General features: G+C 38.8%; 1 protein-coding gene and 1 pseudogene across 1 annotated transcript; both read right to left on the bottom strand.

The window, feature by feature from the left end:
• Positions 1-9465: 9465 nt before the first annotated feature.
• LOC112447591 (uncharacterized) lies at positions 9466-9555 on the bottom strand (annotated as a pseudogene).
• Positions 9556-48546: 38991 nt separating this feature from the next.
• Positions 48547-270532, bottom strand: FBN2 (fibrillin 2). Its single transcript, NM_001278588.1, has 65 exons — positions 270279-270532; positions 269385-269467; positions 263868-263966; positions 260690-260785; positions 256595-256690; positions 211320-211517; positions 200379-200504; positions 168864-168989; positions 153145-153297; positions 151449-151682; positions 150380-150517; positions 147869-147988; positions 146046-146171; positions 145080-145202; positions 143335-143457; positions 137466-137618; positions 134893-134946; positions 133195-133320; positions 130861-130986; positions 125478-125597; positions 120173-120310; positions 119550-119600; positions 118960-119085; positions 115581-115808; positions 114931-115056; positions 111365-111493; positions 110471-110596; positions 108261-108386; positions 107680-107802; positions 107390-107515; positions 106944-107069; positions 105721-105843; positions 103131-103253; positions 101334-101459; positions 96266-96388; positions 95585-95707; positions 92998-93159; positions 91982-92050; positions 91136-91261; positions 89616-89741; positions 88866-89018; positions 85497-85565; positions 84476-84601; positions 84172-84297; positions 83338-83463; positions 80818-80934; positions 78389-78517; positions 77841-77960; positions 74978-75103; positions 74172-74324; positions 73195-73260; positions 72766-72891; positions 72060-72179; positions 70816-70938; positions 70237-70368; positions 66828-66953; positions 65098-65304; positions 64033-64158; positions 62300-62422; positions 61523-61639; positions 60793-60921; positions 58991-59110; positions 53802-54033; positions 52277-52448; positions 48547-50461 (listed from the first exon to the last, which is right to left on the bottom strand). The coding sequence occupies exons 1-65, from the start codon at positions 270530-270532 to the stop codon at positions 50087-50089; spliced, it is 8739 nt and encodes a 2912-aa protein (NP_001265517.1). The 3' UTR covers positions 48547-50086.
• Positions 270533-288358: the final 17826 nt, after the last annotated feature.

Below are 288358 nucleotides of genomic sequence, written 5' to 3'. Positions count from 1 at the left end.
TCTTTCCCTTCCCCTTTCCCTGACAATGGGTCCTCGTGGCTTGTGGGAAAATGCAGAAAACCTGTTTTTAGTAGGGTCCACATCACAGAAGAGTATGCTTTTCCTACAATATCAAGAAATATAATAGCCATTTAGAAATGCATTTAGAATGACAACAGAATCTTCCCTCACCAAAACAGAGTACTATACTTTTTCTAATTGAAAGCCGTTTGGTTGATTTTTCCAACTATGTTGCACTAAATTCTCAGCAGATCACTCTGTTACCCTTGAACCATGCCCATACAATGGTAAGCCCCCCAAAGTTTTAAAAAGTGTAGTGCAGAATTAACCTCTCTAGAAGACACCCATTACCTTCGGGCTACAGTAGGGAGCCAGTGGGCACTGGTGGTATCAGTATCAGATGGAAGGTCGTTAAAATAGTTAGAAATGTCAGGGATGAAGGGGGATTGAATCAAGTTGAGTAGCAGGAAGAATTAAAAAGTTTAGATTCAGAAACCATATCAAGAAAGAATTAAAGGCAATAGGATTGTAATGAGGTTAGGTGGAGAGACTAGGGGATGAGATGATGAAGACATCAAAGTTTCTGGCTTGGGCCATGGGTGGATCTGATATTGAAACAGGAAGCTGAGTAAGTTTGGGGAAAGATATGCATGTGGCAGGAGAATAAAGGGGTTGTTTAGAACATGAGTTAAAGATAAGATTCAGGCTCTGGAACCCAACATGACAATTAGCTATTTATCCACTGAAATAATTTACCAAAAAAATCACTGAGACTAGAACCTTTTTTAGAAGCAACACGTAAATTATGTTGGTTTTGTTTCACTGTTACAGTTTGCTTAGGTTTTCTATTTCTTGCTGTGTCAATTTTAATAATCCTTCATTAAATGTTAATTCCTATGTATTGAAATTTACTAGCAATCGGAGCATGATTTTATAATTTCAAACTCTAATCATTTCATATATTCCTTTCCTTTTTATATTTTTTCTCATTTGTTGATTGGATTTGTTTCTGATCCTTGGAAGAAACGCACTTCGACTTATCACCTTCATTAATTTTCACAGGTGTCATGGCTGAAGAAACAAAAAAAGAAACAATGCTCTCTGCATTTAATTCTCGCCTTCCTAAATCACATGGAATATGAGGTCTTTTTTTCTCTCTTTTTTTAAATTTTTATTTATTTATTTTTTTAAAATTTTATTTTATTTTTAAACTTTACATAATTGTATTAGTTTTGCCAAATATCAAAATGAATCCACCACAGGTATACATGTGTTCCCCATCCTGAACCCTTCTCCCTCCTCCCTCCCCATACCATCCCTCTGGGTCGTCCCAGTGCACTAGCCCCAAGCATCCAGTATCGTGCATCGAACCTGGCCTGGCATCTGGTTTCATACATGATACTTTACATGTTTCAATGCCATTCTCCCAAATCTTCCCACCCTCTTCTCCCACAGAGTCCACAAGACTGTTCTATACATCAGTGTCTCTTTTGCTGTCTCGTACACAGGGTTATTGTTAGCATCTTTCTAAATTCCATATATATGTGTTAGTATACTGTATTGGTGTTAAGATATAAATCTATGGAAATATTCATTAGTTTCCAAAAGGTATCACTATCTTGCAAATAGCAATATGGAGATAAAGGAAAAGTCACACTCCTATCTTCAACATGCTTAACTATTTCAAAACATCAAAGACACTCTTCTATTTCTAAAACCATGGCATAGAACTAGCTCCTTGGCAGAAAGCTGCAAATTAGCTCAGGCTAAAGAGAGAGAAAGCTGACATGTTCTGTTGGATGAACTTGTTATACTGGAATAGCTGATAAACAAGAGCTATCTCTTGAACTTAAAAAATAAAGTCACAGTATAGTACAGTGAAAGGAATATTATTTTCTGGTCACTACAGGAGGCATATTTTTTTCAGGGAAGTTGAGTATAGATATACTGGAAGGTTGTCTTGTGAGAAGAAATCAAAATGTAGACGTGGCTTTCCAGAGAAACTGACCCTGACCCCCGTTCCTGTCCTGTTATTTACTGTGATCATAGCCCCTATAAAGTCTTGCTCTTTAACTCTTCTATGAGGATAATACTGTCCACTTCAGAGAGGGGTTATGAGATTTAAATAAATTATGTAAACAGGTGGCATATGGACAGTGTTCAGTTGATGTAAGCTCTTTCTCCCCCATTTCTCCTAAATTAGAAATAAAATGATACTCAGTTAATCACAGCACCACGAGTGACTATTTTCTTGCTCATCCCTTAGCACAATCCATCACCTGATCTTATTGATGTTTTCCTTCTAAACAACTCAAATCTCTTTGTTCAACCAATAGATTTGCTATGACTTCAGTTCTGATTTCCAACACTGGGAGCTGGACAATGTTAAGCCTGCTCTAACTCTAACATGATGAGAAGAAACCATTTGGGATTATAAAGCCAGGGCAGAGGAGTAATTCCCACACCTGGTGGAGGTGTACTTCCCTGGATATTGATGTGGGCCAAGTTTTGCGGCTCCTCTCTACTAAAGGCTCTCTTCCCCCCATACCCTCTGAACATGCTGGATACATTCCTGAGGAATTAAGGGGCCACCTTAGAGCTGCATTCATTGACTCTATCTTTTGAACTGTTTTCTATGCTAATTCTTCAGCAAACCTACGCAAAGCCCACTTAAAACTAAGTCCAAATCTTTATTCTCTTCTAACCCTCTTAGACACAAACTTTGTGGACTGACCAAAAAGATCATATAGTTCTCACTTGTCTCTTTGCCTCCCATATTAATTACATCATTCTGAAAATGAACCTCTCTTTAGGTTCATTTTCAGCTCCCACTTCCAGTGGGAGCTATCTACTCCTACCAGACTAACCATCTGCACAGGGCTTTTGCTTCCTTGCAGTTCGAACATTCCAGTTTAACTACCTGATCTGTCCTTGACCTTACTCAACATGAAGCTCTGAATCATCTGCTACGGCAAGTTTTCTGATTCCATAAGGCTGCATTAGAGGTCCCTCTTCTGCTCTGCCCCTCTATGCTAATCCACTTGCCCCTGCCATAGCCTCATTGCCTGCACTGGAGTTGCTTTCTTTTTTTTTTTTTTTTGGAGTTGCTTTCTTTGCTCTATGTTTTTCACACCAGTGTGGAAGCACCCTGGCCGCAGTGACCTTATGCAGGGCTTACAATTTAATGGGCACTTGAGGTCCATCTAGTCAAGGCTATGGTTTTTCCAGTGGTCATGTATGCATGTGAGAGTTGGACTGTGAAGAAAGCTGAGCACCGAAGGATTGATGCTTTTGAACTGTGGTGTTGGAGAAGACTCTTGAGAGTCCCTTGGACTGCAAGGAGATCCAACCAGTCCATTCTAAAGGAGATCAGTCCTGGGTGTTCATTGGAGGAACTGATGCTGAAGCTGAAACTCCAATACTTTGGCCACCTGATGCAAAGAGTTGACTCATTGGAAAAGACTCTGATGCTGGGAGGGATTGGGGGCAGGAGGAGAAGGGGACTACAGGATGAGATGGCCGGATGGCATCACTGCCTCAATGGACATGAGCTTGAGTGAACTCTGGGAGTTGGTGATGGACAGGGAGGCCTGGCGTGCTGTGAATTATGGGGTCGCAAAGAGTCGGACACGACTAAGCAACTGAACTGAACTGAAGGTTGCTGAATGTCTGATTAAATGAAGTGAATGATGAGCGAAAGAACTGATTTGTTTTTTATCTTATGAACCCTATGGACCATGTAATGTGTTTTCTATTTAACCTTGACTGATAGGTGAAGTACTATTAGGAATATATGGTGGGTATTCTAAGCTTCAGCAATATGTGAACCGTGAAACTTCCTGATGTTCAAGCTGGTTTTAGAAAAGGCAGAGGAACCAGAGATCAAATTGCCAACATCCGCTGGATCATGGAAAAAGCAAGAGGGTTCCAGAAAAACATCTATTTCTGCTTTATTGACTATGCCAAAGCCTTTGACTGTATGGATCACAATAAACTGTGGAAAATTCTGAAAGAGATGGGAATACCAGACCACCTGATCTGCCTCTTGAGAAATTTGTATGCAGGTCAGGAAGCAACAGTTAGAACTGGACATGGAACAACAGACTGGTTCCAAATAGGAAAAGGAGTTCGTAAAGGCTGTATATTGTCACCCTGTTTATTTAACTTATATGCAGAGTACATCATGAGAAACGCTGGACTGGAAGAAACACAAGCTGGAATCAAGATTGCCCGGAGAAACATCAATAACCTGAGATATGCAGATGACACCACCCTTATGGCAGAAAGTGAAGAGGAACTCAAAAGCCTCTGGATGAAAGTGAAAGTGGAGAGTGAAAAAGTGGGCTTAAAGCTCAACATTCAGAAAACAAAGATCATGGCATCCGGTCCCACCACTTCATAGGAAATAGATGGGGAAACAGTGGAAACAGTGTCAGACTTTATTTTTCTGGGCTCCAAAACCACTGCAGATGGTGACTGCAGCCATGAAATTAAAAGACGCTTACTCCTTGGAAGGACAGTTATGACCAACCTAGACAGCATATTCAAAAGCAGAGACATTACTTTGCCAACAAAGGTTCGTCTAGTCAAGGCTATGGTTTTTCCTGTGGTCACGTATGGATGTGAGAGTTGGACTGTGAAGAAGGCTGAGCGCCAAAGAATTGATGCTTTTGAACCGTGGTGTTGGAGAAGACTCTTGAGAGTCCCTTGGACTGCAAGGAGATCCAACCAGTCCATTCTGAAGGAGATCAGCCCTGGGATTTCTTTGGAAGGAATGATGCTAAAGCTGAAACTCCAGTACTTTGGCCACCTCATGCGAAGAGTTGACTCATTGGAAAAGACTCTGATGCTGGGAGGGGTTGGGGGCAGGAGGAGAAGGGGACGACAGAGGATGAGATGGCTGGATGGCATCACTGACTCGATGGACGTGAGTCTGAGTGAACTCTGGGAGTTGGTGATGGACAAGGAGGCCTGCATGCTGCAATTCATGGGGTCGCAGAGTCGGACACGACTGAGCGACTGCTCCGATCTGATCTGATCTAAGTTTTAGGGATTTTCACATCCTTTCTCTCTCCCACTTTACTCCATTCTGACTTCACAGATACTATGGTATCAGTACATTTTGGAATTAAATGAGAGTGTGGAAATATTTTAAAAATTAACAAATTTGTTTATTATTGTGAAAAAGCATCTGCCATTAATGCCTTATCTTGTCAAGTATCTAAAGACCAAGTATCTCCCAAACCCATGCTGTTATACAAACTATATGAATGAGAAAATGTTATGTAAACATTACAGATGATTCTTCCCAACTGGAAAAATTTTGCTCTTTATAACACAGCTTAAAAGACAGCTTCTTTGTGAAACTCCTCTGACATCCCATTGCCAAACCACTGTAGCCATTGCACCTTTTTTCTTGGCCCGTAGCATTGTTATATATTTGATTTCCCAATTAGATTGAGTAACTGATGTAATCAGTTTGTTATATCCAGTGGCTTATCTTAGTTGTGAGCAGATAGAAGGTTTAAATACAGGATTTTTGAATGAAATAATTAATGAAAAAATTATATAAACGGGAGGTCTGCTGACGACAGGAGAATGGATGAAGTTACAAGCATGGAACTTTGTTAGGACCAGAGCTTTCTGAAATGGGTGATTTGGTTTAGCAGTAACAACTACAACTACCAACCAGTAACAACTACATAGTAATAATATGCATAAGATGTTTCTTTTTATTTTTTAACTTTACAATATTGTATTGGTTTTGCCATACATCAACATGAATCTGCCACAGGTATACACGTGTTTCCCATCCTGAACCCTCCTCCCTCCTCCCTCCCCATACCATCCCTCTGCACCAGCCCCGAGCATCCAGTATCATGCATTGAACCTGGACTGGCGACTTGTTTCATATATGATATTATACATGTTTCAATGCCATTCTCCCAAATCATCCCACCCTCTCCCTCTCCCACAGAGTCCATAAGACTGTTCTATACATCAGTGTCTCTTTTGCTGTCTCGTATACAGGGTTATTGTTACCATCTTTCTAAATTCCATATATATGCGTTAGTATACTGTATTGGTGTTTTTCTTTCTGGCTTACTTCACTCTGTATAATAGGCTCCAGTTTCATCCACCTCATTAGAACTGATTCAAATGTATTCTTTTTAATGGCTGAGTAATACTCCATTGTGTATATGTACCACAGCTTTCTTATCCATTCATCTGCTGATGGACATCTAGGTTGCTTCCATGTCCTGGCTATTATAAACAGTGCTGCGATGAACATTGGGGTACACATGTCTCTTTCCCTTCTGGTTTCCTCAGTGTGTATGCCCAGCCTTGGGATTGCTGGGTCATAAGGCAGTTCTAGTTCCAGTTTTTCTTATATGTTTAAATTCTTGAGGCCAAACCTACAATAACTATTCTTTCACGTCAGTAACTTGGTCTCCTTCATGCTAATCACTAGGATATAATTATTTGAAGAAGGGGTCATTTAATATGTAGTTATTGGTTATTATATCTGTAATACTTTGGCTTCCCTGATGGCTCAGCAGTAAAGAATCCACCTGCAATGCAGCAGACATAGGTTCCATCCCTGGGTCAGGAACATAGCTTGGAGAAGGAAATGGGAACCCACTCCAGTCTTCTTACCTGGGAAATCCCAAGGACAGAGAAGCCTGGAGGGCTACAGTCCATGGTGCGCAAAAGAGTTGAACATGACTTAGCAACTAAACAACAACAAATATAAATAAGACTCATGAACAAGGGGAGGAAGCAGAGAACAGCAAGGGAGGATGCTTATGGCTGGGGAGCTGGGCAAAGGCGCCCTCCTTAAAAGTATTTTTAAAATGTCAATCCCAGGCCATATAACTCCCAAACTCTGTGTGAGAAGCCAGTTTGGGGGTTAGCGTGGTAGGGACAGCCCTGAGCTCCAGCCCACCCTGATTTGAGTGTGATAGGGTTGGGGTGAAAAGCTCAAGTCGAGAAGCAAAAGGTGCCAGTGTTTAGTTAGGTGCCAAAGTATTTGCTTAAGAAACTAAGTCACCTCCTTGGCCAAGCCCAGGCTGTTATCTTAACTGCCCTTTAAACGCTTCCTGGTGGCTTTTGTTCTTTGAGGATTATTGAACACTTCGGTCCCACCTGTTTTGAGAAACCTGTGTCGAAAAATACACAAATGGAAGCAGATCCTCATTTGTTGTTAAACCTGCAGTCTTAATCCCAGGATTCTAAATGAAGGGGATTTTCCTGCTTAACCTGGGTCACACCAAACTCAAGTGCGGACCAACTGAAAAACCTTGAGTCTGCCCGCCTGCCTTTCTCTCCTTGTTCCCTCCTTCCTTTCTTCTGGTCCCCTCTCGTCCAGGCAATACAACTGTCATTGTGACTTAGGTCTTACCTTTGGTGGGGAGTGTCTTGGGAAAAAAATAATGTAACTTGAACGTATTTTCTATTAAACGTTTTAAAAAGATCTTTCGTCCTTATTTTGACTTCAGTGTTATCAAACTCCAATTAGAGTGAACTGAAGACTGGCTAGGATCTCGTCAGCTCTCTGGTGTTGAGGGGCGAAGCAAAGTGGATCACCGCTGGCCGCGAAACAACCCCCTCCCACCAGGCAACGCGCGCCTCTCCCTCACGCGGAGAACCCGCCCCAGAAGGCAACGCGCGCCTCTCCCTCACGTGGAGACCCCGCCCCACTGGGCAGTTGGTGCCTATCTCACCCCTTTGACCGCGTGGATCACAATAAACTGTGGAAAATTCTGAAAGAGATGGGAATACCAGACCACCTGATCTGCCTCTTGAGAAATTTGTATGCAGGTCAGGAAGCAACAGTTAGAACTGGACATGGAACAACAGACTGGTTCCAAATAGGAAAAGGAGTTCGTAAAGGCTGTATATTGTCACCCTGTTTATTTAACTTATATGCAGAGTACATCATGAGAAACGCTGGACTGGAAGAGACACAAGCTGGAATCAAGATTGCTGGGAGAAATATCAATAACCTGAGATATGCAGATGACACCACCCTTATGGCAGAAATTGAAGAGGAACTCAAGCCTCTTGATTGAAAGTGAAAGTGGAGAGTGAAAAAGTGGGCTTAAAGCTCAACATTCAGAAAACGAAGATCATGGCATCCGGTCCCATCACTTCATAGGAAATAGATGGGGAAACAGTGGAAACAGTGTCAGACTTTATTTTTCTGGGCTCCAAAACCACTGCAGATGGTGACTGCAGCCATGAAATTAAAAGACGCTTACTCCTTGGAAGGACAGTTATGACCAACCTAGACAGCATATTCAAAAGCAGAGACATTACTTTGCCAACAAAGGTTCGTCTAGTCAAGGCTATGGTTTTTCCTGTGGTCACGTATGGATGTGAGAGTTGGACTATGAAGAAGGCTGAGCGCCGAAGAATTGATGCTTTTGAACTGTGGTGTTGGAGAAGACTCTTGAGAGTCCCTTGGACTGCAAGGAGATCCAACCAGTCTATTTTAAAGGAGATCAGCCCTGGGATTTCTTTGGAAGGAATGATGCTAAAGCTGAAACTCCAGTACTTTGGCCACCTCATGCGAAGAGTTGACTCATTGGAAAAGACTCTGATGCTGGGAGGGATTGGGGGCAGGAGGAGAAGGGGATGTCAGAGGATGAGATGGCTGGATGGCATCACTGACTCGATGGACGTGAGTCTGGGTGAACTCTGGGAGTTGGTGATGGACAGGGAGGCCTGGCGTGCTGCGATTCATGGGGTCGCAAAGAGTCAGACACGACTGAGTGACTGATCTGATCTGATCACCTCACGTGGAGATCCTGTCTCACAAGGCAGGGAGCACCTCTCCCCCACGCGGAAGCTATATTTGAGCGTTGCGTGCCTTGCCCGCTAGAGGGTGTGTGAAACTGCAGAATGTGTGTTTTCTCTGACAGAGGCTCCCTCGTGTGGCTCCTGCCGACAACGACGTCTGTGACTTGAATGTTTACTTCATTCTCTTTTGAGAAGGGAAGAAGTCTTGGATCTTGCCCGCAGGAGCGGAGATGATGCTCCTTTTTTTTCCTTAGCACATTTTGTCTCCCTCAGAATAGAAAACTTTGTTTTTCTTAGACTAACGTGGACTCTGGCGGAGTAATTGAACTGCCTGGGAAACAATTTGGGGTAGAGTTATTGCAGGATACTCCAATGCTGCCCTTGTCACATAGATTAGAGAAAGGAGTCGCTGAGACCTCTAAATACCCACTAGATTTAAGGCATTTTATGTCATTATTTAATCTTAGAGTATCTCAGGTAGGAATTGCCATTCCCACTTTTATAATTGAAGTATAGTTGATTTACAATTTTAGTTTCAGGTGTACAGCATTGTGATTAAGTATTTTTACAGATTATGCTCCCATTAAAAGTTATTCCAAGATAATGTCTACAATTCCCTGTGCTGTATAATATATCCTTGTTGATTATCTCTTTTCCACATAGAAGAATGTGTTTTCCTGACATCCTTGCACAGGGGCCATGCTAATCTCTGTATTGGTCCAGTTTTAGTATATGTGCTACCAAAGTGAGCACTATCATCCCCTTTTTATAGAAGAGGAAACTGAAGTTCTCAGAGGTCCAGAGTCTCAAACTGGTGTAATTGCCGGGGGCGGGGGGTGTCCAAGAACTTTGTTCAGAGCTAAGTCCAGAGCTTTGCAGTAATGAGATCACCTACAAAAAGGTACAATTTTATACTCAATTTCCTCTCCCTAGAGATGTTACATTCCACATGTTTCCTTATGTTTCAAATCCAATAACCTTATATCTGAGTATGTCACTTTTGGCTTTTGTAAAGTGTGCTACATTTGCACATTTAGTCTCAAGAATAGTTATGAATTTTTTAAAATTTGTTTTACTGATGTATAATTGACAACTAAAATTGCAAGATATTTCAAATGTACTAGATTGTGATGATGTAATAAACATTGTGAAGGAATTCTCCCTAACTAGTTAATTGTGCTGTGCTGTTCTGTGCTTACTCGCTCAGTCGTGTCCCACTCTTTGCAACCTCGTGGACTGTAGCCCACCAGGCTCCTCTGTCCATGAGGAGTCTCCAGCCAAGAATACTGGAGTAAGTTGCCGTGCCCTCCTTCAGGGCATATCCTCAACTCAGGGATCAAACCCAGGTCTCCCGCTTGTAGGCATATTCTTTATCATCTGAACCAACAAGGAAGCCCATAGTTAACTAATACATCTGTTATTAGTAGTATTGGGGAGCCTGGTGGGCTTCCATCTATGGGGTCGTACAGAGTCAGACACGACTGAAGCGACTTAGCAGCAGTAGCAGCAGTATTAGTATTATTGAGAGTTAACTTATCAAGTGAGACAGAGGAAGATGCAGTGGTATGCTTAAAGTTATTATGATTAGCAAATAAATTTCTTTCTCAAGTCTAGTGATGTGAAAGCCATTTTGATTCTCATAGCAGGCTGTCTTACTTCTTCTTTTAGAGTAGATCTTTTTTTTTTAGTTTGTCAAATAAGAGGATCACCAAGTTCCCTCCTAGTTCTCCAGTTCTGAGGGTTCTGATTGTTAAGGGCTTTCACGTCTTGTCTCCCCTTGTCTTCAGTGCTCTGGTCTGGTGATGTTAAAGCCATAGAGGGGTTTAATGATTTACCCTTGCTCACACAAGTGGTCTCTGCACCACCCAAGCCTGGCATGCAGGCTCCCTGGGTTGTAGCCTTGCACTGTGGAGTAGGCATTAGCATTTGGCCTCACTCTGCCCCTTTTCTTTGATGAGAGTTTATAATTTCCTTCTTATCTTGTTTTGATGGGACTAACCCACCTGAGGCTTTTGGGTTGGACACCTGACTCTGGCCTACCTAGTCAAAGTGTTAGTTACAGAAACAAGCTTATGGTCGAAACTGGGCCAAGGATAGGCAGCCATAGGGTTTGCTAACCCCTTAGGAAAAAAGTGTGCTTTTCACCTGGGCTTGAAAAAGGAGTTTTTATGGACTGGATGCCTATGCCTCACCCAAAATTCATATGATGAAGTGCTAACTTCTAATGTATTTGGAGATTGGGCCTTTTGGAACGTAACTAAGGTTAAATGAGATGGACCTCAAATCCTGTAGGATTAGAGTCCTTATGAGAAGAGGACGAGACATCAGAATGTGTTCTTCTGCAAACCCCCAACATATGCACACACCAAGGAAAGGCCATGGGAGGACACGGGAAGGAAGTGACCATCTGTAAGTTAGGGAGAGAGTCCTTACTTGGAACTGAATCCTGCCTGTTGAAGCTTTTCTCTTTGACTTCCCAACTTCTAGAACCATGAGAAATAAATTTTTGTGTTTAAGCCACCCAGCCCATGGTGTTTTGTTATGGCAGCCTGAACTGGGAAAGGAAGTGGTAAAAGCCCAGCTGGGAGCCACTAGTCATCATCTCTGTTGCCAAGAAAGGAAGACGACAGGTGGAGAAAGGGCTGTGAATGGGTGACAGTGGGTCTGGACCCGAGACTGCAGTACATGAGCTACTATTTTTGTTTAAACAGCTATAATGAGGCATAATTCAGATACCATACAATTCACCCATTTAGAGTGTATAATTCAGTGTACACTGAGAGATATGTACAACCATCACCAGAGTCAATTTTAGGATATTTTCATCACCTCAAAAAGAAACCCTATCCCCTTTAGTTATCACTCCCCTTTCTCCCCTTCTCTCCAGTCCTAAGCAACCATGTTTAGCAACCATCTGTCTCTACAGAACTGCCTATTCTGGTTATTTCATATGCATGGAATCATATAATTGATATATGGTATTCTATGTCTTCTCACTCAGCCTAATGTTTTCAAGGTTAATATTATGGCATGTATAATTTCTTTCTATGGTGAAATAATATTCCATTGTACACAAAAATCACGTGTTGTTAACCCACTCATCAACTGATAGACATTTGAGTTCTCACTTTTGCTTATTATTAATTATACTTCTATAAAATTCATGTATATGTTTGGGGTAGATTTATGCTTTTATTTATTTTGAATATATATATATATATATATATATATATATATATCACAGGGTGGAACTTCTGGATCATATGATAACTCTGTTTAATTGAATAACTGCCAAACTGTTTCCAAAGTGGCCACACTGTTTTACATTCTCACCAGCAGCGAGTGTTCTCATTTCTTTGCCAATGCTTACTATTATTTGACATTTAAATTCTAGCCATACTAGTGGGTGTGAAGTAATATCTTATTGTGGTTTTGATTTGCATTTCTCTGGTGAATAATGATGTCAAGCATCTTTCCTTGTGTTTATTAGCCACTTTCTTGGAGAAATATCTACTTAGATCCTTTGCCCATTTTTAAATTGAGATATTTGTCTTTTTATTATTGAGTTGTAAGAGTGTTTATAGCATCACTAACTCAATGGACATGAATTTGAGCAAACTCTGGGAGACAGTGGACAGAGGAGTCTGACATGCTGCAGTCCGTGGGGTCACAGAGTCAGGCACAACTTAGTGACTGAACAACAAAAAAGAGTGTTTATATATTTCAGATACAAGTCCCTTATCCGATATAATAATAATGAAAAGTTTGAAATATTGCAAGTTACCAAATTATAGCACAGAGTCCCAAAGTGAGCAAATGCTGTTAGAAAAATGGCACCAATAGGCTTGCTCAATTCAATGTTGCCACAAACCTTCAATTTGTAAAAAGTCCAGAATCTGCAAAGTGCAATGAGGTGAAGCACAATAAGACAAGGTATGCCTGTATTCGAAATTCGGTTCATTTTTGCCTATTGAGCCAATATATTTTTGTTAATCTTAATCCTGCTTATACTTTTAAGTACTTGGAACTGAAAGAGCGCTAACCAATATTTTTCTCTAAACTACACCATAAATGGCTTCCCCAAAGATTGATATTTAGAAATATATTTTAGTGTTTACAAAGCTATCACATGGTCTTATTTGATCCTTGTTCACCTTGGGAGGTGTGAAAGTGGGTATTTTCATCTACATCTTAAAGGTGAAGAAACTTGAAGCTTGAGAGGCTACATGACCCAGGCTTTGACTTCATAAGGGGCATATCTGGAACAGAACCCAGGTCTTCTGATCCCTAGTTCAAAGCGCTTCATATAGTGTTGTCTTGAGAAGCTCATTGGGCTTCACAGATGTACTGTCCTGATGTGCCTGCGAGAAGCATGTGCAGGACAAAGAAATATTGCCACAAACGATAACATAGAAGCTGGGTCTCAGAGAATGTGTCATGGCTAAGTTAAAAACCAAGAGACTAAATTCTAGTGCCCACTCTAAGGGAACACCACAGAAACTTTTTTTTAAGTCATAATTCTAAACAAGTAAAACCTCATACTCCTGTCCCCCACCAAATGGTTTGGGATATTTGTGGTAGATAATTTACACTATCTTAGGAACTATACAAACTCTTTAAACTGCAAGGCCAACATCTAAGGAGGCCAATTTGGCATTGATTTTTAAAATAAACATAATGAGAGTTGAAGCAAAGGAAATTAAGTAGAGTGAGTGCTGTACTAGGCATGTATCTAAACGCTCAGTTAGGGCCAGTGAGGAAGGTCCATTACTTGGCGTGAGTGCTGAAAAATTTTTTTGTAATTGCTCTCCGCTGTAGGTCACTATGTTTTTATTTAAAAACTGTTTCAACCACATTTTCACATTTCAGTAGGGCGCTGACAAACATAATTGTGCACATTAATGGTGTCAACTTAAAAGGAAGAATGGTTTTCTCCATCTTTCTGCAAACTGAGTCAAATTCAAATAGCTCCACTTAAAAGATAAATGCATTTCTTTTTCTTTCTTATTCATCTGTGCATGATAGTGATGGCGAGTGAATAGTCAGTGCCAGCAGTACTCTGTTTTGGTCATCAAATCGCCTGTTAAGGGCACGGTTCACAACTGGAATGCAAGTTTCCTTGTGACTCAACTGCAGGAGGAGCAGTAGTGATGGAGATGGAGGGCTGTGATCTGTTTTATAGGAATTTGTAGTAGGAAGGGGTTAGGAAATTTCTCATTCATTAACGTCCTCCCCTCTTACAACTAAAAGCATTTTCTAATGACTCCATGTCTATTTGAGAACCAAAAATCCTATTTAGATTATGAATTATTGCATATGAAGATTATAAAAAGGAAAGCTTTTTGTATGATTTAGAAATATGTGCACATATATATTAATCTATGAACTGTTTATGATGACAGCAGAGATAAAAATTTTAAACCCAAGTTGAAAGCCAAGCTGTTGTTCAGAGGGGCTATCTGCTAAGTGAAGAGGTCCAGAGATCAAAGCAGAAAGTTGAGGAAGGAAAAATAGCCCACACTTAGTCCACGAGCTGGTAAATACTCCTTACCATCACCAATCTGTGTCACACAGACACTCAGCCAAGTGGGTAGAAAGCTTCCAGGAAGGCCCCCAGACTGAAGTGCTTTCTCACAGCTTGCTGTCACCGGAAAGTTCTGTGGAGGACAGCTGTACTGCTGTGTGTAGGTCAGAACAGCTCAGACCCAAGTTACCAGCACTGGGGAATTCCATTCTTCACTGGTTGTTGGGAGAGGCAGCCAGCCCCCCCGTCCCCTCTCCTCCAGAGCAATAGTTGGTCTCCCTTTCCATTTCTATCGTCCTTCTGTCTTATGGGGCTGGGCAAAGAACCAGAAAGCAGTGTCTGTCTTTATTTTCCTCAGGCCATCCTCCTTTTTCTCCAGCCATACACTGAAGACTAAGCTCCTTATCTCCTCCTTGCCTCAGAACAGACGGTTCTTGCTCAAAATTGATTCCACTGGATTTTGTTAAATTGAATTAAACCTGCAATCTGTTTTATTTCATTTGTGGCTCTATTTACTTTGCCTCAACAGTAATGACAACGCAGGGTGGTTTTGTAGTAGTTCTTTCAACTGAAGTGTCCACCTCTGTTTTTCGCTTTTGAAGATCAAGAAGTTATTTCTTGCCTCTTCTAGCTGAGGCCTTAAGTGTCCATTTGGCCATTGAGAAATATTCAGTTCAAGTAGAAGTGGCTGTTTTCTAGAAAGATCACAAAAGGCTGAGCCAATATAAAGATCTCTCAAGAAATTTTAAATATCTGTTTATAACAAGAAAGGAAATGCAAATATTTATCCAGGAAAAATGTTCTTTACAGTGCAAATTCAAAGAAATACAAATTAAAGCAAATTTGAAGTGCCATTTACAACTACTTAAATTAGAAAATATCTGAACATGATAATCAAATATGCTAATGTGTTTGTAGTGAGTCAGATTTATTTTTACAACTGTTTTGGAAAGCTATATGACAATATTAGTCAATGTCTACCAATAGGATCTTAGCACAACTCTACAATGGAAATGGTGGCCCTGAACATAAAAATGTTTATCTTGTAAACTTTGCTCCTGGGGTTTTTTTTCTTTTTTTCTCTGAAAGCATAATAGAAAAGAAGTTAAAAACTGTATATGAAGATGCTGAGAACTTCTATTGCTAGTAGTATTACAGATTTGGTTACCTGAAAATCTCACTATAGACATCTTGAAATAATAGGTAAAATATAATAAATCTAAGTTAAAATTAATGAATTAGAGTTACATGTATCAACATGACTAAATTTCAAAACCACAATATTAACAGAAAAGCTCACATACAGTATGATGATATTTAGGAAAAAAATTTAAAAGCTAAATAATATTGCATACTGCTTTTTGATGCATACATCTATTTTTAAAAGTGTACATTCAACTAGGAATCATATTAAATTCACATTACTGATCATCTTTTGGAGGGATCTGGGAGTTTTTTTTTTAATCAAGAATGGGGCTGTTACCATATCTTTAACTTTTCTTTTTCTTAAAAGCAAAAGATCTGAAACAATGTCAAAAACTTAAGATTTGACAGAGTAACATTCATGCTAGAAATGTTTTATAACAAAAAAATAGATGTTCACTCCAATATTTTAACAACAATTACAAACATTCTAAATGTTCTAAATTTTGGAAATCCCATGGATGAAGGAGCCTGGTAGGCTACAGTCCATGGGGTCGCTAAGAGTCGGACACGACTGAGCTATTTCACTTTGACTTTTCACTTTCATACATTGGAGAAGGAAATGGCAACCCACTCCAGTATTCTTGCCTCGAGAATCCCAGGGATGGGGGAGCCTGGTGGGCTGCCATCTATGGGGTCACACAGAGTCGGACACGACTGAAGCGACCTAGCAGCAGCAGCAGCAGCATGCCATTTGAATTTTATACATTATTTTGTCATTAAAAATGAACACTTGTCAGGCACATGACATAATCAGATTAAACCCAGGTAGTTTTGTAAAACAGATTCCATGGAGAGAGTCATTTGAAGGAATATCACTCTGAAACCTAATAAATTTTTAGAGAATCAATCTTATTCTCTTCTAAGAGCTCTCAAGACTTTATTAGGAGTTCCCTCATTCCAAAAGCACAGTAAAAACTTTTAAGATTATCTTTCTGTATATCTTATTTTTACTATCTCAGAGGCTAGTTAGCTACCTGGGAAGACTTTATTCCCCTTTCTCCATATGTTTAACTTGACTCCAAGACCAACTTCTACAGACTATATTTTCATCCCTTCTTTCTCAGATTCTGAATTTTTTTCTATTGTCAGTAACTCTGAGCCCTTTCCAATATAAACCACTCAAACATGTTTCAAAGCCTTTCATTCTTCCTTATTTATTGCCTCAATTTTGCAAATTTAAAGGTCCTAGAACTGAATTGGCAAAGAAGAAATTTTTAGCCAGTGGAGGAAAGGGAATGGTTTTACATTGCATTAATAATTTATTTTTCCTGCTAGTTAAAGCAAGTAAAACATTTGTATCTATTGTTAAGCAAAGAAACTTACCCTATAAAATTCATATTTGCTATAACAACTATTGATTCAAACTGAAATGGTCCCTATTTCAACACATAAGGTGGGCTAGGTATTTAAATCCACCTTCCCAGTGGGAAAAAAGTAAAGATACATGATAAAATATTAAAAAGTGTTTATTAAAGCAGCAAGATGCTGAATAATAAGGAATTATTGGGCCAATATCTAAAAGAAGGTGGAGAACAAAAAAGTTGAAACCACAGTGCCCAGAAGGCATTTTTCATATCTTTTTTAAAATTTTATTTTATTTAACTTTACAATATTGTATTGGTTTTGCCATATATCAAAATGAATCTGCCACAGGTATACATGTGTTCCCCATCCTGAACCCTCCTCCCTCCTCCCTCCCCATACCATCCCTCTGGGTCATCCCAGTGCACCAGCCCCAAGCATCCAGTATGGTGCATCGAACCTGGACTGGTGACTCGTTTCATATATGATATTATACATACTTCAATGCCATTCTCCCAAATCATCCCACCCTCTCCCTCTCCCACAGAGTCCAAAAGACTGTTCTATATATCAGTGTCTCTTTTGCTGTCTTGTATACAGGGTTATTGTTATCATCTTTCTAAATTCCATATATGTGCGTTAGTATACTGTAATTATGTTTTTCCTTCTGGCTTACTTCACTCTGTATAATAGGCTCCAGTTTCATCCACCTCATTAGAACTGATTCAAATGTATTCTTTTTAATGGCTGAGTAATACTCCATTGTGTATATGTACCACAGCTTTCTTATCCATTCATCTGCTGATGGACATCTAGGTTGCTTCCATGTCCTGGCTATTATAAACAGTGCTGCGATGAACATTGGGGTACACGTGTCTCTTTCCATTCTGGTTTCCTCAGTGTGTATACCCAGCAGTGGGATTGCTGGATCATAGGGCAGTTCTATTTCCAGTTTTTTAAGGAATCTCCACACTGTTCTCCATAGTGGCTGTACTAGTTTGCATTCCCACCAGCAATGTAAGAGGGTTCCCTTTTCTCCACACCCTCTCCAGCATTTATTGCTTGTAGACTTTTGGATCGCAGCCATTCTGACTGGCGTGAAATGGTACCTCATAGTGGTTTTGATTTGCATTTCTCTATCTTTTTAATATGCATTTCAGTTGTTTGACCTCAAAAGTCACATGGGACAGCAGGCAAAGTTCATGGCACACTCAAGGTAACAGTCTAAGCAGAAACTCTTAGAAAATGCTGACAATCTTAGAGAGATTCCCACTATGAAATAAAGGAGATCTGGAAGTTGATCTTTCCAAACTCCTGATTCCAGGTGAATATACTGACATAATGAGTAAAGGAAAACAAACAAAAAACAACCTATAACCAGAAGTTGCAACTGGAATTGCTACAGAGTCTAAAAAAACTCTATCTATGAGCCTAATTTATTTTAATTGTCCCAGGATAGTAATACATAGAGTCTAAAGAAAACAAACCAAAACAAGACAACCCCCCCCCAAAAAAAACAAGCTCATAGATACAGAGAACAGATCATTTATTAGTGGTTTCTCAAGGTGGAAGGTGGGCTAAGTGTGTTAGTCGCTCAGTTGTGTCTGTCTCTTCGCGATCCCATGGACTGTAGCCTGTCAGGCTCCTCTGTCCATGAAATTCTCCAGGCAAGAATACTGGAGTGGGTTGCCATTTCCTTCTCCAGGAGGGTGGGGTAAGGAGTGGGATAAATGAGATAAGGGAATCAAAACAGAAGAAAAAACACAACTAAGTTGTGTTTTTAATTACATTTGAACCAGAATCAGAAGCGCTGAGGTGAGGCTTCTGTGGCTTCGTGTGTCGAGGGACTATAGAAGTTGAGGTTGCTTAGGCTGTTCCTAAACATCTATGAGTAACTATGAGCAGCAGGGGAGGAGCTGGGGGAGAAGTGCATATCAGGTGTTAACAGCATTTGTTCTGAATGCTTTCCCTCTTGCTTTTCCCAGTAACTTTAGTTTTGGAAAACACCTTGCCTACTCTTAAGTAAACCAAGCCACTTCCCCCAGGGGTGTGCCCTGGCCAGGCCATGAGTTGTGTCTACTTTGATCTCAATTCCAGGAGGGAAATGACCCCAAAAAGAACTGGAATCTGAGGGCTGGAATCCAGGCTAGTGGTGAAGATGAACATACTTCCAAAGATGAGAAAAACCTCACTTGTTCTAAATCATCTTGCTTTCTGCCCAACAGGCAAACTGGGGTCCTTGTTTTTGTGAGGGTGTGCAGTTTATCCTGGTAGGAGGTAAAGGGACTTTATGTTTTATTGTTTGTGGAAAATTAACTGTCCCTTCCCACATTGTTACACAGGAATCTTACAGTCTTGGTGTCTGAGGAACACACCCAGGGGCAGAAACAGTTCACCAGAAACTGAACTAACACCAAAGTGTGGAAGAGAGCCATTCCAAGATGAAAGATGTTTCCCAGGGCCAAGTGAGGTGATGGAAAAATAAAATGCTAGACAAATACATACATAAATGTAGAAAGGGTACCTCTCCTCCAGCCTCATGCAGTACTTAGGGCTTGATTTTGCAAAGTGCCTTTCATACAAACTGTTTCCAAAACCACTTTACAGTTAATAAAAAGCTCTGTATCAGCCATTTGTTGGTATGCAGTAATAAATCATGGTAGAAGCACAGGAGAAAATTACATCCAGGAGATGACAGGGCTGTCAGCTGTCTATGAGGTGGGACAGGTTGAGGATCTGGGGTTGTGGTACCACAGAGCTGATCTACATAACTAACTCCACTTTTCCTAGGTCTTAGGTAGCTCTGTCAAGCAAGGATAACTATTTTTTGAGCAGTAACCACAAGATTGGATTCTCAAATTTTCTCAGGATTCCCCCACCTCCCAGTTCAATTTTCAAGGCAGAGGTACCAAACCACACATGATTTGCCACTTATTAGTCAGTTTTAAGTATAACTAAATTGAGAGTGAAGGCAGATACACGTGGTACAAAATTCAGGAGAAGAAATTTAAATTTTTAGCCAAGATCTACTCTCAATATCGAGCCACCATCAGGCCCCAACAAAAGATTTTCAAACAGTGAATCTCCCTAAAATGTAGTTTATTCTGGAAATTGAAATAGGAGCTGCTTTATTAGTTTTATAAGGTAGAGAAGTTTTCCCAGCTTTACATTGTTGAGAGCAAGCAATTTCTTTTCAGTGATTGTGAAATGGAAACAGTAGATGGCGATGTTGCCCTTATTTGGGGGGAAAATAGGGCATTATGGACTCAATGGACAGGAGTTTGAGCAAACTCTGGGAGACGGTGAAGGACAGGGAAGCCTGGTGTGCTCCAGTCCATGGGGTTGCAAAGAGTTGGGGCACGACTGAGCGACTGAATGACAGCAACAAAGAGGGGCTTGTTAGAAGCTGGTGAAATGTGAGGTGCTGCGAGCTAAGTCGCTTCAATCCTGTCCTTCTCTTTGCGGCCCCATAGACTGTAGCCCACCAGGCTCCTCTGTCCATGGGATTCTCCAGGCAAGAACACTGGAGTGGGTTTCCATTTCCTTCCCTAGGGGATCTTCGCAACCCAGGGACTGAACCCGGGGCTCCTGCACCTCCTGCATTGCAGGCAGATTCTTTACTGTTGAGCCACTAGGGAAAACATTCAAAATCTGGAGTTAAAATGTTTCAGCTGTATTAGAAATGCATTCATTGTCCCACTAGAAGTTGAGAGTTTCTCTCAACTTCATATGAGCTTTTTATAGCTCTCTGTTGTTTTGAGGGTGTGCTTTTATATTCTAAGGTGTAGCCAAAAGAATAGGTATAGGGAAGGAACTTATACTAACCCTGGGCCATTTACTCTGACCTCATCAAAGGAAGCAGTCAGGAGCTGACAAAAATCTACCAAATTACCAGTTTTGAAATAAAGTACTCAAGATACTCGTTTGGAGGAAACTGGTAGACAAATTGTAGAATTGATATACTTCTACCATAGTGAATTTCAGGAACTAATAAAAAAAAAAGCAATGGTAATAATTATATTACAAATACATCCATCATTTATTGAGTGTTTGCTGAGTCAGGTAGTAGGTCAGGTATTTTATGTATCTGCTGTTATGTAGTTCTCAGAATAATCTATAAGGTGGTAATAATCATTACTCCCATTTTACAGATGAGGCTTTCAGCAAATTGAAGCGTTTTCCCTGAGGCTTTATAGTCAGTCACTGAATTGGTCAGAATTCGGGTTTAAGCTTGTCTGACATTTTACCAGTTTCTCTGAACTATAAGATGAATCTGTCTCACTGTGTCTAAAGCCGGTCAAGATTAAGGCAAGTTTGCTGTTTTCAGGACTATGGGGTCGCAGAGTCGGACACGACTGAAGCGACAGCAGCAGCAGCACTGTTTTCAGGATGAACCTTCAAAGCATACATATGATATATATAAATATGTACATTTCAAGAAAGGGAAATAAAGCCTGTGGGGTTGGAGGAAATACTTTTTTAATTGTTAGATGTTTGAGTATCCTACCCAAAATATTCAGGTCAAATTTGTGCATGGGTATAGGTGTGAATGAGTACTTTATAAATATGACATTTAAGGAGAATGAAATAGCAACCTACTCCAGTATTCTTGCCTGGGAAATCCCATGGACAGAGGAGCCTAGTGGGCTACAGTCCATAGGATTGCATAGAGTTGGACATAACTGAAGCAACTTAGCATGCACATGGACTGAAAATTCAGCCTGCTTATTTTTTAATGGTACTGTTGCCAACTTTAAAAAGCTATGTGGTGCAAAGTTTTTACAAACTTCCATCTCATAAATCAACAAAAATATTTCTTAACCATTCTACTCAAGTATAAATTCATGTCAAGGAAACAATTTTCCCACAGTGACACTGGGCAGCAACCTTTTCATATTATCAAACTGCTGTTTATTGTGAGTCCATCATGATGACTTAGCATTAGAGCTTAGCAAGTTCCACTTCCAGTAGGGGGTTAAAGGCAACAGTGGATAAGCTCATAACCAGTACAGGGAAGCTCATTCAGAGTCTCCATAGTATAGACTATATGTACCTCCTTTGTGAAGTCAAGGAACTCGTCAGAACCAATCAAATCTTTCTAAAATACCAGCATGGTAGTAAAGAATTCCTCAAGCGCGTCCTTGTGAAGTTAGTAGCACTTCAGATGAGCACAGTGAGCAAAATATTAAAAAGCCCTTTAAAAGCTGCCTTTGGAATATCTTGACTTTGAGGGCTCAGATTGGAAGAATTGAAGAGGAAGGAAAAAAAATGTGCCAATCTAATTCCGGGTTGGGGTTTGCTCATGCCTCTTACTATGTCGGTGGCTCAGACGGTAAAGGGTCTGCCTACAATGCGGGAGACCTGGGTTCGATCCCTGGGTTGGGAAGTTCCCCTGGAGAAGGAAATGGCAACCCACTTCAGTCTTATTGTCTGGAAAATCCCATGGACGGAGGAGCCTACAGTCCATGGGGCTGCAAAGAGTCGGACACAACTGAGCGACTTCACTTTCACTTACTATGTCATCAAGGCCAACCCAACTGCTCCACATAGCCTTTCGTTTACTTCAAGGCAGTTTATGAGTCTTTATAGGAAAGGAGACAAATCTGAGTGAATACAAACCCCACACATGATACTAGAGTCCAGGCCCACCCCCTCATATTTACAAAGTTGGGGGCAGGAGTACAAATAGATTTGTTCCATATTATCTCATTTTAGTTTTATACATCTGAGCTAAAAGCTGTTGAATAAAATATATTCTATCATCCTAAGTTGACAAGTATACCTTGCTAATGTCCTGGAAGTAGTTTGGATTCTCATAGGCCCCGAGATCCTGCCCTAGAACACAAATACACAGGGAGAGCTGACTCCTGGCTGCTTAAGAGACCCTGTGTGCAAATGTGTGAACACTTCAGTCCACATGTCCATGTTCTGTCCATTCTTCTCATAGACACCTTCCCCTTGCCCTCTACCCCCAGGGCCTTATGAATTTTGGAGGAAAGACCCAGGGAAGAAGCTAGTGTGGGTTCTAGAAGCTGTCTTGAGCTAGTGGAGTGGGAAATCTGGGCACCATGTTTGTGGTTGGTGGTTTGAGGGCTCTGGGTCATCATGCTCTCTTGACCCAGCAGACTTTCCACTGCATGGAGAGGAGCACAGCCGAGGATGGTCAGGGCAGGACACACAAAGCACAGTGTCCCATGGCAGCTGGCTGGGGCTGTCTGCTGTGGAGCAAAATGCACCAAGTGTTCAGATACTCCATAATTAAGTATGTGTAAAAGTGGGCATCCCAGGTGGCTCAGTGGGTAAAGAACCTGCCTGCAGTGCAGGAGACGCCAGAGGTAAGGGTTGGATTCCTGAGTCAGGAAGATCCCCTGGAGGAGGGCACGGCAACCCACTCTAGTATTCTTGCCTGGAGAATCCCATGGACAGAGGAGCCTGGTGAGCTGTAGTCCATTGGTTGCAAAGAGTCAGACACGATTGAGGCAACTGAGCATACACAGCACATATGTAAAGGTGGGCTTCCCGGGTGGCGTTAGTGGTGAAGAACCCTCCTGCCAAGGCAGGAGATGAATGAGACGCAGGTTTCATCCCTATGTCGGGAAGATCCCCTGGAGAAGGAAATGGCAACCTGTTGCGCTATTCTGGCCTGGAAAATCCTATGGACAGAGGAGCCTGGCAGGCCACGGTCCATAGGGTCACAAAGAGTCAGACACAACTGAAGTCACTTAGCACGCATATGTAAAGGTAAGCTTCCTCTGTAGAAGAAACGGTCTTGAGAGGAGATAGAAGACAAAGAGTAGGAACAAAGGCAGGACGCAGAGGCAGGAGATTGGTAAGGTAATGAGTTTGCATGCTCCAGCAGAGGAGAGCAGCGATGAAGTGGTTTGAGGAATAGTATCGACCACTGAACTGTGGAACCAGCATTTTGGAACTTGTCCCAGTGGTCTCCTTTGGGGTGTACATTTCTGTGACTTGATTTCACACCTGGCTGCAGTTTTGCCCCATGGAGGTGAACACTGAGCATTCACTGATGCTGCTGTAGCACTATTCCCATGCAGGAACAGCCTGCTCTGCTTTCATAACCCCCTTGGAGTGAGGCGTCACCTCCCTGTCCTCTTTCCTCTAAGAACTCAGTTGTTTGCCAGACCTCAGGAGGTCATTTTCAAAATCCACATCTCAGGAAAAACACAGTCCTTTGGTGACCGCAGTGTTGAGGGAGCCTGGCAGAGGCTTTGCCAGGAGGCAGGCTGTTGATCCTGGCAGGGTTTCTGCCCTGATGTGGACAGGCATGGGAGACCAGCCTCCCGTTACTCTTGCTCTCCCTTCCTGCTCCCCTGCTGTGCAGTAGGCTTGGGTTTTTGAGACTCCCAGTGGGAGCCAAACAGCTTGTCTCAGGCCCGGGGTTTGTGGCCTGTGCCCATGGCCTTAATGTGCTCAGATAAACTTGACCACAGACCCACAGCTGTAAGATGACTCAGGGCCAGCTGCCATGGGACACTGAGCCATTCGGGTCTTAATGAAAACTGGAATATTGCAGATCACACCTAAGGTGTACGTCACATAAAATGAATGTGGTAAGAGGACGTGAAGTATTAACTGGGGTTTCCCACCTCTTTCCACCCTGATGCTCTTGCCAGCTGGCCTGAAAATTATATCAGACCAGAGCCTGGCATTGTCCCTCAGACCCAGGAGGAACATCAGGAGGGATCTGGAGAACAAAGACTGCAAAGTCTCAGCTCTTAATTTCAAAAGCCTTGGGTTCAGTTCTTTAAGGAGCTTGAGAAAACCAACCACAACTAGTACCAACTCATCTCCCACCCCCACTAGACAGAGGTGCCCTCGCCTGGGGCAAGGAGTTGTTGATGAGAGAAAGGAAATAAGAGTTTGAATTGACTGTGGTTGAGAGGACTCTGAACCCAAGCCTATCCTTCTATTTTCTGGGTCAGACCTGGAGAGGAAATACCATTATCTCCAGTGGGTTTGGTGATCCCAGAGAAAAGAGACCCTGTGAGTTGATTCCCAGAGTTCAGACTTGGAAAGAACCTCCATGTCCAGGGTGTGCTCTGTGAGGCCAGTAGACCTGGGGGAATTCATGGAGCCTCCAGCAGGCCCAGTCTCATCCCTCAAAATACTATGAGAGAGTGCCCCAAAGTTTCAGTGGCTCTCTGATCAGGGTGTGGAAGAGAGCGGACAGACAGCCTATGACCCCTGGGGACCATGGCTGTCAGGTTAGACAGCCACAGAGTAACTCCCATGGACCTGACAGACGGAGGCCAGGGGTCCCTGGAGATGTCCACAGGGCCATGTGAAGTACTGGTGGTCACTAGGGCAATGAGAGGAGGACTGTAGCTATCAGTGGGACAGCCAATCAGGTGGACTGTTTTCCTCTCTGCATGTCATGGCCTTAGGTACCCTCCCCAGCTCTTCCCTCTCTTAGTGCCAGGGTTTTAGCAGTGAGTTTGTGTGGGTAATCTTGTATTTATATGTGGGTAATCTTGTACTTCGTTTGCTTTATAACTTTTTGAAAATTATACTTTAGTATCCCTCTCCCAGACCTAATAAGTCACTTGGCATAAACAAATAGGCAAACTTGTCTGCATCTGTCTAGCCTCTCTTATTAGACTGTGTGTGGGGGGAGGGGGGGTACTTGTTGCCCTCTGTCCTTGGTTGCAGTTCCAAGAGAAAAACATCCCATTTTAATATCCTGTTTCAAGTAGGTGTTATTACTACCATAATACACACGAAGAAAGTGAGATTCAGAGAAGTAAGTTACCTTGCCCAAGGCCACTCAACCCCTGGTGGTAGAGGTGGGATTCACACTTCATGCTTTCATGTTTCCCATCTTTGCTTTTCCATCACACCACGCAAAGTTCTCTACTGCTAGCCTGACTCAAACATCAATTTTTATATAAAGAAATAGTCCAACATAAACATTCACTGTACCCATGTATTTATGCGTGCTCACACACACACACACACATACGCACATACACAAAGAAAAGAGAAAAGAAAGAAAAATCTCCACCCAATCCAAACCAAAACAAAATAAACTCAAACCTCGTAAAATAATAACTGCTTCTTTCCACGCTTTTATCCAAAGGCATAATCCACATTGAGCTCTTGTCCTTTCTTCCACCCCTGTCTGCTCTTCCTCTTGTGTTTCTGAACTTGGTTTGTGCCAACACCACCACACAAACAAAAGCCCCCTCAAGTTAGAAACCAGGTCATCATTTTATTTTTTACTTCTTTCTTTCTAACTCTTCTCTCTGCTAGTGTCAAACTGTGACCCTTCAGAGTTGGAGTATTCCTCAGTAAAACTGTCCCTCTATGTCTTCTGCTGGTACTTAAGAGAGGTTTTCAGACCTTTTTTTCCCTTCTTCAATATTCCCTAAAATAATTTTGGAAAATTATGTAACCCCCACATGTTATCACTCTTCCCTCTAAAATGTTTTTCATGATCTCAAATATTTGTGAAGAATCTAATCCAACGTATTATGAATACTGACACTTGAAAAGAAAAGCATTTAATTCTTCATTATTACTCTTTAAATGTATCCAATAAAATCTAATACTAATGATTGATACTCACCATCATTCATATTAAATAATATATATTTCAACAAATGGTGTTGCTACACTTGAATGTCCATATTAAAAAATCTGAAACTCAACCCATACCTCCTCATGTTTACATAAGAATTAACTCAAAATTATCATAGGCCTAAATTTAAAACCTAAGACCACAAAACTTTTAGGAGAAAATATAGGACCATTGTAAACATTGTAAACCTGGGTTAGTAAAGTGATTTCAGATGTAACAACAAAAGCATAGTCCATACAGGAAAAAAATGGATAAAGTAGACCTTACAAAATTGAAGACACTCCAAAGAGGATGAAAAGACAAGTCACTGACTGGGAAAAAATATTTGAAAATCACATGTCTGGCAAAGGACTTGAACCTCTTCAAATAATAATAAAAAAAACCAATCCAATAAAATTATGACAAACTATTTCAGTTCAGTTCAGGTCAGTCTCTCAGTCGTGTCCAACTCTTTGCGACCCCATGAATCTCAGCACGCCAGGCCTCCCCGTCCATCACCATCTCCCGGAGTTCACCCAAACTCATGTCCATCGAGTCGGTGATGCCATCCAGCCATCTCATCCTCTGTCGTCCCCTTCTCCTCCTGCCCCCAATCCCTCCCAGCATCAGAGTCTTTTCCGATGAGTTAACTCTTCGCAATAGGTGGCCAAATTATTGGAGTTTCAGCTTTAGCATCAGTCCCTCCAATGAACACCCAGGACTGATCTCCTTTAGGATGGACTGGTTGGATCTCCTTGCAGTCCAAGGGACTCTCAAGAGTCTTCTGCAACACCACAGTTCAAAAGCATCAATTCTTCAGCGCTCAGCTTTCTTCACAGTCCAACTCACATCCATACATGACCACTGGAAAAACCAAAGCCTTGACTAGACGGACCTTTGTAGGCAAAGTAATGTCTCTGCTTTTTAATATGCTATCTAGGTTGGTCGTAACTTTCCTTCCAAGGAGTAAGCGTCTTTTAATTTCATGACTGCAATCACCATCTGCAGTGATTTTGGAAGCCCCCCAAAATAAAGTCTGACACTGTTTTCACTGTTTCCCCATCTATTTCCCATGAAGTGATGGGACCAGATGCCATGATCTTAGTTTTCTGAATATTGAGCTACCCCACGCCCAAGGTTAGGGGCGGCAACTGAGAGCGCCAGGCTGCGATGGCGCAGGAGCAGCTGAGAGGAGCTACCCCATGTCCAAGGAGCGGCGGCTACACAGGCACAGGAGAGCCGAGAGGAGCTACTCCATGTTCAAGGTCAGGAGGGGCGACAAACTAATTGGATACCGTTAAAAAAAAAAAAAAAAAATATATATATATATGGATGAGAAGTACATGAAAAAATGCTCAATATCTTTAAAAATGCAAACTAAAACTCTAATGTGATATCACTGAACACCTACTAAAATGGCTGAAACTAAAAAACAAAACCCAGAAAACAATACCAAGCACTAGTGAGGATGCATTGTTGGTAGGAATAGAAAATGGTACATTTTTCCATTGTGTTGGTTGGCCACAGTGGGAAATGGACAGCCGAAAGTGTGACAGTTTCTTTAATCACATACTCGCTGCTTAATCCCAGCAACCCACTTCTAAGTATTTACCCAAGTGAGATGAAAACCTATGCTCACACACATGTTTATAGCACCTTTACTCTAATGACCAGAAACTGGGAAAAAACTCAAATGTCTTTCCACTGGTGATGTATAAGCTATGACATAGCCACATGATGGAATACTACCGAGCGATGAAAAGGAATGAACTCTTGGTGAGCATAGTAAAATGGTAAAATGGTTGAAGTCAGAACTCCAAAGGTTGCATTATTCCATTTATATGATATTTGGAAAAGATTATAATACTGTGTCAACAACTATTGATCAGGAGTTACTGATGCTTGAAACTGGGGAAGGATAGACCATAAAGGGTCAGTGTATGAGAATTTGGAGGCGGGGGCAGCTGTTCTGCATTTTGGTTGTGACACTGAATATATTTGCCAAAAATCAGTACAACAGTAAACTCCAGAGAGGAAATTTTATTGTCTGTAAATTTATATATACATATATATGTATGCAGAGAAGGCGATGGCATCCCACTCCAGTACTCTTGCCTGGCAAATCCCATGGACAGAGGAGCCTGGTGGGCTGCAGTCCATGGGGTCGCCAGAGTCGGACATGACTGAGCAACTTCCCTTTCACTTTTCACTTTCATGCACTGGAAAAGGAAATGGCAACCCACTCCAGTGTTCTTGCCTGGAGAATCCCAGGGATGGGGGAACCTGGTGGGCTGCCGTCTATGGGGTCATACAGAGTTGGACACAACTGAAGCGACTTAGTAGTAGTAGTAGTAGTATATACGTATGAACTACATCTTCTTTAATAATTACAGATTTCTACACCATTTCTTTTTAAATTTTCATTTCCATGTTACCTCCCCAAGAATTTTATCTTAATGCAATATATCTTTATAGTTGAAAGTTTGTTATTGATAATCCCATTATATTTCTCCTCTATGAAGTATATATAAGTTGAAAACTAAGATATCAAAAGATTCCTTTTGATCATAAGTCTACAAGAAATTCTAAAATGCTGGTTAGATAAAGTTATTTCTATCATCTATAGTAGTTCAAAATGTACCAAAACAACAGATTTCTGATATATTTATATCTTAAATTTTGGTAATTAATGTATATAAATTTATATTAAATGGCTTACATAAAAAGTAAAATTTAGGGGGAAATGTATTTGTTAATTAGATGAATGTTTGCAGTTTGAATTGTCCCTTTGTTTTCAACTTCTCTGTCCCCACCCCAAGTCTTTTTACTCTGGGACATTACATCATAGTAAGATTCCTGGTGGTGAGAGAGGCCTTTCTTTCATTAGCAAGAGAAGGGTGTGTTCTGGAAGAAGAAGCAGCCCAGACACCGCAGGCCTATTTTCAGAACGACCGGTTTGAAGAAAGAAAATCTATGAAGGTGGAAGTTCTCTCCGGGTAGAACTTAGACTTGGAAACCTGCTGCCTTTGAGCTCAGACTTCCCCGTCTCTGCCTTGGCCATTTCAGTAGCTTTAATCCCCTTATCTCCCTTCTGTTCTGTTCCCCATTCAGTCATCAAGCTTAACTCTCAGAAGGACAAACTTGACCAGTTTCCTCCTTGGATTACAAAGTTCACTGCCCAAATCTTCCCTCTCCCCTCCCACCCTCCAGAAACAGCACCCTCTTTATCTACCATACCCAAACTCTTGAGCTGCTCCCTTCATGATCTGGGTCACAAACACCCCCATTGTATCCTTGTCTGGCCCCACCTTCTCTTATCCCCCTCTTTCCCTTCCAGTCTGAGTGTTTCCAGAGTATGTTCCCTGCATCTCTCAGCTCTGAGTTCCTGAGCCTTGCAGAGAGCCTGACATGTAACAGGCTCTGCAGGAATAGCAGAACATTGGAATCCAGAGAAAGGGAAAGAAGCATACTGGTATTTCTTTCCAAATCACCATAAGATGTTTCAATGTGGAATAGAAAGAGACAGAGAGAGCTTACACCTATCAGACATTAAGGTTTATAGGCCCATTTAAAAATGATTTGTTCATGCCTGTGTGGCATTTTAATATTTCTGTGAAAAGGACATGCCAGATGTGAGCCTTGCCTTTTTAGGCTGTAATATCTGATTGGGAAGGGCCACGTGTGTGTTCTCCCCATTTCTTCACACAGGGTGGGCTCTAAATATATATTAAATGACAATGAATTGCCAGAGGGTTAGGCTGGTTTGTTAATCTTGGCACTGGGGTTAACCATGGTGATGTTAATAATGAAATTCCTGTTTTTGAACCCAGCCCCTTTTTATCCACAATATGACATAATGTGGCTTTGAAGTCATTTTATGAAGAGGAGAATGAAAAGAATGTTAGTGTTATAAAATCCCAGTACTGTGTTTCTCCTGAATCCATCTTTTAGCTGCACTTCCATTAAAAATTGCTTGGTTTTGCAGCAGATGGGGGCCTCTTCTTTTCTTCCAAGAAGGAAACTTGGAAGTGGAGGGGGAAATTGAGTAGAAGGGGAAACTTACAGAGTGGAGATTCTAGCAGATTAAGCCTGCATGGAAAGACTGGGCTCTGAATGAAATTTGTGCCACCAGAAAGGGCCAGATGAGTCTTGGAGGTAGGGCAATGTCATAGAGTCAAGTGACAGCATCAGTCACTACCCTTCGCAGTGGGACCAAGGTCCAACCACAGAAGGCCTGTGGGCTCCCATGAGAGGCTGACTGACATCCTTACAGTACTTCAATTCTACTTACTGTAAAAATCCGTAAGTCTTTATTCAATTTGGCATCTCCATGGCCTTTCCAGATATGTATAGTGGGCATATTTGGGCCCTTTGGAAGCCCTAGGGCTTCCCGGCAAGGTGAGTAAAGAAAGCCATTAGCAGAAGCAGTGATAGGTCTGTGAGTTACTTACCATCCATTGTCAGCCTACTTTTCCCTATGGTTCCAGGCCAATAATTGCTCTATGACACACAGCTTGTCAGTCTTTCCAATTACTAAGATTCCCAATAGCCTTACAGAGCTCATTGAATAAAAGTATAAATTCTGTTGATGGAAAGGCTCTGAAAATTCAACACCCCCCATTTGTGTGACTTCATCAAGACTCATTATCTGAATGAGCAGATACAATCCATCAAAGAACTGGGTGATCTCAACCATCTTGTGCAAGATGGTAGCCCCCGATTCTGGCATGGCAGAGTATGTCTCTGACAAACACACCAGGGAGATGGTGATAATCAGAGCTAAGTCTGAGGTTGGCTTCCATAGCCATGGGGGTGAGTTCCCTGGTTACCAGAGCACATATGTTGGGGTTAACTTTACCTTTTCTAAATTGTATCAAAGCATCTACTTAGATACTTTCTTTTGTACCATTCCTTCAAATAATGTAATTTGGTCACCCTCCTAACCCCTCCAAAGTAGATCAGCATGCTGAATTTTTAACTGAAAGAAGACAGTGCTATACACAGATGGGTAGAACCAGGGGAGATGGTAGGAGGGTCACAAAGAAATAGATGTGGTCAGCAATAGAAAAAAAATGGCCACTTCCTTCTTTCCTGTAGCCAACTGGATATGGTGCAATCCTTAATTATTAAATGCCCTGAGAAGAAAGCAAAGGAAACATGGAGACTTCCTAGTGTCCTTCTTTGACCTGGTGGCAGCTGGGAAGAAAGAGGTGGATTTAAAGAATGGGGGGTGGGGTGAGGAAAGTGAGAAGGAATTCCCAAGGGTGGAGTTGCTGATGTTTTAGCCATTTGGGGCCCGGGTTCCTGGAAGTAGGGAGGACACTGCTTTTCTGGGAGAGGAAGTGTGCCAAAAAGGACAGACAGGCCTAAATGTAGGCCCAGTGGCCCCTTGCCATGGAGAGGAGCGTGTGGAGTGTTTATTCTGAGGAGCTGGAACAGGAAGAGAACTGTGGCCCAGATCATATCTGTGTCTTCTCTATAATTTCCGTCTCTGACCACCAGGGTTTCCTTGAGTAAGAATTGTGGCCCCTTGAAGAACCACAGCACCCTATGTATTGTATGTATTTCTTTAAGCTTCTTCCCTTATTCATTCTGAATATCATAGTAAGAGCTGGTGGGGTGAAGGGAGCTCCAAGAAGTTGTAAGCTTCTGAGTTAAAGAGTAGAAGACAAAACATGAATTGGGATAAGAAATAAACTCAGGTCAAATTGGGAGGGACTGCAGGAATGATCTGGATCCAACACTTTCACTGTAAGGAAAACAAAGCAACAGCAAAAAAGTTTCTTGCCTGGGTCACACAGCTAAAGTAGTAGGAAAATCAGAACAAGAATCCATGCTTAGCAATTGCTAATTCAGTACAATTTCTCCTCCACCAGGCTGTCTTAGCAGTGGGTCCATACTAACCTCTGCGTATGTGTGTGTCTGTGTGTGTTTGAGAGAGAGAGAGAGAAGGAAAGAGAGGTAGAGATCAGTACCCATGGGCCCACAGCATACTAACACATATTTTATGCTGATCTATACTAATCCTCAGCAACGACACACTTGGCCATCGCTGGGTTCTCTGATCTCATAGCATATACATACCACTTTCCTGGCTCTGGTGATGGACAAATACAGCAATGCCTGCTCTTTTGGCTTCTTTGGTGAGGTTGACTCACTGACTTCACAAATTGATGGGACTCGTAATACATTTTATGGCCCCTGGACTGTTTATAGGAGAGACCCTCCCCAATCTGTGGCTAGGTTTTACACGGTCTTAAGGATGGGCAGCAATGCAAATTCCCACTCTGAATAGGAGTGCATCTTTCTGAAGCCCTGTTAATCATCTTACTGCTCTGGCCCTACCAAATTTGTTGCAGCAATAGATCTCATTTAGCACCATTTTTAGGGTCTCATTGTCCTCCATAGACAGATACCATAAGGAAAGGTGTGAAATTAGCTTATTAAACACCAATTACCTATTTTAAAAGATAATTTTAAAAATCTCCTATGAGCAGTTATTAGAGATATTAATGCCAAACCAGGTACAATTAATATGTGCAGGATCTCACCACACTGCATCTTCATTTGTGCCAAGGAACTGAGTTTGATTCTTTCTAAACTCTGTTGGCTGACCTTGCTGGGATTAGGTCATTAAACACCAGTAATTCTTACCCAGATTCTCTGCAGATGCTACACATTAGACCAATCATTTGTTTTACTGTCCCTGTTTGCTAAAGCATCTGTTGTAGGTGGCATTGTTCCAATCCCACTAATCAACAAATTAAGCTTTCCCAGGAATAAAGAGTAGTCCTTAAAATTTCTTAAACTTCCTTGGCTTTCTCTGGGTGCACTATACTGGGAAACATAGCCTGGTAAAATCTGAAGGGTGTCTAATGCTACCAAAAAATGGGTGTGCTGAATCTTGCATGGTGGTCTCCCTGGTTTGCACCGAGGGCAGCATCCTACATACCACAAAGAATGTGATATACAGATGGGGACGCAAGCATGTCATGAGAAGGGCTAATTTGTGGGTACAGTTTGATAATGCAAAAAATGCTAGGAAAGCATAACTATTTAAACCTCACATTGTCCCACTGTTAATTGCTGGAATCCCATAGCAAGAACTTCTACTCCCTGCCAAAAAATCATTGTAGTTTCAATATTAACGAGTTAGCCATGATGTCTTTATAAAATATGCTTTTAAAATGAATCTCCCTTAGGCAATTTCTCTCCCTACTCTTTTTTTTTTTTTAACCTAGAGTGTTTTCTGACTCCAGTTCATTAATAATGTTAATATGACTGGCTTCATTCTATGACACCTCACTTTCCAAGCCGATTATACTGCTCAGGTATTGTATAATACTTGGGCTTTTTATTGCATGTACCTATTTTCCCCCACTGTATTAAGAATGACAGGAAGAAAAATAACTCACAATTCCGAAAAGTTACCCAAAGTGAACTTTTGGAGAAGAAAGCCCAGACCATTCCTGGATCAGGGTAAAGCCCACAGGCTCCCAAGACTTATACTTTGTTTCCTTTGATCAAGGTATACTTTGGGTGTGTTCCTAAGAACTTCACTTTTTCTAGAAGGTTTATGGAAGGAGGGGCTGGTATGGCTAGAAAAAAGAGCTGACATTTCTGGGTTGGCAGGGATTAAGTGCTCTTTGGCAGCTGTCTGATGACTGAGGTGTACAAACAAATCAGCCAAATCACTGAATAAATTCATTTTGACATGTAACACTACAGATAGTTGGAGGTCACACTGAAAGAATTTGTTCCACCTCTTCTAACCTAGACTTTCTCCATATGGAAAGAAGAGGAGAGACAAGCAGTCATTTGAGGTGGAGTGTTCATGGGAGAGTGTTACCTGCAGGAAAACCAGCACCAAGCAGGGAATGAAGCTAGACAGATGCTAAGCACCTCCTCTGTGCCTGACTCTGTGCTCAGAGTTCTAAACGTCTCACTTCCTTTAAGCCCCGTGGCAGTTTTGGGTAGGTCAAGAGTAATCCCTACTCAGTCACTGAAGTGAGGTGATTTGCAGAGTCATGGAGACAGCACACATTAGAGCAGGACCTCAAACTCTAGTCTCTTTCAAACTCCCATCATGTTTGTTCTTATGCTTCCTGAGGAGAGCTCAGATAGGAAACAAGAAAGGTCTTTTTATGTTAGTTGATAGCAACTTTTTACTCAGGGATGAAGAACATTTGAAACTCGTTTTTTTCTCCCCTAGAATGTCCAGAATTTATTCACATGAAAACCACAAATCCAAATCAGTCCCCCTCTCCATGAAACTGAAATAAACACTTGAAACAATCTCAAAAGCAGTTTTTATACTTAGAAATGATGATGAAATATTTCCTCAAGGACAGTACTGTAGATTGAATTTTTGTGTCTACCATATCCTTCTGTCTGATGGCATTTGGAAGTGGGGCCTTTGGGAGATGAGTAATCTTATTAAAAAAGACCTCAGTGAGTTGCCTTGCCTCTCTGACCATGTGAGGATAGAGCAACAAAACAGCCTTCGATAAACCGGAAAGTGGATCCTCTGCTTGTGCCTTGAACTTGACCTTTTCAGCCTTCAGAATCGTGAGAAATAAATTTCTGCTGTTGATAAGCCACCAGTCTGTGGTCTTTTTCGTTTGTTGGTTTTGTGTTGTTGTTGTTGTGGGGGTTTTGGTTTTTTAAGTTTTTACTGGAGTATTGCTGATTTACAATGTTGTGTTAGTTTCAGATGTATAGCACAGGGTCGCACGGAGTCGCACATGACTGACGTGACTTAGCACACACATGTACAGCAAAGTGAGTCCGTTACACATGCATATATATCTACTCTTTTTTAGATTCTATTCCCATGTAGCTCATTACAGAGTACTGAATAGGGTTCCCCGTGCTATATAATAGGTCCTTATTAGTTATCTATGTTAGATATAGTTGTGCATACATGTCAATCCCAGTCTTCCAATTTATCCCTACCACCCCCCACCCTTACCTCTGGTAACTATTAAGTTTGTTTCCTACATCTGGAACTCTATTTCTGTTTTGTAGATAAGTTCATTCATATACTTTTTAAAGATTCTACATATAAGCGGTATCATATGCTATTTGTCTTTCTCTGTCTGACTTCACTCACTATGACAATCCATGTTAAGGGTATTTTTGTTGTAGCTACTCCAGCAAATTAAGACAGGCCACATCAAATGAATTTTACCTTCCTCTACCAATCAGGAGATAACATTCTTTTAGACCTTGTGATGGCTAAAGGGGAGCTATTCGTGTATCTTATTTCAGTCTCACGGTGACTTCTCCCTAGAGTTGCTAGGGAATTGTGCATCATTTTAAAACTGTTAACTCTGGAGGAAGAAAGAAAACCCTAAAACCATCTAGGAGTCTTATGGCAGGTGTTCCACAACCTTACTTAGAGATTACAATTTGCAAAGCTGATCTCTAACCAAGCCTCGACAGAAGGTCTTCCCTCTGACTGTCTCCCCAAAGTGTCTTCCCATGACTTTGAGGGAATCCTTCATTGATGAGTTTAGCATGCAGTCAAATTGCTATATCAGTACATCAATCAATTGTTTCTCTCAGAGTTTGATGGATGTTTTCTACTGTTTTACACAGATAGAATGCACAAAGAAGTGTTCAGAGCCCCATGTAAAATTCTTTCAGAACACAAAAACTCAAATCTTAAAAAAAAAAAAAAGGCAATGCTACAACAGAAAATAATATTGTCATCTGTTTCTTGTTATTTTCTTATCTGTGTCTCATCCTTCATTTTGATAGGTGCAGTTTTATTTTTAAACTCTTGTCTGTTGACTCGAGCACTTCTGCTGTGCTTTTCCATCCCTTTTAACCACCGTTCCCATCAGTAAGCTTTTAGTGGGGGATTGTTTGGGTTAGTCACCTGGCTGCTCGAGCTTAAGTGCAGCTGGCATTCCCAGTGCTGGGTCTGTGCTTAAAGTACATGTGTGGAGAGTGCTGGATTTGTAAGCAGAGTTTGGGGATTTGGTTGTTTCACTTAGCATTTCCCATGGGGAATGTTATTTGAATATTGTTAGTTTTTGAACCATCCTTGTGGCAGGTCTGTTTCATGACTATCAGAACCGGACTGAATTTTTCAACACCTCTTTTTGGAAGAGGTGCCGTTTTATTTGGGAGGAGGTTGGAGGAGGGGTTCATTGTGCTGCTGGTTTCAGACCAGGACTGGAGAAGAGACACAGATGCTGTTAGGATGTCTATTAATTGCTTGCCAATGCATGTCTTCTTTCTCCTGAGGTTACCAGTACCGTTTCCCATAACTCATTCTGAATATTGTCAGATCTTTGTATTAGTTCTTTTCCTTTTCTTTTGTGAAAAGAAAGCCACATGGCGGTGATGTTTTACTGATCCAGATGTTTTGAATGTCTTTTTTCTTTTTCTCCTTGTACATATTTATAGGAGGGTATGGGGAACCAGATGAGCTGTGGCACCGTTTCCAAGAGCCTGGTTCATGCTCTGCACGTGGAATGGATGTGTAGAGCAGAGGAGGACTCAGAAAACAAAGATTCGGAAAAATCCTGTGTTTGGGTTACCTTTTCTTTACTCGACAAAGACCATGTGACTTCTAAATATTATGCATTTTCACTGGAGATGGAAATTAGGAGAAAGTATATTTTTTTGGTCACTTTTTCAGATAATGTTGATGCCAAAGTAAGCCATTCTCTGGGGCAACACTTTCCGAAGGGCAAATACATCCTAATGGGAGGACTTATATCAACCTGAGGAAAAGACAATGTAAACCTCTAGCTTGGAAGAAACGCATGGTGGTTTAAAGAAATTCATTCCAACAAACTCTATCTTCTAGGGGCTCCTACCAGAGCGATTAAAAAGGGATACACTGCAATTGTCCGGTATTTTCATGATGTCATTGGTTACATGACAGCAAAGGCTATTCAACACCATGGAACCAGCCTGTCCTGGCACAGTCTTTGTTAGGCTCAGTCATGATTCAGGGATGTTCCTATTTCAACATGATCATTAACTCCTATATTTTCCCTTTAATTCCATACCTATCTTGTCAATAAACTGTGTGGGCCGAACCTCAGACATACCGAGAAGCACCTCCTTCCTACTACCTCCACCACATCTTCCCTGGATTACTGCTGTGACCTAAGTCCTCCAAAAGTTGTCCATCGTAACTTGTATTTTCCAAATATTCTATAGTGAATGTTAAAAATAATTGTTTATTTATAAATTTTAAAATGCTATTTAAAAAATAAAAGATTCTCGGACTGAGCTTAAAAAATGAGCCATAAAAACCTCTTCACAGCACTGTTAATGATAGCCAGGACATGTAAGCAACCTAGATGTCCATCAGCAGATGAATGGATAAGAAAGCTGTGGTACATACACACAATAGACTATTACTCAGCCATTAAAACGAATACATTTGAATCAGTTCTAATGAAGTGGATGAAACTGGAGCTTATTATACAGAGTGAAGTAAGTTAGAAAGAAAAACACCAATACAGTATACTAATGCATATATATGGAATTTAGAAAGATGGTAACGATAACCTTGTATGCAAGACAGCAAAAGAGACACAGATGTATAGAACAGTCTTTTGGACTCTGTGGGAGAGGGAGAGGGTGGGATGATCTGGCATTGAAACATGTATATTATCACATGTGAAACGAATCGCCAGTCCAGGTTCGATGCATGATACAGGGTGCTCGGGGCTGGTGCACTAGGATGACCCTGGGGATGGGATGGGGAGAGAGATGGGAGGGGGGTTCAGGATGGGGAACACATGTACACCCATGGCTGATTCATGTCAATGTATGGCAAAACCAATACAATATTGTAAAGTAATTAGCCTCCAATTAAAATAAATAAATTTATATTAAATTTTAAAAATTAAAAATAAAAACATAAAAAAAGCTCTTCCCATGAAACATGTAATATTAATAAGCACCAACCATGAAGTTACTGTTTCTTTGTTGACTGATTAATGTATATGAACATTAATTTTATTTATTTAAAAAATTTTTTTAAATTTTATTTTATTTTTAAACTTTACAATATTGTATTAGTTTTGCCAAATATCGAAAAGAATCCACCACAGGTATACCTGTGTTCCCCATCCTGAACCCTCCTCCCTCCTCCCTCCCCATACCCTCCCTCTGGGTCGTCCCAGTGCACCAGCCCCAAGCATCCAGTATCGTGCATCGAACCTGGACTGGTGACTCGTTTCATACATGATATTATACATGTTTCAATGCCATTCTCCCAAATCTCCCCACCCTCTCCCTCTCCCACAGAGTCCATAAGACTGTTCTATACATCAGTGTCTCTTTTGCTGTCTCGTACACAGGGTTATTGTTACCATCTTTCTAAATCCCATATATATGCTGAACATTAATTTTAATTACAGTGTTTTGGTTTACTTATTCATGCACAGAAATGTTAAGTTTATGATAGATAGTTACTGTATTTGGCCAGGCATATATTGCAAGATGTTGTTTACTCATACTAATTTTATAAATTTCCTTTATGTGGTGTACATCCAATAACTTCATTATAAGTAAAATACAGGTTTGGAGAAATTACTTGAAATGACTTCAATCAATGATAACTTTTGTTTTTATAAAGGTCACCTAATAAAGCTGTAGTTTTTTAAGGAAAATAAATTTAACAGATTAATTATTCCTACAGTATGATATCATAAATGGAAGTTTCTCACCATCTTTTAAAGATGCTTTTTAAGAACTATTACAAAGGCAATATAATGAGTGATTTCTCTGTGAAGATCATGAATACATATCTATAGGATGGATGGAAATAATCAGTGGTCCTAAGACCATGCAAATGAACACTTTTTGCTTGGGAAAAAATTTGCAGTACAGTCTCACTTGAAAAGTGTCATATCCCCAAACAGTTTATGTGACCTATATGAGGAAAGAATGTAAAAAAGAATGATTATATGTATATGTATAACTGAATCACCTTGCCGTACACCTGGAACTAACACAACATTGTAAATCAGCTATATGCCAATAAAATTAAAATAAAGAAAACAAAAACAGTTTAGGTGACACTGCAGATAGCAAGTTTTGGAAATCTGTGTTGAATGATTTAAAAAGTGCAGAACGTACACAGGTCAAAAATGCATGAAAGGAATGTAAATAAAAATGGTTTATAAAATGTGAATGTAGAGAAATAAAATGGACTAAATATACTTAAGTATGATATAATTGATAAATAGAATGACTAAATTGGAAAAATAGAAGTAAACATTATTGTTTTTTACAGTTCCTAACATTTATAAATTCAACTTGGCCCCACATTCACTCTCTCCTTCTAATAGTCTCAGTTCAGAAAATGGGAGCTCACACTTGGGGTTGCCTCACATTTAGGCTTACAGGTCACACAGGAGACAGGATTTGTTTGAGGATTTGTCAGGTGACAGCTATTGGATAGAGTCAGGGCCAGGGCTTGGAAACACAGCTCCTCATCCCGGCTTTTTCTGATTCCAACACAATTTGTTTCCTTTTTTGCAAAAGATCAAGTAACCGGGAAACTAGATTCCTTGAAGCAGAATTGGCTGCTGGTATTAGGAACACCCTGGAGAGACACTTACATGTCACTGGCTTTCCCTTCATTCATTAGCCCTCAAAACAGACTTGCAGAAGTGACGAAAGTGGATGTTTATAGTTGATGGACAAAATCTATGCTATAAAACAGAATTGCTTTTATGATTAACAGGAAAAGGGAACTTACAGATATATAAACCTTTGGAGACATGGTTGATATCTTTCCTTTATTTAGTTTTTGCTGTAAAACAAATACGAGGACAAAGTTAGAAACATAAAGTAGATCAAAACAAATTTAGAACAGACACCGGAAAGCTTTTTTTTTTTTTTTCCTATTCTGAAAACCATTTGCATGTTGGATGGCCAAGCAGACCAGGGTGAAGAATTAAATTGCTAGGTTGCTGGAGGAATAGTTAGTTGACATAACTAGTATTTGGAGAAGATGGTTTTTTAAGATGTGAATTAGTTTTGTTAGGCCAAGTGCATTTACTCCTTCAAAAACATCTTGCATAATTATTTATGCTACACAAAGCTTCACGTGCATGTACTCAATCAGCCCATGAAAGAGTTTAGCAGGATATTACAGGAGAAGCAAAGGATGACAGCATGGAAAGAAACAATTAGAGTAGCTGACATAAAACTATGGCATTTGATTTATCTCTTTTACTTACCTGGGCTATTTCCACCCTTTTTGGGGCTGTTGGACATAATCCTTGGGGATCGTTAATGGTTCTTATTGAAGTTTTCCTTGGTCCTTTCTGAAATGTAAAAATCTACCTCCTGGGCAGAGGAGACCCCACCTTTCTTCAACATATACTTCAGAAACAAAGAGGCCTGGCTGTGGTTTACCTCTCCTGGGACACAGTCCAGTGCATCCAACCCAACTCCACCCTGACCAAACTAAAAGGATGGAGAAGATGCAAGAAATAATGAATAAACGTGGCAAAACTCTGGTGAATGGCAGACCCGAGTTGACTTAGATATTCATGATCAGAGAGGGCACCAGGGGTGAGACTGAGAAAAAGGGTTCCTTCTTCTTGACATCATTGAAGCAGTTGTTGGTAAATTGTATGCCCTACATTCTAGGTCCTGTGCTTGGAAGGTCCCACAGTTTATTCCAATCCTTATAATAACCCCAAAGTGAAAGTCGCTCAGTTGCGTCTGACTTTTTGTGACCCCATGGACTATACAGTCCATGGAATTCTCCAGGCCAGAATACTGGAGTGGGTAGCCTTTCCCTTCTCCAGGGGATCTTCCCAACCCAGAGATTGAACCTGGGTCTTCTGCATTACAGGCAGATTCTTTACCAGATGAGCCATCAGGGAAGCCCAAGAATACTGGAGTGGGTAGCCTTTCCCTTCTGCAGCAGATTTTTCTGACCCAGGAATTGAATCAGGGTCCTCCTGCATTGCAGGTGGATTCTTTACCTGCTGAGCTACTGGCGAAGCTCATAATAATCATAACAGTAGGGTAAATATTAGTATTCTTTTTTTTTTTTTAAACTTGATAAACTTTATTATGGGAAATAATGTTAATACCAATATCTTAGAGTTATTTTTAGGCTAAAATGAGTTATTTTTTGTTTTAAAAAATTAGCATGATGTTTGGCACAGTGTACAAGATCGTAATAGAAGATACAGTTATTATTATTATTTTTATTATGCCTCTCACTTATGTCCCTTCACCAGCTTAGGGTGCTCTCCATACACAAAGTTAAAAGCAGTTTTCCTTCATAATGTACCATAAAGAAAAGTGTTTGCTTTGAAATCAGAAAGACTCAAGCCTGAACAGTGTATTAATTTTTCAAGAGGTTTAAATTCACGGAGACTCGGTTTTCTCATTGGAAAGGGGATATATTAGGCATAACTCAGGTAGTGAAAATTCAAATAAGATATTACATTGAGCAAAGAGCCTGAAACATCAAGGTATTCAAAAATATTACCTCATATATAGATATCTGTATTTTAATAGATGACATTTTATTGTCATCTTGACTATTTGTCTATTTCATCCATGCCAGCGTACAAACTTGAAGGCAACAACTGCTTTTCCATCTTCATAATCCCAGTGCTTAAGTGGCTATTACTTTTGCTGAGTGAATGCATGAATAATTTATATTTTATTTATTCTTCAAAAATGACCACTAAGAAGAGTTTTTAGAATTATAATTAAAAATTGACAGGTTCTAGGATGTTTGCATGTAAATTCTTCTTTTTTTTTTTTTTGGATTCTAAATCATGTGTGTTTTTTTTTTCTTCTAATTTTATTTTATTTTTAAACTTTACATAATATTAGCATTCTTAAGGTGCAAGCAACAACTTACTCTGACAATTAAAGTAACTGATTGAAAGGAGAGCTCAGAGAACTTTGGGAAAACTGAAGAATTTGGCTTCAAAAGAAGATAGAAAGTAATAGCTCCCAGGATCTAGATTGCAGGTCTTTTCCAAGGAGTCAGTTCTTCACATCAGGTGGCCAAAGTATTGGAGTTTCAGCTTCAACGTCAGTCCTTCCAATGAACATGCAGGGTTGATCTCCTTTAGGATGGACTGGTTGGATCTCCTTGCAGTCCAAGGGACTCTCAAGAGTCTTCTCCAACACCACAGTTCAAAAGCATCGATTCTTTGGTGCTCAGCTTTCTTTATAGTCCAGCTCTCAAATCCATACATGACTACTGGAAAAACCATAGCCTTGACTAGACGGACCTTTGTTAGCAAAGTAATGTCTCTGCTTTTTAATATGCTGTCTAGGTTGGTCTGGAGAAGGAAATGGCAACCCATTCCAGTAATCTTGCCTGGAGAATTCCATGAACAGAGGAGCCTGGCAGGCTACAATCCATGGGGTTGCAAAGAGTCAGGCATGACTGAGCAACTATCACTCACTAGGTTGGTCATAACTTGACTTCCAAGGAGTAAGTGTCTTTTAATTTTGTGGCTGCAGTCACCATCTGCAGTGATTTTGGAGCCCCCCAAAATAAAGTCTGCCACTGTTTTCACTGTTTCCTCATCTATTTCACTTCACTACCATGACGTGGTGGGACTGGATGCCATGATCTTAGTTTTCTAAATGTTGAGCTTTAAGCCAACTTTTTCACTCTCCTCTTTCACTTTCATCAGGTGGCTCTTTAATTCTTCTTTGCTCTGCCATAAGGGTGGTGTCATCTGCATATCTGAGGTTATTGATATTTCTCCCGGCAGTCTTGATTCCAGCTTGTGCTTCATCCAGCCCAGCGTTTCTCATAACGTATTCTGCATATAAGTTAAATAAACAGGGTGACAATATACAGCCTTGACAGACTCCTTTTCCTATTTGGAACCAATCTGTTGTTCCATGTCCAGTTCTAACTGTTGCTTCCTGACCTGCATACAGATTTGTCAAGAGGCAGGTCAGGTGGTCTAGTATTTCCATCTGTTTCATAATTTTCCATAGTTTGTTGTGATCCACACAGTCAAAGGCTTTGGCATAGTCAGTAAAGCAGAAATAAATGTTTTTCTGGAACTCTCTTGCTTTTTCAATGATCCAGTGGTTGTTGGCAATTTGATCTCTGGTTCCTCTGCCTTTTCTAAAACCAGCTTGAACATCTGCAAGTTCACGGTTCACGTATTGTTGAAGCCTGGCTTGGAGAATATTGAACATTACTAGCGTGTGAGATGAGTGCAATTGTGTGGTAGTTTGAACATTCTTTGGCATTGCTTTTCTTTGGGATTGGAATGAAAACTGACCTTTTCCAGTCCTGTGGCCACTGCTGAGTTTTCCAAATGTGCTGGCATCACACATGCTGGGGGGGCGGGGGGCGGGAGTTGAGGGGGGTGGGGGGGTGGGGGGGTTGGGGGGCGGGCATCAATGTAACAAATCCAGATTTGTTACATTGTTATAGTCAGTCCTCCCAAGAGCCTTCAATATGCTCTCATCTTGGGTAAGACCTATGAGGCACCCTACAAAGGCACAAAAAAGCAGGATAAATTAATAAAATCCTCCAGAGAGACAAGATACTGTTAGACTGACCCACAGAAATCTGTAAAGACGATTTCCAGTGAAATCGTTACTGTGAAACAACCTACTCCTTAGATGAGAGGTCCATGGTGGTTGGTGGTAGTCCACTGCTAACCAAGGTGGCAGATCCTGTGGGGAGGCTCAGAATCCTCTCACTCCTTTCTCCTACTCATTGAGTATTTTCTGGTCCTGCTCTGGGAGTTACTAGAGCTATTAAGATAGACTCATTTCAGGTTGAGCTCCCAGGTCCTGATACACGACCCTGGGTCTTAGGAGCCAGCCTCAGGCCTATTATTCATGAATGCACAGGCCTAAGGGGGTGTCCCAGGTGGCACTACTGGTAAAGAACCCACCTGCCAATGCAGAAGACACAAGAGATCCATGGTCGGGAAGATCCCCTGGAAGAGGGCCTGGCAACCCACTCGAGTATTCTTGTCTGGAGAATCCCATGACAAGAAGAGTAGTCTGGCGGGCTACAGTCCATAGGATCGCAAGTTGTTGAACACGGCTGAAGTGACTTAGCACACACGCATGCATAGGCCTGAGGCTCTAATTTCACCCCAGCATGAATGAGTTCCCTCAGTACAGGGTGCTGAAGTCCGATAGGGGAAAGGAAGGTGGTAAACGCAAGAGCAGAAAACTAGGCAGCTCGCACGGGCCAAGGGGCTGCTTTTTTGACACATTTTCCAGGAATTGGCCATTCACAGCCTCCACTGCTATTTCATTAATGGAACTCACACATGTAGCAGTAGTTGTCTGGGGAAAGCTATTAATGCTAACTTTTCCTATGGTCTGCTCTAAAAAGTCATGTAAAGCGTTTTCCTGTTTTCCTTTGGAAAATGTCTACACTACATCCTGACATTTAATCTGCAGCCCTAACGGGGGTGACTAATGTGAGCTGTTGGTTCTTGGCTCCTTCAAAAGTAAGCCAGCTTAATCTAGTAATCTTTTTTAGTCTCACAGGAAAAGGGAAAAAAATGACAATTAAGCAACACAAGCAACTAGTGTGTTTCCCTTAAGCGTTCTTCGTAAAACAAATGTGTATGTATTTTCTTTTTTGAAGTTTTGAAGGTCTGGTTTAAATAAAACATTTAACCCTTTGAAAGTCAGAGCTCTAGTATGCTTTTAAAGCAGTGTATGATTTAGGTGGGGTTTGCTCTGTGGCAGCCGGTATCTTGGCATTCCAGTGTGTATCCAAACCTCTGGTCTACAGGAGGTTGGGAGCAGTTGCACAGAGGGTGGGGTAGACAAAACAAAAAGCAGTGTTTGAGTCGTGCTTGGAAAACACTTTTGGATTCAATGGGAGCCAAAACCATGGGAACTGGCCTACATCCTCAGGGTTTAAAAGAGATCCAAGTAGGCTTACCATGGAGTGGAAATATGAATAGCACCAGACTCCAACTGTGCACTCAGGGTTCTGGTCTCACTTCTAGTGGAAACTAGCAGTGAATTAGCTCAGTTAACGACTCTGGACCTCAGTTTCCTCACACATACACATGAGTGGGTTTCCAAAGGCCTTTCCAGCTCTGACTTTCCATGACACTACATCATTCCAGAAAGGATTATCAGTGTCTGTGTTCTCCTTCACATTTGGTTTCCTAGGCATCTGTAGGTAGGAGGGCTATAGCTGTTGGTGGCTTGAACTTCAAGGGCTATAGCCAATGTCTCCGATAAGTGAAGGGCGGGGTGGAGATTATAAACGCTCATGACCATGCCAGGACTTCTAAGGATACCCTAGAGTTACAGACCACTTATCCCATACAATTCATGGGGAAGGTTGCAATTTCAGGACCACACTTAGGAAGGAGATTTGTGTAAATATGGGGGTATACTGTAGGAATAGTGGGAAGAGGAAGAGGAAGAGCAGGTGATAGCTCCTGTGTGCTGAGCTCTCCAATGACAGCACTGCCTGTACTATCTCACCCCATCCTCTCAAACACTCTGCAGGGGAATATCATTTCAGGAAGGAAACCAAAGCTCAGGGATGTGATGTAGCTGGTTGGAGTGAGTCTTTTGTTTACAACGACTTGGACATTCATGACTGAACAAAAGTGCCTTGCATATCACACCAGAACACCCAGGAGACTTCTACCCATCCGTCCATCCAAAAGTGGGGTGGACAAGAGCTCAGAGGGGGCATATCCAAGGGAGTCAGTGAGCTTGTCCCATTTCCCACTTGATAAACTCAGGGTTGCCTGATCCGAAGATCTTTTTACCTGCAAAGTGATATTGCCTCAGTGGCTGAAATGCTGAATTTAGTGAGCTGTTCATTGTGTTTCAGAACTCTTGCTCTGTACATCAAATAGATTTTCAAAGAGAACTAAGGTCAGAAACACGTACTTCTTATTAGGCAAGAAAACCATGACTTTGTATTTATTTGAGAAAGCAATCATACTAAAAAAAAATAAAATAGAACCATAAGCTAGATATCAAAGGCAGGCTGGCTGAGATTATAAAACACATGTCACCTTCACTTCCTGTGTGCTGTTAATGAATCACCATCTTTCCAGTCTCTTTAGAAGTAGGGATTTCTAAAGTTTCCCCTCTTAAAAAAAAAAAAAATTGGGCTATATTTAACTTTTCCCAATGGATTTGTCTTTGTCTTTAAACAGACTCCAGTAATCCCCTCAAGGTCCCAGAGACGTGTGATTCTTTCCAAAGTCTTTGGAGCATGGAAGAAAGTGGGTGTTTGAATAAATTATGTACATTCTCTTGTGGACTATTGTAAATCAGGAGCAGCGTGGAAAGCAGTGAGCAGAACTGATTCTTTCAAAGAGAAAGGAAGTTTTCAGATTTCCCTCCTATTCTTGAGAAACATGAGTATTTCTAAACTATTTATCAAACCATATGAAATTACATTTTGTAGGTCAAACATGGCCAGATATTGGCAATTCCTCATGGTTTGGTTTAACATATAAATTAACTCATTTCTCTTGAAGCATCAAAGATATGAATCAAAGGTCTGTAGGTCTCAAACAGACGGATGCTTTGTAAATTTTGTGTTCCCCACCTTCCACCCTAAGCATTTATTCTTGAACCAAAAAGGCAAAAACAAAACTTTAGATGACAGATTGAATGAATTATCCTGTTGATGTTCTAAGATCATGAAAAAGGGCAGATGTTAGAATATAGAGTAAATCCTTATATATTACTCTAAGTTATTTGCAAGGTTCATGTGCAAATGTAACCAAACTTCATCTACTACAAGGAACAAAGTCAAAAAGTACTAATGTGGACTAAGGTTTTAAGCGCTCCAAATCTAAATGCTAGTGGAAAAGGAATTTATGTCAAGTGAAGACCAAATTATTGCTTATTATATTACTATTACATGTACTTGCTGGATTTGGTTTAATATGTCTGGGCTTACGTTACTAGTCTTGCATGAAGTTTTCTGTAACTTAGCCAAGGTAATTTCTGAGGAGACAGTTAATGAGAAAGACCAAATGGTATAGGATATATTATTAGCATTTAGTTACCAGAGAGGCACAAACTAATCACAGCTAGAACCAGTGCTCAGAATCAGAGAGTTGCAGTAAAGCTATCAGAGGTGCCCCAAAAGGTTCTTCCAGGAAGGATCATCTTTAGGTAATCATTTCCTTCTAGTACAGTCTTCTGTGTAAAGCATCCAATGGTCCTTTTTTTTTCGCCCCCTCTTTTGTGAGAAGCTCCCATTGGTGTGGATTCTGGAACTTCCTCAAGAGCAAGTTAAAGCTAAAGAAAGAGTGCTGTTGCTCAACATCCAGAGTCAAACTTGGTTCCAGGTAATTTCATATTACAGAGTTCACGCTGTGCTAGTAACAGATGCCAGATGAAACTGAAGATGCATGTTAAGTTTTAAAGGATGCCCCAAGGCAAATACTTCCCTTATTCCATGCAGCTTAATTTCTGGTTGGCTAAGAACAGCATTAAAATCAGTCATAGAATTTCCTTGTTTTCTGATTCCTCAGATGAAGAATTTCAGCACACACATTCTCAACCTTTGTATTGAATTAACTTTGGAGACCTATCTGTGCTCATTTCAGCTGTGCTATCAGGCGAGAGCCCGTGCCAAACGACTTCTCCTATCTATACACTTGTCCACTGAGGACAGTATGCAACACTGCAAGAGAGAGGAAGCTCTGGGTTATTTGCGGTGAAGGTACCATCTGGCCTGCGGTATGCCTGCTGTATACTTTTGCTTAAAAACTCAAGTTCAGAGAAACCCTAAGAAGGGAGATTCTTTGAATGTCTCACTTCATCTTGGGTGCTTTAACACGATGGTACTCAAAGCACAGGTGAAGACGAAGTCAACAGAGTCTGAGGTCTCTAGGATGATGAGTCCTGGGCATCCTGGTAGTCCTTAGTGTCCACACAGAGGTGAACAATGAACTGCCGTGACTATGTCCTTCTGTTTGAGTACCACCTCAAATCGTGAATTGTCAGTTGAACACTCCCGCTTGTTTTGTGTCATAGACTTGACAGCAGTCCCTTGATTTCTTGTAAAAAATGTGCCTGGCTCTCCTTCTGATACTTTCATACAGGTCCCTCTAAGCAAAGCCTCCAGCCCACAAGCACAACAGGGGTTGCAGTCTCATAGAACTCACAGCCACAAAGCTACCCCAAAATAAGCTTTATTGCAAGAAAAGTGTCATATTTGATACACAGACCTACGGAAAACAAACAAAACCAAAAGCCGTAAGTTTTTCCTCACAAATACTTGATTACAAATGTACACTGTTTGTTTTGCTTTAGTTTATTAGGAAACAAAACAAAGTCCCGAACTGGATATGACCGGTGACTCATCTTTGGTCAGCTCAGGTGTGAGAGGAACAACCCAGAGCCTGCATGTGCTTTGGCCATTTCACATATGAGGTTTGCTCACTGGTCCAGGGACAGGTTCCTGGATCGAGAAGAATGCGGGGACGTACGCTTACTAGCACGTCCTAGTACAATATCTCTTTAAATGACTAAAAGCAAACTAAACATCAATTCATTGTACAAACATCTTTCATACACAATAGGCTATGATAAAAACGAGACATATGGTGTGTAACTACAGTATTAATGAAAATTCTAAAAAAAAAAAAGAAATGGATTAAAAAAAAAAAAAACATATATTCCTTGTCTGTACTGCATGGTTTGTTTGCACATATGGCAATCCTGAAATAGCTTGAATGTAATAAATGCACCATTAATCTAAGACAGCACCAAACACTACAGAACGCCAGGTGTTCCTCGCCGAAGGAACGGCAGTTCTTCAGCTGCCTACAGTACCACAAGTATGCAGCATGCCCTGGGTAAGAATGAGGTGTTGTGGGGAGCACATGTGCCTCCTTGAGGTTATGAGAAGGAAATACAGTACGGTTTGGCCTGCAATGCTACTGGTCTCACAAGCAGTCAAGGTATTTTGCTACAGTGGTTGTGCTTCATCCTCTGTTGCCTGGTGTGTCTGCTGACGTGAAGTATCATCACAGTGAGCTCCTCTGGCTTTGATCTCCTTTATATAGGATCTAATGACACATTGATTACTGCCCATTCAGCTCTGTGAGGCTGCCTTTAAAATAATCAGATGTGTACCAGTTGGACGACTGGCAGAAAACCAAAGGAAACATCTCTTGAATCTACTGAAAATTTTTTTTTTTTTTTAAAAAGCACCTCTAAAAGAAATAGCTCAAATTTATAAATCTAAAGAAAAACGAGTGAGTTTCCCTTTTTGTTTACATAGTTTGTTCATTTCTCCATATATTACTGCATTAAAAATAAATAAACATCTATATTTTTTTAATTAGCAACTATAGCAAAATACCCAAAGTGTTACAGACTGCTAACAGGAAAAAAAAAAAAAAAGCTCACATTATTTTTGTGCATTTAGTGCCATATGCTGATCTCTTGAATATTTAGTTTTTTAATATACTTTAAAGTGAAGTTATATAAAAAATACAGTAACCACGGTTGCCTTTGTACTCAAATCTTTGGCCACACCAGAGTCTACATTATCCCTCCCTGTGAGGGTCAACATTCTGAAGTCTGAGACAGGGAGGAAAGAAACAAAAGTCTTTTTTTTCTTTCCTCTTTAAAACTAGTCATTGATTTCTCAGAGGCTTCTGAAGGCTGGCTGTGCAGGGATTTGAGCCTGGAACCAAGTCTGCAAGGGGTTAATAGAGTTGAATCTGCAGCCTCATTCTGAGAGCCTCCCCCAGCTCCCCTAGGAGGTAGTCATCTTCATTGCTGTCTTCCAGTTTCTTAAGCTCCTTTTTCTTGTAGAGAGGGACGCTAGTGATTTCCAGTGTGTACATGCCAGGCACGAGCTTCCTCTTGGCTGTGTGCAAGTAGCTGAGCCCATTCCTTTGGTGGATGCGGAAGACGCCATCGTCATTCCCCTGGGAGATGACATAGCGGATGTGGTTGTTGAGCGGCTCGATGGCCGGCATGAATTCTACGATGTGCTCCTTCGCACCAAGGCCGGAGACGTTAAACTTCATCATCACCGGGCTGTCCATGTCGACGCTCTCCAGGCTGATCTGTTTAACCTGGAAGAAGAGCAGGAAAACCGTGTGGGAAGAGCTTTGACAGCACAAACCGAGGACTTACAGGAACCGGCTATCAGAGGGATGCAGCCACAGTGACATACTGTCTCTGCCTGTCTGCTTGCAACTTACCCTCAGCTGGGAGAAAAGGTCACTTCCGCCGAGTGTGCCCTGTAAATCTTTAGGACTGTTCCCACACCTTGTCCAGGTAAAGTTACAGGGCTGAGCTGATGGGGGGCACTCATATTTCAAGTTTTTTTGGGGGGTTTATGAAATATCATACTTATTAATAAACAAGAGACAATTTAGGAAACAATGGTAATTTTTTTGTTGTTGGAGTTAAAATGAGAAGTGCAGCTGTTTTAACTCTGCTTAGAGGGATCTTCACTCTGAAAGCCCAGGTAGATTTTCTGGCCACAAACCACATGTGAATGTGTTTTCTGGGAGCTGTCAGTGCAGGGGGAGCGAACTCCAGAGTCATCAGGGCTCAGGTTTGAACCAGCTTTGGTTAAAAGCCAATGGGGCAGGGCCCAGATACACCAAGTCTCTCTCTGTCAAATGTACAGGAGGTTTAAGAACGCTATTTCAGTAAGACAGGGGCAAAAAAAAATCAATGCTTTGAGTGGGCACCTGCCAAGAACTTGGGGACCGTGGTACCGAGGTGCCCACTTCAGCATGCAGCCCCCTAGAATCACAACGGGAGGGTTTTACAAGCAGAATTTCTGGATCTGTAGTTTGGCTTACTTAATGAATAGCTCAGTTGCCATATTTAAACATCAGCTAGGTACCTTAATCTATTTAAGGTAAATGTAATGCTGGCCTATGTACGATTATAAAACAGAACCAGAGATTTTGTGGCTAGAGAAGTCTCGTCTTATAAATTTCTGAGGCCCAGAAAACTGAAGCAAGTTGCCCAATGCACCCAGCCAGTTAGTTGCTGACTAGGTGTTTTGATGGGGAATTCTGCAGTGGCACTAACTGATGAGATGGTCTGCCTGATCTCTGGGGGAAAACACCTCCAGATACTGGGTATTATTTGGAGAACAGGCATCAATGTTTATGCCAGGCACCGTTTCAGAAGCTTCACAGTAATCGCTCCATTAATCTTCTTGCCAGCCTTTGGAGGTAAATATTTTTATTCCCATTTTAACAGGTGAAGAAATTGAGGTAGAGAGAGGCTAAGTAAATACGCTCTGTGTAACATGGGTAGTAAGTACAGAGGGTCAGGGAATAAATTCAAAACCAAGAATCTGTGGCCGACCCATTTAACCACTGTGCTAAATACCACAAACAGAAAGAAATAGCAGCAGCAGCAGCAGCAGGCAATTCAGATTTTCAGCTTCTTACAAAATACAAGTTATCTGGAGATAAATCTTTTATGGAAGCAACACCTATCTTATAAATGTCACAAAATGTGACACGTGGTTGGCTTACCTACTGAAAATTAAGATCAGCCTAGTATACTATATATGTATACAACAGAACTGGACAGATTCACAATAATTTCATTTTTTGAATCATTTCAAAGTAGTTATTTCCTGGAAGGACATCTTATTACCTCCTGGCACAAGTCAAAAATGCCAACATGTGGTCTGAAACTATGAATCTTAAAGCCCCCCAGTCCTTTCTGAATTAAAAACACCACTAATTTTAACTTACTTGTCTCTGCCATAGTTTGTACATTAACTAAGCTGATGAATTTCACGAGGTGGAGGTTTAGCTCCACTGAGGCTGAAACCTACATAAAAGTTTACTGCAATAGGGTACGTGACTCCATATGGAAAAAATCTGGTGACAAAATAAAGTGAAGTTACTCACAGCAATGTGTTTGGGTTCATGAATACTTCTCTTCTGTCTGTTGTCTTTCTTAGAGTAGCCGTTGATTTTGCACTCATAACACGCTTCCGGGGACAGAGCATTCTCTTCGTCTACTTCTGTATCCATCGATAGGTACTGCCCTTTGTTAAATCCCATTCCTGAGACGCAGTGGCTATTTGCAACAAGATGCAAATTGATGTTAGACTTCATCATAACTCTATTGTTTTCCAGAGGTAGAGCAGAGGTTTTTCCAAAATAAGAAACCCACAAAGCAAACCCTAAGATCATAAACATAAAAACCTAATAGACTTGGTAACTTTACTTTAGCACTTAATGCATGAGATTCTCCTTTATTTTAAACAGCAAAATTCTTCCAAGAGTGAGCCCCAAGTTTCCCCAATTTTCAATCCTGATTAGACTGAAGCACTCTGTGTAATTAAATCAAGATGGTAAAAGTCAAGTATGAATTTTCAGAGTGTTAGAAGTTCTGTTGATTCCAAAACCTGAAGCCTACATCTGCTGCTTACCAACTGAGCTTGCTGAACTCCTATTTTGATTAATGAAAGAGTTAGCGAGCTGACACTAAATGACCCTTGTCTACACCAAGATTTCTGTTTCAAGTATTATTATGTACCCACGGTGGACATATTAATCCAACAACCCTCAGTGTCTGACTCACACACTGTTCCTTCTGGGGAAGATGACTCCTAAATTCCCATCTTCTGGGCTGTGGAGTGCTGGCTTCTGTGAAGGAGGGAGGCAGGTGGCCAGCACCTCAGCTAATAGGACTTGAGACGGCTGCACTTGGGAAAGGGGACTAGCTGAAGGGACCCAGCCTTGTGGAGACAGTGTCACACCAACCAGGCATGTCCTCTCTGTGCAGCAAAACGCCAGATGAGCAAAGAGAGGGACAGCTCCTTCCTCATGGAGCACAGGGCTGTGCTTAATCATTCAGTCGTGTTCCACTCTTTGTGACCCCATGGACTATAGCCTGCCAGGCTCCTCTGTCCATGGGATTCTCCAGGCAAGAATACCGGAGTGGGTTGCCTTGCCCTCCTCCAGGAGAGCTTTCTGACTCTGGGATTGAATCCTCATCTCCTGCATTGCAGGCGGATTCTTTACCCACTGAGCCATCTGAGCCACTAGCACAGGGCTAGTACCTGCCAAAATTCATGTAAGACACTGGGCGAAGCCATTTCCATTTGTATCTCTTAGCCCAGGTGTCTTTGATAACACAGGAGCCATAGTATCTTTAAACATCTGCTGTCTCTGACCTTAAGGGATTTATTCAGGCCATTGTAAAACACCAGAGAATGATACCCATATACAAGTTCGAGTCCAATGCTCACCACAAAGCAGGGAATCCACATGCCTTCCTGGAGCTTCTTCCTCCCATACCTAAATGCTCTGATCAATGCTTTTCCCTAGCCAGCTTTTAATCGCCATTTACCTTCCCCCAGTGCCAGGTGGCCAGGCACTGGACCCTGCTCACTTTCCCATGTGTGGGGGAGGTGGAGGGTCTTACCCCTGTCCCACTCTGTAGTACCCAGGTGGGCAGCCGCAGAGGTAGCCCCCTTCTGTGTTGGAGCAGCCGTAATTGCATGGGTTCTTGGAAGATGAGCACTCATTCACGTCGTGGCAGGCACTGGAGAACTGGTCGAAGGAGAACCCGGAGGGGCAGGCGCACTTGTAGCTTCCCAGGGTGTTATAGCAGGAAGCAGAGCCACAGGCATTGGGATTGGAGCATTCATTCTCGTCTGAGAACATAAAGCAAGAGACTTTTACAAGTGGAGGGGAGGGCAGTGGGGCAAAGAAGAGCCCCAGTATCAAATATCTATGATTTTACAGGGGAAGTAGCTTTAGAACCATATTTTTAAATGTTTACCATGATGGTTGATTTGCAAAGCATATGATATTAAAAAAAAACAAAAACAAGACCTGACAAATTCCCCTAAAATTATGGCTTAAACAAAAGCTTCCCCATGCTTTTATATTATGTTTGTACTAGGTTTTCCTGAATACTCTGGCAGCCTTTGGGCACAGATATTTGCAGTCTGACTACTGAGTAACTCTTCTAATCACTTTTCAGAAGGTTACTTCAAAAGTCTATGCCTCAGACAGACTCACAAGGACAGAAAGTAGATGAGTAGTTGCCAGGAGCTGTGGGGAGGGAGAAACGGAGAATGACTTCTAAGGGGTATTGAGCTTCTTTTCGGGGTGGAGATGTTGTGTTGCCGATGGTGGTACACTGCTGTGAGAATATACTTAAAAACCACTGAACCGGACATTGTAAAAGCTGAATTTTATGGTATGTGAATTATATTTCAATTTTTAAAAAGCCTCAATTTATATCTGTATTTTTTATCCATTCTCCTAGCAATTTCCAAAGCATTCATTATATACATGGAGAGAAAAGTATATTAAAAAATCGAAATATCCTAAATGAAAATAACTGAGATAAACATTAATTGAACCTCATACACTTTTAACTCTACTTGAGAACCTATCATGTACATACTTTGCCTTCTGATGTGGGTCTGCACCAAGCCATCAGCTGACATGGGTTTTACTTTTAATGACTGACACTACACAATAAATGCCTGACAGTAAGATAATTTCAGGTTAATACTTTCAGCTACTCTTATCATTTTTACAAAATCAAAGTTTGACTGTGCTTTTAACTTTGGAGATGACAATTTTGCTCTTAACTGTCTGGTTGATACCTAGTCTGCAGCTTGACCCCCATGGGCTTCATCATCATCCCAATTTCACCCTGGGCACCAGTCATGTCTGGTCCATGGAATTCTTTCAGATTCTTGTGACTGTACTAGAGCGTAGTGTTTTTACCAAATACATGACAAGTCCGTGTTTCAGCTCACGTGGGGAAACAGGCCCATTTGCAATTAGGTGTGCCCTTGGGACACAGCAGTTAGAGCCAAGTGCTTATCTGCAGTAGCTCAGGGAGATTATGGAGGATGCACATGGAGTCTCGCTGGAAAGGCCTCTCACACAGGAAATTATACTTCATTAACTACGGTACAGAGGTTGTTGAAAAGGCCAAAATTATTAGGCACATTTCTGTCTCATGAGTACAGTTTAGGAATTAAACCAAACTGCCAAATACAGCATTCTTAATCACTGGATATGAATTACCATATGATTACCTAATATGGACAAATTCTCAGCCTTCATTTCACAGGAAGAAAGTATATGAATAAATTCTTAATAAGTAAGCTTGCTGTTGTTGCTCAGTTGCTAAGTCGTGTCCAACTCTTTGCAACCCCATGGATTGTAGCTGCCAGGTTCCTCTGTCCATGGGGTTCTCCCAGCAAGAATACTGGAGTGGGCTGCCATTTCCTCCTCCAGGGGATCTTCCCAGACCAGGGATCAAACCTGCTACTTATGACATAAATATAACTACTATTTTATTTCTATATATCAAAGACTTGGAATTCTGCCTCAAAGGTTCATCTGCTTTTATAATTAAATCTGACACTAGTTTTATATGTGGTGTTTCTCTCCTGATAGAGAATGTGAGTTAGGTTATAGTCTAACAAAATGATCCTGCCATGAGCATAGTATTAGATATTGTGTTAAAGTGGAAAAATTACCAAGAAAGGCAATTAATTGAATAAACTGCATTTAAAGATACCACTGACAAGAACATTTTTATATAGTTAAAACTTCTGGAGGCACCATGACAGATGTCATATTTATATCCTATAAATGTATGCCATAGCATAATTTTATAGGCGTAGGTAATCTGACTTTGAAAATATGTTCCGGTTTGAAACATACTTTGAGCTGACTCAAGTCTCACTAAACCATGTTCAAATTATTTTGAAAAGAACATACAAGGAACTAGAGGTTGCTAACACCAAGTAAACCAAAGCTTCATATATTAAGATGTAATCATATTCAGGAGAAGGCAATGGCACCCCACTCCAGTACTCTTGCCTGGAAAACCCCATGGATGAAGGAGCCTGCTAGGCTGCAGTCCATGGGATCGCTGAGGGTCGGACACGACTGAGCGACTTCACTTTCACTTTTCACTTTCATGCATTGGAGAAGGAAATGGCAACCCACTGCAGTGTTCTTGCCTGGAGAATCCCAGGGACGGGGGAGCCTGGTGGGCTGCCGTCTATGGGGTCGCACAGAGTCGGACACGACTGAAGTGACTTAGCAGTTAGCAATCATATTCAAATGTTAGTAATATTATCTTATTTTCAATTTAGAATAATTATAATGCTTGCATATTACTTAGGAACACATGGGAATGTTCCTAAATCTGTACAATCTATGTATCAGAATGTTATATGTGTTCTGTGGTACCTGGCTGAACACTTCTTAAAGTATCCATTTGAATTTAAAACGTTTTCAGTACTAACACTTCAAAAGCTGTCATTTTTCTTACACTGGCAGCAGTATTAACATCATTGCAGGGTTATAACTTACTATTACTTAAATTATCTGATGCACTGTTTGTGCCCATTTACAAGGGGACCCCAGTTACATCTGTCTGAGGTACTTCATGGGATATTCCTTCTTCAATCATATGAATAACAAGATATTCATACTCATAGTGACAGATAAAAATGATTTGTGGCTTTTTGATTTGCATTTTGTTATAATGTTGCTATTTTGCTAACTTGTTGCTTTTATTAGTTCCTGATGGTTGTTTGATTCTATTACTGAAATATATTTGAGTTATAGTTCTAATGTTCTGTGAGTTCAAAATTGCAAGAGAGTTAGATTTTATTAGGATGAGCTGGATTGCTCAACCCCGCAAAGAAAAATTTCTAATCTTTCAAAATAAATCCCTGCTTTGTCTTGCTTATCCAGAGGCTTGCTGCTTAGAGGTGCCCATTTTAGCAGAGCAAGCTAACATTTATTCTTACAGTTGGGGTATCTGCTTATGTATCTTCAGTTTTTAATTCATCTCTGAAACCACATATCCCTCTGTCGATGGGGGTCTCTGCTGATTAGAAGGCCCACTGGCTTCTGGCTGGATCCAAGTGTGAATTGCTCTGGGGTGACCGCCTCGCATAAGTGACTACTCCAAGGATCCCACCAAGAACGACTTGGGTACACCACACAGCCCTGACTTTAAGTCAGACCATATTCGGTGAAGACCTGTGTGTCTATTTTCACACTTAAATGCTTACAGGCAGAAATTCCAGGAAACTTAAAAACTCAGAAATTGAGTTGATCCTCCATGCACATTCCAATTTCTACTTATGATTACTTTAAAAACAAGAATTTTATTTAAACTGATACATGTGAAGTATTACAGATCATTCTTCTGCTTTAAGTTCTGTAGAAGTAACCAAGAAGTCCATGGTATTAACTGAATAGAGGGGTGGGCCTTGCATTTTATAAACAACACAATATAATAAAAATCATTTTGAACTCTTATAATAGTTACCTAAAAAAGGACCATTTCCTATGTTCTGAAGTGTCCCTACACTTTATCTGTTTATGAATCAATAAATTGGGGCATAATAACTTCTGCAACATTTTTTTTCTATGAAGAGAAAAGAAGTAAACTGAACTTATGAAGTCATTTGATCGACAGCCTAAGTCATCATTTTGATAATCCTTTCAAACTCTATCCATAACTTCCACATCATCACTGGTTTTCGCATTTCCCCCATGAGTGTGTGTTCCTGGTGTGGCTAAGCATCTGTCTTTGGCCTGGCACAAAGCCACAGCAGAGCTGCACCAACTTTCAGAGTTGCTTTCCCACCTCTGAAATTTGTCTTGATTTTCTCAATTCACTAAACTGTCATTAGAAATTTCTTTTGAGAAGATCATCACGGATAAAATCAAATTAATTCACTTAGTGGCTCCCTGAGAGTAAAATACTTGAAATACACGTGGGGTAATTTCAATCACTACAGAGAAACAGGAAGCAACCTGCTGTTTCTCAGCAGGCCCACTGTTCCCCCTTCTGCTCAAGCTGTGCCCCATCTACTGTCACACTGTGTACGATGCCGCGTCTAGGAAGGGCATTCAATGGAGCCAAGAAATTAGGCATATGCTAAGTCAGCTGGCTATTCAAGTAGAGAGTAATGTTCTCTTCGATCAAACTCTCCTTAAGAGAATTGCCATGACTCTATCAGCGCAAGAAAGACAGTTGAGTGTCTACAGATTTTATTTTACAAACACTTTTTTTGTCTGGCATTTTCAACAGAATTTGCTCTAACTAGTTACTTTTTCTACCTTAAAATTCATTATACCCCCTTCATTAAATATGTGACTGGAGAGCAGAGACAAATGGTGCTCATTAATTTGATCTGATTCCTGTTAGATTTATATGAGCAGATAGATGGGTAACCCTTCAACCCCAAATCTAAAGTCACTAAATTACTGATTAAAAAAAAAGCCTTTGACCTTAGCAAATGAAGATGATATGAGTCTTGACATCATCTTCAGGAACTTAAAATTATCAGCTAGCAGAAAATTAAAATTATCAAAGCTCTGAGTTACCTTTTAGGTACTTAACATTTTAAAGTACATTATGTATATTTTCAAATACACACAAGTATACAAAGTAGCTTAATAGATTCCCATGCATCAGTCCTAAGTACTGGTTATTTAAGTTCTAGGGTTTAAAGGCTACACTGAAAATGACCATCTTTATTGCTCATTTGTTTTACTAAAAGATAGTTTAAGGCAAGAAAAGCAGATGCCATGTAACAAGCGCGTGCTCACCAACACACTGATTCCACTGGTAATGCTGAATATACCCTTGCGGGCAGCCACACCTATAGCCTCCCAGGATGTTCTGGCAGCCATGCTGGCACCTATGGTTTCCATCACATTCATCAACATCTGTAAAAACAAGCCCGGCAAGATTTTCATCACCTTTCTTCTATTATTCTTAAATGTACTCCAAACACAACACGGGGTAACTATTATCAGAGGAACAAACAAACAAGACACACCGAGGGGCTGTGATTTTTTCCAAGTCACATGGTTATTAAGTCAGTGGTGGTACAGTGAATGGCTCTGAGATAAGAAACCACATCATTCTTATGCTATCCACCAGCCATGCCACGTCAGTGCTCTAAATAATATCTTAATTTCAGCAAATCAGCCATAGCAACCACAAATGTTGTGCATTTTGGATGGATTAACTACATATGGTATGATTTATTTGGTAAATGATATAAATATATTTGCATCACATATTCCAGTAAGTTCAAAAGTGATTGACATGTTAATTCTCATTTTCGGGAAAATACAAGCATTACAGAAATACCTAAAGAATTATAATGGTTGGGAATGCAAAAAATTTTATTACTATTTGAGATTAATTAGATGCAAGTTTAAAGTATTTAAATACATTATTTTTAGACATGATATAGTATTATGACACATATGGAATAATTTCTTTGTTCATACATGCATACTCTTCTGGAATGACAACTGAGGCTTTAAAATTTACCCATAAAAAGAGAAATGAAATTGGCACGTCTGATATATGTGTAACAAATTTTATATGGATAATTAATAAATTGTATCTTATGTAGATAGTCACAAGCTGAACTCACACATGGCAACCAGCTGTAGGCTCAGAATACTTTCAAAGTCTCAATGACTTCAAATACAAAATATTAAAATAGAAATTTTTCAGTTGAATTTTTTTTGGTTGAAGATTAGATACATGTAAAAGTCCTGTAGTTCTCAGACTATATTAAAACCTGTAAATATATTTCTAGAGTTCAAAATCATGTATTCGTAAGAATAATTAATTCAAGGGTGACTAAAATCAATAAAGATGTAAATTGCACTAGTATATAAAATATAAAGGGGAAGTACATGCTCTCAGAACCTCTGGCATGAGTATTTTGTAAAAGCTACCAATCGTAGTATATTTATCTCATATTCTAGAACTTGCAATGAAAATACTGAAGAACAGTATTTTATTGGCCACAGGCAAATTCTTATTTTATTCCCACTTAAATTTTCCCTTGGATTTAACAGGAAATATCTATTGTGATGAAGACTTTATAGGAAACACTCTTCATAGAAAAGACAGGGAACTGGGACTCTCAGACAAATAAAACCGCCATCAGTTTTCCCCAGCGCTTTCTGTTCATCTGCCCAGTTCCCTACAACTTGTTCTTTGTCTTACACTTAACATTTATACATTTTATATTCAAGTATCATGGAATAGACATCAGACTTTTTTCTGGTTTACTCATATACTACTGCAGCTAAATTAGGTACAGGAATTCATTTTCAGTTAAATTCTTTTTTTAGATCAGTAACTAGGTAAACAGTTATTTCAAAAGCCCATGTGTACTCACAGAATTTTTGTTTCATCACATTAAGGTTTTCCTCTGTCCCCGAAATGATATATGAACATTTATAAACAAAAAAAAATCAACTTCTGGGTTTTACTTTGTTAATCTTTGTTGTTTGAGATGATCTCAATTTCTCATTGAGTGGCTTAGACATTAAAACAGTTTGCTGTATTAGAATAAGAATATTTAAATAAATAAACTCACCTTCACAGTTCAGTCCAGTAGCATCAAGAGAGAACCCTCTTTGGCATTCGCAGCTGAAACTTCCAGGGGTGTTTTGACAGATTCCCTTTGCTCCACAAAGTGAAGGCTGGGACCCACATTCATTGTTGTCTAGCAGAGGACAAAAGGGAAAGAGTGTCTGGCTTTCTAATTATTATAGGATTCAAATTTTACTACATGAAGTAAAAAGTAAGGTATGAAAGCCTAAGTTTCACAATGCGAAAACAGAGTTTACAGAAAAGTATGCCACTATTCATGGTCATATTAAAGACAAAAATGGTCAGAAAGAAGTGTATTTCAAGAGATTGAAAATCAGAGCATATTTTGGATCAAATGAGGACATGGTTTTTGATAGCACAGACTGAAAGTTAAGGTTAAGACCTGTGTGTCTTCTGACATTAAAAAATCCCAACATGTTCATTAGCATGCTTTAAATTACAGTGAGCCTTTTACTCATGTTTTATCTGAGCACGCATTATATTTAAAATGCAATATAAAGGCGCTGCTTGGAATACACCTACTGTGCATGTGCTTGGACTACACAGGACTACTATGCTTGGATATTGTTCTTGTGAAAAAATAAATTATTAACAACATTTTAAAACCACTAATTATGAGGGACTGATTTTAATGTACGTACTACCATTTTTAACTACAGTTTTAGGCTTCTACTAGTAGTGTGCAGAACTTCCCTTTTGTAGTTTTGTCTTACCAATACAAGCAGTGTGATGCTGTGTGAAACCAGGTGGACATTTACAGGTAAAACCTCCCAGAGTGTTGACACACAGGAACTGGCAATTGTGCTGTTTGGTTTGACATTCATCAAGGTCTGCAATGAAAGACAAGCCAGTGAAAATCCGAGCAGAGTTATCTGGCTGTGCTTCCCTTCTCATGAAGCCACAGAGAGGTATGCATGTTCTACCAGGAGTATTTTGTCTAGATTTTTGTTGGAAGCTTTATAGATTTCCATATGCATAAGGCAAGGAGGTTTTTTTTCCACATACTTAAGCAGCGTAAATACTATGAGCTACTAAGACAAGACGGCTAAGGTGATATATAACAAAAATTTTTTTAAAACAAAAAGCTGAAAGGATGAATTATAGTGATGTTCATGAGCTGTTTTCAAAGCTAGTATTCAAAGGTTAAAATACTTGTATTTGATGCACCATTGAGTACATGGCTGGCTACTTAATCCTATTAAGTCAAAGTGAAAATTGCTCAGTTGTGTCTGACGCTTTGCGACCCTATGGACTATACAGTCCATGGAATTCTCCAGGTCAAAACACTGGAGTGGGTAGCCTTTCCCTTCTTCAAGGGATTTTCCTGTCCCAGGGATCAAACCCGGGTCTTCTGTATTGCAGGCAGATTCTTTACCATCTGAGTCACAAGGGGAGCCACAGTAAAAAGTGAGGCACATGGCCTGATCTCCGATAAGCTGATTCTGAATCTGAAAAAAAGGAGAGGGTCACACATATAGACTCCTCATCACCTTTGCAGGTCTTCCCGTCCTCCTGCAGGACGTAGCCCCGGGGACACGAGCACTGGTAACTCCCCTCTGTGTTCTTGCAGATGAAGTTGCACGGTTTTGGGGACTGCGAACATTCGTCGAGATCTGAGTAAAAGTGATGTGAGGATTAAATTACTGGTTAGAAGGAACGACCAGTCTCTTTCCTCCCTCCATATTCTCACTCACTGTTTTCTTCTTCAACTTAAAATGGAAAATAGCCAGAGAGAAATGAGGCACAGAACAATTTTCTCTAAAGTAATTTACCGGTTTAACTTTGTCAGGTGATTCTTGGGCAAATATTGAAATATCCAGACAACTGGGTTCAAAAAAAGACACTAGATTTTTTAGATTGGTGTTCTTCGGTTTACAGTTTGAGAATCATAAACCTGAAGGTTAGAGTTTCTTCTCTTTGACATGCAGATGTGGCGGATGTTCTCAGTCTCTGAGCTGACACTTCCCCAGGAATTGTTTGGCATCACAGATTGTGTGGGAGACCTTCCACTTCGCCTTCCAGCTGCAGTCCTTACCCGGGTCCACCCTGTTCTCGGGCCCAGGAGGCTGAACTGCACACAGACACCATTAGCAGGCCCTCCTGCCCTCTGTCTTCAGTCTGGTCCTTAATTCCTCGCAAGATGGGCTGAAGCTGACTGAGTCATGGGGTCAGAGGTCACGGGTGCTCTAAAGGCAGGCCTCTGGGAACAATTTTCTCCATCTTCTAGGTTTCAGTAATCCTTCCCTCTTATCTTTGGCCCAGAGGTGGAACAGCCCCAGAACTCAGCACTAGTCCTAGCATTTTCTGCTTACATCTTTATACACTGTCCTTTTGTTAAAAAAACAAGTCTCCTTAAACTGTCCTCATTTCAATATGCCACCCTTTTTTCTGCTAGGACTCTGACAGCAAACCATCTCCACTTCCCCTATAAAAGACATTGATTGATGCCCAAAGAATGTTAAAAGCTCGTGACTGATAGCCTAGTTTCTATTACTATCTTGCCCAAACAAGTGAGTTGAATGCTTACTAAGATTTAGGTTGGTTCTTCTTAACCTTTTCATGCCAGATGTGCTTGTTATCAAAACAAGTTGATATTAAGCTGATGAACTATGAAGGAGAAAAGATTTTTTTTCTTTAATGAAAACTAAATATTTTGGAAAGACTCAATAGCACCAAGCTACCACCCCTTCCTTGGATGAGACAGTAAAATAAATTAGAAAAAGAGATTGTAAAAGTGTAGAAGGTTTTCTGTATTGAGATTGCTTTGCAACTGGAAATTTTAGATGATGATGCTTAATTGGTATATTTTATGCAAAAATAACTACAACGAGAAACAAGCAAAAAGCATTCTCTCCATATGCAAAAACATACTTTCACAATCAAAAGTCCTGGTCTTTCATTAAAAAATGACAAAACAAACGTGCCTCTATACATTTTAAACTAAATGTAAAATGTTGAAAGTATATTTTTTTAAGTAATTTTAATGTTTCCCTAACTTTACAGACTGTTTGATAAATCTAATAGTTCTATGTCTCACATTACTAGACAAGGCCTTGGACAACTCCAGTGATATTAAGAACCGCACTAATGAAAGGAATAGCATCACTTTAGCAAAATGTACAATCCAAACACCATAATAAAGATATTCTACTGACAGTAAAGGACTTGCAGAAAACAGCAGGTAACGACCACTCAGACGCAGAGATGCCTTGTCTTTCCTTACCTACGCACGAGGTTCCGCTGATGTCTGTGGTGTAGCCAACCTTACAGAAACACCGGAAGGAGCCCATGGTATTGATGCACTGACCACTGGTGCAGAGATTTGGCATGACTTTACATTCGTCAATATCTGTGTACCAGAAACCCCAAGGCAAAACCAAACAGAAGTCAATATAGATGCAAGAATAAAACCGGTTAGAAACTAAAAGAAATTAAGGAATTGACAGATAACCAAAATCCAACGTTCGTAACTGTGCTGGTGTACTTTTTCATCATTCAACAGAGTGGCAACATAGAAGGAAGAAATAAGGAAAGAATCTGAAGTGATAGGAAGAGACAAACATAAGGAAGGCTATGCTGAAAGCCCCTCTGGAGTCTATTTGTTCTGCAATCTAAGCATGAATTTTTTGGGGGGACTCTATCAATAGAAAGCTACCCTTCTGAAGTTCCACTAATTTGGAATTAGTGATGGTATTCCATGGATTGGCTTTAAATTCAGTTGCATTAGATCCTAAGAAAGGGTTTCATTAGCAATGTAATCAAGCGTAAGATCTAGAATCTGTATAGTAATAGAGGAAAATGTTATTTTTAGGACATTAGCATATTGGTTGTACCAAAAAACCTGGAAACTATTAATCATGTGTGAGTCCTGCTGGTTTGTAAATAAGCTGCAAACAGAATGAGTTCCTGTGCACAAACAAAGAAGCGACCTTTACTTAAATGAAGCACGCATAGCTTGTGGGTTGCAGATGGCCTCTGGGATCAGACAGATACATTCCATTCCTTGTTCCAACCTTTAAAAAGGCTGTGATCTTGGGGACATTTATTTATCGTTACTTAAGCTTCGTGCTTCAGTTTCTGTCTGCTAAAATAGGAATAATTAAGAGATTCTATCTCTTAGATTTGATACGAAGATTATGCCTCTTAAAGCTGCTGAAGCATTAGTTAAAAGCATATACGACCACACACATATACACATATATTTTAGCCATTATCCTATTTCCTTCAAATTAACGTGAATTAACATGCACTGTGTTGATAACATGCATGGATTTCCTCAACTCCTTACCTCTTCCATCAGTGGTATAGCCTGGGCCATGAGGACATATCTTTTTGTACTGTGCAGTTCCAGGGAGTGGGCAGAGCTCACACTGATGACCCCAGCCTCGCCCCCCGTCGCAGCAGCATTCTGACTTTGTGACAAGGTTACGGCTGCTGGATGCCATCTGACACATGGTCTGCAACACCTCTGCAAAGCAGAGGCCCTGGCGATTGTCTGAAATGACAATGTAGTTAAAAAGCACAAGTGTCAAGGGACTGACACTTCGTTATCTGGGTCTTCACGTTAAAAAGGACAATCAATGTTTTCCTTCATAACAATACTTAAAAAAAAATCCATTTATTTTGGTGGTGCTGGGTCTTAGTTGTAGCATACAGCATCTTTAGCTACCACATGTGGACTCTGAGTTGTGGCGTGTGGGATCTAGTTCCTCAGCCAGGGACTGAACCTGGGCCCCCTGCAACTGGCAGGGAGGAGTCTTAGCCACTGGACCACCAGGGCAATTCCATAGCAATACCTTTTGAAAGGTTAAATATTCTTTTATGTGAAGAGTCACATTGCTTAAGACAATGATTAGAAAGTTCTGTTGGAGGTTCACTTCACAGTGCTCTTTAGCAACAGTTTATTACATTTAATAACTGATACTAAAGAAAGAGAGGTGAGTTTTTTCTTCTTTTCCTCAGCAGCTAAGTGACAGTAAACTACCATTCCTATAGAATCCAACTGAAAGGAAAAATCAAAGAAAAATACTTCCCTTTAAGTAAGCAAATGAGAACAGGATTTGTTTTTGAAAAGCAAATTCTGGACTATGTTATCATCTTGGTACGTATTCAATCTAATCTCCTGTATTTTAGACATCTAAAAGACTGTTTAAACATTGGATTAAGTAGTTTTTTTAATTATTATAAATAAAGGGATTTCACTGATATAAGCTGGCAAAGAGATCTTTAATGGGGTTTTAAGAACCATCCTAATGAACTGTTAGTAATATGGACAGAAAAGTACGCTTTCTATGTAGGTCAGCTTTTCTATTTCCTGATGAAGATCTAGATTGAAGATAATAATAAACAAAATATGTTTTCATGACTAATAATTTCCTAGGATTTGAAGCAGATGACATCATTCTGAGAACAATCTGATGTAGCTGAAATGTGCTGTTTTTGCCTCAAAGCCCATGAGGAGTGCTATTTCTCTGCCTTAAATTTGACTACTTCATACTTTTACACCTGCTCATAATTAACTAAACAGTTTATGATATATGCATTTTATCATTAAAATGCCTGAGACTTATATTTTCCACAAGAAAATGTTTTGTAAAACACTTTTCTGTATCATAAAATAAAAATTAACTCTCACTGCATTTTTGAAATGTGGCATTTTCTTTAATATCATTAATATAGCAAAACTTACCTCACATAGCAAATATTTTCTTTTGGAATTAAATCATTTCCTGATGTAAGTTTTACTAGAGTCACATTTTCCGTAGTGCTTAATTAATCTTAATTTTGGAAAGACTACTTAAGATGGTTATTTACATTAAGCATGGATGTATGTACTACACACACGTGTATAAATACATCATTTTAATAGATGTCTATCTTCAGGAAGAGGTACATGGATTACTCAGATTGGGGGATCTATTTTGCAGACAAGGATATATATATAGAACTCTTCTGTGATTACATCACAAAACACATGCTTTATTCACCAAGTAAAATATACTCTGTTTATCAACTTACCAAGGCACTCAGTGCCAGAAGAGCTGGACTGAAAGCCTTCATTACACTCACATCTATAGCTCCCAATAGTGTTAACACAACGCCCGTTTTCACAGATTCCTGGTTTGGTCCTGCATTCATTTTCATCTTTAGAAAAACAAATAATATGAGTCATGAATAGACTGTAAAGTTTATCATTTACAAACATTTATCTTCTAATGGTTTATATCTTGCTTAAACCTTCTTCATCAAAATGCTAATATGATAGAATACTAATTTATATTTAAATTTATAGTATTATATTAAAAATATTACATTTAAATTTATCATATTTAAATTTACCTCATCCTCTTGCCTGGGAAGTCCCATGGACAGAGGAGCCTGGTAAGCTACAGTCCATGGGGTCGCAAAGAGTCGGACACGACTGAGCTATTTTACTTACTTACATCCTTCCAAGATAGGCTCTAGGTTAACAAAGTGTTCCCCCCCACCCTCAGCTGCTTTTCTCTTTCTCTCTTCCACTTTTCAGGGAAGAGGTGATGCTTGATGGATAATTGGAAAAGTGGCTCCATAAAGGATTACTGACGGGGAGTAAGTAAAGAACTTTGGGAAAGAAGATACCAATTCATGTGACATGAAAGAGAGGCTGAGGGCTGAGCAGTGGCAGGTGTGAGGGAGAGGTGGAGAGCAGGGTGAAGGGCACTCAGGCCAGGGATAAAGGACAAGCTCCTCCACTGACTTGAGTGAAAATCACAGGAGCCATGCAGGGGGTTAGGGCAGCTAGAGAAGAAGGAATTTAGATAGTACTGCTCTTTTGGTTTCTGACAAATAAATATATCAGAACAAAACTGTTACATTCAAATTCCCACATCTTTACTTGCATTAATTTGACATTTTGTAAATTTTGTTTGAGGTATGTTTCAAATCAATGTTGTCAGAGGCATGAGCTGCTAAGTCACTTCAGTCATGTCCAACTCCGTGTGACCCCATAGACGGCAGCCCACCAGGCTCCCCTGTCCCTGGGATTCTCCAGGCAAGAACACTGGAGTGGGTTGCCATTTCCTTCTCCAATGCATGAAAGTGAAAAGTGAAAGTGAAGTCACTCAGTCGTGTCCGACTCTTTGTGACCCCATGGACTGCAGCCCACCAGGCTCCTCCATCCATGGGATTTTCCAGGCAAGAGTACTGGAGTGGGCTGCCATTGCCCTCTCCGATGAGAGCTCATGACAAATCCCTTTGATGAATTTCTCCTTTCATCTTTATGCTTTTTAATCTTTAATTTATTAATATTTATTTTGCATGCACTTGCTTTTCATCAACATTTGCCTTGGATATCTTGTTCCACCCCTTTATCTTCCATCTATCTTACATTTTGATTTGGTACATGTCTTGTAAAAAGTACCAAGCTGCACTTTTAAAAGAATATTTAAAAGTACATTTGCCTTTTAACCAGAAATTTAAACTGTTTCTATCTATGGTGATTACTGATATGTTCGGAGTCTTGTCACTTTATACTGTTTAATATTTAGCAGGCTACTTGTCCCCTTCTCTTAATATTTCTTCAGTTCAGTTCAGTCGCTCAGTCGTGTCCAACTCTTTGCGACCCCATGAATCGCAGCACGCCAGGCCTTCCTGTCCATCACCAACTCCCGGAGTTCACCCAGACTCACGTCCATCGAGTCAGTGATACCATCCAGCCATCTCATCCTCCGTCATCCCCTTCTCCTCCTGCCCTCAATCCCTCCCAGCATCAGTCTTTTCCAATGAGTCAACTCTTCGCATGAGGTGGCCAAAGTACTGGAGTTTCAGCTTTAGCATCATTCCTTCCAAAAATCCCAGGGCTGATCTCCTTCAGAATGGACTGGTTGGATCTCCTTGCAGTCCAAGGGACTCTCAAGAGTCTTCTCCAACACCACAGTTCAAAAGCATCAATTCTTTGGCGCTCAGCCTTCTTCACAGTCCAACTCTCACATCCATACATGACCACAGGAAAAACCATAGCCTTGACTAGACGGACCTTTGTTGGCAAAGTAATGTCTCTGCTTTTGAATATGCTATCTAGGTTGGTCATAACTGTCCTTCCAAGGAGTAAGCGTCTTTTAATTTCATGGCTGCAGTCACCATCTGCAGTGATTCTGGAGCCCAAAAAAATAAAGTCTGACACTGTTTCCACTGTTTCCCCATCTATTTCCCATGAAGTGATGGGACCAGATGCCATGATCTTCGTTTTCTTAGGTTAGTCTAATTTTTTCTCTGTGCTACTGTCATCCCCAACTCATGTCTAGAAGTTGTAATCTTCTATTCTTCCAGTGGTAGCCATGAGACAACTTCAACACACTGTTAATGAACAGTTCTCTATTAAATCAAGAAGTATCTGTTTCAATAGCTTCTGGCCATAGTAAGTACCCTTGGCATGAGTTTACTCCTTTCTTCTCTCTCCTTGTGCTACCTGCCATGCTGACACGGTCTAGAAATTTTGGTTTGTCGTATTTCTTTTATGAAACACCAGCATTTATTTAAACCATATAATCAGGGTTACTGGTTTCTTGGCTTATCATTGCTTCCTCTTGAATTAACTTTAAAAAATATATTGGAGGATACAGTTTGGAATAAGATAAAGAGGGTATGTGGGTGATAAGTATTCTAAAACGCATTTCTGACAATGTGATATTTTTGTTTTATCACTAGATTGAATATAAAGTTTTAGTTGAAAATTATTTTCCCTTAGAATGCCCTGAAAACATTGCTGATCCACTGTTTTATTTTACCCACTGTTAATTGCCACTTGTAGGAAATCTGGTTTTGCTCCCTGGGAAGCTTTAAGAATTCTCACTTTGCTCCTAGCGTTCTGACACTATGTTTTTTCTTGTTAAAGGTATTTTTTTTCTTTTAGGAAACTTTCTGCATACATTTTAAAGTATATACAAAAGTATTAAACTAATTTATGGATTTAAAAAATTGTAGTGTTTCTTGTTTCTAGAATATGAGGGTTTAAGTCCGTCTTTGTGATCTAATCCTATCCTAATGCTGTTATCTTTATTTTGATTAGTGTTTCAGTTGTCTCCTTTGAATTCAAAGTGCATGACAGAAATGCATCTAAAAAGATCTGATTGCTACAAATCTTACATTTATTTTCTTTCTTTTTAAAAAATTTTTCCTGACAATGCACAATGTTGGAAAACTTCTCATGTTGAGCATAAGATTTTCCAAGTTGCTACAGAAATCAATTAATGATAGAAAAGATTAATAATATTTTACCTTCTGCATATATTGTATTAGGAACTGAACAGATTCTTGCAGTTTTTGATCTCTTTGGCTATTTGCACAGAAAACAAAACACCGTATTTTCCACTGTGATAACTGAAGTTCATATGTTTCTGACTGGGGGTAGGAGTGTTAAGCAAGCAGCCACCGTCCTGTACAACCTTACCCACACAGCCTTCTCCGTCAGGCCTGCGGGCCATCCCAGGCGGGCAGATGCACATGAAGGTGCCAATCAGATTCTTGCACATCATGCCCCTCGATTCACAGTCATGCAGCCCTTCAGCACATTCATCCAGGTCTAGAGAATATGTGCAATAGGAAAAACAGAAGAATAAGACAAATTCATGAACAGGGTATATCATGCTTGAGTATTTTGAAGTCATACTTTTGGTCTTCTGGCTTTTAACATGTAATCTTCTTATGCCACAGAGAAAGGAGCCCAGTCTCAACTGTTGGCTATATTCTAGAGTTATAAAAATTTCAGCACTGGTCATCAAGATAAAAAGTTTAGGGAAGGGCTATCTTTGCTTTAGTAAGAGCTCGAGAATGTGACATCTTTATTTTTGACTTGACTGGACAGACTATCAAGTATCTTGTTATCTAGATACGGAAATCTACCAGCAATGCTGTAAAGAATATATTTCTGCACAGCTCTACAAGAAGACAGCTGAGAGCTACAAAATCATTAAAATATATTTCTGGCATCACAAATAATGAGCTGATCCTTCCTGGTCTGGGGCCTTACCTTTGCACATCTTCTGGTCTTCCCTGAGGGCATAGCCAATTGGGCACGTGCATTCATAGGACCCGAAGGTGTTCATGCAGCGGAAAGCACACAGCAGTGGGTTCTGGGCACACTCATTGATATCTGATCAAGGAAACAGACAGGCATGCGCTCAGCCTAGAGTTCTAATTACTCGCTTAAATAAACACTGATGTATTTATTTGGCAGTCACACAGAAAGTAATAGGATAACAGAACTTCCGTTTCTGGTAAGGAGAACTGGGCACCTAACTCATCCTCCAACAAATAACAACTATAAACTCTGAAATACGAAAAACAGAAAAATAAGACAAATTCACGAACAGGCTGTCATTGAGTATTCTGAAGTCATACTTTTGGTCTTCTGGCTCTTAACATTTAATCTTCTTATGCAACAGAGAAAGGAGGTATTTTGTATTTTGTATTTATCTGAAATAAATATAAAAACAACACCTGAAGTGGTTTCTAGCAGTGCATTAAAACTCAGTAAACACCTGGCAAAGTAGAGGTGCTCAGTTTTTTGTTTTTTTTTTTTCCCCTGTGGATCATATCAGTCCTGGCACAGTAGCATCTGGCAGCTAAATCTCCAATAGGAACTCTCTGAGCTTCTGTCCCGAGAAATCAGGGGAGGGAACCTTGGGGCAACCAAGGCTGCTGAAAAGTGTGGAGGAATCCCAGAAATGAGAGGGCCAGAGGGGGAGAAATACCTCTTTCATTTTTTTGCATAAACTCAGCAGAAGTTGCTGACTTAACCATGCCATGTGTGGGCCAAAATCAAAGAAGCTGGCCACTAAGCTTTAAAGAGAAGAATTTAAACGTGACCCACTGTCTTCCACAGGCCTGACAGTCCACTTTATGTAAATTAACTGCCTGCTAAAACAAGGGCATCAATATTCTCTGAAATAATGTAACTGATTCCTGAAGGTATCAGTCACAATACCCAGCACATAATCCAAAATTAACCAACAGACTGAGGAACCAGGAAAATGTGACCTAATCTCAAGGGAAAAAATAAGCAATAGATGCCAATTCTGAGAGGGTGGAGATGCTGGATTATCAGACAAGGGCTACAGAGTAGCTTTTGTAACTATGCTCATTGTGGTAAAGGAACATATGTTTGTGATGAATATAATCATCAGTAGAACATAAGAACAATATAAAAAAAAAAGCTGAGGCATTAAAAACTCTTTCTATATCAAGAAGAAATAATAGTAAAGTATCACTTGCCTTCACAATTCATCATGGGCCCTGGCTCAAAGCCCTCATTGCAGTTGCATTCGAAACTCCCAATAACGTTGGTGCACGTCCCATTTCCACATGGGTTGCCAATTGAACATTCATCAGTATCTGAAAAAGGATAAGAAAGTGACACAAACTGTGGAGGGCTTAGTTTAATAAAAATATGCCCACGAAAATCCATCTGGCCCTCACACGTGTCCCAGATCTGTGCAGGGCACACATGACTCTTGCACCCCTCGCCCTTGGTCATGGCTGGCCAGCCTTTACGCAGGGCAGAGAACCCCGAGGGTCAAGTGTGAAATGCTCTGAACTTTCAGACAGCTGTGCTTGCCCTAAAAAAAGAAAAAAAATCACAAACCCAGGGAGGTATGTGATCTTCTGCTAAAAGAGCAGAAGTGGAAAGTCATAAAGTAAAATAGACCTCTTTCCCAGTTAGTGGTTTTGGCAGCTGTAAAGCTCTAGACACATCAGAGTTTGTATATCTGGTTGAAGGCAGAGATTGGGCAACTCGCTCCATCTTCAAATAAACCCATGTTGCTGGAAAATGTAGAATGGGAGAAGAAAAAGCAGTATGGCTACTTATCTTGGCTTTGTAAATCCCACTGCCTCCCAGAGTGCCCGAGAGACCTTTTGCTGAATATAAGAAAGAAAAAAACCTTACAAGTGTGAAATGTGGCACTAACTCAGCACTTACCCACACAGCGCACTCCAGTGTAATCAAGGTTGTAACCCATTGGACATTCACAGCGAAAAGACCCATCTGTGTTGATACACTGACCGTTTGAACAAATTCCTGGGCTCTCAAGACATTCATTAACATCTAAAATACAAAATCATCCATGAACTTTCTTATATAAAAAGATATGCCAAAACTGCATGTATCTATTCAAAAGAGGCTTAAAAGTGTTAAAACATATGAGCATTTCTTTTATCAGAGAAACGTGTATTTCATATGCTGCAACATAGTCTTATGATGTAGTGCATATGATACACTATAAATATCATATATGTGCATTAAATGCAATACAATATATGTTATACAGTAAAAACAGCATGATTATAAAACAAATGTACAATATTGTATTTACATGAGACTACGAAAATAAAATATATTAAACCACACCTTCACGGGTATCATGAAGACTAGGAACAGTTCCGTGGCCATAGGGACACAAATCCTGGAATGCCACTGCAGAGAAAAAGACAAATTCCCGATTATCAAAGAGTCACAAACATCAGAAAACTTAAGAACTGATTAATGATATACATAAAATTAGACTTATTTTTCCTCTACAAAGCTATTTTTAGTAAGAGTCTTTATTTTTGTAATTTACTTCAAAAGCACCACTGAGCATATTTAGAGAAGGTCACCTGAGCTTGGGGTGGCCACCTATGGGTACCACTCAGGGTGTCTGATTCTGTCTGCTTGCTCATTTAATTCTGGGCAGCCAAAGAGCCACATTCACTCCAGTATTCTTGCCTGGAGAATTCCATGGACAGAAGAGCCTGGTGGAATACAGTCTACAGAGTCGCAAAGAGTCGGACATGACTGAGCAACTAACAGAGCATTCTCTGCCCATTACACACAGAAGCCACCTCTGACCTAGAGACCAGGCCAGTTCCGAGCCTGCTGGGAACAATTGTACTGTTCAGCTATGCTAATAAAATCTGTGAGGCTCGTCGTCTCTTCTTGCAAATGCCTACTGTGCTGACTCAGCCTCCCAGAATTTGCTTTAAGATTCTGGGAGCCCCAGCCTGTGATACAATACCCATGTGGGACTGCTGCAGCAAGCTGGCATGTAATTTTCACCCCCTCCTTGGATCTACTGCCCTTCACCCTTCAAATTCATTCCTTTCAAAGCAAGTAATACTAACGTTGGGGGAAGCAATGAAATAATGGGGTAACATCCTGCATTTACACATTCTGAATATGAAAGCTGAACGAAGTTCCTGACTATGGAGATCACTGAACCATGAAGGTCTGTAAATGAGGGGATGTTTTTATCTTCAAAACATTCATAAGTTACAGGGTCCCACTTGAGTTCTGCTAAGACAGTTCAAAACTAGTAGAAAGTGGCTTTTTTATTTCACTACTCTTACCTTCATCATCTTTGGGACACAGCTCACAGGGGTCCCCCCAGCCCTCTCCTGGCATCTTACTGCAGCAGCATTTTGCCTTTGTGGTGTTGAAAGCCTTGGGTACAGAACACTTTCCATTTTCAAAGTTTGTGAAACAGAAGCTCTGGCGAGTATCTAATCAAGAAAGCAAACATCACAGACCTCCTTACTGGTCATTTAAAAAGATGGAGTAATTTACACATAATTCTGTTACTGATAGAACATTTCTCATGGGTTGAACATGTGATGCAGATTATATTCACAGTTAAAAGATAGGCCTGGAAATTCTTAATTGCTGATATCATTTGCCAGTTTAAGTTGACCACTCTATAAAACTGCATTTAATTATGTATCTTAATAATGTGCTTCAGAAATTTGAGAAATTATGCTCAATATTAAAATGATTTCCATGTCTTCTTTACTCACTGTTACATTACAGCCTAACAAAATAAACCTAGGTAGCTTTCAGTAAGTTATGTCATATCGGAAGCAACTCATTACCAATGTACAGAAAAATCTATGCCAACAACAAAATGAAAATGATGAAATAAGACCACCATTTTTCTTTTAGTATGGAATTTTTTTAAAAATGTAGAAACAGAGAGAATAATTTGAAGCACCTTAAAAACTGTCCAGTGCATATACACTCGGGACCTTATGTTTTAAACTTACAGATGATACGTCTGCCAGAGACATATATTTTTAGTGACAAGCACTGCATCATGGCTTCCTGCCTAGTTCTTAAGTTTGAGGGCTGATGATGACAGAGAAATCATTTCAAAACTTACCGAAGCACCTCCGTCCATTATCAGACAATACAAACCCAGGGGGACAGATGCACTGGAAGCCCCCAGGAGTATTGGTGCAGGAACCAAAAAGACAGATGTTGGGATCTTCATCACACTCATTTATATCTGCAGATCAGCAAGATAATATATTGATTTAATCAATTCAATACACTGCTTAATATCTGAAAATAATTTGTCCACATTGTACAGTTCACTAGCCATTGGATATTCAATGTGAAACAAAATATTACATTGTCTATATAATTAAATATGTTTAAAATAAACTGTTACTGCTTCAAAAGTCAAAGGTTATATCCAGTTTCAATGATCCATATGACCCAGACTTTTAAGTCGGTCTCCAGTTCTCTGGACTTGACTCCTAGGAGGTGTCTGCATGTCTGCCTGCAGGCCTGAGAGGACCACTTCCATGTCTCAGGGGCATCGCATCCTCAGCACTGGTCCTCTTCTCTGATGCCCCTCGCCCTCAGCAATCCACACTGGGGAGCTGGGGTTACATTCTTTCCTCTCCTTAATTGTTCAACTTTCATAATCAAGCAATATGTGGCCTCCTCATTTACACTCAAACTCAGCATCATTTGCCACCTGGATTATCACGTCTCCCAGCTAGGGAGACGTGCTTCGCTTCCTTCTCCCCACTCCATACCGCCACCAGGGTCTGCTTTCTAAAACATGTACCTATTTGAGAATCTGTGCCTACAGAACCAGGGAGCTTAGACGTTGGGATGAGAATTTTATCATTTCCACCTTACCCCAGAATGATCTCTTGAAACAGACAAGGATTCCTTACCAGTGATATCTGGCCCCTTTTCACTGGAAGTGCTTATTTTAATGGGTGGTTTTTAACTAAATGAATGAACACTACATGATTCCAGGCACATCAGAACATAAGTCCCATGGGGACATCATGTGTCTGTCTAGATCACTGCTGCACCCTCAGCATGGGTCTAGCTCAGGGTCTGGCACATACTGCGTTCTCAATTTATACTGGCAGAATTTTAGTGAGTGAGTCGTATCACTTGCTCTCTAAAAGAACCTGCACTTCTCTGTGCCGCCTGCAGGACTAAGAGCCATCTTCTGAGCTGGCCACCGATGCCCCTTACCACATTTGTTCTGCCTCTGTTTTCAAGCTGCCTCTCTGTTCCATTTCCCTTTTTGATTAGTCAATTTATCAAACTCAGGGACACCTCAAATGTCGCCAATCCTTATGCTAGGCTTCCTGACTGCTCTCCTTTCACCACCACCATCCTTGTTCACAGCCTCCTACTGCGACCTACATCCTGAACAGACCCCAGTGCAGTGCCTGTCGCGTTGGATTGTAAGGGCAGCTTTACAACATGGAGTGGTTTACAAAATCTGTCTTTTCTCTTAGGCAGTAAGTTACCTACTTACTGGCAAAAGCTGCATTTTTGTATTTCCAGCATCTAAAAGACGCTGCATGTCCATAGTAATGTCCATGGAATGTCAGAATGGATGTGTGTGTGTGTGTGTGTGTGCACGCACATACAGTTCGTGGTAGGAAGCATTTCATCTAGAAAAACTGGTAGAAGAGATTCTAGGCTGAAAGAAATAGTCTTACAGTGAAGTAAGTTAATTGAAAACACGTTTTTAAGACATGCAAAATAGTGGTGGGTGTTTATCAGTGAATAAAGAAAATAAAATACTCCTGAGGTTAAAAAACATCTAATTGAATCACAGATTGTTTTTTTCACCAAGATAAAAGGTAGCCAAGTCTTTCTGATACAAAGAGGCACAAGTATTTTTATTTCTCTCCTAATGGCTCACACACTACTTTTATGCTTATTCCATAAAGAGATGGATCACAGAGATGATGAAGATTAAGTATAAACAAAGAAGATGAAAGAAAAGATCTTAAACTCTTCAAGAAAGTTTTTGTTAAGATGCTTCTAGTGTTATTATTATTTTTAAATATTAAAAACACTAGAAAATCTTACAATGAACTATACTAATCAGACAAAAATGGGGAAAAGATATAAACACCAAATTAGAATGACTAAGGATACCCATTATTTGTAATTATATGATCTGAAAAATAATTAATTTACTATGTAAACTGTTTCCTTAGGTTCTGTCTAAGTCCCTTAAATGTGAACATAAGAGCTATACAGAATTTAAGAAACTGAGTAATTCAAAGGCAAAAAACTCTCAGCAATCATTTCATGTTAGAAGAATCACACTAAGATGCTGGTGCTTCTGAATTTCAACAAGACTGTTAAAAATAATTTGTACAAAAGTGAAATAAAGTAACTGTAAAAAGGTCAGTCTTCATCATGCCCACCAGGCAATTCTGGGACTCACTTTTGATGTGGTTACAAGATTCCTTGTATGCTGGGAGGGTTTCCACAGAGAAACATCTGTTATGACAAATGGATTAATATTTTCTGTTTTGACATGCGGCTTTCCCAAGGAAAAAAAAATGTCTCAACAGCATTGTCAAGATTTTCTGCTTCACATTTCTAGGACTCTAGACACCTTTAATAGCTGTTTTAAAATTGGTTGCCAAAGATTACAATTTTTGTAGACACTCTTTAAATTCAGTAGAAGGTCTCTATTGACATTTGGAAAAAAGATTAGAGTGCACTGAAAATTCTTTGACTAGTATAAGATTTCTGTTAATGAAAAAATCCCACATCCTCAAATTTTTTATTCCCACCATTCCACCTTCAAATCATTTCTGATGGTTCAATAAAACAGATGTAGGCAGCTAGGCATTTAACTCCCTCAGTCAGCATGCTTACAGTGGTTTAGATTTAACATATATCCACAGAGTGAGTACCAGGTCTCATTATCCTAAACGGTTCACGGACTCAAACATCAGCCTTACCGATGCAGTTCTCGCTTTTTACTTCATACCCTGGGGGACAGATACATCTGAAAGACCCCTCCAAATTCTGACAGGTGCCAGGAGAACAAGAGCCGGGCAGGGCAACACACTCATTAGTATCTTTAAAGAGAAACAAGAAAAAAAATGACTTACAGATGACATCATTGTTGCCAAATGACAGTAACATGAATTCAACTCAAGCCCTCTGATCTGCCAGGTCACTCTCGGGCAATATGTGCTCGGAGATTTTTGACATCCTGAGGATTACTCATTTGGCAAGAGGCTAATTTTCCTTTGTCTACTTTAATTGAGACACAGATAGCCTCGAGCTCTGTCCCAATCAAACCACTGCATACAATTCCAAATTTTTGGTGTGTACCTTTACCAAAATTTCCCATGAAACTTATCTTGGTCCATGTACCTCAGATGACCAAATGAAATGCAAATGAGTCCCAAAGTTGGTGGTGCTGAGGGTGGGGGGAGTCACATCATTATTTTACAAAACAAAACAACACAAAGACTTTATTGTTTGTTGTTTAGATACTTACCTATACAGTTCTTGCCATCTGGAGTAAGTTCATAACCTTCATTACATAAACACTTGAAGGAGCCAACTTCATTAAAACACCGTCCATTTCTACACACCTGACCAAAAAAGGAACTGCACTCATCTATGTCTGTAAGTGAATAAGAGTTAGCTTTTCAGAGAGAGCTCTCACATATATTTTGTATCACAAGTTGCAACTTAAAAACATATTTATTGGTAGACATTACATTACACTCCCTCATCAACAGAGAAAAATGTCATATATCATAAGGATCAGGTGACTAATAATGTCAATAGACCTCTCCTGTTGGTTTAAGCTTTCCATTCTTTCCAACCAAAAAATACCTCTTTTCCTGGATATAAGAGGACACATGGATTTAACTGGATTGTCCAGTTTGTAGAGAACTGTATCTGGAGATAAGCTGACTGTATTCAAAGGACAAATAACAAAGCATATAAAATATAGAAAAATCAATTTTATAAAAAGCACTCTAGAATTGCTGACATGTTTTGCTTACAAAAAACAGAATCTGAAAAAACATGTTCTTAACTGTTAGGTTTTCGGTTAAGCTTAAGGATGAGTAATTTTTTGTTCGTTTACAGATTATACTTCAATCAGAGCCATATCTGTATCTTTCCTTCTCCTCAGCTGTATCAAGGGTCTGAGAAGCTATAGACAACAAGGTGGTAGTTGAATAAAATGTTCCATCAGGTCTGAATTTTTCACAGTTGAAGAATTTTGAAAACCAAGGAAAATTAAGGAATATATATTGGAATAAATTAGGAGGTGCGTTTGACTGGTGATAGTTCCATAAAAGCAGGAAGCCTGAGTTACTTTCCCATTAACTCATGGGATTATGTGAATTAAGAGATGTTGTGTTGGAAAGCACCACTATAGAGTCTGTGTGCTGTGCTTAGTCGCTCAATCCTGTTCTGACTCTTTGCCTCCCCATGGACTGTAGCCCACCAGGCTCCTCTGTCCATGGGATTCTCCAGGCAAGAATACTGGAGTGGGTCACCATGCCCTCCTCCAGGGACTCTTTCCAACCCAGGGATCTAACCAAGGTCTTCTTCATTCCAGGTGGATTCTTTACCATCTGAGCCACCAGGAAAGCACTATAGAGTCTGGCACATGGTAAATGAAATTTCATTAATGCTTTTCGTTGTATCTTTTACTAACTTCTCCACCAACTACAGGATCCTCTTCCTCCTCCTCCAGTCACTTTCAATTTTTATTTCAATCTCTGTCTGTTAGAGGCAAAGACTAAAATCCTGTGCCATGTAGAGAAGACAGTTTTATTTTCCACTGAGAATTTACAGTCCTTCACTGAGATTAAATAGGCTTCTGAGGCTGGTTCAGAAACATGGTCACCATGCTTTCTTCCTGTGGGAAAAGGCAGCCCTGGCTTCAAGAGCTGATTGAAAACAGTTTCAAGACACAATATGTTTCTAAGTTGGAGACTGTCCGTGTTTGAATATAAATCAAGAATGGATTATATGAAATACTTGTAATAAACCTGAAACCATAAGAGGTCTGCCTTTGATACCATCTAAGTGGTAAAAATAACGCAAAACCATAAATCAGTCCCAATAGTTTACTATCATCTGCATGGCCTTCACCCTTGAATCGATTTGACTGACGTAAGTACTAAACCCAGCAGACTGTCTCATGATTCAGTTCAGTTCAGTTGCTCAGTCGTGTCTGACTCTTTGCGACCCCATGAATCGCAGCACGCCAGGCCTCCCTGTCCATCACCAACTCCGGAGTCTACTCAAACTCATGTCCATCAAGTCGGTGACGCCATCCAGCCATCTCATCCTCTGTCGTCCCCTTCTCCTCCTGCCCCCAATCCCTCCCAGCATCAGGGTCTTTTCCAATGAGTCAACTCTTCGCATGAGGTGGCCAAAGTATTGGAGTTTCAGCTTTAGCACCAGTCCTTCCAATGAATACCCAGGACTGATCTCCTTTAGGATGGACTGGTCAGACCTCCTTGCAGTCCAAGGGATTCTCAAGAGTCTTCTCCAACACCACAGTTCAAAAGCATCAATTCTTCGGCACTGAGCTTTCTTCACAGTCCAACTCTCATATCCATACATGACCACTGGAAAAACCATAGCCTTGACTAGACGGACCTTTGTTGGCAAAGTAATGTCTCTGCTTTTGAATATGCTATCTAGGTTGGTCATAACTTTCCTTCCAAGGAGTAAGTGTCTTTTAATTTCATGGCTACAGTCACCATCTGCAGTGATTTGGGATTACTGGAGGCAATACTGTGACTTCAGTTAACCAGAAGTTAGTCAATGATATTACATGTCTTATGGCACATGCTTGCAATTTGAATAATAAAAATTTATCATTCTTTGCCTTTATTCTGTGTTTAGGATATTCTGTAGACATGAAAGAGAAGCAATAAAGGACCGAGTACTTACCCATGCAATCATTATTATGAGTGAGTGCGAAGCCTGGGTAGCAGAGACAGTTATAGGATCCAACGGTGTTTTTACAAGTTCCATTTCCACATGGATGCCGCTCACACTCATCAACATCTACGAAGAAATATTGGCTCAAAGGAATTCAGTTTTTAACCAGAAAAATGTAGCCTATTAAACTTTTAGGTTTTGTTTTAAACTACTGGCTTACTTAGATTTTTCTCATTCAATACTAAGAACCCACATTTATTTAAGGAAAATAAGTATGAGGTAGAGAAAACTCTAAGGTACCTGTGGTGGATTCATTTCGATATTTGGCAAAACCAATACAATATTGTAAAGTTTAAAAATAAAATAAAAAAAGAAAATTATTAAGAAAAATTGGCACTTGATAACTTACAGCAACATATAAGATTCAGAAAAGAACTGGACTAATAAGCAAGCGAGATTAACCTACATTTCCTTAGTGAGTTTTTTTAATGAATAAATTTGCTTGTCAATTATGAGGAAATAAATCTTTTGAAACACTGGAACAATTTGTTCTATTAAGCATTATAAATGCTTCCCCAGAAATTTTCATATCTTAATTTGATCAGCACAACAAAGTAAACTTTAACTTCCTAAACTTTATGAATCGGTAGACTCTAAATTGAAGAAGTCTATTAGAGCTCAATGTTATTAGCCTTCAAAAACATGGAATTAATATTTAGAAAGGTCACAGTCATATAAAGGAGGAGACTCCCTAGACTATGAATTCCAGGCTACTAAAACTCTTCCATTGTGAAAAAAAAGGGAGTATTATTGTTCCTTCAGAAAGAAGCTTTGTTTAAGAGCGATATTACCAAGGAGTCTAGCTGATTTTCATTATGGGTGAATTGTTAAAACTGAGGACAGATTTTCTCCATATGAATTTCTGAATCATAAATATCACATATATATATATATATATACATATATATACTTTTTTTTTTTTTTTTTAGCAAATCATATCCTCTTTCTCAGAGAGAGCAGCCAGGAGAAACATATAAGCAAGCCATCTCAGACAGTTCATGCAAATAGGGCCACATCCTCCGTGTGTCCTTTGCACAAGCATTCCCTAGAGAATTCTTCCTGCGACCACAGAAGATGTCTGCAGGGGATCTCTTAGGAGGCACTGGAAGAATGGAGACATTCTCCAGGGGGTGCTCGTGTACAGATATACCATGCTGCTGCTGCTGCTGCTGCTAAGTCGCATCAGTTGTGTCCAACTCTGTGCGACCCCATAGACGGCAGCCCACCAGGCTTCCCCATCCCTGGGATTCTCCAGGCAAGAACACTGGATTGGGCTGTCATTTCCTCCTCCAATGCATGAAAGTGAAAAGTGAAAGTGAAGTTGCTCAGTTGTGTCCGACTCTTCACGACCGACCCCACGCCACAAAGGAATCTAATTCTGCCGTTCTGCTGTACTAAAGTCTGTATGATTCAAAAAGATAGTGTATCTTGAATACCAAAAGAGTAGATGCACAACTTCAGCTTGTTCTACACTGAGAAGTGCTAATTATAAATAGTCAACTTTTAAATATAATTTTCCTCCTGCAAGTGCAGAGTGCTTCAGTGGAGATGAGCCAGTGGCTGACATCAGTTTAAGGAGTTAAGCTGAGTTCCAAGGTGAGTTCCGAAGTTAAGCTGAGTTCCAAAAGCCCCTCTGCTTTTGAAATCTTATTAATCATCAGCTCAGCAAGTACTTACTGAACACAATTATTGCTTAACTAACCATCACATTAGCTACTGTACTGGGGCTTTTCAAAGTTTCACCATCTTTGCTTCTAAAACCTGGTTTTAAGAGTTGCAACAGCCAAGCAAGCAGATATATCTCAAATGTTCAGTGATTTGGGGGAAAGAAGCATATGTGTGTGTGTATGTGTTCATTTCCACACTGTCCCCCTTACTGCTCCCCTTGCATTCTAGCATTCCAAAAGGCTTCTCTGAGTGGAACTGTGCTAAGTCTCTTGAGTCATGCCCACCTCTTTATTACCCTATGGACTGTGGCCTGCCAGGCTCCTCTGTCCATGGGGATTCTCCAGGCAAGAACACTGGAGTTGGTTGCCATACCCTCCCTCCAGGGGATCTTCCTGACCCAGGGATCAAACCTGCATCTCTTATATCTCCTGCATTGAGGGGCGGGTTCTTTACCACTAGCACCACCTGGGAAGCCCCTTGAGTGGGAACAAAGAGGGGTAAATGGAGAGCTGGTACCACGGCGATTTCCATGTAACGCTGTCTGAAAGCTCAGGTTAATAAGCATGTGAAAGCCATCTGGGGAAGAAAGCTGTTACCACTAAATCCAAGAACATATTGTGGTGTGTCCTGCTTGCAAATTTTACATTGACTAAAACCATAAACAGTTTCACATAGCTCATTTTTCGTTAAGACTGTTTCTGACAGAGACAGGGTAGTTCCTTGTGGCGGGTGACCGAACGGTAATCTCTTCTGGAGTCTCAGCTCCACGATACCCCCTGGAAATAATGTTTCCCTTCTTACCCATGCACATCGTCTGGTCCTGAGAAGCCTTAAAGCCATTGTGGCAGATGCACTGGTAACTTCCTTGTAAATCCACACATAGGCCATGACTGCAAACATTAGGAATTTCTAAACACTCGTTGCGATCTAACACAAAAAAAATAAAACACATGTTACACGTGTCTGATCTTTATTAAGATTCCTTCATTTTTTCCCACAGGCATTTTTTCTATAGCCTGCTAGTAATTACTACAGATAGGCTGAAAACGAACCATAACAAGAGTTGAATAAAAATAAGGCAAGGCTTTAAAGTACACAAGCCTCTTTTTTAAAAAAAAATTAAATCATGCAATCTTTTTACATGTTGATTGGTATATCTCAAGGACATCATTTTTAGTTTCAATTCTAGGAAAAATCCATTGAGAGACTTCTTTTCCTAACAAAAGAATCTAAAAGATATCGTGAAATAGATTCAATATGAATGAATAGATTTACTTGGAAAATCTCCTCAAAATTATACTTGAAAATAGTTTTTTTTTGATAGGAGAGCATAGGCAGTTTTTTAGTGCAGGAACTAAGTATACAGAATGTGGTGAAAGTAGTGAAAGTGTTGGTCACTCAGTTGTATCTGATTCTTTGCAATTTCATGGACTGTAGCCCTCCAGGCTTTTCTGTCCATGGAATTCTCCAGGCAAGAATACGGGAGTGGGTTGCCATTCCCTCCTCCAAGGGATCCTCCCTATCTAGAGACTGAACCCAGGTCTCCTGCATTGCAGGCGGATTCTTTACCATCTGAGCTACCACAGAGGCCTACAATGGTGTTCAGTGTCAAAGAATGAGCCATTCTCCTCTTACCTACGCAGGCTCCGTTGGGTGAAAGTTTGAAACCTGCAGCGCACTCGCACCGGTAGCTGCCTGGGCTGTTGATGCAGTCTGCATTTCGCTGGCACAGGTTGTCGCCATTGCTGCACTCATCGATATCTGCAAGAGCAACAATTCCATTTTTCAAACTTCATTATGGCATCAGTATGACATACACGTAATCAATTTGGTGATCAACTCCTAAATGCTGTAGTAGAAACAGTAAGTCAGAAAACTTCTAAAAACCAGTTATGTCTGCCGAACTTTCCTGGATAAGGTCACTTATTGCTCAGATTACCTTCGCAGACGAGCAGCAGATCATTGTAGCTGAATCCCGTGGGGCATTCACAGCGGAAACTGCCGATTTGGTTAATGCACACACCGTTTGCACAAATGCCTGGAATCTCTTTACATTCATCAATGTCTGCAATTGAACAGATTTGATCAAATATATGGTTCTGCTTAATGTATGTATCGTAAAACACTGAATAATGCTAAACACACACTCAGTCTCAAAAATCAACCCTATACTGGTATGAGTGATTTTGTGGTTTACAAAGCATACAGACTACAAAATATTATTTCCTTTGAACAGTAATGAAAGAATGGAAGTAGTTGATCAAATATACCAAGGGATACTAGTATCAATAGAGCAAATGAACTTCCTAGGGAATCAAGCTTCCTCTTAAGTTTCATGTCAGGCTTACCTAATTGCTATTATTCATTTGATAAAGCCAACTGTATTTTCCTAATTTTATGTCCTTTGTTATCTGTGCATTGATAACAGACATTTAAAATTATATTGTTCATTTAATCTTTGAGGAAGAAAAGTAGACTGTGCAAGAGAAAGCACATTAGAAGAAATAAATTTATATAATTAATAATTCTGCAAATTCATAAGTAGATAGGGATAAAAATACTGTAAAAATACATAGAGAACTTAAGCATATACTCATGAAAACAGACAATAAAGGTTAATAAAATAAAGTGGATTACTTAGAATCATGTATTGATAAAACAATATTCATAATGAGAAAAACTAAAGCTTTAGCTTGATATGTATGAAATCTTGAGGTAGTCACATAACTATTACATCATAACTCAATCACCAGGCTGGCAACCCACTCCAGGCTGATGGACTAATCCCACTACTAACACTTGGTTATCTGTAAACATGCTACTTCTTTCTTGTCTAACCATATCAAATCCAAATGCAGAGTATTATCTTTTACGATACTTTAAACTTGAAAAACACTGAACTAATTTTTACAACATGCTACATATATGTATTAAAAGAAACATAACCTAGAAAAACTCACCAACAGCTTTTCCAGTGTGAATGTCAAAGGTGAATCCAGGAATATTTCCACATATGGTTTTAAAGTCAGCTTTAAAATATAAACAAAGCAAATAGACTCTTAAAATTCTCATACTCCTTCAAAATAACACTTTATATAGTATTACTGTAACTGAAAAATATATTTTATATTATTCACAAGACCCTTTAATTCAATTATATTTATTTGACTACAATATCAGTTTTTGTATGGAGTGAATGAATCTAGGCATTCTTTTATCATTATTATTATTGCTGTTCTTATCATCATTAAACATTTTACTGCTCGGATACTAGAAAATAAGTAAATCATTATGAGTTCAAAATATCCACTTAAGTCATTTAAGCTCTTTTTATTTTGATAACGCAGGGCTTTAAAAATGATCCAACTCATGTAAACTGAAAAACTAGGTTAGTGTACAAATTTAAAAAGGAATTAGAATTGCACAAAGGCATAGGCATGCAAAGATAATTTTGTAGTGGTGAAACATGTTCACAATGAGTAATGAACGAGCCATGACTTTTATCTTTTTTTAACATAAACGTCTGTTTGTTGGAACGTGAAATTTGAGGCATCAAAAACAATGTCTCATGGAATAAAACAGAGACTATGAGAGTCACTTGGAGAAGGCGATGGCACCCCACTCCAGTACTCTTGCCTGGAAAATCCCATGGACAGAGTAGCCTGGTAGGCTGCAGTCTATGGGGTCAATAAGAGTCGGACACGACTGAGCCACTTCACTTTCACTTTTCACTTTCATGCACTGGAGAAGGAAATGGCAACCTACTCCAGTGTTCTTGCCTGGAGAATCCCAGGGACAGGGGAGCCTGGTGGGCTGCCGTCTATGGGGTCGCACAGAGTCGGACACAACTGAAGCGACTTAGCAGCAGCAGCAGCAGCAGCATGAGAATCACTACTACACATAATTCACCAAACTAACAGGACCTTTTAGGAATTCTAATTTTTAAATAGCATAATTCTTTGAATGCCCACTGCTACACAGAGGAATAAAACTCTTGAAAACAGTATCAGGTAACATACAGAAAACTATAATCTAAGTGCCATCTGAGAGCCCAGATTGTTAAGTGGGGAAAACACAATCCCTTCAATAAATAGTGCTGGGAAAACTGATAGCCACTTGCCTAAGGCTGCAACTGGCCACTTTCTTACACCATATCAAAAATAAAACTCTGAACAGATTGGAGACTTAAATGTAAGACTGAAAACCATAAAACTCCTAGTAGAAAACATAAGCAGGATGCTCTCCAACACTGGTGTTTGCAATATTTTTTTGAATCTTTCTCCTCAGGCAAGGGAAAAAAAGCAAAAATAAACAAACGGGACTATATCAAACTAAAAAGCTTTTGCACAGTGAAGGAAACCATCTACAAAAGGAAAAGGCAATATACTGAATAGAACGAGATGTCTGCAAATGATATATCCAATAGGGGTTAATTTCAAAATATAAAGAATATTCACAACTCAATATAAAAAATACAAATAATCCAGTTAAAAATGGGCAGACCACTTGAATAGACATTTTTCTAAGGAAAACACACAGATGGCCAACAGGGACATGAAAAGATGCTCAACATCACCGATTATCAGTGAAATGCAAATGAGGTGTCACCTCATACCTGTCAGAATGGCTGTTATCAAAAAGATCACAAATAACAAGTGCTGGTGAGGGTGAGAAGAAATGGCAACTCTTGTATACTATCGGTGGGGATGTAAATTGGTACCGTCACTATGGAAAACAGCATGGAGGTTTCTCAAAAATTAAAAATAAAACTGTCATAGTTTGGCAATTCCATCTCTGAGCATTTATCTGAAGAAAACAAAACACTAATTCAAAAAGAAGTATATGTTCCTATGTTCTCTGTAGCATCATTTACAAGGGCCAAGATACAGAAGCAACCTAAGTGCCGGTGATGTGCAAACATATAAACAAGAAGGTATATTGTACGTGTGCGTGTATATATATACATGCACACATATTATTACTCAGCTGTGTTGTTGGAATCTTGCGACTTTCAACAACATGGATGAATCTAGAGGGCATTTTGCTAAGTGAGGTGAGACCGAGAAAGACAAGCCATGTATGATTTCACTTATATATGGAATCTAAAAAGCAAAACGAATGAACAAACAAAACAGAAATAACAATCTCTGTTATAAAGAAAAACCTGATGGCTGCCAGAGGGGAGGGGCGTAAGGGGTAGGATAAAATAGATGTGAGAGATTAACAGGTACGTATTTCCAGCTATAATATAAATATGTCACAGCAAAGTAATGTTCAGCATAAGGAATATAGTCAATAAAATTGCAAAACAATTGTGCGAGGACGTATGGTGACTAGACTTATCGTGGAGATAAATCCATAATGTGTATAAATGTCAAACCACTGTGCTGTAATCCTGAAAGTAATATAATATTATTTATCAATTATACTTTAATACAAAAGAGAAAATCCATTTATTTGCCCACTGAATTTGAGCCACTGAAAAAGGCCCTATATGTCACTTTTCCCCATCTCTCCTTAATTTCATCATGTTAAATGAAATATTTTATTAACTGTGCCCTAAATAATACTGGTAATAATAATAATAATAATGGTAACAAATGCATAATCATTGTTTCTTATTTGTCCTATTGGTTCAGCTCTTAGTATCTACAACTATTAAGCGTGACCACTTTTCAGGTCATAAAAGAACCTGAGTGGGCAACAATTTTAAGATGATCCTGTTGCTCTTGTCTCTACTACTTTTCAGTTTTTCTTTCAAGAGAATCTGTGTCTGGAAAAAAATTTTGCTGTGTAAAGACCAGTTCTCTTTACTGTCTAAAAATTTCACGTAAGTTTGAGGGAATGGATGCATAAGGAGAACTCTGATACTAAGTCGCTTTTACATAAAGTTTGCTCATCAAATCCATTTTTTTTTGCATGTTTTCCAAGACCAAACTTAATGAGCATGTTGGAATTTAAATAATCACAATTTACCAAAATGACATCTTCTAAGTATAACACAATGACACAAGTAGATTCTCAATAAATACTTCTTTTATGAGGAGAAGAGTAATTAAAGCAGCATGTTTAAATGGACTGGTGTTATAAAATTCTAACTCTTCAGCAATGCGGCTTATTTTCAGGATCCAGACTTTACTCAAGGGACATTTCAGACATTAGTGTTTGGACCTTAAAGAGGACTGGCTGCCTGAGAAACCAGGCACATGAGTTCCTGGATATTTTCAGAACTATGTCTGCTTTTAGTACCCCTGTGTTTTCACTCTAGCGTCACATGCCCGCCGTGTCACTAACGTGGCTGCCCGCAGAAGCAGGCGCAGAGTGCTTACCTGTTCCTGGCGCTGGGCATGGTTCACAAGGTTTGTTCCAGGCTTTGCCCACATTGTATGTGCAGCAGCACATCCTCTTTGTCACATTAAAAGGCAACTCATTCTCACAAGTGGTTCCGTTATAGCTCCGGTAGCAGAAGCTTTTTCTCATGTCTACATAGAGAAAAACAAAAATGCCGACCCATCCTGACAGCAAGCAGCTAATAATAAACCCCATATACCTGGAGACACTAAAATTCCTCGACTAACTCTGAAAATTTTCATGGTCATGTGGAAGTCTCTTAAAATAATTCTTTAAGTTGAACACAAATAATTTTTAGTTAAGCGTCTTTCCTGTTTTTAAGTAAGGGATTTCACTTTTAATTTTCTTGGGGGACAAAGGTAATAGATATTTCTCTATTCAAATGCATTTATTTAATTTAAAAAGCATTACATATTAGATTTTGAATGTTCTTTTATTTGTAAAACAATGTTTGATTTATATGAATGGAAAATGAAGGTATTTAAGAATATATAATTACAATATTTGTTGAAATTTTCTACCTCAGACTCATGCTTTATAACAGGTAGCCAAAGTATATGAAAAATATGGCACATAGCCATAAGTTTATAAGACTTTGAAACACTTTACTATTCATAGAGATTTAACTTCCAAACTTTCTGCATAATTATGACCCGTTTGCCTCTGAGAGATAATGAGGGCCAGGAAGCCAGCAACAGCGACCGCCTCCACTTCAGAGCTCTACCTACCCATGCAGTTGTGGCCTCCGTTGACCTGCATGTACTCAGGTGGGCAAATGCAGGTGTAATTTCCCAGAGTGTTGTAGCAGGTCCCAGGCCCACACACACCAGGATGTGCGAAACACTCATCAATATCTACGGGATGCAAGAATACCCATTAATTTGTAAATATTTTCCCCATGCATTTACATGACTTAAACAACTGAACAAAGCATACGGCTGAGTCCCCCAATTTTTGTTTTATAGAATTCATCTTACTTTTTATAAAATTTAGAATTTAAAGCAATTACATATAGGAAACACCCCCAAAATGCATTTATGTCACAATATGCCCTTCTTCAGAAAAATAAAAATCTGACATTTAAAAATAAAGGTGATCAAAATAAATTATTCCAAAGTGGCAAAAAAAAAAATAACTTCAATGGTGCCTATGTTTTTAAACTGAAATTTCATATACTTCAGATGGAATTGCTTTAAAGCTACTTTCCTCTTACGTCACTGAAATCAAATTTTAGTGCCAACTTTAAACTGAAGGCATTTAGAAAAGCCTTTTTCTTTATAGTTCTGTTCAAATTAACACCCATTAAGAGATTCTAGAAGTAGCAGTTTCTGGTTATTCTCCTTATTAAAGCATATTTCTTCCAGATGCACTTATCTAAAATGTTCCAGTAGAAAAGTTATAATGGAAATAATTACACTAAGTGTTTAATGTTTATTTTTAGAAGCATCCATTCATTCATTCCATAAATAAATACTGAGATTCTACTGTAAGCTAGAACTTATAGCTATAAAGATGAAATTGGATGTGGCCCTTGCTTCAAGAAGCTCCCAGTCTAGTGGGAAGACCAGGCCCCTAAAGGATGATTACACTGCCACAAGAGAAGTGGGGGACGGAACCAAGAAAGGCATCTGCATAACCTCTGAACTGTTTCATATGCTGTTGTGCAACATTAAAAAGTCACTGGAAATATTAACCTAATGGTCCCACTTCAAATATACATATTTTTCTATATAAAATATAAAGTTAAAATATGAGTTAATAACTTATATTGAATGCTTTCATAGTATTTCAGCTTTCTCCCTTTATCATCAACCCATTTACTCAGAGAAAAATAATAGTCAATTACTGCAAATAATCTGTAAATTAATTTAGCTATCATCATACAGGGCTTCCCTTGGTGGCTCAGATGGTAAAGAAAGTGCCTGCAAGGCAGGAGACCCGGGTTCAATTCCTGGGTCAAGAAGAACCCTTGGAGGAGGGCATGGCAGCCCACTCCAGTATTCTTGTCTGGTGAATCCCCGTGGACAGAGGGGCCTGGCGGGCTACAGTCCATGGGGTCACAAAGAGTTGGACACGACTGAAGTGACTTGGCATACAACTTAGAAGCACTGACGGACAAGAAAATAACTATGAATCAGTCTCATCATGTCCCTTGATAAAACTTGGAAGATGGACTCTTTTCTCCAGACCTGACCAGTAATTTTGCTTTAAATAGCACTAATAACTTTTAGGTATGAATCCATCTCACCTTCACAGATGCGGGTTTCCTCGCTGAGGTAGTAGCCTTGAGGGCACTCACACTGGAAGCTACCGAAAGTGTTAATACAGTTTCCACCCTGGCAGAGTCCTGGTAACTCCTGGCATTCATCAATATCTGCAAAAGGGGAGACAGCTCAGATACTATTGTGAAAGACAAGAGTCACTATGAGGGCTTTCAAATGTGCGGTACTGTAAGACCTGCAGACGTCCATGCATCCAAGTGAATGCACACTTAAGACCGGACATTTATTGTGATCATGAATTCCCCTGGCTTAGTCATGGAACTCTGCTATAATCTAAAAAGAGCAATAACTAAATCTAACAATGGTGAAAGTTGGAGATAATTATAAAAAGAGTTTCCCTGCAGAAGAATCACACACCACTGCAACGGATCAAGTCTGACTTACGAATGATTTTTCAGCAAACTGGCAACTGTCTACCTATAATTTTGCAAAATAATCTTGTCTGGGCTGTTCTAACTTTTCTACCAGCTTTTCTCTAAAGTAAGCTCTTGTTTAAATCTGGTGCCATCAGAGGCGGATAAGGCAATGGCACCCCACTCCAGTACTCTTGCCTGGAAAATCCCATGGATGGAGGAGCCTGGTAGGCTGCAGTCCATGGGGTCGCTAAGGGTCAGACATGACTGAGCGACTTTACTTTCACTTTTCACTTTCATGCATTGGAGAAGGAAATGGCAACCCACTCCAGTGTTCTTGCCTGGAGAATCCCAGGGACAGGGGAGCCTGGTGGGCTGCCGTCTATGGGGTCACACAGAGTCGGACTGAAGTGACTTAGCAGCAGCAGTAGCAATAGCAGCCATCAGAGGTATACTCACCTTCTAAGATGATTGTAATGGGGTTAGGTCTGAAGCCTTCCCCTCCAGGACACAAAGTGTAATATTCAGCTACAAAATGAGGGAAAGAAAAAGAAATTTGATAACCTGTGTGCAAGAGGCTGAGACAATGAATTAGCACTTAACAACTGACAAGCTCAAAGCACATATCCTAAGGGGTGTATCTATGTTTTCCTAGGTGCCTTTTCAAACACAGTATCTTTAAAAGTATATTAACATTCTACTTGAAATAAGATCATTACTTCATAAACTACAAAGTAGAATAACAAAACCCATTTGTTTTTAATTAAAGGAAAAACTACTTTCAGACAATTTGTATCAACAACTTTTTTTGGCCAGTAAATGAAAACTCGATTCAACAATGTTGAGTTTCACCTATGCTCATATCAGGACACACATTTCCATTTAAGATATAACCTGGTTGGACTTGAGGAATACAATGCATCTATGAACCTCAACTAAAACAACTCTGGAAAAGAAGCAGGAATGGCCTTTATCTGTGATACCTGGGAGAACTGATATTATCATCCTTCAGAGTGGGTTATGGTTAAAAATTGTTTTCTCTTTTCAACGAGTCGCCAGTCCAGGTTCGATGCACGATACTGGATGCTTGGGGCTGGTGCACTGGGACGACCCAGAGGGATGGTATGGGGAGGGAGGAGGGAGGAGGGTTCAGGATGGGGAACACATGTATACCTGTGGCAGATTCATTTCGATATTTGGCAAAACCAATACAATATTGTAAAGTTTAAAGGTAAAATAAAATTAAAAAAAATTGTTTTCTCTTTTCATCATATCAAGAAAAACAGTAAGAAGAGAGGAATTCAGATTCCTTTTATATGAAGCCTTCTTGGCTGGTTTTAGCATAATCACTGAAAGTAGCCCAGATTCAAAGTTCGGACTCTCACTTCCTCCCTTGTCCCCAGCACCAGAAGAATTCGGCAGCTAGTCTTCAGCTACCAGAGGGTCCCTGTCCTCTTCCTCGGCTTCATACTCACTGCTATTGACAGGGGGGCAGGTCTCGCAGGGGTTCCCCCAGGCCTTGCCCAGAGAGCAGCAGCAGGAGGAGCGGCTGACGCCCACCCCAATCTCAGTGTTGCAGGACAGGCTTCCGTCGCCCCGAGGACCGAACTTCAGGTAGCAGTTGCCCACGCGGTTGTCTGCAGAGCAACACAGGAGTTTACAACGGTCCTTACAGTAGTAAGAATGTCATTTTGGAGAAAGGTCACTCAAATGATGAAATGCAAATTCTGTACATTAACTCCCTGCAAGAAATCATCACTTGCTTTAGAGTTTTTCCAAGTTGTAGGAATTAAATCAATTACAACAATTTCCTATGTTTAGACATCCATCTAGACCATGGGTTAAAGAGAGTAAGCAATTACTCACCTGGCACATTCTGGACCTTTAATAAAATGAATGCAAAAAAACGTTTCCTAATAATCCATCAGCCTATATCATGAGTTTATCAACAAAGGAAATGAAATCCAGTATAAGTTAAAGCAATGTATGCTATTACAGAAAATAGTGATAACGCAACCTCCTTCCTCTCCTTCCCATAATCTTTATTCTCCCAAAGTTTTGCTTCAATTTGCACATCAAGCTTTGCAAGTTTTGGAAGAGTCAGTCTGTAACAAGTTTAGAAAGGATATTTAAGAGAATAAGTGACTCCCAAACTTTTTCTCGTCTCTGAGTATCATCTAGATCACCTCATTAGTTCCATCACTCTAAACATGATTAAATTTGTGGTTCCATCTTTCACTTCTCCGTGAACTCCAGATCCTTCTTCCAAGTGCCTAGTATTTTATTTCTCCTCTTAGATATCTAACAGCTATTTTAAAGTTACCATGTCTAAAGTCAAACACTTGATACTCTTGCCTTCACATAAAAAACCTGCTCCAATCCTCTCCCAGGCTTTTTTTGCATTTTCAATAAACAGAAAACTCATTTTTAAAAACTGCTCAGGCTCTAAATTTTGGAGTCAAATTTTGACTCCTTATTCAATCCAGTTAATAAGATCTGTCAACATTACCTTCAAAATATACCTGGAATCTGATGACTTACCACTGCTTTCAACATCACTGAAACCTGAGTTCAAGCCACCGTCACCCCCACCTGGACTACTGCAACCGTTTCCTAGCTCATCTCTTGACCCACCTACAGTCTTTTTCCTACCATCGCTTCCTTCAGAAGCATTACCTGGGGTCAGGGCACTTCCCATGGCATCCCGTCTCAAATCAGAGTACAAGCCAAAGTTCTTTACAGTCTAACAAGTAGTCTTCATCTCCAGCTGCACATTATAACCACTTGGGGAGCTTTTCATTCTTTTACTTTCTTTTCTCAATTCTTTTAAGTTTTATTTTTGTTGCCGAATCTCAGGTGCTGACACAAGTGTTAACTCAAGGTTCTGCTCTTACTAGGTTTGTATTCATTCATCCTTCCTTCTTTCCTCCCTACCACTCTTTCCTTTTTATCCCTGCTCTCCATCTCCTTCCTCTTCCCTTACTCAAACATTGGAAAGTGCTTAATATTACTTTTTATGGTCTGCACTGTTGCAAAATTAGTATTTTGGGGGGTTTTTTGGTGCACATTTTAAATTTCTATGAATGCTATTTTGTCATTTGCCTCATTCTATCTTTATAAAATGCTGTCAACTCCACAATGCCCAACTGCCATTCTTTTTTAATCAACCCACTCTCCAAAAATGGTTTCTAAATTCTTGCCACCACAAATAACGAGGCAATGAACACGTTTCCTTATGTTTCTAGATGGGCCTGTGATGATATTACTTTCTTTGATATAAAGAGCCTTGAGAGGAACTGCTGGTTCTCCTCTTAGGAAAAATAGTCAGTGTTATCTGCCATCTGCATCCAACAAACCTTTTTACTTTTCATATTTGTAAGTAATTTTGAAAATAATTTTCATAAGAAAAAGGCACAAACAACCTTATTAAAATTTTTAATGAGAATTTAATCATAACTAACAAATTTTATTCCATATTTTCTTGGTTTTAAAGAAATATATACTTATATAAATATAGGTTTTTCTTATACCTATAGAAAGACAGGTTTTTCTTATACCTATAGAAATACAGGTTTTTTCCCCTTGGTTTTGAAGAATTATATAACTAATGGTATAAATACCATTAATTGCTTGCCTTGTCAACTGTCATGCATGAACCTGAAACATATTCTTCGTAAAACTGAGTCCACATTTCAAAGGCATCTGTCCTGGTCAATGCACTGGGCAGGGAGCCAGGCAACTTGGGGACACTGCTTCAGCTCTGCCATTTGCAAGCTCTGCGACCTTAAAACAAGTCACTGCACTTCTAGGGCCGTGGTTCTCAAGTCTGTGAGAGGAGGATGTGGGAGCAGATGTCTCAAAAATTCCTGTTTCAAAATATGACTTGGAAGATTAGCAGAATAAAACTGACCATGTATTTTGGCAGTCTAGTTTACTTCAGGTAAAAGAGTACTACTTTAAGTTAATTGTAGCGAATGCTCATATTACAGTTCATTATCAAGAGAGTCCTAGTATTTAACTCTATGTGCTTCTATCTGTTGGTTTCATAGTGCTTTTACTTACCGACACACCCCACACCGGTGGGGTTCAGCTGGAAATCGGGTGGACAGTTACACTCATAGCGACCAGGAGTGTTGACACACAGGCCGTTCACGCAGTTTATTGGGTCTGCACACTCATCAATATCTAGGAAGAACATTTAGAATGCCCACATCAACATCTTTACTTTCCTTGGGCATGCTGCTGTTCCAAAGGATTTGGTGGAAATTCTGAAAGTCAGTAGACTAAAAATCTTTAGGAGGGACTCAGCACAATGAAATCCTTGTACACACCTAAAGCAGTTTCCATATATCAGACAGTATTCATGATGGTATCATTTAATATCTTTAATAAATAAATAAGTAAATTATATCAAAATCTTGCAATTCTGAAGAAAATCATGCTATCATTTCTTGCTTGAATTAAACTTAAATATATGTATAACTGTACACATATGTGGACATCATAAATATATACAGATATTTTACTAATTTCATGTTGAATATTTAAAATTAAGCTGTTTACATTACAAAAAATCAATCTCACAGTTAGAAATAAATGTATCAGAATGTAATTTCCTTTCTCAAAAAAAATGCATAACCTGAGGCATAGCAGGCTAAGCAGAAATTTGGGGAACTTTTATGTCTAGCACAAAACGTTCTTTTCAATTAATAAGAATGCAATTAAGCCCTTAACTGGCCATACCTGTACAGTTCCCTCCTGTTCTGTCCAATTCATAACCATCATCACAGATACAATGAAACATTCCAGGCAAATTATTACATGTTCCAAAGACACAAATATTTTGGAAGGAGCATTCATCGATATCTGGAGATTAAAAAAAAATAGTAATCTCTTGATTATAAAGATTTCAATTTACTGGATGACATTAATAAATTATTCCATCTCCTCAGATGTTTTTATGGAGCAAAAAATTTTCTTTTACTTTGACCACAGATGTCACATAAACAGCAACCAACTAACATTCAGATGGAGCAGAGACATAAAAGGATATTATTTCATTTTATTGACAGTATTTTAACTGTCTTGGGTTGTAAAATACTTAAGAAAAAGTGGGCCTGGGGCTTAAACATTTTTTTTTTTTAATTAAGTACAAACATGCGAAGGGAATAAGATTATAAAAAAATAAAAAATAAAAACAAATTCAAAGATTCCAATAATGAAAACTTCAGATGTTTTAGAAATATCTACAACATGTAAAATATATAACATTTTAAATATTAAATGTATCTTTTAAATTATTTAACTTATTTAAACTTTTTTATTCTGTAATCTGACCTGTTTTAATAAGGTCAGTTATAAACAGGGAAAGAATTTTTTCCCTAGTAGTGTGTAATAAGATCATCATTGCCCCACATTCCTTCAATTTCATTAAAACATCTCTGTTGGCCTCAAGTCATAAATTCAGGTTATAAAAGTCTTCCATGAAGCTTTAACTCAAAATAAATGAGAAGTTATTACTCCTCATTCATATGAAAATGAAGGCATATGTATGCCTGTCCAGCTGTAGAAATAATCTGTATTTTTACTCACAGGAAGAAGATGGACATTTTTGTACACAAATAACCTCATATTCTGAGAATGCAGACCAGGCATGCCATTTTAGGCGAGACTAGACAAGTCATCCTAAAATGCTGTCTCAAGACAGTTATATCTTTAGTATAAAAGGGTCTTTCATGATAGATAAAATAAAGCATTTCAATTATCTTATATTTAAAGTATGGTTCAGACTGTGTTTAGAAGTTCAACTGATGTGCCAAGTTGTCTTTACTTGTGTTGGGGCAATAAAGTTATTCTTTTTATATAAATGGGTAAAGACTCATTAAGTTAGTTTATAACTGAGTTGCAGTAAGCTGTAAATGTAATTGTATTATCAGCCCTATGTATGCACTGTACTTTTAAATGAATTTTATTACAAATAACTTCCATTGGAATGATGAAAAAGTTGTGTGAAATAAGGTTTTTTAAAAGAATGTTGTCTTGTTTTTATAAACTTGATGCATATTCAGAAATTTGAACAATATAGAAAAGTATTGATAACAAATAGCAAAGATAGGAAACAACACAGAAAATAAGACAGCAAAAACAAAAATCACTCAAAAATGCTTCTATCTAGACTTATCATAATTGGATGAACAATATTCCAAATACTGGTATTTCTCAATGCACATTCAGAGAGACTGAACCATTTTCAAGCATCAAATCAATTTTTCATTATGTCAGTAGCTTCTGAAATTCTAACATAAAGAATTGATGAAAAATACTAAAGCCTTATCACCTTTTGGCTTTATGTTAAATTCAAATGATTTTAAGACAGTGCATTCTACACAATGATGATTAAAATTAGCATGAATATATATATGCTTCCAACTCATTTTTGTTATTCACATTATTTTCACTTTTTAAATGTTCATGCCATTTATCATAATCTCTAAAGAATTTAGTACTAATTCTTTAAAATCAATAATGTTTTTATTGTCACTTCTCCAATTACTGCTTTCCGCCTCCCCATTTATATTTCTTGATTGGTTGTTTCATTGCTGATAAGTTGTGTTGTTTTCTTCCCCCAAGACAAGAAAGGAGAACCCATAGATGCTTTCTTTCTGAATTATTTCACATGTCAGGATATGTCTATTGTTTATATAATTAACTAACTCTGAGGTATAATATTCTTGCCACATGTGTTCTTACAACTGGGAGGGCACCATTCTAATGTGTATTTGGTTGTCTTGTTCAAGGCTTGTCTTTTCTATCTGGAGTTTGAATAATCTAATAAAGCTTAAAATTTGTCTTATGATTTACCCCTTCCTGTATATTCAGTTCTTTCTTCTATTTTAGGAAAATGTTTAGTTGCTCAATGTTTTTCTATTCAACTTTTAGGAACCCTTCACGTCAGAAACACCCATTATACTTAAGCTTATGGCTTTTGTCTTTTCTTAATTTATTTCCCCTCTTTTTTCACTATGATTATCTCACTGGTAATTACATTTTCATCTCCGCTATTCTTTGCTGTGTCTATTTAATAGGTCTCTGATTTTTCCTCGATCGGCCCATGTTTTTTGTTTCCCGATTCTGCAATGTCTTTTCTGTTCTTATACTTACTTTGAACTTGTGCAATCATGTTTTTATGACGATTATCTATGGTACAACATACCTACATGGAATCTGCTCTTGTCCCTTGACTAATTTTCTCCTACTCTGAGCTGATTAATGTTTTTTGCATGTTCTTTTGTTGTTACTTATATAGAAATAACAGCACAGCAGCTGTTATTTCAGTTTACTCACACTTTACTTGGTCAGCTCTTTTGAGAGTTTTTATATACAGCTGGTGCTTGAACAACATAGGTTTGAACTGCATGTGTCTATTTAAACATGGCTTTTTTTTTCCCAGTAGTAAATACTGCAGTGTAGTAGTACAGCTACACTATCTGTGGTTGGTTAAATATGTGGATCCATGGAAACAGGAATGCAGAACACCGATGGCCGACTACAAGTTGTACACGGATTGCCCACTGAGCTGAGGGTAGGCATCACTAGCCCCCACATGATTCAAGTGTCAACTGTACTCCCATACAGTTTAGATGGAACTTCTTGACATCCTCCCTTCTTTTTTCATCTTCGGATTTCTTTGGAAGATAGCTTGGGGTATGGGTTTCACTAAAGCTTCTTCTGCTCTGTGGCCCAGAGTTTCATAAGGTGGGGGAAGATGAGAAACACAGATGGGAAGACCTCTGCTGGGCTCTGTGTGCTCTTTGTTGATGAACCTGACCCCTGATCTCTCTTCCGACATCATAAGAAATGTTCTGTCTCTGGGTTCACTCCATGTGATGGGAGTCCTAACCTGTCCCTGAGGAGGTTCCTGCAGGTTTTGTACGCTTCCATTTCGGTGAAGAATACTGAGAAATGGCCAACTCTAGCAAACATTTAAACTCTATAGAAATTAGAGGTAGATGCTGAGTGGACCAATGTTGATCAGAGGATTAATTCAGAGGGGCATACATTTATAGTAAGATGGAAAAATGTCAAGAAGCTAACGTAGTAACTCAGGATAAACTGTCTAGATGTGCCAGATATCATAGAAAAAGAAACAACAAAACAAAGGAGAAACAGGCAGAATCACAGAATCACATTTTGGGGATCTCAAAAGTTGACACCTATCTAAATGGAGCAGAGGGTAAGCTATGTGTGTGCCACTCTCAGATGCCCTGGCAATTGGGATTTCTCTACATGGAAATGACATATTTTGGGAAAGCCAACACAGGAAGGAAGTACAGTAAAGAGAAACTATTTAGTATCACCCTGGGGGAGGTTCTGGGAAAAGTTTTAGAAGGGCCTAGGCCCCAGATAATGGAATAGAACTATGAAGGGCAAATGTTGTCTTAAGTATAAAGGATTCATTTTGAAATTTTATGTTGGCAAAAGTGTCTGGATCCTGGTAACTTGTTCCTTTTCCCACCAATTCTTGTCTAGCTGACGTGCATAATAAATCATGTAATTTCATGACCATATTGACTCACAGTTTCTACTAACTGGCTTCAATGCTTAGAAAGAAGCAGGACTAAGAAAAAAATAAAGTTCATTCTACAGCTGCTCTGTATAAAATGCTTTAGATTCTGCTCAACATAGCAGGTCAAAGTAGAAGCACAAATGCTTTCAGTTTCTAGTATTTTCCTAGAGCCTACTACTCATTCTCTTGTTCTGATTCAATCCAAATTGGTAGATATTTATGGAAAATTTCATGATCTTTTACACACACTTTTTCTCTTCAGTGATATGCTGGTGGTGGGGCAGAGTCAGGGTCTAGTTCAAGCTGCCCCAGATTGAATAATTTTCGTTTAGTTGGTGAAGTGTATGCGTGTGTGTGTGTGTGTGTGTGTGTGTGTGTGTGTGTAAGCTGGCATTTACTATTTCTGTTCATTTGACTAGATACTCACGTAGGGAAAGCCTATAATCTGGTTTCATTTAAAAATCTTTGCCTAGCAGCCAGCCTGAGTTGTTTTTTTAAGGTTTTTTGTGAATCACTAATTTTGTTAAAAACCTTATGGCATATGAATCATTTTCAGTCCTTTCCTTTATTTACATTTTAATGTACTCTTAAGAACACAATGATGACCCAAACTCGATGCAATGTGAATTGAGTCTCTAATGTAAAAGAAAATTCAACTTCTTTTACTTGGAAAGATATCACACTAGTTGCAAAGTCCCATTTCCAGGAAAGGGGGTGATGTCATAACTTAAAGAGGAAGGAGACATGACTATTCAGCAAAAGGTGCAGTTCTTGAGGAGTCCCTGAAGAGGACCTCCAGTCCCAGACATGCAGATAGCCGACTCAGGGAAGAAGGTAACGCCAAAAATGAGCTACCTAGATTTTTACAAACACATTACATAGCAGTGATTGAGGTACATAACGTATCATATTTTAAAAGCTGAACAGTTTATCCACATGTCATTCATTTAGTGATTAAAAACAAAAGAAAAAGTTAAAAAAAAAAAAAGAGAAATAGTTAAAAAAAAATTGAATAAGCCAAAGTTCCAACTATTGGCTCTTGGCCAGGAAAACTTCATAAGAGATGAAAGCCGCCTTCATCATTATTCATTCGGCAAAATAATCCATGCTTAAACAAATGACTTTTATATGTGCAGCATGTGCTGTGTATTCTGCTTCCAGGTGGAGCCCGTTCCAGCCCTTTTTGTGGTTTCATTTGTTGCAGTTGATCCAACTTGGAAATGAGTTGGAATCCTGGTGACCCACCTTGGCAGGACCTGCTGTCTGAGGCTGGCGTAAAGCCCATCTCACACTCGCAGCGATACGCGCCTGGGACGTTGAGGCACTGTCCGTTCTCACAGAGATTTATGTTTTCTGCACACTCATCAACATCTGTTGAAGGAGCAAATTACATCTCTATTAAGTTCCAAATCTCCTGACACATTTTTTTCTTCTCTGTTCCATAACTAAACCAATCTCACTGGCCTGAGTTAGTGTTCATTAATATCAAACAATTATCCATACACACCTAAATAAAGGTATACCACTTGACAATAAAGCTGTTTAATCTATAACATGCAATTCCATCACGATAAACAGGAGGAATGAGGTATAAGATCTCTCTCCCATCTGTCTCAGTTCTCTTTAAGGCTAATTTGATGCATCAGTGCTATAGCAACATCATTTAGAGATAGCCAAGAATGGTGGAATTAACCTTAAAATGGCATTAATTCATTTGAAAACATTAGAGTTAAAATGAACAACTCTTTCTTTCATTAATTCAAGCATTTTTAAGTAAAGCAGGGACACTCTATGGAAATGAGGGAAGTTTCTTGCATGCCATTACAATCTCATTAAATTTTAATTACACAAAGAAGAATCTCATTCTTATTTTAATTACACAAATGAGCATTATTTATAGATCTTAAAGACAAAGGGGTTAAGGGCAGAAACCAATGTTTATTGAGGGCCTAACACTTGCCACGGAGTGTGCTAGTTACCTGACATGCATGTTTTCATTTAGTTCACCAACCCTGTGAGGTTTAGAAGAGGAAGGGCCCGAGGCTAAGAGTAGCCGACTGAGCCGTGGGAGGCACAGTGAGCTAACGTGCAGTTGAGCCAGGGTCTGAGTCCAGCCGTGTCTGACTCCAAGGCCAGGCCCTTGTCTTCACAGCACAGAGCACAGACATGCTGAGAAAGACGCAGCACCCGAGGTTTAAAAGTAAGAAAGCTTTACAACTGAATATACATATTTTCTTAAAGAGGCATTAGAGAATTTTAAGTCTGAGTTCTTGACGTCAATAATCATAACAAAAAATTATCTTTTAATTTGGGGTTAAATGTATGTACATTAAACTGAGACACACCTATCTTTCAAGCTGAAAAGTATTGTTCTTTATGTCCAGCAAGATGATTCTAGCCTTTTACATGAGTATAATGAACGGATGTTTTATCCTCCAAGAATGTAGTATGAATTTAGTCACATTTATTGAGCTCTTATGATGCATGTTTCTAAGCTCTTTACTTATATCATTCCATGTAATCCTTTCAAAACCATATGATAAACTGAGATTTTTATAAACACAATAAATAACCGTGATTGGGTAGGTCACAGATTTTAAGAAGCTGAATAGTTTTCCCATAGGTTGTCCATTCGGTGATATAAAAAAAAGGGGGGAAACAGTATTATTATCATTACTGTCACCATGTCCATTCCAAAATGGACAAATTAAGGACACACAGGCTAAGTAACTTGCTTAAGGCTCCACAGCCAGTAAGCAGCATCGGCAAGGTCTGAATCCAGGTGGTCGGAATCAGAACCTGTTTTTGGCCATCGTGTTAATTAATGAATAAAATGAAATGACAGTCATTAAGACCACATAATAGTAATAAATGCCATTATTTTTAAAAATTTCCCAGTTTTTGTGTTTAATGTAAGCAAAAATACACATTCACTTCAAGTCAAATGTAAAAACAGAGGTAATTTCAACCTCCTTTAACTACAGTTTTCTTCCAATGACAAAAACATACGCAGTGCGCTGTGAAAATCAGGACCTCACCCACCTGAGCAGGTAAATCCATCTCCAGTGAACCCTTCAGAGCAGGCACATCGGTAGGAGCCTGGGGTATTAACACACTGAGCATTTATGCTGCACTGGTGGGTTCCATTAGAACACTCGTCCAGATCTGCATGTCAAGAGAACATAGCAGCAAAGTTCAGAAATGAAGATGGAATATCTCAACACCCAGAAAGATTTTCATTTATCTTAATTTAAATGTAAAGTGGCCAAATGGAATATGTTTTATTTGATTGGTAAAGTCAAAAGTTCTAATCTTCTAAGACCTCCGATCTATGATCCAAAATGTTCACGCTACAAATATGGGCCAAAATAATTAGTTCAAGTGTTTTTTGAGCTATCTAATCAACTAGAATTATAATGTTTAAAAGAAAACCAGGGCTAGATTTCCTTCTGATTTCTACTTAGGGTGAATTTTATCATTGGATACTTTATCGCTAAAAATGTGGGTAATTTTCAAGATAATATTGAACTTCAGAGCAGGACAATTACCATTAAAATTTTCAAGTTCATTTTATAGATGCGGAAACCAAGATATGATTCTTGACCTCACAGAGCCCCTGGTTTAGTCACTAAGTTGTGTCCGACTTCTTTGTGACCCCATGGACTGTAGCCTGCCAGGCTCCTCTCTCCATGGAATTTTCCTGGCAAGGATACTGGAGTGGGTTGCCATTTCCTCCTCCAGGGGATCTTCCTGACCCAGGGATGGAATCCACATCTCTTGGGTCTGTTGAATTGGTGGGCAGATTCTTTACAGACTGAGCTGCCAGGGAAGCTCATGGAGCCCCTAGTCTAATGGAAAAGACACATGCTAAACACAGAAAATTAAATTAAACACTGTTATACACGTACCATGAAGAAATACGAGGAAATAAGAAAAGGAGTCTAATTTGGAATGCAGGAATTAGGAAGGTCCCACTGACAAACTATTTTTAGTTAACTTTGAACCTGAAGGACGAGCAAGAGTTGACCTGCTAAAGAGAGGTAGGGATGGGTCTTCCCTGCAGAGGGAACAGCATATATAAAGAACACTGAGAAGGAAAAGCGCTTGGTGTGACAATAATTAAAGGAGGTCAGAGTGATAAGGCACAATGTAGGAGACTCAGGATAATGGAAGGTGAAGCAGGAGAGACACAAGGTCTTCTAAACCATGTGAAGGAAGCTGTATTTTATCCTGAATTCAATGGGCTAAAATGACAATTTTGAAGAAATCAGACCCATGGTTTAAAAAATTGGCCTGGCTGCTATGTGGAGAATGGATTGCAGGAGGACCAGAGAGGGAGGGAGCAAACACCTGAGGAGGTCTTTTAGCAACTAACAGAGAGGAGGCGGCTGGGGAGACTGAGACGGAGAACAGCTGCAAGAGCAGGGGGATGGAGCTGGAAAGAAGCAGACAGATCTGCTGCCTGGACGTGGTTAAACCTCTTGTATTGAAGGCAGCCTATTTTCCAATAGTTGGCCAAAGTGACAGATGGACAAGAAGCACAAAAAAATGAGGCTAAAGGAGAAAAACAGTAAACAAATAGTACTAGAATAATGGGAATGGGGATATGGCTGAAAAGTCATTGGATTAATGATAAAAAGATGTCCAGGCTAGGGTAGGGAGCTAGTGGACTTACTGATGCCATGATTGAATGTTCCTTAGCAAAGTTATTTAGAAACTATGATAATTCAAATTCTAGTCAGCTACAAACGTTTGACAAGTATAAAACAACTGAGTGGGTAAGAAAGTACATTCAAATAAACTAATTTGTTTTTAATAAGAGATCTTAAAACTATCACCTAATCCTATCCGCAGGCTTATAGAGTTTTAATGAGGAATTGTGGGGAGGCCAGTTTCACCTGCTTTAATTGGTATGTTGAATTGAGCTGGATAATTTTTATATGTTGGAACACACTTTATTGTTAAGGCATGTAAAACACGGAGCATACCAAGCAGCACTATGAATGATACAAGAGTAAAATCCAGGTCCCTGCCTCACGGCTATAAAGGACTTCCTAGCCTCTGGTCAAGAACCATAAAACTTGGAGGATGGCAACTGTCTTCCCATTCTCCTTCTAATCTGGCCTCTTGGAATCCAAAACATTTAGGTTTCCCTGGAAGAAAATTCTATTTTCTATTAAGAAGCTTGCTATCAATCAGTTATTACAGACTTAGGTTATCTGAAAATAAAAAAACCAAAAAAACAAAAAAACCTTTACATTCCCTTCATTTATTTCACTGGGTTTTATATCTTATGATTACCCTAGGAAAAGACTGAAAAAACATGAGTCATTTTTCATCCTACAGCTGTTTAGATTTCTGGCAGCACATCAAATAACTTACTGAACAACAACACATTAAAATGCAGATGCCAAGGCATATTGTTATAATTTGATCACTTATACCAAGGTTAAAGGAAACTTCTTGGACAGGAATTATCTTGCAATGAAATACAGCCTTTGATTTTCCAAGAGAATAAATGAAAATAAGAGGCATGTTCCTATTCAAGTATGTGGGTTAACAACTGTGCAAAGAACAGCCTCTAGGAATTTTGTGTCTTAGCAAAGCTTATTTACATTTGCAAACTACTCACCAATACATTTGATGCCATTTCCAACCCAGCCTTCTCTGCAGCTACATTTGAAGCTTCCTGGGACATTTAGACATGAGGCATGCATGTCACAGTTGTGGGCACCAATTTCACACTCATCCACATCTGAGAAACCATAGTGAATATGGAGGAGATAAGAGACAACCTAATTAATTCTACTTTCAAGATATATCTGTACAGGCAAAATTTTAAAGCAAACACAGAGAAAATGTTAACCTCATTAATTTTTAATATGTTTATAGACTCCAACAGAATCTGGAAGTGCATGATCCAAGTCAAACAATTCCCTGAAAGAAATTGCCAGCCACAATATACAAAAATATTCCCTGGAAATGTTACCTGGAAAACGACCAGATGCTTATCAGTATATGTACCTTGCATATGTTGTGTGTGTACACATATACATATATGAACACGCACAGCTCTTTCCTTACTTGCTGTTTCTTGGAGGTGCAGGCTTAAGGAAGGTCTGGGCTACAGTCTAAGTCACTTACCACTTGGCTTGAGCAAAATACCCCTACAAGAACCTTAAGCAGCGATGGACATCTGGTCCAAAGAACTGACCTTGGGACTTCAACCCCCATCCCCTCTTTTAAAAGGCTGAAATTATTTAGTAGAGAGACAGAATAAGAGATAAAGTGGGTGGGATTAACCAGGAACAAAGGCAAAAAGAGTAAATTTGGGTAGGGAGAAAAGAAGGTAAAAGCAAATGGAAAGAGGGGAGAAAAGAAGAAAAGAAAAAGATGAGGGAAAGAAAGGAAGAAAAAGAGTCTAAATATAAAGTTTAGATTAATTTCTGTTGGTTTAAAAGCACTTCGAAACCTAGCAACAACTGAGATTCCCCCAGGTCTTTTGGTGCTCCTTCTTTACGTATATCTCCTGATGGGGCAGCAGGTTTATTAAGCAAGTGAATGCTGCCCCAAGAGCACATGAGAACCACGGGGGCCACATTCTACGCCCATCCTCCCGCTCTGGGTCCAAGCCTGTTCACAGCGAGGTCTGTGGCTCGGTGGCTCAGATCATGCTTATCTACCACAGAGAAGAACTAAACACATCACACGTGCTCTGGGCCAGTTTCTCATCACATTACTGCTACAGCCTGGTGTGGGTGAAAGTACAAGACATTGCAGGGAACAAACGATTTTGCAGGTTAACCTCTGAAAGGCAAGAAGCTGAAACACAGGGCATACAAGCTTGACACCTACCTGTGCATCCTGTGGTCCCTTTCTTCACTGAATACCCCAGCTGACAGTGGCAAATGAAGGATCCCTTGGTGTTCTCACATTCCCCGAACATGCAGATGTTGGAATTTAAGTCACACTCATTCACGTCTAGAGAATTTTCAATACCGTGGTTAATATTTATTCATTCTATAGATTAAAAAGCTATTTAAAAAAATGAATAGAATAATACTGAGATATACAAACAAAATTTCAAATATAGTGTCTAATTTCTGCAGGACCCAGTACTGCAGATAAATATTCTGTCTTTAAGGCTTTTCTTTCAAACAATTCTTCCTTTTCCACTTTTACACCTTCTAATCCAATGGTTTGAATTTTAAAAATAACCAAAAAAGCCTCTTCTTCTTATATGTATATATGTGTGTGCGCATACTGTACATAAATATTTATCCTGCTCGCATGATACCCACCAATGCACGTTTTCATGTCCATGGAAGCCATGAAGCCATCATAACACAGACAACGGTACTCTCCAGGAATGTTGGTACACTGCCCACCATCACAGATATCAGGATTATTTTCACATTCATCAATATCTGATGGCACAAAATCAACATCAAATGAAAACAAGAACGGCTTTTATTAAGCTCACGTATCTTTTCCATCCAGTTCCGCTCAAAATATCTGGAGCCAGATTCGAAAGATAAAATTAACCAGACACACACATGCACACACAGTCCGTGGATTTTCCTTCCCGTACCTGCACATGACCTCCCATCGGGCATCAGGGCATACCCTTCACTGCAGCTACATTCATAGCTTCCTTCTGCATTAGTGCACTGCGTGTCACAGCCTCCATTCATTATCATGCACTCATCAATATCTGTGAAAACATTACCACCACGTTACTTGTCAGAGCTACTCTCCGCCCCCTTTTTTTTAAAGAGAGTTTTTCTTTTTAAACAGATAAAGCTTAGTTTTGGATTTTTCTCCCCACCATTCATGCTGATTTATCACTGCACCATGAGTCTTTCTTAGTTCATTTCCTTTAGACAGTGTTTCATTTGACATGTATTTAGCTCTAGTAACCTACGACTAAAGAACTCAGAAACACAATATAAGATGAAATATAGAGAGACAGAGATACAGGACGTTTTCTAGGCTAAAAGCAGAGGTTCCTCTGCAAAACCACCAAACCATGGCATCTTAGAGATCTGCCCCCATACTTAGATACACTTTTAGGACAAAGGACTCCCATTGACGTCATTATATATTCAGTACCAGAAGCACTCCTAGGCTGACTTGAGAAATACAAGTTCCAGACCTGCTTGGCCTCCTTACCTGTACAGCCCTGCCGATCTGGCGTGGCCTGGTACCCAGGATTGCAGGAGCACTGATAAGTTCCAATCATGTTTACGCATTTCCCATTTCTACATAAATTGTCACTCAGAGAGCATTCATTAATATCTGTAAAAAGATACACAGAATTAACATTTGTGAAATCACAACGTCATTTTAAACTATCAAGATTATGCTGCATTGGAGCAGTGGGCTTTATCATTATCCAAAGGGTTTTATTTATCAATACTTCAGGGGGAAGAGAGGTGATCTCCTGGGGGAATTCAAAGAAGATGCTGCAATCTCTATTTTTCTTAGTTCTATCTGTAACAGCGCTGTCCGGTGGAAGTTTCTATGTTAATGAAACTGTTTCACATCCATGCTGCGCCATGTGCAGCTGTTACTGAGTGCTTGAAACGTGGAGAGTATGACTAAGGAACTGAATTTTTAATGTTATTTACTTTCAGTCAAATTTAAATAGCCACATGTGGCTAGTGAGTACCACATTAGACCCCATCCACTTAGCACATGCCAGAAATAAAGCTGGGTGATACTTAATATATGAATTTGCATGCTCAGCTGGTCCTAACAGGATGGTCACTTGTCTAAATAACATGAGGGTTCCGGAAGGAAGATGGCTGGTTCCACAAAACAGAGGGGCTGGAAACAGGGCCCTCATTGTTCAAGTTTTCGTGGCACTGTGTTTAATGAGCCTGGACAGGTGGATTATAGATTATGTTGACTGCTTTTAAATAAGCTATTATAAGATGGGCAGATATCTTAAAAAAAAAAAAACTCTTGAAAAGATCTGTGGAAGAAACTAGTACTAATAATGCAAAAATAGAAGAGCAAGAAAATGGTAGAGAGACATTCCTTACACAAGTTACTTGTCAAACATGATCTAGGAAAAAAATCAGATATAACAAGAAATTCACTTTCAATTCTCAAGATCACGAGGATGATGTGATTTATGTTCATAGTCATGAAATATTTTATTGAACATGCAAAAATACACATCTTATAATGTGCATTATAACATTGAGGGAAACTTTTTCAGCTATAAAATCCAGTCATAAAAAATTCATAAAAATATGAAAATTAATTAGCAAAATAAACTTCTAAACTAAGAAACAGATCTGAGTCACTAGTATCACAAATATGAATAAATATTCTGTAATTATCTGTGTGAAATACCTTTTTGTACTATTATTAATGTGGAATTTAAAATATTTAAAACCTTTAAATTCACCTTTTTATAATAACTTTGAAAAATGAAGCAGACTCATAGATACAGAGAACACGCTAGTAGTTAGCAGTAGGGAGAAAAAAGAGGGGAGGGACAAAATAGGGGTGCGGTTAAAAAAAGAGTTATGGGATTATATGAAAGCGCATATGCAAAACTTTTAAAAATTATAAAGCTCTATAAAATTTAAAGACTCCTTCAGTAAAAACATTAAAAGTTTAAAAGTAAATAAAATGCCTGGTCTATGATTTAAGATTCACCTAATCATTAGCCCAGTGATATAAATATGGGTTATAAATAGACACGTGTAGCCCGGGATGTGTTCAAATGCTTTTATTTGGGAGTGCGGGATCTGTTTTATTTTAAACTGTTTTATTTGCCTACACCTTTGAGAAAGATTTCCTGTGAAGAAAACGTTTCCTGGCTCAAGTAAAGTTTTAAAGCCTGTGGAATGCTTCAGGACTTAGTGGTGGTCTTCTCTTATCGCACCTGCTGAGCCCAGGGCCAGGAAAGCCTCAGGGCTTCTGTGAGGAGCGGCCGGAGGGAGCGCATGTGCTCACACCCAGGTGAGCAGACCCTGTGATGGCAGACACAGGGCATAAGGTGGATTCTGTGCACAGAATTCTGTGCACAGATGAACTGTCAGGGAGCAGCCCCTCCAACAGAAGCTGCCGTCCCACCCCTGCCGACCCAGAGGAGGGAACTCCAAGGCCTGACACAGGGCAGGGTCCCTTCCAGAATGCTTGTAACAAAAAAGAGGGGAACAGGGGTAATGCCACTCATTTGAGAGCGTCACCAAAGCATTCTCTAAAGACACACAGCCTGTCTCCAGATGTGTGGACTCTGAACTCCCAAATTTTAATCAGCTAGATTTCACATGCCCCAAACAAGTTCACTAGAAAAGCCTCTGATACTTATGCTCTTTACAGGTTGAACTGGGAGGGTCTATGTGCTGAGGAGACAGACTTACCCACACAGTCCTCACGTGATGGTGACAGCTCGTGTCCCAGTGGGCAGTCACACTGAAAGCTGCCCTCAGTGTTCACACAGGTGCCACCCCTACAAAGGAGAGGGTTACGTTCACATTCGTCAATGTCTGAAAGGTAAAAACGTGAGAGCCATTAAAGAACTCTGCGGAAAAACTGTTCACGGACACAGACTGGGAGAAAGATTCATTATCTGAGTCATGGTGATTCAAACGTAGGAGCTGGGTTAATACAAGATGGGATCAGGTTCTCCTACCTTTCTCTATGATTAGTAGATTTAAGTATCACATTCTCTTTTGAAAGACAGTGAGCTCTCAAGGCATTTACTTGTATGAAATGACCAGCCTCACAAGAGGTAAAAATAAACAGTGCTTGCTTTCCATCAGTCTAAACTCCAGACATCATATGTCTCTATCTCCAATCAAGGTGATAGAAAAATTTTAGACTGATCACTTTGTAAATCCCATGAGGTGAGACCTAAAAGTTGCTAAAAATGAAACAGTGGGCTAAAAGGTGGGCGATGCCAAGAGCTTGTGTAATGTCAGGAAAAGAACATGGGATTCTCATAACAATAAATAAATTTGGGGGTCAACATTCAACGCCATACATTTTAAGTGAATCCCTGCTCAGTAGTTAGTCTGTGGTGATTTCAGATTCTATAAATAAACAGAACTCAGTCTCAATATCTCACTGCCATTAAGGCGCAAAGAGGCTGGGGCTCCCTAAGAGTTAGAGACGAGCAGATTTCCTGTCTGACATTTAGATCTGTGCTCTCTCGCCACAGCTCCTTGCCAAGCACACTGTTAACAGCTCTGAGACAAGCCAAGGTCATGCTAACGAGTCTGTGCTGGACCTGTTTCCAAACCTGAGCGGCTTACCCATGCAGTTCTTCATCATCATGAACCCGCTCTCGTAGCCTTCGAAGCACTCGCACTCAAAGCTGCCCGGCGTGTTGACACAGATGCCGCTCCCACAGAGGTCAGGAGAAATCCTGCACTCGTCAATGTCTAATCCACAGGGTTTAAAAGAAATTCAAAAAAACCAGAGTGAGAGGAGACGGTGTTAAGGAACAGAGAGATGTGGCCTTCTAAGTGAAGGTGCTGGAGCAATCGGGTGAGCAGGAGGAGGAGGATGTGTTTTCAGGAGATCCCCTAGATGGGGACAGGGCTGCAGGCACATTCCTTTCCCCAACTGCCAAAACTGTCACAGCCAACGGGCAGGGGCTTTTGGCCTTTAAGAACTCTGAAATTGTGGATTTCTCTTTATGGTTTCGAAATGGTAACAGAAGGATGAAACAGGCAGCTGTGCTATGAGAGGAACAAGGCGGGTGGCAAACGAGGAAGCAGTGGCCACACAGACGGAGTCTCATGCACAACCCAAGGGCCATGCTAGTTCCGAGGCACTAGCCGTGTCCACCCCTGCGGGGGCCTGTGGGGGCTTCTGCCTCTGAGCAGGGGTGCGGGGCTGGCCCAGGGACAGCTCAGAGGTGGATGCAACTACTGAGCCCTGAGCCAGAGAACACACATTCATGGCGGGGTCACGGAACATGCTCCAACTGTGCTTTTGTGTCATATTCAGATGGAAGAGCCTACTGATCTGATTTTTAACATCGAAAACAAAGGACAACGATGGGCTTTTGGGTTTGTCATTTTTTATACAGTATGGTGAATAAGAAATCTTTAATAGTAGCACGTGTTCTCAAAAAGAGGATTCTGTGAGAAATCTCCCATTCCTAAAATCAAGATTTTCAACAGAGTAGTCATATCTATAAAATGTGATTAAGAAAATATGACTTGTTTAACCATTTTTGTCACAGTGGGGGGAAAATGTTATTGCCAGCATATGTTTATTTTGGTGAATTTTAATTTTTAAGTTTTTCTCTCACAGGATTTATAAATAGCTAATTTGCACATGTTTCCTTGGGCAGAGGGTGGTCTCAGTCCCAGCTTTCCCCTGGCTTTTGGTTTTTCTCTATTGATTTTCCCAATTTCAGGACATATATATCGAAAATCCAGACACCTGCTTTTGAACGAAAGTCTTAACAAAATCAATTGATTCAATTAAGCAGGTAAATAATGTGTATGCTAATTACCTTATTTTTTATCTATCAGTATCTAGGAACTGGTAATGAGAACCATATGAAAACACAGAACAAGTTCAATGGCAGAAGAGGGACAAATTCTGGCTGCTGTGATGTGGTGGGAGCTGCACAGTGCAGATTTTGAACTCTGGAACCAGAGAGCTGGACACAAATCCCACTATTGTCATTTTCTGAGTGTAGGGTCTTGGGAAAATCATTTAATTTCTTTGTGCCTTAGTTTGTTATCTGTAAAATGGGGTGTGTATTAGACCCTGTCTCATAGGAGTAAGTGAATCGACATTTCTTTATCTTATAGAAAGAGTGCTGTATATATAATAAGCTATTCTCTGTTAATAATTAGTATTCTGAAGGAGGTGATTTTTTAATTGATCCTGGAAGGTTTGCACAGAAATTCTAACTTTAAAGGTGTAGAACAAATAGAAAGTCAAGAGATAAAATGCCTAGGTAAAGAAAATTAATGCACTTCAGAGAACAGTGAGTTACAGAGAGGCTGATGATGAATGCAAGTATAGGCAAGACAGGTATGGTGACTATGGCGACAACGTGGGGAGCAGTAGATGGGCCTTCTGCGCTATGAAGAAGGGCAGCCACCCATGTCCTGCTGGCCTTTCACACTACAGCTCACAGCACCAGTGCTGTTAATAAACCTCTCTTGAACAACTTAAACAAGGCAAGTTTCAGAGTCATTAAATGATGTGGCTAATTTCACGCCAAAAACAGAGCAGTCAGAACTGGAGAAGCTTCCTTATCCAGGTCTAGGGTGGTCTGAGTCAATGGAAGTTGCTCTGTGGAAAGTTACACAAATTAAGCCCTGCTTTTTAGCATGAAAAACCTGGTGGGTGTGAAACTGAAGGATCTGACTGGGGGAAGTTACGGGGTGGGGGGTGAAAGATGCTGGAGGAATCTGCAATGTAGGAGAGACTGTGACGTGCTGCCCAGATCCTGCTTCAGGAAGGAAGCATTCACATGTCCTTGCCCTCCGCTTGTGGGACTGTGGAGGCCAGAAAGTCCCGAGGTGGGGGCTACTTTCAGGAGAAACCTCAACTCCCCTCAATCACAGCCTTCTCTGGGTGGATGTACCCAAATATTCATCATGCAGCTACGTCAACACCAAGCCCCTGTGCCCTAATTCAAGACAATTCTGATGTGCCTTCCAGAAAGATGCAGAGCTTCGCCACTGGGGGTGCTGAGGACCACACTGGGACTGCATCACAGCCTAACTTTTCCTTCAGGCCCCTTCGGATTCCTTTCCCTTCCTCCCCAAGTCGTTGACCCCAAAGTCAATTCCTAATAAGATTCCAGCATGCTCATCTCTGCTCAGAGTCTGTGTCCTGAAGAGCTGGACCTGCATCAGGAAGAGTGTAGAAGAAATACCTGAAACGAAACAGTCATTTTGATGGAAGAATATACAAAACCTTGTCACTTGTCTGTTGGGAGAAGGAGGGGTCAAAATTACATCTTAGCTTTCAAGCCCGAGTGAAATGATAATATTAGTACATGTAAAGAAGACCCTAGCCAGAGGAAGTGGGGTGGGACACAGGGAGATGAAAAAATAAACTGTCTAGATGAAAGTCAGAAATTTGAGAGTGGAACTCAGGAGAAACAGAGGGCTAGAGACAGCACCTCCGAGTCAGCTCGACAGAGGCCATCCAAAAAAGCCATGGTGGCAGACGCAACTCTGCGAGGCTACCAGAGGACTCTGGAAAATGCCAAAGGCAAGAAGAGTCTGTGAAGATTAGAAAAGGAACATCACAGGCATGACAGGACAATTGAAAGAGAGAAACTGCGTGAAAAGAAAGAGAGACGAAAATCACGGACAAGGTTTGACCAGAGATCAAGGAGAATAGGCACCAAGAGAAATAAGTTTTGAACTTAGCAAAGGTGTTTTGCAAGAGTTTATACACACACACACACACACACTCAAGAAATTCTGATGTGCCTTCCAGTTGCAGAGTGGTGAGGGGTACTGAGGACCACACTGGGACTGTGTGGTGTGTGTGTGTGTGTGTGTGTGTGTGTGTGTATACGGCAGAAGAAGGGAGAACAGCCTTCAAAAGTACACAAGGCTACAAAGCACAAGGGAAAGGAGAGGGTGGGACGAATTGAGAGAGTAGCATTGACACATATACACTGTCATGTGTAGAAAAAAGCTAGTGGGAAGTTGCTGTATGGCACAGGGAGCTCAGCTTGGTGCTCTGTGATGAACTAGAGAGGTGGGATGGGGCGGTGGGTGGGAGGGAGGCTTCAGACGGAGGGGATGTATGTATACATGGAGCAGTACTTTCAGAACAGCAGAAGAAAGAGAGCCAGGGTTTACGTAATACACCAGAAGAACAGTCTTACCTGTGCAGTTCCTTTCCTCCATGTCCAGGGCAAAGCCACTATTGCAACGGCACTTGAAACTCCCAATCGTATTCCTGCACTTTCCATAGGTGCACATCCCGGGAAACGCTTTGCACTCATTGATATCTACAAGCAGAACAGAGTCGGAATGTAGAGCTGGTCGAAACAAAAGAGGAGGTCCATCGTTTTAAGTGAAGAACCTACCTTGATGGAAATTCATGTACTCAAGTGAGAATGGGGGGGGGGGTGGTGTTAAGTTTTAAGTGATTACACTGATGCCACACAGAAAGTTTCAGTTGCGAACAAGAGTTTGTATTTGTAATGAAGTGTTCTGATTCCTTTACTTCTGACCATTTGTTTTGTAAAGTTTAGTGGGCACAGAGAACTTTTTGCAACATCAGGGCTGCATCTCATCAGGCTGTGCTGAGAAAAGCAGTGGTACAGTAGAAGGATGTAAGAAAAGTGCTATCAGCTGTCCCAGTGTCTTCACTTCAGTACCAAGGGGATTTATGCTCCTGGGCCATAGGCTGGTTGTACATTTTAACAAAGAAAATAAAGTGGGGAACCAAATGTTTAGAGCAAAATCAAGCCTCAGAGAACGTGGAAGGTGAGCTTTAGTGTGGAGGGACCCATGCGCTGCTGACAGTTACCTTTGTAAAACGGCCTCCCGGTAAGGACATCCCCTCTGTTAGCAAAGCCAGGCCCCCGGGGGCACAGGGTCTCATACTCTTTGGTGCCAAGTTTGGGGCACTCCTCACACTCAGTGCCCCAAGCTGCTCCGACCGCACAACAGCAGGCATCCATGCGGAACTTCCCAGGTACAGGATGGATGCATTCGTCCTCATCCCACTTCAAGTAACACTGCTCCATACGGATATCTACAGGGAGGGGAAACCACAGGTTGAGGTCAAGCTGTCAGTCACTGAAGATTCACATACTGATCACCTGCTAAGTCCCTCCCTAGCAGGACTGGTATCAATTCTATCAGAGCAGTTTGTCTCTTTTGTTTGCAGAACATTTCCCATTTGCTTATGCAAGTCTCTTCTTGAAACTATCTCACGTGCACAGCCACAGTAGCGAAACTGAAGTACTGACAAAATGTATTTAACCAAGGTATAAGGATGAAGAAAATCTAATACATCCTTATAGAATGTTACAAAGGTATCATTTGGAGTGATATTACTACTAAAAATTTATTTTGCTGAGTGATAACTGAAAATCAATGATATAAATTCATATATAGCATCATTAAGTTACTGAAGGCAATTTGATTTCATTAGTTATTTGATCATACTGTTGCTGTTGTTCAGTAGCTCAGTTGTATCCGACTATGCAACTCCATGGACTGCAGCATGCCAGGCCTCCCTGTCTCTCACCATCTCCCAGAGCTTGCTCAAACTCATGTCCATTGAGCTGGTGATGCCATCCAACCATCTCATCCTCTGATGTCCCCTTCTCCTCCTGCCCTCAACAGTTCCCAGCACCAGGGCCTTTTCTAATGAGTCAGCTCCTCGCATCAGGTGGCCAAAGTACTGGAGCTTCAGCTTCAGCATCGGTCCTTCCAAATAATATTCAGGGCTGATTCTCTTTAGGATTGACCCATTGGATCTCCTTGCAGTCCAAGGGACTCTCAAGAGTCTTCTCCAACACCACAGTTCAAAAGCATCGATTCTTTGGCGCTTACCTCTCTTTATGGTCCAACTCTCACATCCATACATGACTACTGGAAAAACCAAAGCTTTGACTAAACAGACCCTTGTTGGCAAAGCAATGTCTCTGCTTTTTAATATGATGTCTAAGTTTGTCACAGCTTTTCTTCCAAGGAGTGAGCATCTTTTAATTTCATGGCTGCAGTTACCAACTGCAGTGATTTTGGAGCCCAAGAAAATAGTCTGTCACTGTTTCCATTGTTTCCCCATCTATATATTATGAAGTGATAGGACCAGATGCCATGATCTTAGTTTTTGAATGTTGAGTTTTAAGCCATACTGGTACTATTATTCTGTCATCTTCAAAATGTACTTTACTTTTTTCTAAACTTTGGAGATAATTTAAAATTCCAAAAATAATTTTTCTTTATTATTGGACTTTGGATATTTCTAAACAATTCCATATGATTTTATAGCCATACTTTGTATCAAATTTAAATATGCTGTCAAAAATTAACTTAAAATTTGTGTTATTATAATAACTAAACTGTATGATATTGCCAACTTTTTACTTACCACTAATTTAAAAAATCTTTTTAAAAAAATACTTTAAAGATCTTCAAATATAATAATTTAAAAATATTTACTATTAGCTTTTTGAATACTTTTTAAATATGTAATTATTTGAATACTTGTTTAATTTATAATTTTAAAATACCTAAATACCTTGAAGATCTGGGACGGTAATACTACCATTGATGACAATTTGTCTACAAACTGAATTTCAAATACAAGCCTATGTAAAGCTATATTACAAACTAAAAAGTTATTGTTTCATAACACACTGGGGAAAAATTCCTTAGGTAAATAAAAATTGTTCAGAGACCACACAGAATTATTAGAAGTTTCTTTTTCAATCATGAAGCTTAACTTTAGTCAAGGATGACACTGATAAATAAAGTCAACTAGGCATTTCTATAATACAGTGTTGACAGAAAGAGCTTCTTTATTTACAATCTTTTAAAAAATAGAGCATTAAGAAAAGTTTAAACTCTGAAGATGGTAAAGGAAGGGACAAGATCAGTCAATGTGTGCACACAGAAGCCACATGACTTTGCCATGACTCTCCCCACTGTCTTGTCTAGAAGCATAGCAGCAATGGACTGCAGAATGTTAACCTCAAATACGAGTCTCCACTTTTTCTTCTATGTTTAACATAGAAGGTCTCTTATTACGCTGACTCAGTGTAAAAGATTAAACAGGACTAAAACACCTGATTAAAAAACTGAAAAATTTTTTTGTGCATGCAAGTTTTTTTTTAATACACCAGGCTCACAGAAGTCACTCAGTAGTGAGTAGCTCACTGAATGTGTGCTGCACGTGTGCTCAGTCACTCAGTCTGACTCTCTGTGACCCCGTGGATTGTATCCCACCAGGCTCCTCTGTCCATGGAGTTTTCTAGGCAAGAATACTGGAGTGGGTCGCCCTTTCCTTCTCAGGGGATTTTCCCGACCCAAGAATTGAACCCATATCTCCTTCATCCCTTGCACTGGCGGATGGATTCTTTACCACTTGAGCCACCTGGGAAGGCCAGGTGTGTGAAAGTAGAAACTTGTAAATATATTGGTATTTGTACACCCATGCTCATAGATGCCTTATTCACAACAGCCAAAAGGTGGATGCCACCCAAGTATCCATCAACAGGTAAGTAGACCAAAAAAATGTGGTACCTACACACAATGGAACACCACTCAGTCTGAGAAAGCAGAGAAATACTGATACATGCTACAACATCGATGAACTCTGGAGACACCACACTACGTGAAACAAGCTAGTCACAGGAGGACGAACATCATATGATTCCTTTCATATGAGGCACTTAGAGCTGTCAAGTCCACAGAGACAGAAAGCAGAAGTATAGACACCAGGGGCTGGGAGAGGGATAAATAGAAGTATTTAATAGGTTCAGAGTTTTCAGTAGGAGAAGAGGAATTTTGAGATTAATTTTTGAGCAGTACCAATTTTCTGTATTACACAGAAACCATTTCATTGAAAAGTGAAAGTGAAAGTCGCTCAGTCATGTGGACTGTAGTCATGGAATTCTCTAGGCCAGAATACTGGAGTGGGTAGCCTTTCCCTTCTCCAGGGGAATCTTCCTGACCCAGGAATTGAATCCAGGTCTCCTGCATTGCAGGCAGATTCTTTACCAACTGAGCTATTGGGGAAGCCCATTTCATTTAAATTCATCCATTTAAAAAATATTCTCTAGTGAGTTCCTCCAAAATACTTCATTTAAAGCAAGTTTTCCAGCTACCAACCTAATACATTTGGTCAGGCCACTCCAAAATAAGAAAATGTATGCTTGGTTCATGAATCTTACCCAAACACACACGGCCAGTTCCATCCAATGTAAGGCCTTCAGGGCACTCACAATGAAAAGATCCTTTGCTGTTGACACACCGTCCATTTGGGCAAACGCCAGGAAACACCTCACATTCATTAACGTCTGCAGGGAAATGAAGCAAGCAGAGGAATAAAGATGTCACCGATAGAAAAAGCAGGTGTAATCTTACTTCCTGTATAGCATATTCATTTTGCAATAATATGGATTATTACCTCAGTTAAGCAGATATATTTCACAACGAAGCTACTGGGTCCCCTGGGTACCAGCTGTGAAAACTGCCACAGCCTTGCTCGTCCATAAAACACAGCCGAGATAAGCTCTTTGCCAGCTGCTCTATGCCTTAAAGGCGAGGGATGAAAATTTACCCCACAGCATAAAGAGGAGAAATGGGAAACTCAAAGCTGTTTCCTAAAAGTATTATTCTAAAACATTTGTTGACAGCGTAAGAGTATTTTTACCGAAATTCCAAGGTTTTTGAGAATGATAAATATCTCCAAAGTATGGGAGAGAATGTCAATTTTAAATACTTTCCTAAAGATTCACAATGTTTTTAAGAACCTACTCACCTTCACAAGTAACACCTTTTATCCTGGCAAACCCTCTTGGGCAAGCTGTATCTGTGAGAATGAAGGACACATTTTTTTTCACATTAGAAAAGAAAATACAACTGTCCTAAGTGCAACAAACAGAATAATGGAATCAAAATTGAACTAAATAAAACCCAAAATCCGGGTTTTAGAGGCAAAGGACTCCGGCTGCCCTATAAGCTGTGGTAACTCTTAGTTTTGACCCATATTGAGATTCTCATAATTTTCCCTACAATTCCCTTTTATTTTTCACGTTGTCAACTGAATCATAAGTAAACCAAAGACTTAAAGGGACGAGAGATCATTTTCTACTGGGACACATGCAAACAAGAATACTGGAGGATACTGATAGTCATCCAGCAGCTAAATTCTAGTTGCCTTCCTTCCTTGTCTAAAATATTCAGAAGGTCTGCTTATAGTAAGAGGATAAACCCAAAACATATTTCATGAAGTGAATACATTTTACCAGAAAAGATATCATATTAGGGAGGGCAATGACCTTATGGTCTTCCTCACTAGGGAACTATATAGAGAAAGCAGTGCTTAGTTGAGGAGGAAGCTTTCCGATGTGAAGCCCAGAATCCTAGTGGGCAGGCTCCTACCTAGCTCACACCGCTCACAGGGGCTCCCCCAGGCGGCCCCAAGCGTGGCGCAGCATTCAGATTTCAGAGTAGCTCCATTGATGTTGACCTCACAGCGGTTGTCCTGGATGTTGAGCCAACAGGTCCCTTTCAGGCTGTCTGAAAAGGAATAAAAAACAATGGGGAGTTCTCATCTCTGAAGAAAATATAACTCAGTTCTATACACCAAAAACATTATTTGACAGTATTAAAAAATGCCAAACTGTTATCTTAAAAACTTTTCTATATCCTAGACACATTTACATGTACATGCATTTAAATGCGTATTACATACATGTAAATTTCACATGATATTTGAATTAATACAATTATATATCTGGGTATTCTAGGAGCAGCTGCTACTGCCCAAGACTTCAATACTGGGATTTGCAAATAACAGCCCATGACTGTTATAAGATCATTACTTATATGAAAAATACTTGTAAGATTTATTCTTTATGGCAAATACTTTGATATTTAAGATTTTATCCAATGGCACTCTGCAAATAATCTCCTTCTCTCCCAATTCCTTCTCTCCCAATTTGGTAGATATCTGCAGTCCCTACCAAATAAACCACATACAATGGTTCTTCTATTAGAGAGAAGCCAGTTTTTCTCCAACTGAAGATAGTCATTTGATGAATAATTTGAAAAAAGAAATCTTAAAGATAAAAAAGGAAATAAAACCTTTAAAACCACCATTAAGACACACCATGGATATATTTGATATAATTTCTATGGTATGTATGTACAGCTTTATCTCTAGTTCAAAATACATATTTATGATAAACTATTTGAAGAAATAGCAGAGAAAATAAAAAAAACTACCTGTAACGCTACCATCCAGACTCAACTACTTCTAACTTTTTAGACTATGTTTCCACACCAAATTTAATTTCCTCCTTAAATGATAGTAAAAAAAAAAAAAAAAAGATTTTGAAGCAGAGAAAAGCAATCCCAAGTTGACATAGCAAATATTAACTGGGTAAAATAAGTCTTGTGATGATTTCCTCACAGTACTGTGGATCTCAGTGTCTAGTGTGTAACATTACCAAGCCTCTTACTAAAATGCAGAGTCAAAATGCAGATTCTCCGGATGTGTGGCCTAGGAGTCCACATGTGAAAAGCTCCTGAGATGGTCTCTCTGCAGGTGATGTGTAAAATGATTGAACAAAAAGCTTAATAGCATATTGCAGTCATAGACTTGGAAGGCAATAAAGTAAAAACATATTCCTACAGCATTTATTTTATTTAAAACTCATTTAATAATAAGGACCAATAAGGTTTTACAATAAAAACAATATAACCAGAAACACAGGAGGATTCTTTACCATCTGAGCCAGAGAAGTCCAAGAATACTGGAGTGGGTGGCTGATCCCTTCTCTAGGGGATCCTCCCAACTCAGGAATCAAACCTCAAGGGTAAAACAAAGGAAACACCTCTGTCCTTGACTGAAGACAAAGAGCTATGGGGCAAGGATGCGAAGAAGAGATGGGTAGTCTGCTTTTTTCTATTTTGAGATTTAATTTGGATAAAAACTGTGCACAAATGAAAGAGATTTGCTCATATGCATTTGTATCAGCTATCACATTATAAATTTTTTTATAGGTTTAACCTGCAAATTCCATAGCATAGAGGAAACAGAGATGACAGTGTAAGGCCACTGTGTATTCAAATGGTCTTTTAAGAACTGGGTTAATTACTGATTTATCACCTTGATTGTAGTCATTTTAAGATATACTGTGATAAATATTTACTAACATTTATTGAGGCAGCAACAAGCACTATGAAAGGCTTTCCATATATTAGTTTATTTACCCCTTAAAACAACCCTATACGATACAGACAACTGGTAGAAGAGAAAACTGAGGCACAGGGGTCAACTAAATTACGGGAAGAAGGTCACCCAGCCAGGAGGGCCAGCATCAAGATTCAGACTTGCACTGTGTGATTTTAGAGGCCTCATTCCGCAACTTAGTGCTTCTTTAGACTGGTATTGTATCAACACTTAAAACTCACAAAATCAATAGACATACATTCATACACAATCCATCTCTCCTTATTGTTTCTTCTTGTGTGTGTATAGGTATATATGTAACTACACACACATGCAGTCACAATATAGATGTAGCTATATAGTCAGAGGTTGGTTAAGCTCTCCAAAAAAATAAAGCAGGGTAAGCAGATAAGCTAGAGGCTATAGGAATAGTCAAAAAGAAAAATAATGGTGGCTTGGATTGGGGGTTGTTGAAATTGATGGTGAGAAGGGGTTGAAATATGGAAAAACTTTGAGTACAATCAACAGGATTTAGATGGATTCAACCTGAAGCTTGAGAGAAAGGCGTCAAGAATGACTCCAATTATAAAAATAGAGTTACAATTTGTCAAGACAGAACTGCTTCTAGGAGACCCAGATTTGAGCTGAAAGATAGAAATTTGGTTTTAGACATGCTGTTTGATATGCCAATTAGACACCCCAGTGGAGATACTATGCAGATAATTAGAAAGGCAAGTCTGAACCTGGTGGAGAGATTAAGGCTAGAGAGAGAATTGTGAGAGTTAATGTAGAGGACATCTAAGCATGTGGGTAAAACAGAGATGCAAAACCATCCCAGGACCCCAAGACTGACCTGTGAGACATTTCCAACTGGATAGCAGGAGAAAATGAAAGATTTAACAAAGGCAACAGGAAAGAGGCCAGGAGAGTGAAAGGAGAAAAAGAGAAGGCCAAAAGGAAAAACTTCTTGAGAGGGGGTGAGTGATGAACTCTGTTCAATACTGTTAATAGACTAAGATGAGGAACAAGAATCGACCATTGGATTTTACAACAGAGAGCTCACTGCCCCTGTTGTGTCCATGAAATGTGAGGACAGAACTCAGATCCAAGCCAAAGATGAGGGAAACTGGTATGGATTATGCAGAGCCATCAGATGGAAGCAGTATAATGCAGGAAAGATTAATCAAATATATTGTTCTATTATATTTCATCACTTCAATCAGAAAAGAATAGTCTCTTCAAGCAGTCTAGAACAGCTGAAGATTGGTTTATGTTTATGAAGCTTGCAGAATACGTTCTAAATCCTGAAATATTCTTTGTATCTAACTAATTCATTTATGTTCCCATTTAATTTTAAATTCGAAATTACATCAGGGGATTTTTATTCAGTTTTAAATTTAGAGATTTGGTTCCTACCAAGGGGCAATTTGCAGGCTAAACACTGATTAAAGCCATTTGACAGTCTTATTTAAAAAGTACATTCATAATATTTCTTATGTATATTTTCCTATTTGTTTTTAAAGCTTGAATTGTTTTTAATGAAAAAAGCAGATAAAATAATGTCTAAAATGTAAACATATTAAGTAAATTTCTTTCTGAGCAGCTTTTGGCTGAGATACTCAAATCTTATTACAATGAATGAACACACATAATACATTGGCTTAGAAAAATATTGTGGGGTTTAGGTGTCCAACATAATAACTTGGAAATAAAATGTCTTTTTTTTTTATTCATTAATAGTTAACTATAAGAGTAAGAGGCCAAAATCCCAGAAGTGTTTATGATGAAGCAAAAACTCTTAAGGTATCTTTGATGCCCAAGTGGCATACAGATTTAGTTTTCTGAGACATTAATTGACTAATGCTGAGTTTATTTCCTTTGCATAATAAAATGATTCTATCTCAGTTGGAAACTGTGGCTTAGCAAAAATATTTCTGCCTTACCAGATCCAATCCATATGCACCCCCTCCACCCCCAACCAGGAATTCTGTGAGAAAGAAAGTAATGCCCTAGGCAGATGGCAGCCTATTTTCTAGTATGGAGAGCGGAGCAAGGCTCAAATTTCACCAGCTGTACCTCATTGGGAAATTGAATGCTGGCATTTCCAAAGGGAAGGTTTTCATTGAAACTTTGGACTTCATCATTTCTCCTTCCTGTGACAGACAGGTACTCTAAGTATCCAGCTAAATACTGTTAGCATCAGATATAATATGGAAAATTCTATTGTCTTTGGCAAACACTAAACTGAAAATTCATATTGAATAGATAGCAAACAAAAACTGCCAATTCATTTGGCACTACATAAAACTGTAACACCTCCCTATTTGGAAATATATATTTAGTTCACTTTGAGATCCCACAGACAGAAGAGCATGGAAGGCCATAGTCCATAGGGTCTCAAGAGTCGGACACGACCTAGCAACTAAACCACCACCAAAAGTGGATACTAGGTAAAAATGTAAAGTATGTATATCTAGTCAGTGTAGCCTTAGACACTAGAAGCAGGAAAGAACTACTGAGATCGGTTTTTTCTCTTACATAAGCTGAAGAGTTGCTTATAGTAACATTATAATAGATCTGACTGCTTCCTTTTATTTATGTCCTACTGCCTTTATCAATGGAGAAGGAAATGGCACCCCACTCCAGTATTCTTGCCTGGAGAATCCCATGGACGGAGGAGCCTGGTAGACTACAGTCCATGGGGTCGCTAAGAGTCGGACACGACTGAGCGACTTCACTTCACTCACTTCATACTTTATCACTGGAGAAGGAAAGGGCAACCCACTCCAGTATTCTTGCCTGGAGAATCCCATGGACAGAGGAACCTGGCGAGTCGTGGTCCATGGGGTCGCAGAGAGTTGGACACGACTGAAGAGACTGAGCATGCTCGCATGCCTTTATCAAGAACTGACCTTCTACATTTTGAGATACATTGAAACACGTTAGTCCTGGAAGTTTTCAAATCTTTCTCTCTTAGAGATTTTCCAAAGCAAGAATTCTTTGGCATTCATAAAGTTATGACTGATAGAAGAAATTTTTTAAAAACCAAGAAATTCTTTCTATTTGTTTAAAGTTTCAACTCTTCAAGTTCTTGTCCTGTTAACTGAGTCCAAATGTGATCACATTTTTGTTTACCATTGAAGGTTGTTTATAAAAAGTATGCAGTAAGGATTTGATTGTATTGCTGCCTAAGGCATTCCTGGGGAATGAATATAAATATGTGTGTGGTATGGAAACGCTTATAATTTATGGTATAATACATACATATATATATATATATATATATACTTACACAAAAAGAACGCTTCCTAGAATCTAACAAAATTTAAGAGTCTGTCTAGTTTAAACTATCATGTTTTACTCCTACCTGGATAACAAGAGAAAACAACTGAAGTAACTCCTAAATTATTAGCTTCCTGTGATCATGTACTGTTTACCCACAGTAAGTCCTGGTGTCTCTGCTTATCTCTGGAGTGAAACTGAAACATCAGCACCACGCACAGATCTTACCAATACAGATCAATCCTGTCGAGCTGAGTTTGCTGCCAGGAGAACATTCACAATTGAAAGATCCAAGGTTGTTCCTGCAGGCCCCATTGACACATGGGTTGCTTTCACATTCATTTATATCTACAATCCAGAAGGAAAAGATTCTGTTAGAGCTGCCATGTGTTTCTGGAAAATATTATTCCAACAAGCCACGCTATGCCAGAACGTCTGGTAAACTTGGCTCTTGTGATTTTAATATGGATCTATGAGGCATAAAGTGAATGGGGAATGGAGACATGCATTTTACAGCATGGATATACATGTGCACAGCTGGGGGACTCAGCAGGACGACAGGAATCAGCCTGTTCTGAAAGGGTTCAGTATCTTTACTGTTTCACTACAACTTTACATAAATTGGATTAATTTTCTCTGGTAATGAGATATAATTTTCCTGTGGGAAATTCAAATTCTGATTCCATGAAAGCAACATATTCCTAGGTGCAATGAGTGCTATGCACAAAGGTGACTGTTTCTGTCATTGGTGATTCCATGAGGTTTTGGAAGAATTTAAAAAGCCTGTAGTAGAGACAACACATCGCAATCCTGGTTTTAATTCCAAACTCCTGGATACACATCAGGAAATAAGGGATGAAACTTTAACACCAGGTAGAGCCTTCTCTTCCAGCCCTTCTCCACCCCTCCTGTTCACATTTCCATGTTTGGTTTGAGACATTTCAAAAAATATTTATTTATTTATTTGGCTGCATTGGGTCTTAAGTTCATGGGCTTAGTTGCTCTGTTGCATATGAGAACTTAGCTCCCCCACTGGGGATGGAACTCACATCCCTTGCATTGCAAGGCAATAGGTTCTCAACCACTGGACCACCAGGGAAGTCCTGGTGTGAGACCATTTCAAAGCACAACTCATTGTGCTAAAATAAAAGAAGAGGAAAAATAAACTTTTAATTGTATTAAATAGATTTTTACTATCATTGATTTGAGTCTGAAGTCAAATTGCATATCATAATCTACAATTATATCATAATCAACAATTCCTGTCGATGGTCAGAAGTATGATGGAATTAGAGTAAGCCTATATTCTCAAGTAGTGACTAAACAAGATGTTAAACCAATAAGGTTAAATAGTTTAATACAAGTTCATTAAAAATAAATACAAGATTTAGCTAAACTACTAAAAACAATATCAAAGACTGACTTTCAGTATAAATTAAACCACTCAATTTAAGGAAAACATACTCAGATTTCTTTCTATAACTGGTTAATTATCTGAAACAGGTCAACATACTTTAAGACACCCTTTTGTTGAATACTACCATTTCTGAATTCACCATAGTATTTATTATTTTTTTCTAAGCACCTCTTTGAATTAAACAGGAATATTATATTGAGGAAAACATGCGAATAACTAGAAGATCATAACATTTACTCTTGAACATCTCAAGTCAAATATAAACTAAATTGGTTCTGAAAAGGAAGGGCTCATTGCTAATTTCAAGTCTGTAGACTTGAAATGCAAACTTAAAAATCCATGTGGAAAACAGTTATGTTTCCTCTTTGCTATTTCAAAACTACTAAATAAATACCCAGGTATTTAATGGATTCTTGAAGTAGAAATTGTTTTTAAGAAATATAAACTCATCTTTCTTTCAGGTCCTTTGTAGCAAGAAAGCCTCCTAAAAATATAAGAGCAGGTTTTGTAAATACAGCACAGATTTGGAATGAAAACATCTACTCCAGAGTACTAAATTAAAAAAAAAAAAAAAAACACAATGTAAAAACAAATCAGAGAGCCAAAAAAGAAGCAGATACTTAATCTGAAGACAGACTATATATCACCTATTAATTTAATCTGTTAAGAACCTCCCCAAAAAGAAAAATGTCAATTTCATCAACGCGCAAAATCCTGATTTTATATTAAGCAATTATGAACTCAAAAGGTATAAACACATGCAATGACAGCTACAGATATCAACTGTTTAATTTTTCTTTAAATACATTGTTTTTATGTTATAAATGTCATGGAACCAGGAACTGAAACAGTTCACTGTACATTCCTGGAAATAAACTTCAAAGCACATCTGGTTTACATTTAACTAGTTATGTCACTGGAAACACAATCTAAACCACAGCGCTTGCTGTAAAAATTTTAACTTTCACAGACTCTCAGAGCTCAAACAAAAAGAGTAAAATAAATTTTTGTAACTTTGGTTTGAAATATCAGAGAAACTTGATTACTGCTTTTTAATACATACTTAAAATAGACTGTTGAAAACATGAATGACAAGTAAAATTAGTGCATATAGCAAATATATAGAGAGAAAGCTAGAATTGACAATGAATTGGCTAATAACTCCCTGCCTAGTCTTTGGAAATTAGTTTAGAAAGAATAGCATGCAGAGAACTGCTTCAGGCACACAAATTTATCGTGTGAATGCAAGGCTGGAAATAAGGAGGACACCCAAGGGGAAAAGATTTCCATGGCCTTTAGGTCTATTTCTTTTTTGCAAAACACTTTAATTAAATGCAAATAACTTAATAGTGGGATGAAAGCGTAGAAATAACATTTATCTGGTTGAGTTTTTCACAATAAATCATTTTTATTTCCACCAATGTCATAAGGCTAGAACCCAAATATTTCTCTATCATTTCTCTTTTATTTACATAACATGAACTTCTTTCTTATAATGTCAGATATAAAACATATTTCATATTAAAGAAAAGGCTAGTTTATCAGGAACAATTATTCTTTGGCAAAATAAGTAAAGACCATGCTTTTACACCGTCGCTGCAGCTTGATTTGGTATTACTATGCACTAACATTTATGTAATCATCTAATGTCATACTTGTGCTTCCCTGGTAGCTCAGCTGGAAAAGAATCCACCTGCAATGCAGGAGACCCTGGTTTGATTCCTGGGTTGGGAAAATCCCCTGAAGAAGGGATAGGCTACCCACTCCAGTATTCTTGGGCTTCCCTGGTAGCTCAGATAGTAAAGAATCTGCCTGCAGAGTGGGAGACCTGGGTTTGATCCCTGGTTTGGGAAGATTCCCCTGAAGAAAGGTATGACAACCCACTCCAGTATTCTTACCTGGAAAATCCCCATGGACAGAGAAGCCTGCAGGGCTACAGTCCATGGGGTCACAAAGAGTCAGATACAATTGAGAGATTTAACACAGCAATGTCATACTATTCAACACCACTCTTCACTTTGTCACCTAAGTAGGTGAATCCCTTTTATTTATGCTTTGATAGTCTACCTCTTAGTATGCTTCAAGTTCATCTTACTTGTCAAAATGGAAGCAATGTGCTATAAATATTGACAATCTGGTATTCAAACCAAACTGACCAAATTGAATCAGACACCATCCATATAGCTCCCTGCTGTGTCTCCCTCACAATGGCACAAGAGGGTTCTGTCACTGGACAGGGAAACCAGTTCTAATAATCATCAGCTTCTCAGTTAAATGAAGATGATATCCTAAGTTATAATTGCTTTCAGAGCTTCCTGACATTTAACAATAGATCGCTCCAATTGGCAATAGATAAAACTGAAAAAGGGCAGTGGGAAGGAGGTGTAGAAATTCAGGAATAAAAACAAAAGGAAACACAATTGTTGAAATCTCTTCTCCTACCCTCCCAAAAAACTCACGGAGTAAACTCATGGTTTGGAATTATGTTCTTTTACAAAATGCATTTCTCATGGCAGTTCTGAAGGATAAAAGGTGTTGAGGGGAGGGGGCTCATGTTCAGTCACGCCCTACTCTTTGCAAACCTTTGGATTGCAGCCCACCAGGCCCCTCTGTCCATAGGATTTTTTAGGCTAACGTACTGGAGTGGTTTGCCATTTTCTTCTCCAGGGGATCTTCCTGACCAAGGAATAACCTGTATTTCCTGCATCTCTTGTATTGCAGGCAGATTCTTTACCCCTAAGCCACTGGAGAAGCCCAAGGAGAGTGGGTATGGGTGCTAAAAGATAAAAACTCTGGATGCATACACTTGGGAAGCCTGGACTAATGAAACAAGATACTAAGAGAAAAAAAAATACTAACAGATGTCTCTGTTCATCTATGGACAAGATGAATCTCTGTTCATCTATGGACAAGATGAATGAATCTTCAAGTACTTTAGTCAGGAATGGAAAGTATGCTTCTCTTTGAGGAGCTCCTGAAAAAGGTGTGGACAGGAGGGGAACTCAACAGTTATCTGAACTAAGTTTAGATAAACTGCATTTTATACTGAGGTTTTCATTTTTCTTTACTTTTTTTCTCTCTTCAGGCTAATTACTGTTTTTCACTGGTCCCTCAAATTCAATCCAAACTTAGAATTGCACTTTGTAATTGCATTTCATTGACTTCAGCTGAGTCATCTGTATTTCGGCATCTTGTTTGAGTCCTAAGTTGTTTCTGTTCATAAGAATGCTTTGAAATTAAACAAGAAGAAGAGAATGTTAACATCTTTTTGCATGATATTACTATTGCAGCTTTCTTGGCTATGAAGTTACCAGGAAATAAATACTTTAATATATTTAAAAAAGGGTTATTCCAAATATCTTAAGATGAAATCTTTTTTTTAAAGTTACTATTCAGAAGTAGTTATTGGATTTGAGAATGTCATGGGATACTTCTGTAGGCCCACACAGTGCAACTGAAAAGGAATAATGACCAGTAGTCATACAGCAAATTATCCTGAAATACACAGTACTTTGATCAAGGAACAGAAATATAATTGAAGATACTCATAGCTTAGCTAGTATCTCACTGAAAATGGGGCCTTTCTGAAGCATTTAACTTATTCATATAACTTTCACTGCAGAAAAATGAGCTTAAAAGAAAAGGAAGGTTTTTTTAAACAGCAATTCATGATCCTTAAATCCAAGCCATAACTTTCAAAAGGAAAGAACAATTTTCTTGGACTATAAATTTAATTTAGGTGACCATTTTTACTCAGGCCTCAAATATAGGTTAGCCTATTTTCTGGGCCAACCTCTGAAGTCTATCAATCATTTGATAAATAAAATGCTGAAGAGCTGACTTTGTTGTGAGTTCAGGTTCTCCTAGGCTAATGTGTTACATTGGTTTTAAAAAGGGAAAACCAAACAAACAAAAATCTGATATTTTATCAGCAAGTGAAACAAACTGGCTTCTTTCACTTATTTTCATTAACTTCAAAATGTGTGTTGATATTTCTTCTGAATGGGACAAAACTGATGGTATTTATAAACTGGGCTAGATGCATGCTATTTCTAAAACTGGCAGATCAGCTGAGATCGTAAAATTTAAAACATATTCAAACAACATTCTTTTTGCTCTATTGCTTGATAATGTATTTGAGGTTCATGCATATTAAGATGCTTACTATTCACAATGAAGAAAAGCGGCTCTTACCTTCGCACGTCTCTGTCTCAGTCCTGAACACGTAGCCAGGTGGGCAGGTGCAGCTGTAGCTCCCAGGTGTGTTTCGGCACAGACCATTGTCGCACAGCAGTCTGTTTACCAGGCACTCATCAATGTCTGGAAGCCACCGTTAGAAGACAGGAGACACACACAGTGAAACGGACAGTACGATGCTCAAAATGTTTTAATTTCGTTATTTGTTTTTCTTCCTCATCCCATACCTTACTCTGTCTCTTTGTACCCAAAGCACATTCCTTGACCCTAAGCAAAATACATTTTACTCAAATGGAACAATCTTGTGCTTACTCTTAAGATGTTCTAAAGTCCCTGGGATGTGTGTTAATGCTTTGGAAAAGGCACATGACTACTTTGTTCTTCATTTACTTGTTGACTTGCAGTAGTATTACATTTTAAGCATCATTATAGTCTCCCCCAAGATTATACACTTTGCCAAGAGGCCCAATCACAATGTATTTATCCACTGATCCATGCTGTGGGTTGAAATGTGTCTCTCAAAAAAATATTTTGAATCCCTAACCCCCAGTACCTCAGAATGTGACCTGATTTAGAAACAGGATTCTTAAATAGAGTAATCAAAATAAGATCCTTTGGGTAGGTTGTATTCAAGTATAGGTGTGGACACCAACGACAGCAATAAAGGGGAAATTATGACACAGGGACAGACACATACAGAGGGAAGTTGATGTGAAGATGCACAGGGGAAAGACAGGCGTGTAGCTAGAGTGACACATCTAAACACTGAGCAATGCTAAAGACTGCCTGCAAACACCTGAGACTGGAGAGGAAAAGAAGGATTCTCCCACCGAGCCCTTCTCCCCTAGAAGAGGAAAGGAAGGATTCTCCCCTAGTGAGAGCATGGCCCCACTGACACCTCGATTTTGGACTTTCGACTTCCAAACTATAACATCGATTCCCATTGTTTTAAGTAACCCCATTTTGGGTACTTTGTTAGGGCAGACCTAAGTAAACTAAAATTGAAATTTGTTTTTTTTATTTTAAAATCTAGTTTTAATTTTATTAAAATTATGCATGTACCTACTTTAAAGAGTTGAGCACTGCCATGAACTGTGTTCAGTGTGTGAATGTTCATTGAATTTCCTTGTTTTCAGTAGGGTACCCATGCACTCAGCTGTACTTAGATGCTATGCTGGAAGTGACTTTGCTTTTAGGGAATAAAAGCTAGGTGGTTTGCATAGTTTTATAAGTGTTCAACAATCTCTGGCTGGGGTCCCTGCAAGTAGGTATCAAAGTCTATTGTAAGTGCATGATATTTAATATAATTTTATACATCCATTATATGTGTATCTTCAACTCAAGGTGAGATGGATATATAGTAACATATATCAGTAATAAAACTCAAAACCATAAACATGGAAAAATATATTTCTTTCTAATCATAATCAAGACTTATATTTGAGTCATTAGTGGTAGATGTAAAAATTATTATATATAATGAAGGATTGATTAACATTCATTTTATAAAAGTGGACTCAAGTGCTCTGCTGGAAAATCTAGATTTTTCACAAATTCTTGAATATAAGAATTATGTATTTGAGGTTTTTAAAACATTCCCTTATAAATTACAAAAGGAAACATCCATCTCATTTATCATATTTGGATATGTTGCAGCAATTGACTGTTTCTTTCCAAGTCAACCTGTAATATTTAATTCTCTTAATGTAGTATATTATCCGAGGAGAAGGCAATGGCACCCCGCTCCAGTACTCTTGCCTGGAAAATCCCATGGACGGAGGAGCCTGGTGGGCTGCAGTTCATGGGGTCGCGAAGAGTTGGACACGACTGAGCTACTTCACTTTCACTTTTCACTTTCATGCATTGGAGAAGGAAATGGCAACCCACTACAGTGTTCTTGCCTGGAGAATCCCAGGGATGGGGGAGCCTGGTGGGCTGCCGTCTATGGGGTCGCACAGAGTCGGAAACGACTGAAGCGACTTAGCAGTATATTATCCATACATACCACCTTGTTAATTTTTGAGTCCCACTTCCTAGTAAAACATTATAGGATTAAGATATATGCAGATAAAACAGGCCAATAATTGGCTATATGTCCATTCATCTGGGGGAAAAACCTAATTTAAATATTAATACTAAATTGTGCACTAAAAAGTCTGTTACTGTTTAACAGTATTTGATTCCAATATTTTTATATCCCTATACTAAAAAGGAAACAAGAGAAACTATAAGACCTCTAGTTTTAGTCACTTATTTATAGTTTGATTCCTCCTATGATCCATGGGATTAAACTACACAAAAGGCTCCTGCATAATAAAACAAATAACTTACCAACACAATTTCTTCCAGAGGCATCTGGTTCATAGCCACTGTTGCAATTACACCGGTAACTGCCACGTAGATTTTCACAAATTCCATTGGCACATATATCAGGATCCAGAGCACACTCATTGATATCTGCATTAAATATTCAAAGTTTAATGCTCACAGTCACTTACTGTCTGTTGATACATGTATGTCCAGTAAAGATCACTCAAAACACATAGTGTTTAACCCTGCAACCCTCCAATTTGCTGTTGTTCAGAAAGGGAAAGGAAATGAAAATAAGGAGTGAGAATAAAATCAAGAGATATGGGACACTTCCCTGGTAAAAATGAAAAGTGAAGGGAACTGGCAGAAATTCAAAGAATTAAGCCATGTAATGTGCTGGCATTTATGATAAAATTAATAAAGAAATTTATAGGCTGTTGGCTCAAAACCCAAAGGAAAACTCAATTTGATAGGTACTATAACCATCTAATTAAAAGGCAAAGATTTATTAGGATTTCTATATAATTTTATGGTTCCAAAGGCATGGAATATTTCTATTTTATTATCATTTTTTATAGTCAACTAAGCAATATGATACTTAGTAAATGTTTCTCCTTGTGGATAAGTTGAAATTGATGGAGAGGTCAGTTCAAATGTGGATGTTTGAGAACACAATGTTTTACAAGCCATGAACAGGACTACTCTTTGTCATGATAGGAAGTGGGACTTGAGGAATGATGTGCTTGTATGAGAAGCCACTAAATTCCAACGGGGCAGCTGGCTCTGCTGGGGAGGCAATGATGGGAGGGAATAAAAAATGGTGTAAAACAAAATTTTGGTCACTATGCTCAAATTTTAACAGTAACTATTGTTTTCTAGAATGTAGGAAGCCTTAAATACTCCAGAAATGTCAAGTCTTTTGGTTTTTGAGAGAAGCATCTTTGTAAAAGTTGGCATTTTTACTCTTGTTTCTGATGTTCTTTGCAAAGATGTGATATTTACTGTCAATTAATTTATAATTTGTCTAAAGTCTCATCAAATATGAAAGTAGAGGAATATTTATGCAAACTAAAGGTGAATAGCACCCTACAGTTTTATTTAAAAAAACAAAGGATACTATATTAACATATAAAAGAACTTTAAAATTATAAACACATATGTACTTAATATTCAAATTCCATATTGGAATTTTGTCTATCATAGTGCTAAATTTAAAAGAAGAAAACTTCATTGAAACTTTGTACTTCTATAGATGTGTAGAAACATTTTAGTATATTCCTAGCCATAAATAGTCAATTTATTTTCAGGGCAGTATATCTCAAATATCTCTTAAAGACCCATATCAAATACCTCATACAGATTATTTTTGTTTAAACTATGTCAGTGCCATTATTTTACATTTTTTCTTCAAACTGACTCCCTTTTTTTTTAACCAACTGCAGCTTCTTCTTAAGCAAGGTATCCATAAAATCATGGCTGTAATTTGTTAGTGACATTTTTAACAACACATATTTAACAGATAAGTATTTATCTACTAAGCAAAAAAATGATCATCTACATACTGCTTAATATCATCTAGCTTTTAACCACTCTTCTAGAAGAAAATTTATCTTACTACATTGCACGGATATATTTTATAATACAAATATACCATATCTATAATATTATAATAATAAAGATGTGCAATAATTATTATAAGATTGAGAACTGAACAGTTACCTCTTCCATCCACAGTGATCCCTACTCCACTACTACAAAGGCCATGGAATTCAGCTGTAAGATAAAAACACATAGAGAAATCAAAAGCTCTAAATTACGTCGGTTTCATACACAAGTCACTTTCATAACTCCAAAACTATCATTAAAAAGAATTATCTGAAATAACTTAAAATTGAAAACAAATCACAATTTTATAGCACATAATTATTTTAAGAGTTCCAAAATCAGAGATAAGCGTAAAAAAGTAAAAAAAAAAACAACTTGTAATTATCACCTTAATCACCAATATATTGATAAATATTACAAATATTTTCTACTTATGGAAACTTAAATAAAAATCTAAATTGTATTATAGAGATTGATTTTAAGCTTTTTTTTCTTCTCTCAATAACAGGAAACATATGTAATAAGTAGCATTTACTATGTCATATGCCTGATACTGTTCTAGCATTTTGAATCTAATAATTTATTTAACCCTCCCAATACCACTAACTAGATACTGTTATTTTCCCTCTTTTATGGCCAAGAAAGTTGGAATAGAGATGGGAAGTAATATGCTCAGATCACAGAGGTTATAAGTGGGGGAGTAGGCTTGGACCCTCTGTATTCTAAAACAGACATTTCACGTAATAGCCCATTTAATAGATTAATATTTTTTTCTCAGTTATGTGGATGTATTACACTCGTTCAATCTCTTATTGATGAAATTAGGTTTGTTCAACTTTTGGCTGATATAATAAATAATTACTGATTTATTTTTTATAAATAAATTTATAAATTTTTATAAATAAATTTATAAATAATTACTAATTTATTATTGATAAAAATAATACAAATTTCAAAATGTCACTAGGTTAATCTCTTAGAAGTAAAACTGCTCAAAGTTTAGGTTTCTTTTAAGGTTTTTGATAGTCTTCCTCTCCCAAAATATCCCAGGTTATACTTTCAGCAGCAGTGTAAGAGAATATCCATATTGGTATAACCTTCCCAACACTCGGGAGAATCAATCATTTTTACCAATCTGTAAACAAAAATGACACTTTTAAAAATCTTCTTTTAATTGTAAACAGATTAGGCATCTTTTTATGTGGCACTCAATCATTTGCACTTCTGCTTTCTCAAGTTTTGTGTACACTGTATTTTTTTCTATAGAGGGTTTCAACTTTGCCTATTGATTAATGTAAATTCCTTATAAATTAAGGAAAATATTTTTCTAATTCATACACGTCTTTGGGGCCTGTTTTGAGAGTCCTTTATCATCACAAGATAACAAAAAGTTTGCATCTTCTACAAAAAAGTTATTATGCAACATTTAATATAGGGAGCTACCTTCATATTTTTTCCAATATTTATCAACAATATTCACTACTTTTAGTTCAATTTGTTCTTGCTGATCTAAATGTCACCTTTATTGTATTCTATAAGCCCATTTATATTTACAATTGTTCCTAGACACATTTTATTAGTTCACTGATCCTTTTATCTAGTCTAGCTATCAATTTTTATACTTCATAACATGCATAATTCACTTAGATACATTAAGATACTTCATTAACTCCTTTCTTAAATAATATGCATATTCTTTCATAATAAGCATAATTCACTTAGATATATTAAGATACTTCATTAACTCCTTTTTTAAAAAAATGTCATACTCAGTAATTCTTCCAGAGGGATGCTAACTAATTTTCTAAGGTTTGAACAGTCCAGTTAGTATTTTTTAACAGAATTACTAGCCACTTGCTTTGCTAGAATGCATTTCTTCCATTATCTACCTGAGAAATTCTTACTTTTTTTTTGAGACCAAAGTAAGTATGCATCCTTCTTTGCAGTCTTTCCCAGTCTCCCCAGGAACTGCTCCTTCCTTTGTGCTCTCCTGGCTCCTTAGATTTCTTTTCAAGGCAGCAATCATACTAAATTGTAATTTATATATTTGCCTACCTATATTTTCAACTCATCTTGACTTTAAAGGGGAAAAAAAAGAGAGACTGTGTTTGAGTCCCTGCTGTACTTACATCTATTCAATACAGTTTTCATAAAAGTATGAATAACCAGTCACAGAATAGTCAAATTAAACCATTTAATGTGCCTGTAACATATGGTAACATTCAAAAAGAAATTTATCACTTTCTGGAACTACTGATAGATTCCTTATAGACCAAACTCTGATAGACTGCATCCTAATACCATTCTTCGTGAAAATTAAAAATAAATAAATCAGGTTCTCATGAACTTATCATAACCTTGAAAATGGTAAGTAAATTTTATGCTATTTATCTTCAGAATGATGAGAGATGAAAGCTAGCATGTTCCTGTAAAGAATCTGGTTTAACGGTCATAATTGGATCATAAGATAAATTTTCCTATTCACTATGTGTTCTCTTTCCCTAGAGATCGTAAGTAAATATAAGCCAGATCTTAATATATGCCTCACATATCAACACAGATTTGGATTTCTTTCCTTTCATTAAAGATAGACAAAACACTTCAGAGTCGAGGTACTCTTTGACCCACTACCTAATGTTAGCTTAGATAGATTCCTTTTCAGGTACGGAACTGGCAAAGGTGTCTACCTGAGTTTTTAGCAGGGCATGGCTGGCAGGGCTCTCCAAAACCATAGTCTGGATTGGCACAGCAGCATTCAGACTTGGTCACGGCGCCAGGGAAGGGCCGCACACACACTCCCTTCTTGATCCCACCGTAGCATGTACTACGCATGTGAGTGTCTGAGGAGAAAACAATGACTTGAGATAGTGATGCAGAGACAAAGAGATTTCAAAACAGAAGGCTTCTTGTAACTTAAGTGGCCACTATATAGGAAGCTTCTGGATAGCATCTGCCACTTACTTCTCTTTTTCTTTGTATCTTCAGCATCTCATAACATTAGGAGATCAACAAATGTTTATTGTGAGAGGAAAAGAATAAATGCATATGAACAATTTTTTTCTCCAATAATTTTTATGCATTACACAAGCATCAATTATCCCACTTATCCTCACAGGCCCCTCATTGACCCAGGTATATTTCCACAGCTATAAACAAGCTTCTCTTGTTGCAGAGCTCGAATCCTAGGGCACTCGGGCTTCAGTAGTTGCAGCATGGAGGCCCAACAGTTAAGGCTCCTGGGCTTCAGAGCACAGGCTCAGTAGCTGCAGTGTGTGCTTACTCCAGGGCATGTGGGATCTTCATGGACCAGGGATCGAACCCGTGTCTCCTGCATTGGCAGGCAGCTTCTTTACCACTGAGCCACCAGGGAAGCTCTGTTATGACTATGTTTTAATCTCTGACCCTCAACAAATCCAGTTCTATAAATATTACCACTACTATGTGTCTGTTGCTTTACAGACATTATGTCATTGAACATTCAACAATTCCATAGGGTAGTGATCATTATCCACTTTTCATAGATGAGGAAGGTGAGGTTCAGAGGCATTACGTAAGTATCTCCAAGTCCTAGACTATACTGCCTGAGCAGAAATTCAGACACAGGCGTGTATGACCTCCAAAGCAATTCTTCTTTCTACTATGTCAGATTATACCCTGAAGACACATAACCTGGTTACTGTGCTCATCTAAATTCTCATAAAATACAGGACAACTTTATGAGATGGTAAATGGTGAACTATTGAAAAAAAAAAACTCAGATCATCATACAGGCCAGAGAAGCAGTAGAGCTTTTAAGCAGTCTATTATATAGTAATCCCATCAAAGAGATAATTATTATAAATATTTATAATTATTCACAATTTGTTGGAAATAATTAATTTTATCTGCTTGTTATGCAAAGTACTTATGTCCTGTGATCTGGTGTTTTTTCTGGTCTAACAATGAGACGGATGTGTGGCTGCATGAAGCAGAGATGTGTGTATGCTCAAACGGAAGAGGTTTTCCGACACTGACCCTGGGGAGTAGAAGCCCTGTTCCTTTCTGCCTCTGCTATGACCTCATTTGGGAGGGTCAGCTCTGAGTTACAAGTATAGGACTCAACAACTACAACATAATTCATGACTTGCAGTAAGGTTTTTTTGAGTTCTTAGGATGGTACCCCTTATCTCAAAGGCATCACAGAATGGTCAAAGTTATTTCTGTTTTCATGCTGAGAACGTAAGCCAGGGGCAATTTTTAGAAGCAAGTCGGTAGAAAGCCTATGGTGCTCACTTCTACCTTTGATAAAAACAGTTGAGTTTTCCCTTTTCAAAGACCCCAGATTGGAACTCTAGTTCATTTTATTCTCTTCAGTGTAAACAAGCCAACATTCACAGTAGACAGGATTAGAGACACTGATAGCAGCAGGACCATCAGTACCAGCTGACATGAATGTTTTGGTTGGTGATTGGACTTAAATCCTATGCTATGCCTTTTCCATGTGTTATCAAATTTCTCCATGTGTTTTCTTTCTTAAAGACTGGAATTGCTGAAGGATTTTCTCAGATAATTAGCATACTCTACCTTTGTATTTACCAAAGGTAGAGTATATATGGGCACAAATGCTAATTTTACTTTATTCTTCATTTTTCAGTATCAACATTTCTTTATAGTTCAAAGCAGCAACTCTTAAGACTATGTTTAATGTAACACTACTATTCTGATTTAACAAAACAGTAGTAATTGTAATAGTTTACTTATTGGGTATGTGTTATGTGGTATAACATATGGTATATGTTATATGGTATATATGGTATAAATTCAAAATTTATACCAATAAATCTAATATTAATCTATTTAATCCTCAAAACAACCAGTGAGGAAAGGATGCACAGAGAGGTAATGTATCTTGCCTAAGGCCACACAGCTCGTATAAAGAGCAGAACTAGGGTAAAGAACAAAAATTAACCTTTTAGCTGACAGAACTGTCAAAGAGTGTTCATGAAGATGCTGAAATACTCTTAAGCTAACATAACAGGATGTTAAAAAGGAAAATTTAAGCTGAAATCTCATGGTGCTAAATAACATATAACGAGGTGAATTTTGAAACTCCATCCTGAAGGAAGTAGAAATGGAAGATTCGTTACCAGGTTCTTAAACCCCTCCCAATATCCAGGATACAATTTAGAGAGAGGCAATTAAGAGTTTTTGAGGAGGATTTTTTTGGGGCAAGAGTCAGATTACAAATTGGGCATGCTTCCATCTTCACCCCTGGGCAAGAGAAAAGAGCTTCACAGGGAACAGCTTGAAGAATTTGTACCAAACTCTATCAGGGACCCCTAGCACACAGAGGAGAGTGGCTGCTATTCCCACCGCAGAATCAAAGGAAAAAGGCAAGAGCAACCTCTATTCACTCAGTTCACAGGGCAAAGGGTGGCACGTCTGGTGGATTAGACGAGGGTCACACTAACTGGAGGCTCTAAAATGAACTCATAGAGAGGAGACGAGACACCATTAGGGACAGTCTGTCTAAAGTGGACAGCACAAAGATCTGGGGTTGGGCCAGGAGCAGCCAGCAGGAGAAAAATGCAGCGTCTGCATCTTGTCAGGGGCAGGCCAATACCGTTGACACCCTCATGAAATCACTCACAAGGATGAAGCTGGCTTAGACTTGTGTCAAGCCCAGAAATCTTGAAGTAACCCTAGAAGAGTGTGCTTCTGCCTTCTTTCCTCTCCCCTTGTGCTTTGACTGCTCTGGTAGAGTCAGAAACATCCCAAGCTCATGAAGGTGTGAGCTTGGGAAGGGAAGTCGTAACTTCAAATCAAGTTCAGAATATTGACTATTATACATCACTGGACATTCTAACTGCTAAATCCAGATTGTTTTCATTACCTCAAGCAGCCTTATAAATTTCTGCCATCTAAAAACTGTGAAGTTAGGGGTACCTAAGTTTTCTTCCTTATTAGATAAACTGCTCCCATTGAATAATTAAAAATATGTTTTGAAAGGATTGAGAAAATACAGTTGCCTTTTGTTCATATCCTGTCTGTGAATCATGCTTCTTCAATATCCTGGTTACAACAGAGTTTAATTTTCTGAAAATAAAAAAACCCATCTCAGTATGTAGGTAAACAAAAATGAACAAACAAATGAAATCTAAAATTAAAGTGCGAACTCTAATAATAATTCATAGTAATGATTCATTTCTAACCTCAACAATCAATGTGTCTAAAAGCATCTCAAAAGGCAGAAGACATGAAGAAAACACATCTAGCATGTTAAAGGAAGAGCTATATAATTTTACACACAGAACAAATGGTGTTTTTATTTTAAAAAGTTTAAGTAATTACAACTGTGAAAAACTGGAGAGGGATTCACCAAAAATTCTAATGCTTTTTCTGTATGTGGACAAGAAAATGAGTATTTGTGTTTGAACACTCAATTCCTAACAACTACTCATATGTCGGTTGCTTAAAAGAAAAATCATTTCTCCCTCCAAAACTGGTTTTGAACTAATCATAGATTTCAGCAAAGCCATTTAGATAAAGGAAAAAAGCAACTGAAAATATTTTAGCCCTTTAAGCAGAAAGGAGCTACATTCTTCTCGTTACTGTATTTGAAAGAGCCCTGAACGAAGTGCTGACAATCGTGTAAGCTGAAATAAATCCTAGCCTGGATAGAGTGGATGAAACTTTAAGTGGACAGATTATTTCCATCTGCTGTTGCTTCTTCTTCTTTTTTTTTTTTACATAACCTTCAGAATCCAAATGTTTTGATTCCCATAGGTTAAGAATAAAGTATAACCAGCTATGTCTGAGAAAGAATTTCATTTCTCTAAAATAATACTTTTAAACCACTGAGTATGTCTGTCTTTTACTCTATGACCTGAGAAATAGATGGTGCACAACGGCTAATTCACTTTCATGGAAGTGCTTTGGAGAGAATATGGCATTCAATGTATTTTCACAACTACTCCCTCTGCTCTTGATATCATTAGGACATAGTGGTTGGGGTTTTGAATGCCAAAGATATTTTCGTTTTGCCTGCCTCTTTAAAGCTGATGCCTGCTCACTCAAAAGTAGGAATTATTCCCAAGAGGAATGATGAATGGTTTCAAATAAAATATACATTCTCTCTTATACTCTTTCCTCGTTTCTATCATTACACGGCACTGAATAACTATTTAGAAACATTTCCAACTTTTTATATAAGTTGAAGTTCTAACATATAAATTATTTACATTTAAATTTTTGTTTGGGAAAAGCAGCAGACTCACAGACATAGAGAACAATCTGGTGGTTACCAGTGGGGATGGGAGGAGGGGCAACATAGGGATGGAGGAGTGGAGATACAAACTATAGGCGTAAGACAGCTTAAGGACATACTGCACAGCATGAAGAATATAGCCAATATTCTGCAATAACTGTAAGTGAAATTAACCTTTAAGATTGTATAAAAATAAAATTTAAAAGGCTTCCCTGGTGGCTCAAACAGTAAAGAACCTGCCTGCAATGCAGAAGACCCGGGTTCTGTCCCTGGGTTGGGAGGATCCCCTGGAGAAGGGAATTGCTACCCACTCCAGTATTCTTGCCTGGAGAATTCCATGGACAGATGAGCCTGGCAGGTTACAGTCCATAGGGTCTCACAAGAGTTGAACACAGATGAACGACTAACACACACAACATTTTAAAAAAATGTTAAAGCTCAGATGACAAAAATAAATACTGTTTGGGTAAAAATAAGAGTTTATTTAAATACAACTGCTGTCCCTGTTTCATGTCTCATTAATTATAAAATATATATCCATTGTATGTAGTGTTAGTCTCTCGGTTGCGTCCAACTCTTTGCAACCCCAGGGATTATAGCCTGCCAGGCTCCTCTATCCATGGGATTCTCCAGGCAAGAATACTGGAGTGGGTAGCCACTTCCTTCTCCAGGGGATCTTCCTGACCCAGGTATCGAACCTGAGTCTCCTGCATTACAGGCAGATTCTTTACTGTCAGACCAGAGAGACATGGTTATCTAACAATACGAAGGACACTGGTAAAGGACAATTTTCTTTTCCTTCTCTAGCATTTCTATCTCATCAGAGGCTACTAAAGGGAGCTAGTTGGGCTCTTTGTACCTTTTTAAAAACTGCCTTATTGAGATATAATTCACATACAAAGAATGCACCCATTTAAAGTAAATAAATTCAATAGCTTTTAGCGCATTCATAGAGTTGGACAATCGTTATTCTAGCTGATGTTAGAACATTTCATCTTCTCATAAACACCTTTAACAATCACCTCCTTCTCCCACCACCCTCAAACTCTCTGCTCTGAGCAACCACTCACCTGCTCAGTCTCGACAAATCTGACCTTTACAGACATTTCATTTGGAATCGTACACTGTGTGGTCTTCTGCGTGTGGCTTCTTTCACTTAGCACGATGTTTTCAAGCTTATCCATGCTTTCATGTATGTTAGTATTGCGTTCCTTTTTATGGCTGAATATTATTCTATTGTATAGATACACCTTTATCCCGTTTTCAAAGATCATTCGGTCACTGGGGCCATTATAGAACGTTTCACTTACCAACACACACACGTCCGTCCACACCCACAGCCAGACCTGGGGGACAGTCACAGCGGAAGGACCCTTCATTGTTGATGCAATGCCCATTCATGCAGATTCCTGGGGTCTGGCACTCATCAACATCTGCACAGAGAGGGGAACACAAGCCGGGCCATTACTCTAACTTTATTACAGAGTTGACCTGTTGCCACCACTGTACACTATCAACATTTGGTTTTCAATTTTATAACTTGTGCAAGAATACACAGATGTGACAACGAATCTTTTACACAAATGCTACTCTTTCAAACACATTTTCAGAAAGATTGAGTGAAAGTAGATTGTTTTACCCCTTAGAAGAATACGACAAATTCATTTTTCATTATTTATTTGGCAATTCTGTTTAATATTAAATGATATTCAACTCAAATTAGTTAAGTGAAACAAATTCTTAAAACCAAGGTAAATGTTTTTAACTAACTTTCATTTACACATACATAAAATTCCAAGATGCTGTTTTACAGTTCACAGTAACAAAATAATTTGAAGTCTCTTGTAATTTTCAAAGTGCTTAAATTTATGAAATGTAACCCACCATTAAATGGCTTCCCTGTAAAGGGGAACAGCCTTCAAAACACAGAGCTGCCAAATCATGAGCATTTCAAAATTTATGGATTACAGCATTTGTAATAAAAATTAATAAAAGTTTCAATAAAGCAGGAACTGGTGAGATTTAGGTCATCTTTTTATGTATATTTAAGTTTCTTAAGAAATGCTGAAAAAGTTACAGGCTGTAATGTAATGCCACGCACTGGAACAGAATGCTAATCTCATATCTTGTGATTAATCCAAGTTAGCTAACCTTGAGATGACATTCCAGTCCTGAGTTCAATCAGCAAAGCTACAATATTTCTATTTAATAGTGAACTTCCTTTTCATGAATAGTCAAGAAACTACTTTCACTCAGAAATACAAGAATCAGTCTTGATTTTTCTCTGTCCATTGTCCCTGGAATTTCACTGACATTATAGGGTTTGGCTATGAGTATTATTTGCTATTCAGATCAATTTGTGTGACTGAAGGCAGGAAGTATTCATGGAGTTAATTTTGTCCAAAAGGAGGAAACTGGAATAAAACTTGTTTTTGTAGTAGAACTACAAAATTTGTTGCATCTTATTAAATTCCAACTGTGAATATAAACATAATGTAGTCTTATTTATTTCCAAGAGTTATCTTTTGCTTAGTAAAGTTACCACTAGAGCTTAGGCTTCAAAATGGTTTTATAAATAAAAGAGTTGCTAGAAATATTCAAATTACTTCTTCATGAAATCAATACAAGGCTTTTAGATATGGATATGGTAACAAATGATATGTGAATTAGCTTACGGAAAAGTTATAATGCAAAACCAGTAATGAATGAGAGTGGAAAATCTAGTTCTGAGAATACAATATTTTTCTTCCTCTTTTTTTATGTAAAAAGTTGAGAGAACTTATTTCTTCATTGTCTTTTCCAGATTTGCTAGAACCAATCTGTCATTCCCTTAATTCTTCCTATGCCATTATTATTTTTGTAAAGACACTGGTGTTCCACAGACCACAAAGTATGTTTTTCTAGGAAGCTTTAGACACCTGCCGTACTGAATTACCGAGAGATGTGAATAATACAAAATCCACATGAAGAAACTGAAGTAATTCTTGCATGATTCATTCAGATAAAAAAGATGGTTTCAATCATGGTTACTTTCCTATCTCAGAGCCATACATACCAGTGCAGTAACGCCCATTTGGAGCCAAGATAAATCCTGGTTTGCAGATGCACTTGAAGCTGCCATCTTCATTAATGCACATCCCATTCAAACACATGTTGGTAGTTGTACATTCATCATGGTCTACAGGAGGAGAGAGTGACTTACACAACTGGCCTTGAGGAAACCAGTTCCCCCTCTTCCTACAAAGAACTGCCAGGCATATTCTACTGCAAAAATGAGCCAAGTGGTCACAGACTTTTTTTTCCTTATGAATGCCAACCGAGTGAGAGCAAATAGTGCGGAAAATGTGAAGCACCATTAGTGTAAGGGACACAGAGGAAAAGCATTAAGGAAATTTTGTGTGTAGTTTCTATTAAAATCACATGAATAGAGTTTTATTTTGATTACCAAAAAGTTACTATTTCTTTCATCGGATGTTTGTATTGTATGAGAGAATAAAGCAATGACAAAGCTCACTGCACATGAAATGATCTAGACTTTGATTAGTGGGTGAAATATGTGCTTCTGTGCAAACAGAATGTTTCTGTGGTGTACTGGCATTTACTACACTGCTAGACATCACCAGGACCACAAATTTGGAGATTTGATTATCAGATACATCAAATGTTTTTGTGCTTCCCTAGACTGGAGGTGGGTCTTTTCTGTGTTATCAGTGTTGTAACCCCAACAGTCAAAATAGAGTGGGTGCTAAAAATTACAAAGAATAATTGTTACTTTAATTAAATATATGCCACACAAGAAATTTCCAGAAGCAATGAACTATTCATTTATTATATTTCCAAAAATTTTGTCCCTTCACTTTAATAGTCTTTTGTTAAATGTATTTATATTTTACCTAAGTCATCTGAACGACTCTCATATATGTGCTGTATGAGCTTTCATGGAAATAGTCTATACGGTTCTAAATAAAAGTGTATATATCCCTTAAAAAATCTTTTGCAAGGGAGTAGGCACTTTCCATACCAACACAGTTTTTTCCATCTGTAGTTAATTCAAAGCCAGCATTGCAAATGCACTGGAAACTTCCATCTGTGTTCACACATCGACCATTCTTACAAAGAACCCCATTCTGGATGCATTCATCAATATCTGGGGAAATGAACAATATTAGTCTTTTAAAATCACAAAAGCAATAAGACAATCCATGTAATATCCAGGTCATGGTGCTTCTTTAGAAAAATGTTCATCTCTCACCAGTTTTTTTTATTGGATAGGTAGGTGTAAGCAGTTCTACAGCCCTGACTTATAATAGCTGAAGGAGGGAAGAAAAAGAAAAATGAAATGGGGTGTACAGTGAATGTAGAAGAGGATGGACAGTGCAGCTGGAATGTAGCTGCTTCTGACACAGTGGTTGAAGACCTTAAAAGTCAGAGCAAGTGAAACTGCTTATATGTGGAATCTAAAAAAAAATGGCACAAAAGAACTTATTTACAAAACAGACACAGAAAACAAACTTATGGTGACCAATGGGGTGAGGTGGGGAGGTATAAATTGGGAGACTGGAATTGACATATACACTCTACTATATATAAAACAAAAAACTCAAGGACCTATTGTGGGCTTCTCTGGTAGCTCAGCTGGTAAAGAATCTGCCTGCAATGCAGGAGACCCTGGTTTGATTCCTGGGTCGAGGAGATCTCCTGGAGAAGGGAACAGCTACCCACTCCAGTATTCTTGCCCAGAGAATTCCATGGACAGAGGAGCCTGGCAGGTTACAGTCCATGGGGTCGCAAAGAGCCAGACACAACTGAGTGACTTTCACTTCACGTCACTTCACTTCAAGGACATATAGTATAGCACAGGGAACTCTACTCAATACTCTGTAATGACCTATATGAGAACAGAATCTAAAAAGGGTGGCTATATGGGTGGTGGTGCTGGTTTAGTCACTAAGTGGTGTACAACTCTTGTGACCCATAGACTAGTCCGCCAGGCTCCTCTGTTCATGGGATTTTCCAGGCAAGAACATTAGAGTGGGTTCCCATTTCCTTCCCCAGGGGATCTTCCTGACCCAGGAATCAAACCTGTGTCTCCTGCACCGCAGGTGGATTCTTTACCACTGAGCCACCAGGGAAATCCAGATATATGTAAAAGTATAACTAAATCACTTTGCTGTACACTGAAACTAACACAACATTGAAAATCAACTATAGTCCATCAAAAATTAATTTTAAAAAAGACAAAGCAAGGAGCTGAATAAGAATGGAATAACTAAAGAATATCTCGATTAAGAGCAACATGACAAAAACTGCTGGAATAAAGTGATTCAAGCAACTGCCAGTGGATGAATAGGAAATGAAAAAAGGAAAAGAAGGATTATCTTCTAAAAGAATTCTGGGATGAATCAGCAGTGAGGTAGAGCATTTGGACGATGCTGGTGGGTATAGCAATGAAACTGCATTAAGAGCAGTCATGATGTGGTACTGGACTACGTTTGAGGTTCAAAGAAAACAGTAGCTGAGAACAACAATAAATCTTAAACTCCGTTAATCAGAGAGCAGTAATACTACTGATCTTACTTGGAGAAAGGAAGCTGTAATCTAGGGAAGGAAGATATACCAGGTTTTTTTTTGTGACACCAGATACCACACTGCCTGTGTTACATATGCAAAAAAGTATTTATGTTTGAAGAGAGCACTTTGAGGGTAACATGCAGTCAATCTGTAATAATGTAACAGCACTTATTTCATTCCATGTCTTTCTTGAATAAATTCACTTTTAACCTCAACAGCCTGGGTCACAATATTTCATGGAACATTTTCATATGTGAAAGCAAGCTGCCTTACCAATGCATGCTTGCTTGGTAGGAGTCCGCTGGAATCCGGCGTGACATTTACAATAATAGGATCCAGGTGTGTTAACACAATCTCCATTAGTGCAGGGATTTGATGTGCATTCATCAACATCTGTGAGCAGCAAAAGAAACCATTACAGACTTCACTCCATTTCTAGAAATGTTTGTTTAAAATACATTTAGGCCTCCCAAATTTGAGAGAAGGCCAGTCAGTGCTAATAGTCTAAATAGCAGAGTATTTATAAAGGAATAAAAATTCCTTTCTTCAACTACAGAGGCCCATCTGGAGAGTTAACAAAAATATCACCTATTGGAGAATACAAGAGAATTTGGTTTAACCAAGAAATAATGGTCTTTCAATTTGAATAATGTACAATGATCAAAAGTATGAGCTTGGGGAAGACATAGCCATGAGTTCCCAGAGGCTAGAAAATGTTTATTATCTAAGTAATCTGGGCAAGTTAATAGCCTCTTTAAGGCTTACTACAGAGTTAGAAGATTAATTAAAAGATTTTTAAAAGATATATATTTATATTATATGTTGTCACTCTATTAGTTTTTAAAAAGACAGATAAATTATGGAATTTTTTGTTAACTATTTTTTGTGAACTCAACTATATATGTAACTTTGTATTAAGGCTTGGATAATATCTTGAAGCAAAAAACACGGGATAGTGTAAAAATGAAAATTAAGTTTAAAAAAAAGTTTATTATATTCAGTAGTTGCTGGTTTCTCTAGGATCTTAAAATTGGCACAGGGATTTTTTTGTATAAAATGAAGTTTTATGGAAATACTGATTCTGATCCTAAAGGTGAGAAACGTCACTGCTCTCTCTTTAAATTCTCTAAGTCTTGATCAAATGCAAATTTATCACAGAATTCAAGGACTGTGCAACTGAATGACAAAGTGGACAGCAAGGATTAGTTAAATCCTAGAGAAATCATGTTTGTGTTAGAAAAAGCAATGCCCACTAAGTATTATTTTGAATGCTGGTGAATTAAAAGCCTGGCTGACTGGTTAGGGCATAATGATTTGTCCTTTCATAGACACAGAGAAGCCATTAACATATACAATTTCAGCTAAATTGGTGAGCACAACAGTAAAATCAATTCACAGTTTTACCATTTTTGTAAACAGATTGCTTCTTTCACAGATATTCTTAAAAGAGGAACTGTACTCTACCAAACTCACCAACTTCATTAATATCAACACCTAGACTGAAAGCAATTAAACTTTCTCTGGTAACAGAGGGGGGAAAAAACACTCAGAGCAAATAAAATTAAAAACAACGAAGAAAAACAGGAGTAAATACTTTTTCAATTCATCCAAAGATGCCTCCATTGAGACTCACATTTAAGCTTCTGGTTGAGCCAAAAGAATGAAGCAAAAATGAGAAAAGACAGAGTTGAGAGTGTTAGTAAGCATATCAGGCATGACTAATGGGTGCGCACCAGGCCAGATAAGCTTCAGAAGACAGTGCTGCAGGTCGTGTCTGATTCTTTGCAACACCAAGGACTATACAGTCCCTGGAATTCTCCAGGCCAAAATACTGGAGTGGGTAGCCTTTCCCCTCTCCAAGGGATCTTCCCAACCCAGGGATCCAACCCAGATCTCTGGCATTGCAGGCAGATTTTTTACCAGCTGAGTCACAAGGGAAGCCCCATGGTCCTAAAACTGTCCTTAAAAGATCATCAAAACTCTCTTCATTGCCAAATACAGCAGCGTTTTTTTTGTCCTCTTTGTATTTCATTTTTTGGCTGTACTTAACACGCCTTTTCTCTTGAAAGCACACCTTTTCAAGGCTTCCGTGATACATATTTTCTAGATTATTTTGCCATCTCATCAACATTATTACTAATGTTGCTAGTCCCCAGGGTTCTAGCTGTACTACTCCTGCTATCTTTTAACTCTGTTTTTCAGCCTGGCTGCAATAATCACCTATATGTTGCTGACTCCTAAATTTTTAACTCAAGTCCTGAACACTCCTCTTAGCTTTACCCCTCTACAGGTCAATACCCAAGACACCTAAAATTCAACATGCCCCAAAGAGATTCATCAACCACTTCTTCCCAATCTCTGCCTTACAGCTCATGTTCATGATGTCACCATATATCCAGTGTTACTCAGTGAAGAAGGAAGAAAAGGGAGGGGCAGAGACAGAAATCATAACATTTAGAACCAGAAAGGACAGGGGATTGTTTTTTCTTTTTCTTTCTGGCCATGTCATGCAGTATGTAGGATCTTGGACCAGAGGATAGAACCTGCACCCCCTGCAGTGGAAGCATGCAGTCTTAACCACTGGACAGCCAGGGAAGTCCCAGGTAGGGGATTCTTGGAAAAGTCCAGCTCAGCAGTAGGTTAAGGAAGCACATGGAAATGTAAACACATAAGAAAGACAACTTGGAAATTAGCTTTACTTCAACATCATATTCAGCCCTACTTGTTCCTGTAGTCTAAAAGCTATTTAAAAAACTAAGAAGAATGAAGGACTCGTGAACTTACCTATGCAATCCCCATTTGCATCCTGCTTATAACCCATGTTGCATTCACATCGGTAACTAGAGACAGTAGGTATGCAGCGTCCATTTAAACAGAGATTAGCATGGTGCTTACAGATATCTATTGTCTGGTTCAGAATAGCTGTGAAAAATCAGAGCACAAATGATATTCCATCACTCCGGATTACTTTCTTTAAAGTCGATTTTCAAAAGGATGTTTAAGTACATTATTTAGGTGTCCATATCAAAAGCCTACATTATTCTGTATTTTATTAAAACTTTAATGTTGGAATTTAAAAACTATTCTTGAGACACAGGGTTATAACTTGTGTTTGTTAAGTCATATATATGGAAACTTTGCCCATAATGTCGTCTTTTTAAAACATCAGGAATGTTCTACTGTACATTTGAATGCTTCCCACTTTTTTTTTTTTTTGGTAAGCATGCTGAATATCCAGATATAGTAAACAGGCAATATGCCAAAAAGAACAAACATAACACTGTAAGACATCATTAAATATTATTAGCAAGAGCAGTTATTTTAAAAAAGAATGAACTTAAACGTCAAGCACGCCAATGCCAATTCTGGCTAGAGGCCCACAGTTCTCAATTTCTCAAGTTATTCAACAAAAGAGGGCGAGGAAAAGAAAAGATATTTCATTATAATATTTGTTTAGGCACAAGCAAGACATATTCAACTTAATTCAGTTGAGAAATGGTTCTGGAAAATAATTCAAGGAGTGTATGATTGAGACAGCTACAAGCAGCCAAATGAAATACACTGGAATCAAAAAGAATGCTCTTTAATGGCATCATCTGGTCTTGGAATATTACCCCACTCTCACCTCTATTTTCAAAGAGAACCTGGGTCACTCAGTCTTTTCTCCAACTTAGAAAGTTTATGGAACATAAAAATAACACTTTACTAAGACTGTTTTACTGTATTATGCTTTAGACCTCGAAGTAGGTTTCTGCACACACACACACACACACCTTTTGGGAAAAAGGATTAGATATTATAATATCTTTAAAGGGGGAAAGCTAAAGAGTCTACACACAAAGTGAACACTCACTTAGTCCCGTGATGATGGGCCCCTGCCCCCCGGCCCCTACACCAGCTCCCCCAACGCCAGGGGAAAAGCCGTTGCCTCCAGGAATGGGGATGAAGCCTGCTCCTCCGGGGCCATAGCCATTGCCATTGCCACTTGGGGCAAAGCCATTCCCCCCAGCGCTTCCAGGTCTGGAACCAGCACTCCCTGGAATCCCTCCTATTGGAAGTCCATCCAAGCAAAGTCTGCGATATTCCTCTAAAAGAGAAGAAAGTTCAGTTAAACACAAATGGATATATTTCTGCATAATAAAGGTAATTTGTGTGTTGTGATAATCATTTTAGGTTATCTATGCTTCATGATATGAATAAGTCAGTTATTAGCTTGATAAATGTTTTCAATGCTAGCAGTAGCAGGAAAAATACAGGTGCTTCAGGAAAAAATGGAAATCTATAAGCCATGTTTTAACTGAGTTGCATACCCAAAGAACTGTCTATACATATTCTTTGATTTTATGTCTCTAAGTGCAACTCATAAAATTCCAGATATAACTTGCATCTGCAAGAAATTCACTTGAATAGATGGATACTAAACCTTTAAGTAATTCATTCTATATTTGGTTTTACTTAAATCTCCATCAGTATCATACCTACACATTTTCCCTCTTTTCTTTTTTTAAGGGATTAATATAATTTAGAATAATTTTTTTTCTAATGTGGACTCTTAACAGAATACAGCATTTAGTACGCTTTTAAATCTGCTAATTGTTTGTCCAAGTATCAGAGTTGAGGGAAAAATGTATAATTGCCTTATTTTCTTAATTGTTCTCAGAATTAGGGCACCATATAAGAAAAAATGAAAACTGTTTAACTCAAGTAATTGTTTGAGTATTAATATGACTAGGATGATGGGTTTCCAAAATTACACACTATGCTTTACCTCTGGTTTTTAAAAAATTTTACTACTCAATTTTGGAATTTCAAGGATTAGAAATTTAGAAAGAAAGGCCTTTATTTTTTTCCCTCCATAACAGAACATACAGATGTGTATGTTTATAAGCATGTTTCAAAAAGCTGAATTATTTTTCATACTTACAACATGGAGGCAATATAATAACACATTATCAATATACTTTTATGTGATGAACACTACACTTTACTATGCATGTTATATTAACAGGAGGAACTACTTCTTGTTCATCTTAGAGCAATTTTCTGGTATAGCCTCAGCTACACAGCAGTTAATATAGCAAAGTGAATGACAGTGAATTCTGAATACAAAATTCAGTGTATTCTGAATTTTCAAGGTCATTAGAAAAGGGAGGAAATATCTCTTAAGGACTGGAGCACAATAAGCTGAGGGTATGCCTAAAATAAAATAAATGAAGACCAAACTTTGTTACTCCAGCTTCAAATGGAAGATTAGGTTTTAAAACTGAACTTAAATACCGACATTTAAAATAATTATTAAAATTCTTGCTTAAAGTTAATACATGATCAGTGGTTAGGGTTTTTTCCTAATATTAACAAAAAGAATAGAATGAAGATTGATTCCAATAAACAATGTCACCCTAACCCCCACAAAAATCACCCAAGTCATATTGAAGATACTAAAAGGAATGCAAAGATGATCTGTGTTTAAGGAAAACACCAAAGCACATTATTGTTACTAATTTTCCTGCCACTGCGTGTCCTGAGCACATGAGCAGCCAACAGCTCACCAGAGCCTCTGACAGGACAGGCTTCAGGAATGGTTCCGATGCCCCAGCAGCGGCCGGGCTCACAGCAGCACTGCATTCTGGTCATCCTGCCCGGAAGCTCTTGTGCACAGCGACCGTTCACCAGGCCCGAGAAACACGTGCCTGTTCTCTGATCTAAACATGGGAAAAGAAAATAGAAGACATGACAGAATTACCCTGAGTCCTCACATCATTTACTGTACACGTTAGGAGATGCTAAGTTAAGGGGATTATTTTACTTAATTTCTATTACATCTCATTCTTTCCATTTCTATCACATTTATTCATGCTTTTGTCTATTTACAAGCAAATACTCACTGAGCACCTGTGCCATGCCATACCCTAGGTGTACAAAAAAGAGAGGCATGAAGCAGCTAGGAGCTGTAAGTAAGAAGTAAGAATTAAGTATGCAGTAAGTATGCAGTAAGAAGCCACACCCAGACAGACACAGAGCTCAAATGAGGGAAAGCGACAGACCCATCTCAGCCTAGACTAGTCAATCAGTCACCCAGCAGACCTGCAGATGCATACTGTTGTTCACTACAGAAATTGTCTGTTATTTATTACACAGCAATACAAAACTATCGCAGGTACTATTTTAGAAAGACTGATCAAAAACAGCTCCTTTGAGGCAGTGACATCTGAGCAGACTTTAATAAGGGGAGAGCATGAGCCACACAAGTAACCTGGAAGAAGAGAAGTTCAAAGAGAAAGAAGAAGATGTGTTTCACGTGCGTGAAAAACGAGGAGTCAACGTGACGGCTAAAGAGAAGGCAGAAGGGAGGTGGAAGATTCTGAGCTCTTGTACAGAGGGCAAGGGCACGTACAGCCCCAAAAACCACGAGGGAAGTACTTTCTGATTTTATTTGAAGCGCCAAAAAGAGTGAGTCCAGTTTCACTGCATATTATTTAACTTTTAACAAGGTGCTTCCAAGACATTCTGTCCATGACCACAAGAGGAAACACACACCACAACCATCAGGAGCTACACGTCATTGATGCAGATGAAACTGTTAACTATAAATAATGCTATTAATAGGGAAGGTCTAATATTTTTACACTAGACACTGAGTTTAAAAATAAATATATTATTTTCTTAAATGGTCCAAAGCTTACCTCAGGTTGCTTCCACACTATTGTTAAATAAAACAATTGGCTTTAGTTAGGTATTATTCCATGTAAGAATCAGAATGCCTATCAGTCCCCAAAAGAAACCCAGTATGACCAAGAGAAAGTACATAATTCGACTCATGCAGGCTTACTTAAAGGCACTGCAGACACTTTATAAATGTCATGATTTTTTTTTAATTTATTTATTTTAATTGGAGGTTAATTACTTTACAATATTGTAGTGGTTTTTGCCATACATTGACATGAATCAGCCATGAGTGTACATCTGTTCCCCATCCTGAACCCCCCTCCCAACTCCCTCCCCATTCCATCTCTCAGGGTCATCCCAGTGCACCAGCCCTGAGCACCTTGTCTCATGGAATGAACCTGGACTGGTAATCTGTTTCACATATGATAGTATACATGTTTCAATGCTATTCTCTCAAGTCATCCCACCCTCGCCTTCTCCCACAGAGTCCAAAAGTCTGTTCTTTACATCTGTGTCTCTTTTGCTGACTCACATATAGGGTCATTGTTACCATCTTTCTAAATTCCATATATATGCATTAGTATACTGTATTGGTGTTTTTCTTTCTGACTTACTTCACTCTGTATAATAGGCTCCAGTTTCAGCCACCTCATTAGAACTGATTCAAATGCATTCTTTTTAATGGCTGAGTAATACTCCATTGTGTATATGTACCACAGCTTTCTTATCCATTCATCTGCTGATGGACATCTAGGTTGCTTCCATGTCCTGGCTATTGTAAACAGTGCTGTGATGAACACTGGGGTACACATGTCTCTTTCAATTCTGGTTTCCTTGGTGTGTATGCCCAGCAGTGGGATTGCTGGGTCACCAGTTGGGTGTGGACAGGCTGTCTGTCATTGGGAATAATTTCATAGGTAGATTTTGACTCCCAAGAATGATCCAGGAAAATCGTTTTTAGAATATTCATTCCAGAAACCTAAAGTATTATATTCTTAAATTTACTTGATTTACTCCTCATGAATAGGATGAAAATTAAGATACGGAACTTCTAAACTCTTCACAGTAACCATTGTTACAAAATACATTCAGTGCTACACAGTATGCTGAACATATTTGTCTCTTCAAGGATCTCTGAGGAGGAGGTGAACCATAAGATTTGGGAAGAAAAAGAAAAGAGTCATGGCCTTGAGTCAGAATACCTAGGTTTACATCAAAATATTGTTAATTGTTTTATTCTGTAACCATATCTACCTACTTCTTATTCATGAAATAGGGTTAATGGAAGGATTAAACAAAGCAATATATGCTCTGTTTCCAGCAGAACGATGTATTAGATACCCTGAGTATCCTTCCCCATGGACACATTCTTGATAAAATATGAAAAACTACTTTAAAAAAATCATCTCACTGACATGAAAAAGGGGGAAAACTGAGTCTCAAAATGAAATGAAAACAAGAATCTTTGGAGGTTAAGTGCACACCTAGGTTTCAGCTTTTGGGCTTCTGTAAACTCTGGAGACTCTGGTTTTCAACTCTTGATAGTTTTACAGGGGCCAGAACCTAAGAGATAAAAGCCCAGATTCACCTCTCTAATACAAAATGAAACAGGACACTCCCTCATAAAGTAGGGGTCCCAAGCAGCTATATCCTTGTTATATGGCTAATGCAGAGAAAAGCAGCTAAGAGACTTGCCTGTTTTCTACCTTCGTGCTGGATGGAGGGGGAAAAAAAAAAAAAAAAAAACTCTTCCTAAGAATGTGAAACCACAAGCTCTTTCTCACATAGATGGCTCTGTTGTCAAAATATTAGGTTTGTGTTCTGAAAATTTCAAAGGAGGAATATTACATAAAGAGGTCTCCAGGTAGGGATATTCAAAGTACCTCACAAAAACCAACACAACTGAGGACTTAATACTGACACAGGTCTCAAAGAATTTCCACATATAAAGTTCCAGGAAAAAAGGAGTAGCTAACAGTAAAGTCACTGAAGAAGTAGGTAAATAAATGACACACAGAGAAACAAGGCTCAATGAGCAAAAGTTAGCTGAATAAATAGCAGGTTTCAGATACTGGAATGGTCAGATCAATTTTGAAAAATCATTAATTGGTTTTAATTAACGATAATTCATTATATACTAATAACTAAATAACCTTTAATCCATTTAAGCAATTAAAAAACTAAAAATGTGAACAGAGAAAACAAGTCCACAAACAATGAAAGAAGAGACTTAAAAACATTCAATGAAATGTCTGTAAATAAAACAATCATAACTGAAATAACACACTTAGTGACTATATTAAGCAGTGTACTGCACATAGCACAGTTAATGGACATGAGTTTGAGTAAGCTCCGGGAGTTAGTGATGGACAGGGAAGCCTGGTGTGCTGCAGTCCACGGGGTTGCAAAGAATTGGACATGACTGAGCAACTGAACTAATTAACTACACATAGATGAAGAGAGAATTCCTGAGCTGGAAAAAATAGCTGAATATATCATGGTTGTGTAGTTCAGAGTCAAAGAGATGGAAAATCTTGGAAAGAGGTTAAGAACTATGGGGGTGAGTGTGAAAAGGTAATTTACATCTAGTAAGACGAATAAGAGTATTAGAAAGTGTCAAAAGCAGACAATAGGGGGAGAGGCCACAGTGAACAGATACTAGTTTACAACTTTCTAATGATGTTGCAAGATAAGTTCAGATCTAGGTAGTCCAATAAATCCAAAGTGGGAAAACTAAAAAGAAATCCAGAGTTAGCACCACATCACTCTGAAACTGCAGAACAACAAAGAAAAGGTGAAGATCTTAAAAATAGCGAGAACAAAAAGATTACCTGCTAAGGAATTATATTTATATCAATCACTGACTTCTTAATAGCACCAGTGGATGCTAGAACACAACAGAATATTATCTTCTGTATGCTGAGATAAAATAACTGTCAATCTAAAATTCTGTACCCCAAGAAACCATCTTCCAGAGGGAAATAAATTAAGGCCATTTTCAGGAAAATATAAACTGAATTTTCTACAAAAAGGTTCTTGCCAAAGTAAATTTTAGAAGAGGTGTTTTAGGTAAAAGGGAAAACAATTCCAGTGGAAGGTCTGAAATATATGAATAAATAAAGAGGGAAAACACTGTTAAGATACATGGACAAGTAATAAAATATCAAACAATGATAATAATGATTAATCTGTTGCAAATGGGGAGTGGAAATTGGTTGGACTTTTTTACCTTGGAAGGGGGAGATCAAAGTGTAACCATTCTAATATTCTTTTACTGTTTATATGTGGGTAAAATACAGACAATTTTAGGCTTTAAGTTATTATATATGTATCCTCAAGCAGCCAGGATAATCACTAAAACCACAGAAATAAATTATGTATTTCTAAACAACAGATGAAAAAGAATGGGCTATGGAAGAATGGAAAGAGGGAACGAAGAGACAAAAGCCAAAATAAATCTAAAAAAGAAAGTGAGAAACAGAAAATAACAAAAAAGAGAAAGTACAGGAAAAGCACAATAAACGAGAAGCAAAAAATAATTATAATAGAAATAAATGCATCAGTTACTGTAATAAACATGAATGAATTTAAATATCAATTTAAAAGATAAAGATTTTGAGACCATGTCCCCCCAAATTTACAGTTAGGCTGTTTAAAGAAACATATTTAAAACAAAAGGAAGCAGAAAGATTGAGAGAAAAAATATCCAAATGGCATATATTTAAATCTTCCTCTCCAATTTACAAAATGCGGTGGAAAAAGACATTAGATAAAACATCAAAAATATTTAGAAACGTATCATGAGGAAAAGAAAGAAAACTTTAGTCAATACATTTCAAAAAAGGTTCAATTCACTATGAAAATATAACTTTTAAAATATGACTTTTAAACAGTCATTACCTTATAACATAGCATCAAAACATTAAAGCAAAAACTTAAAAGGCCACATGGAGAAACTGAGAAATCTACTACCAAGGTGGAACATTTATACAACTCTGTAACTAACTGATAGACACAGTAGATAAAATCTAGTAGTTCTAGGAAAAATTTGAACAGAACAGTTAACAAGTTTGATCTAATGGATATAGCTATCCAACGAGAAAACACAAAACTCAAGTCCACATAGAAGATTTTCAAATCAGGGGAGACCCTGACATTTCTAAACCACTCATGTGTCAAATTCACCAACACACTGGAAATAAGGTAATATGTTAAAAAAAAAAAAATGAGTAGGAGCTGAACAGGAATCTGTATTAGTCTCAGAATTTGGAAGTCTTCAAGGACATTGTGAGAGCTCCACAAATGTGTACTTATACTGAACACTGCAATGCAAATAAAAATGCCTCATAATATACAGATACTACTACATTTCCCACTAATTTATATTCCATTTTGACTAGTAAAATACAAATTCATTTAAAATTATTATTGAATATTCAGTAGTTTGTTTCATTATGTATTTTTCTCAAAGATATTGGGTTATCATCATGTATGGATCTGAAAACATTTTTGATGTTAAAGAGGAGGTCTTCAAATTCAGTAAACATAATTAACTACTATAGTTAATTAACTATAATTAGTTAACTATAATTAACTCCTGTAGTTTGAAAACCTTTCATCAGTCCTATAAGATATGCTGGAGGAAACCATGTCACTGCTGAAAGGACTGAGGGACAGCAAGACGGGACTGGCAAGTAAATCATAACTAATTTTCATAAATTCTACAATTAGTATCTTCAAGGAGATCAAACCAGTCAACCCTAAAGGAAATCAACCCTAACAGTCATTGGAAGGATGATGCTGAATTTGAAGCTCAACACTTTGGCCACATTATGCGAAGAACTGACTCGATGGAAAAGGCCCTGATGCTGGGAAAGACTGAGGGCAAGAGGAGAAGGGGGGCGATGGAGGATGAGATGATTGGATGGCATCACTGACTCAATGGGCAAGAGTTTGAGCAAATTCAGGGAGATGGTGAAGGACAGGGAAGCCTTGCATGCTGCAGTTCATGGGGTCACAAAGTGGGACATGACTTAACAACTGGACAATAGCAATAACGTTGGAGACATAAACAATCTACTTTCAATCCTTTGCATCAAAACATGAAAATGAGATACAGACACCATGTAGTGTGATATCTCATAGTTAAGATCTCTCCAAAAATACATTACAAAAGGAAAACAGTGCCTGACAGATGGGTTATTTCGTTTGTATCTCTAAACTGCATGGTCCTTAGAAAGTACTCTGTTGAAAATGTGCCATATGGAAGAATAAAAAGGAACATCCCATACAACTAAGAGTTGTCAAGACATGCCATCCCTTGAAATATGGAATTATTAGGGGCAAAGAAAGATGAAGCCTGTTTATAACATCATTAGAACAAATTCTTCTAGTGCTTGGTATGTGTTTAACTGCAGAACTGATATGGTCGTAAGTAATGAAAACATGTCTATTCCTCTAATAATCTCTTATCACCCTCGCTATACTCCCAGAAGAAGGTTTACATCAAGCCTTATTGAAAGCCACACTGAGAAAGAGGAAGTAATCCATCTTCTCTGATTAAAATATAAATCTACCTTGAAACAAAATAATGGTACTCTTATCAGAGTTTGTTTCCTGGCTTGACATTTAGTCTAAACTTGATTTAAAAGAACTAACAGTTAATTATACAATGTGATGAAAACTTGGTAAAAGATGAGGGAGGTTGTACCTTGAAAAAATACATCTCCTGTTGAGTGAGCTTTGCTCATTAAAAATGAAGGGGTTAACCAGAAAGCCGTGATGAGGTGAGCTCAAGTCAGAAGACTAGTGATAGTATGTGTTCGATAGATAAAAAATCACGGCCTCAGACTTCATCCAGATTCTGCAGGCCCGCACTTGCTTCTCTGAGGGTCTGGCATTAATCTGAGTTCCATTTGACTAATTCTGCAGATTCTTGCTATTTCTAAAATCTTGCATATTGCTTTCATGTTGCCATCATACACGACTAACTAGAACTAGGAAGAATGAATGAGAAAGAACCACTGTGGCTCCTTGGTTTACTTCTTCCTTTAAAGCAGTGGAATTTTTCTTCCTCATCACCTAACTTTCTCTTTCAAGGACATTCTTTCTTAATTTAAACTACACCCCCTGACTCCCCAGTCACTTGTATATGATTTTTCTGATTAAACCTAAAATGCTATATAGTATATGGTTTCATCCCTGTCTCCTCTACCCCTTTTCAGTTCATTTTAGCCACTCAGTCGTGTCAAACTCTTTGCGACTCCATGGACTGCAGCACACCAGGCCTCCCTGTCCATCACCAACTCCCGGAGTTTACTCAAATGCATGTTCATTAAGTCAGTGATGCCTTCCAACCATCTCATTCTCTGTCAACCCCTTCTCCTCCTACCTTCAATCTTTCCCAGCATCAGGGTCTTTTCAAATGAGTCAGTTTTTTGCATAAGGTAGCCAAAGTATTGGAGTTTCAGCTTCAACATCAGTCCTTCCAATGAATATTCAGGACTGATTTCCTTTAGGATGGACTGGTTGGATCTTGATGTCCAAAGGACTCTCAAGAGTCTTCTACAACACCACAGTTCAAAAGCATTTATTCTTCGGCACTCAGCTTTCTTTATAGAGTCCAACTCTCACATCCATACATGACTACTGGAAAAGCCATAGCCTTGACCAGATGGACCTTTGCTGGCAAAGTAATGTCTCTGCTTTTTAATAAGCTGTCATAGCTCTTCTTCCAAAGAGCAAGCGTCTTTTAATTTCATGACTGCAGTCACCATCTACAGTGATTTTGGAGCCAGAAAAAAATAAAGTTCTCACTGTTTGCACTGTTTCCCCATCTATTTCTCATGAAGTGATGGGACCAGATGCCATGATCTTAGTTTTCTGAATGTTGAGTTTTAAGCCAACTTTTTCACTCTCCTCTTTCACTTGCATCAAGAGGCTCTTTAGTTCTTCTTCACATTCTGCTATAAGGGAGGTGTCATCTGCATATATGAGGGTATTGATATTTCTTCTGGCAATCTTGATTCCAGTTTGTGCTTCATCCAGTCCAGCATTTCTCATAATGTATTATGCAAAGAAGTTAAATAAGCAGGGTGACAATATACAGCCTTGACGTACTCCTTTCCTGATTTGGAACCAGTCTGTTGTTTCATGTCCAGTTCTAACTGTTGTTTCTTGACCTGCATACAGATTTCTCAGAAGGCAGGTCAAGTTTTCTGGTATTTCCACCTCTTGAAGAATTTCCCACAGTTTGTGGTGATCCATACAGTCAAAGGCTTTGGCATAGTCAATAAAGCAGAAGTAGATATTTTTCTGGAACTCTCTTGCTTTTTTGATGACCCAGCGGATGTTGGCAATTTGATCTCTGGTTCCTCTGCCTTTTCTAAATCCAGCTTGAACATCTGGAAGTTCACAGTTCACGTATTGCTGAAGCCTGGCTTGGAGAATTTTGAGCATTATTTTACTAGTGTGTGAGATGAGTGCAATTGTGCGGTAGTTTGAGCATTCTTTGGCATTGCCTTTCTTTGGGACTGGAATGAAAACTGACCTTTTCCAGTCCTATGGCCACTGCTGAGTTTTCCAAATTTGCTGACATATTGAGTGTAGCACTTTCACAGCATCATCTTTCAGGATTTGAAATAGCTCAACTGGAATTCCATCACCTCCACTAGTTTTGTTTGTAGTGATGCTTCCTAATGCTCACTTGACTTCGCATTCCAGAATGTCTGGCTCTAGGTGAGTGATCACACCATCATGATTATCTGCGTCATGAATATCTTTTTTGCACAGTTCTGTGTATTCTTGTCACCTCTTCTTATTATCTTCTGCTTCTGTTAGGTCCATACCATTTCTGTCCTTTATTGTCCCATCTTTGCATGAAAGTTCCCTTGGTATCTCTAGTCTTTCCCATTCTATTGTTTTATCTATTTCTTTGCATCGATCACTGAGGAAGGCTTTCTTATCTCTCCTTGCTATTTGGAACTCTGCATTCAAATGGGTATATCTTTCCTTTTCTCCTTTGTCTTTCACTTCTCTTCTTTTCAGAGCTGTTTGTAAGGCCTCCTCAGACCATTTTGCCTTTTTGCATTTCTTTTTCTTGGGGATGGTCTCGATCACTGCCTCCGGTACAATGTCACGAACCTGCATCCATAGTTCTTCAGACACTCTGTCTATTAGATCTAATCCCTTGAATCTATTTGTTACTTCCACTGTATAATCATAAGGGATTTGATTTAGGTCATACCTTAATGGTCTAGTGGTTTTCCCTACTTTCTTCAATTTCAGTCTGAATTTGACAATAAGGAGTTCATGATCTGAGCCACATTAGCTCCTGATCTTGTTTTTGCTGACTGTATAGAGCTTCTCCATCTTTGGCTGCAAAGAATATAATCAATCTGCTTTCGGTGTTGACCATCTGGTGATGTCCATGTGTAGAGTCTTCTCTTGTGTTGTTGGAAGAGAGTGTTTGCTATGACCAGTGCGTTCTCTTGGCAAACTCTCTTAGCCTTTGCCCTTCTGTATTCCAAGGCCAAATTTGCCCGTTACTCCAGGTAATTAATTCTTGACTTCCTTCTTTTACATTCTAGTCCCCTATAATGGAAAGGACATCTTTTGGGGGTGTTAGTTCTAGAAGGTCTTGTAGGTCTTCACAGAACTGTTCAACTTCAGCTTTTTCAGCATTATTGGTTGGGCATAGACTTGGATTACTGTGTTATTAGTTAAACATATTTAGGAGTTTGGGGTTATGCTTCAAGCATTTGCAAATGCATGCATGCATGTAACGCAGGCAATCAACATCCATCATCACACAGAGTGCTGCACAGGGACAGCATATCCTGATCACCACTCTATATATCACTCTCTAAAGATCTTCCTCATTTCTCTTAAAGAGATTTCCCCCACTGATTTTTGTCTCTGTGCTGCTCACAATTCTTCATGGGCTCTCACTGTCCTCAGGATCAAGCTGAAACTTCTTAGAAAGGCAGTTAAGAGCCTCAGCAATAGAATCTTCATCTTAACCCATCTTCAACCACTTTCTTACTTAGCTCTCCTCCCCTGGCGACTCTTCCCACTGCCTCCCACGTCTACTCACTTTCAGCATCTGCAGTGCTGCTCAGGCCTTTCTCTTTGCTCAGCACAGTCCAATTGCTCTGCTCCCACCCATCTTTCAAGGTCTGTATCTTATCAGTGCTCACTTTCAAGAGAATTTTAACTATGATAGTCAGGCCTTTCTTTTGGATTTACAGCATTTATTGGCTAAGGAATTATTTAGCAATTAATTACCCACTGCCTCCAACTTTCTCTTATGTTTTTCTTTTTCACATTATGTTTTCTTGAGAATACTCCATGGCATATTGTGCACTGAAATGTCTGTAAAGCTCAAGGAAACCCACTAGGATATTGTGGCAACGTCACATTACCTTAAGGACTTTTAAATGCTTACTCTCCATTTTCTGAACTTTGCTTGTTGCTGACTGGCACTTCTGAGTTACCCATGTAGGGTCCCTGCTAGTTCTGTGTGCACAGCGATAGCTGGCACATTAACTTGGATACAGAATCTGTTCACTGCTGCCTGTCAATTGGGCTTCCCTGGTGGCTCCGAAGGTAAAGAATCTACATGCAATGCAGGAAGACACAGGAGATATGGGTTAGATCGCTGGGTCGGGAAGATCTCCTGGAGAAGGGAATGGTACTCCAGTATTCTTGCCTGGAGAATTCCATAGAGGAGCCTGGTAGGCTCCATGGGGTTGAAATGAGTTGCAAAGAGCCTGTCAATCATCACGGACTCATTGTTGACTGCCAGTTACTCTTCTTGCCTCCACTGCAACGTGGAAATGAAGTATTAATAATGTCATGAACATTAAAATGATATAAAATGATATAAGGGTAATTAAGTTGTGCTATGAAAAATGCTTCATTGTCTTCTTCCATTACATTTTAACATTGTAATTAATTTCTTAATTTCACTGAATAATAAAGAAAGAAAATGAAATTTTCAAAAGAAAAAAGAAAAAAATTAGGTATGGGTCTACTTTTTCTAGAAATGACATCTCTTAGTAATCTTTGTTAAAAAGGAGGGCTGTTTCCTGGACATTTTAAAAACTTGATGGAAAACATAAAATAAAAACAAATTAAGAATTTCATTTTTATACTTAGCATAAAACGAAATGAGAAAACTATCCAATTTTATAATTTAAATGACCATTAAACTGTCCTGCTGTATGAAGGTATTTCTTATACATAAGAGAAAAAGGAAGCTTATTGTTTCCTTATAATGCTGTAAATATTCAGGATGTTTTGACTAACTAAGGAATCGGGGCAGCATTCAGTATGTGCTGCACTTAGAATAAAGCTGCAGATAACATGCAGTTTCCTGCTCAAGAAAAAAATTTTGAGAGCATCCAGCTCATTATTGTTAGCATATATATGGTTACAAAACAAATAGCATGGAAATACTTATGACATATATAATTTAATCATAAATAAATTCCATCTAACAAAATACAGACTCAGATTTTAAAAAAAATCAAAATCAAAGATCTCTTACCTATTAAAATTCTAGGCTTATTTTTTTCTTATGTGGAAAACATATACTTATTCCAAATGAAACATAGTTAAATTCAAAAACTTTTTCAGCTGCTTACTTAATTTTAACATTGGTTTTGCAATTTTGGAATGTCATTCTCCCCTCCTTAGGGGCTTTCCTCTGTTTCTGGGTCAGGATATTGATACTGAAATGAGTGGAGACTCCTGGTTAGCATGGGACTCATGTGCCACAGCTCCTGGAGCTCAAGCAAGCTCTCTCACATTCCGAGCATTGGAGACCATAACTCAGTGCCACCACATATCTCCAGCAGTCAAAGGATGCAAAGCAGCTATTAATTAATATTAATGAAATTCTTATGTTCAATCCCATCTCATTCATTTGCTGGTTTGCCTCTTCATTCAGAAAAAGATTTACTGAGCCCAAACTTCTATGGAAAGGACCGTATCAGGTACTGAGGACAAAAAGCTGCATAAGGCAGGACCTAATGGTGCTTATAGTCTGGCCAATGAGTAGAGCAAAAATACTTGTGACACTGTGATAAACCCAGAAATGAAAGAAAGTGAAAAATATTATGGGAAGGGCCAACTGACTTTGTCCAAGAAGTAAATGTGGGTTAGGCAGGGATAGCTGTAAAAACAGTGATGTCTAAGTGGGGATTTAAAGGATGAGTTGGGTTTTAATGAGCATAGTAGGGGGAAGTCAAGATGCTTCAGGCAGAGGAAATACTGTGGGCAGTGTACTTATGTACCACAATAAGAGCAATGTGTGAGGTGGCAGGTGGTTAGAGATGAGTTCTGAATACAGGCTGGGTCAGGCTCCAAAGGGCTTTAAAAGTTCAGGTAAAGGCTTAGAACTTTATATAAGAAGCAAGAGATAAAGAGTTCATCATGATTTAACGGTAAACCAAATGTCTGACATTGAAGAAAACAACCTCAGTAAATTGTTGGGGATCTTCATCATGATTATTTCAATATGATGGGATTTATGACTAAAAAAAGGACTTAGAAACTTAAGAAATAAGGGAGAAAGAAGTAACTTAGAAATCTGATCTAAAACACTAACACGTGTTATGGCAAATTCTGCCTTCTCACTAGTTGGTCTAGTTGTACAATTCATTCTCAAAGGCCTTCAGTTACTCCACACCATCTACCAAATAAAACACATGCATCTTATTTGGCATTTTCAGAACTTCACAGTAATAACCTCACTTATATCTCCAGGCACATTTCTTCTGGTCATTTCAAGAATATAAGTTTCCTAAGGTCAGGGTCTATGGCATCCGGCCAAGGATGTTCACTGATGACTCCTAAACTGACATTTTCCCTATAGGGTTGAGTTCATGCCTGTTTCAAGTGGAAGACTGCGTGTGTGTGTGTGTGTGCACATTCTTTTCCTATACAGTTTAAGAAAATTAAGCCAAGTGTAGGTTGTTCTGCTAATTTGCAATTCTGTTAAATTATGTTAAATGAATCAGACTTGGTTATCAGTCTGATAACGCTGACCCTAAAATCAGTTAATTTGCTCAGTTTTATAGACTTAACATCTATAATGTATTACCAAGTGTAAGACAGAACTCTGATTCATTTGTAAAGAACAAATAATCATTCAAATCTTTTCAAAACCAACTGTCCGTGTGGTGGGAGAGAAACCACTCATGCTGGAGGCCTTGAGATCTAGGCAGAGGCTCTCTGTTAACTTGGAGTATCTAAGGAGACAGTACAGAACCAGAGTAACACAGATGCATGGAGACCTGGATTTAAATCCTGGCTCCATGGATCAGCCCTGAAATATCACATAAGTCATTTAACCTCTCTAAATCTCAATTTCTTCATCTACAAATCAGAATAATTATTCCCATCACACAGGGTTATTAGAAGGATTACATCCTCATTCTCCTTTACCTCTTCCTCCTCCTAATGATAGTAAGTAGAAGGAATAAGGAATATTTTATCACATATTTACTAGAAGGAACTGAAGTACAGAGAGGTCAGTAGCTTACCCAAGGCCCTCCCACTATGTGATAGTAAGGAGTAGATGTCCAGGGCCTCACAAATGGTGTGTGCTTGATAACTGGCAGCTGTCAGTTTTAATACTGCCACCACAGTTTCTTCTTTGACTGCTAACTTTTTGACTACTGTTTATGATGACAACATAGCATTCTGAAGGCAGGATCTTCTCTCTCATCTCTTTGCTGTTGGATGGCCACAGCACGGTGTTTGGCATCTCAACAAGTGAACTCAAGCCTTTTTATTGGTACCCTATGACCTCTAGCTTACACCTTAAACTCTCTGTAACCTCCATCCCATCAATCCAGTTCATGTGTACATCATTTGAATATACAAAGTCCATGGTGCTTAGGGACTCACACACCCTCCCAATGGGGATAGGAGATGGTCACTGCCCAGACAGTCATCCTCTAGGGAACCAAGCAACTACAGTCTTTGGGTGCTGGTTTGATTTCCTTAATTAAATTCCTGTACTACAGGAATATTTAGTGATCTTAAAGTCTAAAGCTTATTAAAAAATAGATGACCTACACATGACTGAAAGCACTGTTTTATCTTTCTAAATAAAAGAGAACATGCAATATATCTGGCTTTAGTTAAAATATGCTTAAAACACAAAATTAAACGTACTGATTTCTTTATTGTATTAACCGCCTCTTAAGAAACCTATATGAAGATCAGGAAGCAACAGTTAGAACTGGACATGGAACAACAGACTGGTTCCAAATAGGAAAAGGAGTACGTCAAGGCTGTATATTGTCACCCTGTTTATTTAACTTATGCAGAGTACATCATGAGAAACGTTGGGCTGGAAGAAGCACAAGCTGGAATCAAGATTGCTGGGAGAAATATCAATAACCTCAGATATGCAGAGGACACCACCCTTATGGCAGAAAGTGAAGACGAACTAAAAAGCCTCTTGATGAAAGTGAAAGAGGAGAGTGAAAAAGTTGGCTTAAAGTTCAACGTTCAGAAAACAAAGATCATGGCATTTGGTCCCATCACTTCGTGGGAAATAGCTGGGGAAACAATGGAAACAGTGTCAGACTTTATTTTTTGGGGCTCCAAAATCACTGCAGATGGTGACTGCAGTCATGAAATTAAAAGACACTTACTCCTTGGAAGGAAAATTTATGACCAATCTAGATAGCATATTCAAAAGCAGAGACATTACTTTGCTAACAAAGGTCCGTCTAGTCAAGGCTATGGTTTTTCCTGTGGTCATGTATGGATGTGAGAGTTGGACTGTGAAGAAAGCTCGATGCCGAAGAATTGATGCTTTTGAACTGTGGTGTTGGAGAAGACTCCTGAGAGTCCCTTGGACTACAAGGAGATCCAACCAGTCCATTCTGAAGGAGATCAGCCCTGGGTGTTCTTTGGAAGGAATGATGCTAAAGCTGAAATTCCAGGACTTTGGCCACCTCATGCGAAGAGTTGACTCATTGGAAAAGACTCTGATGCTGGGAGGGATTGGGGGCAGGAGGAGAAGGGGACGACAGAGGATGAGATGGCTGGATGGCATCACTGACTCGATGGACATGAGTCTGAGTGAACTCTGGGAGTTGGTGATGGACAGGGAGGCCTGGTGTGCTGTGATTCATGGGGTCGCAAAGAGTCGGACATAACTGAGTGACTGAACTGAACTGAACTGAACTAGAATAAACATATGCTAAGTAAATAAGACAGTGACTACATTCATGATTCATAACAATGAAAGAACTGTTAATTACTACACTTTGTCTCCCAAAGCAGATTTTTAAAAATCTTTCTTGTGCCTTTGTGTCTGTAACATTCAGCAACGTCTTGACGAAATCTTTCTTCATTTCAGAAATGACTCTGACAACATAAAGCAAACCCAAATGGCTTCTGATACTGAAGTTTGTGACATGAGCACCTGGCTGATCAATCCCTCGATAGCAGTAACATAAACAACTCTTTCAGCCACTTTCCCAAAGGTTTTATAATTGTTGCCATCTCCATACCTGCTTGGGCTGTTCTGTCATTAGAAAGAAGCAGTGTATTGTGCCCTCAAAACCAGGAGGCTTACCGATGCACCGAGAGCCATCTGTTGAGGTTACATATCCACGTGGACAAACACAAAAATAGCTTCCCACGGTGTTGGAACATTCGCCAGTTTCACATATCCCAGGAATGATGCTGCACTCGTCAATGTCTAATCAGGGAAAGAAGGAGAAGATGACTGAGAAAGGCTTTCATTAAGTAGCTTTTAAAAAAAGTGTAAGAGAGCACTGATGGTTGATTAGGTCGGATCGTATAACCTTGAAGATACTCTTGTTTCAGGCCCTAAAGAATTTCTCACACTATCTATGGGAACTGAGATGAAAGTAAACTCCCATGGCAGGAAAACAAGGCCAATGAAAGCAAAACTCCATATCCTCTTTTTCCTCCTCAAATGCAATTTAAATTGGAAATAAGTAAAGATGTAAATGTTTTAGTTTCCATTCTACATCATTTAGGGACTTATCCTACTAGAGACTTAAAAACACACACACACATATGCAAGGATAACATTTTTAAATATGAAATAAGTACATTTAAAATTTTATAGCTAATTTTCACATTAATTATCTGAACCAATGGAGGGTGGCAAACACCTTTTTTTTTTTTTTTTCCTATTTGGCTTCAGGATATGTTTTTGTACTTACATCTGAATATGGGTATATCTGGCATTCTGGGAATTAACTTCAAACCTAAAATAATACAGTAAAATGGCAAAGGGCAAACGTGGGTGGCTTTGGGAGTTATCCAGTTTTCCTATTGTACCTCCCTGAATTTATCCATTCAGCTCTCTCAGTGCTGGGACTAGTCCACTCCCTTTCACATTAATGAAAGGTCTGCTTTCTTTAACATTTTCCCCAAACCCAGAAACCTGGCCATTTATATAAGCTTTAATGTACTTTTCTTCTAGTTCAATAAGCAGAGAGAGGTGGAAAGTCAAACAAAGCTACAATTAGGTGCACTGGGAGCGACTTGCTAATATATTGAAAAGGAAATGAGCCAGTATGAAGAGAATCCAGTCAGAGATGCCTGGGAGTTAGCTGTCCTCTCTAAGCAACAGGGCTAGCAAAGACCAAGTGAATACAGAGAACAATTATAAAAGCCATAAGCCTAGATGATTACCAAAAAGTAAACCTGAGCTTTCAGTTTTTTAAAAGATGTATGTATGTATATATATATATATATATATACACACACACACAAGCATATATATAAATATATATATGTATGTATACTCAGTTGCTTCAGTCAAGTCTGATTCTTTGTGACCCCATGGACTATAGCTTACCAGCCTCTTCCATACATGGGATTCTCCAGGCAAGAATACTGGAGTGGGTTGCCATGCCCTCCTCCAGGAGATCTTCCCCACCCAGGGATTGAACCTGCGTATCTCCTGCGTCTCCTGCATTGCAAGCACATTCTTTTACTGCTGAGCCAAGGGGGAAGTCCCATATACGTATGTGTATATATATACACACATATATAAAAACACATAAAAATGTTTAAGTGCATTGATAAAAAGCACAGAAAAATTATATTCTAATTATAAATACAAGGGAATAAATTTCAAACCCCACAATTTAAAAATGGTTGACAACGCCTTAAATTTCTTTCCTCTATTGCTCTATGTGATCCAACCAGTCCATCCTAAAGGACATCAGTCCTGAATATTCATTGGAAGGACTGATGTTGAAGCTGAAACCCCAATACTTTGCCCACCTGATGCAAAGAGCTGACTCATTTGAAAAGGCCCTGATGCTAGGAAAGATTGAAGGTGGGAGGAGAAGGGGATGACAGAGGATGAGATGGTTGGATGGCATCACTGACTCAATGGACAGGAGTTTGAGTAAACTCTGGGAGTTGGTGTTGGACAGGGAGGCCTGGCGTGCTTTAGTCCTTGGGGTTGCAAAGAGTCGGACACGACTAAGCGACTGAATTGAACTGAACTGAATTGCTTTATTCATTCTTTTTTCCCCCACCGTTTATTCTGACAAGTCATTTGTGCCTATAAGCGGTATCATGAAATAACTATATGCCTATGTCTTCTTGGAATGTTCTAATTCAAAAATGTTACCAGATTCAGACAGTCTCTAGAATAATATCTTCATTAGAGGCTTAACAGTTAGCCGCTGAAGGCACAGTGGTACAAATTATAATCTATCAATTCCCCTAGAGAGTCCAGAATTCTAACATGAATTGGTTACATGAGGACCAAACATATAATGTGGTGAAAGAGTTACCATCAGATTTAATCCAACAAAACAAAACCATATGTGCAAAATTAGGGTCTGTTGAATCTTGTGTTGCTATCTTAAGTGCGGGGCATCTTAATAAAACTGAACGTAGATTCAGAAGAGAAAGGAAACTAGAACAGCTATACTGTGATCACCAGATAAATTGATAATCACTTCTAGATAAGGAAGACAGAAAAAGCAAACCCCACACGGTAAAGCAGCAAGCACTACAAAAGTTAAAGACCAAAACTTACTTTCTGATCCTCCTACGTCTAAAGGTATGCCGACAACCAAGGCACTTATGGAACCTAGCACTAAGCCAAATTCTTAAAACTTAGGCTCCTTAAAGTCTTTCATTTAAGCATTTACTCTTATTTTCAGGCATTTCCTTTCATAATAAAGTACTTCTTTGTGCTCTACTTCCAAATAGCTCTCTGACAACAGAAACAGTAGAAATTGAAAGATGTTTGACTTTTCTTTCAAGCGGAAAGAAAAAACCCTGGAACACAGAAGAACACACGAAATAAGATTAAATCTGTGAGATTTGTGTTAAATATTTTATTTTGCAAAAACTCCACGTTTCTTCTTTAGAATTAAGAATCTTAAAAGATCAGCTTCAAAATAATTATATGTAAAAGGCTCTCAGTAAAGTACTTAAGATTTCTATATGAAAAATAGATCTATTCACCTATGTTCTCCTCTGGCTTTGACCACATCTTTAATGTTGTCTTCCCTGGCTGAGCAGTTCTAGGCTAGATCTTTGACTAGGACATCTAGAGTAAGAGAAGTTGTCTCTTCCAGTGGCTCACTCCTAAGAGGAAGCGAATTTTCCCCCAGGAGCCCTCAGCAAATCTTTCCTTTTCTCCTAATGTCCTGAATTGAGTCACATACTAACCCTTTTGAATTATTTCTATAGCCAGGAAAACGGGCTCATAAAGCCCAGAGTCCTGAACTAATTACTGTAGCAAGTGGAATATAGTTTTGGGTGTGCGTGACTGCTCAGTTGCTCAGTCATGTCCAACTCTTTGCAATCCCAGGACTGTAGCCTGCCAGGCTCCTCTGTCCATGGAATTCTCCAGGCAAGAATACTGGAGTGGGTTGCCATTTCCAACTCCAGGGATTGAACCCGAGTCTCCTGCACTCCAGGTGGATTCTCTACCACTGTGCCACCTGGGAAGCCTGGAATACAGATAGCCTTAGACTAATAGAAAGTAACAAAAATCTGAAAGTGCAGCACGAAGAATGGAAAGGGTACCAGCATGACAGGGAAAATGACAAATATAAGCTTTGCTAGTTAGCCATATGCTGAACCCTGGAGAGCCTTCCCAAAACCTCGGCTTTTTTTCTGAAATAATTTATGGTATTTATGAAGAGGTTTAAATTAAATAAGAACACTGCATAAGCAAATCAATATCAGAAAGACAATCTTCATGTTTAATGTACATAGATAAATAACCCAGTGATAAATGATGAGACCCTTAAGTAAGCTTTATGATGAGTGAGAGAACACACATACTCAAGAGATTCTAGGAGAATTCAGCAGGACTTTGTCCCTGGATAAGTATCTCAGACTTACAGCTTGATTGAGAACGGAGCTAATGGTAGTGCTATTAACAGAAAACAGGACAGAGGGAAGAACACATTGTGAGCTTCAGTTGAGTTTGGGACACTCTGAATATGAAATGTTTGAGAGAACCAAGCAGAAACTCCAACTATGCAGTGAAAAATTTGAAACTTGGTAAAAAAGTAAGGCATCAATATGTATACTTGTGGTTTATCACCAAGTCTGAAGATTGCTTTTGAAGTTGTAGCAATAAATGAGATTTCCAAAGAAGACACATATATGAAAAGAATTGAGTTTGAGGAGGGAACTCTGAGAAGCACCACCATCCAAGGGAAAGTCAAAAGAAGAAAAGCCAGCACAGGAGACTGGAAGCAAGGACCAGAGAGGTCAGAACAAGAGTATGATGATGGAAGGAGGGTAAGGAAGAACTTCGTCAAAAAGGAGGGGACTTGAAGTGTGCCATGGGAGGATAAAGAAAAAGAAGGATTGGAAAGTGTTTGGTAATTTAAATGGAACACAGATTTCTTTCTTTTTTTTTTTTTTTTTAAAGAAAATTAGATCTAAGCAAAACCATCTGACAGATTTCTGACTGCCAAGCCACATAACCTCGTATTTGTCAACCAACATTTACAACATTTACTATAAATCTTACTCTAAGCAGATATAATGAATAATTTGGTAAGTAGTGCTAAGTGTGATCTCAGATATCACTGAATTCTAAGAACATTGCCCTAGAGATTCTGTCAGTTCCAATATGTACATGTCATACATAAAAGCAGAATCCACGTAACAATTATGTTACAGAGAACTTAGAACAAATAAAACAATAAATTGTTTTTAAAAAAGTGCTTATACAATATTTTCTTTCCATCCATGCCAAGGAACCACATGTATCTGGCCTAATTCCATATAATTTTTGTTTTAGTATAGAAAAAAGCAAATATTATTTCTCTTATGCATACACTGAATTTTTATTTAACATGCTATTTGAAACTAGGAAAGTGAAGTGAAAAGAGTCTCAGTCATGTACGGCTCTTTGTGATCCCAAGGACTATACAGTCCATGGAATTCTCCAGGCCAGAATACTGGACTGGGTAGCCTTTCCCTTCTTCAGGGGATCTTCCCAATTCAGGGATCAAACACAGGTCTCCCACATTGCAAGTGGATTCTTTACCATCTAAGCCACCAGGGAAGCCCAAGAATACTGGAGTGGGTAGCCTATCCCTTCTGCAGTGGATCTTCCTGACCCAGGAATCAAACCAAGGTTTGATCGCAGGCAGATTCTTTACCAGCTGAGCTACAAGGGAAGCCCCAAACTAGGAAAGCTTACCACTAAATTTTACATAGAATAAAGCTATTTCAAGCTTTTATAGGGACAAAAGGCATTTTCAAAATGATAAAATAAAAATTAATTGGGTACTGAAAGGATGATACATATCAATTCTACTCAAAATTTCATTGTATATTTATAAACAGCTTTAGTGAAATATAATAATTGCATGGTAATTCATCCAGTTAAAGTACAAAATTCAACAATTTTTGGTATTTACATGATTGTACAACCATCACTACAATTTAGAGTAATTTCATTCCTGCCAAAGTAATTCTACCCCTTTAGCAGTTACTCTCCTTACCTCACTCCAGACATAGGCAATAGATAATCTATAACTACCAGATCTATAACAATTAATTATTAAGCTCTTTCTATATCCTTGCCTATTCTGGGCATTTTCCATATAATATAACCATAAAATAAGGGATCTTTCATGACTGGCTTCTTTCACTTAGCATCATGTTTTCAAATTTCAACTATGTTGTGGGATATACCAGAACTTCATTCTTTTTAACTGCAAATAATATTCTACTGTATGGATATACCACATTTTATGTATTCATCCATCAGTTGATGAATATTTTAATTAACTTCATTTTTTGGCTATTACAAGCAAAGCTACTATGAACATTTCCGTATCACTTCTCTGTGGACATATGATTTAATCTCATGTGGTACTGCTCAGTTATATGATAATTCTATGTTAACTTATTAAGGAACTGTCGAATTGCTTTCCAAAGCAGCTGGAATATTTTACACTCTTACTTGCAGTGTGTGAGGATTCCCATTTCTCCACAATCCTTGCCAACACTCATTATTAACTTTACTATTTTAAAGATGTGAGATGGTATCACATCATACTTTTGGTTTGCATTTCTGTAATGACTAATAATGTCGAGCACACTTTAACTTGGTTATTGCTTTTATATAACTACTTTGGAGAAATATCTATTCTATTATCTTGTCCAGTTTTAAATAAAGTTATTTGTTTTTTAATAGTTGAGTTGTATAAGTTCTTTATATATATATCCCATATCTGATATATGATTTGCATATAAATTTCCATATGAACCTTAGGATTAGACTGTGTATTTAAAAAAGGTTGGAATTTTGACAGGAATTGTGTTATATCTATATATCAATTTGAGGAATATTGCCATCTTAATATTTAGTCTTCCAATTTACAAACATGGGATATCTTTCCTTTTATTTAGATTTTAACATCTTTCAACAAGGTTTTGTAGTTTTAAGTGTACAAGTCTTTCACTTCATTATATTTGTTCATGAGCATTTATTCTTTTGATCCTATAAGTGAATTTTTGGTTTCAGTTTCACAATGTTCACTGCTAATGTATGGAAGTACAATTCATTTTTATATGTTGATATTCTATAACAACAACCTTGCTGACCATTTATTAAATTTAAAGAGTTTTAAGAGGATATCTTCTCCAATTTAGTGTATACGTTACTCATTTTAGTTGATCCTTTATCCACTAAACACATGTCATCTGCAAATATATAGTTCTACTTCTTCCTTTCCAACCTGGATACTTTTTATTTCCTTTTCTTTCCTAACTGCCCTAGTTAGAACCTCCACCACAAAGTTGAACAGAAGTTGTGAAAATAAACATCTGTTTTATTTCTGGTCTTCAGGGAAATACTGACTTTTGCCAGTTAGTATGATGTTAGCTGTAGTTTTTTTATATATGCCTTTTATCAGGTTAAGAATGTTCCCTTCTATTCCAAATTTGTTGATCATTTTTATCATGAAAGGGTGTCAGATTTTTTTTCAAATACTTTCTCTGCATTTACTGAGATGATCATACGGCTTTTGTCTGAGATGATCATACGGCTTTTGTCCTTTATTCTACTACATCATATTACTTGGTTTTCAGATGCTGAACCAACTTGCATTCCTGGGATAAATCCTAAGTGATAATAATCTATAATTATTTTTATATGTGACTGGATTTAGTGTGCTTCACAGTGTCTGGAAGATATCTGCATCTATATTCATAAGCGATTCTAATGAAAAAGGTATTCATTCTTCGAAAGCCTCAATTTTCTCTCTTTAAACCAAATAAATAGATTTTGAGCATTTACCATTCATTTGTGAACTTATCAAGTAATTGCTGATTAAAGGCCTTTGATTTGTCACATGTATGTTATACGTAATTTCTAACCATCATGAATTAATGATTTATTAAGCAGATAAATTTAAAACAAGACACAATCCCACCAGAGAAGATTAACAGTATATTCTCTCAATTGAAGTATGAGAAACAAGTTACTGGAGGATAAAGGATCCTAAAGAATGGGACAGAATTGAAACATGCAGAGGAGATGGGAAAAACTGTGAGCCAAAAACTATGGATGAGTTTCCCAAGAGTAGAGGGTATTTGCAAGGAGTAGAAGATACAATTACAAGGTTCTACTACATACCAGGCTACAGTCCATGGGGTCGCAAAGAGCTGGGTCCAACTGGGCGCAAATGAACAGTGAAAAAACTCAGAATAAAAATGGCATAGTGAGAGGTGACCAAAGAGATGGAAGAGAGAGGTCTGTGTTAATGATGTTTAGGATATAGATGGGGAAACAGTGGAAACAGTGTCAGACTTTATTTTTGGGGGCTCCAAAATCACTGCAAATGGTGATTGCGGCCATGAAATTAAAAGACGCTTACTCCTTGGAAGGAAAGTTATGACCAACCTAGATAGCATATTCAAAAGCAGAGACATTATTTTGCCAACAAAGGTTCGTTTAGTCAAGGCTATGGTTTTTCCTGTGGTCATGTATGGATGTGAGAGTTGCACTGTGAAGAAGGCTGAGTGCCGAAGAATTGATGCTTTTGAACTGTGGTGTTGGAGAAGACTCTTGAGAGTCCCTTGGACTGCAAGGAGACCCGAGCAGTCCATTCTGAAGGACATCAGCCCTGGGATTTCTTTGGAAGGAATGATGCTAAAGCTCAAACTCCAGTACTTTGGCCACCTCATGCGAAGAGTTGACTCATTGGAAAAGACTCTGATGCTGGGAGGGATTGGGGGCAGGAGGAGAAGGGGACGACAGAGGATGAGATGGCTGGATGGCATCACCAACTCGATGGACTTGAGTTTGAGTGAACTCCGGGAGTTGGTGATGGACAGGGAGGCCTGGCGTGCTGCAATTCATGGGGTCGCAAAGAGTCGGACAGGACTGAGCGACTGAACTGAACTGAACTGAACTGATCATAGGTAAAGAGGAAGAGTTGGGAAAACGAAGAGTTAAAAGCTAGAAAAGTGAACTTACATATTAATAGTAAGAGTTAGAAAGGTGATGGAATTAGGTGTGGAGCAAGAACATTTTACTCTGGAAAAGAAGGGAAGACACTTCATCAAATGCAGGGAAAATGGAAAATGAGGATGTAGTAATAGAGGGAATCTGAGGTTGAGTAAGTTCATGTCAAACAGCTTCAGTCTTCTTGATAGGATAAAATAGCGAGTGCAGATGTTGCAAAACTTAAATGTGCAGAAAAATCACCTGGACAGCTTATTAAACATGCAGATTTTGACCTCTAGTCAGGATATTTTGGTACTCCCCTTCTGTTCCAAACACAGAACAGTGACAGATCACATTTAAAAAGGAAAAAAAAAAAAAAAGAAAAGAAAACCAGAAAGAGCCAGCTGGTTTCAAAATACAAGATGAACATTTCCTTGGACCAGAAATTGAATCACTAAGCTGTGAGTACAGCTGAAACCAAGTGTTTGCTGGACTCCTTCCCAAGAGGCTGGCTGTGATGCCCAAGAGGTCAGAACTACCCCTGAGGAAGATATGGTGTGATAAATACTAGGGCAGGCACTAGATAACATGGGAATGCACAGGAAAAAATGGGTCCGGAGAGTTACACAGACAGACTGAAACGTAACAGATAAATAGGTCTAAACCAGGCTACGAAAACGAAATGGAGTCTTGTTATCCAAGCAGAGGGAAGATGACACAAAGACAAGGCAACAAGGAGCACGATTTATTTGGGAAACGAGTAAATGTGAACGTGCCTGAACCACAGTGTATGCAAGCACAGGGTGATGTGAGAAACTATGTCCCGAGAACAGGACACTCAGGAGGAACGTGACCAAATCTGCGTTCTAGAAAGATCACTGTGGTTGTAACATGGAAAAAAGATGGAGTAGAACAAGTGTCTTGCGTAGAACAAGACATCAAAAAAAGATGTCTCAGTAATCCAGAAAAGAAACGAAGAGAGAGAAAAGGGGATAGATTCAAAATACATTTAAGATGTAGTATCCATCCAAATTCTTGGTGATAAAATGGTTGTGTCAGCAAAGGGCGGTATTAAGAATGCTATCCAGATTTACACTTTGGGCTGGAAAATGGATAGTGGGGCCAATCACTGAGATAAGCTATTTGGGAAATGCTGGGAAAGTACACATCGAGTAGGTGTAGTGGAACTAGAGACTCAGTCTATGCATGCTGAGCTTGAGCCAACTGTGGGGCCTCCAAAGCATACATGCCTGGTACACAGCTACACAGGAGCTCTCCAGGTGGAGCTAGTGGTAAAGAACCCGCCTGCCAACACAGGAGACGTGACAGACACAGGTTCGATCCCTGGGTGGGGAAGATCCTCTGGAGGAGGGCACGGCAACCCACTCCAGTATTCTTGCCTGGAGAATCCCATAGACAGGGGAGCCTGGAAGGCTATAGTCCATAGGCTCACAGAGTCAGACATCCATGAAGTGACTTAGCACACAGGCATGCAGCTGCATACAAAGGTGGTCTAGGTCCCATTTCTGGAAGCCAAGTGCATACAGGTGCTGTTTTTCTTTTCTCTTTTTTTGGGCAGGGAGGACAGGTTATGTAAGGAATGAGAAAAGCCCACCTACTGAGCTGGTTGAAATACAGTTTCAGTTGACTAGGTTACCATGGGTTCCAGAGTTAAGTCAGAAGAAAGAAAGGAGAGAATGACTGTAGATAATTCCAAAGTGTGAGGTGAAAGGAAGGAAAAGAGGGCAGTGGCTTAAGGGAAAGATGGAAAGGAAAGGGTATTTTTTAGGATCATGGAAAATACCACAATCCACTGTAAATCCAAAGTACAGAGGATGGAAGCCTGTTATCTACTATGTGATATCAGTATCTTTATTTTAATTCAGCGTTTTATTATAGTATGATTATATATACTTTCTTTGTCTCTTTTCCTCTAGTTATTGATCTGGAGAAGTATATCTAAGTTACTCTGTGTGATAACATTAACAGGCAGCAAAGGAACCTTTTATATTTAAAAGAGCTTTTTTGTCCACTTAGGTAAAATAATAGCATTGTCTTCTACTACTGTAGCAATGTAATCCATGGTGCCTTTCTGGCCTGAAACCAATACTGCATCTTTCTAAATATTAATACTAATTTGGAGTAACTCAGGCATGAAGCAATAGCGGCAAGAGGCAATTCCATCATAGTGTTTTTAAAACTGACATAACAGTTGGAAAGCTATTTCTATTTCAAAATACATAAAAACTTCTGATAACAGAATAGAATAACATGAGTCTAAATTTTTGGTCTGCATCCCCAAATTTCTTGGGAAGTTTTACTATTTACCAGCAGTGCTTTTTCCTTCTCTTTCTCTTTCTTTTCTTTTTTTATTTACTCAGGGTGGAAATATTTTGTTACCTTTTGTTAGTCCAAGACAAATAAGACCAAATTATTTACAAGTTGCAAAATACTGAAGGCTTGAAGGATAACATTGAGCTTCTATAAAAAAAAAATATTTATATATATATATCTAAAAATTGAGGGATGAACTGTTTAAACCACATCTTCTAGAATCTTTCTTCCAATTCTGTCTGCCCTCCACAACCACCTTAAAATTTTTTTAATATAGGAAAATTAAATTGAAAGACTCTTTTAATGTTGAGTAAAACCTATAATTTTAACAACATAAAAGTCAGGAAATTCCAAAGTTAAATTTACTATAACCATTTGGACTTGGCAAAGACGCAAGCATTTAATATTTTCTGTTACCATTTTTCTTTTTAAACATCAGTACGTTGAGATGTAATCATAAAACCCTCAGGATTTTTAAATGTACTTTGGCATAATGCAGTAGGAACTTTTCTTGATTTCACCAATAATTTAATGATGCATCAAGGTACTTATTCCATATTTTCTAAATAAATGGCATCAAGTGAAAATATGTCCTACTTTACATTACAGAATTATCATATAAATATTCATTAGCCTCTGTGCTTTTTATACTTATTACCGTAAAAGGAAATAAATTCAACAAAAATGGTACTCTCAGTTACTAAGAAACACACTATATGCAATTATTCTAAAGAAAGTTAATCTTTGAATTGTTACAGTTGTATTTTCCTGAGTTTGGTTGATTTCCTTATTGACCTGACAAATAACATTCATATATTAATATATCCAGTTTAAATTCAGTATGTAACTGTAGGTACATTGAATTGCACAGACGTATCTGTGTATGTGTATATAGGGGGTTATGTAGATGAGTACACAGGGTTCATTCCTAAGAGTCACTTAGACTGGGAAGCACACAGTTTGATTTGCTTAAGGAGGTGATGGAGTTGCATAAATGCAACAACTCATCCGCTAGCGTTCTCTGTGCAAAGTACTAAATTCAAGACGGCTAACTGGGAAAACTCACCAAGACTGAGTGGACCTAACTGGGCTCACACCCTAACTGGGCTGACAGAGCACAGACACACGCACACAATATACTTGAATCCTACAGGGCAGAACTGTTGCTCATCCACAGGAAGCAACCTGGACAATTCTCAAGGACACTGAAGCACGGCCGGGGTCTTCACTGAGACTTGGAAAGACCTTCATGTTTGAAATTCCCTTTTCTTTAAATTACAGCCTGTGTCTGATGATTTATGCAAAAGTTGAACTTTCGCATGTAGACTTAAGCCTATAAGTCATGAAGTTGGAAATGTTTTCAAATAAACTGAGAATATGTGGTAATGAGATTTGAAACCACAAGGGTGCAAGCAGAAAGCAACTTTATTATTTCTCCTACTGCTATTTTGCACATTTTCTTTTGACCAGTTCTTTCTTGATCCTAGAAAAGTTCAGGCAGTGCCCTCAGGCTTTCCTACCACTTTCAGATGAATAAAGAATCTGCTCAAATCCAACAACCCCGTAGTTCTAATCTTTCATCCAGTCAAAGCCTCTCCTCCCCCGAAGTTTGAGTCTGCTCAAGCTGAGAACTTTCAGCAGTGCATTTGTGGTTGTCTTTTTTCCTTTCTTTTCAATTCCTTCCTCTCTGGACAGCACCTACCATGAGCTCTTTCAATGCTGTGATGGGGAGGAGAGAGGACAGGTCTTGGTAACAAAGATTTTACCTGGTTTGTGGAGATGTCACCATACAGATGTTTCCTTCTCAGTCTCCTTTGCTGGTTCTCTCTCATCTCCTGGACCTCTAAATCCTGAAGTGTTCCAAGGACCAGCTGTTGGGTTCTTCTCTATCAGAATGATCCCTTCATGATCTCCTCTATTCTTACGGCATCAAATATCAGCTATACGCCAAAGACTCTCAAATTGACATTGTCAGCTTCGACCTTGCCCTGGAACTTAACCCATATACGCAACTCCAAATGGCTACCTGAGTGTCTAACAGGGGTCTCACATTAACCATCTGAAGCTGAACTCCTGGTATCTACCGTCAACTCAACCATGTTCCACCCACAGATCTTCTCCATCTCAGTTAATGGCAACTTTTTAAATCTCCGTTCCAAAAGCCTTGGAACTACTTGATTCTTTTCTTATCCTGTCTCACAAGTGACTGTCAACAAATTCTGCTGGTTCAGCCTTCAAAATACATGGAACTCAGCTACTTTTTCAATCGCATTTACCAATAAACTGCTCTGAGCCATCATCAAACCTCAACGAGACTATTGCAGGAGCATTTTACTTGATCTCTCTGCTTTCATATTTGTTCCCTTCTCATCTTTTTACCACCCACAGGCAGAGCAAATCTTTTTTAAATGGAGTGCAGAATATGTCACTCCTCTGCTCAAAATTTTCCATTGGCTCCCTTTTTGAGAACTCTAAAGTTCAAAGATAATCACGATGGTGTAATCACTCACCTAGGGCCAGACATCCTGGAATGTAAGGTCAACTGGGCCTGAGGAAGCATCACTATGAACAAAACTAGTGGAAGTGATGGAATTCCAGTTGAGCTATTTCAAATCCTGAAAGATGATGTTGTGAAAGTGCTGCACTCAGTATGCCAGCAAATTTGGAAAACTCACCAATGGTCACAGGACTGGAAAAGGTCAGTTTTCATTCCGATCCCAAAGGAAGGCAATGCCAAAGAATGCTCAAACTACCACATAATTGCACTCATCTCACACACTAGCAAAGTAATGCTCAAAATTCTCCAAGCCAGACTTCAACAGTACGTGAACCGTGAACTTCCAGATGTTCAAGCTGGATTTAAAAAAGGCAGAGGAACCAGGGATCAAATTGCCAACATCCATTGGATCATCAAAAAAACAACAGAGTTCCAGAAAAACATCTACTTCTGCTTTATTGACTATGCCAAAGCCTTTGACTGTGTGGATCACAACAAACTGAAAATTTATAAAGAGATGGGAATACCAGACCACCTTACCTTCCTCCTGAGAAATCTGTATGCAGGCCAAGAAACAACAGTTAGAACTGGACATGGAACAACAGACTGGTTCCAAATTGGGAAAGGAGTACATCTACGCTATATATTGTCACCCTGTTTATTTAACTTCTATGGAGAGTACGTCATGTGAAATGCTGGGCTGGATGAAGCACAAGCTGGAATCAAGACTGTTGGGAGAAATATTAATAACCTCGGATACGCAGATGACACCACCCTTATGGTAGAAAGCAAAGCAGAACTAAAGAGCCTCTTTAAAAAAAAAATTATCTATTTTTTATTGAAGGATAATTGTTTTACAGAATTTTGTTGTTTTCTGTCAAACCTCAACATGATGAAGAGCCTGTTGATGAAAGTCAAAGAGGAGAGAGAAAAACTTGGCTTAAAACTCAACATTCAAAAAACATCCAGTCCCATCACTTCATGGCAAATAGATGGGGAAACAATGGAAACAGTGAGAGACTTTATTTTCTGGGGCTCCAAAATCACTGTAGATGGTGACTGCAGCCATGAAATTAAAAGATACTTGCTCCTTGGAAGAAAACCTATGACCAACCTAGACAGCATATTAAAAAGCAGAGACATTACTTTGTCAACAAAGGTCCATCTAGTCAAAGCTATGGTTTTTCCAGTAGTCATGTACGGATGTGAGAGTTGGACTATAAAGAAAGCTGAGTGCCAAAGAAATGATGCTTTTGAACTGTGGTGTTGGAGAAGACTCTTGAGAGTCCCTTGAACTGCAAGGATATCAAACCAGTCCATCCTAAAGGAAATCAGTCCTGAATATTCGTTGGAAGGACTGGTGCTGAAGCTGAAACTCCAATACTTTGGCCACCTGATGCAAAGAACTGACTCGCTGGAAAAGACCCTGATACTGGGAAAGATTGAAGGTAGGAGGAGAAGGGGACAACAGAAGATGAGATGATTGGATGGCTACTTGATGGACATGAGTTTAAGTAAACTCTGGGAGTTGGTGGACAGGAAGCCTGGCATGCTGCAGTCCACAGGGTTGCAAAGAGTCGAACACGACTGAGCAACTGAACTGTGAGTGAATAAGAAAGTCCAAAGTACTCACCGTACAAAGCCCCACGAAGTATGGCACCAGACTGCATCTCTAAATCCGTCATTTCCCAGTTAGTGTCCCCCTTACCATTGCGCGCAAGCCACACTGGCCTATTTAACGTTCTCTCCATCCCTCAGGCACATCCCTGCCTCAGAGCCACTCACTGGCGGTCCCTCTCAGGAATTTGCTTCCCCAGACAGCCATGGTTTCCCCCTCAGCTCCTTCATACCTTCATTCTCACCCTGCTTTGATTCTGTGATGGTTTTTTTTTCACATCTGATAGACTAATAGATTTTTATTTGTTTCTTGTTTGTCCCTTGTTTTTATAATGTAACCTGCCTGAAAGAAAGGATTTTTATCTGTTTGTTCACTATGCTATCCCCAGGGTCTAGCAATGTACTGCTGCTATTGCTAAGTCACTTCAGTCGTGTCCGACTCTGTGCGACCCCATAGACGGCAGCCCACTAGGCTCCTCTGTCCCTGAGATTCTCCAGGCAAGAACACTGGAGTGGGTTGCCATTTCCTTCTCCAATGCATGAAAGTGAAAAGTGAAAGTGAAGCCGCTCAGTTGTGTCGGACTCTTAGCGACCCCGTGGACTGCAGCCTACCAGGCTTCTCCGTCCATGGGATTTTCCAGGCAAGAATACTGGAGTGGGGTGCCACTGCCTTCTCTGAGCAATGTACTAGGAACTCAATAAATATTTTTCTGAATGAATGATTCTGGCATCAGGGCCCTCTGGGCATGGCAGCTCCAAAGCCTAATATTTCTGCTGATATTTTGGGAGACCTCTCAGTGCTGAGGCTCTCTCATTTTTCACCCTTGATCCCAGAGATACCTCCTCTATCTGACCAGTTGTAACTCTCTCATCAGCCCCAGCTTTCTGACAGTTCATCCTCAGGCTAGTATCACCTACCTTACAGGAATCTGTGTGGCAGGAGCACTTTTCAAGACCACTCAACCCCTCTCCTTTTTGTGGGGTCCTCACCTAGGAGGTAGGAAACTACTTCCCATTCCACTGGCCTTCAAACTCTGGAAATGCAATTTTTCAGACAAATCAAGTTCACCATCCCATCTCTCTTTTTACACAGCCTGGTGGTGAAGGATGAAGACTGAAGGCAGAACAACTTTCCTCTTTCCTTTCTTCCTCATCTCATCCCTACTATTCACAAGTTATGCAAATGATAAAGACAATTGTGAGGCATAATACAGCAATAGTCCCAAAAGGAAAACACAATGAATTTTAATTAACTTCTTAAAGAGGAGCATATTCTAGAACACATTTTTCTCATGAGATCCACATACATTCTTGACTCCAGAGAGAAATATTAACAATTAACTAGCCATTGCAAATAGAGTGTCCGTAGTGTACATGATTTATATGTAAAATGCAACATTATATTCTTTTGGGGAAAAAAAACAAACCCATCAAAATATCCCATCTTCCATCTTGAAGCTACAGGGAATATTTTAAAATGTAAAATCAAGTTACAAACAAAGGCTGGAATGCTATACTTCCTGCTTTTCTTTGTTAGTTAATTATAAAAAAAATTCTTTTTTTCTATCATGGTAAATTAAGGAAAAATATTCCATGTGGGAGAAAAAAAATTATGATAATCTAATTTCTGAATAGTTGTATTCTGAGTTTGTTAAGTAGAATTAATTTTCTAAGTCTACTACTAAATATTCACAACATGGTTTTACTAAAGTATTAGAAGAGAAATTTTTAGCAAACTTCAAATGTTTTCTATTAAAAAAGATCTTCAACGGTTTCAAATCTGTTCTGCTTAGAATCTGACAAAACAAGAAAGCAACCTTTGATATTTTTTTCCAGCATCATTGAAAGCATTTTCTATATGTCTTCATGTTAAAACAGAACCAATTTATGTATAAGCACATAGCAGCAGTTTTAGAAAAAGTTTCATTACATTTTTGTTTAAATAATTTTATTTTAAAAATAAAATACTGACTGCAACAGCACACACATCCCTTCTTTTTAAAGTGCTGCACTGATTCATAGACAATAGAATGACCTGGGATGATGTTAATGATGTCAACAGAGATTTTCTTCCTTCTAATTTCAGGAATGACAAGTTATAGTCTAGGTGATAACAGAGCAGAATAGAAAATAAGAAAGGGTAGAAGAACAGGAGATGATAAATGGGGATAAGATAGACCTAGAATTAAAGATAATAGAGCTAAATTTATTATGATCTTATTAGCAGCCCATTCCTTTTCCTTTAGAACTCTCTGGCAAACATCATAGTAGCCCTGAGTTCCAGTTTGGCAAACACCTATCTTTGGAAGTAAAATAGCTCTGTAACTATAGTAATAATAAAAAATATGATGATGATAATAATAATAAATCTTACAATATCATTTCTAAGGAGTCAAAGTCACTCAGTTGTGTCTGACTCTTTACGACCCAGGAATTCTCCAGGCCAGAATACTGGAGTGGGTAGCCATTCCCTTCTCCAGGGGATCTTCCCAACCCAGGGATTGAACCCAGGTCTCCCACATTGCAGGTGGATTCTTTAGCAGCTGAGCCACAAGGGAAATCCAAGAGTGCTGGAGTGGGTAGCCTATCCCTTCTCCAGGGGAGCTTTCTGACCCAGGAATCGAACCGGAGTCTCCTGTATTGCAGGCAGATTCTTTCCCAACTGAGCTATCAGGGAAGCCCATCATTTCTAAAGTTCTAGTCATTAAAACGGAGAAGGCAATGGCACCCCACTCCAGTATTCTTGCCTGGAAAATCCCATGGACAGAGGAGCCTGGTAGGCTGCAGTCCATGAGGTCGCTAAGAGTCGGACACGACTGAGCGACTTCACTTTCACTTTTCACTTTCACGCATTGGAGAAGGAAATGGCAACCCACTCCAGTGCTCTTGCCTGGAGAATCCCAAGGACAGGGGAGCCTGGTGGGCTGCCGTCTATGGGGTCACACAGAGTCGGACACAACTGAAGCGACTTAGCAGTCATTAAAAATCACATCTCCATACTCTTTGCTATATCCTTGAATCACTTACATTACTTTTTACTTAATATATTTCTAATATACATACTCATTTAAAAAATTTAAATGAGAAGATTTTTAGGGAACTGAAAATAGTCTTTATGCTAAATGATGGATATATGGCTAATTTTCACTTGTCCAAATCGATGGAATGTGAAACAAGAGTGAACCCTAAGGTAAACTATAGACTTCGGGTGTCTATGATGCACCAATACAGGTTCATCAATGCAACAAACATATCGTTGTGGAGGGCAAGGCTCTGCATGTGCAGGGCCAGGTAGTAGAGGGCAACTTCTGTACCTTCCTCTCAATTTCGCTATGAACTTTAAACTGCTCCAAAAAAATTAAGTCTTCATAAAAATTTAATATGAACTTTGTATAGATGAGAAACATATACATTGAAATAGGATAAAATTACACTGAAAGAAAAAGAGTGATTCCTAACTTGGGACTAAGAAAAAACACGGCTCAAGCATTATCACAGCTTTCTTTATTTATATCTTGACTAAAATGGGAGCATCTAAAATAAATGAGGAGCCCTCCATACATTTTCCCATACCTAGATGGTGAATGAAGTATATACACAGTCAGTAACTGACAACACTTGTAAGAAATGCAGTCAGGGATCAGGGTATTATATTTCAAATTTTGTTGCATTTTTACCTAACTACAGCAGGATTTTGCTCAGAGTAGACTAATTTTCTTCAGGCAATGAGCCATGGTAATTTGTGAGACAGCTTTTCTTTCTTTCTCTCTCACTTAGTTGAAGCTACAGATATATCAACAATATTGTAAAACCAGCATTTTTGTTTATTTTGGCCTGTAACATTGCTTTTACATTTCACTATGAAACAGCAATGATTTTATAAGTAAAATGAAGAAATAAGGAATATATTTGAGTTTATATCTTTTTCTTCTCATGTCAAAGTTTAAAACATTCACCTGGTTCTTTCATTCCAGGGTAGAATAGATTTTTCTATCACTAACACACATCTAATTTCGAGTCTCTGAGAAAGGTGTTTTGGAGGCTCTCAATTTTTCCAGTGATCTTCAGCAGAAACTGAACTACAAGAATTATGTTAATTACTTCACCACGGGGTTTTTTTTTTAGTATTTTTTAAAGGGATTTAAATATTCAATGGCACTGGGGAAAACAACACTGGTTCTCAGCATTTGGGAAAATGTACCTGAATCCACTAAAATGCAATTTCCTGACCACTGTGTTATGCTAAATAAATCAAGTCCTCTTGGTCTCAAACGTCCATTTCTATAATTTGGGTGAAGCTGGGGCTGGAGGAGTAAAAACAGGCTGAGACTCGTCAGCAATTATAGATAATCTTAAATCTCCAGTTCCATGTTTCTTCATCAAGATGATGAATTTGGGTCCCTTTCTTTGCTTGCTAATACTCTCGTTGGAGGAGGCAAATATATGTTCCAGTAGGTCAATTTTGTTTGTTTAAGATTAAAAAAGTTTTATTTATAGGAAACTGTAAAAGTCATAACTGAAATGTTATATTAGAACTCTTTTACAATTATTTTTTTAAGATCTGAAATCACATGGTTTATTGAATATTTCATAATTAAATTGTCTGTGATATATATCCCTGCCTTCTTTAACGAAGACCTAGAAGGGCCAAATGCTTTCTTTATCTTATATAATACTCATAAAACCTTTATGTAGAAAAGACCATTTTTATCTCTACTGTTAAAGATACAGGCATCCATTTATTTGCTTGAGATATGCAATCCCCACACGCACCTCCAGCACAAACCCTGACATGTGGGCCCCAAATCTGGGATACTGGCAACCAGGTGCTCTTCTTGCTCCACATTTATTCTGTGAATTCTACTTGAAACTAAAATTGTCATTTCTCTCTACAATTTTCCTCTTGTTCTCAGAATGAAAACTAAAAACTAAATTTCTTTTAAATGAAAGTTAAGACCTGAATATTCCTAATTCTGATCCAAAACCCAGATCACAAGCTACAGAATCTCTTTTTGTTAAATAATTTTCTTTTGGAATACGAATTTTTCACAGACTTCATGTTTATGACGATGATGTTACCCATCATGCCTCAAATAAAGAACTCTTTTTCCTCCCGGCTCTCATAGAAAACTCCATGTGCAACTTTCCATGAAAACCATTTTGTTTAGGTTGAAAGTAAGGGAGACATGTCACTTCAGTAACTCCATATGAAATATTGCTGGAAGTTGACTAAGATTGCCAAGGTAGTGCCCAAGTTACTGAATGTGTGCATTTTAATAGTGGAAGTCATTTGCGGGAAGAAACTAAAAGTTTAGACTGGAAACTTCTGATAAATACACTAGAAAGTGATATGTGCTAATTTTGCCTCAGCTTGTCAGCTCCGGGTTGCTGTTTGGTTGATCCCCTAGATGTGCTTCCCAGCTGGCCTCACTTTCTTGGGTGTGACACCTGGGGGGCTTCTAAAAATCAAACTTGAAAACCCCACTGCTAACCTGGGTCCATGTGCCCTTCCCAAATGGCTTATTTTAGATTTTAACTCTTTAATACATACGCAACAAATTTCTAAGCTACTCAGTGCTCTGCTTCCCAAGAAAAATGCATCATGAAAATCATATTCCTTAGAGCAAAAGATATTTTACAATCAATTTGTTTGACTACAAGTCACTCTATCTTATATGGGGAGAGAGACAGAGGAGAGAGAAAGAGATGAAGACATACTGACCCGGCTGGATGTCATTTTTGCTTAGCAAACATAGGAAACCATGGCAAGTGGAGTCAGGCTTTGATGCTCAAAGCTAGTAGTACTATTTAAGTTTCCATTATTGTCTCTGTGTTTTAAAATTCAAATTTTCCTCCCATGGGAGAGGGTTTGGGGAACTGGGAAGAAGGAGGCTTGGAACCAAGAGCAGATGAATTGAGGAAGATGAGCTTTAGCAATCTTTGCAAGGGTGACGGCCTCGCCCAGAATTAATCCTGTTCTCACGGAGGAGTTTCAATTGTTATAGGCTCATCCCTTTTATTAATATGCCTTAAAAATGAGACTGAATATTGAAGGCTGTTACCAGGAAAATACTGTGCTTAAAGATGAGGTAATGCCAAGATATGGAAGCAACGCAAGTGTCTATCAACATACTGTGGACAAAGAAGATGTGATATATGTATATGCGTGTACGTGTGTGTGTATGAATATTACCCAGACATAAAAAAATAAACTTTTGCCATTTGCAACAACACGAATGGACCTAGAGAGTATTATGCTTAATGAAATTAGTCAAAGACAAACATTGTCTATTATCACTTAAATGTGGAGTCTAAAAAGTCTCCTGCACTGCAAGCAGATTCTATACAGTCTGAGCCACCAGGGAATTCCAAAATTAAATAAATGTATATGCAAAACAGACTCACAGATATAGAAAACAAATGAGTGGATAGCAATGGGGAGAGGGATGGTGGGAGAGGCAATATAAAGGTATGGAACTAAGATATACAAACTACTATGTATAAAATACATAAGAAACATGGATATATTGTACGTCATAGGGAAACAGTCATTATTTTGTAATAACTTTAAGCGGAATATAAATTATAAAAATACAGAATCACTATGCTGTACACCTAAAACTAATATACTATAAGCCAACTATATATAGCTCAATTAAAGAGTAGGTACTTCTTAATGCTTTCGGGAAATGTAAATCAACTGCAATATTTGAAAACAAAAACAACCAAAAATATACGGAAATGTTTGCAATATCTGTGTTTCTCCTGTATGATTTCTTAATCTGTATCACGAGCCCAGAGCTCCATGGAAAAGACATAAAGAGTGATCTAGAAGATGGAGTCTAGTCCTGTGAGCCAGGGACGGCTCACTGATCACTCAGCAGATGCTTCTCCACCAATCTGGAGGAGGGCAGGGCAGCACACAGGCCTGGAATGAGGGAGAGGCACGCTGACTACACAGTGTCAGCCTCTTTGTTCCCCAATCAGGCATCAAGCCACAGCAGGTAGAAACAAGGTTCAGCATGCTAACGCCAGCGTGACCTAAGCTGCCTACACAGACATCAATCCTAATGGAAATGTGAATGCATCACGCTTTGGGAAATAAACAGATCAAAAAGAGGATAAACATCCCTCCAGGAAATCAGAGTATGTGCGTCTTTAAGTATGTAACCACTACTCATAACAGGAAGAACCAGGAAATGATGTCCATCAGTGAGAAAGTTGATAAACACATGAAGGTAAATCCACATAATGGAATAGTATATCCCATTCTAAAGAATGGAGTAGAACAACATGCAAATATTAATATGTATAGATAAATCATTTCATTAAAATAAAAGGTTCACACATATCAAATTGTTTTTGTACAATTTAAAAGATTGCAATAATCAATAATAATAAAAATGAAATATCTATAGGTGCAATAAAACTATCTTAAAAAGGCAAGAAAAGGCAGCATACCGACTACGAAGTGTGGCTGAGGGGGCACCATGACACATACGGATTATTATCCTTGCCTTGGTGTTTGTTTCCGGTAGTTTCACGAGTACTTATTACATTGTTTAAAGCCACTAAATAACAGCAGGCTATGATGACACCACCCTTATGGCAGAAAGTGAAGAGGAACTCTTAAGCCTCTTGATGAAAGTGAAAGAGGAGAGTGAAAAAGTTGGCTTAAAGCTCAACATTCAGAAAACGAAGATCATGGCATCCGGTTCCATCACTTCATGGGAAATAGATGGGGAAACAGCAGTAACAGTGTCAGACTTTATTTTTTGGGGCTCCAAAATCACAGCAGATGGTGACTGCAGCCATGAAATTAAAAGATGCTTACTCCTTGGAAGGAAAGTTATGACCAACCTAGAGAATATATTCAAAAGCAGACATTACAACAAAGGTCCATCTAGTCAAGGCTATATAGTTTTTCCAGTGGTCATGTAGGGATGGGAGAGTTGGACTGTGAAGAAAGCCGAGCGCTGAAGAATTGATATTTTTGAACTGTGGTGTTGGAGAAGACTCTTGAGAGTCCCTTGGACTGCAAGGAGATCCAACCAGTCCATTCTGAAGGAGATCAGCCCTGGGATTTCTTTGGAAGGAATGATGCTAAAGCTGAAACTCCAGTACTTTGGCCACCTCATGCGAAGAGTTGACTCATTGGAAAAGACTCTGATGCTGGGAGGGATTGGGGGCAAGAGGAGAAGGGGACGACAGAGGATGAGATGGCTGGATGGCATCACCGACTTGATGGACGTGAGTCTGAGTGAACTCCGGGGGTTGGTGATGGACAGGGAGGCCTGGCGTGCTGCGATTCATGGGGTTGCAAAGAGTCGGACACGACTGAGCAACTGAACTGAACTGAACTGATGGCACCCAAACACAGGGTGGGGGCACCTTTGGTGGCATCACGGTCCACATTAGTATGAGGATACAGAAAAGCCAGGCAATAAATGAAGCTTAGGACCCGGGTCAGGTCACAGTGGGTCCACTGAGTGCATGGGCCCACCCAGTGTTTATTTTCCAAGATCCCTAATGTATAATTAGCCTGAACATCCCTATCAGTTGACACAACTGACACAGATAGCACTTGACCTGTAGGGCAAGAACTGCCATAGTTGGGAAGAACAAGTGGAAGCCTCTGAAATTGCTCCAAGCTTTAAGCTAAGGAAACAAAGGAAAAAAAAAAAGAGAGAGAGAGAGCAGGGTATGGGTGGAATAATACTGAGATTATGCCATGAAACAAATACTGTGATGAATACAATTCTATGTACCTGAGAGAGGCAGCACAGACATATAGATAGATAGATGTGTCCGAAATACATGCAATCACCATGAAATATAGATAGACTGACCTGTTCCCTGCTTTAAAAGCTATATATTTGCAAAGGTCCAGCTTGTGTTTTGACATCTACATCAGCTGTGATTTCACTGGGCCATGCAGTTTATTTGCAGTTGATGACCAGGATTCTACCAGCTTTTTGTTTAAAGATGATTTAAGAACCTCTTTCTTCACATTAATTACTGGTGGCTCAGATGGAGAAGGCAATGGCACCCCACTCCAGTACTCTTGCCTGGAGAATCCCATGGACGGAGGAGTCTGTAGGCTGCAGTCCATGGGGTTGCTAAGAGTCGGACTCGACTGAGCGACTTCACTTTCACTTTTCACTTTCGTGAATTGGAGAAGGAAATGGCAACCCACTCCAGTGTTCTTGCCTGGAGAATCCCAGGGACGGGGGAGCCTGGTGGGCTGCTGTCTATGGGCTCGCACAGAGTTGGACATGACTGAATCGACTTAGCAGCAGCAGCAGCAGCAGACAGTAAAGACTGCCTGCAAGGCAGAAGACCTGGGTTTGATCCCTAGGTTAGGAAGATCCTTTGGAGAAGTGAATGACTACCCACTCCAGTATCTTTGCCTGGAGAATTCCATGGACAGAGGAGCCTATTGGGTCCATGAGGTTGTACTGAGTCAGACATGCTTGAGGGACTAACACTTTCACTTTCTTCACAATAGAGTATCACATACACTCTTTTAAATACTATTTATGTTTTTGCCAAAAAACATAAAAAATTACAATCCACTTCACCATAATTATCACCCTGACCTCTTTCTCTTTTATAATTAATTTCTTTAGACCTCTACTACTGACTTTCTTCTGTTAGTTCAGTTCCATCTTTCACTACTCCCGTTCTCCTTCACCTGCAATTTCAATTCTCAAGTCATAGAGGATGGACTATTTTCAGCACAGTGGTACAGAATAAACTTTCATTTTAATAAGTAGAAAATACAGCAAAAACTCTACAGGTTGTGCCAGGATCACTGAAATGGATCTAACTCAGGCCTTTCTGGATCACAGGGCACAGAATGGTACTCCTGTTGCTGCTGCTATAAATACATTTCCGGATAAATGCAGTCCATGCGTTGGGATGTGTGCTACCTGGTCACCCACCCTTGCTTGCTCAATAGTGCTCGCTGAGAGTGAAAGCTCTGGAATAAATCTAGCAGGTTGGAATCCTGGCCCCACGGTTTCATAGCCATTAAAACTTGCAAAGGTTACTTAAGACTCTCTGTGTCTCAGTCTCTTCTGTAAAGCGAGTTAATAATAGTAACCAGGGCTTTCTTGATGGTTCAGTGATAAAGAACATGCCTGCTAATGCAGAAGACACAGGTTCAATCCCTGATTTGCAAAGATCTCACATGCCACAGAGCACCTAAGCCCGTACTCTAGAGCCCGAGAGCTGCAACAACTGAAGCTCACATGCCCTAGAGCCCCCTCTTCACAAGAGAAGCCCCTGCAGTAAGAAGCCCACCCACAAGCCACAACTAGAGAGCAGCCCCTGCTCGCTGCCAACTAGAGGAAAGCCCTGGCAGCAACGAAGACCCAGTACAGCCAAAAATAAATAAATAAAAAACTACTAAAAAACCAGTAACCAAACTCACAGCACTGTATTATGACTCAATAAGAAAACCTATGCAAAGTGGTTTAAGTGTAGCTGAGAGCACACTAAGTGCTCCATAAATATTCGTTTTTATTAATGCTATTTTGGTGCATTACTTACAGGCAGATGCAAACAAAAAAATTACTTATAAAGCAAAATAAAAAGTGCTCATTGTTACGAGAGCAGAAAGTAGGTTTGGGTTTAGGAGCCTGGTGTTTCTTATTTAAGGGAGTGAAGTGAAAATGAAAGTCACACAGCTGTGTCTGATTCTTTGTGACCCCATGGACTGTCCAGTCCATGGAATTCTCCAGGCCAGAATACTGGAGGGGGTAGCCTATCCCTTTTCCAGCGGATCTTCCTGACCCAGGAATAGAACCGGGGTCTCCTGCCTTGCAGGCGGATTCTTTAAGAGGGAGTTCGTTTACATTTTAAATACAGTGCTGCAAATTTCTTTTTAAGAAGATTTAAAAGATGATAGTTTTGTGTTTTTAAATGAATGACCTAAAACATTTCCCCAAATTTACAGTTCTCTTACTTGAATCTCAATTTTTAATATGTAGTGTTCTTTTTGGGAAATAGTCAATGAGCTTATTTATTATTTATTTTAAAGTTAATACACTTTTGGAAATATGAGTAAAAGCAAGCGCTTTTCAGTTTAGCACAGACGTTTATTCTCCATGGTTTATCAAAGCAGAGTTGGAACAGCCACTAATGACACTGTGCCAACAACTTTCATGAGTTTCATGAGTATAAATAAATATATTTGTTGTCAGAAATCCCAAACAACTAAATCCTGTGGTAATGGAACAAAGCTGAAGACTCTTCAGAATAAATTGCAAACAACTATTTGACATATGAAGGGCCATTGAAGGGAAATTTTCCAATATAATGATGCTATTTTTCTGCCTTCCATTTAAGCCAGGAAAGAATAACTCAAGGAATGTCAGAGAAGGTATAGTGTGGAAGAGGAGATCATGTAAGGACATCCGGTACCTAGTTGTGCTTATCCAAGTAGACTGAAGTTCAAATTTACATTTTTTGTTATATAAAAAAAATGTGGACAGTATTCTGATATACCCTTTCCTATTATATTGACGTGTTCTACTTTTCTTCATTTAAATTAGACAGATTTAGATGAGTAAATCTTTGAAAAGAGTAAATAACTGAAACAACTTTCTTTTTGGATGTGAATAGTTTACTACACCAAAGAATCACTTTGGCCATTTTATGACAGACTTAGGAAAAATAAGACATGACTTTAGTAAATGTAAGAGATTTTACTGAATCTCGGGTACTAAGTTAGTGATGGAGAAAGATAAGGGATTCTTTTAGGCAAACACAGACACATACACTCAGAGAAATATATATTTATATTCATTCCCGACTGATGCAACTTAGCAGCAGCAGCAGCATCATCTCTCTGCTTGGACACTAGCCTACATCTAAATGTGAAAAAATAATCCCACAAGAGAATTCTCCTAATGATATGAAACAAAACAAACCTTAATGATAGATATTGACTGACAGGTTTCAAATGTTAAATTAGGAGACGAACACTCCCTCATCATTTTTTCATGTTAGTATAAACTATGTATGTTCAAACTCAAAGATTCAATAGAACAAGCCTTTTGAAGAAGATTTTAGTTAAGAAGATATCTCAAAGCAGAAGACAGTTCTTTCTTTTAGATAGAGAGTGAAGGTCCCTGACCTCTGTTTATTGTCACCCTGCCTATTTAACTTATATGCAGAGTACATCATGAGAAACACTGGGCTGGATAAAGCACAAGCTGGATATGCAGAGTACATCATGAGAAACGCCAGGCGGATAAAGCACAAGCTGGAATCAATATTGGCAGAAGAAATATCAATAACCTCAGATATGCAGATGCTGCTGCTAAGTCACATCAGTCATGTTCGACTCTGTGGGACTCCATAGACCAGCCCAGCAGGCTCCCCCATCCCTGGGATTCTCCAGCAAGAACACTGGAGTGGGTTGCCATTTCCTTCTCCAGTGCATGAAGGTGAAAAGTGAAAGTGAAGTCGCTCAGTCGTGTCCGACTCTTCAGGACCCCATACTGTAGCCTACCAGGCTCCTCCGTCCATGGGATTTCCCAGGCAAGAGTACTGGAGTGGGTTGCCATTGTCTTCTCTGATATGCAGATGACATCACCCTTATGGCAGAAAGCAAAGAAGAACTAAAGAGCCTCTTGATAAAAGTGAAAGAAGAGAGTGAAAAAGTTGGCTTAAAACTCAACATTCAGAAAACTAAGATCATGGCCCATTACTTTATGGCAAATAGATGGGGAAAGAGTGGAAACAGTGACAGACTTTATTTTGGGGGGCTTCAAAATAAAATCACTGCAGATGGTGACTCCAGTCATGAAATTAAAAGAAGCTTGCTCTTTGGAAGAAAAGTTATGACCAACCCAGATAGCATATTAAAAAGCAGAGATTATTTTGCCAACAAAAGTCCATCTAGTCAAAGCTATGGTTTTTCCAGTGGTCATGTATGGATGTGAGAGTTGAACTATAACAGCTGAGTGCTGAAGAACTGATGCTTTTGAACTGTAGTGCTGGAGAAGACTCTTGAGAGTTCCTTGGACTGCAAGGAGATTCAACTAGTCCATCCTAAAGGAAATCAGTCCTGAAAATTCACTGGAAGGACTGATGCTGAAGCTGAAGCTCCAATATTTTGACCACCTGATGTGAAGAACTGACTCATTTGAAAAGACCCTGATGCTGGGAAAGATTGAAGGTGGGAGGGGAAAGGGACGACAGAGGATGAGATGGTTGGATGGCATCACCAACTCAATGGACATGAGTTTGAGTGAGTGAACTCTGGGAGTTGGTAATGGATAGGGTGGCTTGGCATGCTGTGGTCCATGGGTTTGCAAAGAGTTGGACACGGCTGAGTGACTGAACTGAACTGAAAGAGGGACAATGACACAAAAATCTAAAAATGCTGAACTGCACAATGTTTATCCTCTTAGCCTTTGAATTACAACCAAAGTGAAACAAAATTATTAAGGAAGTGAAAAAAAATCAGATAAAGCAAAAGTTCCCATGATGAAGATCACTGGCCTCTTTCCAAATACAATCTCAACTCTGGCCCCATATTTTCTTTTCATTTGGACATTCAACCCAGGTAAAAGAACTTAACTTACTATACACCCTGTTCCCAATGAATCAATGTAGCTTACAATATATCAAGACTGTTTCAGGGTCTGTAATAAATGAAATTTATCAGCATGAAATAAGACAGAGTTTTTGTCCTCAATGACCTTACTCAAGTGTTGAAGTGAGATGGTCAATAAACAAGTAACACAAGAAATCAATAAGACAATTTATCAAAGTTATTAAGCTGACTTTACGATTTCTTGTTAATGCTACCACCATTTTCCTAATCACAGGAAAATGTGATGGAGTCACCTTTCTTATTTCTGAACAGATCTAGTAACTTACAGATTAAAAAAGACTTCTTTGGAGAATTTCACTGACATATGAACAGAAATATAAAATGTGCTACAACAGAAATAGGAAGGGCATCATTTAAATCTTTTAGTTCTATATTTTAACATTCATTGTAATCCATACAAAAGTTAAAATATCTTACCTTCAACATTTGGTTCAAAGTAATTGCTATCATTGTATTTTTATTTAGAATAAACACTAACTTTAAATTCATGGCAACACTTTTTACATTGATACTGTATTAACTGACTATAATTTAAAACTTGTAACTGAGTGTAACAACAGTTTGCAGTCTTTCCAGATACATTATGCCACCAATTACATTAAATAAATTTATGTAAGGAAATACCACTTGTTCTTTTACATAAAGAAACAGTATAACTCAAAGAAAATTGATAATAGTCACTTTTAAGACCTATCCAAATAAATATGACGTAGACACAAAGTCAAGGCTTCATAAAGCCTTTAGTTTTCAAATTCTAATCACCACTTCTTCTAATTCTGCTATTCCCCACCAGTCCCAAACATTAAATCATATAATTTTTTCTGGCCATTGGTTAAATAGATTTGGCTGCTTGGGAGGAAATAAGGAAAGAGACGACTGGATTCAGGGCTCTGGGTGGTGCCTCCACTACATCAATAGCCCCCTTTCCTAAAGAACATAGACGAGTGTGAATAAAGAGTTGCACTGTCTTTAGCCAAACTCTGTCTTGGCTCTACATGTTGTTTTGATGAAATGTGATGTAGAAAATGCTCATTCCATTTTCAACTAAGAAGTAATACATTGTTGGATGATTAATGGAACTGTCTTAACCACTCTCATCAGTTGGTGGCTGTACCTTCTTACCTATAATCAAACTCTCTTTTTGTTCCTAAGTCCACTCCCTTGGATCTAGTTTGTATATGACTCCAGAAGTAAAAAAGTAAAGGAGTGGGGTGGTGATAAAAGGTTGAGCAACAGAATCAAGCCCAAAAGAGGGGGGAAGAAAAATACAGAACATAGCAAGGAAATAGCAGTCCAACCCAGACTTCCTGCACATCCCTAACTCTCTAGTCCAATTCCGTGTGTATTCATACTCTACTTCTTATCTAGGAAATAGTTCCTCTTCCTACCTGTTCTCCATCATTATACTCTAGATTTTATTTTTCCCACGTTTTTTGTTGACAGAGAGGGACACAATTTTTATAATCAAGTAGCAGAAATAGAGACTTTGTCAACAAAGGTCCAACTAGTCAAGGCTATGGTCTTTCTAGTGGTCACGTACAGATGTGAGTTGGACTATAATGAAAGCTGAGCACAGAATAATTGATGCTTTTGAACTGTGGTGTTGGAGAAGATTCTTGAGAGTCCCTTGGACTGCATGGAGATCCAACCAGTCCATCCTAAAGGAGATCAGTCCTGAATATTCACTGGAAGGACCGATGCTGAAGCTGAAACTCCAATACTTTGGCCACCTGATGTGAAGAGCTGACTCATTTGAAAAGACCCTGATGCTGGGAAAGATTGAGGGCAGGAGGAAAAGGGGACGACAGAGGATGAGATGGTTGGATGGCATCACCGACTCAATGGACATGGGTTTGGGTGGACTCCGGGAGTTGGTGATGGACAGGGAGGCCTGGCGTGCCGTGGTTCATGGGGTCGCAAAGAGTTGGACAGGACTGAGCAACTGAACTGAACTGAACTGAACAGAAACAATCCCAAATACTGCCTTTTGGAAAGGGGAAAAAAAACAAAAGGCTTAATTATATATACTAGGTATTGAAGGTAAAAGGTCTAAATGAACTTGTGATAATATTTTCACCAGAAGTAATTATTATATATGTTTAGCACTATTGAATCAAAAAAAAAATGCTCTCAGTTAATATCCTAGTAGGCATGAGGAATAAGTTCAGATTATTGAATTTTCCATATATATTTTTCCACCTCAGAAAAGTTAGACTGGCAAAAACTCCAAAATTGTTTTTTAAAACTCTGAATAGATAAAAACACTTATGTAACAAAATGAGAAAAGATATACTCTATTAAAGCTTTCAGAAAATGAGTTCAGTTAATAATAAATTGATTTAAGTAATAACGGAAAAGACAAACATTATACTTTAACACTACCAGAAGCATCATAATTTCCTAAACCTCTATATTAATTAAAACTAGACACACTTAGAAGCTTCCTGAATTTCATAATTTTGATAAAGTTTTCAAAGATACATATAACAAGTGAATTTATTCTATTTGAGGAATGCTGATAAAATTTACATTTCAATATTATAGTCCCAAACTCATATTCCGAAAAGTATTAGTTTTTTTTTTTTAAGATCTTTACTTGACTAAGCTATTTTCTGGGAGATTACCTGCTGTGATAATTTCCAAACCCTCCTTGAGTCAATTATACTTGTCTTTTATTAGACGGTCAGTTACGCACAATATCAATACAAAACTTAAAGTCTTTATTTTATAACATATGACGGAGTACCTCTAATGCGTTGCTTTAATATATTTCACTTGAACTTATCTTTACCTAATTTTAATGTTTGATATAATTTCATAAGTGAAATAGAAAACTATGAAGGAAAAATAAAAATTGTTGGATTGCTACCATTCTCACTACAATACAGAAACTGAGCTAAACCAAATGTAAAATGATACGGGTTCTTTTTTCCAAATGAAACCCATTAAATATACAAACCAATACAAAACTACTCTAAGGTTATTCCTTCACTTTCATATTAAAATAAATCATCATAATTGTGATTAAATTTTTCCCAGATTCAGAGTCAGACATGTCCCTTGAAAGGGAGATACTCACCTTCACATTTCTGAGTAGTTTCGCTCTGCTTGTGACCTGCAGGACATTTGCATTCAAAAGAGCCCACTGTATTGATACAGTTTCCTCCCTGGCATATCCCAGGAATAGCCTGGCATTCATCAACATCTGTAAGCAGAAAGTATTTTCGATATAGATATCACTAATTTTCAGAATATTTATCTACACATGCGTATTTTTTTAATGTATAGCAGAAATCCACTTGTTCTCAAAGCAACAATGTGAGGGGAGTCAGGATCCCTTCGTATGCATGTATTTTAATTTAGGTAAATGGTATACATTAAAGACCTCATTTTGTCTCTTGGTTTTGACTTTCAGAATTCTGTTTCTAAAATCCATCCATAGTGTTTTGTGGACAACCAATCCCTTGCTTTGATTTGCTACAGAAGACTTCCTTTTATTTTTAATTGGAATGTAATTGCTTTACAATGTTGTTTTGGTATCCGCTTGAGCCTCGCTCCGTGCTCACCTCCCCCACTTCACCCCATCCCTCTGGGCACCAGGCTGAGCTCCCTGTGTTATACAGCAGCTTCCCACTAGCTGTTTACACATGATCATGCATATGTCAAGGCTACTTTCTCAGTCTGTCCACTCTCCTGGTGATGAATAGTCAGCAGCCTCTAACTTTCCATCACCTCAGGAGAACAAACATATAATCTGAAAAGACTTACATCTATTAAAGTAACTTAAGTCTTAGTTTAAAATCTTTGCCCGAAGAAAATTTCAGGTCTAGGTGGCTTTGCTGTTAAATTCTTTCAAACATTTAAGAAAGAAATATACACAGAATCACACAGAAAAGAGAAGAGAGGACACTGCCCAACCCATTTCACTGAGTTGGCATTACCCTGAAGCCAAAGCTTCATATTAAAATAAATCATCATAATTGTGATTAAATTGTGATTAAATTGGGGATGAGCATACAAAAATTATTAGCCAGTCAACTTTAGCAATATATAAAAAGTTAACATATCATGACTAAGTAAAACGTTTATTCCAGGAATTTAAGGCTTCCACATTCAAACATAAATCAGTTCATCAAACAGATTAAGGAAGAGACAACATATGAATATCTCTTGGATATGAAAAAAGCAACGGCAAAGTTCAACACTCATTCATGAACACTAATAGATTTTTTAAAATCTCAGTAAGCCAGAAATACAAGGGAATGTCCTCCACCTGATAAACACCCTGTATAAAAAAACTACAGCTAACACATTATAGGAGATTGGGAAAATTTTCTTTATTTAGAGTTTCTGAGTCTTTCACTTTATATCTAAATTCACCTTAAGTTCTCTTTGTGTAAAAGGTAATTCAGTATATTGTTATGATGAACATGCTATATAAAAGGGCATACAATATATAAGCTTATGCAGATTTACATTAGCTATCCAAATCGACAGGCCAACGTAACAGATTTATTAATATTATATCTATATAACAATTGATGTACTCATTGTAAGAAATATTAAAGATGCAGAAAAACAGAAAATTAAAAGAGATAACCATTGATACATTAGTAGTCTGTTCTTTTAGAATTATTCATAGACAAATTCAGAGTGGTGGCCCATTAATTTAATCAGAATAAGATCACACTATATGTGTTGTTTTGCCTCTTATGTTTTTCCATTAAAACATTTTATTGATACATTTCTATGTCAGTGTATATTGACTTATCCTGCTATTTTTTGGTAAACCCACAAGTTTGGTATATCTTACTGTGTAAACTGGGGCTTCCCCAGTGGCTTAGCAGTAAAGAATCCATCTACAATGCAGGAGACTCTGGAGACAAGGGTTTGACCCCTGGGTTGGGAAGATCCCTTAGAAAAGGAAATGACAACCCACTCCAGTATTCGTGCCTGGAAAATCCCACAGACAGAGGAACCTGGCAGGCTACAGTCCACAGGGTCGCAAAAGAGTTGGACACAACTGGGCACAGCACACAAAATATTGTTATCCTGAGATGAAAATAGGTATCACTGTCTTATTAAAGGATATCTGATCCAAACAAAAAGCAACTAAAATGAATTATATGACAAGAAGTTTACATACTGAAGAGTTTAATTTACAACATTTCAAACTGCATTATTTTAAAAATGTACTACATTTCTACCCTCATTACAGTGGTAAAAAACATCCGTAGAAACTGCTTTTTTCCTGGTAGATAAATCAAAGAAAGAATATTTTGGTATAAAATGAAAAATGAGGCCAAATCCCTGTAAATCCCTTAGTACTGTTCATAAAAAGTTTGACTACATATTTAGTAGATTCAGTAATTTTTCAAAGGAAAAAGCATTCTGACTTTACAGGGTTTATTTTGTAATTGCCTGAAAAGTACTTTTCCTAGAAAAAATAAATAGAACTTTTATTTTTTGAAATATCCTACGCAGCGATACAGAATTAATTTCTTTTAGGGAGATCATTAATCACTAAAATAAAAAAGAAAGTTTTAAAGAAATCTTATTGAAATAATCAACAGGAACCTAGAGGCACACACAAGTGTTCCCTATAAAAACAAAAGAAGCCAGCCTCAGACCTTCAAATTATGCAAGAGTTTCTGCATCTTCCAAGCTAGCATAAGGAACCACTAATGTCTGATGGGTTTTCCACTGGACAAATTATACAGATGTGTTTCTGTTCTTCCCTTCAATTCAGGCAGAGGCTTATTATTTCTTTAAATGTTGGATAACTTCAAATCACATATAAGAATTTTACCGAATAAAATTAAATCTTTTGAAACTTAAACCTTAGACAATCACTTCAGTCTATGTCTACTAAGGTTATAAATAATGTGACAAAGCAATAGTAATTCTAGTTTATGAACTCGGTTATTCTCCAACTTCTCCAAATAAACTTGCCTTAAGAGATAATAAACTGATTTTATTATATAAATTAGTATTAGATGGTATATTATTTTTAGCTGACATTAAAATGTGAAAAATATGTGCCAGCACTACAGGCATATAAAAATGGTTCATTTAATTTATATCTGCGGGAACTAAGGACCAACTCCTATTACTGTACTAATAGTGCATGATTTTTTAACTTGGTCTGTCCCCAAATAAGATTCACTTTTAAAATGTAAGTTATTTCTACACTCCATAGATATTCATACACAGTACTTATATTTCTACAAAAACAAATGTCAGTCTTTAAGTATAGCAATTGAAAAATAGTCCTGTCTCTATCTGGGGCCTAAGACATATAGTCTGTCTTGGCAACGGTTCAGTGTGGTTTGATTCGGCCAGAATATCTATTCATGCATTCACAAAATTCCAATGCTGAATAAATGATCATCCCAATAAGTAAATATTGATAACTTACTACCTGTAGGACTTCAAACTTGAAATAAAATAAAACAGAGCATGGTTCTGTCTCAATCCTCTTTGTCTCAACAGATGTCATCATTGTTTATCCCAATGTCAAAATCAGAAACGTTAAGAGAGAAACTGGGCATCCTCTCACTTCTTCCCATCAGTACCAAGTGCTTGCTTCCCAAATATATCTCAAATCTTGGCTCTCTGCCTCTACTCTGGTCTCAAGCTTCATCATATATCACCTGGACTGTCACAGGAAACTTCTGAGTTTTTTTTTCTTCCACTCTGGTCCCCCCTAGAGTTGATTCTTTGCAGAGCACCTAAAATACTTCTATTTACAAAAATATGTATCAAGGCCAGAAGTCTGTAGACCCTGCTACACTGTTTTCTGGTCTATGAGTTGCTCGAGAGAAGTTTGAGACCCCTTAGGGTATTCCCTTTAAAGAAGATACTTGCTTATTCTGTCTTATTATGCCCACAAGATTCTCCTTTATCTTCTCTTTCTCAGTCAACTGCTATACCTTCCAAACTGCAAACTGAAACTTCTATTTTAGAAAATTTGTCTGTTGTTTTCTGTTCATTGCTTCAGCTTTCTTTACCACCTTTCTGCTTCTTTCCAATCAGTCTTTATTGTCCTCTGACATTTCACTTTGTGATTTCCTCAAGCTTATCAACCTTTGTCATGATTTTGTTCAGTTTTATGTTAAGTCCATATGTGTATGTGTAATATTTGCCTTTCATTAGGTAAAGTTTTTATTCCTTCAGTTTCTTTCTTGAGTATGATCAGTATGCACTATGCATCTCTGATTGTCTTTACTGAACTCTTAGAGTGCTTCTTCGAGCACGTGTTAAGAGCAGAAACACATTATTTTTCATTTCCATGAGATAAAAGAGTACATGAAATTTGTGTTAATTTAGATAATTCTATCTTTTCCTCATGTTTTTTCTCTCTTTTTTTTCAGTTTTTCTTTAGTACTCATCTTTAAATGGAGTCATTTTCTGCTGAAGAAAGACTAGAGAGTGCTAAGAAGAATCAGGTTGATTTGAAAACTTCTACAAGGAATATTGCCTGCAGCAGCTTCTTATCAAACTCTCTGCACTTTCTTTAAAATTTTAAGTTTACACTATCTGAAAATCTCAAAGACCCAAAGTCAAGTATTAATTTTAAATAAAATTTCCTTCTAATTAGAGTGAACTTGTAAGTCAGTGAAGATTTAAAAAGAACTTAACTGTAAAAAAATAATAATAATACAACATATGCAAGTGACAATTCATGACATATTTATGTGAAGTTTACAAATATTTTTGAAAAACAGTTTAATGCCACTTTTTTATGCCTTTAATTCACTCATTTTATGCTAGCTTAAATTTTAAGGCCTATGTGAGGCATCTTTGGTTCCTTTGTGTTTAATAAAATGAAGAATATACAAGCCTAAATGTAGATTAGATTTAGGCTTATGGACTAGAACTGAAACGCTCTCAACATGGAAGGAGTCAAGAATCATTATGACTGACCTCATAACACCCTAGGAAGGGGTTTCTTCTGACACCGCTTATTTAAGTCCAGAAAGTCATGACAGCAACAGTGAAAAGTAAAAAACAAAACAAAAAAATTACTAGTTTCCTCACAGCTTAATGTTTTTTTAAGTATCATTTAAATTTCATATTGGATCTCATTTTTCACAGTTACTTTTTGATTATAAGATCCCTTTCATTCCCTCCTAGGCTGCAGTTAAAGTAATTCACTAATTGCACCAGTTACAGGATAGTATTATATTTAGAACTTCAGCAATGTCCTCTCTTGGCTAATATAAACCGTATTTTAAAACCAACATTAAGCTATTTACTGCTATCATCTACACAGCTAAATGTTTTCAACTCTACAAAAATTTTCAACTACCCCTTTAAAAAGATCACTATTATAAAAAAGTATGACATGTATCATGTTTTATTGTCTTATTGTTTCCCATTCTATTACCTTCCAAATTAATTTGGCAGAGTATTTGGGCAACAGTCTAGGAATTTAAAGGGGAAAATGAAATCACAGTAAGATGTAGTCTTAAAATAGCCTGAACTGAAGATTAGTGTTTAATTGAGAGCCTTCTGACGATGCCATGATTTTGAAATAAAGCAGAACTTGTTTTTCCAGACATTTTAACCATGTGGCAAATTTCATTTTGCTCCTGTAGCTGTATTAATCCATTATATTTTTAGTCAAATGGAGCCCAAAACTTATCTTTGCTGCATAAACAAAATCAAACAAATAAGCTTTCAGACATTACTCAATCCTGAAGGACATTCAGGAAGTTTCAGATCAGATGACACATTTTCCATAATTGTGTTCAGAAAAACTAGGCCTCTTTGACAAAATATCACCGTAAAAAAGTCTAACTACAAATACAAAAGATGAGGAGAGTTGGTAATTTGTGATTTTTTTTTTTTTTTTTGGGTAGAAATTAAGGGCTTTTTTCAACCGGGACTATTTCTATGAAACAGTGGTTTTCAAGAATATTTTAATATCAATTCCATTTATTAATTCAAAAGATATTTACTGAGTATCTACTGCGTGTTAGATACTATTCTAAATGCCTCAGAAACATTAATGAATATAACAGATTTTTGCCGAAACAGAGCTTACATTCTAGTTGGGAGAGAGTAAAAGCAAGAGGGGCTTAACCTGATGGTTCAGAAGGTAAAGAATCCGCCTGCCAATGTAGGACACAGGTTTGATCCCTGGGTCAGGAAGATGCCCTGGAGAAGGGACCACTCCAGTATTCTTGCCTGGAGAATTCCCTGGACAGAGGAGCCTTGTGGGCTACAGGACATGGGGTCGCAAAGAGTTGGACACAGCTGAGCAACTAACACCTTCACTTTCACTTTCAAAAGCAATAAAGACAATAGACAGGCAAGTGCATTAGAAGGTGAAAAGTGCCAGAGGATAAACAAAAGTTTTTACTCTAGCAAATCCAGTCAGTTAATCTAGTAGATCTATACAGTATTTTATCTTTAATAGTAATGTTAAATTATATAAATTATACAGTAATCTTTATCTAATCTAGGAATTCTATGTAGTACAGTAAATAAATACTATATGCTATATATTAATCACTTCATGGGAAATAGATGGGGAAACAGTGGAAACAGTATCAGACTTTATTTTTCTGGGCTCCAAAATCACTACAGATGGTGACTGCAGCCATGAAATTAAAAGATGCTTACTCCTTGGAAGGAAAGTTATGACCAACCTCGATAGCATATTCAAAAGCAGAGACATTACTTTGCCAACAAAGGTCTGTCTAGTCAAGGCTATGGTTTTTCCAGTAGTCATGTATGGATGTGAGAGTTGGACTGTGAAGAAAGCTGAGCACTGAAGAACTGATGCTTTTGAACTGTGGTGTCGGAGAAGACTCCAGAGAGTCTCTTGGACTGCAAGGAGATCTAACCGGTCCATTCTGAAGGAGATCAGCCCTGGGATTTCTTTGGAAGGAATGATGCTAAAGCTGAAACTCCAGTACTTTGGCCACCTCATGCGAAGAGTTGACTCATTGGAAAAGACTCTGAGGCTGGGAGGAATTGGGGGCAGGAGGGAAAAGGGACGACAGAGGATGAGATGGCTGGATGGCATCACTGACTCGATGGACGTGAGTCTGAGTGAACTCCGGGAGTTGGTGATGGACAGGGAGGCCTGGCGTGCTGCGATTCATGGGGTTGCAAAGAGTCGGATACGACTGACAGACTGAACTGAACTGAACTGATATATTAATAGCATAGTATATATTCTGGAGAAAAAAATGTTGCTTTATCAGGAACTCTATATAATCATACCATTAGTCATATCAATGATTTAGAATTTTATTATCCACAGTAAACAACAGATTAAAAATTATATTTAACTTGATTTTCATATTTGTTGTGGTTGGTACTAATCCAAGAGACAAAATATTCACAAAACCATTCTAAGGCCACAGCTGGCAAGGCTTTTACATGCAATTAAATATAAAGCTGATAATTTGTTGGGTTATATGGTCACCCTTGGGGCTTCCTAGGTGGCAGAATGGTAAAGAATCCGCCTGTCAATACAGGAGACCCAAGAGATGCAGGTTTAATTCCTGGATTGGGAAGATTCCCTGGAGGAGGAAATGGCAAAACCACTGCGAAATCTCATGGACAGAGAAGCTTGGCGGGCTACAGTCCATGGGGTTGCAAGAAAGTCAGAGAGGACTTAAAGAGTAAACAACAACAACAGGGTCATCCCTTGGGTATCCCTATAGTTCTGATTCGAAAAGAGTTCAGATGCAGACCATTTTTAAAACTACGTTTTATAAAACTACAAAACTTAAGAAAAATCTTTGGAGGCCACTGTCAGAAATATACTTACCAAATTATGCAGAGCACTCAGATTTTATAATTTGATGGATTGAGGTTATGTACAGGTCCTGAATCTACCAATTCTCATCTGGGGTTTGGACAGACAGTGGCCTGGCTTTCCGCAATATACCATTTACATGGGCTGGATAAACAACCTCTGACACTGGTTCAGTTCAGTCGCTCAGTCATGTCCAACTCTTTGTGATCCCATGAACCACAGCACGCCAGGCTTCCCTGTCCATCACCAACTCCCAGAGTCCACCCAAACCCATGTCCATTGAGTCGGTGATGCCATCCAACCATCTCGTCCTCTGTTATCACCTTCTCCTCCTGCCCTCAATCTTTCCCAGCATCTGGATATTTTCAAATGAGTCAGCTCTTAGCATCAGGTGGCCAATGTATTGGAGTTTCAGCTTCAACATCAGTCTTACCAATGAACACTCTCTCCTTCAGGATGGACTGGTTGGATCTCCTTTTAGTCCAAGGGACTCTCAAGAGTCTTCTCCAACACCACAGTTAAAAAGCATCAATTCTTCAGCGCTCGGCTTTCTTCACAGTCCAACTCTCACATCCATACATGACCACTGGAAAAACCATAGCCTCGACTATACAGATCTTTGCTGGCAAAGTAATGTTTCTGCTTTTTAATATGCTATCTAGGTTGGTCATAACTTTCCTTCCAAGGAGTAAACGTCTTTTAATTTCATGGCTGCAATCACCATCTTCAGTGATTTTGGAGCCCAGAAAAATATAGTCAGCCACTGTTTCCACTGTTTCCCCATCTATTTGCCACGAAGTGATGGGACTGGATGCCATGATCTTAGTTTTCTGAATATTGAGCTTTAAGCCAACTTTTTCACTCTCCTCTTTCATAAAGAGGCTCTTTAGTTCTTCTTCACTTTCTGCCATAAGGGTGGTGTCATCTGCATATTGAGGTTATTGATATTTCTCCTGGCAATCTTGATCCCAGCTTGTGCTTCCTCCAGGCCAGCGTTTCTGATGATGTACTCTGCATAGAAGTTAAATAAGCAGGGTGACAATATACAGCCTTGATGTACTCCTTTTCCTATTTGGAACCAGTCTGTTGTTCCATGTCCCGTTCTAACTGTTGCTTCCTGACCTGCATACAGATTTCTCAAGAGGCAGATCAGGTGGTCTGGTATTACCATCTCTTTTAGAATTTTTCACAGTTTATTGTGATCCACTCATCAAAAGCTATGGCATAGTCAATAAAGTAGAAATAGATGTTTTTCTGGAACTCTTGCTTTTTCGATGATCCAGCGGATGTTGGCAATTTGATCTCTGGGTCCTCTGCCTTTTCTAAAACCAGCTTGAACATCTGCAAGTTCATGCTTCACGTACTGCTGAAGCCTGGCTTGGAGAATTTTGAGCATTACTTTACTAGCGTGTGAGATGAGTGCAGTTGTGCGGCAGTTTGAGCATTCTTTGGCATTGCCTTTCTTTGGGATTGGAATGAAAACTGACCTTTTCCAGTCCTGTGGCCACTGCTGAGTTTTCCAAATTTGCTGGCATATTGAGTGCAGCACTTTCACAGCATCATCTTTCAGGATTTGAAATAGCTCAACTGGAATTCCATCACCTCCACTAGCTTTGTTCATAATGATGCGTCCTAAGGCCCACTTGACTTCACATTCCAGGATGTCTGGCTCTAGGTGAGTGATCACACCATTGTGGATATCTGGGTCATGAAGATCTTTTTTGTATAGTTCTTCTGTGTATTCTTGCCACTTCTTAATATCTTGTGCTCCTGTTAGCTCCATACCATTTCTGTCCTTTATTGTACCCATCTTTGCAGGAAATGTTCCCTTGGTATCTCTGATTTTCTTGAAGAGATCTCTAGTCTTTCCCATTCTATTGTTTTCTTCTATTTCTTTGCATTGATCACTGAGGAAGGTTTTCTTATGTCTCCTTGCTATTCTTTGGAACTCTGCATTCAAATGGGTATATCTTTCCTTTTCTCCTTTGCTTTTTGCTTCCCTTCTTTTCACAGCTATTTGTAAGGCCTCCTCAGACAGCCATTTTGCTTTTTGCATTTCTTTTTCTTGGGGATGGTATTGATTCCTGTCTCCTGTACAATGTCACGAGCCTTCATCCATAGTTCATCAAGCACTCTGTCTGTCAGATCTAGTCCCTTAAATCTATTTCTCACTTTGATTTAGGTCATACCTGAATGGTCTAGTGGTTTTCTCCACTTTCTTCAATTTCAGTCTGAATTTGGCAATAAGGAGTTCATGATCTGAGCCACAGTCAGGCCCCAGTCTTGTTTTTGCTGACTGTATAAAGCTTATCCATCTTTGGCTGCCGACACTGGTTACTAACATCAATTTGAAAGATTTCACATCTGACTTTGTATATGATTTAATTGTAACAAAGTTTAACTAACTCCCATGTGTAATAATGAATAACATCATTTCTCTGAATAACACAAAAGTACTTTCCACTTTCCTTTCACCCTACTACTGCTTGAAAGCTCATCACAGCACCCTGTTCTAAGCTTTAAAAATGCACTTAATCCATATATCAGAGAAGTTGTTAAGAAGACTAAGAATCACGTTGGCTGAAAATTAATTATTCAGTAAGCATATGACAATTTCTACTATTTGGGTTAAAGTTGATAGTTGTAGCATCCTCAGGGCCTGGATCTAGCCCTGATACATATACGTAAGGATGTGGTTGGGAAGATTGCCTGGAGACAAGATTGTAACCGACTGATTAATAAACTCAGAAGTAACTGCAGTCACGGTTGGGGTTACTGCTTTGTCTCTGAAGACACTGTTGATAATCTCAGATGGCTCACTTGTTCCCTGTCACCTGAGTTCAGGTTCTCATATCTTTAATGAGATGGGAAAGACAGAAAAAATGTGTCCCCCAGATATTTACATATGCATAGTTTGAGGGACTGTAGTAGGGAATGTGTAACGCCATCTGGATAAAGACATGGAATGGCTTCTCTTCTGATTGTCTTAAATATTTTTTAAATTTCCCCCAATTTTTCATATCCTTCTTCTCCCTCTCTGTCAGTTAACAATAATTTGCTAAGTGGCCAGAAGATAAGCCATCTGTAGCCAAGCCCCTCATCATCAGAGATGATAAGGCCCCTCTGGGAAACAGCTTTGGGTTAAAGGCTCCCATCCACCGTGGCAGATCCCCATAGTGTAGTGAAAGGAGCCCAGACAACTGGGTGGATGACTCGGTGCACACGGGCTGAAGGCTCACTCACCTTGGCAAGCTCCAGTGCGTATGTTGGGGATGAAGCCCCGTCGGCAGGGCTGAGGCTGGGCTGGGCACATCTCGCAGGGGTGACCCCAGGCCCGCCCAGTGGTGGCGCAGCACAGAGTCTTTGTACACACGATGCCTGTGAGCTGCCCCTGGCACATCTGGTTGTTGACCTGAGTGAAACACGGACCTGTCCTGTAATCTGGAATGTGAAAGAAGGCAGAGAGACAGGTTTTATAGCCACGCACCAATCTCAAAACCAGCACCTCCAAATTCATAAAACAAGAGACTTTCTTCCCATCAAAATGCTGAATGACAAAAGGCCAGAGAATTCCATCATGAAAACTCAGCATTTGCCGATAATGAGAAGTGCCTTACAAAACTTCAATGTATTCTACCCTAGACATTGTAAATAGGTGGCTCAAGGGCTGTGTCTGGGACACAGATGTGTTTTCTTGGCCCGTCTAATGTTTTAAAATGAGTAGCCAACATTGTAAATTGGGAAATTTCACATGAAATTTGTACTTCTGGCTTTTCTTAAAAAGCTGGATGTCCTGGCCATGCTAGGTCTGTCACGTTGCATGGCGGTGGTGAAGAGTCCCTTCTATGACACCACAGCCCAGCCACCCAGCCCTCTCCACTCACTGGGCTTCCCCACCTGTGCCCTGAGGGCACCTGCTTTAATGACTCCTCTGTACCTGTCAATATTCTGAAGTCCCGAGAAAAGTTCAGAAAATCAAAACAGAACCAATGACGACACACCCTGCCATACCGCATATATATGTATATTTAGGCGGTCTAGATTGATTATAATCATTTAGTACTAACAGTTTGGTTTTCGTTTCCTTGTCAGCCTGTTTAGTTCTCTGTGTAGCTCACCTAGAAAGATGGTACTAATAAGGCCCATGATCATGGGTTCTTTCCAAGTTAATATTATATGATCTCTGATTTCTAGAAGATGCTTGTACCATTGTCCAGCTCTGTTACATGATAATAAAAACTTCAGCAAATGTATGTAACATATGATCTATAGGCAGGCTCTTCTATGCATATTAAGAATAGTCTATGATGGCCCTTGCATCTCAAAGTGGTTCATGGGCCCAGCAACACATGCATCACTCGAGAACTGGTTAGAGATAAACTCAGCTGTCATCCCAGACTCACTGAACTAGAATATGCATTTCCCAAGATATTTAGGAGATCCACTGTTGATATTGTTTTAATCGCTCAGCTGTGTCTGACTCTTTACTACCCCATGGACTGATAGCCCATCAGGCTCCTTTGTCTGTGGGGATTCTCCAGGCAAGAATACCGGAGTGGGTTGCCATTTCCTCCTTCAGGGAATCTTCATGGCCCAGGGATTGAACCCATGTCTCCCGCATTGGCAGGTAAATTCTTTACCACTGAGTCACCTAGGAGATTCACAGTCACCTTAAAGTTTAAGAAGGACTGATCTAGACTATAAGCAACTTGAAAGCTGGGCATTTCTATCTTTCCATGCTATAATGACCTTATAAGATGATTAGTACATATATACATACACATACATAAATATGTATTATTTTAAGCAGAGCTGAACCATTCAGTTCAGTTCAGTTCAGTCGCTCAGTCATGTCTGACTCTTTGCGACCCCATAAATTGCAGCATGCCATCACCAACTCCCGGAGTTCACTCAAACTCACGTCCATCGAGTCAGTGATGCCATCCAGCCATCTCATCCTCTGTCGTCCCCTTCTCCTCCTGCCCCCAATCCCTCCCAGCATCAGAGTCTTTTCTAATGAGTCAACTCTTCGCATGAGGTGGCCAAAGTATTGGAGTTTCAGCTTTAGCATCAGTCCTTCCAATGAACACCCAGGACTGATCTCCTTTAGGATGGACTGGTTGGACTTCCTTGTAGTCCAAGGGACTCTCAAGAGTCTTCTCCAACACCACAGTTCATTAATAAGCTTTTAATTTATTGCTTGTACTTTGAAAGACACAAGAAATCACAGAAGCATCAGTCTCCTAAAGACTGACCAGTTAAATGACTAACATTTACAGAATTACAACAAAATACGCAAAAAAGTTTTCCCCTCCTTTAAACAAAGGTTGTACGCATACAGTTTATTAACTCTTGGGAATGTAAGGTGATATTCAGGATTTCCTGATAAGCCCTTATGCAAATAACCTAATTCTATGTGAAGGGGAAAGCCAGACAAGTTTATTTCAGATTTTTGTAAAAACAAAACAACGTTACATTCAGTGGAAAAATAGTCAATAATTTTGGTAACATTTTTATGAAAAACTGCTCCTGGGGGGAAAAAAAATCAAACTTGGGCCTAATTTAACATTCGAAATGCTAAACTAGAACAACTTAGATGTCATCTGAATCCTGTAACATGACAAAAATACAACTTAAAGTCGCAAAAAAATTCTGTTTTTTAATGAAGAATAAGGCTTTGTCAGAGAAAAAAAAACATTTTAAAAGTTCAATACAAAGGAAACAAACTCCAAAATAGGTAACCTTTGTAGCAAGTTGGTTTAACATTCTGTTACTCTGCAGCTGAACTTCAACAAAAATAGCTCATTTTAATCCCTTACATAAGAACAACAGATGTGCTGGCTACAAATCACGTTTTTGAAGAAGACAATCTTTGTATTATACTTGTAGATATGTCAACCTTGTACATGCTCCCTCCCCACATCACACATTGCTAGGTTGTAAATTTTTTAAACATACTCTATTATCCTTCAGACAACACATTATTTTCCCCTTTTAAATAAATATCAGACTTATGATAAACTATATCCAGTCCTGAACAAGTAGGGGAAAGTCCATTCTTCACCAAAAATCTAACATGCTTACTTTTTGATAGATTCACTCATATATACCTATGTTCACATTCTGTACACTTTTAGGATTCCCACAGAGAAGCCTGAATAGAGTCCTAATTTCATTCTTAAGTAAATCAATTTGTCAAAAATTCTTTTCTTCTAACTACAACACCTTCTTAAAATTATGTCCTTTTAGCTCTTTTTGGAGAAGAGGACTATCTAGACAAGAACATCCTCTGCAAAGAACCTTTCCAGGTGAAACCCTAAATAATCAATCCCAGACCCCCCTTTCCAGGAACAGAGTTAACCATTCCTTATTTCTTTTGCTTGTATTTCCCTTCTTTAAGACTGCACTGAATCTACTTTCTTATCTGGTTACATTTTGCTTTCAAACTTACAATGTAACCTACTTATTCCAGAAATACTAATAAGTACAATGTGAACAAATATTAGATATTGAAAAGAGATTTAAATTTCCTGATCAGATTAAAAACATTCTGTCCCAGACTTTACTAGCATTTTAACTATGGTCAAAGAGTACTGAGAGGCCTTAATTAAATGTTATGACTGGCTATACATTTCATCACAGTTTCACTCTGGGTAAAATGTTACTGTATACTATGCTAACCATTCATAGAGAAGGTCAGAGGTGCAGTGCATTAACAAAGGACAAAATGGAGCAAGCTGCTTAACAACTGGTATGCTGGACTCAGTGAGCTGTAAATAGATATTTTCCTCATTACCACGTGATGAAGAGAATTGTAAAGAAATTAACCTCCAATTAAAATAAATTTATATTTTAAAAGAAATAAAAATAAAAAAATTTAAAAAAATAAAAAAAGTTATCCTGTGAAACATAAACATTGCTATTTTGATTTTCTAATATAATTCCACTTTTATTCATATTAAAGAATTGGTACAATTAGCGAACTCATCAAAAATTAAATTCCTTTAAGTTTAACTTACACAGCATGTATTCACCCATCTTACATGAAAGATTCAATAATTTTCCATAAATTTTATTAAATTGTGCAACCATCACCATAACCCAATTTTAGAACACTTGCATTATTCCAAGAAGATTCCCTGTGCTCATCCTCAGGCTCTGTCAACTACTGATCTTTCTGTCACTCACTATAAAGTTGCCTTTTCTGGAAAATTCACAGAAACGAAGTCAAATAGTATGTGAATTTTTTTTTTTTATCTGACCAACTTCTTTTAGTTAGCATAATGTTCTTGAGGACTATCCATGCTTGCTATGTGGCATGAGTCAGCACTTCAATTCTTTTTACTACTGAATAATATTCCACTATATGGATATTATATCAGTTGCTCAGTTGTGTCCAACTCTTTGCGACCCCATGAACTGTAGCTTGCCAGGCGCTTCTGTCCATGGAATTCAAGGGGCAATAATACTGGAGGGTGTAGCCATTTTCTTCTCCAGCTGTACGGATGTATCACATCTGATAACCAAGTATTAGTCTTTTGCTGGGCTGTATTGACTATGCCAAAGCCTTTGACTGTGTGGATCACAATAAACTGTGGAAAATTCTGAAAGAGATGGGCATACCAGACCACCTGATCTGCCTCTTGAGAAATCTGTATGCAGGTCAGGAAGCAACAGTTAGAACTGGACATGGAACAACGGACTGGTTCCTAATAGGAAAAGGAGTATGTCAAGGCTGTATATTGTCACCCTGTTTATTTAACTTATATGCAGAGTACATCATGAGAAACGCTGGACTGGAAGAAACACAAGCTGGAATCAAGATTGCGGGGAGAAATATCAATAACCTCAGATATGCAGATGACACCACCCTTATGGCAGAAAGTGAAGAGGAACTCAAAAGCCTCTTGATGAAGGTGAAAGAGGAGAGTGAAAAAGTGGGCTTAAAGCTCAACATTCAGAAAACAAAGATCATGGCATTCGGTCCCATCACTTCATGGGAAATAGATGGGGAAACAGTGGAAACAGTGTCAGACTTTATTTTTCTGGGCTCCAAAATCACTACAGATGGTGACTGCAGCCATGAAATTAAAAGACACGTACTCCTTGGAAGGAAAGTTATGACCAACCTAGATAGCATATTCAAAAGCAGAGACATTACTTTGCCAACAAAGGTCCGTCTAGTCAAGGCTATGGTTTTTCCTGTGGTCATGTATGGATGTGAAGAAGGCTGAGCGCCAAAGAATTGATGCTTTTGAACTGTGGTGTTGGAGAAGACTCTTGAGAGTCCCTTGGACTGCAAGGAGATCCAACCAGTCCATTCTGAAGGAGATCAGCCCTGGGATTTCTTTGGAAGGAATGATGCTAAAGCTGAAACTCCAGTACTTTGGCCACCCCATGCGAAGAGTTGACTCATTGGAAAAGACTCTGATGCTGGGAGGGATTGGGGGCAGGAGGAGAAGGGGACGACAGAGGATGAGATGGCTGGATGGCATCACTGACTCGATGGACGTGAGTCTGAGTAAACTCCCGGAGTTGGTGATGGACAGGGAGGCCTGGTGTGCTGCGATTCATGGGGTCGCAAAGAGTCGGACACGACTGAGCAACTGATCTGATCTGATCTGATGGCGAATATATGTTTCACTGTTAAATAAAGTGTCGAACTGTTTATCAAAATAACTTCATGATTTTACATTCCTACCAGTAGTGAAAGAGATTCTCATTCCTCCACATCCTTGCTAATAGTTTCTGCTTTCTATCATTATTATAGCCTATGTTACCATTTTATTTCAAACGAATACAATTCAATATATTTGAGAATTCTGCTGTATTTCTCAGGTCCTCTTAGTATAATTAGAGATGCTAAACAGTGCTAGGTAACAAAGGTGACACTATCATCATGTGGACAACCAGACAACCTTTGGATAGGCTTCTGGGAGGTAAAGACTAGCATAGATCTGCAGGGGCTTTAGGATTGAGAGAAAAAAAATTGTTTTCGTTTTTTGCTTATTTATTCTTTTGTTTTTTGTTTTGTGGAAGAGACAAGGCTTTCTAAAAGACAATAATTTCTAGTACGAGACCCCTAAGGAATCAGGCTGAGAGTGAAACCAGAATTTGTGTAGAGGAGCTATCCTTAGATAGAAGAACAAAAGCCCTGTTCTTGTAACCCAAAGGAGGAAGAGCAGACTGCACAGAGAGGTCGGCATTTTATACAGCAGAGGAGAAGGAGTCATGACCTCTCGGATACCTTTTCCTTTCCTTGTGAAGCAGGAGGTGGACGCTAGGTCGCTGGCAGAAGTTGGCTGGAGTGTCAGGTCATGGACTAACTGAGATGGACACCGAAGATACCTCTCAGGACAGGGAGCTGTCTTAAGAATCCACAGAGGATTCCCAGGGGACATCCAGCACGTCTCTGTGGTGGATGAACAAGACGGAACTTAGAGTGGGCTCCGTCTGTCTGTGTTGTGACTTTTTCCAATAGCTCTAGGCAGCAGAGAAACTCTCTGAGAGATAAGGGTGCATCCAGGACTAGAGTTTTGTCTGTCAGAGAAGAAAAAGATTCAGAACAGCAAATGCGTTAGGACACATTTACAGACTGTGGAATCTACACTGGATGAGATGGGAAGTGAGAAAAGGAACAGATGGACAGATAATAAGTGAGAAAAGCAGTAAGGTCAACAGATGAGGTGTCCCCAAAAAGCCCCAGAAGAGAAGGGAAATGAGTCATAGTGATAGCCATACATCAGCTGTCCAAGTGGTATTATTTAGTTAACTGTATTATTTATTTAACTGTCAGTAGAATGCAGTTATGGTCCACAGCTGCACAGATGGACACTGCATAATTCAGGAAAGCTACCCACAACTACTCTAATGTAAATGACATCCCTTGGAGTTGTGCAGTCAAATAATGCCCTAAAGATATTCAAAACTCCATTCATTCCCCACTTTGGTATACAGAATTCCCTGATCCCAGACAGTATGTGAAAATATGTAAGATTTCCCATCAAGTTCCACAGTCTTTGAACTTAAGCAAGAAGGCAGCATTTCCATTCTCAGGAACCAAAGAAACCCAACATGCAATCCAGCAATTACCCTGTGTGGGAACTGCAGACAGGATTGAGTACAATGCAGATCTCTGGACTGTGTGAAACCTAAGTCAAACGATCCTGGTGACATGACCGCCTCCTTTGAGTAATGGAGTTGTTGACATAGCAATGACAATAAGGTTCACTGCATCCCATTATGGTTCTAATTGAGAATCTATCTAGTCAGTCTGCCAGCTGAAATCTCTGATCACAGATATAACTGGAGCAGGCAGGGAAGGCAACACCTCAAATTATACAGTTTCTTTAGTCTCAATAAAATTTACCTGAATGTCTTCAAGTCCAGACTTCATGGTGGGTCTAAATATTTAACTCAGATAAATGAGACAGCAATTATCTTCTACGATGGACAACTGCCAACCTCAGGAAATTTTAGAATTAAGTACAGAAATGTTGAAGAGAATCAAAGCCATTAAATTAAGAACCTGTGCAAAATTTATGCACCTGTAATGTTTCCTGGGGCTTCCCTGGTGGCTCAGTGGTAAAGAATCCATCTGCAATGCAGGAGACTTGGGTTCGATCCCTGGCTTGGGAAGATTCCCTGGAGAAGGAAATGGCAATCCACTCCAGTATTCTGGCCTGGAGAATTCCATGGACAGAGAAACCTGGCAGGTTATAGTCCATGGGGTCGCAAAGAGTTACATACGACTGAGAGAGAGACTAACACTTTCACTTTCAATATTTCCTGGTGGCTCAGTGGTAAAGAATCCGCCTGCCAAGCAGGAGACATGGGTTCGATCCCTGGGTCAGGAAATGGAAACCAATACCAAAATGTTCTTGTCTGGAAAATTCCATGGACAGAAGAACCTGGCAGGTTACAGTCCATGGGGCTGCAAAAGAGTTAGACAAGACTTAGCAACTAAACAATGTTTAATGGCATCTGGTTCACTCTATTAGATTGCCCTGTAAGCACAATTTAAAATTAATAATTAGGTAACTTATTTAGAGTTGTGATTTTTCATGTTAAAATGTGACTATGCTTAGATACAAAACTGGATCATTTAAATGAACTTCAGATTTTTATAAATTTGTTTGAGTATTTAGACATTCAAATTTTAATTTGGTTTATGAGAGCTATTTGAGTACTTAAAAAGGTTTTTAAGGTGTATAATTTAAGTACTTAAGGGAGATATTAGGTATATTCTATATATTATAGCAGTTTAAAAGGTAAGGAGGTGTTCCAATAACAACATATGAAAATGGAACCAAATACTATTTAAAGGCCTCTTAGAGTGACTACTAAAATCTGCCAGACTTATTAATAGATGAGTGATATTTATAAGCTAAATTTAAAAGTTCAAGGAATATACCCTAAAGAACTGAAAGCAGGAATCTGAAGAGATATTTGGACAACCATGTATCCAACAGCATTATTTACAATAGCTAAGAGGTGGACACAACCTACATGTCCATTGACTGATGAATGAATAAACAAAATGCATACAATGGAATATTATTCAGCCTTTAAACAGAAAGACATTCTGACACGTGCTACAACATGGATGAACCTTAAGGAAGTTATTCTGAGTAAAATAATCCAGTTACAAAAGGAAAAAATACTGAATGATTCCACTTATATAAAATGTCTGTGTCTACGAATATAACCACATTCATAGATACAGAAAGTAGAACCGGGCTTGTCAGGGGTTGAGGAATAGGTGGGGAATTAGTTTAATGGGTTCAGAGTCTCAGTTTTGTGGATGAATGGTGATGATAGCTGCACAACACTGTGAAACAATTTAATGCCATGGATCTGTACATTTAAAAATGGTCACGATGATAAATTTCACATTATATGTTCTACACAGTTAAACATTTTTTTTTACAAATTCCTAAAATAACCAGGACTTTGAAATCATTTTTAAATAAAACAAACTTGAGTTTTTAACACCAAAATTAAAAAAAAAAAAACCTTGAGTCTTTTCTTTATATACAGAGTCACCACTGAGGGCACTGGAACATCCCCTTTCCACACTGCTCACCTTCTTTGGGATGGATATTTCTGTTGTTCACAACTGCCCACAAAGGCACAGAATGCTGCATGAGTCTTACTGCATAGCTTGACAGGTTTTCTATAAGGTAGATTCCTAGCACTGCAATTGCTGGCTCAACTAGCCAGTTTGAAAAATATTACAGAATTGCTCTCTGAGTAAATGGTAACCAATATACAGCAGTCCATTCCAACAGTAGTCCATTCCTTCCAACACTGAGTAGAAGCAAATGGTTCGTGTTCATTCAATGAGTGAAAAATGGTATCTCTGACGGGCCAACTCATGTATTAACAAGCAAGAGAAGAAAATTAAGTCTTTAAAGTAGGCACTTTATAATGACTCTTTCTATAAACTATCTCAATTTATTTTGAAGTGCTAAAAAAAAGTGTGTGTCATTTTTACCCATGAAAAAACTAAAAATCATACAGTAAGTAATATGTGGAGAATCAAAGAGCTGATAGAAAGTGAAGTGACACTGGACTTGGCCATCTACCTCACACCTGCTGCATCTGCTAGGCCCCAAGACACAGAATATTCAGTCTCAACTTTTGGTAACTTTGCTATCTCCTAAAAGAACAAACCCCTTTACCATTTAAGTGAATACTGTCACATTTCCACAAATGCCTCCTCCCAGCCGAAGTACAATCTCCTAACTCCCAACAGGCAAGTCCAGTCTTGCTTTGTTTCTGATTTTTCCCAAAGATGAGTCTACATCTAGCTAGATTACCTTAGGGAGAAATTCTCTAACAGAGAAACATTAAAGACCCTGCTTCTGCAAATAGATGAGTAATTACTTTAATTACCACAGTTGTATTGCATTTTGTTTCTAACATAATACTGTTACTTAATATTTCAGCAGAATGTGGACTCAGCAAATAAGAACCCCTTTCACCATTCTCTGGTCTTTCAAAGCACAAGGCTACTGCTGACATCAAAGGGCACTTGAAGAATGAAGAGGCAGGAAAGATAATTAGGTGCTGGCCAATGATGCAAACAAAATTGCTATCTTTGATGTCACATTTCATAAGGAGGAGGGCCATTAGAGATGTAGTCCTAAAACTCACTGCCTATGAACTTAAAGTGCACTCTCCCAAGAGCAAAACCAATTAACTTACTTTAAGGATGACAGAAATTGTGTAAGATTATAAACTAGTAAGATTATTTAACCAGACAGATACTGTCACTTCTGAAGGAAAAAAGTTAAAAAGATGAAAATACCAGGGACCCACAGACACAAATGGTTCACACACAAGATGGATAATATGCAAGTCAAATCAATAAAGTACCAATTTTATAGTATCTAAGAAAAACCTATTATATAATTAAGTAAGCCTGAATAATTTCAGGGAAAAGTAATACAGGCTCACAAAATATTTACCCATTATCAACGAAGTCAGAAACAGTCAATGGAAACCAATGTCTGAATGGACCTTATACATTCCTTGAATCAAATACAATGAGATCACAAGACTGGATTAAAGCAGCAGTGAATAAAATAAAATACTAGGCACAATTTAATGACAGACACTTTATATAATAATATAGATGCAATAATATGCATGCAATTGCTTTCTTTCTGATATTTCTGCCTAAATCACCTCCTCCTGAATCACACAGGCAGCTACATATATATATATTGAGTCAACCAAACCTCGTAAACCACAGCTTTTACCTGGAAATGTGACACATATACAGCTGGAAAACAAAAGCCCTTCTCTGTGATTTGGTCCTGACATAGAACTTCCAATATAACATCTAACTAGCAGGGTGGGGCTGGGATTTCTCCTGAGAAGACAGTAAGTGCCATGTGATCCTGGGGTTTTAGCTTTTGGGGAGTTTTAAGGAAATACTGAACAGCAAACAATACCATAGGTCATTAGAAGGCAATGGCACCCCACTCCAGTACTCTTGCTTGGAAAATCCCATGGACGGAGGAGCCTGGTAGGCTGCAGTCCATGGGGTGGCTAAGAGTCAGATACGACTGAACGACTTCACTTTCACTTTTCACTTTCATGCATTGGAGAAGGAAATGGCAACCCAGTCCAGTGTTCTTGCCTGGAGAATCCCAGGGACGGGGGAGCCTGGTGGGCTGCGGTCTATGGGGTCGCACAGAGTCGGACACGACTGAAGTGACTTAGCAGCAGCAGCATCTATCATTGGCTCTACTTGACTTGCAAAGGGGGAGGCCCTGCCTTTGTACTTGCTACATGAAGAACAGCAGGTAGTCACCAGATCCTCCTGGCAGGGGTGGCCTAGCACGGGTGGTGGCCTACACTAGGGAAATGACTCATTTCTGGCTCTCTGGTTGGAGCCATATTCCTGTTCCCCACACATAAGCACCAGGAGAGGCTCAAGAGCAAAAGATGCCCCTGTGACCACTCACCAGGAAGGTTACAGTACTACCATACCAGCTCAGTAAAATAAAAGAGACCGTATCTTTCAAAGACGGCAAGTTTGTAACTGCTAGAGAAAGCCAGGGAGTCTGACTAGCCTAGGTACTAAGGGGATTCGCTTCATGAATAGACAAACACATATTAAAAGACTAAAGCCATTCTTTTTTTTTTTTTTTTTGGCCTAAGAAAGTAAGGTGAAGGTGAAGTCGCTCAGTCGTGTCCAACTCTTTGCAACCCTGTGAACTGTAGCCTACCAGGCTTCTCTGTCCACGGGAGTCTCCAAGCAAGAATACTGGAGTGGGTTACCATTTCCTTCTCCAGGGGATCTTCCTGACCCAGGGATTGAACCTGGCCCCCCCCCCCCCATTGGAGGCAGATGCTTTAACCTCTGAGCCACCACCCTTTCAATATTCAAACTCAACAGAAAAACAAACGGTCACTGCTTCAAGCTAAATTAGTTGTCTAGAAGATCAGATGGAAGAAACAGCTTGCAACACAGAGCAAAATTCCTGAGAAATTAATAAGTGAAAGGTGAGACTTGTTAGAGACTGAAGACCAGAATGTCCTAGACAAGAATAATGGGGAAAAGATATATTTTTAAAAAAAGAGCCCATGAGATCTCTAGATATTTGAACCTTAAGACCAGAAAGAAAAGAATTTTTCCATTTCCAGAAAGAAAGAACAGGCTATCTACAACGAAGACAGAATAGCCTAGCATTAGTTTTCTCATTTGTGGAGAAGGCAATGGCACCCCACTCCAGCACTCTTGTCTGGAAAATCCCATGGACGAAGGAGCCTGGTAGGCTGCAGTCCATGGGGTCGCTAAGAGTCAGACATGACTGAGTGACTCCAGTGTTCTTGCCTGGAGAATCCCAGGGATGGGGGAGCCTGGTGGGCTGCCGTCTATGGGGTCGCACAGAGTCGGACATGACTGACGCGACTTAGCAGCAGCAGCAGCAGCAGCAGTTTTCTCATTTGTAGTGTCGAGATTTAAAATACAGTGAAAAAACATTTATAGGTTATTAATTTATAATTTTTGATAAAGGATTCTTGAAACAAAAGAGCCTACATGGTAAGACAGTAGCCTAAAATGATAATTTCAGGAACTGAAGAATAGGGGAGATACTTGCCATAATGAGGACTTGGAAAAAATTTACTAAGATCTCAACTTCGGACTGGGAGATGTGAAAAAAGTAAAATGTCTAGGAATGAGAGGAATAGGCATTATTTAATTTCTATACTGCTCAACAGGTGTAAGAGAAGGAAAGAAATTTCAATACAATGGTAATCATTAATTTAATGAAGAATACAGAATTTCTTAGGGCTACCCTGGTCATTCAAATGGTAACGAATCCGCCTGCAATGTAGGAGACCCGGGTTTGATCCCTGGGTTGGGAAGATTCCCTGGAGAAGGGAATGGCTCCTCACTCCAGTATTCTTGCCTGGAGAATCCCATGGACAGAGGAGCCTGTCGGGCTACAGTCCACAGAGTCGCAAAGAGTCAGACACGATTGAGCAACTAACATTTCACTTCACAGAATTTCTTAATTAAGGAAGAAGAGCAGTGGAAGCAGAGGAGTGAAATATAAGTGATTAAGCCAAAAATGATAGGCAAAGGGGAAAAGACAAACTACAAAATATAATGATTTTTATACATAAAGTAAAATAATGAGAATAAACCAAATATACTGAAATAACAATAAACACAAACATAAGTAGTTTTTAATCAAAGAAAAAGACATTTGTAGATCTGATTAGAGTAACAAAACTTAGCTCTATTCTGTCTATAAGAAAACCATCAAAATGAAATGACAAGAAGAGTAGAAAACAAGACAGAGAAAAATTAGGGAAAATATAAATGATATAAAACAGAAGTAGTAGTAGTATCAAATAGAATAGAATTCAAGTACAGAAAGCAATCACTGAGTTCAAAAAAGTATTACATAAGGTTAAAAATTACAATTCATTAAGATATAAGATTTATACAGTAAAACTACAATGAAATATCAAGAGCAAAGTTTCAGAAAAACAAGAAAAGCTTAAAGTTATAAGAGGAATCTTTTCACATTTGACAGAGCAAGTAGACAAAAAAATCTACTCTGAGTCATTCAAGAAATTAGCAATTTCTGCAGCAATTAACAGAAAAATCCACCTAAGAATGCTTTTGGTCAGCAGCTCTCAAACTTCTTTGGTTTTCAGGATCCTTAAATTATTGACTTTCCCCAAAAGCCTTTACTCATGTGGGTTATATCTATCAACACTACTGCATTACAAGTTAAAACTGAGAAACTTTTAAAATTTGTATTCATTCAAAAATGTTATAAATCCCACTGCATATTAACATAAATAGTACATTTTAATGAAAAATATCTCTATGCTCCAAAATAAAACCAAACATAAATAAATAAATAGGGATACAATCAAAAAGCTTGCCTCCATAGATGGATTTACAATTTGACACCATCCTTATGGCAGAAAGTGAAGAGGAACTAAAAAGCCTCTTGATGAAAGTGAAAGAGGAGAGTGAAAAAGATGGCTTAAAGCTCAACATTCAGAAAACGAAGATCATGATATCTGGTCCCATCACTTCACAGGAAATAGATGGGGAAACAGTGGAAACAGTGTCAGACTTTATTTTGGGGGGCTCGAAAACCACTGCAGATGATGATTGCAGCTATGAAATTAAAAAACGCTTACTCCTTGGAAGGAAAGTTATGACCAACCTACATAGCATATTCAAAAGCAGAGACATTACTTTGCCAACAAAGGTCCGTCTAGTCAAGGCTATGGTTTTTCCTGTGGTCATGTATGGATGTGAGAGTTGGACTAGGAAGAAAGCTCAGCACCGAAGAATTGATGCTTTTCAACTGTGGTGTTGGAGAAGACCCTTGAGAGTCCCTTGGACTGCAAGGAGATCCAACCAGTCCATTCTGAAGGAGATCAGTCCTGGGATTTCTTTGGAAGGAATGATGCTAAAGCTGAAACTCCAGCACTTTGGTTGACTCATTGGAAAAGACTCTGATGATAGGAGGGATTGGGGGCAGGAGGAAAAGGGGATGACAGAGGATGAGATGGCTGGATGGCATCACTAACTCGATGGACGTGAGTTTGAGTGAACTCTGGGAGTTGGTGATGGACAGGGAGACCTGGCGTGCTGCGATTCATGGGGGTCGCGCATAGTCGGACACGACTGAGCGACTGAACTGAACTGAACCATATAAACAAAGGCTGTGGTATTGCTTTATTACAGGACCCTGATTAATATAATCAAATACCTGATCATAAACACATCATTATTTCAGTGAGTTTCGAAAGATCCCATGGTATTTCTACTGAATATTTTTTCTTCCACAGTGTGGAGGCTTCTTTGCATAGAAAAATTCTAAGTACTGTGACTGATGACATTCACCAGGAAAGAATACCTTGCTGTTTTTTTAAGGGATCACAATCACCTTTTTAAACTGTAGAATTTGTCTGTGACATGAAACAGTATTTTAAGAGAAAGAAACTTCAGCAGTTATAAATTTCACACCAATGTGGTTTGTTATAATCTGTAACCATGCTGTCCAAAACAGTAGCCACTAGCCACATGTGGCTTTCTAAATTTAAACTTTAAATTTAAATTAAATATAGCAAACATTCGGTTCCTCAGTCACACTAGCCACAGGTCAAGTGCTTAAGACCCACATGCGGTTAGTGGCTAGCTACCACACTGGCAGCACAAAGAACATTTCCATCATCCCAGAAAGTTCCATTGATGTACACTGGAGGAGCTGTCTTCCAGCACCACGAGGAAACAGAAAAGGAGATTGCCTTTCGTGTAAGGGCAAGAGTTCTTTAAGAGGTTATGTTTGAAGCTATAAAGCATCCCTATCCTTTTTCAGTGCCTAAAACGAAGCTTGTGCAGTACAACATTTAAAGTTATCTATACAATAACTTTATTTGGATGGCATGAATAGCTTTTCTATACAGATGATGGTAGGCCTGCGTGCTCAGTCACTTCTGTGTCCGACTCTTTGTGACCCCATGGACTATAGCCTGCCAGACTCCATGGGATTTCCCAGGCAAGAATACTGGAATGGGTTACCACGCCCTCCTCCAGGGGATCCCAACCCTGGGATCAAACCTGCATCTCCTGCATTACAAGCGGATTCTTTACCCACTGAGCAACCTGGGAAGCCTCAAGAGTAGGCTTAGGTGAGTTAAATAAAATAAAAATCAAATTGCCCAGAGTCCCAAAATGGTGCATAACAAAGCCAGAATTTAAATGACAAATGTATACAACTCCCACACCCGTGTTCTTAACCACCACAGTCTGCTATCTCACAGTGGCATTAACACTGGGGGCGGTGTCCTATGTCTGTTTAATGCTTCTTACTCTGCATTAAATACTCTTTACTAAATACATTTATTCTTTTCCTGGTTTCAAGACTGTAACCCCTTTATTCAGCTAATAAATGAAGTCCAGTTTATCAAATTCAATGGCCACTTCGATATGCCTCCAAAAGGAGCCACCACATCTCAGATGGCTGCGTGACCAACTGGATTTAGAATTTCCACTACTCCCAGTGAGCAAGTATGCCTCAGCTATGGAAATTCTCTTTCATCAGGCACTCTACGGCATGATGATCCAGCTGACTTCAAGTCATACCAGCAGCTTAGCTTCTACTCTCTGAGTAGGTGGACTATGAAGAGTCATTACTTCAATACCGAGAGGGGCTGCAGTCCTGGAACTGTAGACAATGCTGGCCAAGTGCCCGAGAAGCCAGAAACGTTATCTACAGAAGGCAAAACTTAATGCTCTGTCAACTTGCAAACTAATCTGCACTGCTAGGTTAGGTGGTGCGCTTTGCCGCCAGGTTCCCGAAAGGTTTCCAGGCCATTCTAGAGGAGGCATAGAAAAGCATGTTGAGAACTACATAGCATTATTTAAATTTCAATTATTTTCAGTGACAACTTTTAAAGATGGAACACCCTTAGAGACTATTTGACCATGTGATGAAGAGATCAGAAAATAAAGTCCAGAGAGTTTCAGCAACTGGCCCTAAGTCAAAAGGATTTGATGGAACAGCTTGAGCCTCCTGAGTCATTCTCCTGTAGTAATCAAGATCAAATTAGAGGCTTACAGCTGACGGAGTCTAGGGTGTCAAGGGCTTTTCATGACAAAATACACCCACTGAGTTGAGATCCAGAAATATGTTTTAACTCAGTAATTCCCAAGATGTGGTCAATGGAACACCAGTTCCACAGAGTATTGAGTATTATGTCAAAAAAAGGATTCTGTGATCAAATATATTTGAGTTAAAAAAAAAAAAAGGAAGAGTGTGCGTGTGTGCATGTGAGGGTGAAAACTCCATGACTTTCAGGAGCCCTCAGCATACTATGTGCATTATTAACTGCCAAGAGAAGGCTATCATAGGCAGTGTTAAAAATTTACTCGCTCATAAAATATTTTCATTCAATAGCATTCCTCAAGATTAGTGTGGGATGAAATGCACTTTGGCAAACACTTATCTAACTTTATCAGCAGATGAGTCCCTCGTATCCTCAAACATGGCTGCCTGGAATAGATTTAATAAAATGGTATCTTTTGTGTAAGATGGCTTTCCTCCAGATGACATCACTACTATCATAAATATCATGAGGAACTTCAGAAACTTATGACATGCTTGCAGCATCAAGTTTTCTTAGCAGCTGCCAAACTATTGCCTAAATTGCTAATAATATTGAAAATATTTGTAAATGATCATAATTCAGACATTCTTCTGTGTTTCCTTGCATCATTCTTCTATATATTGAAGATCACATCTATTCTTTTAAAGCCTAAAATCTGACGTTCCATAATTAGTGACAGAAAGCATATAATACCATATTCCTGGAGAAGGAAATGGCAACCCACTCCAGTGTTCTTGCCTGGAGAGTTCCATGGACAGAGGAGCGGAGAGGTTCAGTCCACGGGGTTGCAAAAAGTCGGACATGACTGAACAACTAACACATACACACACCATAGTCCTGTGTAGGATTTTGTCGGCAATGCAAGGAAATAGACATGTAAATTGTGGCATGTGTAGAGGTAGAGATAGAGTTCAGTTCAGTTCAGTTTAGTCGCTCAGTCGTGTCCGACTCTTTGCAACCCCATGAATCGCAGCACGCCAGGCCTCCTTGTCCATCACCAACTCCCAGAGTTCACTCAGACTCACGTCCATCGAGTCAGTGATGCCATCCAGCCATCTCATCCTCTGTCGTCCCCTTCTCCTCCTGCCCCCAATCCCTCCCAGCATCAGAGACAGAGTAATATACCACTATTGTAAACACATTACATTTTTTTTTTTTTTACTTTTTTGACCATCAGAACAAAACAGTGACTTAAGCACTATTTTATGCCCATTTGAGGGATGAGAAAACTAAGGCACAGTAAAGTTAGGTAACTTGCCCACATCACAAAGATAGTAAGTGGCTGAACCAGGGAAAAAAAAGAGGTGACAGTCACAGGATTAGCTTTCTCAAGATTTCTCCTTGAAGCGACTCATGATAATGAGCTATATACAATTAGGTATATATATTCAAAAAGGTATATACAATTATTCCACACAGTACTGAGATTTTTCAAGCAGTTTATCTTCTACCTGGAAATCTTCACAGGTGAACTGTCATTGTTTGGGGCTCTAGTGTTATATGCAGATAGAAGCACTTTGCACGATAATTAAGAGCATAGGATTGTAGTCAGACAATTCTGGATTCACAACCATTCATCTATGCTTCACAAACTACTCAACCATGGCCTTGAGTGAGGCTCTGTAACTCAGTTTCCTTATTTGTAAAATGAGTATAAAACAAGAACTTTACTTAGAGCTTGGGCTTTCCTTGTAGCTCAGTTGGTAAAGAATCTGCCTGCAGTGCAGGAGACCCGGGTTAACACAGTGTCTGGCTGTTAATGAACGCTCGGCTGCTGGTGGCACGACTGAGGCTATTGTGGCTATTAATAAACAATTTTAGGGCATTCTCTATTTTATAGCATACTTTCCTATGCTTTTATTTCATCACAGCCATTACAGTGAGATTGCAAGGTGAAGGATGAGGGAGGGAGAAAAGCCTCCATCTACTTCACCATAGCTTTGTTCCTCATAATTATATATGGAGACAATTTTCCTGGATGTGAAAGCTGGAAGAAACCACTTGAATGGATAGCAAGATCCTTCCAAGAAATAATATACTTCCTTACGGAGTTATTTTCTCTATTATTCAAGCTCCTTCTTTCCCAAAGATCTGTTTCGAATCAAAGCCAGGTTTCACAGCCTGAAAATTAATACTGTGCAGCCAGAAATAAATTATTTTGCAAAGAGAAATACCAGACCCACATAATTTTTACTTGGTGGAAAAAAAAAAAAAAACCTCCCTTTTTACCTCGCCAGAAAGTACAATGGACAGATATAAAAGCACAATGTTTATCCATTAATGTGGTCTGTAAAAGGAAGCGCCCCTTCTGATTCATGACTCCTAGCCTTTATTCCAGCACTACCTCTCCAGCCTGGCAACAAAAGCACCATCATCAATTTGTGATTAGCCATGACATTATCTGGTTTTCAGATTATCTATTTCTATCTTCAGACTCCTGGACAGGAGACTATGCCTCGTGCCACCAAGGGCAGGCCCTCCGTAGAGAGGACTCATGGCACAGAAGACAATGGGAATGTCAGCATCTGAGCTTATGGGAGAGGCTCCAACTGCCTCACGATGAACATCAAAGAAAACCCCAGTTCAACGTCCACATGTTTAAAAACTTCACTAACATTCCAGATATAAAAAAACATCCTGACGCTTAAGTTAAATTTTTAAATTTTCAAGCAGATGTTTCCCTAGGTTAAGTATGTTGTCTCTGACTGACTTCAAAAATTAGAGGATTATGATTCTTATTTTACATTGTCTCTTTATATCTTCTGTCACTAATTAGTAAAATAAATCAAACTTGAAATTTCCTACTAGAGAAAACATCTTCCTCCAGTACCTATAAATATACTCATATTTTTCATGTTATCTTTTTTTGGTATATAATATAAGCATTGTGCTCATCAGATTTCTACTCAGTAAGTAAGTTTTCCTAATTCCTTGGTCATTACAGAATGCTTGTCATAATACAGAGATGAAGTAATAAACCCCACAGGGTTTCCTTAATCAATGATACATTTTAAGGGCAACTAAACTGCTTAACAGAAAGGCCTCTATTTTAATTCCTCATGTTTGAATAGTTGAGATCCACAGGACTGCTATAACACCATGTTCAATATTGTTTTATTCTGAAGCTGGACTCTCAACAAAAACAGATTTATACAGTTCATGAAAATCATGGCCAAAAGATATGATGAGCTATGTAGAGAAAATGTGAACATATTTGCCTTGTTCTCCATCCAAACCTATTTCCCATTTAAGAGAAAGCTCCATTGTGTGAGTTTTGGTGGAGGAAATGATACAAAGGCATATATTCAGAAATCTGTCTCAGTAGCAAAAGGACAGAAGAGGACACCTTTGACTAACTAGGTGCTAACCAGTGAAGACCTCAGCTGATTTTTCTATTAGATTCCCTTGGCTCTTACCTGTTCTCCAAGTTTGCCTCTCCGGACTGCTTATAGATTCTAGATCTACCCTCTCCATGACATACAATTTATTATTTTAAATCAATGAGTCAAATTTGGTTTTCATGTTTTATAGTTAAGACCTCTGTTTTAGGTAGCACCCTATATATTGTGAAAATATTAAAGTTAAAAATGTTAATTAAAGTTTAAGACTTCACATAATTTTTTCCATTTGGACTCTTGTAGGTAGGATGTGAAGTTCATAGGTAGCTATCATTCTTTGCAAGAATATCTGTGTTCTGATTAGAATTTTAGAACACTGATATATGAATTATATGCCCTGGAGTTTCAATTTTTAATCTTTCCCATGCCATCTGCAAATGCTAATAATTAAGATATTTAAATGATGCTTAACTCTTAAGAGGTACACATACTTGTTTTAGTGTCTTCATAATCATTAGAATGTGAAAACCTGCTCTCGCCTAATTTACACTAACTTGCCCAAGATGTGGGACCACCTAAGAGGTTTTTAAAAGATATGAACAAGAAATTAGACGGTCTACAGTGATTTAGGGTTGACATGAATAAAAAGCACTTCACGAAAATAACATCTAACAAGTCATGGAGAGAAAGAGTTATCAGTTGAAAATGAGATCCAGCCTTTTGGAAAAAACTACCTGAGACCAGCTGACACTTTACCTTATCTTGGAAGAGACTCACAATAGTCTCCAATCAAACTGCTACTTTGGGGCTACTTTAGGTGGGACTAAAGTCCACCTTTCCCAAGTTCTGGATTTTCACTAACTCTGTTAACATTTTAATGAACAACTCTCCACAGGCAAGCCTGTGGGATACAGAAAATATAATGACTCTGAACCCATAAATGTATCCCAAGCACTGAAAAATAAGTTGCTTGTGGGAAAAACATCAGGAATCTTTATAATATTTTGAACAAATCGATGGTTTTTAAACCATTCTGTCTTAACTGATAATAGCAGGAAAAATTTTCAAGTATATAGTACTTCTCTTCAATAGTATAATTCTTTTCATAGACCAGATGAATCTGGCTGCCAGTAGAGGCTACTTAACAGCATTTTCTGCCGGGTATGGTTTGGCTGCTATGAGGTAACATTTTCCACCACATATGTGATGGAAGCCTGTGAGTGATTGGGCTGTCTAACATACTCCCAGAAATTGAACTGCATATGGAATGGGTAAGATAGAGGCATGTGAGAAAAACTAATTGTTAATGTAAAATTTCACTCAATTTTTTTTAATATTTTCATATAATTAGTTTTTTTTTCATGCCGTTATATTATCTAAACTTGAGCACATTCATTCTTGTTCATATTCTCTCTATGTTGTATTCTAGGTCCTTTAAAGTTACTATTACTCAAGCATGAAACAGATAAAGAATATTAAATATTTTAACATGGCTACATATTAGATGGTAGCTCAGATGGTAAACAATCTGCCTGCAATGCAGGAGACCCAGTTTCAATCCGTAGATTGAGGATCCTCTGGAGAAGGCAATGGCAACCCACTCCAGTATTTTTGCCTGAATAGTTCCATAAACAGAGTCTAGTGGGCTACAGTCCATGGTGCTGCAAAGTTTCGGACAGGACAGAGTGGCTAACATATTAGATACTTTGAGGCAAAAATCCTAAGAGAAGAAATTAGTAAAAGAGAATTAGTTAAATCTAAAATCTTCTTTAGTCAAGAGAAACTCTTGTATATATGCACAAGGAAACACTTTATTAGAAGTTCATCATAGCTTTTTTTATTAGGAAAAATTAGAAAGAATCTAAATGCTTACCAAAGAAAAAGTATATTGCTTTATAGTTATGCAATGGAATATTGCAGAGTAGTTTAAATGAATAAGCTAGTTCTGTATGTATTAATTGAAAGACCCCCAAAACAATGTTGAATAAAAATAAGTTAGAAAATACATAGAGACTGATAGCATTTATGTTCATGAAAAATATAAAACAATTATATATATATAGTTTATGGAAACACTAAATATATAAAATGAATGAGGTAAATGTACTATAACTTCATGATAGTGATTATCTCTGGAAAAGCAGGAGAAACGGAAATAAAAAGAACAAAGGGGATTTCAATTTACCTGTAAAGTTGTATTCTTTTTTCAACAAAAGAGCAAGAAGTGATCTGACAGAATTTTTTTAAAGTTAGTTTTCTTTTCATTTGGTGGTATGTACATGAAAGACTTCCTGAAATGTCTTTTGTTACATTCCAGACTTTAAAAATTATCCATAGTATTACACTTAAAAAGACCACTTAATTAAGAACAGAGCATTCCTAACTAGCTGGGTGATCAGACACAATTTTGTCCCATTTTCCAGGACTAAATCAAACATCATTTAAGCAGAGAATTTACTTAGAGGTATTGCTCAGGGTTTATTTAACTGCAAGAGATCAGACATATCTCACTATATGAAAATACATATGAAAATAACTTTAGGGTGAGAAAGTTATGTTATCTGCCCTTTATTCTTTTACCCTACAACTTTAATCCTTAAGACTTCTCTTCTGAGGAGTATTTGAGACAAATTAAATAACAGAAAAGAAAAATACAGTTGTTCTTATAAACCCAGAAGACTTAACATCAAATGCAAGTTTTCTAAAGGACAATCAGCATATCGTGACTTTCTATTCCATACAACTGTACACCTACAATAAATGAAATACAGTAGGAAAACCTTTCACAATCCCAAGATAACCCTACAGAAAATGAATGAAAAGGTTAATGATAAATAATTAGGAAAAATATTTCCTAATTGGAAAAATAATTGGTCACTATTACCACATTAGTATTTTTTAATAGATGACAGATGATTATTTAAAACAATGGCCCTCCTACTCAATATTTAATCATATAAAAATTATTGTTCGCAAAACTACAGGTTCCACTGTTCTTTTGTCTTCAAAACACTCACCTCTTTCTCATCTCGGGGCTTTTTCCAATGCAGTCTCCTTTTCCAATAACTTTATTCCTTCAGTTGTTAAAATGGCTAGTTCCTGTTCATCCTTGAGGTCTGTGCAAGTCATTAGTGCTGATCATCAAAATCCATTTTTTCTCTTTTCTGGCACATAGAAAGCTATATAAACCTGTATTTTTAAAAATTAGGCCTAGCCATGTCACGTGACCTGTTCTGGCCAATTATATGAAGATGTATGTCATTTTTCTGGGCAAAAGCCTTTAAGAGCCAGTGCGCAAGTCATCTTCTCCTTCATTGCTTTGGCGACCACGGAGGCATATGTTGCAACAGAGTCTCTTTGATTCTGCCTCCCTGAGAAAACATGATGAACAAAGTTCCCTGATATCTTATGCTGGACACTTGGTTATATAGTGTGAAGGGAAATTAACCTTTGTTTATTAAGTAAACAGGGCTTCCCTTGCAGCTCAGTTGTTAAAGAATCCATCTGCAATGAGGAGACCTGGGTTTGATCCCTGGGTTGAGAAGACCCCCTGGAGAAGGGAAAGGCTACCCACTCCAGTATTCTGGCCTAGAGAATTCCATGGACTGTATAGTCCATAGGGTCGCAAAGAGTCAGACATGACTGAGCGACTTTCACTCACTTGACATTAAGTAAACAAATCAGAGACTTCACAGTTGTTCCGGTAGCATAACCTAGACCATCCTGATTAATCCAAGGTCTCAGATTAAATGGTATCTCTTCAGTGTGGAATTTCTTACACAATTATTGAAATTTCTGTAATCCAGAAAACACTCTGTTTCTTTCAGAGCATTTATCACAGTGTACTTTTTTAGTGTATTAGTTTGTGCTTTACATTTCCCCCCCAAAAATTATAAGCAACATACAAAAGGGATTTCAAATATCAGCACAATGACCAGTAGATGCTATCTTCTTAGTAAATATTTGTTAAATGAATGACTGTTCCACTTTATTTTATTAAAAATAATATGTTGGGTACTTTAGAAACTTTGATATACAGTTAACATGCTTGGGCAAGAAAGTCCAATGACAACAAAGAGATAAAATGCACCATAAATTTTCATGACACATATTAAAGTTCTGAATCTGAATATCCTACGACTTAGAAACTATTTTACATTTGGGACACCACTGCTCCAATTTAGACAACATCAATTAGAGAAGATTTCTTGATTTATCGTAAAAAAATAATTCCAGTTAAACTCAGATGCAGTGCATGTAAACAGAGGACAGACTTAAACTTTCCCAACATATAAAAAGTCATAAAAGTTACAAAAATGATATTTTATTGAAGCTGTAAAGAACACATATACTGAGCTGGAGTCCTTATTCTCCTGCTAGCAATTTAATAAACGTTTCAGTCATATTTATGACCATTTCATTTTCCACATATTTTTTGTTGCCAGGATAAAACCTTAGGAGTTCATGCTTCAATAAACTCAGACTCAAGAATCTATTAGAAAAAATGAATTTCAGGCTGGCATCCACTGAAGTCCTAAATCTTCTCCTTCCACTGCCAGGATGTAAGGTAAAAACGGTTGCAGTACTAACAGTCGCTGTCAGCTGCCACACTTTTGCCAACGACTATCTATCAAGCATGGATTGTTGGTGAGCTACAATCTACCACGTATTTTGTGGGAGACTTGAGCATGCCTGGAGATCTTAGCTCAATAACATTTCAAGATCTAGCTTCAGACAAGGCAAGATGCCCCTGCTAGGAAGCAAACTGAGACTAAATATGGTAAAAATTAGTACTTCTATATAGTCATGCTGGATCAGAGTCAACAACGGCAATTACACCTGTGGCAATGCAGCTGGATTTCTACTCATTAATACCCAGCTTACCAGGAGAGCTCACAGAACACCCATCCAAATTTTATTTTGAATATTTGTTCTTGTAGAAATGAATTAGCAATACTTTCCTCTGTTTGGATTTGTTTTCCTCTTTTATATGCTTTTATACTGTCACTTTTCATATTTTTGCATTTAAAATATTTCTTTCTTTTCTCCACAAGAAATGCACTCAGGCAATGTATCTAATACCATAATGAAGTTAAAAGCCCTGGCTTCCTAGTAAATGTGTTTGTATCTATGCCTTGTAATCATGATTCATAAATAACAAGATGAATTCACTTTTAACAGGAAAGTAATTATGATTCTTTCTAATATTAAAAATAGTAGCAAATGTATTCATTACAGTGAGGTAGATATGATTTCTAGACTCAACAGACACTTGAGGAAACAGAGGTTCTAAGAGGCGAGGTACTATATCCAAAGCAATATAGCCACATAAAAAACAGTAAGTGTGTGTATGTTATTAGTTATAATGCATGAACTGGAGAATGATATAGTATATATTGAGTTGGCCAGTAAGTTCGTTCAGGGTTTTCCGTAAGATGTAATGGAAAAACTTGAACGAACTTTTTGGCCAACACAATAGAATAGCAGAATGGCAGAATATGCATTATAGTCAGACAGATGTGGATTTTAATCTCAATGCCATTATTTACTGGCTTTCTGACAACAGTTTAGTGAAAAAAAATAATGGAAAGAGTCTTACCACACAGTAGGTGCTCATTAAAAAATAGCTATTTACCATATTATTATTTAGACATGACTTCAATAATTTTCTTTTAATGGTCAGCACTGCCCAAGCTTTGTATGATAAGCACGTATTATTATTTTTATAAACAGAAAAAATAAATCATATAAAAATAGTTTTTAATGTTGACAATTTGTATCAACTTTGTCTCAACATATGTTAGCTGTACTGATGGTGAGAAAAGCTTGTGAAAAAGCATCAAGTATCAGTTATAAGAACTTTCACTGGCATTTCTACTGAGGACAAAGCCCCAGAAAGGGTGAGATGAATCACGGAAACCACAGCAAATACAAAAAGAAACAAAATAAGAGAATAACAAAGATTTCCAACCCATTCCTTAAGGTTCCACAACTCATTCTCTTAAACAGAAACTGAAAAACTAGAGTTCACTGCTCAGACTTGCAGCTGTTGTATGTACTGTGAGGTGGAGATATCAATGCTAGTGCCCACAGGGACACATGAAGGACAGACAGCAACATACATGCAGCCCCACGGTTTATGTACCCAGGGAACTTGGGTCACGTCTAAGTTCAACCATTTATATCCAGATATGCAAGTTTATATTAATAGTAACAAGCATATACACAATAAATTGCAATTTTTCTACTTCACCAATTACTGGCTTCTATGAAAAGCAAACAGGTTACTCATCAATTCTTTAACCACTAATGATGCAGAAATTTTGGAATGCATTTTTTCCATCCAAGTACAGAGTGCTCCTGAGTTTCTGCTGATCTATTTCCATAATTTTGATTTGATCCAATACTCAGAAAAACGTTCATTGTATGTAATTTCTTCTAATGTTTAACTGCTGAGGTAAGTAACACCCTACATTCAAAGAAAATGGTAATATGAGAGAAACAGAGATAAACTCATGTTACAAATTTTGAGTTAAGTAAAGGAGAAAAAATTACTTTCAAAAACCAGAGAGGCCTCCTTCTCATGTTATAATTTAAAAGGATACATACAGAATGTACTAGTTTTAAAACAGGCTTTTATCAGCTCGAGTAACCTTTCAAAAGGACACTTTCTAAAATACAATCAGAATTTCTTAATAAGACACTTGATTTTTCTGCAATGCAGTCAAATGGTTCTTAGGACACTGAAAACTATGCTCCAGGCAGGGACAGACCTTGAGATTCTGGGATTTACTGAGAACAAATTCAGTTTACTGGCAAAAGCACTGCTGGCACGCTTCCCTGCATGATCGGGTAGTAATGGAGCTTAGGAAATAATCCCATTCTGTCCACACAAGAACTGGAGCAACTGAAGGCTGCTAGGGCTGCCATGTCACAATGCTACCAGAGCCCAGTACAAGCCACAAGTCTAATGACTTTGGCACAGTACTGGCATTTATTTCATAGACAGTCTTCTTACTCTTTAATAACGCTGAAGTTATTTCTTCCAAAATCATTCCAACATCTAAAGGGGGTAATTTTCTAATGTGAAACACAGAGGGGAATATCCAACAATAATAACAAATCAAGAAAAAAAGTCCATCTTGATGAATAAAGAAATTTTGCCACCAATTTTAAAGATAAAAAATCTAATGTCAACCCAATTCTAATTAAATGATAAATAATTAAATTTTATTGTCAGAATCAATGCCAAGCTTTTAGAAACTCTTTGATCCATTCTCTGTTACAACCACTTCTAATAACACCATCATTTTTAATTTTTATCCATGACCTACAAATTCTCTGCAATTATTTCATAATTTGAATGAAGTTTCTCCTCTCCTAACATCCGTAAAAGGTACTAAGACTTATTCATAAATAACAGTTAATGTTTTCCCTCCATCTCATTTTGTCAAACTCAGAAATGCTCAGAGACTTAGAATGGTTGCTTTTGAAAATATTTTTGAACAGTTCTGGTTGTTATAAAATAATGCTGAGGACCAGATTTAAGAGCTCTTTGGCCTGTATGTGTCTTATTAACATTTTATTTTCTAATTTATCAGCTTTCTTCCTTTCTGGCCACTTTTTGCAGAAAGTCTATTTATCCATTAGATATTATTATTCCCTCTGATTCTTTTCTTGGGCTAATTTCTTCCACTCAGCAATGTTACTCCGTTCCTAGGCTCTACTTTTCACCTATTCTTCTGAAATTAGACCACATTTGCTAGTGTTTACTGGACACAGTTACCTGACTGTCCCATGGGTGCCTGTGCTATGACATGTCTTACCCTGAATCCATTATTTCCGAGAACTCTGGCTTTCTCTCTTGTGATCATCACATCAGATTACAGTCATTGGCCTTCACACAATCATCCAAGCTAAAACCCTTAGAGTAATTCTTGACACTTCTCACTCCAGTCTCCCAGATATGTCACTAAGTCTTATCTATTCTGTCTTTGAACTGCCACCAGAATGCAGAGCCTCCCCTAAGTACAATTCCTATGCCTTAGCTCAGTTCCTCTCTCTTTACTAGACTATTTCAGCAGCATCCTTATTTCAGTGTTACAGTCTTCAGGGTTTACTTTCTTCCACATCTAAGTTAATATTTTCAAAGTGCTTAGTTGCTAAGTTGTGTCCAACTCTTTGCAATCCTTTGGACTGTAGCTCGCCAGACTTCTCTGTCCATGAGATTTCCCAGGCAAGAATACTGGAGTGGTTGTCATTTCCTTCTCCAGGGGATCTTCCCAACCCAGGGATTGAACTCACGTCTCCAGTGTCTCCTGCACTGTGGGCGGATTCTTTACCCACTGAGCCATCAGGGAATCCCAACACCCACCTAACAAAATATTTTTGCTGGCTTCCTGTTAGTATATGATAAAGTCCACATTTCTTAACTTGACAGAGAAGGTCCTTTATATATATATATATATATATATATATATATATATATATCTGCACATCATTAATGTTTCTGAACCTGAGATCATGAGAGGATACTACTCATTAGAGGATCTGTGAAGTTTCAATGACATGATGAATGTCGTGTTTACCCAGTGTCTGAGAACTACTGAGTGCTCAAAAATTGTTAGCTGTGATTTTCATCATTATTACTACCCTTCTCCCTTCATAAGGATAAATTCGTCAACCTCCTATTACCAAATTATACCTACTCTAGTGATGGTAGACCAGTTTTCCCTTCTCTTCCTAAAGACACTCTTCATTTTCACTGTATGTCTTGGTACTTGATACTCTCTCTGCCTGAATTTCCCACTGGAGAACTTCATGACTAGAATTTAGGGTTGACACCCAGTTCCCCCTTTCTTATTCTCCCAATGCATTTAGTACATGCTATGTACACTGGGAATACTGTAAGCTACCCTTCTGGGGAGATGGCACAGCTACTGATGGCGAACTGAGGGGGAGAGCGAGCCCCACTTCACAGACCAGACAGTGTGCTGAGGGGGGAGGATGGGGGAGGTGACATAGACTGCTGTGTTCATAAGACACTTCAAAATCAGGAACAAAGCTTTTGTTATAAAAGGGAACCTGCTGCAGGCCATCGACAAAAACCCACTGCTACATCATACTTAATGGGGAAAACTGGTTCCTTTCTTTCTCCTTAATGTGAGGAGTAAGATGAAAGTGTCTGTTCTTGTCATTTCTGTTCAGCATTGTAGTAGAGGTTCTAGGGAGAGCAATCAGGCAAGAGAAGAAAATAAAAGGCATGTGTATTAGAAAGCAAGAAAGGAGGACTTCCCTGGAGATACAGTGGATGGGAATCAGCCTGCCAGTGCTGGAGGCATGGGTTCAAATCCTGGTCCAGGAAGATTGCACACGCTGTGGAGCAATGAAGCCCGTGTGCTGCGACTACTGAAGCCTGCGTGCTCCAGAGTCTGTGCTCTGCAACGAGAGAAGCCCACACACCACAACTAGAGTAGCCCTCCTCACTGCAACTAGAGTCGCCCTCGCTCTCTGCAACTAGAGAAAAGCCCACATGCAGCAACGAAGACCCAGTGCAACCAAAAATAAAATGAATTTTAAAAAAGAATACATACAAAATTACTCAGTCGTGTCTGACTTTTTGCAATCCCAGGGACTAAACAGTCCATGGAATTCTCTAGGTCAGAATACTGGAGTGAGTAGCCTTTCCCTTCTCCAGGAGATCTTGTGAACCCAGGTCTCCTACATTTCAGGCAGATTCTTACCAGCTGAGCCATAAGGGAAGCCCTATCCACTAAAAAGGGAGGAACTAATTAACAAGTGCTTTAAGGTCGCAGAACACAAGATCGATACACAAAAGTTTGTTATATTTCTACATGCCAGCAGTGAACAAAGTGAAATTAAAACAAATTCAATTACATAGTGTCAGAGAAAAAAATACTTAGGAACAATTTTAACTTTGGGAAAAGTTAAAAGTTTTTCCTAAAAGTTTTTTAGGAAAAATTTGACTCAGGAAATATAAAAACCACATTCTCAAAATACAAAGCATTGTTAAAGAAGATATAAAATAAAAAGATATTCTATAAAAGGAAGAAGAAAAAAGAATGAATTAAACAATTATCTTCACATTTTGGGATACCCTTCCCTAAATGTATTCCCCAATGAGCATACAGTAGGAAAGGAGAATCCTTGCTTTGATTTATGCTGATTAACAGCTTGATGGGCAGGATTTCCTGGGCAGTCTGATGTCAGCACCTACAATCCCGAACGCCAGGCATGAAAACTTAACATATGACACGTGTACGTGTGTTACAGATGAGCACACTCGAGAAATTCCAGATACTCAGAGATTTGTGAGCCAGATTTCCTTGGACTGCTATGAATTGTGAATGGAATTTCCTAGACTTGCTTTGGCAGTCACCATAAATCTAATCCAAAATGAACGAGGAATAAAGTACAGGGTCAGAGAGTTCACTCCAAATTTCTCCGAAATGCCCTGAGTCAGGAACTACTGTGCTTATGAGTTAAGTAACTACCGTATTCGAGGTTTTGCTTGTGTCATCGTAGCAGGCAGTAAGAGAGCTGTTATATACAGAGCTACTCTACACCGGACAAGGAAACTATAGTACCTAGGCAGAGTAATTCACAGTACAGTAATCTAGAATTCTACATTTATCATTACAAATTTTTTTCCAGAAAGAGGTACGTTTTCTAGTTCATTATTGTGTCTTTGGGCTAGCACACAGGGTTAGAGCTATATTTCAAGATCCTTTGTAATGTGACATTTCATAAAATAAGTAACACAGAATCTCCTAATAGCTTTTAATTGAATGATTAGATGGATTTCTTTCATAACTCTAGTAATTAAATAATAGAAACTATTTTTAGACATTTTTACCAAGCAGTGTGCTTCCCTGGTGGCTCAGAGGTAAAGAATCTGCCTGTCAATGCTGGAGATACAGGTTTGATCCCTGGGCCGGGACGATCCCCTGGAGAAGGGAACGGCACCCCACTCCAGTATTCTCGCCTGGGAAATCCCATGGACAGAGGTGCCTGATGGGCTACAGTCCATGGGGTCACAAAAGAGCTCAACACGACTTACTGATTAAAACAAACCAAGCAATGTATCAAGTTCTTTATATATCAGGGTATATTTTGTGAATTAATCCACAATTCAGAGCCCCTTACTTATAGATCAATCTCTCCCTTTCCAGCATTCATCGGCACCAAACTGGCCACGCAGCTCGCATTCAAGGAAGAGGATAAGACTTGAGAAAGTCCTGTGAGGAAGGAAAGCCAAAGGAAGGGATGACTCTGTGCTGAGGAGTTCTCTCAGAGGGAAGCTGGAGAAGCAAAGCACGAGAAGCCCGGAGCGGGGATGGGGTGTCAGGTACAGTGATGGGAAGGCCAAGGGCACAGCACATCTGCCTCCTCTGGGGACTCCAGGAAGAAGTCACCTCAGAAACCCACCCCAATTGGAAGAGAACTAAAATGGTTCCTGCATGTCCCCATAAGAACTACGAGACTGCTAGAGGGTTTGGCCAGGACATTTGCAAAATACTACACTCCCGTTCATACCTAACAGATAAGCAAAAACCCTTTAAAAACATCACGCCACAGAGTTGTGAGTTTAACTGGGATTCCCCGAAGTCCTTTCCTGACCCCCTCAGCTCCTTAGCCACCATCTGCTCAGTGGCTCTTTGATCTTGTCTGGCTCCAGTGCCAGGTTTTTTCCTCAAACGCCCCGTGCCTGAAAAATGCTGCTTGGTATTCTCTGGCCTCCATCAAGCCCTCAAAACTGTCTGATAATCAAACAGCTTTTCAGAGACCACCTCCTTCACAAATCATTCCTGAAACAATTACAAGAAAGAGATCAAGTTCCTTGGCTCCCATACAGATACAAAGGTATAAACTGTACTTTTTAGTTTTGCAGAGTCATAAGCAAAAGAAGGTATATAATTCTGCAGCCAGAAATACTTATAAATGTCAGCAATTATTTTTTAAAAGTATCATAAAATAATACAAAAATTATATGATATTGTGCCTCTGTATATCTCACTATAATCTGAACTACTAAAATCTCACTATGATCTCCAAAACTAGAAAATGTTATCGTTGAATAAGCTACAGAGTTTAAGCAAGATATGCTGTCATAAGATTGCTTCAAGCAACTGAGATTTTCCTTTTAAAAAGGCCTAGATAATGCTTTCCATTTTCTACTTATGATTTCTAAGGTATATTGGATTTACTTCCTGGTTTACCACATAGTAACCAAGCCACGATTTGAAACCATTATAAACATTGTTGACTCAATCTTGCCCCCTACAGGGAATGTTAACTTTTTATTGAAGTCACTGGGATTTAAAAATTTGCGATATGGAGAAAACTTATAGATAAAATTGACTCTTTTCAAATCCAATTTTGCCACCTCAGAGAGAAGCAAAGTCTATTCTAATAATGTTAAAACATCATAAATCTGTTCAAAATGACCCAACAGTAAATTTTATTTAGAATGGCTTCATCTGGGGTTCTAAATGCCAAAATTAAATCACTGATAAATTCCTGAAGATACTTCAATAAATGATTTCTCAGACTTGTCCAATTATAAGAATATTCTGGGATATTTTGTAACAATCTCATGTAAGACTAGCATTTCACAAACTTCATTTTACAGTGGAATTACTTTGGGGGCTTTAAGAATTAAATGCCAATGCTCAAGTGTGGGTCCCACTGCTCAAGATTCTTGTTTAATCGATCTGGATGAAGCTTCCTGGAAATGATAATATACAACCATGGCTGAAAATCATTGTATTTGGAACACTCAATTTGGGCATCTAGGTTATAGGAATAAGAATCAGTATTTTGGACCAAAAAACCCAGGTGATTCTTATGACCAAAGACAGGTAAACAGTGATCTAGCCCAGTGACCTTATGATTACTTATGAACTGACGTGCTCTGGTGGCTCAGTCAGTAAAGAATCTGAATGTAATGCAGGAGACAAAGGTTTGATCCCTGAGTCAGGAAGATCCCCTGGAGAAGGAAATGGCAGCCCACTCCAGTATTCTTGCCTGGGAAATCCCATGGACAGAGGAACCTGGTGGGCTACAATCCATGGGGTCACAACAGTTGGACACGACTTAGCGACTAATCTACCAGTACCACCTGCTGCTGCTGCTGCTGCTAAGTTGCCTCAGTCGTGTCCGACTCTGTGCGACCCTATAGACAGCAGCCTACCCAGGCTCCTCCGTCCATGGGATTTTCCAGGCAAGAGTACTGGAGTGAGTTGCCATTGCCTTCCTAGAGCATACTTAATATGTCAAATTCTAATTAAAATTTCTCTGTGACATTGAGAACTTAATTTTTCTTAAGATACAAACAATGTTCATAATTTGGAATGTGCCTTGTATGCTATTTCTAAATCAGAGGAAGATATTCACAAACATTCAGCTTTGCCCATATGGAAGAATTTTGCATGCATTAAACCATGACATTAAGTATGGTCATGGGAAACATAGTTTTTCATCCACAGAAGATGAGGCAACCATAGAATCAGTGTTTCTTGGTACCATAATGTGCACTTAATAAGCCACCACAATCTTACTTGTAAATATCACAAATCATAGCATCTTCCATGAGGAATGCCTATACCTGGCTTTCTGTGTGACTAGATTGATTTCAGGTCAAAATGTGGTATCAACTTCCTGGAAAACACAGGAGATTGAAACCATATCACAGAAACTCCCTTTCCCACAACAAACCTGAACAGCAACAAAAAAGGTAAATGCTAACAACAACAACAAAAATTCACTCTTAGTATCTAAAGTAGGAAACAGTTACAAACTCCTGCCATAGTATTTGAAAATGGCAGCAAGGTATCTGCTCCCCAAATAATACAGAAAATAAGAACAATTCATCAGTATCCTGGGAAGTCTCACTGATTCTCCCTGGGGAGCTAATAAGAGTTCAGCTTATGGGGAAATCAGGGGAAATTTGAAAAAATGAAAGTCCCTACTTACCAACTATCTCATCAGAAAGCAGAAAAACAGAGAGGAATAGCCACCGTGATCTCTACCAGATGGGAGGAAACCAGACAGTGAAGACAGGATGCTCCTTGCCACACAGGGTAATTATCCCCAGTACTCATCAGGAGAAGAGGAAACCCAGGGACTAAGGAAAAAAGATTCTCAGGGAGCAGGAGGCCGAACTGAAGCCCCTTATGATGACAATGGGGAAGAGAAACTACCGCTGGAAAATAACTGGGGCATAGGGGAGAAATCAGTACCAAGCATGACTCTGAAATCAAAGGTGCGCCAGGGACTGTAGCTGAAGTGGGTAGAATCACCCAAGTTTCAGGTATATCCTTTTTGAACAGAGAATAATCCTCAGACCATACAGAGTGATCCAGGCACACACCATGCGAAGAATATCCTGAGAAAGTATAGAGCACAGATCCTTTCCCTGAAGCTGCCCAGACCCCAGCTGAGATCTTCCGCTCCCCTTCTGGGCTCAGAACACCAAGTACTTAAATCCCTGGCTCTCAAACAGGAGCACACACAGGAAGACAACTCTTAGGTAATTTAGGAAAAGGGAGAAAATTCACTTTTACCAAATTGGTGCAAATAGAAGCTCTGGACAGAGCTGCCCATTTTAAGCAAACATAAGACAAAAAGAAATTGGACAGAACCTACCTAATATATTATCATTTTTTTTAAGGCACAGAACAGATTAAGAATACAAGAATGCTCCATTATAGGAAGAAAGAATAATCAAGGAAATGGAAAATAATTATGCATCATTAGTATAATGTTTTTAGGGCCTTTTAGGAAATGCCCCTTTATCACACTGAGGAAGATCTCTTTTATTCTCCAGTTTGTTGACAGTTTCAGGAATGGATTTTGTCAAATGTTTTTCCTGCATCTATCTGGATAATCATGTGATCTTTAAAATTTGCTAATATGGTGAGTTACACTGATTTTTTATTCTGGGATTAATATGGGGGCTTCCCTGATGGCTTAGCAGGTAAAGAATCCAACTGCAATGCAGGACACACAGGATATACAAGTTGGATCCCTGGGTCTGGAAGATGCCCTGGAGTAAGAAGTGGCAACTACTCCAGGATTCTTGCCTGGAGAATGCCATGGACAGAAGAGCCTGGCGGGCTACAGGGCATGGAGTCGCAGAGTCGGACACAACTGAGCAACTGAGCACAAATATGCTGAGATAACACACACTTTTTCAATATACTGTTGGTGTGCTTTGCTAAAATTGGGACATTTTGCCTCAAGAAAAATATTTGTATGCCATTTTCTTTTTCTTGCAATGACATTTTCCAGCTTTGGTCTCAAGGTAATTTGGCTTCCTAGAATGAACTGGTAAGTTTTAACTCCTGTTTCTTTTCTAGAAAAACCTGCCTTTAGGATTGACATTATTTCCTTCTTAAATGTTCAGTAGAATTGACCAATGAAGTTGAGTCAGGATTTTTCTTTATAAGAAGGTTTTTTACTACATATTCAACTTCTTTAATTGGTATAGGGATATCTGTGCTATTTTTTCTCATGAACTTTGTTGATTTACATCTTTCAAGAAACTGTCCACTTCATTTTTATTAGCCTGAAGTTGTTCATGGTATTGCCTCAGTTCACTCATTAGTAAAGTCTGTATTGATGTTACCCCTCATACTCTTTATACTAATAATTTGTGGCTTTGCTTTTTCCTTGTTAGTGTGGATAGTGGCCTCTCAACTTTATTGATTTTTTTCAATGAACCAGCTTTCGGTTTCAGTGATTTTCTCATTTTTTTATTTTTCCCTACTTCATTTGCTTTTACTCTGACCTTTATTATTTCTTTTCCTCTGCTTACCTTTGGCTTAATTTGTTATTCTTCTTCTAATTTTTTAATGAAGAAGTTGAGACCACTGATTTAAGACCTCTCCTTCTTATAATATAGACCTTTAGAACTACACAATTCCCTCTAAACATTTCTCCAGTGGCATCTCATAAAATTTGATACTGTTTTCATTTTTGTTCAATTCAAAATGCTTTCTAGTTTCCCCTTTAATTTCTTCTTCAATCCATGGATACTAGAAATGGGTTTACATAGCTTCTGAATGTTTGGGTATGTTCCAGAGATCTTTCTGTTATTGCTTTCTGATTTAATTCTGCTGTGAACTGAGAAGACACTTTGAATATACTTAAAGAATCTGTCAGGCTATGCCTGGGTTCTTTCTGCCCACAGCACAGCCTGGAAAAAACTCCCCTGAGCAGCAAGCTTGAAAATCTAGCCAAGTCCTTCTTTCAAGGATCACTTTCTGTTGTTACCTGAGATCCAGTATCTTGAAACGCATTGTTTCATGTATTTTACTCTATTTTCCAATTCTTCTCAGGCAGGAGGCTGAATCTGAATCCTGTCAGTCCATCTTCGCTGGAAATAGAAGTCTCAAATTTGTTTTAAGTATTATGAGTTTTGAATGAACATTTTAGCAGATCACACACGTAAAGAAATTCTGGGTAGAAACATTCAGAGGTATAATCAAAAATGTACATATCAGAAAGATTTCCCTGGGCCAAAAGAATATAAAATAACAAGCCATCTCTTTCATTCAATTGGAATCGTGTACCTAACATTCCCATGAATTGATACAATATATTTCTAAAGAGTAGAAACACATTACTTCTGTAATTTTGTGTTTCACATGAAATAAAGTTGTGATTAAGTGTGTGAGTTGTGATGGTATACCACTGTGTTCAAATCCGACTTTCTTCAATTGATTTTCTGAGTGAATTTCAGCAAATTGTTTTACCTCCTCGTGCCTCAGTTTTCTCTTGTAATATGATGTTTAAAAATATCTTTGCACTGGTGTAAGTATTAATTCCTCTAAAGAACTTATCACAATCACCAATATTACATAATTTTCCATTTCAAACTAACAGTGATTTAACTTATGCAGATATAAATCATAATCTGACTGAATGGACTATGCAAAGGTGACAGATTCGTAGCTATTATCCAACTGACATGCAAGCAATGAGCTCTACTGAATGATGTCTCTGCCTTCAGCCTCTCAAACTTCCATTTCTTTTTGTTTGCCACTTCAGGTTGACCTTTACAGAGCACTTCTTTTAAATTTAGAAGTCCTTCACAATCCCTCTCCCCTGAATAGAGAGCAGCCTCTTGACTTTGGCATTCCAGACTTCATACATTAAGGTTCAAGCCTCTTTTTCCAGCCTCATCTTCTCCTCATCCCTTTCACCAGGGTCGTATAGCCATACTGAAAAATAAGCATCCATGAACATTCAAAGCCCTCTACTACATCTGTACTTTTTTCATCCTATTTCTTCTACGTGGAACCGCTGTGGTTATGGAGTCACACATACTGTCTGCCTTTTATACACTGCACTATGTGGAGCACAGGGAATGCAAAGGCAACTTAAGATAAAAAGCTTTGCTCGCAAAAAGCTCACAGCTAAGAAAGCAAGCAGGCACAACCCAAAGATGAAGGGAGCTAGTCTAAAGGAATGGGACATACAGCAGGTCTACTCAAAAGAAGAGCCGGCCTAACTATTCCAAGAAAAGTAAGGTAAGGCAGGGAGGCAGGTGGTGGTCAAAGAAAGCTTCACAGAGAAACTGTTATCTGGACTGTTTGAAGACCCTTCCGACCTATTCCTATTAGATTTAGCAATGTACAAGCCCACTGATTACAAGTACCTTGAGTGAAATAAACTCTACTATATATTAGTTACACTGTGAAATGCGTGGAACAAGACCTTGTGCATAGGGGAAGGCCAAAACTAAGACTAAAGAGACCAGTACAACAGTAACTACTAATAGTAACATGGATATTTACAGTTGCAATGCTTCAAAACAAGATGAGCAGGGTCTAAAAATTCAACTGCCTAGCATGCAAGGCCTGGAGGAGGGCATGGCAACCCACTCCAGTATTCTTGCCTGGAGAATCCCCATGGACAGAGGAGCCTGGCGGGCTACAGTCCATGGGGTCGCAAAGAGTTGGACACCACTGAGTGACTAGGCACAGCACAGCATGCAAGGCAGTGATGACGATATATGATATTTTTCATTTGATATGTATTATTAGAAAAAAATCCACTCAAAAATTCAAACAGTGAAACTTAACACTGTTTCACAACTGATGTACTCTGATCTGAGACATTCCTAGTAATGCTGGAACAATCTCCCTCATCCATAAAGACTATTTTGTCTAGGAGAGCATATCATATCTTGGCTTTATTTCTAATAATCATAGCTTATTATTTATTAAGCCCTTACTCTATGCCAGACACTGGCTAGGCACTTTATCTTTCACTTAATTCTCATCCCAGGAATGTGAGCCACTCTTAAAATATGCTGTTTATTCTGAGTCCTTACTCTTTCAATAAAAACTGCATTAAACTTTATTTGTATGACTTAAATTCCTTTATTCCATATTTGCAATTCCATTTTTAATACTGAATTATCTTTTTTATAACTAGGGGGTTCATTTAAAAGAGATTAGCATCAATAATTATCATTTATTGGATACCAGGTATTATACTATTTAGTCTTAAAAATAATTCAAGGTTGAAAGAGGAGACACTTATTATATATGCAGAAACACAGATCAGAGAGGGCGATCACATTCCCAAGGTTACATAGGTCTTAATATTAAGGTTCTATTTTGGCTATACACTGTGTTCCTAAAATACAGGAAATGTCACTCAATAGATGTCTACCATGTGTCACACACTCTGCCTATTAGGTATTAGGAGCTTAACACAGTATTGCTTTTAATCTTCCCAACAACTCTATGAGGTAGCTGCAGATCCACAATGTTTTATTTGAAACCTTTGGAAACAGGTGTTATTTAAGAACTTTTAGTATTTGGAATTTTTAAAAATATATGATGATATAACATAAACCCCTCTCCCCACACATGCACATTTTCTTATTTCTTGCTTTTGGCTGACTCCTATGCGTTCAGCCTTTCGTTATATGTCACTCATATGCGTGTCTGTCTGTGTGTGTGGCAGCTTCATCTAGTTTTCTTACTAGAACTATAATGTCTCTGGTCTTGATGGTGAAATAGGAAAATATTTATGAAGTTACACAAATATAAAATACTTGAATATTTTTATTTTGTATTGCAGGTTCCTCTGCCTCTAGGTAAATAAAGCGATAAATATACAAGAGCACTTAGAGATGGAATAAATGAAAATACTCACTGGTTTAACTCAAAGGACTTTTATAAATAAAGCATCAAGGTCTAACAGGCTGCCAACACTGTCACTCCAACTGCATAGATTGAAAGAGCACAGGCTTAAACTGGACAGTGAGAAGTGGAAGGCCTGGCCTCTCCCAAATCAGACCAGTCAATGAGCTGATCTTCTCCCAAACTTAGAGCCATTCTTTATATAGCCTGGCGCCTCCACTCTGAGTTTTAGCTTTCCAGTTCCCTGTGCTATCATTCTTCGTCCTATTCGTCTTTTCTTTTCCTTCCACTTTCTACTGCCTACTTTTTTTTTCCCTTCCTCATTTTCCTTCTCTTGTGTTCTTAGTGGCATTCAAGATAAGGGTGTCATCTGAGCTACTGCCAAAAAGTTAAAGTTCCCACAGATCTTCTGGTATTTCTCTGATGCCCATGTAAGGTTACGTTTAGCTTAGTGAGTGCAAGGTTATAAAACGTTCAGGAGTGCAGAACTCTGTGTGTGTGTGTGTGTGTGTGTGTGTGTGTGTGAGTGTGTGAGTACAGCAGCATGTGAGTTTGACATCTGCAGTTGGTAATGTTCTCCCTCTATTCCTTGCAATTTCATTCTCACTAAATCCTCTGAGCCTAAGAAAGAGGGAGACCTCTTATTTCTATAAAACAACATCAGTTCAGTAACTGTGATAACTGGTATTAATTATGGAGTTTAAATACGTTAATTAGCATGCGATTCTACCATGCTATATAGTATAATATCAACATGAGCGTTAGTCTGATACTGTTTTATTCCCATTATAATGGGTTTTTTTCATTCAGATTAACTGCAAGAAGACTTCTGTAATTCTCCTTTAATCAGAAACCATTTCTGAGCTCTCTCACATAAATTTGTTCTTACTCCTATTATAGTATTTTCTATGTCACATTTTACTTTAATATTTAAATAAATGATTAGGCTTATTCTTTAAATAGATAATTTGCTCCTCATAACAGGGAATATGTATTATTTGTATTTGTAACTTGAGCTTCAAGTACTTTGCCTAATATTTAATAAATACTCAATATGTGCTAAACATTTACAAATAAATTTAGTTACCTTCCTGTATATTCTAACTTGTAGTTAAAAGAGGGAAAAATTCCAAAAGCACTAGGAAAATACTGTAAGATCTGGAAATGGGGAAGACTTTTTAAACATAAGGAATAAATATTCAATGACCCAGCAATTACATTTCTAGAATATATTCTAAGACCAAAATCAAAGATAAATACTTACCTACATAGATTTTTATTGCAGCTTTGCTAACATACAAACCAACCAACCAACAAAATGAAAAGCAAGCCTGAAAATGACCTTAAATGTTAAACATTAATTAATAAGAAATATAACTACAGTAAGAAGATATATCACCACAACTGAGTTTAAGGTCTGAAATCAAATTGTTTGAGATCCTCCTTCCATTCTAATATCCCAATGCTACCAGAAGTTTGAAGTAGGCAAAATATCCTCATGTGAGATTCTCCAGGCAAGAACACTGGAATGGGTTGCCATTTCCTTCTCCAATGAGATAGAGAAAATAACTTTACAAATACCATATGCTTGTTTAGAATGTAGAAACCTAGCCTCATTATTGCAACATGCTGTGTAACTGTTACAATTCATATATAATATAATGCAGTTCGTGACCTGAAAGGAGAAGCAGGATATAAGCACATTTCATGTTATAGAACATGAAATATTCTTATAGTCGATTCCAGTAAGAATGGAAAGCTCCCACTCTTTGTATGCAATATATGTGAAGTAGAATAAAGGACTCAAAGTATAACCCGAATCTTAAAAGTAACTAATTCTGGGAGAAATCATGAATAACTGCGTTTCTTATTTCTCCTTGTTTTATTTTCTAAATTATCTTATAATAAACACACGTCACCTTTAGGTAAGAACGAAACCATGGGAGGAATTTTTTCTAAAAATACCGCCTATATGTTTCTTTAAAACATCAAGTCCACTGCATATTTAATTCCAAAGAGAATTCCACCTTTTTCACTATACTTAAATTCCAAGACCATGGAATAAACATTGATAAATTATTTCCGAACAAATTTGAGTCTGCTCTACAGAATCCCTAGAATTCTGGAAAACCCTAATTTGAAATCTCCACTGCTGTTCTTGGAGAATGTGGATAAGGTCTGAGTGGGTTTAATAACAGTCACAATTACTTTACCAACTGAAATATGGGTGGATGACCAAAAATATACAGAATAATTCAAGAGGTTATAATAGACCTCAAGGTGTCATCACACAATACTGGGCATTAAATTATAATTGATGCCTTTAGGGAAGTCACCATCATCACATTCCTCCTGAATGAGGCAGTAAGAGATGCACTGTATGTCTGTCAAATGTCCACTTTAACAGGAGCATAATAATGAACAATCAGGACCCTGACAATGAAGTACTGTTTCATGATGGAGGGGGGGAGTGAGCACCCTGTAACCAGAAGCATTAGAGAAGAAGTGGAGTTGACTCCTCCTGGACATGCTTTTAGACACTAAATTCATGCGTTAACTGGATGATTTTATGACAGTTACCCTGAAGGTAAAATCCATCTATTTTACATTTTCCATAAAGATGTGAAAGTTTAGATTTTGTAAACTTAAACATTTGCAACTTGATCTCACTTTTTCTTCCAATGCAGATTAAGATTAACAAAAGGAATTTTTCTTTAAAATGTCAAAAGGTTAAAAAGTAAATTTCCAATCCTTCTCTTTAAGGCATCACTTACTGAAAGACGTACATTTTAAAGGAAATGTCACTAAGCATAAGGATATTTGAAATGTTACCAAATTTACACACTTTTCAAAAGGAGTTCATATTTACATGCTAAAAAAACAATTTGTAGCAGTAATTTATAATATATCAGAGACCCATAATTTGAAAGGGTCTCTGATATATTTCTAACAGATGGTCCTTATATAAACTTCAAGGAAAATTCAATTACAAAACATGATTTCAACAATCATTCAAGGTAAAGAAGCTGAAACAGGGACCTTGAGCAGGCCACATTTATTATCAAGTAATCACTGTTTCTAGTCTAGAAATCATTCAGGTATATTTGTTTCTTGCCTGCCTGCCCTCTCCAAGTTTCTACCAACAAATAATAAAATACATTTTAAGCGTTAAGAGAAAAAACACTGAGTCTTGATATATAATAATGATTCAATTTCTACATGTTCTCAAGTGTACATTAAGTACAATATTTATCTTTTTTCAAATGCCATCTGTTTGAAGAGAGAAGCAAAAAGAATTAAGTATCTTCATGTGCCTTGGACACAGCTAAGCCATTTTATAATCTGCATTTTATAATCAGCTTGAGACCACAAGAACTCTTTCTTTAATGCTAAGTATAAAAGGTCATTGTACGTATCAGCAAGAGTGAGGAGAAAACTCCAAAGAGGTTCAGCTTACACAGCACCAAGATTCAGGTTAAACACTACAATCATGCCAGTCATTAACACCACCCAGTCTCTATCTCCAGGCAGGAAACCAGTCTGCCAGAAGCCCAGATAACTGGAAAAATTGTCAGGTTTATCATACTACTGGATCCCAAGAGACCAATTTAAAGGGAAATTATGTGTTCTGCACTAAGAAGACAAATATCTCTAATTTTACAAAAAGTCTTTTTTTTAGGAGAACAAAGAACATGTTTTTAAATTTAGTAATTGAAAAATAGGGCTTCCCAGGTGGCGCTAGTGGTAAAGAACCCACCTACCAATGCAGGAGACATTAGAGATGCTGGTTTGATCCCTGGGCTGGGAAGATCCCCTGAAGAAGGGCATGGCGACCCACTCCAGTATTCTTGCCTGGAGAATCTCATGGACAGAGGAGCCTGGCAGGCTGCAGTCCATAGGGTCACAAAGAGTCGGACACAACTGAAGCAACTTCACACGCACGCAAATTGAAAAAGACAATATGAATCTTAAATGCGAACTGGGCACACAGGGCTATTCACTAACCTCAACATAGCTAAGTTCTTCTTTTTGTAGCTATTCAGTGTTTCTTGAGAAAAACTATGAACTCCACTCTCAGTGGAATTAGCTATCACACATTAAATATTCAATTAAAAATATATTTTAAGAACATTAAAGTTCACAGTTGCAATCTCAGGTTGGAAATTGCTAATTCCTTCTCTGGAAGAAATGAAGTTTTAGAATTTTCATCTGAAGGTGAATACGTAAAAAGATTTTTAAGAAGCAAACCCACGTTAAAAAAGAAATATTTCAGGCCAGTTCGTTACTTAATTTTGGAGTTCTTCTGAAAACACGCTACTGTACATGTAAAATATATTTTAATGTCTTTATTAAGTTTCCATAAATTTAGTAAGGACAAACAAACCCAATGAATGAATAACTGTTGCAGACAGAATAATGATGTAATGCCTGGAAGCCTCTTTGTCAAAAAAACTACCCAATTCCTTTGTCAATTAGGAATTGAATTTGAAATCTGCTTTAGGATGAAAGTACTGAAAAGTTTACATGATCTCCAGAAAAACGAACATGATCTCCACCAATTATAACTATGTTTTAAATTTTAAATTTTACTATTTTTCCATTCTATGGTGTTTAAATAAACATCATCTCAGAAATTTGTTTTATTCCATTCTCAACAACTTATCACTTTATGCTAACATTTCATAATTAATTTTTCTTCCCCAAATAAAAGCATCTGGTGAAGACATTTAAATTTCTCCTAAGTATAACTATAAACTCTGTCATCTGTGGAATGTACTTCGGTCCCAAGAAATCTCAATTACCCCAGAAATAATATAAATATCTTAATGTACATATACATACAAGTGTATGTTAAAAGGCTGCATACATCTTACATTTCAAACTTTACCATAGAATTCTAATTTCTCAGCTGCTTCTTGAGCTTTAACCTGAATGCCGGGATTAAGTTTTGTCAGTGTAATGGATATAATTTGAAAAACATAAGGTTTCTTTGCAATTCAAAGCCTCTGTACATACATAAACCATCACCACTATTTATCTGTAACATTTCAATGACATAACTTCATATACTCAAAGTTTCACAACAGAGAAAGCACTATACAACTTTAGATGCTATGACAAATCCTGGAAAAGTAAATTGAACATATATGTAATTATGAAAGATTATGTAATGCTGATTTTAGTTTAAGCTTATTTTACTTTTATGGTTCAGTGGTAAATAGTTGTTTATCACATTTTATAAAATTCATCTTCTTTGATATGCCCTTTTGCAATACATGAACATTACTAATAGTTCACTTATTGCATCAACACTGGGGATTTTCAGTACTCTACAGGTCACAAGCTTTGCTGCTATTTAAATTATGATAAACTGGTTTCAAATGGGCTTGACCAACAGTGTACACAAATAAGGTAGACAAAGATGGAAACCCACCCAGCGCCCATTCCTCTACCCCTTTTCTCCTGCCCACCACAACTTCCACTGGGTTGAGACTAAACTCCCCCTTTCAGGTGACTCTGGGAAGCTTTCATCATCTCCTGCTCCAAACATATGTCCTGATAAGTTTACATGGAACATATTAATACCATTCCTCTTATCAGGGATTGGTTCAAAAACTCAAGATTAAGCTGATCCGCATTATGAAATAACTCTGAAGGCTATTACTGGCCCATAGTTAGAGGAGAGGTTTTCTCTCTCTAGATGTGAACAAGAAAGCACGTTGCATTAGTTACAGCTGACAGTCATTTTACAACCATACAGAACTGGTGGGTGGGGCAAAACCAACACACAAAGGAAAGCAGGGCCAGGAGAAGTAGAACAACTGAATGAAAGCCTTGATCACGTCCTACCTGAAGCCCACTGACTCCGCACACTTTGTTATGCAAAGTAATACATTTCCTTGTTGGTTAGGTTCATTTACTTCAGGTTTTCGCTGGTCTTGCAACCAAGAACATATTACATCTTTACATCTTTTTTTAACAGAGGCAGTGCTCCCAACAGTGACTCCTAATTTGAATTAACTCCAAATTAGTAGAATTTGCCATCCAGTCACTCACTCAGAATTACCCCACAGCCATAGCACCAGAGTTGGCCTTCTAAACTGAGGTTGCTCTGGTGGAAAAAACTGAGCTACTTCAGCTGCTATTAGCTACATCACAAAATCTGACTATGCAAGTTACAACATAATCAAAGAATGAAAATATTGTTTCATTAGAAGAATTTTCATTGGGTAATAAAAATATTACACATATTTACAATAAGATAGACACAACTGATGCGACTTAGCAGCAGCAGCAGCAGACTGCTCCAAAGGGAGGTTCTTTTTTCTCTTCTTACCTCTTTCACACTGCGGGCCAGTGAATCCATAAACACAGGCACAGCGGTTAGGTCCGATGCAACGTCCACCATTCTGACATCCATTTTCACAGACAGCTGCACACAAACACAGCAAGCAGCTCATTATACAGTAAAAGTCCAAGTATAATGTAGGAGTGTAGATATGTAGTCAAGAGGATCGTACCTCCAAAACATGTCGCATCATGCATTTAAATCCATATATTTCATTGTATATTGAGACTAAAACCTCCACAATTCACATAAATCACCTTGTTATGCAATCATTCGGTAAGTTTTTTTTTTTTTTTTTCTATAAATCAGAATCACAAGAATTGGCTGACTCTGATCACACAGTTAGAATACAATGATTTAATCCTCTATTTCAGTTCTATGAACGCTACAATCTATTTTCATAGGTAAAAGGTGATTAAAATATGAAAGAAGATTGCAGACTAGAGAACAGAGAGAGGGAGAAAACTCTCCACAGGGTACAAGTTCACAGAAACAACTGTAAGTATTTGAATATTTTGATTTCTAAAGATATACTGCAAATAAGTAACACTTACCTAATGTAATTAATCAAAAGGAAAGGAATTTTCTTTAAATACTATCAAGGTGTAAGAGATGTAAATAAATGTCACTGTCCCAGACATGCTCCCTCGTTAAACAAATGCTAGCCCTTAAGACATGAATGGGAAAACACATCCATGACTGACCGTCAGGATCTATCCCTGGGGAGGCAAAGGAGGGCTTCTCTCAGGGTTTTCCAAGACAGAGCTTCCAAATGCTTCTCCAGGTGGAGAAGAGGGCTGGATAAGCCTGGAGCATGTCCTCAGAGAGCTCGCTCAGTACAGGTAAATACCAGGCTCACCTACACAGGTCGGACTAACAATGCCTCTCTTCTCATGAATTTTTTCTATTGATGTGGAAAACATAGTTATTATTCATAAAAATTATGTTAACAGGTAACACGGCTTTCTGTTACTTGAAATAATTTTTTTTAATTTCTCAATTTTAATTTTTAACACAGCAAATATCAGCAGGTATAACCTTTAAACAAAAGGTCCTTGGCATCTTCAGTAATTGAAGAAAATACCAAGAGCTTCTCTGAACAAGCAGACAAGCCAATACAGCCACTGCTTCTATTCCTGCTCTCACATGAGAGAGCGTGCTTCCAGCAGAGTGACTGCAGGGAGGGTGTCTTTGTATTCCTTCATTTGCAATAGTACTTGATATACTGCAGATTCTCAAAATCTCCTGCAATGTGTCAAAATCTTGCAGCCTTCTTCCCACTTTTTTTGGGAGGTGGAACAACACAGTGAATGAACAGATAAAGGAGTTCTGCTGTGTTCAGCACATCTCAATCACATCATCTTTCAATTCTCAGCTTCCCTGCCTGTTAAGCAGAGCTAATAGTTTGAAGATAAAATAAAATGGTGTAAAAAACCAAAATGCACAGTGGCTATGCATTAAGGTGTTCTACAATCTTAATTCCCCTTCCTTTTTATACTGAAAAGGATCTGTATGGAAAACATGACGTGCTCTATAGCAACCAAAGTTTACACTGAAGAGCAACAGCCAAAGAAGAGAAGCAGACAATACAGATAAAAGTGGACCAAAAGGGGATAAAAGAAGCAATTTCCTTCTTTTGAATGAATTATGATGAAAGTTACTTTATAAAGTAATGTTTTGGTAACAAAACAAGACAGAAACAAATGTACCTCTCAACTGGAGTTGAAAATAAACTTGTATAAGCCTAAATTTCCACCATGGAAAGAATGCTGACCACACAGGAAGAGAGAAAAGTACTTACACCTAGTGTGGGACAAAGCAAAAGGCAGGGGAGAAAAAAAAGACTATGGAAAGAAGTATGAACTGCCTACCATGATCTGAGGAAAAGGGAGAAGCAAGCCCTATTTCAAGATGGTCAGACTGTGAAACAGAACCCTGATCATGACTGCTGAAACTTGAATATTTTTATTCAATGAATATTTAATGAGTACCCACTCTGCGCTCGGTAATAGAACCCTGATCATGACTGCTGAAGTTTGAGTATTTCTATTCAGTAAATATTTGCTGAGCACCTACTCTGTGCTCAGAAATATGACAAGTGTCTGTTTTTATCAGACAGACTCCTGTACCACTCAACATAGGTGCAGACAGTGTGGCCTAAGTCAAATCTGAAATTATCAGTACTTCCTACTACACAAACATATCGGATATAAAAAAGATGCTAAACCAGATTTGTGGTTCAGTCTTTCAGTCATGTTCAACTCTTTGCGACCCCATAAACTGTGGCACACCAGGCTCCCCTATCCTTCACCATCTCCTGGAGTTTGCTCAAATTAATGTCCACTGAGTCAGTGATGCCATCCAACCATCCATTCCTATTGCCCCTTTCTCCTCCTACTCTCAATCTTTCCCAGAATCTGAGTCAAAATGTTTAAAAAAGAAAGAAAAGTCTGTTGTTTCCACACAAGACAATATAAATCTCTACTCCTGGTGCTACCTTTTTCCTTTGTCTTCCAGGGTATCATGCTCTCCCAGTTTTCCTCCTGTCTCACTACCTACTCTTTCTCACTCTTTGCTGGTTTCTCCTTCCTCGTCTCCACCTCAAAATGCTGGGCAACAATCAGGGTTCCAGCTTCAGCCCACTTCTCTTCTCTACCTGCACCAACTTCCTAGTGTTCTTTGTCCAGGCCCACAATGAAAATGTTAGCCGTATCAAAATTCAATCTATATGCTCCCAAACTCATATGTCTATCTCTGACCTCTCTCCTAAGGGCTGAGCTCATAGATCTTTTCACTTAGAAGTCTAACAGACTTCTTCATCAAATCCAAAACAAAAACTCTTGACATCCCACGCTCTGAGCCCCACCCGACCCCCATCCCACCTAATCCCCACTCAGTCTTTTGTGTATCAGAAAATGGCATCACCATTCAGCCCAGAGCTCAACTCAAGTCTTCCAGTCGTCATTATGGATCTCTGGTTTTCCTTTTAGTCTCATGCATCACACCCATTCCATCAGTACACACCTCCTTCCATATATTCCACCTTCAGTGAAAGCTCAGTCTAAGCAAAAATCACATCCTGAGTTACTACAGCGTCATATACTAGATGGAGAAGGAAATTGCACCCCACTCCAGTGTTCTTGCCTGGAGAATCCCATGGACAGAGAAGCCTGGTGGGCTGCAGTCCATGGGGTCAATAAGAGTAGGACATGAATGAGTGACATCACTTTCACTTTTCACTTTCATGCATTGGAGAAGGAAATGGCAACCCACTCCAGTGTTCTTGTCTGGAGAATCCCAGGGACGGCGGAGCCTGGTGGGCTGCCGTCTATGGGGTCGCACAGAGTCAGACACGACTGAAGTGACTTAGCAGCAGCAGCAGCAGCATCTACCAGAATCACTGGTCTAGCCTTCTAACTGGCCCTTTTTATTTTTTTTCTTTTCCTTTCTACAATCCAGTTTCAATACAGCAGCCAAAGTGGTTCTTTTTAAATGTTAATCAGGTCGTCTCACTCTACTGCTTAAACTGTACCAATAGCATCACATAATATTTAGAGTATTGTCCAAATTTCTTTCCTTGGTTTATAAGGCCTGACTGACACCTTTGTCTCTGAACTCCCCTATTCATCAAAAAATCATTTCATAGCCCTTTACTGTAGTATTACAATAGATTTGAGTAATAAAATATAATTGAGCAAAGGACAATTTATAAGCTTGGCTCTCCAGGGTTAAATTTGGGATATCCTAAAGAGACAAAGAGAGATCACAGCAAACACTACCATTTTTTCAGAAAGGCATCCATGTTTTATGGAACTAGATAAATGAAAATCAGCTAAATATTTAATTGTAATATATGTCAAATTTGATAAAGCCCTAGTGGTACTCAATAACATCAATACTCTAAAACAAAAATTTTTTAGGAGCTGGAAAAAATTATCTATTTAGCTATAAGGTATGTCTTTTCTACATAAAACTATTTTTTAAAGGATCACACACTTTACAAGACCTTAATTATGACTCGGTATGAAATACCCACTCAATCAAATTATTCAAATAAATTGAGTTTATTCTAATGTTGCTTACGTTGTCCACAGTAAGTTCCAATATATCCCTTCTGGCACTGGCAATGGTCATCCGCACAGGTCCCACCATTCATGCACCTAACACTGCACTGCTGAACTGCAAAGAACAAAACACATAAAATTATCAATCACCAAAACTATAGTATCTGTGAGAGTTATAAAACTATAATAAATGCCCAATTAATGACAAGTGTACTCTACAGAAGTAAATGTTATGACCCAAGCATGCATTTATTTATTTGTAAGTACACAGATGAGCATATCTGTGACAACATGTTATTTAGTATGTATTTAAAATCTGTTACACTTTTAATGTTAAAGGAAGGAAATCTAAGGTGACTGGAAGTGTAAGTTCTAGGATGCAGGAGGCACTCAAGTATCCATTCAGAATGCCGTGGCTGAGTGCTGGGCACTGCCATCCATCCAGTGCTTAAGCAGTTGCTTCTCTTTCTCTCAAATCAAGTCTTTTAACAAGGTCTGTAGGTTCCACTGGAAAATATATGTCAAATCCTTCTCCTTTCTGTCACCACTGATATTGTGTGGTTCAGCTACCCTCATCTCTTACTTGGATTGTTCCAGTTGCCTCCTGATGAGTTCCCTAGCTTCTACTCTTGCCCTTTTCAAATTCCTTCTCAGCAAAGCAACTACAGTCATCTTGTAATAATACAAATAGCACTGCTTCCCTGTCTTATTTAAACCCTTTTAATGTCACATTTGGGATAGAACGCAAATCCTTCCATGACTGAGGTGGCCATGTATTATCTATCTGGATTTGCCTGCTTCTCTAAGATCTTCTTTTCCCAACCTGCCTCTTTGTCATCACATGAAACTTTTGGTTTCTCAAGTGGAGGAAAGATGTTTTGATATGCTCCTTCCTCTCCCTGTGAGGATCCCTCCCTGGTTCATCCTAGTCCTTCTGAACTCAGCTTCAATGTCATGTCACATCAGCACGATCTTGTCTATCTCTTGTGTCTATATTCTTCCTTGGTTCCAGGCTGTTCTTCACAGCCAAGTTTCCTTCCAAGAACTAACCACAATCTCTAATGACACTGTGGGGTTTCTTCACTTGTGTTTTGTCTGTCTCTCTACAGGAATGTAAGCTCCATGACAGTGAATACCAAGCCCATCATGATAGCAAGGCATTGAGTTCAGTGCTATTTGCTGGGACCATGGCAACTGTGGAAGAAACAGACTGTTGTCAGCCACGGATGAAGAGTCTCAGGCCACAGTTTTGGATGCCTACTACTCATTCAAGTGGAGATGTCCAGTAGGAAATGGGACACGTGAATATGAAGCCCAGTGGACGCATCTACTCTAGAGATAATCGTTATGAGTTAGCAACATACTGGTTAGTGCTTGCCCAGTCACTCAGTCGTGTACGACTCTTTGTGACCCCGTGGACAGAGGACCTGCCAGGCTCCTCTGTCCATGAGGATTCTCCAGGCAAGAATAATGGAGTGGGTTGCCATTTCCTTCTCCAGGTATCTTCCTCACCCAAGAAGCGAACCTGTCTCTTGCATCTCCTGCATGGGCAGGTGGATTACCACTGAACCACTGGGAAGGCCCATCTTAGTAGTAGTCGAAGACATATATGTAAATGAGTTCACCTAGGAAGGACAGAACTTTTGGGAATACTTTTGGGAATACTTAACTGTGAATATAAAGCTAATAAAGGGGATACAGAAAGGACACTAAGAATGATCAAGAAAAGAGAGCATTTCAAGAAGATAGTGATTAATGGTGCTAAATGCTTTGCGAAGTTGGAGCACCATAAGGACTAGAGAGGAGAAAAAAGTTTCTGATGGAAAAGCAGTCAGTATTACTCAATGCCAAATGACTCAGGGATTCTCCTATTAAATTGTATACCGCAAACTGAAGGTCAACCAATGATTCTTCAGCTGTCCCTCTGGAGGAATTAAAAAACTGAATTGTAAAAACGTTTCTCCAGGATTGGGTGTTTTGCTGAGGGTGTATTTGAGAAAACTAAGAGAAGAGAATAATGAAGATATGGGGAATGGTATCTTCTAGGCAGTCAGAGGGAAGGACAGGAAAGTAGTGGAGGAAATGGTATTCAGGGTGGTCAAGAAAGTCTTGAGGAATTCTACATAATCCCCTTCAAAACCCATAATTCTGGGTTTTGAAAGGTTTAGACAATTACATGATATTTTAAAAGAAAATGAAACTAGAGTGTTAATCAGAAGTTTCATCATGAGACAATGACATCTGTTGTATGAATCTTCAATCTTATATTCCTCAATCAGACAGATTATCTATTACTTAGGAAAAATTTATAGAAAGAACTGTTAAAAATGTAACAACTTCATATTAATTTGAGGCAGATAAAGATGTATTAATTACTGAGCAATTACATAAATAATAACTGCTTCTACTTGGCTATAAAACATTACCTTAAATACTGTCCTAAAAGATTAATCTTGGACCTTAAAGACCCAACAATTCCTCCTTAGGTCATGTAAAGCAAGATTTTAGTCCACTGTTACAGAGATCTTACAGAGCTGTTGTCTGTGTAAAGCAAAATAAGTTAATGTATGTAGAACACCTGCTCAGTACACAATGAGTATCTGTTATCATCTCAGTGCTCTTCTCCTTCCCCTTTAGTTAACCCATGAAATAGTTTATGAGACACAGGAGTTAAGCAAAGGCAATAAATAAAGCTGAGGATTTGAGTCTACAGACTTGGGCATCAGAATCCCTGGATTCAAATCTGTCTTACTTTGGGTGAGTTAAACTATGTGTGCCTCAATCTCCTTCTCTGACAATAGGGTAATAATAGTATCTCATTGTATTCATGTGAGGCTTAATTAAATACAATGATATAGTCAAACACTTAGTACCTATAATAAGTACTGGTAAAAACACAGTACATTCCAGCTATTACAAAGAATTACTTCTCACTAAATCCAGGCTCTTTTACTCAGTAAACGCATATCTTCTGGACCGGTACGAAATTGTTTTTCTTCATCACCACCCCAATAGCCCCTAGTTGTTGGTGGTAACAGCTAAGCCACCAAAGATTTTTACTCCAAAGATTAGTACTGACCTAGTTAGCACAGAAAATAATCATGGGTCCACAGCCTCATTGAAAAGGACATTTACCATTTATTCAATAGATAACTTACAGATAATGCAGTTAATAAAGTCACATATGAAAAACGTACTTGATTTTGATCCACAGGTTGGTGATATTTGGCCGCTGGAACAAGTACACATGTTAGGACGGGAACAAAATCCATCTCCGCAACTATTTCTACAAATTGCTGTGGAAAGCACAACAGGGAAGTGTGTGAACAATAAGGTAATAAACCACTGACTACAAAACCAAGGAAGCTATAGTTAAAAACAATAAAGCTGAAAAACTAAGATATAAAAATGCGTGATATATATAATGCCTAATTGTAGATATGCAACAAAAGTAACCATTGTAGACAAGTGAATGAGTCTCTTAAGTATTCTTATGATAAAGTGCACATAAATGAAGCTATTTTAATTTCCATAATCTTAATTGTTCAACTCTTTATCAGTATGGGTCATCTTTTCCATTCAAGGCAGAGGGCTTATATTCAGAATTCACCATGAGAAGACAGTCTTGATCCTAGAAAGCGAGGAGAGTTAAGGAAACCCAGAGGTCCTGTGTACCCTCAGAAAACACAGCCCACTATGTAAAGGACCTTCACAGGAGACAGAGAAAGTGAAATTGGCTGAGCTGGAGACTCCACGGTCTAACGACTTGGCCAAGCCCCAGGGGTTCCATACACATTCCTTCCCGGCTGGTATCTGACCTGCCCCATCATCAATCTTTGTTCCCCTTAATAATTCTCTTTCTCCTTCCTCCAGCCGTTCTTCTCCTGTATTACCTCCACCACCTAGCCTATTCCTGCTGCTCAGAAAAGCTGCTGAGACATTTTGATGAAGGGAGAGTCAAAGCCTCCTGCAGCTGTGACCTCGAAGGTATGAGGGTCATCACAGCAAAGAATGTTAGGCTCACTGACACAGCACATACCACAGATCCTCAAAATCAGTAGCCTTCAGATGCGAAGTCTCTCCCATACAGAGTCAGTTTCATTTAGGAGCTGATTTATCTCTATACCCACAACTGAATTCTCTCTCGGCAAAGCATTAGGCAAGTGTTTTAATGCTCCATTAATGCTCCATGAGTGGCTGGATGAAGACAGGAAGAGGAGAGCATGGGAATGTCCTGAAACTAGCCGTGCATATGTATGTAAATGTGTGTTCCTATCTTCTGCTAGCGAGGAGTCTCACAATCTTCCAAGAGATATGAGACCCCCTCAATACATAATGTAAAGGGTGTGTTTTATAGAAGTAAACTAACTCGGTAATTGTTTTGCTTCTCCAAATTGCCTTTGACACCCACATAATACGGCCTGCATCTCCATTAGTACAATGAGGATATCATAGATCACAGTGTAAAAATAAAAAACGATTTTAAGCATGAACATGGCTCCTGCTATGGAGTTGACTATTCTTAAAGTATACTGGACTTTCTGATCACCAATAACTTTCCAATGACAAAAGTTTAGTAAAATACTGTTTTATCTCAAAGCCCCCTCATTCTCAGCAAGGAGACATTTAGTTTTGTTGTTGTTCAGTTGCTAAGTCGTGTCTGACTCTTTGTGATGCCACGGACTACAGCATGCCAGTCTTCCCTATCCTTCACTGTCTCTCAGAGTTTGCTCAAAAGACATTTGGTTTAGGCTTAGGTTATATACCAAGTCTATCCTTCACTATCTCTCAGAGTTTGCTCAAAAGATATTTAGTTTAGGCTTAGGTTATATACCAAGTGCCCCTTCCCGGGTCCTAAACCCAAAGAAGGTCTGATGGACTGGAGACTGGTCATCTTCAGACACATCCCTATCATGGCCGCAGGTCTACCCTATACATCTGTGAACCCGTGAAAAGCAGAATGCTTAGGCTCTTTCTCTTCACACTCATATCAAACTATAGTATATCTCATCTAAGTATTTGTCCCTACCACAATTGGGGGGAAAAAAAATGAGGCCCAGAAATACCAGAGAGGGATGTAGACAGGACCTGGGTGTTGGGATTTCAGTAATGCTGGGAGAAGACTCGAGTCAAAAGTAGGTAGTAAACGAATGGTACTACGCAACAGGTCTGAGGTTGAGCTCCCGCTCTGCCACTGACCCACTGCAGGCTTGGAGAAAACCCACAGCTTCTCTGGGTTTAGTGCTCTCATTGGTAAAATAAAACACAGGGATTATACTGGAATGTTCTGATGTCTCTTCTGGTCTCAAACGGTATGGTTCTGGGCCAACCCCTTCCCAATATTTTTCCACTGATCAACATGCTCTTCATAGCATAATTTCACAACAACAACAACGAAAAATTAATAAGCAAACTTTTCCATTGCTTCATGTCCTAACAAGGGTTTTTAGAAAAAACAAATGGAAAGTAAGTCCATTTCATCGTTTTGGAAACAAATATTTGGAAGTTTGGAAGTACTTCAGTGATTTTCACAGGCCATAATTAAGAACAATAACAACAAAACACAGACTCAACTCAAAATGCATTAGGTTTCCAGTAGTTTGAGAAATATATTTTTATTTTAATATCTTCTCATGAAGCCTGGTCAAGGCCAACCAGACTACAATTCTAGGAGTTGATCATTTTAATATTTTTCTATAAAGAAAAAATGTTGATGTACAAATATATGAGGAAATTAATCTTTGGTCCCCCTTTTCTATTTGTGTTTTACTTATTCTCCTTTTGTAAGTCCCCTCGGAGCTTTTCTTCTGCTAAATGGTGGAAAGTCAATAAATATAATAAATAATTTGTTATCATAAGAAAGTCATGGGATGAAAATTCTTTTTTTCAACTGAAATCTAATTGATTACCAATATTATACTAGTTTCAGGAGTATAGCATGGTGGTTCAGTATTTTTGTAGATTATACTCCACTATCCATTATGTTATTACAAGAGAATGACTACAATTCCCTTTGCTGTATAATATATCCTTGTTTTTTATTTCACACATAATAGTTCGTATGTGCTAATCCCATACACTTAATTTGCCCCTTCCCCTCATCTCCCCTTTGTAACCACTGTGCTATATGTGCGTGCATCAGTGCCCAACTCTTTGCGACCCTATGGACTGTAGCCCACCAGGCTCTGCTGTTCATGGGATTTTACAGGCAAGAATACTGGAGTGGGTTGCCATTTCCTACTTCAGGGGATCTTCCCTATCCAGGGATCGAACCTGCATCTCCTGCACTGCAGGCAGATTTTTTTTTACCACTGAGTTACCAGGGAAGCCAACCATGTTTTCCATATCTGTGAGTCTGTTTTTATTTTGCACATACATTTATTTGTATTATTTTTTCTATTCCACATAGAAGTGACATCATAAAGTATTTGTCTTTTTATGTCAGACATTTCATAAAGCATAGTATTCTGTAGGCCCATTCATAGTGCTGCAGATGGCAGAATTTCATGGAGTGAAAATTCCTAATTTTGACTTTGTTTTCAATTCAGTTATTATCTCTATATACTTTCAGTTATTATCTCCCTATACTTTAGTTGTCAATATCAAAATAACTGAACTACTGAATTCAATGCAAAATATTATGCTAAAATTTAGATGAGACCCACCCAAGAGAATATAAGTGCATTACATTCTCCCTCTCTTTTGCACACTGTTTTAGTCTTGGGTATTTGAATTACCATTTACATGTGCTAATAAATATTTTTGTAGGTATCTCTTGACACAAGTGCTATAAATGTTTCTTGGAGATAAAAACATCATTTCAAAGTTATGTTTTTATAGAGTTACGGTACTTGTACATTCCAATGTATTTCATAAGCATCCAAATACCCTAAGTTGTAGAAATGAGGGCTACAATATTCACTGTTACTTTGAGATTTCCAAAGCCGATCTTCTATATAGTTAGAGGGCACAATGTTACTCAAAGACCAAAAGTATTTAAAGCTGACACTCAAGTATTTAAAGCTGACACTATATATATATATATACATATATATATACACATACATATTTTTTTTCCTACTGCAAATATTCTAGAAGGCTCTGTTCTCTGGAATTCCCATTCCACACTGATCCAATAAAATCTGACTTTACAGATTTTCAACACGTACCATAAACCAATCCTTTCTCCTCGGCTGCTCTCCAACTCAATAATGGCAGCCACATTCATTACATTCAGTGAGTCAGACTTTCCGCAGTGCCTGAGTCACTCCCGCTAGTGTGGCAGGTGTGTGGTGAGTGACGTGAGCTGTTTCAGGATTCTAGGAGCCACATAAGTTTAAAGCAGGCATGGTAACGCCCTACTGATCTGAAAAAGTAAATGCACCCTCCACAAATGCCTCCCATATATGACTTCTGTGCTGGAGGGAAAAGAATCCAATACCCTCCCATTCCTTTTAATAAAAGGAAAGGCTTATAATCAGAGGGTTTATTTAATATATTTATGAATCACCCTAAAGAACACAGTTGTTGCTTCCTATTTTTGCCTCATTACTGGATATTGTGAGACTTTTAGGGTAGAAAAAATAAGAAGCTAATATTCACAACACTTAAGATGTCATGCCTTTTAAAAAACTGCACAGAAATAACATTAAGGGTCTATCTGAACCACAAAACCAATAACTACAGAGTCAGAGATGCCACTACATCCTTATTATCCCTTGGTTAGTGTGGCTTGCCCTTTTTCTCTGTTCATATGGCATCATTATCTTCTCCCTGGAAAACATCAAGGTCAATCTAAAGTCAAGATTGGCTCTAAATAAACGTGCTGTCTACCATACCTGACTCTCCTCCCAAGAAGACAAATGTGGCTGTGCTATATAAATACACAAGAAAAGGCCAGTCACACTTTAACTCACAATTTCACAGGCATGTGAAATAAGACATCCCATAGTCCACCACAGCGAAGTCGCTAACTAATGACTTCTCCAATTAAAACGTGGAGAACTGGCTGCATACTTTGGAAACGGAATAAAATAATCAAAACATCAAAGGTCAGACACGCAAAACTTCTGAAGTTCTAAGGCTCACACTTTGGAAATCTACTGTACTTTATGAGATCTGGGGTCTGGAAATCCTAAATGTAAATGTCTTAAAAGTCAAGCCATGTGGAAGAGTTCTCTCTTTTAAAACTTCTGTTAACCTGGGTCAACGCCAAATCTCTGAGAAGGCTCCTTTCCTATCTATGTTATGTGGCTGCTGAGATGAAACCAGAGATAATAAAGTGGTTTTGTACCAAGGCCTAAGAAAGCCTTATCTTCAGAAGGTCTAAACCTCCTGCTGAGTCAAAAGGCAGATCGTTTACATAATCACCTTGTGGTCTTATCTGAGAACTTTCAGGAAAAAGTGGTTTGGGGTTATCTGGGGAATTGCTGTGCTCTCCCTTGAGTTTGTATTAATAGACATAGAAAGATAAAACTTTCAAGTTATCTCTGAAACCTTTATCATTATTGCCCTTCAACAGTCTAGAAGTGAAGTCTAAATTGATGCAAACCGGCTGCTTCTTCCCCACCATTCAAATAGGGTCACCCCTAATCATTACTATGGCCACCGGATTAGAAACGCAACTATGTGTCCAAACCACAGAACGCAAAAGGTCCGCCCTGGGATGGGGCCGAGTGGGCAACCCCAAGCTGCGATCCCAGCCTAGCACTCACGGACAATGCACTGGTTTCCTCCAGGGAGCGTCTTCCATCCGGGGCAGCAGTAGGAGTGGAACCTGGATCCGCATACGTTGGGCCTGCGAGAGACAAGTGAAGTCACACACATAAGAGAGGGATGTGGTAATACATTAGAGGTTTTCCTAAGCTTTCAGGACGACCAAAACTACACGTCAAACTCCTGGGGCTTGGGCCTCAGACGTGGAAGTAAATGGGCTAGACACTGAAATGGGGAAGGATCAGAAACGTCTAAACACTGCCTTTCATCTACCCTCTGTTGCTGCTCTTTAAAAAAGAGCGAAAAGAAAGGGAAACATATAATTTGCTACCATTCTAGCCTCCGGATGTAGAGAACAAAGGGAACACTCCGTTTCAAAAATCCTTGCCTTCGTCCCCAAATCCATCCCTCCTTGATCGACTGTTACTTTGGCCCCGACGTGTCAAGGATGGCGTGTCAGAAGGTGGAGCGCTGGGCCTGATGATTAGATGGAGTTGTAAGTAAGCCCCGCACACGTCCTCAAACAAAAGGCTCGGAGCTGCGCCCCCGACGGTGGGGAGCAGGCAGGCTCTACCGGCCCCCGCGCGGGGCGGACTCAGGCGCGCCTTCCGCCAGACATTCGGGACTTGTTCCCGCACAGCTGGCTCCGCAGGCGCTCAGCGATCCTCACCCAGAGGCCTCCAACTCACCCGCCGACAAACCCCCGAGGGAGGGCTTTTTTTTTTTTTGCCAGCAGGAGGAAGAGGAGGAGGCGCTTCTTGGGCTCTTCGGGGTCTACTGGTGGAAGGGGGCCCCGGCTGTAGCCACAGAACTAGGTTCTGGGAGGGAGTGGGATGGAAAGCTGCCAAGCCGAGGTTCCCCTCCACCCGCCCCCGCGTCGCCTGTCCACCTACCCTCGGAGCACGTCCTGTTGTCCTCGCCTGCGGACGCGGCTAGCGGCCGCGACGCCCTCCTCCCGGTACTCGGGCACCGCGAATGCGCCTTCAGAGCCCGCCGCTGCGGGCCGGACCTGTTGCGGTGGCGGCTGGGGCCGGGGCGCCTTGGGCGGCGGGGGCTGGGGCTGGCCGGCCGTGCACTGCGCCCAAAGCGCCACGCAGCCCAGCCACACGAAGTAGGGCTGGGGACACAGCCGCCGCCGTCTCCCCATCGCGCGCGCTAGGGGCGCGCGGACCTTGGTCCGCTGAGAGGGAGCGCTCAAAGACAAAATCTGCGCGGCCCGAAAAAAGTCAGGTCTAACAAGCCCTTCGTCGGCCCCGGAGACTCGCGTGTGTTCGGGCTCCCTGCTCTAGCGGGAGCCCGGGACCAAGCGCCGGCCCCCTGGCTGCCAGCGGGGTGCGGGTTCTAGCGCAGCGGGCGGCGAGGCGCGGCGGCAGAGCGGCCGGCAGCCCCGCGCGGTCCACGTTGCATCCCCCGGGCCGCTGCCCCGAGCGACTCCAGGACCGCCAGCGGGTGGGGGCGGGAAATTACAAAAGTAACCCGAGCAGCCGCGGCGTAAAGTTACAAAGAAAGCGGACCTCAAAAGGAAAAAAAAAGGCCTGAACGCAGCGACTCTGCGGATTCCCGTGCGCTCCGGGCACAGATCTTGGAAGCTGCAAAAGTCACCAGAAAGAAGCCGGAAAGCAAACAAAAGTTGCCCCCACAAACAAGAGGAAGGTCCTCTCGGGGCTCTCCCGGAGTCCCCCGGGACAGCGACGCGCCGGCGGCGGCTAAAGAGCCGGGCGGAGGTGCGCGGGGCCGGGGCGAGCCGCCGGTGCGAGAGAGGGCGGGAGACTGGACGCCGGGGAAGATGCGGCGGGCGAGGGCGCGGCGCGGGGGTTTTGAGGCCCGGCAGGGCGCTGGGCGGGCCGGCGGGCGGCGGCTGTCAGTGGGGGCTGGAGCGCCGCCGTCCACACGTGGGGCGCAGCCCTGACCGAGGGGCTGGCGCAGAGTGGGCGGAGACAGAGTAAGGGGGCGACCGGGTGGGGAGGAACAAGGGGAGCCAGGGGCTGGGGGAGGGGAAGAGGAAGGAAGGGGGAAGGGAGGGGAGAGGACTGAGATTGGGGAGAGGGAGTGGGGGGCGAGCCGGAGAGGCAGGTCAGGGTTTGGAAAGGGGGCTTGGAAAGAGAGATTGGCGAGCTTGGGTGCGAGAGGAAATGAGCGGGGGATGGGGGCGAGGTTAGGGCGAGGAGAGAAGTGGGAAAGGGGAGGGAGGGCCGGGGGGCCCGGGAGGAGGGGGCGAGGCGCTAGTCGGCTTTGCTTCCCGTCCCCCTCAAATGGCCACTAGCTCTGTTTTGACTGCCTGTACAAAGCGAGCAGACGACGGGGGAGGGGGCGGTTAGGGACCGGATTTGGGAAAGGAGGCAGCCCCTTCTCTCCTCCTCCGCCTTCGGCGGGCCACGGACCAGGGACGAGGGTCTCTAAATGCGCCTGGCTTGGCTAGACCCGCAGCTGAACTTCCCCGCCGGGCAGAGGCCACAAGGTTGAGGATGAGAACGGGTCCTCCTTTAGGGACCCGGACCCAGGCCCGGAGTTGAAGGAATCTCGGTCAAGCAGGAATAGACTCGCGCGGGAGTTGGCTGCAACCTCAATCCGAGGAGGAGGCCGAGCTCTCCCCATCGCCCTCCTACCCCACCTCCCCACCGGGAGCGGCGTCAGTCTGCGGAACCCGCAGAGGGGCTGGGCGTTTCCGGATTGAAAGGCGCCCTCCGTCTCCAAGAGGGAGCTCGAGCTGCCGCGGGGGACCTCAGCAGCTTGCAGGCGCCGCGGTCCTGGGGAGTCCGTGCTGGAGGTGTGCTCCGGGTTGAGCCCTGCCAGGACTCTGCGTGAGTTTGCAGCCAGAGACAAGTTAGCGCCCCTGAAATGTGTTTAGGGGGAACAGGCATGGTGGGTAAATGAGTCTTGGGGCATATCCTTGGTTTCCTGTGTGGACTCTTGATTAATGATTAAACTCGAACAACTGATGCATCCAGACTGGCTGGTCACTTGCCCTCTGGACCTGTAGACCTGCCTCGATGCTCACCCGATTTTGAGGTCTTCCTTTGTGGCTCCGCTTTCATGATATTTATGTGACGCTCCATTCGTCTGTCAGCATTTCATAATTAAAAATCAAACATCCCTGAAAACTGGGACTGGCCATCCAAGTATGGTTTAGGAAACAGTACGAGAGAGCAAAGTCTGGATTAGTCAGGCCTAGAGAAACTTACTTTAAGATTTTTGTACTTAAACATTTTTTTTTCTGGCCCAAATTGCCCAGATGTACTATTTGGCAGCCAAAATCCTCTGAGAATTGGCATAACCCCTTCCTTTTTTCCCCCAATGTAGTCAGGCAAAGAGTTTTAAGGTAGTATCCCTTCTTACAGTGTTCTCATAAGGCATAAGAAAAAGTAGACACAACACCAATCTATTCAAATCAAAAGAACGTAAAGACAGCAATAGAGGATTCATCATGCGCTGTCCTTCAAACAAATTCATTTTAATTAAAAGAACTAAATAAAGTATCTCTTGGGTTATAGCAGTTTTAATCATACTTTCTAAACATTTAACTCCGTTAAATGGGTTTCTACTTAATACTTACATAGTTCTGTGGTTTATTTGTGTCTATCATATCAAATCCAAATGTTTTAAAATTGCATATGCATTTATCCTTAGACTTGCCAATTCCACATTTAGAAATGTATTTAAAAGATAAACGTGCAAAAAATGAACTGGTGAATGCTGTAGTCTGCTCATTGAAACACTATTTATAATGGCAAAAGATTAGAAATACAAAGTTCCCATCCATAAGGAACTGGTTGAATATAGTTTAATCTATTCAATAGAATACTATACAGCTGTAAAAAATGAATGAGGATCACTCTAAACGCCTATGAGTGACCCCTAGAATATACAATCCAACAAAAAATAAAAGTGCAGATTGACTAGGCAAATCAATTGAGACAGAAAGGATAATAAAGGTTACCAAGGACTGAGGTGGGAGAAGGGAATGAAGAATCATTATTTAATAGGTATAGAGTTTCCATATAAGATGATGACAATGTTCTGAAAATTAATAATGTGATAATGATTGCACAACATTGTGAATGCACTTATTGCCACTGAATTGTACACTTAAATATGGCTAAAATAAGTTTCATATGTATATTTTAGTACAATAAAAATTTTAATGTCAGGTGCAGGCTATTGCATACTGTTTGCTACCTTTCTGAGGTACACATGTGCATGTATGTATGTGTGCATTTTTTATAAACTAGAAGTAAACACCAAATCTAATAAAATTAGTTATCTTAGAGAAGGAAGAGGATACGAAGGATTAAATAATGGTGGAACCTAGATCTTTCCAGTATGCCTTGTTTTATAGTTCTAACTTTGGAGCCATGTATATATTTTATTAGTGGCATAATGTGGTTCTCCACAAGAATGGGGAGAATACTTATTTAAAGTTACATTTAAACACAATGTTTGAACTGTATATCTTCAGTAAGACACAACCTAAGGATGAAAGGAGCACAAAGAAGTTTGAAATTCTATTTCATAATGGTAACGTGAGAGAGAGATTGAAAGGGGGAAACGAGAAGAGGGAGAAAGATATTAGAAAGCATGATTTCAGCAAAAGAGAAAAGAGATTAAATATAAAAGTAAAAACACTAGGTTAAATTTAGTTAAAATGCCAATATATATAATCAGAACTTAGCTTTATTATTCAAAAATAAGCATTTCCTAGTCCCATGCATTGAAAGACCTGTAGTGACAACCCAATAACAATAAACACCTATTGTGCCCAGATCATGGTCCCTAAGTACCATTTCCCAGTAAAAGGAATGAGGGTTTCTTGAGTAGGTGGCTGATTTCAGGTCTGGGGCAAGAACCACGTAAAGTGAATCTGGACTATCTGTTTTGTCATATTTGAAAGCAAGGAAATTACAAACAATTTAGGGTCATGTTGAAAGGAAACTGGACCTAACTTGAAAAAGATTCCACTGACCAAAGGTGGGAAAAAACATCAAAAAGAAAAATTACTGCAAAGGACTGAAACATATGAAATGTATAAATGTTCAAGAATTACAAATGATACTCCAAACAAAGGTTAGTTGGTCACTTTGGAGATTGTTAGAGAACAGCTTATTCTAGAAACATCGATCAATAAAATAAGCAAGCACTTATTCTGCCTTTGCTGGGTAGTCTAAGAGAGAATTTCTTTTAAAAAAATTGTAAACACAGGCATGATAGAATTTTTAAAAAATCACAACTTTGCAAACTTTAATGAAATAATAATTCAGGCAATAGTTATTAATGTTTGCTAAAACTGTTAAGTCAGGGTTCTCGACTGGGGGCCATTTTCTCTCTGGGATACATTTGGCGATATCTGGAGACATTTTTTATTGTCTCATATACCAATAAGATGGTGTGTACAGGACAAGAGTGTTGAGAGTACCAGGGATCCCACTAAATATCCTATAATTTATAGGATGGTCCCTGATAACAAAGTATTCTCTGGTCCAAAATAGCAATTTATTTGAGAACCCTTGCATTAGGTGAAGTCAGTGGGGAACTCTTTAATGAGTAATTCAAGCTATTACCCCCCAGAACCTACTGATTATTGCCAACTTCTGAAAATTATGATAATCAGATATTATGTGTCTGCTTAAGTGGTACACCTGGAGGCACACGGAACTGCCTATGGGATATCTTTGTAAAAAACAATTGAACCTAAATGTAATCATAACTTTATGTTTAACTACCAGTTTCTAGGCTTCCCTTGTGGCTCAGCCAGTAAAGAGTCTGCCTGCAATGTGGGAGACCTGAGGTCAATATCTGTGTTTGAAAGATCCTCTGGAGAAAGGAAAGGCTAGCCACTCCAGTATTCTGGCCTAGAGAATTCCATGGACTGTATAGGCCATGGGATTTAGGCAAAGAGTTGGACACGACTAAGCGACTTCTACTTTCACTTTCACCAGTTTCTAAGAACTATGGAGGATATAGTAAAACACATTAAATGATACCTCAAGAATGTAGTCAGCCAGGTCTAGCTTGTAGGGAATACCACAGAACCATTTTTTTTTTTTTTTTCAAATAAATGATATGAGTAGAGAAAAGGGAGGAGAATGCTTTTGATCCAACAATTGCACCTTATCTGGGTTAGTTATTTGAACACAGGTGTAAATGAGATTTTGAGGCAATCTGCAGAGGTCTGGGTGAAAGTTGATTATTAGCTAGTATATTTTCAATTATTTTTAATTTTAGGAAGAGTGAAAATGATTTCATGGCTATATTTTTAAATAATGTTTTCCAATACTGACTAAATTCTTTATGGGTGAAATGATATGATGCCTGGGATTTGACTTAAATACTATAGGAAAAAGATGAAGTAGATCAACTTTTTTCTATTCCTTTTGCTAAATATACTTAGCTGACATACTAGACATTATGTATAGAAAAAAGAATAAGGGGACTCTGAATGGTGTAGAGAAAATGGCAGACTGGCCAGGGACCTGAGTCACAACATAGAAATGAGTGTCCCTTGAGGTTTGTTTTTTTTTTTTTTTTTCTTTTCGTTTTGTTTTGCTTCATACATTGTGGACTGAGTGCTGGAATAGGTGGCAACCTGGAAATACCAACTGGCACAGACTCCACAAAAGCCTCCAAAAACCCCTGCAGTCTTTAACCAAAGGACAGGAAAGGAGCATACTAGCCAACAGAAAACTTGTAGATGATAACTGCTTTATAAGCAGCCAACATCACAGAAAAAAAATGCAGTCACCCCCAACCAGCAAAGGCCAGTAAACACAGTAAACTTCATCCTTGCCAGGGTGTAACAAGGTGTCCCTCCTCAGAGTAAGAGAGAAGGTATCAGAGAAGTGTCAGAGAAGAGGAAAGAGTGTCAGAGAAGGCCAGGTAATGGACCACTGCATCCCCCATGGAGCCACCCCCAGAGTGCCAGTAGGGAACCTGGACTTCCATTGCCACCTCACAGTAGTGAAGTGCCCCTTCTGCTGGGATGGTATGAGAGGAGTCCTAGTAGCCCCTATCATTGCCCATCCCCATAGGAAGCTAAGGGAAGCTACATGGGGAGCACTAATGAAGCATGTCTCTCCCTCCCAGCCAGGGTGGTATAGCTGAAATTTAGTGGGAAGCCAGTCCTCCCACCTCTGCTCAACAGTAACAAAATGCTCCTCACACTTCAATTGTGTAAACAGAGGCAGAATGTGAATGTTTACTGTCATTTAGTAGTAACAAGGCAACACCTTTCTCTTTTCACCCCCAAACCCATGCAGTATCAGAAGAGGCTGCTAAGACATGACTTACATAGGATCCAAAGTCTTATAACACCCAAAATGCCCAGGATTTGTGAGAAAATTATTCCTCATACCAAGAACCAGGAAAATCTCAATGAGAAAAGTAATACCAACACTGAGATGATGCAGGTGTTAGAATTATTGGACCATGCCTTTAAAGCAGACATGATAAAAGTATTTCAAAGACTATCTGTGAACATACTTGAAACAAAAGAAAAAGAAAAGAAAGAAAGCCTCAACAAAGTAATAGAACATATAATCAAGAACTAACTGGAAATTTTAGAAGTAAAAAATACAGTAATTGAAATTTAAAAGCTTGATACATTTGACAGAAAAATGGAGAGGACAGAAGAATCAAGGAACCTGAAGATGAAATAATATAAATTACCCAAACTGAACAAAAAGAGAAACTAGATTGAAAAAACAAACAACCAGCGTTGCAGGGACCTGTGAGACTATAACAAAAATATTTAACATTTATTTATCAGAATCTCAAAAAGAAGCAGTGCTGCTAAAAAAAACTACTTGAAGAAACAATGACTGAATATTTGCCAAATTTAGCAGAAGACGTCGGAGAAGGCGATGGCACCCTACTCCAGTACTCTTGCCTGGAAAATCTCATGGACAGAGGAGCCCGGAAGGCTGCAGTCCATGGGGTCGCTGAGGGTCGGACACGACTGAGCGACTTCCCTTTCACTTTTCACTTTCATGCATTGGAGAAGGAAATGGCAACCCACTCCAGTGTTCTTGCCTGGAGAATTCCAGGGACGGGGGAGCCTGGTGGGCTGCAGTTTATGGGGTCGCACAGAGTTGGACACGACTGAAGCGACTTAGCAGGAGCAGTAGCAGCAGCAGAAGAAGACATAAACATACAGATTCAAGAGACTGAGTGAATCTCAAACACTATAAACCCAAAGGAATTCACATTGAAATTCCTCATAGACAAACCTATGAAAATTAAAGACAAAGCAGCAAGAGAAATAACACCATATTCAGAGAAGAAAACAATTGAAATGACTGCAGATTACTCTTTAGAAACCATGGAAGCAAGAAGGAAGTGGCACACTTTTCTCAAGTGCTGAAAAAAAGTTGTCAGTGCAGAATTCTATCCCCAGTGACGGTATTTTTCAGAAAGGAAGGGGGAATCAAGATGTCAGATGAAGGAAGCAAAACGGAGTTCTCTCCAGCAGAGAGAGGATGTCCCCTCTTACCACTCCTGCTCAGTATTGTACTGGAATAAGATAAGAGAAGGAAATTAAAGCTATACAAATAGGGAAGGGAGAAATAAAACTGTCCTTAGTTGCAGATGATATAATTGTCTATCTAGAAGATTCCAAAAAACCAACAAAAAATTCCTGAAACTAACACATAATTATAGTTTGCAGGATACAAGGTCAATATAGACAAATTGATTTTCTTTCCTATACATCAATAAACTATTGGCAAAAAGGGCATCAGAGGGCAGACACACTGAAACCATAACCACAGAACTAGCCAATCTGATCATGAACCATAGCCTTGTCTAACTCAATGAAACTAAGCCATGCCACGTGGGGCCACCCAAGATGGGCGGGTCATGGTGGACAGGTCTGACAGAATGTAGTCCACTGGAGAAGGGAATGGCAAACCACTTCAGTGTTCTTGCCTTGAGAACCCCATGAACAGTTTGAAAAGGCAAAATGATAGAATACTGAAAGAGGAACGCCCCAGGTCGGTAGGTGCCCAATATGCTATAGGAGATCAGTGGGGAAATGACTCCAGAAAGAATGAAGGGAAGGAGCCAAAGAAAAACAATACCCAGCTGTGGATGTGACTGGTGATAGAAGCAAGGTCCAATGCTGTAAAGAGCAATATTGCATAGGAACCTGGAATGTTAGGTTCATGAATCAAGGCAAATTGGAAGTGGTCAAACAAGAGATGGCAAGAGTGAATATCAACATTCTAGGAATCAGCGAACTAAAATGGACTGGAATGGGTGAATTTAACTCAGATGACCATTATATCTACTACTGTGGGCAGTAGTAGGAATCCCTTAGACAAAATGGAGTAGCCATCATGGTCAACAGAAGAGTCCAAAATGCAGTACTTGGATGCAATCTCAAAAACGGCAGAATCATCTCTGTTCATTTCCAAGGCAAACCATTCAATATACGGTGATCCAAGCCTGTGCCCCAACCAGTAATGCTGAAGAAGCTGAAGTTGAATGGTTCTATGAAGACCTACAAAACCTTTTAGAACTAACACCCAAAAAAGATGTCCTTTTCATTATAGGGGACTGGAATGCAAAAGTAGGAAGTCAAGAAACACCTGGAGTAACAGGCAAATTTGGCTTTGGAATACAGAAGGAAGGAGGGCAAAGGCTAATAGAGTTTTGCCAAGAGAACGCACCAGTCATAGCAAACACCCTCTTCCAAGAACACAAGAGAAGACTCTACACATGGACATCACCAGATGGTCAACACCGAAATCAGATTGATTATATTCTTTGCACCCAAACATGGAGAAGCTCTATACAGTCAGCAAAAACAAGACCGGGAGCTGACTGTGGCTCAGATCATGAACTCCTTATTGCCAAATTCAGACTTAAATTGAAGAAAGTAGGGAAAACCACTAGACCATTCAGGTATGACCTAAATCAAATCCCTTATGATTATACAGTGCAAGTGAGAAATAGATTTAAGGGACTAGATCTGATAGAGTGCCTGAGGAACTATGAACAGAGGTTCGTGACATTGTACAGGAGACAAGACCAACCCCATGGAAAAGAAATGCAAAAAAGCAAAATGGCTGGGGAGGCCTTACAAATAGCAGTGAAAAGAAGAGAAGTGAAAAGCAAAGGAGAAAAGGAAAGATATTCCCATTTGAATGCAGAGTTCCAAAGAATAGCACGGAGAGATAAGAAAGCCTTCCTTAGCAATCAATACAAAGAAATAGAGGAAAACAACAGAATGGGAAAGACTGAGGATCTCTTTGAGAAAATCAGAGATTCCAAAGGAACATTTCATGCAAAGATGGGCTCGATAAAGGACAGAAATGGTATGGACCTAACAGAAGCAGAAGATATTAAGAAGAGATGGCAAGAATACACAGAAGAACTGTACAAAAAAGATCTTCATGACCAAGATAATCATGATGGTGTAATCATTCACCTAGAGCCAGACATCCTGGAATGTGAAGTCAAGTGGGCCTTAGAAAGCATCAATACGAACAAAGCTAGTGGAGGTGATGGAATTCCGGTGGAGCTATTTCAAATCCTGGAAGATGATGCTGTGAAAGTGCTGCACTCAATATGCCAGCAAATTTGGAAAACTCAGCAGTGGCCACAGGACTGGAAAAGGTCAGTTTTCATTCCAATCCCAAAGAAAGGCAATGCCAAAGAATGCTCAAACTACCACACAATTGCACTCATCTCACTAGTAAAGTAATGCTCAAAATTCTCCAAGCCAGGCTTCAGCAATACATGAACCATGAACTTCCAGATGTTCAAGCTGCTTTTAGGAAAGGCAGAGGAACCAGAGATCAAATTGCCAACATCCTCTGGATCATCAAAAAAGCAAGAGAGTTGCAGATAAACATCTATTTCTACTTTATTGACTATGCCAAAGCTTTTGACTGTGTGGATCATAATAAACTGTGGAAAATTCTTCAAGAGATGGGAATAACAGACCACCTGCCTCAGCTCTTGAGAAACCTATATGTAGGTCAGGAAGCAACAGTTAGAACTGGACATGGAACAACAGACTGGTTCAAAATAGGAAAAGGAGTACGTCAAGGCTGTATATTGTCACCCTGCTTATTTAACTTATATGCAGAGTGCATCATGAGAAACGTTGGGCTGGAAGAAGCACAAGCTGGAATCAAGATTGCTGGGAGACATATCAATAACCTCAGATATGCAGATGATACCACCATTATGGAAGAAAGTGAAAAGGAACCAAAAAGCCTCTTGATGAAAGTGAAAGTGGAGAGTGAAAAAGTTGGCTTAAAGTTCAACATTCAGAAAACTAAGATCATGGCATCTAGTCCCATCACTTCATGGCAAGTAGATGGGGAAACAGTGGAAACAGTGTCAGACTTTATTTTTTTGGGCTCCAAAATCACTGCAGATGGTGACTGCAGCCATGAAATTAAAAGACGCTTACTCCTTGGAAGGAAAGTTATGACCAACCTAGATAGCATATTCAAAAGCAGAGACATCACTTTGCCATCAAAGGTCCGTCTAGTCAAGGCTACGGTTTTTCCAGTGGTCATGTATGGATGTGAGAGTTGGACTGTGAAGAAAGCTGAGCACCGAAGAATTGATGCTTTTGAACTGTGGTGTTGGAGCAGACTCTCGCGAGTCCCTTAGACTGCACACAGATCCAACCAGTCCATCCTAAAGGAGACCAGTCCTGGGTGTTCATTGAAAGGACGGATGCTTAGGCTGAAACTCCAATATTTTGGCCACCTCATGCGAAAAGTTGACTCATTGGAAAAGCCCCTGATGCTGGGAGCAAATGGGAACAGGAAGAGAAGGGGACGACAGAGGATGAGATGGCTGGATGGCATCACCAACTCAATGCATATGAGTTTGGGTGAACCCCGGGAGTTGGTGATGGACAGGGAAGCCTGGCATGCTGCGATTGATGGAGTCGCAAAGAGTCGGACATGACTGAGCGACTGAACTAAACTGATAACAAAATATGTACAAGATCTATACATGTGAGGGAAACTACACAATTCTGAAGAAAGTGAAAGTGAAGTCGCTCAGTCGTGTCCAACTCTTTGCAACCCCACAATTCTGAAGAAAGAAGGTCTAAATAAATGGAGAGATACTGTTTATGGATAAAAATACTCAAATTTGTTAAGGCGTCAGTTCTTCTCGACTTGATTTACAGATTCAACACAATGCCAATTAAAATACCAGCAAGTTATTTCGTAGATATTGAAAAACTGATTTGAAAGATTATACGAATAAGGAAAGGACCCAGAATATCCTAAATAATACTGAAGCATAAAGGATTCACATTATCCGACTTCAAGAATTAACTACTGTAATCAAGACAGTGTGATTATTGGATACATGGGTGTTTATTATATTTCTCTCTCTAATTTTGTGTATATTTGAAGGTTTTCATAATGAAAAGATATTTTAAAATACTACAGACTTGCTCCTTAGAACCTTTTTCATCTGCCCTTATCTCCATGTTTTCTCCCTTCCCCTGATAGGCAAAACTTTATCCACACTCTAGGTTTTATCACTTTTCCTCATTTTCTGTTTCTTAAATACAGAAATTTCTGCTTTAATCATTAATCTTATTCCTTATGTTTGCCTTCAAAATAATACATAATTTAATTCTGTAATCCTTACTCAGATTTTTTTAGTCGAATGCTTAGTTTGCTTATTTAGACTCCTTTTTAATAGCATAAATGTGTAAAACCATGCATTCTCAACTTCAGGTAATCCCTAAATTTTTTGTATTCTTTATCTGTATTTTATAAATTTTCCTCATTTTTAATTCTGAATTTAAAGTGTTTAAAATAAAGGCATACAGTTTTCTGTGGCTAGGGTTTTTTTCTATTTATGATTACTAATTTCTAGTTTTATTTTAGTATATGTATATTCATGGATCATGGTCTCTTTTTCATGTATATGTGTATATATTTGAAAATCATCTGCGTCCTTTATACAGCTCTGATTTTGAAAATTTTCCTTGAAAAGAAATGTTAAATTTTCCATGAAAAGAAGATATATAATCTTTCATATTATAGAGTTTGAGGCATATCAGTTAGCTGGAGCATAATTATATTTTTAAAATTCTCTGTATGCTTATTTTGATGTGTAGTTAGTCAGTCATAAGCCTACAGAAGCAAGGTAAAATCTACTGCTAATACTGTGTTTCTATCCATTTCTTATTCTGCAGCTTGTGTTTTCATCTCTTATTATAAATGTATTTAATTATGGCAGTTCTAGTTTCCTTGTAATTATATACCTTGTATTTATAAAATAGAACTCTATCTGACATTTGTTTGGGTTTAGTCTTTGTAATGTATTTTCACTTGAGATTTCTTTTTATTATTACAACATATTTGTCTATTGTATCTTCTTTTTCCATATAATCTGTATCTTATAGCTCTGGATGCTTCTTGTGTATTTAACATATTGTTTGGTATGATTAAAAATCAAATCTGATTATCTTTGTGTGAATATATCCCTTTTATATTTGATGTCAAAACAATATATTTTGTTTTAATTTTTATCTAGTTTTATTTTTGTGTCAAATGCTTCCTTTGTCTTTTGCCTTCTTGTACATGGATTTTCTTACTGTTACTTGGGTTAAATATATACATTATATACTTCCTTGTTATCATTTGAAAGGCTTATATCCTCTTTTTAGATGTTGCCCCTGAAACATTTGTAAATTTATATATTTTGTAATATGTAACCACTGTGTGCTGTGCTTAGTCTCTTAGTCATGTCCGACTCTGTGACCCATGGACTATAGCCATGGGGATACAATACTGGAGAGGGTTGCAATGCCCTCCTCCAGGGGATCTTCCCAACCCAGGGATCAAACCCAAGTCTCCCACACTGCAGGAAGATTCTTTAACATCTGAGCCACCAGGGAAGCCCATCTAACCACTACTTCTTGATGTAGCAAATTTAAACAGTATTTGTTGATGTTCTCTGAAATTTTAGATAATTAGAGCACTGCACTTTCTCCTTGTTGTTCAGTCTCCCAGGCATGACTGCCTCTTCATGACCCCATGGACTGCAGCACGCCAGGCCTCCCTGTCCCTCACCATCTCCCTGAGTTTGCCCAAATTCATGTTCATTGCATCAGTGATGCCATCCAGCCACCTCATCCTCTAACACTCTTTTCTCCTTCTCTTTCTCCTACCCCTTCTCTTTCTCACTTTCTGCTTTGTCAGTTATACTGTTATTTTAATTCTGGTGATTCCTGTTACATAAATAATATACTTACACTACTACTTGTCAGTTTGCTCACTTTGATAAGTTTATTGATTTATCACCAAGAAAGATGAGAAATGAATACATTTTCTTTCCCTCAGTTTTATTATTTGTACAACTTATGCCAATTTAATATTTCTCTCCCTTAATTATGCATCCTATAATAGTCCTTTTTTTCCTTTTTTGGCCTGCATGACACAGCTTATGGAAGCTTAGTTCCCAAGGATCTAACTTGGGCCACAAAAGTGAATGTGCCAAGTTCTAACCACCAGACCACCAGGGAACTCCCAAGTCATTGTTATATATTTAAAATAACCAGTATTTGCTATGGTTTGTCCTATTATTTCTAACTTGGGTAAAATATTTCAATGTTGTCATTTTTTAAAGATTTAAGAATATATATTCTATGATTTGTTTGTTTATTTTTAAATCTATCTGCCTACTGTCTGAGAATGTCTTTATATTTTATGTTTGGATAATTACTCAGCTTGGCACAAGGCATAACATTTTAGAGTCGTGTATCCCTTTCATTAGCTCTTTGTAGATTATTGATGCATTTTTTAATGACATTGAATGCGGTTGTGGATCAGTCTGTGGTCAACCTGATTCTCCCCTCCTACTTCCACTTCACATTCAGCCTGATTTTTCTCCCTGGAAAATGCTTCCACTACTTTTGAAGCTTTATGAACTTATTTAAGACATACTTCAGAATATATCATCATTTATGATTTTTTTTCTTAGAACACATTATAATATTTTTCGACAGACTCAATTCATACTATTTTCTGTAAATTTTGTATTGTTTTATCTTTGACCATCTTTTCCATTCTGCATGTTGGATCCCTGAATTCAGTGACAGATGTTATTTTTGTTTTTGTCTATTGTCCACATAATTTTTATTATTATTAAAACACAGTTGCTGGACAGTATTATGTTAGTTTCAGTTGTACTACATAATGAGTTGACATTTGCATACATAGTGAAATGTTCACTATAAGTCTAGTAACCATCCATCCCAATACAAAGTTATTACTGTAGTACTGACCATATTCCTTATGCTGTACATTACATCCCCTTGGATGGAGGTTTGCAGCTTTTAATCCCCTCCACCTATATGGCCCACTCCCCTACTCCAACCTCTGTTTCTGTTTTTATTTTGCTTGTTTTTAGCTTCCACTATAAGTGAAATCATATGAAGCTTGTCTTTCTGTGTCTCACTATTTCACTTGGTATAATACCCTTTAGGTCCATCCATATTTTCACAAATGGCAAGCATTTATTTTTTAATGGCTGAGTAAGAATCCATTATGTATGTTATGTATGTATGTATGTGTGCGTGCCTGTGTGTATGTATACCGCATCTTCTTTATCCATTCTTCCTCTGAGGTACCCTTAGGTTGCTTCTGTATCTTGGCTATTGTAAAAGAAAAAAAATGCTGCATTGAACATTGGAGTGCATGTATGTTTTTGAATTAATATTTTTGTTTCCTCTGAGTAAATACTTAGAAGTGAAATTGCTGGATCATATGACAGTTCTAGTTTTAATTTTCTGAGGAACCTCCATACTATTTCCTATAGTGACTGCACTAGTTTATAATCCCACCAACAATGTACAATGAACAATGTATTGTTCCTTTTTTTCCACATCCTTGGTGACACTTGTTTGATATCTTTTTGAAAGGTGTGAGGTGGCATCTCACTGTGGTTTTGACCTGCATTTCCCGGATGATTAGTGATATTGACCATCTTTTAATGTGTCTGTTGGTCATCTGTATGTCTTTGGAAAATTGTCTATCCCAGTCCTCTGCCCTACTATCCACCTACTTTAATCTTTTTCTTTTTCTCTATATTCTTCATGATTCCTTTTTTTTTTTTTTTTAAGTTGCTTAGTCATGTCCGATTCTTTGCAACCCCATAGACTCTAACAGTCCATGGAATTCTCCAGGCCAGAATACTGGAGTGGGTAGCCTTTCCCTGGAGAAGGAAATGGCAACCCACTCCAGTATTCTGGCCTGGAGAATCCTGTGGACAGAGGAGCCTGGTCGGCTGCCATTTATGGGGTCGCATAGAATCAGACATGACTGAAGCGACTTAGCAGCAGCAGCAGCTCCTGCATTGCAGGTGGATTCTTTACCAACTGAGCTATCAGGGAAGCCCATATTCTTCATGATTATCTCAACATTTTTTCTTTGTTGGTACTTTGGTTATAAGCCAAGTCTATATTTGCTAAATACGGTCATTTTTTTGTTTGGCTTGGATTTTTTTGCTTCTGTATTTATTACTTGTGTGTGTTACTCACTCCGTTGTGTCCAACTCTTCGCAATCCCATGGACTTCGAAGCCCACCAGGCTCCTCTGTCCATGGTATTCTGCGGGCAAGAATACTGGAGTGGGTTGCCATTTCCTTCTCCAGGGGATTTATTTCTCAGGTCTTCAGTTTTCCTTTTCATTCAGCTCTTATTTGTCATATATATGGTTCTCTGCTTCTATGAGTTTCATATTTTCATTATTTTCTTCCTCAACACAAAACCTTTCTAGGGAAATTTCTTCTGTATAATTTTGCTTGTTATCAATGGCCTGTGTTAGTAGTGTCCTATTCAATATCCATCCTTCCCTGTTTTCTTATTTGCAGACCATTCATTTTAATAAAGGCAGTAAAATACTCAGCTAAAAGGCAACATTTCCAAGACTCATAGCTAGTGGTGGTTGATTTTGATGCATTTATCCTTAGTTTCCTACCACAAGAAGGCTACAAATTAAATCTTCCCATAGTATAGCTTTTGTATTTTGAGTCATCTTTCTCCGCGTGTGAGGATCTTAGTATACTTTTTTTAAAATCACCTTTTCATTAACATTTCTTACCTCCTGAGTGTGTTAATGAGTGTATTGGGCAGTTAAGACTGGTTAATTTGTTTTACTGCAATGAACCAAATGGATTCAAGCAAATGGCTTTCTTTTCTGTCTCTCTCCCTCCTGCCCCAACATTTTGGGTTGCTCAGTTTGAATTGTATGGCATGAAACTCAGTCCTTTCCTTTGATTGATTTCGAGGTATTTTGGCTGGTTTGCTTCTATTTGTTATTCTATCACTAGGTTTGGGGAAAAGGAGAGTTTTGGATGTTTTCATCCTACCATCTTAACTTGGAAGTCTGTACAGGTACTTTAAATTTTAATCAAAGTAATACAAATAGTCACAAATCAAATCATGGAAAACTCTTGTGATAAGAAACAACTGAGTTCAACTTCACTGCAGCTTAACACAAACCTTAGTCTCCAGAGGCTTTTTTTTTTTCTTTGTAAATGGAGGAAAATTTTACATACTGTGAAATGCACACATTTTAAGTGTAAAATCTGATGAGTTGTGACAATTGCACATACCCTGTGACCCCCCTCTATTAAACATAAAACATTTTTATCACCCAAGAAAGATCCTTTATGCAACTTTGCAATTAATCCCTTCTCACTCCTCCATCCCAGAGGCAATCTTGTATGGGTTTTGTTTCACCACAGGTTAGTCTGCCTACTGTAGAACTTCATATATATTGATCACATGGTAGGTATTCATTTACGTCTGGCTTCTGTCGCTCAGCATACAATTTTTGAAGTTTTTCCATGTTGTAACATGTTTCAGTGGTTTGCTCCTTTTTATTACCGAAGACTATTCTGTTGTCTGTTTATATTTCAGCTTGTTTATCCATTCTGCTGAAGATGGACATTAAAGTTGTTTCCAGTTTGGAGCTACTGTGAAGAAAACTGCTATGACATTACTGTGCACATCTTTGTATGTACACATGTTTTCATTTCTCTTGAGTAAAAGACTAAAGTGGAGTTTATGGGTCTTAGAGTAGGTGTACTTTCAACTTTATGAAAAACTACCAGAACAGTTTCTAAACTGGTTTTACCATTCTACACTGCTTCTAGCAATTTGTGAAAGTTTTGACTGCTCCATATGCTCGACAACATTTGGTCCTGTGACCTTTTCACCTTTGCCATTTTAATGAATTTATGGTATGTACCTCTGTGATTTTATTATACTTTGCATTTCCCAGGTAACTAAGAATTGACGTTAAGCACTTTTCCATGCACTTATTAAGCATTTTTATTTCTTCTTCCATGAAATGCCCGTTCAAGTTTTTTTGCAGATTTTTTAATTGGTTCTTTGTATTATTGAGTATAAAAATTGTTTATATATTCTGGATACAAATACTTTATCAGATATAGTTACTGCAAATATGTTCTCCCAGACTAAGACTCAGGTATGTTTTATTAATGGTGTCAGTGAGCATTCAATGAAGGGAATACTTAGATTTTCATGAAATACATCTATCTTTTCTTCTTACCTCTTGGAGAGTAATTACTAGCCAAGAAATATTACCTAATCTAAGCTAAATCGATTTGTCAAACTCTATAGAAAGGTCTCCTTGGATTTTGATTGAGATTGTATTGAATTTGTGGATCAAGTTTAGGAGAATGGGATTTCATCAATATTGAGTTTTTATTGAGTCAAACAGTACATGGATATGGAACAGCTTTTTATTTCGGTCTTTATTAATTTATCATAGTAATATAATTTTCCAGTTTTATGTGCCAGTTGGGCTGGGCTATGGTACTCAGTTATTCAAACATTAATCCAGATATGGCTGTGAAGGTATTTTGTGGACAATTAACATCTACCATCAGTTTACTTTAAGTAGAGATTATCCTTGATAATCTGGATCTGCCTGATCCCATCAATTGAAAGGCTGAGGAGCAG

Source organism: Bos taurus, chromosome 7, assembly GCF_002263795.3.
Source record: "Bos taurus isolate L1 Dominette 01449 registration number 42190680 breed Hereford chromosome 7, ARS-UCD2.0, whole genome shotgun sequence".
Taxonomy (NCBI): Eukaryota; Metazoa; Chordata; class Mammalia; order Artiodactyla; family Bovidae; genus Bos; species Bos taurus.
Note: the sequence above shows the minus strand (reverse complement) of the source record. Positions and strands in the feature narration are given on the sequence as shown.

Excerpts from the sequence above, each read along its gene's own strand:
- FBN2 (NM_001278588.1), bottom strand. The coding sequence starts at position 270,532 with ATGGGGAGACGGCGGCGGCTGTGTCCCCAGCCCTACTTCGTGTGGCTG. Across the intron at positions 72,180-72,765 it reads CACTGGAGTGCGCTGTGTGG|ATACTGATGAATGTTCAATT; the intron begins GTAAGTGCTGAG and ends ATCCTTTTTCAG. Across the intron at positions 66,954-70,236 it reads TGACGGAGAAGGCTGTGTGG|ATGAAAATGAATGCAGGACC; the intron begins GTAAGGTTGTAC and ends GTTTTTCTAAAG.